Raw genomic sequence first — 230,302 nt, 5'->3', positions numbered from 1 at the left:
ACAGACATTGCTGCTGCCATTATTAACACTTTGGAAAGCAAGGAGGTACACAGTAAGAGCTATAAGTAAGACGTAATATTTGGCTAAACCATCTATTTCTTTCTGAAAATAATCAGTGGGGAAAAAAAGAGGAAAAGGAAGACATGAAGATGATGATTCCTTCAATCTCTGAAAGGGTAAACAAACAATAAAGATGCCAGGGAATGATTTTATTAAACGATCATCAATATAATGGAAAATGTGCAGCCTTAAAATCCCAGTCATATGGACTCCATGCAGTTAAGTGGGAAGATTCTAAACAAAACAGAACAGGTATGTGCTTCTCAAATTGAGTCATGTGGGAAGTTGACATTTCGGTTGGTGAGACCAAAACCTAGAAGTGCTACTTGTTTTGGTATTTGCACATTCTGGGCTCTGGGCCCCTCCCTGGATTCCTCCAGCAGTTGGGGTCTGTTCTGCCTGCCCAACAGCAGAGCTCACCGAACTCCCACTCACCAGGATCCCACTATTTGTGTTCTTCCGATTTTCAGAAATCTGTCTCCTCCGCTTCCCAGTTGGAATCTGAAGTGCAACTTCATTCATTCATCCATCCATCCATTCATCCATCCACCCGTCCAACAAAGGACCTACTATGTGCCGGGCATTCTCCTAAATGCTAGATAAGAGAGATGCTACGCAGATAAGGTCTTTGCTCTCATGGAAACTACGTCGTGGGGAAGACAGAAGATTGCTCAGGAACACCCGTCTCTTAGGCCGTTCCCGCCTCCTCTCAGCACCCCGACCGCCGGCCTGCAGACCCTCAACCCCGCCTGGCCGCCAGCTGCGTTTCCCCGGGGAAATCAAGAGCCGCTACGTCCTCCTTATTGCGCCGTCGGGGCCACTTGGGACCCTGTTTAATGTCCCCCACGCACACGGAGCCCTTCAGGATGGCCCTGCTTACCTTTCCAGCGTCCGCTGCTTCGACTCAGAATCTCCCGGCCCCGCGAGACTCTGCGTGGCGGAGGTGCCCCTCTGCCAACCCCCGCGGGCCCACATGGCGGCCTCGCTAGACCGGGCCATCAGCCTCCCGGAACGCGTTCTCCCATCCGCCCGCCCCCAGCTCCGCCGAGGCACAGCATCCTGCGCCCGGAAGTGCGGCCCTGGGTGCGGACAGGCACTGCGCCTCGTGGGTCCCCCTGCCAAAGGACATGGCCCCGGGTAGCGTATGTTGGGTGAATGAAAGAGTAACGGCAGGCTTTACAAAACGGACACTAGGTATCCCGGGATACCTGCACTTCCGGGTGGCAGTCCACTTGGCTCCCAAGGGAGCGAGAGAGGGAGGAGAGGAAGGGTGTCCCCGAAGGGGCTGCTCTAGGAAGAGGACTCGGTGGTCTGGAGGACCCAGAGCGTTGTGCGGGGGGGGGGGGGGGGGGGGGACCAAGGCGACTAAGTCTGCGTCTGCGTATTAGCCGCCCTCCGCGAGAAGGCGGGGCCTAATGGAGCTTGGGGCAGGGCGCGGGGGCCCTGTTGGCCAGTTAGCTCGCAGGATTTGGCGGAGGGGCGGGGCGAGGTGAGCCCGGGAGTTGGAAAGAGCTTTCAAAATTTCTGGACCTTTATATAAATACGGCTTCCAAGACTCTCATATATTCACTTTTCCAAGTTTAAGTTAAAAACAAAAGTGTTAGGAGCAGGCCAAGCAGAATGCTGTTCTGGAGAGTGCTGACTTCTGTCATAATACATAGATGTTACATAGAGATAAGGTCACCGAGACCCAGGTCTCCAACCTTCAGCCCTTAGGAAAGAAGGGCTAACAGGCAAGTTTCCATCTGATCATGGTATGAGGCCTGATTCTTTTCTGTTGTGGTGTATTATTATTTTGTTTTAAAATATATTTTAGTTGTAGTTGGACACAATACCTTTATTTTATTCACCTATCCCTATGTGATGCTGAGGATCGAACCCAGGGCGTCGCACATGCTAGGCGAGCACTCTACTGCTGAGCCACAACCCCAGCTCCTGTGCTATACTATAATTTAAAACCATGATTTATGATGTTCTGTCTCTGGCCTAGAATGCAAGTTTACTAATTGGAAAACTATGCATTCCTTTGCAACCTGATTCTTAGGAACACATTGGCACATAAAGGAGGATGTATTTGAATTCACATATCATTTTCAACTGTTATAACAAGGTAATAGAGTGAATAAGTAGGGCTGTCTTTGACATCACAGTTAATATTCTATTTCTTTTCAGTTAAATAAGCTTTTCTATAACTTTTATTCTTTTTTCCCTCTTGCCTGGTATTATGGTTTGGTTATGAGGTGTCTCCCAAAAGTTCCTGTTAATACAGGATTATTTAGAGATGAAATTATTAGATTATGAGAGCTATAACCTAATTAGTCCATCCTAGTTTGAATGGACCAACTGGCTGGTAACTATAGGCATGTGGGTGGCTGGAGGAGAGGGGTCACTGGGTTATACCCTGGGAGGGTGCATCTTCCACGAAGCCCTTAGATGTCCCTATCTTCTCTTCTTCCTTGCTGCCATGAGGGGAGCAGATTCCTCCCTAGTAGGCCCTTCAGCCATTGATGAGCTTCCCTACCTTGGCCCCAGAGCAACAGAATTGCCATCTATGGATTGAGACCTCTGAAACTGTGAGCCCCAAATAAACTGTTCCTCCTCTAAGTTGTTCTTGGTGGGTGTTTTGATCACAGCAACACAAAAGCTTACTGAAACAAAATTTGTGTCCAGTAGTGGGGTTTTTGCTACGTCTAATCTGACCATGTTGTTCAGAACTGATTTGTAAGAATTTTGAAAATTCTAGAGATGCAAGTTGGAAAAGCTTTAAGGTGTTGTAAGCACAGCTTAATGGGTGACTCTAGTGAGAACTCAGAAGACCCAAATGCCAATAGGAATGTGGATTGTGCGTATGTGGTTTCAGAGGGAGATGAGGACTCTTGGGAACTGGAATAGAGGCCACCATGTTATATTCTGGCAGAGAACTTGTTTCTATTTTGCCCACATCCTGAGACTTTGTGTGAGGCTGAATTTATTAGTTACTCTGGTGGAGGAAATTTCAAGGAGTCACACATTCAGACAGTGGCATGGATATTGCTGGTAGCTTTTAGCCAAGTTTACTGTAAGAACTGGGAGCAGAAAATGAAGCGCTAAAGTTTGATTTTAAAAATGTGCAGTTTGGTTAGAAAAGCACATGTAAAGCTGGGACTAAGAAAGGTGTGCTTGTTGAAAATATTATAGCCACTAAAAAGATGCTAAGTTCTTTGCACAAGACAATAGGAAAGATGAATTGAGGGCATCTCAAGAACTTGCAAGACCATACCTACTATAGATACCAAGGTCTTGCTTTCAGAGGGGGCACTTAGGAAGTTTTTTGCCATGCTGAACTCTGCAGGCTCTCAGAGGCCACTGCAGCTATGATCCCAGGGAACCAGGTATTGCATGAACTGGCAGTAGACCTTGATGTTGACCACATGGTGCTGGTTCTACAGGAACGCAGGATCCTGGGGTTAAGGGGTCATTGAGGCTTCCTCTGAGATTTCAAAGGCAGACCAGGGAGTTCAGGCAGAATGTAGCAGGGTCAGAGTCCCCGTGAGAGGGCAATGCATGAAGCCTACAAAAGTGAAGCCAAAGCAAGAATGAGACCACAGGAATTAAGAGAGGCCAGCAATGTGGACTGTTTGCTGAGAGAAGCTGCTGGGTACAGAGAGAGCCGGGTTAGAGCCTATGTGTACTGAAACCAGCAAGGTTAAAGGAGCAGACCTGCCCAACCCTTTGGAAGTGACATCTCTCAGCCATGTGTCCTAGCTGCGGTAGAAGAAGTTAGGCAGAGAATTCTGGGACCTGTGTTGTCCAGTTGAGTTTTGGTCTTGCTTTGGCCTCACTTCTTCTTCCTGTACCCCCATTCCTCCATTTGGGGTTGGGGATGTTCATTCTGTGCCACTGTATATTGGACATATGTAACTTGCTTTTGAATTTTCATAGGGGTTCACAACCAAGAATTTGTCTCTGGTCTCAAAGGAGACTTTGGACTTGGGCAATACTTAAAGTGTTAAGACTATGTGGCTCTTAGGAACTAAAAGAACTTTGCATTGAGATGGACATGAGCTTTTGGGGGCCAGGGGCAGAGTGTTATGGTTTGGATATGATGTGTCTCTTAAAAGTTCCTGTTAGTGCAGGAATATTCAGGATGAAATCATTAGATTAGAAGAGCTATGATCTAATCAGTGTCTTCTAGTTTGAATGGACTGACTGGGTGGTACCTATAGGCAGGATGAAGTGGGTCCCTGGGGGCATGCCCTGGAAGCAAGCGTCTTCCCTGTGGCCCTTTCCCCTTTCCCTCTCTCTCTGCTTCCTGCTGCCATGAGGGGAGCAGCTTTCTCTCACTGGGCTCTTCCGCCATGATGTGCTGTCTCACCTTGGGCCCAGAGCAATGAAGTTGGCCATCTATGGACTGAGACCTCGGAAACCATGAGCCCCAGATAAACTTTTCCTCCTCTAAACTGTTGTGATCGAGTATTTTGTCACAGCAACACAAACTCTGACTGAAGCACCTGGTTTTGTGCCACGTGGATGATCTAACATCCTCCTAGACTGGGTTCTGTGTGACCTGGGCTCTTGGTGTTGCTCCTGAACTTCCTGTTTCTCTTTTCTTCGCTTCTGCTGGGTCATCCTTCCTGCTCTACACATTTGGCTCCATTGTTTTCTTTCTGCTTGGCTTTGTGACTGACAGCCAGAAGAATGATAAACCCTAATAGCTCACTTTTTGTGGTCAAGTGCTAATAAAGGGGTGCTTTCCTGAGCAGGGTGGGTAAAAGAGGTGATTCCTTCCATTGCTGCCCCTGAGCCTGAGTGGCTGGAACTCAAATAGCTGTTAGCACAGCCCATTTTATTTTGTTCCTCACTTTTCCCCCTTAAACTCCAATAAATTCAGCTATGTTTTTAAATATAAGCCACGCAAAAGAGAGCAGATGTATTCACTCACTCGTCACCTGTTTATTCAGCTAATATTTTTTCAATATATACAGATTATTGACAGAAAAAATGAGTCTAGGTTTGACTTAGCTCAATTAAGGACAGCATTCTTGCTATCTGCCTCCCAAAGATCTACAGGGCAAAAAGAAATCTATAAGCTATAAGTGAAGATCCAATTATGTTCATTGTCTTTGATGGTATCACTGACAGATTTAGTGGCTTTATGTATAGTTTTGAAAGTCTAAAACTACTAATAATATTAAATTAATTCCCCTAATTTGCTTTTATAAGAAAGGAAAAACTACTCTTATTGAATGTTTTGCTTCTGGACCAGAATTTAAATCATCATCGTGATGATGCAGAATGTGGCAGCATCGGGAATGGCCTCTGAGGATTTGCTCCCCATGATCTCCATTAGCCTCCCTCCCCCAAACCACCCTAAGAAATCACATGATAGTCTTCTTAAAATTTGAAATGTAGCACGCAGACAAGGCTCCAAGATACACAACCTAGCCAGCGTCACCCACTTCCAACCAGATCCTCATCCCTAAAGCACTGCTGTATAGCTATCCTATAACTTCCACTGGTCCTCTCCCACTTTTTTTTTTTTTCATAGCATCCTCACTCCAAGTTCCTAAGTATCTGAGGCAGCCAAGTTTAGTCAGTTGTTTCAAGGTCATCCTGAAGAAAGCCCTGACTAGATGCCATGGATAAATAGGTCCACAGTAAAATCAGCATAGCACCACCACAAGAATATTCATGAAAGCATATTTGTCAACCAGAAAATTTGTTGCTATTTTCACAAAAGGATGTCCTTTCATCTATTTATGTTCAACTCATAAATATTTTCTGTTGTTCACTCTGAGTAAAGTTGCTTAAATATCAGAGATGAATACTTACTATATTGGCACACAGAAACAGTTAAGCTTGTATCTAAAACTCCATGGATATCTAATCAATATATTTCCTTTTCCTTGAATGGTGTTATGGTTTGACTATGAAGTGTCTCTCAAAAACTCATGAGTGAGACAATGCAAGAATGTTCAGAGGTGCAATGGTTAGATTATGAGTTGGAACTTAATCAGTGGATTAATCCATTGCAATGGCTTAACTGGGTGGCAACTGTAGACACATAGAGTGTGGCTGGAGGAGGTAGGTCATTGGGGCATTCCTTTAGGGTTCACGTTTTGATCCCTGGTAAGCGAGCTCTCTGTGCTTCCTATTACCATGTCCTGAGGTGCTTTTTCCCACCATATCCTTCCACCATAATGTTCTGCATCATCTTGGGCCCAGAGCTCTGGAGTCAGCTGACTGTGAACTAAACCTCTGAAACTGCAAGCCAAAATAAATTTTCCTCCTTTACGTTGTTCTTGTCAGGTCTTTTGGTCACAGTGACGACAAGCTGATTTAAACAAACAGGCCTTGATGATATTTACATTTTTCTGCATGTGAGAGTGGAAGTGAGAACCAGATGCTGACCTGTGTTTCTTACAGAAGTGAAATTACCCGTTCCTGCATTGAGATGATGTTTCTGGGATGTTGTCCACACAGCCATGGCTGAGTCTGGGCATGTCTGTGATTGGAGAAACGATTTGGAGCAGCATTGGAGAAATTTTGTGGGAGAAATTGCAGTCTGAGTTCAATGATTATTATACATCAGACAGTTTTTATGGAAAAGGAAAACCCCCAGGTATTTAGCTGCATTCAGAATACAACATAGGATTCATGCTGGATATAAAAAATCCTTGAATGTAATGAGCATGGGAAAACTTTTACATCTTAAACAACAGAGAATCCACATCAGAGCAAAGCCATGTGAATGTAAGGAATGTGGGAAAGCAGTTCAGGGAAACTCAGATCCTATCAGACATAGGAATGTTTGAGGTAGCAAAATTCTATGGAGGTGATAAACGTGGGAAAACCTTTAACCAGAGTCCAAACTTTGAACGACGTTATATAATTCACATAAGAATGTGATCAGTGTGGAAGAACTTTCAAGGAAATAAAAACTCATTCAGTATATCATATCAGAGAGATAACATTTGAATACAGGAAATTTTTCATTTAATTTTTATACTTTTTTCAACATTAATCAAGGAATTTACACTAGAGAAAAAAGAGATGACTGTAAAAGAGGTGAAGAAATCCTGGGGCAGAACTTGTTATGGTTTGGATCTTTAAGGTTCTCCAAAGAGTTCATGTGTCAGGTGAGTGTTCAGAGGTGAAGTGATTAGATTATAAGAGTTGTAACCTCATCAGTGGATTAATCCATTTATGGATTAACAATTTGAATGGACTACTGGGTGGTGACAGCAGATAGGAGGGGGTGTGGTTAGAGAAAGTAGATCACTGGCACGTGCCTGTGCCCTTGGGGATCATATTTTATCCATGGCTCCTCCCTTTCTCTCGGCTTCCCAGCTGAGTTGAGCAGCTTTCCTCCACCATGTCCTTCCGTCATGATCTTCTGCCTCACCGTGGGCCCCCGAGCAATAGAACCTGACAATCCTGGAAGAAACCTCTGAAGCTGTGAGCTCCCAATAAGCTTCTCTTCCTCTATATTGTTCTTGTCAGGTATTTTGATCACAGCAATAAAAAGCTGACTACCATGGCTACTAAGGAACCAGAGAATTCACAGTGAGGAGAGGCCCTGTGGGTATGATGTTTGTTGGAGGAGTCCACCTGGTGCTTAGATCTGGAGCAACTTATGGTCATGCATACAGGAGAGAAACCACACAGATGTAGCCTCTGCGGAAATGCATTCTGAGAAAGCATAAAACTTACTCAGCACCAAATTATTTATACTGGAAAAAAATATTAGTGCAATAGCCGGGCGCGATGGTCCTTGCCTGCAATCCCAGCAGCTTGGGAGGCTGAGACAGGAGAATTGTGAGTTCAAGTCAGCCTCAGCAACTGTAAGGCACTAAGCAACTCAATGAGACCCTGTTTCTAAATAAAACACAAAATAGGGCTGGGGATGTGGCTCAGTGGTCAAGTGTCCCTGAGTTCAATACCTGGGGACTCCCCAAAAATATTGCTGCAAAGCATGCCGGAAATGGTTTGGAGAAAGTTTAGCCCTCTCTCATCATTAAAAAGTTTCTATTGGGACTGGGGTTGTAGCTCAGTGGCACTGAGAATCAAACCCAGAGCCTCACACATGCTAGGCCTGCCACTGAGCCACATCACCATTGAAAAAGCTTGAGGGACAGGTCAGAAGAATGTGTCTTGAATACTGTTGTGGCTCACATTGAATTTGTCCCCCAGAGGTCCATGTGCTGGTTCTCCGTGGAGCTGCCCTGAAAGATGTGGAACTCTTAAAGGTGTGTCCTGGTGGGAGGCGTCTGGGTCAAGACCACCTTTGTAAAGGGATGAGCTGTAGGTCAGGCAATGGCAGGCACCAAAAAGAGGCAGATTTAAAAAGGCCACTGAAAGGCTTCATTGAGAATTTCTCTTTTGGGCGGAACCCTTAACCAGGAGAGTAAGAAGAGAGTCTGAGAAGAAACCGCTTGGGGACTTGACCAGACTGGAATTTTTATTGGGCTTAGGGCAGGAAGGGAGGGATTGGGACAAGAAAAGGGGTTTTTTAGAGTCACTTGTCCCACTGGAGTTGTTGGTGGGAGGTGGGGGCTGGCTAAGATCCAGGATTGGCCAGGAGACTCCTCTGATTGACAGGCGGTTCCTTGGTGCCTGATTGGTGTTTCTTTCACTGGCTTCGAGTGTGGGCTGCTTGGTGCTTTGTTCCTAAGTCACCTTCATCAACCTGATGTGAATGATGGTCTGGCAGAGGCAGTTAAGTCTTGCAATAGTGGGTTAGTTTCCTTGAGAGAGGGTTATTACAAGATAGTGGCCCCTCCCCTCTCTCTCTCTCTTTTTTTTTTTAAGAGAGATTTTTTGATATTTATTTTTTAGTTCTCGGCGGACACAACATCTTTGTATGTGGTGCTGAGAATCGAACCCAGGCGACACGCATGCCAGGCGAGCGTGCTACTGCTTGAGCCACATCCCCAGCCCCCTCCCCACTCTCTTGACATGTGACCCAAATACCTGTCATGTGATACCATCGCCATATCAGAAGGCCCTCACCAAGACTGCGAGCTCAATAAACCTCTTTTACTTTATAAAATACTAAGCTTCAGGTATCTTACAGCAACCCAAAATAGAATAAGACAAATCCAAGAGGAAGTCTTGTGGTTCAACTGTATCTGCTAAGTCTGACACCACTGCAGCTCATTCATGCCCTGTGAATCTGGTCATTTCCATGGGCTGCAATTTTACATCATTAGGGATTACTTCAGATGGGTATTGGCTGGGCAATTTTGCTTGAATTGAGTTCAGAGTTTAATGGAATACTCTTCACTGGGTGTATAAGTTAAGGAAGATACCCGTGTAATGAAAGTTTTATTTTAAAATCTTAGAATTTTATAGCAGGAAGTGATCAAAGGTCCTTAATTCAGCTTCTCATTTTTCAAAGGACGCAACATGATCAAATGGTTAGGTAATTCTCTCAAGTTTTACTAGCCAGTAAGGAAGCCCTCCTAGGTCTTTGACTCTCAGTCCATAGCCATTTCCCTAGGCACCATCACCTCTCTTGATATGTGGCAGATCAACTTTTTTTGGGAATGTAATTTTGATGCAACATCATCTATTTCTGGAAGAAAAAAAAGTCAGGTAGCTCAGTCATTTGTAAAGAGGAATGTCTTTAGAACGAGATCACTCAAAATGTCCCAGTATATAAAAGACATCCCCTCCCACCACTTGGAAGTATTCAAATGCTAGAAAGGATGTGCCGGAAGGCCAGCTGTGACTAAGAGCCAAGGAGGCTGCTTTTCTCTGAAAAACAAGATCCTATCAAGCTGGGCAAATCTGAGAGCTCGCTAAGGCATTGAACCCTTCCAAATGTCAAAATTGTTAAGGTATTTTTAAAATGTGAGACTTTTGTTGATTGAACAGCTGAAATAGGATGAAAGCAGAGGAAAAGGGTGAAGAAATCTCTCCCTTAGAGAAGTTAAGTTTTATATATTTGGAAGGTTTTTATTCAACAGTGAACAAAGAAGCCTGAGCTCTATGTATGGGATGGGTTGAGTCGTGTCCCACCACCTGCCACATCAGAGGTTGAACTCCTAACCCCCAGAACCTCAGAATAGACTCTATTAGAAACAGAGTCTTCAAAGAGGAAATTAAGTTAAAATTGGGTCATTAGAGTGGGTCTCATAAGAAGACTGGTATCCTTAAAAAGAGGAGATATCAGGACAGATACACAGAGGCAAGGCCCTGGGGCAGAGAGAGAAGATGGCCTTGACCAAGCCAGGGAGAGGCCTCACCAGGAACCAATGCTGCCAATACCTTGATCTGTGGCTCCCAGCCTCTAGAACTTTGAGGAAATAAATTTCTGTTGAAGTCAGCCAGTCTGTGCTCCTTTGTCACGGTGGCTCTAACAAACTAAAGCGACATGCAAAAGTCAGGCAGTTCATATCTTTTTTATAACTATACAGGGACTCTTTTTTTTGAGTGGGGGGTGGTCCTAGGGATTAAACTCAGAGACACTGACCACTGAGCCACATCCCCAGCCCTGTTTTGTATTTTTATTCAGAGACAGGGTCTCATTGGGTTGCTTAGCACCTCTTTTTTGCTGAGGCTGGCTTTGAACTTGTGATCCTCCTGCCTCAGCCTCCTGAGCAGCTGAGATTACAGGCATGTGCCACTGTACCAGCCACACAGGGACATCTTTACGAAGTCCTGGTGTCAACTTTCCTATTCCAGAGCTTTCTGGATCTGACTCCCAGGCGAACCTTATGCTTCCTGACCCCATTCACTCTGGGTGCAGGATGCAGACACAGCCTTTCAGATCTGAGGCTGAGCTCCCCAGAGCTGTGATCACGGAGGCTCTGAGTAGGGCTTGACTTGTTCTCTACTAATCTGGGACATACTTGGCATTCTGGTGGGGGGGGTGCTGAGGAGTCTGCAGAGAAGTCAGAGGTGGGCATAGAGCTGAGCTTCCGTGCACTTTGCCCTTCAGAAGCAAGTGGGTGGTGGTCCTCCAGCTCAGGGAGAGGCTGGACTCAGACCTACCCCTCACACACTCGCCTTCCCTCCTCTGGCCAGGCCTGGGTTGCCCCACACCCACTCAGCTCCGATCAGCCAACCCTGCTGACCCCTCAGGAAGATCCGGGATCTTTTTCTGGTCATATACCTGCAGCCTCACAGAGCTAGAACCAGGTCCCTGATAAAAAAGATGTTTAGTCCAAAGAGCAGAGCAGAGAGGCTGGCCTTCCTGTGCAAAAGTTCCACTTATTTAGCACTTACTGTATGCAGGTATAACATAAATTCTCCCTTCAGTCTCACAATAATTCTCCATAATAGCAATTATTATACCTGGTTTATATATAAGGAAATAGGTTCAGATGAGCCTGTGTAACTCTAATGCACTATAAAATTTCACCCAAGAGGTGAAATAATTTTAAGTTTACATAAGCTAGTAAATAACCAATGTCGCGGGTCAGCCAGTGTGCGGGAGCTGCGAGCTTTTGGAGCGAACAGCAGACTGGGCAGACTGGACTGAGGTTGCTGCTGGGTCTGGCTGTGTCCGTCTGTGTTCTTCTCACTCCCTCTGCCTCTGATCCCACACAGCACCTGAGATGGGTGTGGCTTGCCAAGATGTCACTCAATCTACTGACCCCTTGCCTCATTTGGGTGGAACTTTCTCGAATGGCTCCCCTCAATAAATAGGGCTTCAGAACGTCTCCTCTCTCTCTTGTCTGCCTCTCTGGCTTCCCTCGTGGGAGCTGGGACTGAGGAGCCGTCACTAGACTCTGAGAGAAAGGTACTTTCTGTATCTGTGTGTCATTATTTCGTGTCAACCCCAAATTCACCTGGGGTGACCCTGAATGATTTAGTCGTGTGTCGCAGCAAAACAAAACCAGGAATCCAATGTACAAATTAATCTTTATTCAAGACCCGCCATATACCCACATTGTACATTAAGCATGAGTCTGTCAACCAGAGAGGAAGCCTGGCCTCTCCCCAGCACATGCTCCCTGTGTCCCAAGGGCAAATGGCTCAGGAAAGCAAGTATGGCGCTCCACTCCAGCTGGGTCGGTCCTCTGTGTGGTGGTGGAGAGACGGGCGGGCGGCCCTTAAGTCGGGGAGTCTAGGGCTCTGCCCTTGGAAGAGATTAAAAGGCAGTTTTCATGGGACTCCTGAGTTGTTATAAAAAGAGCAAGTCTTAAGTGGACAAAATTCTGCTAATTGCATATATGAATATACCCACAATGCATTCCAACTGTACGAACTATAATGTGTCAATTTAAAAAAAATAATAAAGTAAATAAATAAGCAACTCATAAAGATGGCTGACTCCATTTCTTGGGGCTTGAGGAGAGGCAGGACATCATGGCAGAAGTGTGTGGCAGAAGAAAACAGATGGGAGTATGGAGAGAGAGAGAGAGACAGACAGACAGACACTCCATTCACTAGGGACAAAATATATCTCCAAGGCATGTCCCCATGACCCACCTCAAGCCACACCCTACCTTCAATTACCACTTAATTAATCTCATTCAGGGAATTAATTTACTGATGGGGTTAAGGCTCTCGTAACCCACTTATTTCACACATGAGCTTTAGATGGACACCCAGTATCTAAACCATAATAAGGTCCTTGGGTTTGGTCCCCAGCACCTGAAAAAAGAAGTATTCCTAGCGCTATGAGTGATATTGGCCCCCATCCTTTGTCTGGCTTTAATGACACAGCAATACTGACCTCCTAAGTTCCTCAGAGGTACTCCTTCTATTTTCTAGAGATTCTGTAAGCTTGGTCTTAATATTTTGTTAAATATGAGTAGAATTCTCCAGTGAAACTAAGTCTAGAGAGTTCCTTTTGGAGAGTGTGAGGCAGGAGTTACCACATGAAATCTGTTTCACTTATCTCTGTAGCCATGGTGATGACCCTTGGTCGAATTCTGAAAACTAAACTAGAAGACTCATGTAGCTACCGGGTAATATATTATTCTCTGTGCTCCAATCAGGGCATCCAGATGAACCAGGCTGTTGGGATGTTTAAAGCAAACAAAAGATTCTTGGTGCCTACCTAGTGCTTGGTTTGGGGCTGGGCCGGTCACATGGCAGGTGTGTGATCAACTCCTGACTCTAGGACTCAAGTGGAATTTCCTGGATGAGGACATTTCACACGTGTCCCTACAGTTTGTGCCTGTGCCGTCCCTGCAGCGAGAGGATAAGAATGTACATTTGACCCGTCTGACCCTTGTCTATTTATATCTGTTTCCTGCTGTTCCTGTATTGTGTCCTTTTGCTGTTAAAAAACCTTAACCTACAATATAACTTTCTGTGGAGTCAGGTGGGTCCTTCCCGTGAATCACCTAACTAGTTGTGGGGGCAACTAAGACAGAAAGCTCATTTTTAAGAAAATAAGAATTTAATTTTTTAAATCGTTACTTTTTCCAATTATATATTTCATATGGAGTAAGTTCTGTGGATTTTAAGAAACTGGTTACAGTTCATCTAATTACAGTTCATCCAAATTTTTTAATTTGGATAAGATTGTTTTTAATTGTATTACTCTATTACCCTTTTAAAGTCTGGAGAGTCTAGTGATAATTAGATGTCATTCTGTGTTGTTTTTGTTGTTGTTTGTTTTTAAATTGCATTGGGGATTGAACCCACGGGCACTTAACCACTAAGCCACATTCCCAGCCCCTTTTTATTTTTTTGTTTTGAGACAGAGTCTTGCTAAGTTGCTTGGGGCCTCGCTAAACTGCTGAGGTTATTTTGAACTTGTGATCCTCTTGCCTTAGTCTCCTGAGTCACTGAGATTAGCAGGTGCACACATGTGTCACCACACCTGGCCCAATGTTATTCTTTTTAAAAAAAATATTTTAAATATTTGTTTTAGTTGTAGATGGACACAATAACCTCTATTTTTGTTTTATTTTTTATTTTTATGTGGTGCTGAGGATTGAACCCATGCCTCACACACGCTAGGCGAGTGCTCTACCACTAAGCCACAATCCCAGCCCTCCAATATTATTCTTGATATTGTAATTTGTGTTTTCTTCTTTTATCCATATTTTATTTAAAAAAATTTTTAGTTGTAGTTGGACACAATGCCTTTATTTTATTTATTTTAAATATTTTTTAGTTTTAGGTGGATATGATATCTTTATTTTACATTTATGTGGTGCTGAGGATCAAACCCAGTGTCTCATGCATGCTAGGAAAGTGCTCTACCACTGAGCCACAACCCAAGCCCTTATTTATTTTTATGTGGTGCTGAGGATGGAACTCAGTGCCTCACACCTGCCAGGTGAGCACTCTACTGCTGAGCCACAACCCCAGACCATTCTTTTATCCATCTTGCTAAAGGTTTATTGATATTACTGATCTTTCAATGAGAACCATTTTTTGTTTCATTGACTTTGTTTTTGTTTTTCATTTTATTAATTTTTGTGGTTCTTTTTGTCTGTTTTAGGTTTAGTTTACTTTTCAGACCGTTTAGCTGTGATCTATAAATTTTGATATGCAAAATTCTTATTTTTATTTATTAGTCAGTTTAATATGTTTCTTAAATTTTCCTTGAGACATTGAGAAGGATTTTGCTCAAGGTCCATGTGTTTGGAGATCTTCCTGCTGCTTTCTAGTTTGATTCCATTATGGCCAGAAATCACTCTTTTCAATTTCAGTTCTTTTAAATTTGTTGAGGTTTGTTTTTATGACCTAGGATGTGGTGTATCTTGGTGAGTGTCCTGTGGGCATTCAGGAAGAAAGACTGATCTGCTGTTGTTGAAAGGCTTGTTCTACAGGTCCTGTTGGTTAGTTGTATTCAGTTCTTCTATATCCTTGATGATTTTACGATTAGTACCTGTTATTGAGAGAATGATGTTAAAGCCTCTAACTATAATTGTGGACTCCCCTATTTCTCCTGTACTTTGGAGTTCTCTTATCTGGTGCATATACATTTAGGATTGCAATGTCTTTTTGGTGGATTGAACCTTTTTTTTGGGGGGGGGTTGGGGGGAGTGGGTAGCAGGGATTGAACTCAGGGGCACTTGACCACTGAGCCACACCCCCAGCCTTATTTTGTATTTTATTAAAGACAGACAGGGTCTCATTGAGTTGCTTAGTGCTTCACTGTTGCTGAGGCTGGCTTTGAACTCGGGATCCTCCTGCCTCAGCTTCCTGGGGTGCTGGGATTACAGGCGTGTGCCACCACACCCAGCAGATTGAACCCTTTATCAGTATATAATGTTCCTCTTTGTCCCTGGTAATTTTCTTTGCTCTGACTTCATCTGCTATTAATGTAGCCACTCCTACTTTCTTTAGATTAACATCTGCATGGTATATTTTTTTTGCCTCCTTTTACTTTCAGCTTACATAGATCTTTATATTTGAAGTAAGTTTCTTATATAAAGCAATAGTTGTGTCATGTTTTTAAAGCCACTCTGTCAAAGAAATCTTTGTCTTTTAATTGGTGTATTTATACCAATTATGTTTAATGTAATTGTGATATAGTAGCACTTAAGTCTATCATTTAAAAGATGTTTTGTTTATAGTCTGTTTTTTTTTCCTTTCTATGTTTTCCTGAGGGTTACTTGACCATCTTTATAATTCCATTTTGGTTTATTTATACTGTTTTTGAGTGCATTTCTTTGTATAGTTTTTTTTTTTCCCTCCACAATAGACAACTGACATCATTTTACCATGGTATCTCCATTTAGGCCTCTACTTTCTTTCCCTCCTACTTAAAAATTATCTTAAATTTTATTCCTTAAAATGTATTCCTTTGCATACAATGAGAACCACTCAGACAATGCTACACTTTTTGGTTCAACTGTCAAGAATAAGATTTTTAAAACTCAAGAGGATAGTCTTTTACCCATAATTTTTTATAGTTGTTCTTTCTCCATCCTAGTGTTTCAAGTTTCCTCTTTTTATCATTTACTTTCAGTTTGAAGAATTTCTTTTAGTTATCATTTTAGGGGATATCAGCTGGTAACAAATTTTCTTAGTTTTCCTTAATCTAAGAATGACTTGATTTTCCATCTTCATTTCTGAAGGATATTTTTGCTGGATATAGAATTCTGGACTAGCAGATTTTTTTCTTTCAGCACCTAACAAATATGGTGCCACTTACCTCTGGCTTCCATGGTTTCTGGTGGGAGATTGCTGTTATTCATAGCATGTCTAGAGGTGATACATTGTTTTAAGAAACATCATAGCTGCTTTCAAGACTTTTTGGCTTTAGTTTTCAGAAGTTTGATTATGATATTACTTGATACAGATTCTTTTGCATTTATTGAATCTGTAGGATTTTGGCTTTTGCCAAATTTGGAGAAGTTTCAAGTATTACTTTGTGGAATATTTTTTCAGCCCTACATTCATTCCTTTTACTCTTCCTCCAATGATATGTTACATTTTAAAAATTTCTTCCACAGGCTCCTGAAGTCCTGTTAATTTTTTTCAATTTTCCTTCTATCGCTTAGTTTGGTTACTTTTCATCAATTGTTCTTATCGTTGTCATCTCTGTACTGTTAATAATGAGTAAAATTGGTGAGTTTTAAACTTTTATTATTGTATTGTTTTCAGTTGTAAGATTTCCATTTGATTCTTCTTTTTTAAAGAGAGAATTTTTTTAATATTTATATTTTAGTTTTCGGTGGACACAATATCTTTATTTTATTTTTATGTGGTGCTGAGGATCGAATCCAGCGTCCCGCGAATGCCAGGCAAGCACGCTACCACTTGAGCCACATCCCTAGCCCTGATTCTTCTTTATTCCTTCTACTTCTTTGCTGAGCCTAATTTTTCATTTGTTTCAAGGATGTTCATAATTGTGCACTGAAGCATTTTTTTTTTTTGTGTGTGTGATGGCTGCTTCAGAGTCCTTGTCATATAAACTCAACCTGGTATCATCTCAGGGTTGACATGTTATCTTTTCTCATTCAAGTTGATATTTTTCTGATTCTTAGTTACTGAGTTACTTTTCTATTGTAATCTAGACATTTTTAGCTATTATGAGGCTCTGAATCTTAAACTGAAGTCTATTTTAGCAGACCTCTGCTAACACCACACTGGTAGGTCATGGCACATTCTGCCTCATTGCCATGGGGTAGGGGTGAGTCCTGATTCTTCCCTTCTTCGTGACAGAGTGTAAATGGAGAGGAATACCTCATTCCTGCTAGGGAGTCTGGGCTCACACTTGAACTCTGCTGATGGTGGGCTAGGGTGGGGCTGGGGTAGTGGTTTTCTTCCGCATGGCATTTGTCCAGAGTAGGGCAGACATTGCCAAAAATATTCCTATCTGATGGGCTGTGCCCCTTCTCTGGCTCTGGGGCTTTGCTTTTTGGTCTGTATACAGTGGGCTTTCTGGGTTTCATGCTTCTTCCATGCCCATCCCAGGATATAGAGAAAACAACCAGAAAATCCAGGGAACTCAGTGCTGTGCCATTTCTTCAATCTCAAGGTCCCTGGAGAGTCCCTTCTGTCTTCTGATATTTGTCTTATGCATGACATCCAAGGTTTAAGCTGTACTCAGGGGGAAGAACAGAGAACTCTGCTTCTATGTCATCTTGTCTGGAAACAACATCAACCTCTCCTAATAGTTTTGTTTTTAAAAATTTTTTTGTAGTTGTAGATGGACAGAATGCCTTTATTTTTATATGGTGCTAAGGATTGAAGCCAGTGCCTCACACATGCTAGGCAAGTGCTCTGTCACTAAGCTGTAGCCCCAGCCCTTTATCTTGTTTTTAATAAAAACTTTAGGATAGTCTTATGTTACAGGAAAGTTCCAAAGATAATACCCCATACATAGTTTCTTCTATTATTGATCCCTTATGGTTCATCTGCCATAATTGAATAACCACTATTATTAAATAAAGCTCAGGCTTTTAAATTTCCTTAAAAATCTACCTAATGTCATTTTCTGTTCCATCCAGGACACGAAATGACATTTATCTGTTGTGTCTTCTTGGCTTCTCTTGGCTGAGACTCGTTTCCTCAGACTTCCCTTGTTCTTACTGACCCTGACAGTTTTGACAAGTACTGTTTAGGTGTTTTGTAGAATGCCCCTCATTTGGGCTTTATTTCACACTTTTCTCATCAGACTGAGTTATGGGTTTTGGGGATGATGGCCCCTCTCATCACATATTATCACAACATGTCTAATCCCATCAGTGTTCACTGTCAGGGCTTGGTGGGAGGCCGTGTTTTCTGGGCTTCTCCACTGCAGATACTCCCAATTGCCCCCTTCCCTAATGTCCTCTTTGGAAGGAGGGCATCTGAGCAGCCTATATGCTTGTTTTACACTTACATCAGCTCCTGTTTTTCTCTAGCAAATTCTAACTCATTGGAGGAATTAATTTTTTACTGAGTCCATATTTTTTCAAACATGTCATTTTTATTTTTATTACACAGACATGGAACATTTCTCCAGTAAAGGCACGACACAAAAAACTAGGTCTCTTAATACTTTCTTTCATACACTTAAATTATGGTCCCAATAATGCCTTAAATACAACTATAATAGCCATGATCTAGGAAAGCCTAAAATTATATGCAGCAATAAGGTCAATGGAATTATTCTGAATGCATCTGTTTGTTTCAGGGAAATGTATCAGACGAAAGAGAAAGGATCATTTCCGTTTTCTGTGGAAAGCTTATTTTGAAAAGAACCTGCACATCACACATAATTTCCTCATGATCTTCCTGAATTCCAAAAATGGAAGCACAATTGCTAACATTGTTTTTTTGTCATAGACTATTTTTAGACTGCATAGAGTGGCAGAGTGGTTTTTGCTTTGTGTAGAATTCACACTTTATTGAGACCTGTATAATCACCAGTGTTGAGATAATATATCTCTTGGGTATTTGTGTGCTTATCTCTCTCTATATATATACCTCCATGTCATAGGACTCGAAGCATATTATGTTTTTGATGTATTTATTAGAGCTGGGATTTCTTTGATGCTGAGTTCTGGATACAAGAGAAAATATGACCTCTTTATATAAGATGGTTCCAGGAAGAACTTGTAGAAAAAATGATGATTACTTAGAATAAGGATATTGTTGAGATGTTATCTATATTATGGAAGCTTTGTGCAACCTCTGACATCATAAGTGAACATAATACTTTGTGATTGTTTTATCTAATATCTTGTCCATGTGTTGTCAACTGGCCACATTTAACACTTCTTGAAGGTAGTTTTCAGCCAGGTGGGATGGTGCATGCCTATGATCTCAGGGATGAGGAGGCTGAGGCAGGAGGATGACAAGTTTGAGGTCAGCCTCAGCAACTTAGCAAGACCTTATCTTAAAATAAAATAAAATGGTCTGGGGATATGGCTCAGTGGTAAAGTGCCTCTGGTCCAATCTCCATTTTTTTTTTTTTTCATTTTTCAATCTGAGTGACTCCAACTTAACTGCCCCCCTTTTTTAACATGAGTGTTGTGAAAAAATGGGTAATGAGGAGACTGTCCTCATTAGATGCTAAAACAAATGATAAAGCAAAATAATTAGGTACTAGAGAAGGTTCAGACAGATAAATAAAAGTGATTAAAGACAAAGACCCAATTTAAATACGAATTTAACAATAAGTTAGCATTTCAAAATAGTTGGGAAGAGTTATTCACTAGGTATTGTTGGGACAGCTGGTTGACCATGGGTGGGAGGGGAGAGCTGGCTCCTATTCCACTTCCATCCAAGACTTGAACATAAAAATGAAATCATAAAAATACTAGCCAGGTGTAGTGGCACACGCCTGTAATCCCAGTGACTCTGGAGGTTGAGACAGGAGGATCACAAGGTTCCAGGCCAGCCTTAGCTACTTAGTGAGATTGTTTCAAAATAAAAAATAAAGGCTGGGGATGTAACTCAGTGGTTACACACCCCTGGATTAAATCCCCAGTGTCCCCTCCCCACAAAAAAGTCATAAAAGAACTGTTGAAATTGGTTAATAAGCCAAGCATGTGCCATGCACCTGTAGTTCCAGCTACTTGGGAGGCTGCAGCAGGAAGATTGATTGAGCCCATGAGTTCAAGACTGAGCAATATAGTGAGATCCCATATGCACATGCGCGCGCACACACACACACACACACTAGGAGGAGGAAGGGCTTAACATCCTAATAATTCTTAACTGGAAAAAACACAAGCACACAAAACTTAGAAACTATAAAAGAAAAATTTCATAACCATAAGAAGGGGCCCCTTCCTATATTCATGGAGCCACTTTCTGCCCATGGTCTTCTCCACCTGGTCACATCCTGGGAGCAGGCAGGAAGGGGACCAGATAGGGAGAAGCAACAAGGGTCACGGTCCAGAGGCTGCTGCCTTCAGAGTATTTTGGAAGCACAAATTCTGCTTGTATCTTGTCATGACTGCCCTGTTGCTGAATGGGGGAGGAGACAGATTTTTTTTTTTACTTTTCATGAATAAAAAGTGCACAAATTACAGATATAAAACTTGATGGATTTCCCCAAGGTGAGCATGTCCACCTGGTCAGTAATCCAGAACAATGGACAGAGCACTCACAGCCTCCTTGTACCTCCCCACGTGCCCCTCCCGTGTCACTAGAGAAGGTATTTTTAATAGGCACATTTTCACTGCAACCAAAATTGAGTTCATGAAGGGAATGAGAACTAAATAACCAGCAATCTGTGGAAGCCATCATTTTGTATATTTGCTCAAAGGCAGTCTTAATTCTTCTTCCAAAATCTTTCATCCTCAGTCCAAGTAATTGTTTTGTCCTTTGAGAGAGAATGGTCCATACTTATATTTTCCACAATTTTATATTGTGAGAAGGGACCAGGAACAACAAGCTGACATCCAAGCAGGGTCTTCCACAGCAGAGGGAGCAAAGAGGCCGCGCCGACGCTGGCCAGGCCATGAAGACGGACACACCCCAGAGCACTGTCTCAGGGACCCCATCCCTTAAGTGTGGTAAACATGGAAAAATCTGCACTTCAACTTTTTAGAAGTGAGATAAGGTCCAAGTACGACACGCGTGGCCAAGTCTTGGGTAAGGATTCCGGATTTATTCAGTGTTACAGTTTCATATCGGAGAGAACAGCTTTGACTGTTGTGAATACAGGCAATTTCCTTGGGGCTCCGGTCCTTTTGAAATAACACTCATCTTGTAGAGAGTGAGGGTGGGGGGTGGAGGCATCTGTCAGCACCCCCCACGGCACTAGCTACGTCACATGCAACAGAAACTACAGATGCGATAAAATGTGGGAGGGCTTTCAGAAAGCAAAGCTCATTCAACGTCAGAGAATTCACACTGGAGAAAAACCATATGCATGTAATGAATGCAAACAAACGACTGTCTTTAAATAGTGCTTGGCACCAGCCAGACATCTGGGAGTTTGCAGCAGAGAGGGGTCCTGGAAGCATAATGGAGGAAGAGGTGGCTTCATCAGAGTCCTGTCCTTGGACAATACCAATGGACTCAAATGGGCCTTATGCTGGTCAGGTGTCATGCTGTGGGGACATTAGGTCACCCTGGAGAGAGGCTAATGGGTAGGATCACATGGGCCTGCTTAGCTCTTTCTCATCATTGGGGGATTCACAGGAGAGAGACACCGTCTTTGAGAGATGAGCGCACTCTAGGTAGGTCATCAGGCTACTTCATACTGGAGAAAAGTCTTGATGAGCAGCAGCCGGGGAACAAGTGCCCTTGGTCTCAGGAGTTTCAGAGGCTCTTTGGTGACTCCCAGGGACATGCAGGGCTCATGGAATGCTCTGATGTGTTCATCCTATCACAAGGCAGGGGGTTAAACTTTTTGCTTCATTCACTCCAACCAGGAATTTCACTCCTCTGGTTACAGGATTCTCTTTTTGGGCTGTTCAGCCTGGGGCACAGGCCTGCATACCTTGTGCAGGAGTACAGTACTGCACCGAGAGGGCCGAGGCTAAGTGACAGAAACTGGTGGTCACAACTTCTAAGATTGCAACACATCTGTGGCTGGGCTCCAAAGATTTGAAGAACTTCTATGGGTCACATCTGCACAAGATCATTCAGAGATGGAAATGGGGCCGGTGGCTTTTCTCAGGGTCTGAATGCAGGGGAACAGTGCGCATTGGTAAACTGTTTAAGAAGATGCCAGTCTAATCTTCGTTTTATATTTTTAAAAAGAGTTTCAAAAAAGAAGGGCTAGGGCTCTTGAGTTCAGCTTCCCATTTTCTAAGGGAAGAATGGGTACATTTCTTATGTTAAAACACACAAAAGAACGTGAGAGTTGGACCGGAAGGAAGCTTTCTGCAGTCCTCATTTACCAATTGCTTCCCCTCCCGCCAATCTAACTCCTCTTCCCAGATGAGCATTCTAGACGAGCAAAATACCCTCGCCTCCATTTTAATCCCCCAATTGCGTTAGAAATGACTCAGGTCTTGTGCATTTCTGAGGTCTGGCTTTGCATGGAGAGGACAAAAGTAGAGGAAAAAAGGGGAAGATGGAGGGAGAAGAGATGAGGAATAAGGAAACGGGGCTTGCCAGGGTGGCAACCGAGGGCCGAGTGCCGCGGGGGAAATCTTACTCCTTGAGAAACTAAAGCATCAGGAAGGTCGGCAGGCGGGCGGGTCAGGGCCACGGTTAGTTCCAGGTGCTTAGGCTTCTTTCTGCCTGGTCCGCCAAGCCCTAGCATCCACCTGGAGTCCTGGGCATCCTTCCCAGAATTTGTCCAACCTACCTACCATTTGTTCAGCTCAACTTCCTGCTCCTCCCATGGCTTCCTGAACCTTGCTTGGGCTTTGGATCTTAGGCATTAAACCCCCCACTGAACTTGATCTTCCTCAAATTCGTTATTGAGCCCCAGTTTAGAAGACTCATGCCCATACATGTGGAAATGTCCTGAATATTTTTCTCTCCTTGTCTGTATCCTATAGGCCCTGGCAGTTGGGACTAACAGCTGTGTGAGCTGTGACAAATCCTGACTTTTATTTCCTGTCGTATGAACAGGACTTCTCATGTTAACACTCAGGGCGAGTCTCCACTTGGAGCTCCAGAAAGAGCCATGTGCTCTAAGGGGCGGCTACAGGGATAGGAATGCTTCAGGCTGCAAGTAGCAGAAATCTGCTTAGAAAATAAAGACTTTTAACTTACACAGCAACAATACTGGAAGTAGGTAGTTCCAGGATAGGTATAGTGGCTCAACCCTGTCAACAAGGACCCAGGCTCTTTTTGCCTGTCTGCTGTCACCTCTGCATGCTGGCCTCCCCCTTGTGCTTGCCGCCTCAGGAGCTCGGGCAGTCCCTGTCACTTCCCCTACGTTATTAGCAGAATGAAGTAGCAGGCCCACTTCTAAGCCAACTGCAAGCAAAGGTAACAGCCAGTGCGGCTGCTGTGGTATCACCTGGGTGAGGCTGGGCCCAGGGAGCCACGGCAACAGGGCAGCTCTGGGGCTGGCAGCTCTGCCCCGGCCTTCTGTCCTCTATGTGCTTGCTCCAAACAAGGCTTGCTTCCCCTCCACGACCTTCTCCATGTCACGGCTTGCTTTGTTTCCTTCACTCTTTTTCCTCCAGTGTCACTGTGACTAACACTGGTCCATCCAGGCCCTGCTTACCCTCATGACACCTGGTCACACACTACCTTTTTTGATTTCTGGCTCAAATTTACAAAAGGAGGAGCCTGACTAGTCTGGCTGCTTCACTTCCATTGTGGGGTCAGATGACTTCAAAGGTCGTTGGCCAGCTCCTGTTGGATCCTGGCCCAGTGAATTGTACATACACACTGAGGCAGGGTCTCATGATGTGACAGTCACCTGGACAACAGGGGAGGGGGTGGAGGAGGACAGTGGGGCCTGCAGTGGACAGGAGCAGAGGTCATGGTTCTGAGAGCCTGGACAACAGCACAAGATCAGGCCACTCTCCTGGAGAAAGGCCACATGGAAGATGGGGGAGGTTCCAGGAATGTGAGTGAAAAGCCACTTTGGATGTTTTGGCCCCGTGGATGCTACCAGGGGAGGGATGGAGGAATTCACCTGGCAGATAGAAGCCGGGCCCCAGGCAGAGCCCCAGCTGGACCATTCCAACCATCTCTAGTGGTCACTCCAGTGGAAGCCCAGACATAGCTAAGCACAAATAAACTGTAATGCCTGACCCCAGCACAAGCACATAACCACAGGTCGAGTCTGCCATGACCTGAGACGCCCCCTCTACTGGCATCCTCGGCAGAGGTCCTGTGGCTGCCAGGGGGGCTTGTGCGGTCTCCCATGAACACAGCTTTCATAGGGACTGAAGCGCTTACCACCTCCTGGGCCTGGTCTCCTGGAGACCTTTCTGTGGCTTTGACAGGCTGAAGAAGAGATTATGGAAACAAGACTATTCCAAGATGGCCAAGGACCGAAAATGGGCTGGCATTCCAGCAAACGGAATTAAAAATCCTACAATGGGGAAACCCCCAACTTTTAACAGCATGGGCAGGAATTGGGCTCTAGCTCTACTTAGTAGTTGCATGACCTTGAGCAAGTGATTCAACCTCTCCACATCTTATTTCCTTCATTTGTAGGGTAAAATTAGAAATAAAAATACCTACTACAAAGGGTTGTTGAGAAGATTAAACGGGATTCTGCTCACGGCATTCTCGGCGGAGCAGGCCTGCGAGGAGACGTCACCAGGCTGGCTTGGCAGCTGCGGTCCTCGCCATGGGGATGGGTGGGGCCTCTTCACCGCTCTCCATCTAGACTCAACTTCTCGAGCAACTTCCCAGAAGCCTGGCGCCCTCTGTGAGTGGCCTTTGCCTCCTTCAGGGGGCCCTGGTTTAGGATCCCCCTGCCCCCCCAGCCTTTGCTCCTCGGATTATCCACTTCAATCTCTTGTCTTCATAATTTCATAAACTGCCTGGGACAGTTATTACAAGAGAAATTTGAGAGAATATTCTGGAGACTCACTATAAATGACACACCATCTATAAACTTTCAGGCTAGAGAACATAGACTGGTGCCTGGCTGTCCCCTCTGGCCCAGAGGCCAGTGGGTGAGCAGGTGGCCCCTGGTGGGCCCAGGAGGGGCAGATAGCTAGGCACGCTCTCCTCTTCTCTCCTTAAAGCTCCACCACTCAGGATAGGCTCACCAAGCCAAAGGTCACTGAGTAGAAAATGTGTTTCTAGAAAATGCAGTTGCCACCATTAAGGATGATTTCTTACTGTCAGTTTTAACTTGCTTTTAAAGAAAGTTAGTGGAGAACTCCTAGGCTACACAAAGACACAAGCAGTTTGTCCCATTTTTCAAGGGAGAGAGAGAATTTGCAATTAATAAAAGATAAAGGGACTTTCCTGTACTTTGTGCCTGGGACCTAGAATTTAGCCACATACCACGGGATGATGTACTCACAGGAGGTGGAGAGGACCCAGGTGGGATGAGAGCACAGTCATCCTACCTCTGCTCTCCTTGTTACTCCATGAGCCCTGGTTGTCAGGTGTCAGGAGCTAAAGAGTGATTACTCCAAGGCAGACACTCTGCAAACAGCTACCTATTCGCTGAACCAGGCACTGTGAAGCAGGGACAGGCCCAAGACACAGCTCTGCCCGCAAGGAGCTCCAAGTTCATGTGGAGGAAGGTCCTGAGCCAGTCATACTTAACCAGGGTGCTGGGATGGGCGGCTTTCCCACCAAATGAATTCTCGCTGTTCCCTGCCTGTCCTTTCCCAGGACCCTCCCAAGCCCAGCACAACATATGGCAAATAGTTACATCTCTCCAGCACAGCTGAGGCAATGGGGACAGATGGCCAGTCACCTGATGGTCTCTGGGGCTACCTTGGCTAGCCTGCCTTGTGGTGTGGGCTGGAAAGGACGGCAGTAAATACAAGGTCACCTTTTGCCCCGTGTGACCAGAAGAGAATTTCAGCCATCCCCAAGGAGGAAGCCACGTCTTTAGCCAAAGGCACGTCCCGGACCCTCTGCTCAGAGGGCAGCACCAGAGCCCCACGCAGCTTCCAAGCCCTGAGGTGTCAATGCTTGAAGGTGCTGGGGAAGATCCAAGGACACAATGTGGCTCTTCTTCAAAGAGTTTTAAGTCTGTTTGAGGAAAAAAAAAAGGTATAAATAGACCACGGAGGGCGAGCCTGGCCTGAGTGCTATCCAGCCTTTATGGGCAGTGACTCCACAGGAAGGTGGGGAAGTGGAACTCCAGGTTCCAGCATTCCAGGGAGGCTCCAGGGGAGCTGTGCCTTTTGGGGAGGGCAGAGAAAGGGAGGGGGGCAGCATTCCAGGGGCACTGCTGCCAGGCTGCTCCCCTGCCCTCTCCCCTCTGGCTACTGCAGTCAGAGGCTTGAGGATCCACACACACTGGTGGAGATCTGTCTCAGAAGCCGGGGCTTGGGACCCTCGCTTCCCAGGATGCCATCACGGCAGGAGGCTCAGGCTGGGCACACACTGTCAACACACTGTCCAAGGAGAATCCTGGGGCCATGTGAGAGGACAGGGGCTGGGATTTGGAGGAACTTTATGATAGGGAAAACACAGTTCCAGGAATTGCAGACGCTGAGCCCAACCCTGATCTGCTGGCAAGCACGTGGCCCAGCATATGGCCAGCACTGGCAGGAAAGCAAAGAATCCACAGAGCGAGGAGATCTTTGAATATTATGAATAAGAGAAAATTTCCATTCATCCCCAATTCAGACGAGAGGCTCCCTATGAATAGCACCAATGGGGAAGCTCCGAGGCCAGCACGGGCACATCCGGCACAGAATAAGCGGGAACCTACGTCAGAGCTCCGCTCCGGGGAGTCACACGGGATAACACGCACATCCCGATGAAGGGCTTGACGCTCCCAGAGCGCCCAGGCGCGGACCAACACTGGAAGCCGCAGCTTCTGAATGGATGAATGGGGTGGGGACCGCGGGAAATCAGCTCTTATTCATCTGTGGACGATTCCGCAGGAGAGAGGGCGGATACTCGTCACGGATGACGAAGCTCCCACCTCCAGACAGGGAGGCCAAGGAGGGGTCTGAGGACAGCGAGGGGGCCTCAGAGCACCTGTGACCTCAAGTGTCCACACGAGAGGGCACCGCGGGAAGGGGCGGGGTTGGAGTATGGTCCGGTTGGCGCCTGGGTTTCTAGCAGCAAATGGACTTTGGCTATAAGGACGGCAGACACCTCTGACAGCCCGCCGGACCGCGTGGTCTACATGCAGGCTCCTCAGGGGCCACTCGCAGGGGAGCCCAGGCTGCACTGGGCAGAGGCAGAGCTGGGTGCGGCCCGCCATCTCCCTCTCGCCTTGCTGCTCAGCAAAGCCCAGGCTGTGTCAGTCTCAGCCTTACGAGAGGTCCTGGTGCCCGCACCTTCGAGTATGCTCTGCTTGGCTTGTAACAGGGGAGGCCACCTCCCATCCCTTGGTGGTGACTACTGGCCCGCTCCCCCCGGCTGCTGCTCTCGCTGGCCCACTCATCACCAGACAGCCACCTTTGGAGAATTTGCTCTGCCCAGGGCCTGGTCCCGATATTTGTCTGAGATCCATGACAGGAAAGAAGGAGGCATGAGTGGCAGGTGGCCTGGGCCACCTAAGGGAAAAAGAGGGAGGTCAGGAAACAAAGAGCAGCCCTGAGATGACAGGGGCGTCTGTGTTCCAAGGATCCAGAAGGGGGCTAAGGCAGGGGCAGCGCTGGGAGGGAGGGACAACTGTGACTCCATGGCTGTCTCCTGTGTCAGGCTGCATGTGATTTGTCACTGGACCCTGCAGAATGAGTGCCATTGTCTCGTTACTTTGCAAATATAAGAAATAAGATAGGCACAGCTGGTAAGTGGCAATTAGATCTGTCCTAGGCCAAATCCCTCTGTCTTTTCATCACTGTGAGAGAGAGACTGGTCCTTCTGCAACACTGTCCCTGGGGATCTATTTCCCACATCTTAGGGGACAGTGAGGGGCACTGGTGGGCCTCGAGGACAGGGGGAGGAAGGAGAGAAATGGGCTAGCTTTTGCAGACTCTGCCTCGGGAACACAAAGGCTCTCCCAGCCATCCCCCAGTCCCTGGAGCACCAGGCGCTATGCTGAGGAGCCGGACACGGGAGGGAAACTGGACCATCAGGGTCCCTGCCCTCACGGAACTTCCCCTCCAGAAGGAGGCAGACAGTGAAGTATGTCCTGCATTTTGAAAGAGGAAGCATGGGCCTCACGGAAGCGCGGAAGAGAACTCTGTGGCTTGCCGGGCTGAGAAAGACTTCTGGTGAAGTGCTGGCGAAAGCCTGCCAGGGAGAAGCCTGTGGGAGGGTCTTCTGCTGACAGGGCAGAGTGACAGCAGCCGGAAGAAGGCCAAGGTGGGAGGGGAAGGAGAGAGTGGGGAGCCCAGACTGGTCCTGGGAAGCCAGGGCAAGGTGGTGGGGGTGCTGAGGTACGTGGCATGGCCTGAGCAGCTTTGTCATTTCTCTTCCTTGAAGCCCAAGGCTGTAAGATGAGGGGAGATCTGTATGGTGTCAAGTTCTAAGAGTGAGCCTATGAATTCTTTTCCTCATGAAGCAAGATTTCCAACAGGTGCAGTGAGCAGAATAAAGTCAGGAGTGACTGGGTGACCCTGATACAGCGTTGCTATATCCTGTAACCAGCCAAGACCCATCTGGGGACAAAGGGTTGGTGTCAGGGTCTCTGGTCCACAATCACGGACAAACATCGCCCCCTTGTGGCCAGGAGTGGCACTGCCCTCAAGAGCCCGAGGGTGGTGGAGGCTCCCTGGCAGAGAAAGGGACCTCCTCTAGCTCACAGGCTGCAAGCCCAGTGAGGTCCTGCCAGGCTGCAGGGGCTTGTGGACCCGGAACATTCTCTACCTTCCTCTTTTAGAGACATATAACTAATGGGCAAAATAGATACACATATGCGTGCGCACACACACATACTTACATAGGTATAAACACTCAGAAAAAGTGTTTGAAAGATACTTAAAAGTGTTAGCAGTGATTCTTTCCAAAATGGGACTAAATCTTCACTTACCTATGCATTTTAAAATAACGCTGTTTTGAGCATGATTTTGTTGACAGTAGGAAAAATGAATGATGTTATTTTTAAAAGAGCAGAAGTGAGAGAAAAGCAGCTCAAGATGAAGCGAAGGAGCCCGGGAAGCACCCGGCTCCTTGCCAAACCTGCTCATCACAGAATGCACATTCAGGGCTTGGGGTTGGGGACTGGGTTTCCAGAGGAACACTGCCCACTGTGCCTCTCTGTCATGTCCCTTGTGCCCCTCCAGCTCACACACACCCCACCTGTCCTGCTGAGGGGAGGGGACGACCTTTGACGTGCAGTCCTGGAAATGTTTCGGAACCTCTCTGAGGTTCCGGGGTGTCCTTTCCTGAGTTTCCGAGAACAAATAAGCTATAAAATGTGCTGTGAAGATGCCGCACAGGCACAGGTTGGGCTCCACCTGAGAACTGGGCGGAGGGAAGCATACCTGCCCAACTTCACCTGCAAGCTGGGATCAAGTGGAGATCACGTGGGTGACCTCCCATTACACCTGCTGCCCCTTGAAACTGGGGCTGGACTTCTCTAACCCACATCAGTCCCTTTCAGCAACTCACTAGGTGACACTCTCAGCTCAGCCACTAAGAGGGTGTCCTGGTTGTGACTCCCCTGCTAGGGAAGCGCAGGCTGGCTGGGGTCAACCTCTTCCCTCAGGGTGGGCCTGTTGTGGCGCTGGGCCAGGTGCAGTCCAAGGTGCGGGAGTGATACCAGGGCATGGACTGCACATGCTCACTGCACCTGGGACTCAGCTGGGCAGATAGAGGGGGACAGTTTTTTGAAGCTACCTCAGCAGCCCAGCCCCAGAGAAGAGACTTGAGGTTCATACTGTGCTTCTGCACCATTGAGCCTGGGGGGCAAGGCTCACAATCTTCTTGCCAAAGCACTGGCTTATGGAGTCTCTTTACCATGTCTCCCATGTCTCTGGACTTTTTTTTTTTTTTTTTTTTTTTTGGGTACTGGAGATTGAACTCAGGGGCACTCCACCACTGAGCCACTCCCCAGCCCTATTTTGTATTTTATTTAGAGACAGGGTGTCACTGAGTTGCTTAGCACCTCGCTGTTGCTGAGGCTGGCTTTGAACTTTGATCCTCCTGCCTCAGCCTCCCGAGCTGCAGGGATTCCCAACGTGCACCACTGTGCCTGGCATGTCTCTGGACTTCTAAAATGCTTGCCTAAATGGCTGCATCTGAGAGTTGAGACTATGGTGAGCTTGGAATTTCCCTACAGTTCCAAATGGGGTGTTTTGGGGAGCTTATATGAAACTTTTGTGTGTTTCCCACCCTCCAGGTAACTGCTGGGGGTGTCACATATGGGCCTAGTGAAGGCCTTTCCCCCACCACGGGCTTGCTGACTTCTCTCCCTGGGCAAGGGGGATGCTCCTGGGAGGTGCTGCATCTCCCCTGTCCAGTGACAGCCAGCTACCTGTCAGGGCCACAAGCTTACACCTGAGGGGCTTATCTCCTCTGCAGCTCTCTGATAACGGCAGTCTGCTCAGACCCTGGCTCCTTGTGTGAAAGCAACACTCTCTGCCCGTGCCACGCTCCTGACCTGGAATGAGGATGCTCACCTGGCTGCAGGCTACCTCTTGTCCCTGTCACAGCACCTGCCTTCTCTCTTCTGCTGGAAGGTCTTGTCTTGGGGAGGAGAACTGCTTGGCTTCACCTCTGGGAGAGTCCCCAATGCCAGCTGAAGGTTCTGGAACATTCTGAGGCATTTCCTAGTGCCCACAGGGTCTGCGTGAGGTCCCTCATGGGGGTCATCTTTCAGAAAGTCCCTGATGGGAGGGGAACTCCTTGTTCTCAGTCCTGAAAACAGAAAATTCAGTCGAACTTTATTTTTTTGAGACGGGATCTTGCTACATTGCCCAGGCAGGTCTTGAACTCGATCTCAAGTGATCCTCCCACCTTAGTGTCCTGAGTATCTGGAATACAGGTGTGAGCCACCTTACCCCAAGGAAATTCAAATACACCTGTTTCATGTGCAATAAAAGACCATAAAAGCCACGTGTACTATAGATGGATTAAACTCATTATAGCCTAGAATATAATGAGAGCTAAGAATATCCCCAGGTGCAGGGGCACAGGTGTGTAATCCCAGCCTACTCAGGAGGCTGAGGCAGGAGGATCCAAGTTGGCAAAATCCTGCCAGTAATAAAAATGAAAAGGGCTGGGGTACTTGTAGCTCAGTGCCCTGGTTCAATTCCTAGAACTGGGGCGTGGAGGCTGCAGTCAAGTCCTTAGTGACCACATTCAGCAGGCTGTAAACGTCACATGTGAGATTAGGAGTCACTTTCATTTTCTTTATGAGTCACATTTTCATTTTCTTATCTGTATCTTCTATATACAAGGAAAAAATACAAATCTCATTTTTTCGTTTCAAAAGTCTGGGGAGAGGATGAGGAAGAAGCAGGGGACCGAGTGGGGGCAGGCAGGGAGGGGCAAGGTCCGGGAGGAGTAACTGGGCTCTGTGGCCACAGGCGCAGGCAGAGGGTGTGGCTGGCAGGTCTGAGGAGGCTGCGAAGGGGGGGCTGGTTGAGACCAAGAGTCCTGGGCACCTCCAGAGCAGTAGGAAGGCAGGAGATGTAGCCCAGGGTGGGCTGGGGAACTGAGGGAGGTCACAGAAGGAGCAAGGCAGGGAGGAGGAGACAGCTGGGCTCAAGGCCACGGTCCTGCGATGCACAAGGAACTCAGGACGAGACCGAGTGATGGAAGCTGCCTTTCCTGTGTGTGCCCTGCAGTTTGCAGAGTGCATCCTCACACAGAAACTGAGGCTCAGAGAAGTGCAAGAAGTTGCCAGACTGCCCAGCTAGTACCCATGGGGCCAGGGCCTGCTGCCAGCCGGTGCCGGTGCCCATGTGGCTATACTTTGCTGGGTGGTAAAGGTCAGCAGGGCCGGAGCCAAGGGGGCCAAAGTCCCTTGACAACCAGAAAAGCCCAGACATCACTGATGACAACCAGGAGGGCCCGGACATCACCAATGACAACAGATGCTGGTCCCAGCACTGGAGCAGAGGGATCAGGTGATCACCATCAGATCTGTCCTGAGGGTGAGGCAGGTTAGCCAGGGTGGCTGCAGGGTGCTCGCTAGGGCAAGCCCGCCCAGAGGTGTCCCAACAGCTTATCAACCCACTCATGCACTCTGTTCCCCTACCTCTGTGTCACATGGGCCCTAGTTATGACAGAAGACTAGAACTTGTACAATGTGTCAATTATCTCTATGGTCAAACCACACCCCAAAGCGAAAGAACTTCAAGCCCCCTGGTGTAGGCTCCATGGACACGTCCAAATCTGGCTCATGTTGACTCGTGGTTCCTGACGCTCAGGCTGAGACCAATGGGGGCTGCTGACCCGGAACAGGAAGCCCAGGGTTTTCACCTGTCTTTGCCCTGAGTGTTCAGAGTCTGCTCAGGAAGGGAGCACTGAGTGCTGAGCACTGGCAGCAGCAGAGACCAGCTGTTGGGCAACCTCCACGGACGAGGAGACAGAGCTCGCCCTGCCTCTCCCCGTTCAGGTCTCTTCTCTTCATTCTCGATTCCTCCCTCTCCCTGCAGCAGGACCCCCTCCATATTCCCCAAAAAGAAGCGAGATATTCTCCAGGGTTCCCTTCAAGCCTTGAGTACAGACTTTGTGGAGGCGAGAAGGGGAGACGGTATTATCAGCGGAAGTCCTGATAGTCCCCACCACGGAGTGTGGCTTGACTAAGAAGCTACCAGAAGACAATTCAGAGGAGCTCAATGTTGTCCTCACTGTAACCTTTCAGGGAACAGAGGACACCGGTGCTTGTGGGTAACTGAGGAGAGGGCTGGCAGTCTCCCGGGTGTCCCCCAAAGACCTCAGCGCCTCTCTGGTTCTGGACCTAAGGTCTGGTGCCAGTTGATGACCACGCTTAGCTCCAGCACAGGTCTGCAAGCTGGGATGTTCTGGCCTGCTTTTCTACACAGGAGGTCCCAGAAAAGGGACAAAGACCCCTGGAGGATTCTGTCCCTTACCGTGAGCTCCAAGGGGGTGAGGCTCCCAAGATCCACATCCGAACAATGGCTGCCCTGGTGGAGGATTCTGGTGTTCTTGTGCCATCTGTCCCAGAAAAACTCCTGTTCTGGAGACAGTGAAGAAAACTGGAGAGCTGAAGGAAAGAAAAGTGAGTTGTTTTTTGTTTTTTTAAGAAAATTTCTGTTTAGATCCCTCTCCCCCAGTGTGTTTCTTTAAAAACTACTATCTGGTTTGAAAGCAATATCTATTCATTGCAAAAAATAATTACTGTTACATCCTTATAAAAATACACAAAGAATGGGCTGGGAGCGACCCTCAAGTGTAGAGCAGGTGCTTAGCAGCACGAGGCCCTGGGTTGACCCCAGCATTCCTCCAAGAGTACAAAAGGACTGTCCTTCATGATCCTATTTTGTAAAAGAGTATTTAAATTAAATTTGATTCAACTTTTGATAAAAGTCATAGTTGTATAAACAAAGTAGCTTTATTTTAAAGAAAATTGAATTTGGCTATACTGATACGATGACTATATTTCCTGGATTTTCCCATTAATGCTCTAATATCAAATATTCTATCTAGTTATTCCCAAAAGATATCAAAACAGTCCAGAAACTGAATGCAAATGACCTTCCCAAGAGGGCTTCTAAGGCTGGAAACAAGCATCCAAATTCTGTTAGACCACTCATATTAAGTTTTCTATTGTGTAACTGACTGTCCTAGACGTAGCAGCTTAGAGCAACCAACACTTATTATCACACACAGTTTCTGAGCATTGGGAACCTGGGAGTGGCGGAGCTGGGTGGTTCTAGCTCAGGATTCCTTAGGAGAATAAGGCTAAGATGTCTGCTGAAGCTGAGAATTTTTCTAAACTTTGGATCTGTGTCCCCGTGGATAACAAGTTTGGTAAGAACACAGTGGAAGGATAACAGACCTCAGGGCCTTAGGGCTAGTCTCAAGGAATACAGAGGGTGTACTGAAGCCCTCATAGATGAGGAGCTGTGGTGAGAGTCCTTCAAGAAACAGAAAACCTGAACTTGATTCTGTATTGGGAAAGGAGAATATGTATTTTTGTTTCTGTAGAGAATTTAAAAAATTGAATGGTTTAAATAATGTAAAAGAAGCATACCCAGGGGCTGGAGCTGGAGCTCAGTGGTAGTGCTTGCCTCGCATGCATGAGACCCTGGGTTCAATTCCCAGCATCACATAACAAAAAAATGCACAAGTAAAAATAAAGATATTGTTGTGTCCATCTACAACTAGAAAAATTATTTTTTAAAAAAGAAGCATACCCAGATAAGAATGACATGGGGTGGGGTGGCGCTGGGAAATTACCAAAGTCAAATTTATGTCCCCAAAGTAAAACAGAAGCGCTAAGAACAGAGAAAAGGTGTTGGATCAAAACAGATTTGGGGCAGGAGGCTGAGGTAGGATCATGAGTTCAAAACCAGCCTTAGCAGCTTAGAGAGGCCCCAAGCAACTCAACGAGACACTGCCTCTAAATAAAATATTAAAAAGGGCTGAGGGTGTGCTCAGTGGTTAAGTGTCCCTGGTTTCAATCCCTAGTACCAAAAAAACAAAAACAAAAACAACCAAACAACAGATTTGGTGTTAGTTTTCTTTAGAGGCCTAACCCTCTTTTCACAAATTAGTTTGCTCTTCTCCTGCTTGTCCTGCTCACTGTGCTCTGTACCTCCTTCCAGCATGAGTCCACTCATTGCCCAGGTTTGCTCCTTGCCCTGGGCCTGGGCCTCCTGGGGCCAGATGGGCCACAGCTCCATCATGGGCTCCTTTTATGCCCTCCTACCTCAGCCATTCAGGCAGAGCACACCTTCCTGAGCCATTACAAACCGTCTACAGCTGTTGGTGCCAGCTCACCTGTGCAAGGATTATTCTGTGGCTGCATGCCCCCCACCCTGACTCCAGTCCCGAGGTATTTTTTCCTCCACCATCAAAACTCTATCCTACTTTTGAGGAACCTGAGATACCAAGGACACCATGCCGTACTCCTATTGCTGTGACCACTTTTGAAAGAAAAGTCCCCAAGGAGGCTCACTTGTGCCATGGCAGGTCAAGTTTCAGAGAAGCTCCTCTTGAGTTCCTTTGTTTTCCAGAGACTTCCTGAAACACATAGAATACATTTTTTTAAATTAAAAAAAAAAAAATCCGTTGGTTATGGAAATCTTCCATCTCACCGAAGCTGGGAACTGAACTCTCACTTGCCCGCCACCTGGTTTCAACAGCAATTCATTTTCTGCCATCCTTATTTCCTCCATGACAGACATTCCTGTGTGCCTGGAGTGTTTTATAGGAAATTCCAGACATCAGACCTTATTCTTCCCAATGAATAACTCATATGGAGCACTGGCAGATAAGGATTAAAATGATACTTTATATTAAAAAGCATTTTGATGTAATGAGAGGAGAGAGAATAGTTTTATTTTTTGTGGTACTGAACCCAGGGTGCTCTACCACTGAGTTGCATCCCCCAGCCTTTTTTATTTCTTATTTTGAGACAGGTCTCACTAAGTTGCTGAGGCTGGCCTCAAACTTAGGATCCTCCTGCCTCAGCCTCCTGAGTAGCTGGGATTACAGGCATGCATCGCCAGCCCAGAGAGAGAAAGCTTAGTGATCTTGGTGTATCATGGTTAGCTCCAACAATGACCAACACCTAGACAAGTCTCTTTCTTTTATTCTCTCCCCTTCCCCATTTTTGAAGCATTTTGGAAGCCAATATGACATCATTTCATTCATAAGATCTGCAAATATGTGCCTCTCAGGCATTTTCTTTTATTTTTAAAGCATAATTCCCAAAGTATTACGACTAAACAATCGAAGCAATAATTCCTTAATATCATCAACAATGTGCACGTCCCTGATTTAAAACAATCTTGGCTGTTAGAATCGCGATCCTAATAAAGTCCACATGTTGCATGTGGCTGAAAAGCCTCTCTCTCTCTCTCTCTTTTAATTTTGTATTTATTTGTTGAAATACTTCAGTTGCGTGTCCTTAGAATGGAGTGACACTCGACAAAAGTTTGAGAGCCTGTTCTGCGCCACGTGTTGCGCTCAGGGTGCAGCCAAAGGTGCGATCGCACAGCCGCGGCCTGGTCTCCGGCTGGGGCAGATCCCTGGCTCTCTCAGACCTCCCCTTCCGTAATGACCGGCACGGGGTGAGGGTACGTGGAGGCGCCACTCACCGCCTCGGGGGAGCCCCTCGGGTGACCAGGAGCCCCACTCGGGGATACTCAGCTGGGGAGCCTGGGCGGGCCCGCCCTTCCCCAGCGGCCTCCGCCCCGGCCTCCCGCGCAACCATTCCGGGTTACAGGCCGAGGCAGCGCAGGAGGCCAGAAAGGCATCACCGTCCGAGGGCTGGCGGCCAGCGCGCAATGGCCAGTGGCGAACGCTAACGGCAGCCGCTCGTCCTCCGGGCGCGCGCTCGGCCCCCGCGCAACTACAACTCCCAGAGTCCCCGGCGGCGAGCCGGTTACCACGGGGACGGGCGGGGCTCGTCGGCTCTGTGGTCGTTGGTGGCCTGCTGGTCGCCGGGCACAGACCCTTCCTCAACCCCGGGATTTCAAAATGGGCTGCCCCCGCCCCTCGCCACGCGGTCGTTCTGCTGCCCGAGGAGACTGGGCTCGTGCGGAGGCCGAACTACATCTCCCAGAATGCTCCAGGCGCACGCCACTCCGGTCGCGTGTGGTTGCCACGGAAACCAGTGCCGGGTCTTTGGAGCCCCTGAAGCCCCCGGAAGAGACGAGCAGGAGCCCGAGAAGCAGGCTAGAGGATGGAATGGGACGTCTGGCAGCGCCCCCTACCGTTCGCGTTTTGCTTCCGCAGACGCTCGGGGGAGAGATGCACACAGTCTTAGGGGAAGGTCAAGGGACCCTGTCCCAACAACTGTGGGAGGTGTAGTCATTGATTACCGGCCACCACCTGCGACAAGCCAGGCACGCCCAGGATAGGGGATGCAACCCGCCACCAGCCCTCTTAATCACTCACTCTCGAGTATATTTGACCTGATTTCCTGCCTTCCTCTGACCGCCTTATGCAGGAGTATTCCGATGGCCCTACATCTCATTTACTACTGATAGCTTAAAGCCATTGCCACTGTTTTTTTTTTTTTGTTTGTTTGTTTCAACAGCTGCACCCAAAAGGGTGATAAATTCCAAATGCAGTTGGATTTGCAAGTTATAATCTTGAGAAGCACTTGAAATAGGTTTGTATGTGTAGAAAACAAGTTCCTAATTTTCTATGATAAAATTAGCATGATTAACATTTCATTCCTCTGAACAGAAAACGTCATAACATGATATAGTTCACGCACACCTAGGTGTCTCCTGGGCTTTTGAAATCACACAGAAGAAAAAGGGTTGTTCTTTTTGAATAAAATACTTATCACAAAACTGCAGTGAGACTATACTTGTTACTTTTAATTCACACAACACCTTCAATGATCTACAATTAGGTCTGAGCCAAAGAGTAAATCTGCATTGAGGATTTAGAGACCAGAGGCATATTCTTATAGCTTATCTAATGAACAACTAGAGGGCAGAAAGATAAATGAGGTGCTGCTTGCTTCAAAGCATCTAGGACTTTCCTTTTGAAGTAGGACAGTTGGCAGACATGACATTCCCACTGGCTTAAAACTTTGGTAGGAAGAACAGCCCATATCATAAGTGTAGAGAATTATTTAACTGATAACGTTTAGAAATCATGTCAAAGCTATGTAATTTATTCCTAACATTCAAAACAGAGTTTCCTCCCTCCTCCACCATATTTTTAAAGCATGGAATCATTCATTTCTTGCCTAAGGAAAGAGCACATCTCATGATAAAGCACCAACCAAGGCCAGGATATTCATGTAATTCTCAACAATTAGGTGTGGAAGGCCAAAGTCAAGACCTACAACCATATTCCAGAGTAATTTTCTCAAATGGCACAGTACCCAGTTACCTTTTTAATCAGGAGTACTGATGTTTAAATTAACTCCTAGCCTCAGTTAGCAGCAAAACTATTCTTATGGCAATTTAGTGTACCTTGCAGATATCAGAGTCTCCCAGTGTCCCAAACAGAGTTTAATGATCTCCAAGGACTTTGCTTGAACAACTTTATGATGTGGATATTCGGGTTACAATGTAAGCATAACCTTTACAATGGCTAAAGCTTCAGAACACAACTGGTCATTGGATTGGTCGGAGGACGTGTGCTAGTTCTACCTGCAAGATACTTGCAAACCACCATCAGGCTGGCTCCACTTCAAATATGGTTAATATCTCCCTTAACCATCCTTCTGTTATTGCAGTATGTGTTAGTCAGCTGCTCATTGCTGTAACAAAATACCTGAGATCATCAATTCATGGTGTTAGATCATCAATCCTATGGTCAGTTGTCCACATTGCTTTTGGGCCTGTGGCCAGGTAAGATATCATGGAAGGAGTGGGAGGTGGAGCAAATCTGTTCAACTCTCGGAGGCAGAAAAGTGAAAAAGAGAAAGAGACTGGGGTCCTATAATCCCCTTCCAGGGTACACTCCAGCGACCTAAAACCTCTACTAGGACTACCTGTATATGGTCCCATCACCTTCCAATGGCACCAAGATGAGGAATGTTCCCCTTTGGGAATATTTTAGATCCAAACTATAGCACTGTGGTTGATGTTGCTTTACGAGTTTTAATCCCAGAGGATGACACTCTCAGCATATTCACTGGTGGGATCAACTGCCCAGTTATTATAAGTCAGTGGAAAGAGCAGAGGCCTGGGGTCCAGGCCTGCCTCTGTCCCTGATTTGCTGGGTCTTCTTGGACTAATCATTTGTCATTTTCAGAATAGGCTGAATAATGACCCCTGAAGATATCAGGTCCTAATCCTTGAAATGTTTCTTTGTTTGGAAAAAGGATCTTTGCAGATGTGATTAGGTCAGGGATCATGAGATGAGATTATCCTGGATCATGTGGGTGGCCCCTAAATGCAATGATAAATGTCCTCATGAGGCCAACTTGAAAGACACACAGAGAAGGCAAAGTGGAGGCGGAGTGTGGAGAGGTTTGAAGGTGCTGGCCTTGAAACCAGAGCTAAGTAGCCACAAACCAAAGAATGACAGCAGACACCGGAAGCTGCAAGACACAGATCTCCCCTAAGAATCGAGAGGGAGTATGGTCTCGGTGGCACCTTGATTTGGACTCAGTGATACTGATTTTGGACTTCTGGCTTCCAGAAGCATGACAGGAGCCTTGACATTGCAGGAGTGGAGACAGTTGGTTCTTGTGATTCATGTAGTTTGTTCTATGAAGTTGCCAAGCATGCTGATCCAGTGAATCCTGAACACTGCTCTCAGGGGAAGCACAGGATTAGGTCCCTGTAAACCTCTGCCGCAATAGTTTCAGCAGTTGATCGATATGTAATCTGATTTATGTGTGTTTTAAAGATACTTTATTTAACATATTGTTGGTTCATTAACACTGAATTCAACAGCACTGTAAGTCATGCTAAAGGGACTGTCTAACCCACGTATTCTCTCCCTGAGAAACGCCACAGCTTTCCTGAATCTAGGAACACTAGATGACACTTTAGCACTTGGGGCCATTTCAAAAAGCTTGAAAATTGTGAGAACATGGCCCTACATTGACCATGAAAAGGACACATTACGAGAGCCAGAGAGGAGAGCAGCAGCGTCCCTTGAACCCTGGAGTAACCTCAGCTGGGAACAGTTGTGCGCTGCAGCGATTCAAATTTTAGGCCACATTATGTGTGTCCCAAACAATGGAGAGAGCATCACAAGTTTTTATTTAGGGGCTGCAAATAAATTTTAATGAACAGGGGAATTCTTGAATACAGAACCCACGATCAAAGACAACCACACCCCTATTTGACATCGTAAGTAACCCAGGTCCTCTCATTAGCTGTGGGGTGGGAGCCTGTGAAATTAATACCCACTACAGAAATAAAGTCTGCCTTTTTTTCCCTTCCTATTTAAAATGTAGTACTTATGTTTTTGATCTACCTGTTTAGAAAAATTGAATTTAACCTCCACAAGGGCAAGGAATTTTGTGCTCTATCATGCTGTACTTCAGCAGCAGCCAGAATAGCACCTCACACATAGTAGATGCTCAGCTAGTTGGAATTTGTTGAGTGAAACAAGGAATAAAAATCACAATTGAACTGAGACACATGGACGAAACTGTGACAGTTACAATTCCACAGTTTTTATAACTTTACATATGTGAAGTTTCCCAGTTTAATTTTCCAGCTCTTTGGAAAGGACTGGGGCTAGGGAAGCAGAATTCAGACATAGAATTTTCCCCACTGACCTAAGGATGGAGGATGGATGTTCCGAGTCAATTCTGGCTGAATGGTACCTTGTAGCAGACGAGGAAAATTTCTTCTCTAGTCACAAGGAGAAGAGAGCATCAGTAGCTGGATAAAGTTTGAGTTCTGGACGAGGAAGCAGCTGATGTCATTTGGGAGATGGAGGTCCCAGGCGAGGCGGCTAGGTAATAATCAACATCTCCTCCCTGTCTCTGCTCTCAGACACTGAGTTGACGACGCTTTTTAAATACTTTGTGAATTCCATCCGGATCTCCTCAGGGTCCTCCTCAAGATTGGAGTGCACCAGCTTCAGCTTGCTCAAGGGTGGCGCTGAGAAAGGAGAATAAGATGAATGAGTGGACTTGGAATCTTTTCTAGCTCCCAAGGGACCTGAGACTTGCTTAATTTTCTAAAAGTGCTGAATACTTCCTGAGTTGTTTCCCGGGATCACTTTGTCACCTCTGCTGTGTACGTGTCACAGGTGAGTTGGAGGTTTTTCTTGGGAAAAGGCCTCTCAAGAAAGACTGTCCCCAGTGGGACCAATAAATGGCCCACACCAGGTTTCTCCCCATCTTTGCGTCTACCTGCTGTGAAAGTGCCCATCCCTTGCCTCGATGGAAGGATGGACCTTCCATCCTGGTAGTTCCGATGGACATGGTGAAATCGACAAAGGCCTAGGCATGGCCAGTGTGCAGTAAGCGCACATAGCTGCTGGTTTCAAAGACACTGCCTCACGCAGGTGCGTGGGACATCTGCGGCAAAAGGCGGAGGTGAAACCCCAGCCTTCTTACACAAAGACGGGCTCCCCGTGTCTCCTCCCGAGCCTGGTTTGTGATGTGCAATCAGCAGGCACTGGGTATCCTGTAGGAGCTGCTGGTGGACGAAGCAGGAGTACCACATCTCGATCTCCTTCAGGTGGCTCGGCATGTCAGCGTTGAAGACAATCACCACCCCGTGGGCATCCTTCATCAGGGCCGGCCAGCAGGACTCGAACCTGCAACACAGAAAGGGAGTCGGAGCAGGAGTCGGGGCATCCTGGACTCTAGCTGGGCACTTTGTTTTAATTTTTATTTTGTGAAACCAGGTTCTTGCATAGTCCAGGCAAGTTTCCCATCACTGAGCTACCTCTCCAGCCCTCATGATCACTTTAAAAAGAATAGCTCAGTATTAATAATTGATCGGTGACTTCTAATTATATCATAACTCAATTGCTAAAGCATATAAAGCAATGTATGTGACCAAAGAACTCATCAAGCCCCTCATGCATGACTCCCCTCAAGGCCTGACTCCATGGAACCTGGTGGGCACTGTGTGTGTGTATTTTAGCTGGGGATGGAACCCAGGGCCTCGTGCATGCTAGGCAAGCCCTCTGCCACTTGTCCCAGCCTGGATGAAGTAGACCTTCTTTAAAGGAAACATACTGGGGCTGGGATTGTGTCAGCGGTAGAGCGTTCGCCTAGCATGGGTGGGACCCAGGTTTGATCCTCAGCACCACATAAAAATGAAGGCATTGTGTTGTGTCCATCTACGCCTAAAAAAATAAACATTAAAAAAAAAGGAAACATACTTAGAATCGCCACCACAGTCCCAGAGCTCGAACTCACACCTCGCGCTTTTGTTGTTGCTGGTAACATGTGGGTTCTCAAATTCCAGGATCCTAAACATAAAAACAGTAGCAACAAGACCACTATTTAGGAGGCATTACCCTTCTGGAAGGGCCAACAGCACGCAAAGTCACAGATGGGTGACGGTTGGTGACTTTTTGGGGTGCAGATAGGGCAGAGCTCACCTTACTCCCTGTGTGGGGTTGTATTCAGTGATGTCAGAAGATTCCGTCAGAAAGTTGGCCAAAACGGTTTTTCCACTCTGTGAAAATGACAGAAGAGTAGAAACAGCCCTGAGGTCACCAGGATAGAGGGCCCTCTGCTGTTTTGCTCTGGTGTGCTGGGCATGGCCTGGCTGGGAATATGGGGAGCACGGGAGGCCAGTGCTCCCTCTGCTGCTGGGGACTCCACCCTCACTTGAGTTTCCTGGCTGACTCTCAGTTACCTTATCTGACAACAGAAAAAAATCACCAGTGTGTGTCTCTCTCCACGCCTGCTCCTCTTCACATTTTTAGGGAATCAGTCTGTTACAGACACAAGGCTCAAGGTCACAAAGAAGATCAAGGTCAAAGCTAAGTCCCAGGTCTGGGGATTCCTGGCTGATTGCACTACAATCTCAAAGCAAGCTGTTTTGGGCTGGGGCTGTAGCTCAGTGGTAGAGCGCCTGCCTTGGATGTGTAGAGGCCCTGGGTTCAATCCTCAGCACCACACAAAAATAAATAAAGATACTGTGTGTTTATCTACAACTAATAAAAATATTTTTAAAAAATCTGTAACTCAAAGCAAGCTGTTTTTCCTTAGAACATAAGTAATTGATATTCCTATAAAAATAAAATCAACCCATCAAGAAAACAGCCTTAGCTGGGCCCAGTGGCACATGCCTATAATCTCAGTGACTGGAGGCTGAGACAGGACGATCGAGAGATCAAAGCCAGCCTCAGCAAGGGAGAGGTGCTAAGCAACTCAGTGAGACCCTGTCACTAAATAAAATACAAAAAAGGGCTAGGGATATGTAGCTCGGTGGTGCCTCTGAGTTCAATCCCCAGTACTGGGAAAAAAAAAAAAAAAAAGCTGTTTCAGGAAAAAAGACATATAATCCAAGGAAAAAAAAAGAAAACAGACTCCTGATCCCTCTACCTAAACCATCCCTATGTTCAACCCATTCCCTCCTTAAAATTATGATCTGTTTTTCAGATCTTTTCTCTATATTTGCATAATTCATTGAACAAATACTACATATGCGTAAATATAAAATGATTTTTTTCTCCCCCCAAATTATTCTTCAGAAGAAAGGCAATCTCTTACACTTTGAGTTCTTATTTAAAAACCTCTCCAATTATGCCTGGCTCTCAGTTACTTTATATCAAACAACTGCTTGGATAGAATGACCTGAATCAGAACAAGTTTTCGAGGCCTGGAGAAATCACTTGGTAGAATCAAAAACCTGAGAGTTGGGGGGAGGGCACACCGTCTTTAGAATGCAGCCTCACAAATTAAATACCAGATAAAATAACAGGTAAGTGGCTTCTTTGTGGAGATCATGTTTATTTTTAGGATGAATAAATATAGTAAATGGTCTGAGGTTATAGGAATGAGTCCTGGGGCCTGAATACATTTCCAGGAAGAGTTTCATAACATTGATTTTTTTTTTTTTTAAAATGCTGCGTCCTAAACAACTTAGATGAGCAGAAAAATAATGTGCATTGGCAATCATGTTAAATTATGCAAAACAGGTGGCTCAAGTCATGAAGTCAAGCCAGGTGTCAAAGGCTCAGATTAGAAACTTGAATAAAATTGTGTCATCCAGTGAATGAAATCAAATAAAATTTTCAAATTAATATATATCCTCATGGGCCTTTACAGGTATATCATACATACACATGACTATATGAATACATTAAACATGGGAGAAGTTTCATCTCTGTCCTTAAAGTTTATTTATTCAAGTTGGCCAAAGCCAATTTGAGCAGGGATGGGTTCTCATGAGAGAATGAAGAAACTGCCTGTTGGGCATGTGAAGTATTTTTTATCCTATCCTAACACTACCTATTAGCAATCTTAAACTTCCCCTCTTCCTTTGGTTGGGGAAACAAGTCCCATCTGTTTGTTTTCATGTGTGTCACTGTGATTATGAGGTTGAACATCTTCTCATACTTACCTGGCAATTTTATTTCCCAATTTTATTTGTGTGCATCCCTTCTGTTTGATTTTCTATAGAATTATTTCTCTTTTCCTTACTGATTTTTAAACTTTCCTTGCATGTCCTATTAATGTGAGTTATAAATAGTCACCCCAGGTTTTAACTTAGTTATCATTTCTTTTAAGCCTTTTTCATTTGGGGGGCTTTGCTTAAGACCTTTCCTTACTGCAGACTGAACACATCTCTTTTCATATATCCACCTATGTATCGACAGTGGTTCTCCATGTGTGAGCTCTGGACCAAAAGCACCACCAAAATACAAATTTTGGTCCCTCCTGGATTTAATCAAAACCCTGGGGCTGGACCCAGCCATCTGTGTTTTAACACACACGCGCATTAAAGATGGGACCTGGCAGGAGGGTCACAAGACCCAGGCTATGGTTTCAACGATGCCACTCACTACCGTGGGCCTTCGGGCCTCGGCAACTCAGGGTTCCCCTCCATCGCCGCCCTCGGGCGGTGGTGAGGATCAAGGTCTGGAGGCGCCCAGTTCCTGTGAGGCGCCCGTCGGGGTGGGGGCTTTGGGACCGGGTTGCCACCTCCTGGGGGGCTGCCTGAGCAAGGCACAGACCCAGGGGCGGCCCCGAGCTCGCTCGGGCCCCGCTCGCCGCCGCGCCGGCTGGCCTCACCTCACAGGGCCCCACGAAGAGGATCTTGGCCTTCAGCATCGCGGTCCGCCCGGCAGCCCCCTGCGCGCGGTAGGAACCCAGCAGAGCGAGCTTGCAAGCCGCCGCGCTGATTGGCTGCCTTCGTTTCCAGGACGACCGGGAGCGGCCCGCAGGGGCCGACGGGACACGGCCAGTTCCCGACGCGCAGAGCGCCGCAGGAGCCCAGGGGCGAAATCCCGGCCGCAGGAGCTGTTCTGCGCCCGCGGCCCAGAGCTCGCCAGTCCCGCTTGTCGTGGCAGAGACGCGGAAAGTGGAATTGCGGGGCGCTTAACTCCTCCCTGTCATCGTGCGCGGTCAAACAGACCCCGAGGCCGATGAGCTGGCCTGGAACCAGGCCTCTGACCCCCTCTTCACTCTGGCTGGTGCTGCCCACGTTGGGAGGGGGTTTACACATCCCTGGGCCAGCCCAGGAGGTCAGGAAACGCGACTCTGAGCTCAGTAAAGGGCGACACCGATCACCATTATTCCAATGATCTGGGAGAAACCAGAAGAGGAATGCACTGGCCATTAGGGCAGGGGCCTGGGAACGTTGCTGCTGAATTCAGTCCTTAGGTCCATCTTAAATCACGGTGCCGGGCCATTTTAGTTTCATAGATAATGCACTTGCTTTTTTTTTTTTCATAAATAGTGATCATTCACTTCCGCTTCGTGGGGTGCTATCTCTTGTTTTACTGTTTAGCTTGGCTCACCTGCCTGACCCTTGACATCGCTTCCTTCCTTCCATACCACTTGAAGTTTTCATTCCAGTGAAGAGATAGACAACAAGAGAACTCCTGATAGGAGTGCGTGATAATCTACGGTGCATCCTTCAGTATTTTTCTCCGTACATCTTAGACATCCCCGTTCTACGCAGATCTATATCTCTGTCGATCTGGAAGAGCTTGCTAAAACACGACTATTCCAATTTTGGCCAAGTTTTTAAAGGATGACAGTAGGCATTCGGTATTTTAGATTTTAATCCTTCTCTGTAGAATTTAACCCATGACCTGGAAATTATTGAAAACTTACGAGATTGAAGAAGAGAGAGACAATTGCTTTGGATGGAATGCTGTTTGCTCAGGTCAGGTCAAGTGGAGGTGGGAGAACCGGTGTTCTCTGGAGTTTGGGCAGCATGAAGATAGGTGAGAGAAGCTGTAGAGAGATTTAGTCCAAGGCTAGAGAGAGAGGAAAGAAAGAGGATGTATTGGGAATAGCCAAGGGAACAAGAGGTTTTCTTAGGAACCTGAATAGGAAGGAGTTGGCTGTGAGTATTTTAGATCTTGCCTCTAAGAAGCCCCCCTGGAGAAGGTGGACTCCCCAAAGAAGACAGACTGGTGTTGCTTGGGCTGGAGGTGAGGCTAAGGTCTGCAGCAGCTGCAGCCAGAAACATGGTCATGCATCTCCCAGGAACCCCCATAAGCTTCCCAATGAGATAAAAATCAGCATCAGAGATCTGCTACTTCCAGAGAGCACCCCCACTGGGTTATATCTTCACCTATTAAATAAAAATCGTTACTTTACAATCATGTGATCATATCATGTATTGTTCTGTCTTGGTTTTCTTTAACAACACATTGTAGAAACTGCTCCAAGTCATTTGTCATAGTTCTGCCTCATTATTTTAAGGTCCTGTACTATTTTATAGGCTGATATACCATAGTTTATTCAGATTTTTTTAAATGTTGTGCACTTAATATGTTTCTAGTTTAAGGTCATTTGAAACAAGACTGCAATAATGTATGTCTATTTTTAGGTGCTTTTACTTCTGTGGAATCTATGGGACAGAAATGATTGCTGGGGTCAAAGGATATGTGTATTTTAAATTATACACATATATATCTATATATATATATTATATTGCTAGATTACTTTGACATTTGGCAGTTTTAACTGCCTTTGTCAATAATTTATATTTTATGACAGTTGGATCTTGATAAACAGCTTCTGCAGAGTGAAGAGGAGTCTTTGTTGGAGGAGGTTGCAAAGAGAGGGAGGGGAAGAGTTATGTTGCAAAACTGGGGCTTGGAGTGATTATGTTATTATCCTTTATCTCTTTCAACATAGTAAGTATATTTAGTTTAAAGTTTACATCTGATAATTAAAAAATCTGGAGTCCTTCTTGAACTGTTTTTTATTATCTGATGTGCATGTTTTTCCCCCTTGGTTACTTTACCTTTCACAAGTAACATAATCACTCCAAACCTCAGTGGCTTAAAATGTCAAACATTTTTTATCTCATGATTCCTGTGGATCAGAAATGTGAGCAGGTCTTGTCTCCTGTTCAGGTTTCTCATGAGGCTGCCGTCGAGGTATTGGTTGTAACCGTCTCAAAGCTTGACTAGGAGGATGGACTCGCAGGTCCCCTTCTTTGGGTTTCAGCAGTATGCTTTCTGTGTTCTGTTGGCCTGAGGGCCTCAGTTCCTTGTTGGCTGTTGGCCAGAGACCTCCTCACTTCCTGGCTGGGTGGCTTCTCCATCAGACAATTTGCAGAATGGCAGCAAGCACCTGACAAAGTGAGACAGCACGGGCCAGACGGCATCCTTGTAACCTAATGTTAGAAGTGACATTCCACCACTTTAGCTGCATTCACCAGGTCCACTCCTACTCAGGTCCGGGGGGATTGCCAGGGTGTAGGTGTCATTGGTATCATCTGAGAGGCTGCCTAAGACCAGAAGGGATTGTGAGATGCTCATTGTAAAATAGCATCCATGGAACAACAGCTTTTTCATGAAGAAAACAAGAACATGGCTACAGTTCAGTGCAGCTCTTGATTACAACGAGTTTGTGCTTCCTGTAAAGATTGCCTAAGTAATTCGGACAAACCATTTTACTATGGGCAGAGCAGGGGCTGTGGCTCAGATTCAAATCTTCACAATTTTTGCATTTATTTGAAGATGATCCAAGATTCCTAGGTGTGAGAAACATGAATCCTTTCTGGAAAAAGAGACATCATACTTGGCCATCAATTATTTATATGATTTTTGAACTTACTGTGCCTGGTATACAATATAAAAAATCAAATATGTAAAAGATAAAACAACCTAGGAAACAAATACATAAATTAATAGGAGCAGGCCAAGAGGGACTCCAGATTTTTGATTATCAGATCCAGACTTTAAAACTAGCCAGTCACAGTGGGGCATGCCTGTAATCCCAGCGACTCTGGAGGCTGAGACAGGAGGGTCCCAAGTTCAAAGCCAGCCTCAGCAACTTAGTGAGGCCCTAAGCAACTTAGCGAGAGTGTCGCAAGCCATCCATAAGCTTTGTGTGTGAGCTATGCGCATTGGAGCTATATGAGCGGACAGGTCTGGCATTGCACGCTGACTGGGCTGTGCCATGCAAGTGCCCCTCTCCTCTCCCTCTTCCCGTGATCCCACACAGCAACTGAGGTGGGTGTGACTTGCCAAGATGTCAATCAATCTTCTGACCACAGACATCAGGAAGCAAGACTCCATCTTGAAACCTTGTCCCCTGCCTGAGGACTCCAGATTTTTGAGTTTTCAGATATAGACTTTAAATTGAATATACTTACTATGTTGAAAGAGATAAAGGATAATAATATCATCTCCCCAAGCCCCAGTTTTACAGCATAACTCTTCCCCTTCTGCTCTTTACAACCTCCTCCAGTCAAGATTTGACTCCTCTTCACTCTGCAGAAGCTGTTTGTCAAGAACTAAATATCATAAAATATAAAATATTAACAAAGGCTGTTAAAACTGACAAATGTCATATTCTACCAAAATCTTTTATCTTTTTTTTTTCCCTATAAATAAAGGGATTCTGAGTGCACTCGCTCTCTTGACTTCCAGCGTGGAAGAGGACCCCTGAGGTCACAGAGCAGTCACGCCCTCAGTAAGAAAGTTACTTCTGTGTCCTGGGCTTTTTCCCTCCTTAATGTTGCAGGCAGCTCTTGTGAACCCAGTTCATCTCGTCCGCATGAGTCGCTAGCGAGATAAGAGCCTTTCTCAAAATGAAAACAGGCACCACTGAGCCACATCCCCATTCCTTTTTATTTTATTTTAAAATTCCAAGACAGGAATTTTAAGTTGCTTAGGGCCTCACTAAATGGCTGAGGCTGGCTTTGAACTTGCAATCCTCCTGTCTCAGCCTCCCAAGCCTCTGGGATCAAAGGCATGTGCCACCACTGTACCTGGCTCTTGATGTGGCTTCTTGATGTAATCAGAGAAATGCAGCAGCAGGAGATGTAGGAAGCTGCTGCTGGTAGAACACAGCATGCTGTTTTACAGTAACTGCATTTTTTTTTTTTTTTTTTTGAGTAGAAAGCGCACACTCTAAAATAACAATAAAAAAGTATAGAATAGTAAAAATACAAAACCCAGTAAACTGGTTGGACGTGCTCTATAAATACATGACTGGCAGGACAGGAGGCTCCTTCACATCTCCATCACCACAAAACAGGCAAGTAATGCATGTGCTCCAACGTCACTGGGCAATAGGGATTCCTGACTCTGTGGGACCACCAGCTTACAGGAGGTCACTGTGGACAAAGAGGGCGTTGTGCAGCACGTGACTCTACACACACACAGAGGGTGTTGTGCAGCACGTGACTCTACACACACACAGAGGGCGCTGTGCAGCACGTGACTCTACACACACACAGAGGGCGCTGTGCAGCACGTGACTCTACACACACACAGAGGGCGTTGTGCAGCACGTGACTCTACACACACACAGAGGGCGTTGTGCAGCACGTGACTCTACACACACACAGAGGGCGTTGTGCAGCACGTGACTCTACACACACACACGTGCGTGAACACACGTGTGTGCACACACGCACACACACACACTGTGGCCGTGGGTTCCCATTGTGTACACGGGGCTATAATCCAGGTAACCACCACCGTTTCTGTTGATGCCCATCTGTCCTTGACGAGGCCTTCCAGAGCCCTTTTAATCTGGTTTCTTGCATCCTTCTGAATTTCTGTCCTTCTGGGAGCGTCTCCTTACTTTTTGGCACCCTTTCCATGTTCCCAGGTGGTCCTTTCATTAATCTTGCCTCATAGCTACCATACACCACCCACCTCCTTTTGTTCGTATTAACAAATCAAACCTCTCAAAAGAGTTACTGCTTTTCACACCTGGAAAAATTGGGGCGGGGGGAAGGGGCGTTGGCAGCCCCTCCCTCTTTGGGCATGAACCGTGCCTTTAGGTCTCTGGTCTGGGCTTGGTGTTGGGCACCTGGGCGGGTGCTGGGTTCCTTGTGGATCTGCACAGTCCCTGTCCCCAGAACTTCCAGTCCAGATGGGGACACCAAACCGTAGAGGGCACCTCCCTGCCAAGTGCCTTCCCACGCAGAGTATCATTTTGATTTGTGACCGAAGCTATGGCTAAACGTCAGAGATGAGTCTGTCCCCAAATTGATGTTGGGGATGAGGCAGAAAGCAGAGGCTTTCCAAGATGTCACGTGCCTCTTAATCTGCCCCAGCTGTGTGGGGTCGGGGGGCGGGGGTGGCCTGCTGTCTCAGCCCCTATGTTTATGATGTTGTGTCCCTTAAAAGCCCAAGACTTCTTTGAAGGATCTCATTCCTGGTTGGGTCTTCCGAGCCCAGACATGATTTTGTATGTATGAATAAATTAATTGTTATTATTAACTATTTAAAAAAACTTTATCCAGGAATGAGATCAAGTGAGTTTGGTTTAGGGTAAAACAAACAAACAAACAAAAATCAATGAAGTATACCTGTGAATTCCAGCGGCTCAGGAGGCTGAGACAGGAGGATCATGGGTTCAAAGCCAAACTTAGCAAAAGCGAGGCACTAAACAACTCAGTGAGACCCTGTCTCTAAATAAAATACAAAAATAGGGCTGGGGATGTGGCTCAGTGGCTGAGTACCCCAAGCTCAATCCCTAGTACCAAAAAAAAAAAAAAATCAATGAAGTAAAGAAATGATTTTTCGTCATTTTTCATTAGAAAGCCTGAGTTAAGTTTTCAATATAGACAGTATTTCTGGACCTGATATTGGGTAGGTACTCAATAAATGTCGGTTTCTTCTGTATACAGACACCCACCCACATGCACATTCAGCAACCATATAAATATTTTTAGTTAATGGGTGTTCCCTTAGACTAGCCAAGGAACTTTAATTTCTGTTTCCAGGTGAGACAAATAAAACATGTGGAATGCTTTATGTTTTTTGGATATATGTGCTATTTCAATTTGAGATTATTATTATTATTGTAAATTATTGCAGTGCTTTGCTTTATGACTTCCGTTTTAATTAGTGGAGGTGGACTTCAGGCAACTTCAGATGTGGCCTTCGTTTTAAAGGGAACAACGTGAAATCACTAGGGTTGACAGGAATCGATGAACTAAGTCGTTTTCCTCTTGATTCTGTGACTTGGTGCAATAAAAAATCTCTCATTTGAAGAAAAAAAAACATAGAGAAGTCAGTCTGACATACTTAAAATCCTTTCCAAAAATTGTTGAAAAGATTTAATATAACCACCAGTCGTAAAGTCTTTAATTTGAATTGACCCTCCGTGGTCCCAATAATTACACAGGCAGGTTTTATTACTGAAGAATAAATTGTGGATTTCCTGTGACTCATGGGAATAAAAACACCCTTCAATCACCTCCTTGTACAAAACAGAGATTCCAACCAATTTAGCTCAACTCTTGAATACAAAAATGGTAAAAAGAAAAAAAAAAGAAAGTTTGAAACCTGGAAGTATTTTGTCCTCTATTGATTCATAAATACTGGCTTTCCTTTTTAAAAAAGAGAGAGAGGAATAATAATAATAATAGTAAAAATCCAGTTGTAGCCAGCGATCCAGTTGTAGCCAGCAAGTTTGGTTTGGGGTAAAAAATCAATGAAATAAACAAGTTATTTTTCATCAATTTTTATTACAGAGCTTGAGCTAAGCTTTCAATATAAGAATGATTTCCCAGTAGATTGAAGATAAAGCTTCACTAGGACCCTGGATCCTGCCTTACTCTCTTGGGCTTATTGGAAGCCAGTATCCAAGATGGCCCCTGTGACTTCACCTCCTGATTTTTGTGCCCTTGTGCAGTAGTCCCCTTCCATATTGGATAGGGTTGACTTGTGTAACCAATCAGAAACTGAGTGGTGTGTAATGTCTGAGGCTGGGTCATAAAAGGACCATGAAGCTTCTGCCTCCTGCTCTCTTGGATCAACTGCTCTGTACCAAGCCAGCTGCCATGTCTTGAAGACCCAAGCTCCCCTGGGGAAAGAAATGACATTCTTGCAATCCAGCTGGGGCCAATCTGCCATCCACGGAAGAGAGTCTACAACCCCACTTGAGCCTTCAGATGATGGCAGCACCAGCCAAAATCTTGACTATAACTCCGTATGAGATCCTGAATCAGAACTGTCCTGCTAAACTGCTCCCAAATTCCTACCCCACAGAAACAGTGTGAGAAAATAAAAGTTTATTGTTGCTATAGAAGACTCAGTTTGGGGGGATTATTTTTTATGCAGCAATAGATAACAAATGTAGAGTCTTGGTTTCCTCCTTACTAAAATGGGCTTTCTAAAACCCACCTTGTGGGATTATTAGGAAGATTGAGTGACATGAAGCCTGCAAGCAGCCTAGCCTAATTCCCGGCACGTAGCAGGTGGGTGACATCTGATAGCTATTATCACTTGTCATACATATAGTCCTTTGTAACATTTTGGGGATGCTTATGAGTAACTCCATCGATGCCCTGACCACAGAATTTTCCCTATCCTAATTGCATCATGTGTGTGTGTGTGTGTGTGTGTGTGTGTGTGTGTGTGTTTGAAGATTGAACCCAGGTCCTTGTGCATGTGAGGCAAGCACTCTACCAACTGAATATGTCCCCAGCCCCCTAATTGTATCTTTTGAGCACTAAAACTTCATGATCTTCCTCTGCCTCTCTCTACCCCCAGGGAAAAGCAGTCCCCTGCTTAATTTGATGCAAATAACTTACTGCCTCAAACACTTGATGTGTCTCTGCTAAAATTTCTTTATATGTAGGTCTTTAGTTAGCTAGTTTCTTGCTTTTTCAATTTAATTTGCTCAAACTTTCATTTGAGCAAAGGTACTGCACATTTAACAGGTAGCTAAAAATTCCAACTATGTTCCTTACCTAAGGAAGCCTGCCTTTGAACACAGCAGCTCCCAAGCTGATTATGGTCAAGAGCAGGTGAGCGCATGTGGGCACAGGGGGCTGGAACTGGTGATGCCTGAGAATGACTGGTCCACCTTCTCAAAAGATCTACACTGTGGAGTGTGCCACCTTCAAATATTCATGAAAAGATTTCCCTAATACATGCAGCTTCAAGTTGGGTATCTTATATCTCTTTGAGTCCGGCTTTAATCTGAAATTTAACTGCGACGATTCTAGAATCTTTTCTGAATAAGTGCCACTCTCTATAAAGCTGTTTGACTATGTGGGTTTTAGGGCTCAGGATGTGGCTCAGGGATAGGGTGCTTGTCTGGTATGTGCAAAGGCCCTGAGTTCAATCCCCAGTACTGTCAAAAAAAAAAAAAGTTGATTTTATTCTTATTTGGGTGTAGTGAGGCCAACAGACTGGGTGACTACCATTGCAATGACAGTTTGTTATTTATTGTTTCCAAGAGGAGGAGGCAGGCCACTTCATGTGGGCCATGCAGGAAGGTACCAGGGTCAGCCAGGAGCAGAGGATCCAGGAAAATGTGGGCAGCAGCCCTTTCTGCTTTCCTCAGGAAGGAAAGGAAAGGCCCAGGCTCAGTGAAGCTCAGAGCTAGTTATTTTGAATAATTTCAGTGGGGTCAGGGGCGTAGGGACTTATCAGGATTTGTGTGGCCTGGTAGCTGGCCACAGGGTGATTAGGGTAGGGGGTAGTGGTCCATAGCCTGATAAAAGACTGTCAGGCCGGGTGCGGTGTGCAGGCCTGTAATCTCAGGGGCTCAGGAGGCTGAGGCAGGAGGATCCCAAGTTCAAAGCCAGCCTCAGCAAAAGCGAGGCGCTAAGCAACTCGGTAAGACCCTGTGTCTAAATAAAATAGAAAAAAGGGATGGGGATGTGGCTCAGTGGTTAAGCACCCCTGGGTTCAATCCCTGATACCAAAAAAATAAAAAAATAAAAAAATAAAGAGAGAGTGTTGGGCATGGACTCTGGGTTGGTTGGTTTGCTTAGGAAAGGCCAGCAAAAGGGAGTAATTTTCTCATTCTAAGAACTGGGAGGGTCATCAGACAAGTTCCTGAAGATCAGGGTCATTGATCAGGCACAGCCCTGCTGTCCCTGTGTCAGAAACCACTGAGTGAGCATATCAGAGATTGCATCTTTTGGCAATGCAGGCCAGGCTCAGAAAAGCATCTAAGGTATGGTAGCGGAACCATGCTGAGGTCATTGTCACCCAAGGGCCAGAAGGAGCATTTTTCTTTCTGATGAGACTAGGTGGTGTTGTCTCCTGAAACCGTCAGCCCTTGGCCTAGAGAGATGACCCTGCTCCGTATATAATCAGGAAATAACCTGAAGCTCTGGCTGGTGGAGAAACGGGAGTGGGATCCCCACTAACTCCCTCGGCCCTGGGACTAGAGCCAGCCCTCCTCTGGGACTGGTGAGTGCTTCAGTCCCCTGTGGCCAAAGTCGGAGGCTCTGGGAACTGCTATGGAAGGTTCCAGAGCAGGGCTGGGGGGCTGAGCTGGAAGTCTGGATATTTGAGCAGAGAAAGCTCAGGAGACAGAAGTGTAAAGGGGACCCCGTCACCTCTCAGCACCTGTGGGATACTGTTCCCCACCAGTCCCTGACATAAAATGGCCTGATATTTGCACAGAACCTATGCCCGTCCTCCTGCATCTCGAGATCTGGCAATGCCTAGTGCTGTGTAAATAGTTGTTAGACTGCGTCATTTCTCATCAGAATAATAAGAAAAAAGTCTGTCCATGTTTAATACAAATACCATTTTTTCTTTGAATATTTTTAATGGGCTGTTTGTTGAATCCACAATGTGGAATCAGCTGGTACGGAGGCCCAGGTGGGCTCTGGTTTCTGTACATTAACTTTCCTCTGTAAAACTCAGACTTAAATGTGTTGGTGCCTGTGTGTGTGTATGTGTGTGTGTGTATGTGTGTGTGTGTGCACGCACATGTTTCAAGTAGGTAACAAATTCCAAATAAGAATGTTAGGGAAAGGCAAATCCTGGGGAGGCCTCTCTCCCATCGGCTCCTGTTCCCAGAGTTCCTCCCCTCCTCTCCTGGGCAGAGATGGATGACCTGGATGACCACTTGAATTAATTTCTCAGGTGTGCTAGCATCGCTTCTTCATATAAGCAAAAATTAATAGATGATCTTCTTTCTTTCTGTCTTGCACCAAAGATATATGATCCTGCTCGGTACTTTCTTTACTGAGCAGTGTAGCCTGGAGGTCTTTCCCGATAACAGGCAGAGCTTTCACACCTTTGTTGCTGCTGTACAGTATTCTATCATGTGGGAGGACCTTCTTTTCATTAACCAGATCCATTTTCGGGTATGCTTGGTTGTTTCCAGCCTGATCCTGTTGCCAGCAATGCCACAGTGAATGATGCCATTGGTGCTTCATTTCTCACACATGTTGGTGTAGGTACAGGGTAAATCCCCAGAAGTGGGATTACTGGGCCAAAGGTCCATTTGAATGCACTTTCGATTTGAATAAGTAGAACTAATTTGCTGGCTACCTAGATTGTGCCATTGTGAACTTCCACCAGCAAGGTATGATGGCCCCTGTCCCCTCCAGTGTCCACAGCAGCATATATCATAAAATTAACTTTCTAAGTCCCCAAATGCATAGCGACTATAGTTAGGGATGGGGATATTAACACACACAGCATTGTCAAACCTCAATGATACGTCTCTTCTCTACTTAGCAGTTGGTAATTCTTTTTTTTTTTTTTCCCTTTGGTACCACGGATTGAACCCAGGGACACTTAACCACCGAGCCACATCCCCAGCCCTTTTTATTTTTTTATTTTGAGGCAGGGTCTCACTGAGTTGTTTAGGGTCTTTCTAAATGGCTGAGACTGACTTTGAACTCGTGATCCTCCTGCCTCAGTCTCCCTAGAGGCTGGGATTACAGGCATGTGCCACCGTGCCCAGCTATTTAACCTTCCTGGTGGGTGTCGACAGTCAGGCACAGGCCGATAGACTCGACCGTGGATAGGGTTGGATTAAACGCCCTGGTTTGATGATAAGTCTCATCGGTTCATCTTCATTCCTTCTTCCCTCCCCAAATGATGGGATGTCTCATCTCTTCATTGTATTTGCTTCTTCCCTCCTGATACAACTTGGAGTCACGTCCTCAAACATTGGGTCGCTGTTCTTTACCGAGGACACAGCTGATCTAAGTACATGTCCACATTTCATGGACCAGCGGTCAAACCCTTTAGAGGTCTCTTTTTTCTCAAACGACAGGCGGACTTGGGTGTGACGCAGAGCCAGGCGACTCTGGTAGCCCCTTAGGAGAAAGGTTTGGGGAAATGGTTCCTTTCCCCTACGAAGCCTCCCAGCCACCGGAGCAGATCCATTCATGGGCCTTAATCTGGCCCAGAGCCCCTGGGAGGAAACCCAAATACAGGACATTTCCTACATCCCTCGTCTTCAAAGCGCTTTGCCACCATTATCTAATCAATCTTCATAGTAGGTTTGGGAAGAGGGATGGTTTTCCTCTTGTCCCGGTGCCTGCAAATCAGGACAGCACAAGGCCATGTGACATGGGACGTGGGTGGGGGGTAGGCTTCCTGTGGCTGTTTTCCATCCACTGTCCCTGGGAGAGCCCCCTGCTCTGGTGTGAGCCCCACCTGACCCCTCGGAACCACTACACAGTCCTGACGGGACCCAATTCTAGTGTCAGGACCCAGTTTCTCACCGTTCCCCCTGTGTGTGCCAGTCCCTCTATGGTGGAAAGTATGTCACTTGTCCCTTGTCCTTCTCTGAACCTCTTGGTGGAAGTTTGGGGCTTAGTCACGTCCTCTGGCCGAGTGGAAGGTCCTTGTCCATCAGCCATGGACATTTTTTTGTTTGTTTGTTCTAATGCTCGCAAGCTGATTTGGGGTAAGTGTAAATCTCCTTTGAGCCTCTATTAAAAATAGAAATAACGGTAGGTATGTCCCTGGATTCCTAGGAAGATAAAGTGAGAAAATCTACGTGGAGATGCTGGGCACAGAGTAGCCGGACGTTCATTCATCCAGGACCAACAGCCCACCCGACCCACAAACCAGCCAACAGAACAACCGTCGCAGCCACACAGACGATGACCAAATGGTTCACTGGGGTCAGCTCGGTGGCCATCAGGAAAACGTCAGGATGACCCAGCTGTCACTGGGTGAGCATCTGTGACAAGAGGCGTTTGGATCCGTAGCTGGATGGCCACGTGCACAGCCTGGCCCCACCGTTTCTCGGATCGGTGACCTTGGACCTGCTACTTAACGACCTTGTGTCTCTGTCATCCTGCCTATAACATGGCCATGACAGGATCAGTCCCTTTGGGGAACTGAGCTGAGCACCAAGGGGCTAACGGGCCCCAGGGGCCCAGCTCTGTTCCTAGCATCTTGGGTGGGGTCTGCCAATGTGATTTTTTTTTTTTTTTTTTTAATAACTGTGAAAACTTGGCCCAGCTCCAGCCTGGTGCACTGTTCTGCCGGCCAGGCCCTCTCCAGAGGCATGAAAAACTGCAAAGAAAGGTGTTTAAAATCCGTGCAAACGAGACCCAAGAAGTGGCTTGACTGTGTTGTGCGTAAACCAATTAGCTAAACACCCCCAGGATTAACGTGTCAGGAAACGATCCCTTTAACACGCGGCTCGCTGCTTTGCTTGCTGCTGTGCCCAGGCCCCGCCAGTCACCGTGCCCTAGGACGCCGGGACAGATCGCAGCACAAAGGCCTGCTTTCTCTTACGTGGACACAGGAGAGTCCACCCAGCTCCCCAGGATGGATGAACAGGCCCCCTGTCCCCGGGGAAATCAGGCACCGAAGAGCCACACCCCATCTCATCTGTCTGCAGCCCCGGTCCTAAGAAGAGGGCAGAGAGGTTTGGCAAATTCCTCTCTGAAAAGGGATCCCTTTGCTAAGGCTTTTGAAATGGCGAAAGGGATTCATCAAATTGTTTCTGACAAAGACCGTGAAAACAGGAGAATTTAATTTGAAAATTAGGAGCATGTGAAAATGCAAAGGCTCCGTCCTGGCCAAGTGACTGGAGGCCGTCCCTGCGTTCATGTGGGATGTGTTAGGAACGCAAGGGAGGGCAGAGAAACCAGAGACCCTGCCGCACTCTGGTCATCCGGCTGCAGGGGATGGGGGACCTGGAGGCCTCATGTGGAGGAGAGCTAGCTGCAGCCGTGACCGTGAAACCAGCTGACATGATCCAGTCCTTCTTGTGCCACACCCCACGGGCTTTGCACACAGCACCTCATCTGAAGTCCTCAACAAAACAAAGGATGATTACAATAGTACCTTCCACTAGGTAAGGTAGGTAGTGCCTACGAAGGCATGGAGGCTTAGTTGTTTGAGTCCATCCAGAGTTTGAACTAAGGCTGTGTAGCATCAGGTCCCAATTCCTCACTGCCACTTGATGTGCCAATTCCTTCTTGGGGGAAAGCATGTCACTTGCTGGCTTGGTAGTGAGTCCTGACAAGGGAAACAAAGAAAGCCGGTAGCCAGATGGTTCCATCTCCCAAGGAGGTCTCTCAAAGAACACACAGTGTTTTAACAGCTTTTTGTTGCTATAACAAAATACCTGAGGCAGGCTACTTTAAAAAGAAGAGAGATTAATTTAGTTCCTAGGTGTTTTTGTTTCTTGGCCACCATGGGGACTGAACCTATGGTCTCATGCTAGACACACAACCCAGCCCTTGCTGAGTGTTCAAGACTGGGCAGCCCCATCACTTTGGCTGTGTCACATCATGGCAGATGGCATCATGGTGGCAGTGTGTGTGGGAGCAAGAGGTCACATGGCTAAACAGGAAGTCAAGAGAATGACCCAAGGCTTGAACTTACTTTTACAATAACTCACTCTTGCAAGAAGTACCTTATTCCTTTCCAAGGCCCTCAACAGCCTAAGGACCTCCCATTAAGCCCCACCCCTTAAAGGTCCGGAGGCCAACCTGAGGACCAGAGCTCCCTGCCGCTTTTTGGGGGATAGAGCATATCCAGACCTGCGCAGAGTGCTTTCTCTGTTTTCTTCTTCTCAGCCTCCCTTCTGAGCTCCTTAGAGTGGAAAATTTAAAAATAAACGCCCTTGTCCCTTCACCACTAAATACTGCCCACCAGATAGGGGCTTTCGAAACACACAACCATCAGTCCTCAGCACACGAAATAACATGAGTAGTGATGTTAATGTCACCTAACATCCGGTCCCTAACCAAATTTCCCTGATTGTCTTAAAGACATGTTCACATTATTTGTTCAAACCAGGATCCAAACCAGGGCTGCGTGTTGTATTTGGCTGTTACAATTTTTCAGTTTTTTTTCTCTCTTTAAATAAACTTTAAGAAACTTTGGAATAATTTTAGATTTACAAAAATGTTACCAAGTGAGTGCAGAGAGTTCTCAGAAAAGTCCTCGTCCATGTGTCCCCAGTGTTAAAATCATACATAACCGTGGGATATTTAGCAAAACCAAGAAATGAGCATCAGTGCAGCACCGTAAACAGAACTCCAGGGTTTATCAGCATTTCTCTGGGTTTTCCATTGATGCTCAGCATCCAATCCACAATGTGTGTAGTGAGGCTCTTTTAATCTATGGCAAAAGCCACGGGACATGGGTCAAGACCCAGCTGAGTCCCACCTACCAGTTGGCCTTGGGCAAATTCAATGTCATCATGTTCAGCTGTGTGGAGGGTGTGCTGTGTGATTCCAGGGTGCTGCATCCTCATAGGCTGCCGTGTGAATGGCAGACCCCCACTTGTGCAGTCTGGAACTTGCACAGATGTACGTCACTATCCTGGGAGTTCCAATTTTATCTTTTTTTAATAATCTGCATCAGTCAGGATCCTGAGAGGAAAGAGAATGGGTCCTGGGAGGTACAAATGAATACACTTCAGTGAAGGAGCTCTTACAGGGGTGTGGGATGAGAATTATGCTGTTAGGGCCCAGTGAGGGATGGAGCAACTGCAGCCATGGAAGGATCTGTTTATTTCCCAGGCACTTGGGCACCCAAACTGGAAGGGAGTAGGGAAGAAATGTCTTCATTTCAGCCTCCCTCTCCTATTGCCCTGTGTTTTGCTGGTTCTGCTCCTTGCCTGAAGCCAAAGCAGAGGACCTGGAGCAAGGCCACCAGTCATGGGACTCTCGGGGGGCAGACTGCTAGGGTTCAGTGCTGGGCAGAGGAGGGAGGTGGTGATCCAGAGTCAGGGAAAGTGTTAAAGAGAGAAAACCCAATGGAGCAGAGGGTCGGGGTGGGCACTAGATCGAAGGTCCTTGGAAGACGCCATTCCTTCATTCTGGTCACATATATATATATTTAAACTGGGCCCTTTCCTTTCCCAAGCCCTACTGTACCCTGACGGAGTAAATAGGGTCAGACTTGGTGCAAGAAGGGCTTGGGGGTGGGAAAGAGTCACAGGACATGGGTGAAGGCCCTGGGACACGTGCCTTGCCCCCAGGCACCCACTCAGAGAGCAGCCTGACTGGGCCCTGGGCAGTGGCCTCTGGGGGACCACTGTCCAGCGGCCGGCTCCCCTCTCTGTTCTACTGCAGCAACCTCCCTCCCCCACCCTCTGGCTCCCAGGTCCTACGCTTGTCTCTCCTTGGAGTCCCAAGATCTTAGAATGACCTGGACCCTTCGCTTGCTCTGCCCCAGCCATAACCAGCGTCCCTAAACAAACCCTGGGGGAGCAATGGCTGTCCTCGCCCATGAGACCCGCACGTACTCCCTCCTCCACACCAGCAAAGCCTCAGCTCCCTTGGTGCCTCCTCTTTGAGGCCAGCCTTAACTGTCCCATCCATGACACCAGGGATTCATATTTTTCATATTATTATAATTTTACTGGTGCATTACCATTATGCGTAATAATAACTTTCTGGCTTATTTCACTTAACATAATGCTCTCCGGTTCCACCCGTTTTCCTGCAAATGACATGATTTCTTTTCTTTTCTTTTTTTTTTTTTTCCCTATGGATGAATGAAACTCCATTGTGCACACACACTCATGTCCTTGGTGTCTGTATGCATTTCTTCCTCTTGGTGTGTACTTAGGGTCTGGGGCCCTAGGATGTGGGTATGTTAAGCTTTAGTTTGCATTTTCTTGAATCGTTTGTCCCTTGAAAGACAGACAGGCAGGTCCCACAACTTGGCTGATGTGAATGCAAGAATTGCTGACTTTAATTCTTCTGGATAAATCCTGAGGAGTGGTGTGGCTGGTCGTACGGTGGCTCCATTCCTAGTCCTTTGAGGAACCTCCATACTGATTTCCATAGTGGACACCTGAGATTAAAAAATGCAGCCTTGGGCTGGGGATGTGGCTCAAGCGGTAGTGCACTCGCCTGGCATGCGTGCGGCCCGGGTTCAATCCTCAGCACCACATACAAACAAAGATGTAGTGTCCGCGATAACTAAAAAATAAATATTAAAATTCTCTCTCAAAAAAAAAAAAAAATGCAGCCTCACGTGGCTCTCTGGCCTTGGACACGTGGCCGGTCCTCAGTGAGGAGCCCTGTAAATGCAGCACATATGCCAGATTCTGATTGTCCCTTACTTGTCCCTGTGAGCAGGACATGAGCGTCCTGACGTCAGGGTGTGGTCTGTCTTTATTCACTAAGCACAAGGGCGAGGGTGGGGGGGTCCTTTCCAGGGGTCTTAGCTGAAGTAGAGAACCCTTCTTTCCGTCTTTAGTTATTCTATGAGTTTCATTAGGGTTGTTCTTCCAGAAGATTCTCTTGCTGCTATGCAGAAAAGCTCCCAGTGAAGGGCCCGGTGTGTCGGGGGCCCTTCATCTTTGTCCAATGCACCAGTGAATTGAGGACCCTGTAGATGGCAGAGATGGGGCGTCAGAGGGTGAGGGAGGCGGGAAGGAGCCACGGGTGGGCTGGGTGGAGAGGGGCCTGGCTGGGCTTCCTCCTGGGCTCCTTACGTCCCGCTCAGTGACAGCGCAGTCAGAGATCTGCCTCCACCTTTGTCCCTCTCAGAAGTGTCCTTGCATGTCCCAGAGGACTCAGTGGCCAAGGCCTGCCCAAATGCACTCATTGCCTCTGCCGCCTCCGTCCAGCCCGGCTTCCAAGGTCGCGTTCACGGCCCTTTCAGAAGTGGAGGGCACACATCGTGACTTGAGCCTAGATCTTGGATTCAGAGTGTCTGCCTGCCGCCTGCCCCCGTCCCTTGGCTTCCCCTCTGCCACGTGGCGGTGATCACGATGCTCACCTCTAGATGGCCGGCAGCCATAAGGGAGGGGGTACCTGGGGGTGTGCAGAGCCGCGTCTGTACCTGGTAGCAGGAGCCGCAGGCGTCACCCGTCCCAAGGGCTCTGTGTCCTGTAGCAGGGACACTTCCCTCCATCCCTCCCCGCTTTGTGGCCCTCTAATCCAGCACCTCCCCACCAGAACCGGAACACAGGCTTTAAATGCGATTTTAAAGCTCTTAAAAGCCACACTGAAAACATTCAAAACGAAGAAAGTAAAATTCATTTTTAATCTTATGGAGTCCCATGTATGAAAAACATGATGATTTCAAAGTGGAATCAATGTGAAAACTATTAGCGAGATATTTTACATTAAAAAGGGGGGTTTTGAACGAACACTTCAGAATCTGGCACAGGTGCTGCCTTTACAGGGCTCCTCACTGAGGACCCGCCACGTGTCCAAGGCCGGAGAGCCCTGCGAGGCTGCTGGCCCCGGGCTGGACATGGGGCTTGGACTGGCGAGCAAATCCTGGGGACTCTCGGGGACCCGCACCCTCCTCACGGGCTCCGCTGACCTTCCAGATCTGCCTTTACTCCTCCCAGTGGGGGCTTCTGCAAGAGGCTCTGAATGGTCAGTGCCTCTGCGTCCACTGGCTGACTGTTTTGAGCCAGAGGAAAGTTCGTGAAGCATGAACCTCCTAACTCACCGCCCTGTTTCAAGTCCCTCGGGGGAGCTCCATCCCCCGCCCGAGGAGAACTTTGGTCTACACTTCCCTCAGGATGTGTCCCCTGCCGGCCAGACCACGTTGGCCTCAGCTTTTGTCCTCACCCCACGTCCTCTCTGCTCAGCCACCTCTGGACCATTCCACACTCTGCACACCCTCCTCCCTTTCCCTCTGGTAAATGCCCACTCACCCTGGGGACAGAGCACCTCCAGGGCTCTTCTGGGACACTTTGAACCTGCCCAGGCCCGCCGGGCAGTGAGCCCTACTCACCTGGGCAGGTGTCCCACTGCTGGCACCTGAGGGACTGCTCGTCTGTCTCCCCGTCTCCACGCCGAGCTCCTCAGGCCTGGAACGTGCCTTTTGCTCCTGGATCCCGAGGGCTGAGCCACCACAATCTGATCTTGGCTTGGGCCGTTTCCCAGGTCCGTGCATGGCTCCTCCTGGGATTTGTGCATGCAAAAGAGAACAGAGAGAGATGACTCTAGAAGGGCATCCGAGGCCAGGTTGTGAAGAGCTCTGAATGCCAGGCAACGAGGGCTCAGACTTTACTCTGTTGGCAGTGGGGAGCCACTGCCGGTTGTGGGGGGAGGGCAGCGAGGGCAAGGAATGAGGCCAAGAGTGGCTTTTATACTGAAGCTCAGGCTCAGAGCGAGGTACGTCTAAACCCTTTGCACCTTCTTAAAAAACCTGGGGGCGGGGGATGACATGACCTGCCTTCTGGAACCTTCTTTCCTGAAGGCTCCATAAGACTGGCTTGGAGAAGGCAAGTGCCTGAGCCGGAGCCCCCTTGGGCCTGCATACTTGCTGGCTGCTGGGAACCCAGGAGAGAATCGGGCAGGTCGGGGCTGGCACTGTCCCCGGAGGGAGCGCAACACCGGCACCAGGTGGGTGGGGACCTCTGGGTTGCACCAGGAGGTGGGCACTGGGCTTTCCGACGACGTCACTCTGGGTGGCTCTGCGAGGGCACACCGATCGGGCTGAGGAGCCTCAGCCGGGAATCACAGAGCTGCCCGGGGCTTGGAAACTAAATGGGTCCCTCACTGGGTTTCCCGCCTCCCTGGAAGATGGGGATGGAGTTGACAGGGTCGTCTGGTCACCCTGGAAGCCTTGGCTTTAATAATGCCGTAATTTAAGAATCCTCGGAGTGACTTTGGCTCTCTTTAGCAGGAAAGGGGCCCTCGCCCCCACCCCAAGCCTCTGATTCTGCTCCACACCTCGTGGGGCTTGCTGGGTCCTAATGAAGGACTGTGGCCAGCTTTCCTGCCGCATGTTTTCTGGCTTCCCCACCAAGGGCTTATCCAGAGCTTGGTTCCCCTTCAAACAGACCCTTCTAATAGCACAGGGCGGTGAGTGCTTACCAAGGGGGGACATCGTCATGCTCGCTCTTCTGGGTTTAGTAGCAAAGCGATGACGCCTTTCAGAAGGGTGACTGGCCTTCCTCCCCGATTTTCAGCAAATCCTACTTAAACAGCTTGTGCCTGGTGCTGCAAAGCAGATCCCCACCCCCTCTCAGTCTTCCAAATTTGGCCTCCTCTTGAGAAGACCTGGGCTCCCTATTGCCACTGCTAGTCTGAGCCTCGTTGTCCCCTGCAAATGACTTCTCCTAATGGGTTTTCTCATGGGCCCTGGGGGGGGGTTGCTGGGGCTGAGGGTGGGATCCTGGAGGTGGAAGGTGGGTACCAGGGAGGTGGCCTCTGTCCAGCACGGGCCTGGGCCTGCACACAGGTGTGGGCGCTGGGGTGTGCCCAGGGGCCATGCTAGGGCCCAGCCCCTCTGCTCATCACCCCGACTCCAGCACAGCCCACAGCCCCACCCTGGGGCTTCCTCCTGCCTCCCTCCCCTCAGCCTGGTCTAAAGCCTTCCTCCTCCTCCACAGCCTTTTGGATCCCACATGGATGGTCTACCCTCCAGACCCTCAGCCTCCATTTGCTCCCCTGAATTGCTGTCTTTGAGTCAAACGGCACCAGGGACAGTGTCTCTTTATTTGCATTCTCCCTAAGGATCCTGAAGTAGAAACAGTGTCTAACCTGGCTGGAGGCTGTCAGGGCCTCCCTTGTGCAGTTGAGTTCTCCATGGGGTAAGGACTGCTCTGTGAGAATGAAGCCACTCTTTCATTCATTCAGGAATGTGACCAGGACCACGACCAGCGGAGATGCACAGGCATCGTCTTTGTCCATTTTCTGTTGCTATAACAAAATACCCAAGACAGGGTCATTTATAAAGAATAACAGTTTGTTTGGTTCATGGTTCTAAGGCTCAGAAGTTCCAACTCAAGGTGACAGGACCTAGTGAGGTCCTTCCTGCTGCATTATCACATGACAGATGGCATCAGACAACGTGTGATTGACATATAAGTGTGAGGATTAACTTTTGAACACATGAACATTTGGGGCACACATTCAAACCATAGCAGGCATGGAGAAAGGGCCTTTGGGAGGCTGAGGCAGGAGGTCAGCCTCAGCAACTTAGGGAAGTTCTAAATTACTTAGGCCCCATCTCAAAATAAAAAAAAATATATAAAGGACTGGGGGTGTAGCTCAGCTCAGTGGTAAAGCACCCCCGGATTTAATCTCCACCACCAATAAATAAATAAATAAGGAAAAGAAAAGACAGATGTTCAAAGCACCATATAAGTACTTAGTGAATCAGTCAGGAAAGATTCCTCACCCAACCTCATGCTTCAACAACCTCACCCTGGCATCTCAGCGGTTGAACAGAACTCAAGAAGCAAGTTCAATGCCATTAAGGGGGTGGAGGGGGCAGGCTGGGTGGAGGAGGGTCTTCTGCACACACTCACACAAGACCTAGGTCAGCTCTGGGACCACTTGCTGTGTGTGGCTCACTCTTAGGTCCCAAAGTGACACAGGTCTCTTCCACTCATTACCCGTTGGTCAGAACTGGCTTCATGGCTCTGTCTAGCTGCAAGACAGGCTGGTGAGGGTGGTCTTCTCTGTGCCCAGGGAGCTCAGCAGAGCCAGACCTTGGTGGACACTAGTTACATCTATCACACGTATCAATGGTGTTTAGGGGAAAATTCTCCAGGGTCTAAAATCACGGCTTTGAGACCAGAGATGGTACCTTCCCCTGAATTTTAATATTCTTGCCTTGTGTTACCCCACTCTCTACTTGGTTACTTCTGTTGATGGGAAACTCACCCTCTCCTCTGCTGTGAAATCCAACTGTTGACAACCCTATTACGGAGTATTTCTTTATTTTTATCTGACATTTTCCATCTTTTAGTTCCCAATCCATCCGTGCGTGGAGCTTTGAGAACAAGTTTAATAATTTTTCCCTGCTGCTTTAGAGAGTTAGATGGCTCCTCCTTGGTCCTTTCTCCCAGCTCCCCCATATACCTGGTCTCTAGGATCGGCTTCCCTGGGACTGTCCTCTAAGCTTATAGCTTGTTGGCCATCCTTTCTCAGGTGGGAGACCCCGGGGATAAACGCAGGATTGAGCACTGAAGGAGGTGTGGGGTGTGGTGGATAGAAGATGCCCTCCCTCAGATTCTAGGCTGGGGACACTTTGGGGAGACATGGTGATGTGGACTCACTGTGCCTAAATCCCCTCCTGTGGGGACACGCGACTAAATCAATCGGGGTCACTCCAAGTGAATTTGGGCTGATTACATAAAGACATAGACTCATAAAATGCCTTTTCTTGGGGTTCAATGACCACTTCTTAACCACAGCTCCCACAACGGGGGCAAGGCAGGCAGGAAAGAGGGGGAATACTCCTCAGACCCAGGTTTTACTAATGGGGGAGCTAGTCCATGGAACATTCTATCCAAAAAAGGGCAAAAGGACAGGATTACAGCAAACAGGTGGGTGTAATTCTACCCCATCGGGTGACGTCCACTCCCTGAGCGGCACCTTTCTTATCCAAGCGGAGGTAAAGTCCACCTGTCTTGCAGTGGGTGCAATCCCCGTCCAGTCCCTCTTGACTCAGGGCTTAAAGTGTGTACACAGCTCCTGTCCAGGGCGCCCGACACTCTCCTGGCTTTATTCCTGGGCCAGGGCACAGCCTCCAGCCGACAGGGCAATGCACCCTGAGCATTTCCTCTCCCTGTTTTATATCTTCCATCCTCTCTTCATTTTCCATGAAGTGATCTTGTTAAGCTCCCAGGAAGCACCTGCTTACCTCTGGTCACTTCCGTGAGGCTATCGCCACATTCGAGCTGGGCTTTCCAATATGGGCTCCAGTTTTCACAAGTTCTCATTGCTTTTTTTTTTTTTTTAATCATTTTTTCAGTTTTACTTTCAACACTTCTTTTTCTCCCCTCTGAATTTCTGTTTGAGCTGGGCACGGCAACACACATACTTGTCCTCCCTGAGGCTGGGAGGCCGAGGCAGGAAGATCATGAGTTCAAAGCCAGCCTCAGCAATGTAGCAAGGCCCTAAGCAACTCAGTGAGACCCTGTTTCTAATAAAATACCAAAAAGGGCTGGGGATGGGGCTCAGTGGTTAAGTGCCCCTGAATTCAATCCGTGGTACCAAAATAGAAACTGTCCAAGATCATGGACTATGTGGTAGCCTCTCATTTGCTTTCTGATCTTCTAGATCTTTGCCAATGCTTGCGGACACTGGGAAGAAGCATTTGTTTCACAGGGGCCTGATGGAATTTCGAAGTGCCTAGGTGAAAAAGGAAATTCAGATAATTTTCCATAAGATCTATGTTCTGCTGGTGTTTTTCCCTGGCCAAGTATGGAACACTAGGAGCAAAGTCTTGAAGTCCTTTTGGTGTGACTCTTTGGCTCCCTGGAGTTCAGTAGAGCCTATCCCCAGGCTTTATTGGGGCACAGAGCAGCTGGGGGGCCCCGGCTGCTGGAGGACTCTGTATTGAAACCACCCGGCTCCTACTACTGCCTTCCTGAACTTCTGGGAAAATTGCAGAATCCATGTCCTGGAGGGCAATCCAGGGCAGATGGCAGTGGGGGAGAGTGCTGTTTTAGATTAACAGGAGGATTTATCATGCCAAGAGGTCAATATTTACCTTGGCCTCAGCTCGAATGGGTCTTTACTTCTCTGCTCAGTGGCTCTCTCTGCTGACTTCAGCAGAAGCAAAGATCTGTGTTCTGTCAGCTGCAGAGGGTGCTGGTGAGATTCTCTTATCACAAAGACCTGGAAGCAGAAGAGCCGGCTTCTCTGCTGCAGCCTGCTCTCTTCCATGGAAACCCCAATCCCACTGCGCAACTGGCCATCTGTGGGACGCACACTTCCCCACTTCCACAACAGGGAGCGCACGGCTGCTGGTAACTCTCTTCTCCCATCTGTGAAATGGGGATGTTGAGAATCGCTGCCCTGTCCGTGTCAGAGCGCTGCTATAAGGAGCTGAGGGCAGAGAAAGCACTTTGTCTGCAGCAAAACCAGTTCCCATGCTGGCCAGGTCTGGGGATTACGCGGTTGCTGAAGGTTACCAAGGAAATAAGAAAGACCCTTGCTTCTACCTGGGACCCGACTCCCATCCTTTGATGCTAGATTTCCTGGGATTTTTGGAGACAGTGGCTTCTGCCTCTGAAGAAGGGGGAGCGTGCATTTCAGGAGTACCAAGGACAGTTTAGAAATACACGGACCCAAGTGCACGCGCGCAGTCGAAATCCGGGCGCCTCAGAGCGCTGCCGGGCGGAGGCGGCAGCTATAGGTACAGCCGCAACCGACCTTCTCAGGCAGAAAATGGATTCGTCCTTCCCAGGGCTTCCCCACGGAGCCCTTTATTTCAGGGCTGTTCAAACTTTCCCACTTTTTGCCGCCCACCACATGCATATTTTATCTCTAAAAAGAATGCAAATCTATGTTCTACTCAATGCTATTTCTATATTTGTTTTAATATAGTTTCAATTTAAATTGTTGACCCTGGGACAAGATATACCAAGTTTTGTCCTCTGAGAAAGCTCCAAATACTCCCGGGTATGAACATATTGGCTGGCCCCGTTGTCCGGGTTTTGAGATGTGTGGTATCCCCCAATTTCATATCTCACCAAAGCCCTGGAAATCATAATAATCATAAATATTTATTGAGTATTACAATATGCCAAGCATTTTATGTGAATAATTCATCTGATGTTTTTAGCACATCCATAAATCAAGGACTGTTATTCTTCTTCTGATTTTATAGATGAGGATACTCAGAGAGGTTGGGCAATTTGTCCAGAGTCACACAGCTGATGCTGGTGGGGTTGGACTCTACCAGTTGGTGCTCTCTGGGGAAGGAGCAAATGGGATGCCACTGAATCCTTCTCCATTCTTGTTGGCTCCCCTAACCCTGCTGGGTGGTGTTGTAGCTATCAAGTTTGCCTACAGGAGTGACCCACCCACAGTTGCGTGTGTCCCCCCTGCTTTTTTTTTTTTTAATATTTATTTATTTATTTTTTAGTTGTAGTTGGACACACTACCTTTATTCCATTCATTTATTTTTATGTGGTGCTGAGGATTGAACCCAGGTCCCCGTGCATGCTAGGTGAGTGCTCTGCCACTGAGCCACAATCCCAGCTCCTCCCCAGCTGCCTTAAAGATCAGAGTGGAGGAAAGAGAAATTATGGAAGACTGGCTGGAAAGTCCTGAGACAAGCCAGCTTACCCTTTTTGCTTTACAAATAAAGAAGCTGGGAAGGACCAGAGAGGGTCAGTGAGCATTCCAGATTACACAGCCAGTCAGCAGGGGATCCGGGAGCAGATCTGGGGCTCTGTGTCTGGGGCGGGGTGTGGGTAACTTCACATTTCTTTTATTGATTTCATGCATCTTTCTCTATTTATCCTGCATCGTCTAAATGGAACCTCCCCTCATTTGCACAACATCTGTTCAGATTGTCAGCTGTTTTTTTTTTTTTTTTTTTTTTTTTAAGGAAAAAGGCCCATTTTAATGTCTTCCTAAAGAACAGTCACCTTGAGGGTGATGGCTGGGCTGTTTCTGTGATGCCCCCAGCATGGTGCCAGATGTACAGAAGCTGCCCAGTAAACGTCTGTGGGCCCGAATGGACTTAGGAGTCCCAGATAGGAAGAAGAGGACAGAAGTTTCTAGAATGCATTCATTCTTCCCCCAAAGACTTTCATCCTAACACAATCCTCTGCTCTACGGAGTAGAGTTAGCCCAAACTTCTCCTCCGTTCCTCTGTCTTGGGTGTAGCCCATGGCACCAGGAAAAAATGAGTTTAAGATAACAAATTCTCCTTTCCTTGCTGTCATGCATATAGCATACATTCAAGGCAGCTTCCAGCAACGCGGAATCTCTCTGGTCTTTCTGACTTCATTATGCAAGTCCAAGAGGGAAGGTGGAAGGCAGAGTGTTTGCAAAGCCTGGGGGGAATGACCTCATTGGTTAGGTGTTGGCCAGCTTCCCAAGGAGCACAGTTCAGATTCCTTTTGGGGGAGGCACTGAAAACCCCCTGATAACCCAAATTCTCCAAATCTTTTAGACCTCGAGGGAGGGATGGAGGATGAGTGGAAGGAAGTGGTCCTTGGTCCAAGTTATAGCTCCCGTTAGCGGGGAGTCCACGCTCACAGGACCAGCCCTGCCTCCAAGACAGAGACCAAGGACTTGGGAAGGGTTGGGATTTAAGGGAATTGAGAGAACAGGGTGGTGGAGGAGATATGATATCTCTGGATATGTGCACCAGAGGGTATACATGGTATATGTACCTATGGGGACATATCAGGGCATGTGACAAGATGGCAACTCCTGAGAGCTGGACTGTCCCTCACACTCTCAACAGCGTCTTCCTATCTTCTAGCAATCATCCAGCAATCCTTTTACAAAATGTGCCGTGATCCAGCAGGCACCTCCCTATTGGATGAATTCTCTCCAGTCCTATAGGTGTTCTGCAGACTGGAAGCTTCCCACTCTTAGCAGGGGAGGGGGAGGGGCTTGGGGATGATTTGGAGCCAGCCCTTGGGATGCTTTGGGGGCAATTAATCTGGAGAGGGGAACACAGTTAATCTGGAGAAGGGATCACAGGCTGGATCTCCAGTATAATCTGTCTCCACTGTGGGGGCCTTAGGGAATATCAAGCACTGTGGGAATCCCATAGCCCAGGAAAGACCAATTTGGGCCAGGCTGGCTTTGGGCACAGTGGGGATTCTGGAACTTAGCTTTTCTATCTGTAAAAGGTGGGATTGTAGAACATCTTCTCAGGAACCACCGGTTTTCACCTTGATGAGTGAGCTGTGAGGTAGGGCTTGGTGGTGAAAGGGCTAGAAGTTTCCAGGGAAGTCCCTGTCGGCTGCTCTGCTCGCAGACTGGCCTTGGTGTAACCAGAACTTTTCGTAAGGAGTTGGAAGACATGCATTTTTCTAGTTGAACATTTTTGAGCCTCAGTTTCCACCTCTGAAAAGTGGGCGTGGTATCATTTCCTACCTAGAACAGTGTCGTGGGGTTTAACTATACTGTGGGATGACATCACTAAGGCACAGAATGGGTGCTCCAAGCGCATTTGCAAAACCGAAGTGCCGGAAGGTTCTGAAACGTGTATGCGCCCCCCCCCCCCCCCCCCGCCCTCCAGCCCCTGAGAGCGAGGTCTGGTGTTTGGGGTACTCGGCTCGCCGGACCCCCAGCAGAGTTTTGCATCCCAGCTCTGAGGCCACTGTCGCCTCCTCGGCCCCGGGCTGCCGAGGGTTAAAGAGAAAGCCCCACGCCCCCTTTGACGGCGCAGAGCCCACCTCGCCGAATTTGAAAAGCCGGCCCTGGAGAGGCGTGGGCGCCCCCCGCCCAGACACGTCCAGCTCGGACCCAGGCTCGCTTGTGGCCGGTTCCCTCCGCTTCCCGCCCGGGCCGCGGGTTCGGTCCGGCCGCCAGTGCGCCCCTGGTAGTCCCCGCGCCGGGGACTGCGGGTCCCCGCGGGCGATCGCTCAAGATGAAGCTGGCTCTGCTCCTGCCGTGGGCGTGCTGCTGCCTGTGCGGCTCGGCGCTGGCCACCGGCTTCCTCTACCCGTTCCCGGCCGCAGCCCTGCAGCAGCAGCACGGCTACCCCGAGCCGGGCGCCGGCTCTCCTGGAAGCGGCTACGCGAGCCGCCGGTGAGTAGCGCGGGGCAGCGGGGCCTGGGGGCGCCGGGCGACCGCAGCGAGGGATGGCTGGGTGATCCGGTGCTGGGGTGCAGGGGCTGGGGACCGGGACCGCCTGGAACGAGGGACGGCGGGGCCGCGGGGCGGGGTGGCCGCGTCCTGGGGCACCGGGGACTTCGGTGGTCTCGGGCCGCGCCCACTCTCCCTAGCTGCCTGGTTTTCCCACCCTTCGTCCCTCGGCTCGGGTCTTGGAGTGGAGGTCGTTCAAACCTGCGGCGGGGACGCGCGGAGGGGGCGCCTGTGGCTCGCCAGGGCACGGGGCGCGGGGCCCCCGGGCTCTGCTCCCCGGCTCACGTGGCCCCGCCGCGCTCACCTGCGCGGCCGCGGCTTTGTGTTGGGGAGCAGTTCCCTGGGTTGCCGAGGCCGTGCGTCTGGGTCCCCTGCCTTTCCTGTCGACCTCTCCGCAACACCAGCGGGGCCACTCCGTCCAGTCTTTGGGACCGAGCCCAGGCTGCGACCTTCCGGCCACCCAGGGATGTGGAGCCTCCTCGGATCCGAAGTCTCCGCCGCGGGGGTCCGGGAAGGAGCGGGGTCACCCAGCCCAAGCGGCCGGTACCCGCCGGCCTCCTCTTCCTCCGCCGGCAGGTGGCGCCTTGGCCACCTCCGGACTGTTAGGTTGAGTCGGTTCCCGCTTTTGAATTCGCAAAGGAAACGGGTGGCGCTCAAGTCGATGCCGCTGGAACTTAGCTGTCCCCCATTTAGTAACTGCAGCCCGCATCCTGTGCTACCGCGCGGGGACACACGGCCTGGACCCGTGCCTTCCCGCTCCCGATCCGTGAACCGATTAACTTTAATCCGTTAATTTAATTAACTCTAAGTTATTAAAGTATTAGCTTTCCTTCAACAGAGAACTAGGCCCAGAGAGGGTTCCCAAGTTCAATGGCAACTTGGGGCTGATCCCATATCTTCCTTCTCTGAATCCGGAGCAGCCTTCCGTCCTACTCTGATGATGATAGACAGGAGGTCCCGGTTCTTTTTGCCCCTTGATATTTACCAAACCCGAGATCTCCCACGACGAATTCCCACAATGCCTTGCTGGGCATCTGGAGGAGGGACCCGGGAAAGGCTAAATAGGTACTTCTGCACAAGTTTGCACGCTATTCTGTTTCCCTCATTTTGTTTGGAAATATTTCTAGAGGCTTCTATTAGAAGAATTCTTCGAACACCCACGAGAGTGTGGTCTCTGCCAACTCACATAGGGAGCAGTGCAATAGGTAAACTTTTCAAGTTGCAGAATAATATAGCATGATCTCATTTATAGAAAACACAAAACAAAATAGATATTCATCTAAGTATATTAGTGCACAGAAAGAGTTTTTAGAAAACTGTTTCCAGAAGTTAACTATATGGAGGGACCTGGGGTCTGGACCCAAGGACCAAAGCTGGCCCTCTTATCTGCAAGTTTGCATCGGAAGATTCAACCAAACTCAGATTAGGGATTTTTTTTTTTTTTTAAATTTGCATCTGTTCTGAACATGTTCAGACTTTTTTTCTTGTTATTATTCTCTATACCACACAAGGCAATGACCCGCTACATATCATTTACATTGTAGTAGGTATTTAAGTCATCTTGAGATGATTTAAATTATATAGCAGACTGTCTTTCCATAGAACATGTAAGGGACTGGAGTAGCTATGGAGTTTGGTATCCTGGGTGGTGGTGGTGGTGGTGAAAGTTTTGGAGTCAATCCCCAGCAGATATTGAGAGGCAAATGTACCCCATTTCCCTTCTGCTTGCATGTTTTACAAGGAACATTCATGTCTTACTTTTGCAATTAAAATAGAGTGTGTGGGAAGGGGGTTGGAGGCCCCTGAAGCCTGGAACTACCCAGAGGAGCTAGAGATGACTTCCATGGAGGGGGTAAATACCTGGGGACCACATTCTGACATTGTTGGACTCGGAAGCCTCCACTGAGACTTGGAAAGGATTGTTTCAAAGCCCCGGGCTTCTGCCCTTGAAAAAGGCAAGCAGGTGGGGAGCCAGCCCAGTCCACCCTCTACCTCGGTTTCTTCCCACACTGTGAGGGGCTTTACCACAGACCCATGAAGCCCTCCATCTGCACCCCCAGCTCAGTCCACACCCATCACAAACTGTCACCCTTTGGCCAAGTGGGCACTTTGACTGCCGGTTTGTCCTTGAAGCATGGTCTGGGACAAGCAGTCCTGGAAATGGGCTTGGGGCATCTGGGCAAGGACCCTGCACCCAAGGAGCCAGACCTAGAAACCTCTAGACCATCTCCTTGAGCAGATGCATTAGCCTTGGGGTTGCCTGTCCATTGCAAGAAGGTGGATCTTAGAAAGGAGAGATGGCTGGGATTGTGTGCCTAGGTCCCTTGGCTGGTGCGATGTGCGTTCCCAGGAGTGCATATTCTGGAATTTTTGGGAGGAAAGCTGGGAGGGTCTGCACTTGCCCCAAGCATGTCCTGGTGCCAGAGGGAACACAGCCTTAAATAGCAAATAAATGGCAAGTCAAGAGACAGAAACCACAGATGGAAGAGAAAAGAGCTTTCTATTTCAGTACTTATGATGACACTTTTTTCCTTACTTTTAGAATGAAGAGCTCAGAAATTTCATTTTGCACTGGGTCTCACCATTTGGCTAGGTCTTGCTCTCATACCTAAGGTGAATACCTGGGCTCGGCTCACCAGAATGAACTGAGGAGGTAAAAAAGTTTCATGTCCAGAGCCCCCGCCACTCTGCCTGGAAATCTGCATTTTAATGGCGTCCCCAGGTGGTTTGTCCCGTAGCCAGGTTTGGAAAACACTGCACTGAGAACAGGATTTTTCGAGATTTCTTTCATCATGACCCATAATAAGAAAAACCTTTTATATGGTGATTTTACACACACACACACACACACACACACACACACATCTGAAACAAGTTTTGCAAAATGATACTGTGCCCATATGTGATACTCTCTTTTTTTATTGTATTCCATCTAGTTCATAAAAGTATGCTTACCAGAACTCAGAAAATGGATTCCACAGCCCCCTTGTGGGTCTGGGCCCGGGCCTGCCAATGAAAACCGTGGCTCCTGGAGCCAAAAAGGGATTCTCACCCTGGGCACCTTGATTGCATATGACTTGGTGAATGAGCTCTCGCTTACCTAAGTTTCTTCCCTGGAGACGGAATCAATCTCCTACTGCTTTACTCCCCCAAGGGCCCTGACCAGGTCACCTTGAGACTTGAATGCCACAGGAGCCTGGTCTGAGACCCCCTCACCTCCACTCCCCATCTCTTGGGAATGTGAACTTACCCAGGCTGGGCATCTAGCCACCTGGGACCCCAACATGAAGGCCAAGGACCTCTGGCCCCTAGGGAGCTCGAAGCAAACCCCAAGGAAGTGAATAATCCCATCCAACAGGGCCTTGTGGCCCCCACTGTGTCTTGTGTCTGCAGGTTTGGGCCTTGCCTCTTGGTCCCCATGTGCCTTGTGTTCAAGAAGTGACTTTTGGGCACAGACTAGGTGCTAGGTGCTGGGGGCTGTGAGATGATTCAGACCCAGTCTTTGCCCTTGTTGAGCTCGGAGGCTGGCTGAGAAAGTCAGACCCATAAACAAGAGTGGGATTCTCTGGGATGTGGAATGGAGCGGAGCGGGCAGGCGGGGGGCCTATCAGCAATGGTCACATGGGGGACTTTGGGTATGTGGGAGTTGGGGGTGATCATGGTGCCTATTTCATGAGATTGTTCTGGGGCTTAAATGAGTTTACAGTTCTTAAATCCACAGTGCACATTCTGTTCAGGCTGGTGGCATCTAGTGTGCTGGTGTAACTTGCAAAGGCTGCAGAGATGGGGGACTGTGGCACAAATATATGGAGCCATGTGTTTCAGTCTGAGTACTTGAGATGAAGTCATTTATAGCTTTTATTTTTTTTTCAGGTCTGAGGTTTGAAACCAGGAGTGCTCTGTTACTGAGCCACACCCCCAGCCCTTTTTTATTTATTTTTTTTTAAATTTTGAGACAGGGTCTCACTAAGTTGCTTAGGGCCTTGCTAAGTTGCTGAGGCTGGCTTTGAACTTGCCATCCTCCTGTTTCAGTCTCCTGAGCCACTGTGCCCGGCCAGACTGGGTAATTTATAAAGAACGGAGATGTATTTCTCACAGTGTGGGAGGTAGGAAGTCCACGATCAAGTGGTCCACAGAAACCCACTCCTAAGACAGTGGTATTAATATATCACCTAGTGGATCAGATAGAGAGGGGAGGGTGGCCTCATCACCTCTCTGGGATTCTACCTCCCAACACTGCAGCACTGGGGATTGGGTGTCCAATGCATGAGCTTTGGGGGACTCATTCAAACCATGGCACCACAATGCCCTTTTCTGAGGTGCGTTTAGTTAGGCTGGTGTCTCCAACCACAGACATCGGGAACGGCTGGCTACCCATGAAGGCTGAATGCAGAGGCCCCCAGAAGGGTCACAGCCTGAGCTGGGTCTTGGAGATGAGCAAGGGCGTGGCGGGCAGGGACAGGGGTTGCATTTGGGACAGACGCACAGGTGTTTGCAGGTGCCTGGCCTGTGTGCTTGGCATTGGATGTGCCAATGACTGGATAGTGGGCAGGAGGGGGACCGGCTGGGCCTTGGAGGCTGGATGTGAAGCCTCTCTTCTGCCACCTTAAGGAGTCTGGGTTTTATAGTGTGAGCATGGCCCTAGGCCCGTGCCAGCTTTGCTGGTAGCAGGAGGCTGGCTAAAGAAGAAGAGCAAAAGGAGGAGGGCCAGCTGAAGGGATCCAAAGAAGGGCAAGGGCAGTGGGGGGGCAGAGGGGAGTGGAGCCCTCGAACACCCTCAGAGGCAGGAATGAATCTCCGCCCCAAGTTCTGGCTTGGGGACTCCAAGGAGCTGCCTGCAACATGGCCAAGGTTCTGCAGAATTTTCTCAGCTTTGCAAAAGGCAGTGAAGTGTAGTGTGAGATGCTTTAAATTTTCCTCCAAGTGGTTTCCACACCCACAGTCTCGCATCTCGCCTCACTCACACAGGTTAGATATTTACTGGATGTTTGTCAAGCCTATGAATGAACAAGGGAATGAATGGAGGGACAAAGCTCGGACCTCCCTCTTCTGGGAAATGACATGGTGGCCTCTGCCCCAGCAGATTTGCAGGACCTGCAAGGACCCTGGAGCCAGGACCTTGTCTGCACTTTGCTCCCACCAGGCCAGCTCTGGAAGCCACTTCCTGAGGGCCTGAGGCAGCTGCAGTAGAGGACCCTGCTTCTTCTGTCTTGCGGGTGCAAATGGAGGGAGGGAAGGGACTTTTTTCTGATAGTCACCCACTACACAGGATGATCTCTATGCAGCTAGCTGGCGAGATTGTCTCGGAAAGGGCTCTCCGAATCTCCTGTCCTCTCTCTCCTCTCTCCTGCAGCTTGTCTGTTATTTTAAAATCCATTCCCAGAGAAACAATTGCTATGGCAATAAGAACGACCCCCGGCTTCTCTTGGCTCCAGCAGGCCTGACACTTCATTGCTGTTGTAGGAGTGTGTGAGCTGGCCTGGGACCAGCTCTGCCTGGGGCAGGGGACCGCGCACAGCAGTAAGTAACTGTGAGAAGATTTTCAGGAATGTCAGCCCAAGGCGCTGGGGGAACCCCACAGACCATCCTAGAAAACCGTCCACTGACTAGAAAAGCGTCCACTGACTAGCGGCTGTTCTCTCCCAGTCTGCAGGGGGCCTGGCTCCTCTGGCCCCGGCTTCCTTCCTGTCCTTGTTTCTCAGAAACCAGGGTCTAGCTGGTCCTCCTTGGTAAGAGATGGCCTGTAAGAGTCCACCTTGAGCCCAGCGGCCTCAGGCCAGGTTTCTTCTGTCATACTCAGGGACAGAGGCATGGGTCTGTCCCCACCCCCCAGCTGCCTCCAGAGACAGAAGGTCAGAGATGGCACGATGACTTTGCCAGCTCTCTGCTGCCCTTAGCAATGTTTCCTGAGCTGCTTCTGCCCGGTGTTAAGGGATATTTCTAGAAAAGAGTATGGGAAGTGCTCATTCACAAAGCTGCAGTTTCCTTGCTGAAGAGGGTGCGTATGAAGAGAAGGCTCAGGAGCCAGTCTGCTCGGTGTAGCTCTGACGGTGTTGCCTGACCTCCTGGGCATCGGTCTCCCCATCTGTAAAATGGGGACAATGATCGTGTGTGCTTCATAGGACCCTTCTGGAAAATATGTGGGTTACTAAAGTGCTTGGGACATGATCTAGTCAACCTACTCAGTGGCCTGGTGAAACACAAAGGCTTTTTCAGACCACGTGGGGTGCTGACAAGGCCTTGTGAAGCTGGGGAGCAAGGGGGCTGTATGGGCTTGGGAGCATTTTGTGATGACTGTATCCCAGGCCACATGCTCTGGGAGCTGCAGACCTGTGGATGAGGCTTTGTGCTGAGGATTTCCTGCAGGTGTCCCAGCTTGAAGTGGGGCTTGTAGGGTGGGCTGAGCACCTAAGCAGGTGCCCAGCCCCTTTGGAGGTGGTTCCTGAGCTTGCCCACCAAGGTCATGTCCATCTTAGCCCTGGGGGCAGTGCCTGAGAGACCCAGAGCTGGGGTCCTGCTGGTGTCCCCTCATCTCTTAGGACTCTGCCCAGCTTCTCAGGGTTGGGAGCTAGGTAGGGGCCATCTGTGCCCTCAGATGACCCTCAGCCACTAGAGGAGCTGTAAGAAAGGGTTGGAAGGTAACTGGGGGGCAGATGGGAGGGCCTGGGGACACTGCCCAAGGTGGGGTCTGAAGCTGAGGAGTCCTGATGAGCTTTGTGTCTGGGCTGGGCCGGGCCATGTGACAGCTGGGGAAACCCAGGGGAGGGAAAGGACTTTTCCTGCGGAGCCTGCAGCTGGCCTGTGTGACTCACCAAGGGACCCAGGGTCAAACCCGCACGTTTCTGTCTCATCAGTTAAAAAAAAAAAAAAAAAAAGTGGGATTAGGCTGGGATAAAGCTTGTTTGCTAAACTTGCAGACGAATTATTAATCATTATTAATCGGTGCCTTCCTGCTCCCCTGGAGAGGGCCCAGCTCTGTGGCTTCCTCCACTTCTACCACACTCGGTGGCCCTGCGGGATGCAGGCCTCCAGTCCTTGCGTGAGGGCACCGACATTTGCCTGTGTGAGCTGTTTGCACTCGTCCTGGGCTGCGGTCTGTAGCCCAAACATTTTAGGCCTTTGTTTGTAAGAATCTCCTCCCCCGCCCCTCTTCCCCATTCCAGGAGGGCAGGAATGGGGAATGTATGGCACTGGCCTAAGAAGCCCCCACAGTTCCCAGCACCCAGGAGGCCCCTGCGGAGGCCTACAGAGCTTTACAAAGAACAAGATTGCTTTCCTCTGCCTGGGGGAGTCCCCTGCATGGTGCCCTGTGGGCCCGTGGCAGGGCCTGGGCATGCCCAGCCTCCCATGGGCTTCCCCAGCGCCTGTGGCTAGGAAGCCCTCTGCAGGAGGGTGGGGTCGCCTTCTGGTTTGGCTCTGCTGACTGCAGCCAGGCCGAATGCCTCTGGCCTGTGACATTTTTGTCATTCCAGCACCCCTGGAAGGGCTTATGTGGGAATCCACATCACTCTCTTCCTGCCTCCCTGTGATTGATTTGGCCACACGGCTAATTCTTGGGCTCCAAGAGGTCTTGGGCTGCCTGGGCACCCATTTCTGGGGTGATGTGACCCTGGGCTGCTGCAGGATTTGCTAGCCTCTGAAGTCTTTTGTTCTGTGTCTGCTGATGACAATTTGTTTGGACTGTGGAACTCTGTGGAAGACCTCTGAACAGGTGTGGGTGCCTCCCTGGGGAGGCAACTGAGTAGGGGGGAGAATCCCACACCAGGGGCTCAGAGGGGTCTCCATCCTGACTCTGCCTGGCTGCCCCTGGTCTCTGGGCTCTGCTCCACTGGCTGCTTTTTAACCTAAAGCTCTTTCCCACCCCAGGTCCTTGGCACGTGTTGCTTTTCTGCCTTGATCAGTCCTTGCTTTCTTTTGGCCTCACTAACTCATACTCCTTTCTGTGACCAGCTTAAATATCATATCTACAGAGAGCCTTCTCTGGTCCCTCAAGATGAGTCAGCTCTTTGTCTCAGTGTGCTCGGAGTTAGCACTCTTACAGAGAAACTCATGACAACCATCCATGAATCCCATAACAAATGGATTGATAGTTATTTCATGGTTGTCTGCCTGGGACTGTGGGTTCCGTGAGGATAGAGATCCCTTCTGTCTTGAGTGGTGCTGTTATCTCTAAATTATTGCCTGGATTACAGCGAGGACTCAGGAAGGGACTGAACATTTTGCCAGGTGAATTGATTTTCTACAGCTGTAATAGATGGCTATAAACTTAGTGGCTTAAAGCAGTACACATTTGTTGGCTTACTGTTCTTGAGGACAGAGTTCTAAAAAGGTCTTCACAGGGCCCGTCCCTCTAGAGCCTCTCTGCCTTGTCTTCTAGAGGTGCAGGGTCCACGTCTCTTCTCCTTCTCTCTAACGCAGATTCACCTTCCTTCCTTGAGTACAGGTTAGGCTTCCCTGGATAATCTAGGATAATCTCTCCATTTGGACAATCTTAGTTTAATCATGTCTGCAAAGTCCCTTTCACCATGTAAGATGACAGCTTCACAGGTCCCACGGATTTGGTTGAGGACATTCTTGGGGGAGCCATGATTTAGCCTTGAACAGAAACAGTTCATGATAACGGCATGACCCTCCCACCCAAGTTTACATAGGCTGTGAGGTAGGGATTTAACCAGTTTCACAAGGCTGTGAGGTAGGGATTTAACCAGTTTCACAAGGCTGTGAGGTAGGGATCTAACTAGGGGTTTTCCCAAACTTTCTACTACTGTTATTGACTAGTCCCATTCTTTCTTGCTGATTTGAAATGATACTTTTAGCACATACTTAATTTTTTCATATGCATGATCCCTTTTCCAAACTCCTGGTTTCTAATGAACTGTTTATCTGGTCTAATGCCAAAATCATGCCCTTTTTTTTTGGCTTGGGATTGAGCCAGGACCTTGCACATGGCAGGCAGGTTCTGTGCCACTAAGCTACACCCCCAGCCCAAACCACACTGTTTTAATTACCATATCTTTATTGAATGTTATCTTAGCTGATACAGCAATTTTTTCTTTACTGTTGCCCTTTGTCAAAGTATTCTTAGCTGTTCTTGTGCAATTTTTTCCTTTGGGTTGTTTTAAAATCATCTTTTCTTAGTACTATGAAATACATTGTTGGAATTTTGATCAGTTTGTGATGAATTAATGAACTAATAGAAGGACATGTTTGTGCTAATGTGTGGTGGTTTTTTTTTTTTTTTTGGGGGGGGGGGGAAAAGGACTACCACTCCACTTAGTCAGGTATTTTTAGGTTTATTTTTTGGCATTTTATAATTTTTATTGCTGTCATGAATGAGGTCTTTTGTTTCTTGACATTCATAAATGTTTATGGCCAGCAAATGGGAAAGCAGTTAATTTGGGTCATGTTGATCTTGTTTCAACTACACTAAGAAATTTCTTAAAAATTATTTTAATCATTTTTCAGGTGGTTCTCTAGGGTTTTGAGGTAGAGTGTGTTACGGTCTCCCAGTGAGTGGGTGGGTGGGTGGGGGGGCGTGAACAAGCAGATGTGCTGCTCATTGATCACAGAGTCAGAGAATGGTGGTTTCCAGGGGCTGTGGGGAGGGGGACCTTGGGAGATGTTGGTGAAAGGGTGCAAAGTTCCAGTTGTGTAAGATGAACAAATCCTGTAGGGCTAACATACAGCAATGTGACTACAGTTATTAATAAATGATATTGTATATATACTTGAATTTTTGCCAAGAGGGTAGATCTTAAGTGTCCTCATTGAAGAGAAAGAACGAAAGGGGAGATAAGAAAGAAAATTGAGATTGCATTAGTCAGTTTTGTGTCACTATAATACATTACCTGACACAGGCTGGTTATGAAGCAAAGAGAGGTTTATTTTGGCTCATAGTTCTGGGGGTTTAAGTTCAAGATCGTGGAACCCCCTTAGTCTGGGCCTCTGGTGAAGATGGCACATCCAGGTGGAGTACATGTTAGAGTGAGCCGTCACATTTCAAGCCCGGACTGGAGAGAGAAGGGCAGGGTCCTACAGTTCCCTTCAAGGTATCCCCACTAGCCCCTGCTCGTAATAACCTTTCTCCTCCAGCCCCTCTTCCATTTATTAAATGAACAGACAAATAATGGACTGTGGGTTCCAGACTCCTGCTAGGACCAATCATTCTCATTTGAGGTGACAGCCCTGCCCCCTTATCTAGGGGACACGTTCCAAGACCGGGGGGCTGTCTGAAACTACAGATGGGACCAGTCTCTGTATATACTATATTTTTTTCCTGTATATACATACCTATGCCAACATTTAATTTACAGTTCATTAGGCTTAGTAAGAGATGAATGATATAAAGCAATTATAACAATAGAGTGTAGTAAAGGGTAGGTGAATTTGTTCTCTTACTTGAAAGAGTCAAGACTATCTGTGTTAACATAGCATCTTCGGGCTCCGGTTGACCGTGGGTAGCGGAAGACTTGCAAAGGAAAACCATGGATACGGGGGACTGTGGTCATTGCTGCTGCCCTTATCCCAGCCAGACCCTCATCAGGGGCAGCTTCATCTTCCTGAAAACAGTCCTGAGAGCAGACCCGGGTCCATGAGCTGTCAACTCCTGCGGGTCTTTTTTGTTCTCCCCTTTGGAGCCCAGCATCTGATGAGGGTGGTTCCAGCGCTGAGTGACAGGCGGGAAGGGTGAGCCTCCCTCCTCCCCCATCCCGCTTGTCTGATGCTGGGGAATGCAGGGACAGGGGGACCCAAGGGCCTGATTAGGACAGCCAGGAACACAGCCCCGTGTCCCTCACACAGGTGTGCCAGGTAGGTAGGGTCCACACCACTGGTGGCCCCGCAGATTCCGAAGGGTGGGAAAACAGAGCCTCTTCCAGGTGCTCAGAAATCACAGAGAAAGCTCGGACCGACTCCCAGCACAAGAGGTGAGAATCATGAGTCCCTGGAGTCTTGGGACCCCCACCAGTGGGGATGGGGGCAGGGGTCTTCTATCATCACCATACTCCTGGCGCCTGCCAGGAGTAATAGCTAAGCAGGCTCGTGCTGGGTGGGCGTCTGCCCGCCCTGTGGGTAAAACCTCAGTGCTCCTGCGCGGGGCGGGTGGAGCTGACAGCGCACGGGCTCACCCCGGCATTTTGGAGTTGGGTCAGCTGGGTTCCTTACCTGGCTGCGGACAAGTTACGGTTCACTTGCATTAGTTGACTCACTTGGGAAATGGGACTCATGGAGCCAGTTCCCGGGACTGTGGGAACAGCAAATGGGCCTTCCATCAGGGCTGTGTCCCTTGCTGAATGGCTCCTGCCCACCCTCTGCCTGGAGCCCTCCTCCTCCGGTCCTGTCCGTTCTTGCTTTGTTCTTATTTCACGGGCTTGCTCTGCACCTGGGCAGCAAGCCCCTTGGGGTCAGGAACCTCACCCTAGATGGCTCTGTCTGCCATGACGGGAGCCCAGGAGGTGGACAAGAGCCTTATTCGTGGATTTAAGTGCAGCCAGACCAGTGGGGACCCTCTAGGGTTGACTTTTCAGGCTGTGATGTCTAACTCAGGAGCTGGTGGAGCTGGATTGAATCCTGACCCAGAGCAGCCCTGGGGTGCCCGGGGTGAGGGTCTTGGCAGCTGATGAGCCAAGGCCCATCCTGCCTTTGCCCCCCACCATGGCAGGGAGGTGGGAATGCTCAGAGCTGCCTGCCTGCTGGGCTTAGGCATGGGACAGCTGTGCATGGGGACAGCTGCCTCAGCTTCGGGACACAGGATCTGCCCCCGAGATTAATAACAGAGCCCAGCCAAGACCGTGGGGAGCAGAGCAGGGCTAGGGTTACCTCGCACCAGGAAATGCGCCTGCCCTGCTGACAGCGGGTGGGGAGCCTGCAGGATGGATGGGCTCTTGGGGCACCAGGGGTGGCTGGGTAAGGCAGCTCACAGCTGGCCCAGCCAAATCCGCTCCCTGGGGATGCAAACCGACCCTCTCCAGAGCTGCTCGCTTTCCGCTGGGCCCAGCCCCTGCATGTGCTGATCTCCAAGAATTATGTGAAGAGTTAGGAATGGAAACCAAATGTCGGTGTCAGGTAGAGAGAGCTGATGGACCCTGAGGCCCTGCAGGCCTGGGAGCTCCTGGGACCAGCACAGATGTTTAGGTGAAAGGAGCCCTTGTGCATTTTCTTAAAAAAAAAGAAAAGTTTATTTTTCCCCCTGGCATTTATTATAGAAAAATCTAGAAAACAAAGGAAAGACATCATTCATCATTCTATTTTGTAAAAAGTGTTAAACTTTAATTTTTTTTTTTCTCATTGCGGCACCATTAACCATTTTTAAGTGTACTGTTCAGTGGCATTAAGGGCATTTGCGTTGTTATGAAGTCATCACCACCGTAGATCTGGGGAACTCTTTTCATCTTGCAAAACGGAAGCCCTGTCCCCAGGACCCATCCAGGCCTCCCCTCCCCCAGCTCCTGGCAGCTGCCTCTCTCCCATTTGGTTTCTGTGAAGTTGATGCTTGTAGGTACCTCCTGTAAGTGGAATCATGCGTGTTGGTTATTTGACTGGATTATTTCACTTAGCAAGAGTTTCTCAAGTTTCATCCGTGCTGTGGAATGTGTTGAAACTGCCTACCTTTTAAAGGCTGAATTATATTCATATGCGCGCACACACACACACACACACACACTCACACGTGTTTGATGGATACTTGGATTTTTTCCCACCCTTTGACTATTACAATTTTCTTTTTCCTGATACTGGAAATGAAACCCAGGAGTGCTCTGTCACTGAGCTATATCCCTAGCTCTACTTATTTACATTGATTTATTATTTTGCTTTTGCTTTTTTTGGTACTGGGGATCGAACCCAGGGCCTCCAGCATGCTAGGCAAGTGTTCTATCACAGAGTTCCTCTCCAGTCCTTCTTATTTTTTTTATTTTGAGATAAGGACTTGCTCAGTTGCTGAGGCTGGGCTTGAACTTTCCGTTCCCCTGCTTCAGTCTCCTGAGTAGCTGAGACGATATACCACTGTGCATGGCCTTTACTGGTATCTTTCAAGGAGAAGAAGTTTTCAGTTTTGAGTTACTAAATAAGTCTTTTTTTAAATATATATTTATGTTTTAGGTGTAGATGGACACAACACAATCCCTTTATTTTTATGTGGTGCTGAGGATCGAACCCGGGTCCCGCCCATGCTAGGCAAGCGCTCTACCGCTCAGCCACAATCTCAGCCCTAAATAAATCTTTTTTTTTTTTTTTTTTTAATTTGCCATCTGATTGTTTTAGTGTCATAGCTAAGAAATCATCACCAAATCCAACATCATGAAGCTTCTTCCCTATTCCTCTAAGAGTTTTGTACTTTCAGACTTTACAGTTAGGTCTTTAATTCATTTTTGAGCTTTTTCATATACGGTATAAGGTCAAGATCCAACTTCATCCTTTTGCATGTGGATATTCTTTTTTTTTTTAATGATTTTTTTTTTTTGAGAGAGAGAGAGAGAGAGAGAGAGAGAGAATTTTAATATTTATTTATTTTTTTAGTTTTCGGTGGACACAACATCCTTGTTTGTATGTGGGGCTGAGGATCGAACCCGGGCCGCACGCACGCCAGGCAAGCACGCTACCGCTTGAGCCACATTCCCAGCCCTGCATGTGGATATTCAATTTTCCCAATACTGTTTCTTGAAAAGACTGTTCTTGTCCTATCAATTCCGTTAATATTTTATTTAGAGACAGGGTCTCACTAAGTTGCTTACAGCCCCGCTAATTTGCTGAGGCTGGATTTGAACTCGCGATCCTCTTGCCTTCGCCTCCCCAGCTGCTGGGATTACAGACAGGTGCCCTGTGCCCATATTTAAGAATCAACAGTTGTCCACATTTGATCTTTGCTGTGTCTTTTTTATTCATTGCTTTTGCACAGTTGGGATCCCACAGCTCGTATCGAGGAGGACAGGACCTTAGACTCAGGTCTAGCCTTTTCCCTTAAACAGATTTACCAGCGTCTCCAGGAAGCAATTTCCCTTCATCCCTTAGAAGGTTACAGATGACCATGGGCTCCCAGCGATGGGAGTGCACACGGCAATGTAGAAAGGGGCCTCCATACAAGGCCTGGAGTTACCGAGATCTGGACAAAGGATGCTTTGGTTTGGATTTTAAATATCCCCAAGGCGCATATGCCATAGGATTGGTCACCAGCCTATGGTGCTACTGAAAGATGACAAAACTTTTAGGAGGTAGGGCATAGTGAAAAGAAGCTAGGCCATTGAGGGACAGGCTTTTGTAGGGGACCCTGGTCCCTTCCCCTCTCCCTCTGCTTCTGGAACACTCTAAGATGAACTACCTCTTTCACCATGAGTTCTGACTCACCAAAGGCCCCAAACCACAGAGCCAAGTGGCTGTGGATGCAGATCTCTGAAACTATAGGCAGAAACAAACCTTTCCCCCTTTTAAGTTGATTTTCTCGGGTGTTTTATGACAGTGGTAGAAAGCTGACTAATACAAAATGATATATGGAAACAGAGGCAGGAGCAAAGTATCATTTCTACTTCAAAGTTGGAGGTGAAGATTAAACAAGAATCATCCTTAAAGCACAGGACTTTATCCCTGCTGGGTCATATATTTGAATTTTTAATTTCACTTTTCAGTTTTTATAAAATTTATGTGTGTACATAACGTAAAGAATCAACTCTACAAAACTTAAAAATGGAAAATGATAGTCCTCTATCATCCACCTCTTCTTCTCCCCAGAGACCACTGCATCTCCAAAAATCAGAATTCTATTGCTATGTATGGAAATGACTTTTCCATCTTAGGTGTTAGGTTCGACTCTCCACTATGAGAGATGAGAGCGGAACTTTGTCTACACACTGCTGTCCCCGTCCCACACATTTCCTGTCACTCCTTTCCTGATACCCTTCACTTGTACCACAATTCTGGTTAGCCCAGTACTTAGGACTTACAGTCCACCCTAGGGAGAGCTGGACCTGGCAATGCAGTATGGATTTTTCCTTTTCTTCCCACATTTTTTTAAAAACTTTTCTTATTTCTGCTCAGTTATCTTTCCATGGAATTATTCTAAAATGCCCAAACTCTCTCCTGGTTGCACAATTTTTCTTCTGAGATCTGGGCTGATGGAAGTGAGATTTAGATCTAGGAATCTTGGAATCCCTGTCCATCAACAATCCCAAACGTCTCTTTGGTCTGGAGACCTTCTCTCCACTGCATTTCCTACCTGCTATCTTTGTTTACTCCTTTATTGTAATGAAGCACAACCTGCAGTAGCTTTCTGAGAAAAATAAGACTTTTGCCCAAGTCAGGCCTCATGAGACATCCCTTAACTTGTCTCTATGAATTCATACTTTCTATTAACTTCCAGACTTGGTCATTCTTTTGCTTTCTGTCCAACTCACCCATACATTACATAATATGCATTTCTTATTTGATATTTTAATCAGCATCATTTGGTGTGGAACCAAGAAAGGTTTATGAACAAGATGTAGGTAGGGGAGAGGAAAGGAGACTAATGGAGGGAAGATGACATCTGAGCCTTTTTGCAAAGGCTCCAGGGGAGGGAAGCCTGTCCTTGTGCACAGGGAATTCAAACTCAGACGCTGTCTGTGCTGGGCCTCTTAAGTGCTTGGAACTGTGTGGTCAAGGCAAATGCCACAGGGCCCAGGAGCCCCTGTGGGTCAGATAGCCTCTGGGAACAAACACGGAGAGCGTGTGGGGCTACAACACTCAGCCTGATCATAGGTTCAGTCAGATTAGGACAAAAGCAAGAGACACCTATGAGAATGTATTAGTGAGTGCCCGACCCACTTTCCTCTGGGAAACGGGGACACTGGTCCCCCCTCTAGAGGGGGTCCGTAATATTGAGGGGTCCTTCCCAGGGAGAGGTTATTGTCAACACTGTTCTCCCCAGAACAACTTTCTAAAGCCATGTTTGTTCGGTTTTTTTTTTTTTTTTTTGTACCAGAGATTGAATTCAGGGATGCCTAACCATTGAGCCCCATCCCCAGCCCTATTTTATATTTTATTTGGAGACAGGGTCTCACTGAGTTGCTTAGCACCTCACTTTTGCTGAGGTTGGATTTGAACTCGTGATCCTCCTGCCTCAGCCTCCTGAGCCACTGGGATTACAGCTAAAGCCACTTCTAAAGAAGCCACAGGCTTCCAGGTTGAACCTGGAAGAATTTCCATATTCTGGGATGGTGACGTGCCCTGAGAGGGCACGGGAGATCCAAGCCACATCCTTCCCCCCGACCTTATCCCATGCAGTCTTCCTCAGCTGTTCCCAGGTCATAGCTCTGTGTTGATTGATAACAGGGAAAATCAAAAGCTAATACCCAGAGAGGCCAAGAGGAACCAGTGGGAGCCAATACTGAAGGGAGACTTCCGCAGACATTCCCTTGGGACAGCCTCCCTGGCAAGGGAGGTCTCAAGGGTTGGAAGCCACTTTTCTGAGGCTGACAGAGGCCTCCCACAAACCTCAGGATTCTGCCCCCCTCTCTCCTCGCTGGAGGCTTCAGGGGTCCACCAGGACAGCGCGCCCCTCCTCCATCTCCTCTCTGCCCTGACCTGCTAACCAAAGCCTTCTGTCTCAGGGTCAACGCTGCCTGGCTGTGGTAACAGGACCCTCCAGGGGGACAGAGCAGCGGAAGGAAGGGGGCTGGGTAAGGGCCACGGTGCTCCCAGCCGCAGCAGATGGTGAAGAAAAACAGAGAGGCTTGTTTGCCTCTCTGGGGCGTCTGGTTCTGGGGCAAGGTTGGAGTCCTCAGAGCTTGGCGCTCGCTCACACGCGAGTGTGTGTGGGAGTGTGGGGTGGGGTGGGGGTCCCCCCTTCTTCCCCGGGGCGCTGAGGTCTGGCGGGGATTCTGGCTGTTTATCTTTCCTAGGGCCTGGTTGTGTCTGAGTTGTGGATTCATCCTGGGCAGCAGAGGCGACCCACCCCAGGCCTGGGTATCTTGGGGAACGTGTCAGTGAAGGTCCTGTTGGGTGACAGCTGGACCCAGGGATTCCCAGGAGCAAGGTCAGCTTCCTCTTCCTAGTTCAGTGCTCAGAGGTGTTCGCAGGACTCCGGGAGGCAACCATCTCCACATTTGGACTCAATTTCTGAGGCCTACCAAACTCTGCAGGCTTGGTTTGGAATTCAAGGGTAACCTCTGTAGTTGGGGGCTGTCCCCGGTGCCCACATTGGTTCCCCACTGCAGGGCAGGGCCTGCAACCCTTGACAGGGAAACAGGCTAAGAGACTAGGAGGGGCTTGTCCCAGGCCATGCAGCCGGGGAGTGCTGGGCCAGGGCTAAAATCTTGTTTTCTGGCTTTACAGCCTACAGCCTGCAGCTAAGGGTCTGTATTTGGAGTCTACTAAAATCTGGTGACTTCGTAGAGAATTTGAGGTATAGTGAGGCCAACAGATCTGGAGAGGATGCCGTGGAAGTGATTAATGACTCACAGTGCCCAAGAGGAAGAGGTGGCCCCAGGGAGCCCCAGGGGGAAGCACATGCCAGCCAGGAGTCAAAGGGACGCAGGGAAACCTGGCCAAAGCTTTTATTGTGGTTTCCACAGGAAGGAAGGGGCAAGGCCGGGCAGGCAGACTCCTGATGGCTGGCTTGAATACTTTCAGCAGGCTCTGGGGCACGGGGGCTGTCCCTAGGTATGTGATACTTGGCTCTGGGGCACAGGACAGGTGGATAGTGATCTGGAGTGCGTGATAAAGGAGGTGGTTGGGTGTGTGGACGCTGGACTGGTTGGTCTGTGTTTAAAAGTGCTCCCCTGGGAGGGAGCCAGGGGGACAAAGCTAGGCGACTGCGTGCATTACCAGGTTTGGCCCCTGAGGCTGATGTGAAAGCATCAAGTGACAGACATTAGAAGCACAGTTAACACACAGGGTCCTGTGAGAGCCCACGATTGAGTGCTGCCTACTTGGAAGCAAGCTGGGATGTGGCCACTGAGCATTGCAGCCATCGACGGTTAGCTGATGTGGACCTGTCCAGACTTCAGCCAGGGCCACAACTTTAACTCAGTATTGGATTATTTAATAATTCCCCATTTAATATCTGTGCTCTCAGCTAGAACATCAGCTAGAGCTGCTAGAGCCGGGGTTCGAACCCCGGCTGTTTGAGCCCATGACCTTGACATCTGTGCAACATGACCTTCCGGTGCTTGAGAATGGATGAGTGAAGAAGGGAGCAAGGCGAGGGTGACCTGACTGCAGTCCATCCAGAGGGGACAGGGCCCTGGACAGCAAGCTAGGAGTCAAATAGGATGGGCAGGACGAGGGGAGGGATGTAGCCCAAGATGTGGGGGAAGGAAATGGTTGAGGAGAGAGGATTTTTCTAGAAAAATCGGTGCCAAGGCAGGAGGGATGTCCCAGGTTGGTGACAACACCAGAAGACACCCTGCCCTGGTGACATTAGGTCTGGAAGGTGTGAGGGATGTGCGTCCATCTCCTGCTCCCAACCGTCCCCTTTGGGGTCTACAGTTATGAGTCGTGTCTTCTGTGCCGATTAGGGAAGAGCCTTTTGTAAACCAAGCTTACGGTGATGTCTGGGAACCCCAGAAAGGGAGACAGTGATGGGGATCCAATTCCCAAGTATCTGAAATGTGCTTCTCTCCCCGGCGCGGTGTCACTGGTAAGGATGCCAGGCCCAGCTTGGCCACTGGCATGGGAGACGGTAGAATTGGCCCCACGATGCCCAAGACCTAATCCCCGGAGCCTGTGACCGTCACTTTGTGTGGTAAAAGGGACTTCTCAGATGTGACCAAATTGAGGATCTCAAGTTGGGAAGGTCCTCCTGGATTTCTGGCTGGTCCAATCTGATCGTAAGGGTCCTTGTAGGGGCAGGCAGGGGGAGATATGACCATGGAGCGAGGTGAGGAATTGGACAAAGGATGAGGAAGAATTCCAGAAGCCGGAAAGACAGGACACGGATTCTTCTCCTGGAGCCTTTGGAGGGAACCAATCTGGCGGTGGCCTTGATCTGGGTCCACGGTGAGACTAAGTCAGGTCTTCTGACCTTCAGAGTCGCTAGATAATAGATACATGTCATTTTAAGTCACCAAGTTGGTTGTCACAACTGCAGTGGGACACCATTACACCAATCCCCTCTCTGACCCACACTCTTTCCATCTGTAGGATGGTCACAGGCTCCTTGTCCTGATTCTCAAGTCTCTGAGGATCAGGAAGCAGGAGGCCAGATCCTCTTGCTATTGGGAGGGCTTCCTTCCCCCCAAAGCCGTTTCCAGACCTCACTGTGGCCTGACTCCAAATGTCCCGCTGTGAGGTCCCCTCAGGAAAGAGAACCTTATCCCCAGGAATTCTAACCAAAAGCCTGGCAAAGCCACCCCGGGGCTGATTAAAAGAAACCGTCCTGGGAGGGAAACGGAGAGTCATTAGTTTTCTGCCTTTTCATGTCCGACCGTGGGGCTCAGCGCATTCTGCAGCCTGCGATGGATTTAATTTTCTGTTTTGATCCTGCGGAGGAGAAACCCACAAACAAGTAGAACCACAGGAGGCGGCCGGAGCTCCCGGGAACGGGGCGCAGCGCTCCTCCTGGCTGCTACGCTCCGGGGACTTGCACGCTGCGGGGGTTCCTGCAGGGCGCCCTTTAATCAGCAGGGCTGCACAGGAAAAGAGCTTTGCAGGAGCGAATCGAGAACTCCAGACAGTGTCTTTGCCGTTGGTGGCTGTAATTCCTCCGCGCTGATTGCCCGCCTTTCTTGTGGGCAGCCCCTGGGGACCCACAGGCCTTGGGCACAGCAGCCGGATGATGGGGAAGGTGGGCTCCTTCTACCTTCCATCCGAGGGACATGTGTCTTTAATCACTGCTGAGAACAAAGAAGGCCGAGTAATTGCCTGCGACCCACTAGGGGCAGCTCGGGTTTCTCTAGAGGCTTCAGCCAAGGGCCGGGTGGGGGTCTCCGCCTCGGGGTAGGGTCATCCTGAGCACAGGAGCTGCTGGAGAAATCCTTCTGGTTCCCAGCTCTGTTCAGATCCTGCCCTTGCTTAAAAACTTCTGAAGGCCCGCCAGGCACCGGTGGCGCAGGCCTGTAATCCCAGCAGCTGGGAGGCTGAGGCAGAAGGATCGCAAATTCAAAGCCAGCCTCAGCAATTTAGCGAGGGGCTAAGCAACTCAGGGAGACCCTGTCTCTAAAATACAAAATAGGGCTGGGGATGTGGCTCAGTGCCCCTGAATTTAATCCCTGCTATAACGCCCCCCCCCCAAAAAAAAAAAAAAAAAAAAAAAAAAGGAAAGCTCCCCCTGGCCTGGGCCGAGACTCGGATCTCCTGGCTGGCCCTCAAGGCCTCCTGACTCTGCCTGGCTTCTCATGCCCTGAACTGGCCACTCCAGCCCTGTGCAACCACTCGGACAATTCCAGCACTTTCAGGCTTTTGCTAATGTCTTTTGTTAGGTTCCACAAAAGCAAGATTTCTTGTGTCCCAGGAGACGCCTAGGAAGCCTGGACCAGGGAGATGCTAAAGAGAGAGCGTATGGCCACTGGCCATCGGGCTGAGAGGAGAGGCCTGGGGAGTGGTGCTGTTTGCCAAGGAGGCCCACGGGAAGAGGAGCAGCCTGGATGTGGGGATGACACTCACGGGGACGGTGTCTGGTGCCTTCCTGGGGGTCTGGAATGAGCGAGCTCCTTCAAGTGGGCACAGAGGGAGAAAGGGGGGCTTGTGGGACTTGAAGGCCCAGCATCTGGAAAGAGGAAGACAGCCAGGAGTTGGTGGGGCCCAGGAGGGGGTACTTAGGAGACTGGAGCATTGAGAAGGTCGTGTCGGGAGACCCTGGGCTGCAGGAAAGGTGCAGTTGGAAGAGGAGAGGGGCAGGAGGCCAGTGGGTAAAGAGACTGGGAATGTGGGCTACCCTCTTGAGAACAGTGTCCCTTGAGAGGAGGCCATAATCCGGGAGCGTGGAGTCTGGGGTTTGATTTGGGAGCCTGGAACCTGTGGATTGCTGGAGCAGGACCCAGTACAGGACACACACAAAAGCTTAGAAAACCAGGAGGCCATGCTTGTGGTTTGGGGGTGTTCCTCAGCCCCAGACTTGGGGTGCTGCTCGGGGGCGGGGGGACAGGCTGCAAGACAAGGAGTTGGGAGGGGAGTGGCAGTGCAGACAGGCAGGAGCTGGGGTGGGAGGGTGCATCCCGGGGAGGTTTGGGGACACGTTAGCCCCCCTGAGTGGTCCTCCCATCCCACAGGGCTTCCCCAAACCACCAGTCCTTGTGGTCACCTGCGTCCTGTTTGTGTGGTTCCTTGCCCTGCCTGTGCCCTCTCATCAGATTTCACATCTCCTTCTCAGCACCCTCAGGCCAGTGGCCACCTGAGTGTTCCTTGAAAGGACCTGGTGTTCCTTGAACAACTGGCTTAGGATTGCCCTATCCTATTTTTTAAACTTTATTTTTTGATAAAGACAAATTAAATTTGGTGACATCCTGTGCCAAGGACGCATCTGCTGTTCACCTTGTCCTTCTTACTGTCTTGTGTGTCCCTTGGCAAGACACTCGTCCCCTCACCAATTATCGTGACTCCCCAGAGCTTGGTGTAGAGCTCCACAGGGGAGGGCGTGGACTTGGCGGGTGGAGCTCGCTATTGGGTGGCGTTGTGATTGGCAGTCTGGAGGAGGGGCTGCTTCAGCCTTGGGAGGCTCCCGTGTGGGCAGGGCTCTATCATATTCTCCAAGGGTCAGAATCACCATTAGAGATGCCAATGGATAGGACAGAGGTTCGGATGAGGATGTCACCTCATTCAGTTCCTAATTCCAACTGGGAGGTGGATTTTGAATTCTAATAAGACAGGCCATTTCCCGAGAATCTATCCAGTGCCACCTTAGTTCCTATGCGATCCACGGGCGAAACACTTAGTCCTCCCAGTAAGTCTCTGGGGAACTGTCTTGATGCTACTTTTTCACCTTGGGAATGGGGCTCAGAGAGCTCAAGTAACTCGATCAGGATGTTCCAGGCCATATCTGTCAGGCAGGAGGGGAAAGTAAGGGTGGAGGAAGAGACAGTTACTGTGTCCTGGCTACTTTGGGTGCCCATCGGTGACAGGTCCTGGGGTGGCCAGGAAGCGGACTGGCCCCTCCCTGAGCATGTGGCTGGCCAGAGCTGCTGTCCTTTCTCAGAGGCACCTGGCTGGTACTTCTCAGCCTTCATCCAGTCTCTAAACGTGGGCACAGAGAATGCGTGTGCGAAGAGTTCTCTTTCCAATGGGCTCTTGTTATGATTTCAAAGATGCATCCCTATAGGAAATGATCTGGTGGTAAAATATACTAGGAATGGAGTGGGAGGATTATAAAGTTTTTTTTTTTTTTTTCCCCAATATACAGCGTGTGTATTCCACCTTTCCCCTGCCCGCCCGCCCTCCTTTGCTTTCTTCCCAGATTTGTACTAGTCTCCCTTCAATGCCAGACACTGCTGCTAAGCCACAAGTTGAACAGGCTCTGCTTTCTGGGACCTACAGACACGTGGGTGCCCCTGGTGTTAACAGTGGTCAGAACTCTCCAGAAGGAACAGCAAAGTCTGAGAGGTTAGGGTCCCTTGAGCAGGATGTGGAGGATGAGAGGCGGGTGGCGTGCGAGTGGACATTTCTCAGGGCAGACTGTGTGGGCCAAGGGCTTCAATGGGGCAGGGCTCAGCCTGGGCGCCATGGCAGGGGCCCCGTGTTTCATAAGGAGAGAGGACCCTGGAGGGTCAGGTGGGGCTCAGTCATGGAGACCCTCAGGGGTTGGTGGCCCGGAGTGGGCTTTGTCCCTTCCAGACATCAATCCACCCTTCCTTTGTTGAGTGCTCCTCTGGCACCAAGGCTGAAGCAGCCCCTCCCCCAGTCTGCCAATCACACCGCCACCCAATATCGAGCTCCACCCGCCAAGTCCACGCCCTCCCCTGTGGGCCAGAGGAACTCAGGGGGCCTGCCCTCTGGAAGCAGCAGTTAGGCGGGGTGAGTGCAGAGCACGCATGTGCATGTGTGTCTCACCTTGGTGGATCCCTTGGGCTGGAAGTTGTCACCCAGTCCTTGGTTTGGGGACAACTTTATAGACTGGGGATGGAATCATCATGTCAGATATTTGCAGAACTCCCTGCCTGGAGACAGTGGGGGCCCAGGCCCTCCCTGATGCCTTGACTTCCCTGGGCAGGGGGAACCTGCCCCGAGGGCTGGACAGTGTCCTCACCCGCCAGGCTGGTTCCCAGCTGTGGGGCTTCTAGGAGCGAAGCAGCCTTGCTGTGGCCCTTCTCCCCCCACGGCTCAGCCTCAAAGGCTACCTGAAGCCTCTTGCAGCACAAAGCTGCCCTTTCTGCCCAACAGCCTGCAGGGAGAGGAGAAAAAAAGAGTCCCCCAGAGGGACGGTCCCACGGCAGCTCACTGTGATTCTGCCCCTCGGTCCCCCACCCACTAGACTGTCTCCAACCAAAGCCGGAGGATCCAGTGGTGCTTACCCTATGTCTGTCCCCAGTGGCTGGGGGCTTCCTGAGCTGTCAGCCATGAGTAGCTCTAAGAGGCGGGGAGAGGGCAGGTCAGAGGAGAAGGAAGGTGGGCTTCAGAAACAGCAGGATTTACTTCAGAAACCTGCTGGGCTCTGAGTTGCTTCCAGTGCTCCTGGGCTTGGCCTTGGCAGGGGAATCCAGGGTGTTCTTAGAGTCAGCTGTGAGTGTCAGGATTGCCACCAGCCACTCCACGTTTATACCCAGAGCCTGTTCATTTAGACTCTGGGCCAGATTCGAGGCCAGAGGTGTTCTGCTCAGGGAGGGATTCACTGGGCTGGGGCCACGTGGGATCCTTGGTGATGGCGGGTGGGTATCGAATGCCAGATTCCACAATCGTTGCTTTTCATGGGTCACATTCCTCAGATTCTTATCAGGGTGTTTTTTTCCTTTCTTTCTTTCTCAAGCCGACACTGGGAACCAGTCTTCCCGCAGATTGCAGGGAAAGATGGTAGAAAATTAAAAGCAGGAGTCCTGGCTTTTGCCCAACTCTGTCACCACCTTGCTGTGTCCCCCAGGGGCCCTTTTTTTCTCTGAGTCTCGGTTTTCTCACCTATAAGAAGAAAGCTGGGGCAAGATGACCTTCCCAAGACCCCATGCAGTGCAAAGCCTTTATAATCCCCCAACTAAGTCCACTGAGCGATGCTTTCGGGACACCATCTGCTCAGACAGGATCTTGTCTTCATGTCCCAGGGTGGGAGATGCTTCTGACATGGTGGTGGTGGTGGCAGCAGAGATCAGGCAGGGTGGTCTTTCCACATCTCCCCTCCTTCCTGGGTATCCCATCCTCCCCCTGAATTGTGGCAGCTGAGACTGACATTCTGAGACCCAAGGGGCCAGGCCGTTGAGGAACATTTTAGTGAGTTCACAATTTCCAGCTCTGCAGCCTGCCACGGGGGTGTTGGCCACACCAAATTCCTCTAATAACCAAGATGGTAGCCAGCACTCTCACTTTACAGGTTCCAAAGTGATGACTCATGCATTTATTTTTATTGATCCGGGTGGTACATTCTTTTCTCTTTTTTTGGTACTGGGGATTGAACTCAGGGGCATTCGACCCCTGAGCCACATCCCCAGCCCTATTTTGTATTTTATTTAGAGACAGGGTCTCGATGAGTTGCTTAGTGCCTCACTATTGCTGAGGCTGGCTTTGAACTTGCGATCTTCCTGCCTCAGCCTCCTGAGCGGCTGGGATTACAGGCGTGTGCCACCGCCCCCAGCTGAGTGGTGTATTCTTATTCCCAGTTTATGGTGAACTCTGGGGACCGAGTCACAGGTGCAGTGAAACCCATGGAGGCAGAACAGAACTGGGGTTGGAGTGGCCTCTGCTGACCCACCCACATCCCGGGCACAGTCCCCCCAGCCCAGGTGCAAAGGCAGCTCAGCGGCCACGCAGCGAGTCTGGGGCCTTGGGTGTGGCAGAGGCTCTGTGAGTGTGAGCGGAGCTACCTTGGTTCATGCTAGTGTATGGGCGAAAGAAACTTCTTTCTACCCCCTGAAGTTTCCGTATGTGGTTTCTCCAACGGGAGCTGAAATAGATCAACAGAAGTGCCTCCATACACCAGCGCCCCGAGTGTAAAGTCCCAAACTCAAAGCAGGGACAGATGGTTGACGCTTAAACACCTCCTCTAAGGCCGGGAGGAAAGAGGTGAGAGCACAAACTTCTAAGGGGAAAGGAAGCAGTCAGGATGGGGTGACAGGAAGCAGGCAGAGGCTGGAGGCTGAGCCCCGTCGGGAGACACCACCATGGCCCACAAAGGCACGGCTGCAGCATCCGTCTGCCACCAGGACAAACTGGGTCCAAATCAGGGGAGCCCCCAGGGACACCCCACAGCCTGTCCTGACCAAAGGATCCTGACCTTCCTTTCCATCACTCACCCACCTAAAACTACAGGGTTGTTCACGTGGGGGTAACTGAGTGTGCATTACACCAAGGCCTGGTCAGTTTTTAGGGTCCTCCAAACAGTAAGAGGGTCCAGGCAGGCAGATGGAGAGGGCCTGCCTCTGTCACCCTTTCAGGACAGGGCACCCCCACAGCCCTCCCTGCCCCTGCCCATGGCCTGCTCTTCCTGGGCACAAGAACCTCCTTAGTGTGCATGGGAGTGTGTCCCAGGAGCCTCCTGTTCTGACCCAGCTCTGAGCCCTCATGGGGCCCGGTGAGCAGATCTTGGCCCCTGCCCCAGGTAGCATCTTAGAGGAGAAAGCTGGGCCTCCCAGCTGCCTTCTCCTGCCACTGCCCTCTGCTTATTTCTACCCAGTGTGTCTGCAGGTCCTATCCTCTGGAATCCTCACCATTCCCTGCTGGAGAGGGCATATCTGTGTCTGAGGGCTGCCTTAGTCCATCATCTATTACTATAACACAATACCACAGATCAGGTAGTTTATACAGAATAAAGGGTATGGTGGTACAAACCCATAAAATAACTGGGTATGGTGGTACAAACCCATAAAACCATCCACTTAGGAGGCTGAGGCAAGAGCATTTCAAGTTCAAGAGCAGCCTGGGGAGCCTGGGCAACTTGTCAAGACCTTCTTTCAAAATACAGAGCCAAACAGGCTCTTAAAGCAGACCTGCTCTGGAGATAACCCTTTACGCCACAAATGGCTCCACCTCATGACCCAGTCACCTCCCAGAGGTCTCGCCTCAAATGCCATGAACGCATGAATCTGGGGACTAAGTTTCCAACCCATGAATTTGGGGGACACTGTCTAACAGCAGCAGGGTCTTGAGTCTGCCCTCCCACACCTGGCCACATCCTGGGCTCTGACCTGGCTTCTTCCTATGGAGGTCCACTGCTCTGAGGCCATCTCCTCCCCCGAGACCTGTCAACTCTTGCTCATGGGACAGTCTGTGTCAGGCTCAGGGTGGCCTTCTCAACTCTGCACTGACCTGTCACTAGATGGGGCTGCCTGGGGAGGAGTGTATGTGGGTCAGGTGACCCTGGGCAGCTGAGGCAGGACTTGGAGGTGCTGACCACTGAACCACATACATTGCCCCTGCGGGAGGCCTACCCAGCACCTGATTCCCACAGGTTCGGTCACCTTGACTCTTGGGAGGCCACACCTGTGGACCTAGGGGGAACTTAACTGTTGGCGGACCCTCCACGCCCCATCCAGGGCTCACCTCCTGGGTCCTAGGGCAGCCACACAGGATCCCGCCTTCGCCTGTGCAGGTTTGAACTTGGCTCTGGCTCCAGGCTGTGGAGATCTGGCTGGGATCCTGACTCTCCCCCAGACCCGGGCCCACCTCTGCCAGTTCCTGTTCTTCTGTACTTTCTATCCATCACTTGCTGCTCCCCACCCGGCTCTGCCCCTCCCGGAGGTGTGTTCCACAGGGCGGAGGCCACTTTGAGCCCCTCCACCCAGGGTTCAGTGGGGACAAACGGGAGATTTGCTTTAGGAGGCAGGATGTGGGGGGGGGCGGGGAGCCCTCTCCAGTGAGCCTGCATGGCCTGGATCGCCTTCACCCACCATGAATTTGGGCATCACCTGGAGACAGGGACACATCCCCAGATATGTGAGATTCTGCAGCTTTGTCACAACAAGACCATCACAGGGTGTACTTTCATTGAAACAGCTGTGACATTACCAGGCGACATACCTCACAGGACCCCTGTCATATGTGAACCCCGTCATTGACCTAAATGATGTGCAATGTGTGACTGCACTGTCTCACTGGTTGCAAGCTTGGGGTGGGGACACTCCGTCCTCCTTGAGGGACACTGTTAATAGATATGCCGAGGGTGTTTTGATTGCTCTCTGACCACCTCCCACCCTCACTAGCCAGAATGGGGTCTTAGTTAGGAGCTAGAGTGTCCAAATAGAAATTTCCGGCTTGTAGGGCTGGGGATACAGCTCAGTTGGTAGAGCACTTCCCTCACATGCACAAGGCCCTGGGTTCAATCCCCAGCACTTAAAAAAAAAGAAAGAAAGAAAGAAGGAAGGAAGGAAGGAAGGAAGGAAGGAAGGAAGGAAAGAAAGAAAGAAAGAAAGAAAGAAAGAAAGAAAGAAAGAAAGAAAGAAACTTCCAGCTTGTCTCTTGCAAGCCTTTGGGTTCTTTCTGAAGCTTCATGTTCTTATCTGCAAAATTCCCACATGTCAGACCTGTTGAGAAGGTTACGTGGGGTAATGGCTTGTGTCCTCCCGGAGGCTCACACAGAATCAAGATCCGTGGCTTAGAACTTTGGTGTATGCATTTGGGAGGGACCCAATTCTGCCCATAGTTATCAGTGAGACTGTTTTACCAACCATACAGGGGCCCTGGGGTGCTGGGCCCCACTGTGTGTGAAGGAGAGGGTCTCTTTAGCTCAGGAGCTGGGAGGGTGGGAGGCACATCCTGGTGGGGGCAGGAAGCTGGTTTATCTTGCCAGCATTTCCCTGGGGGCTGGCCTGTGCCCCATGGTGGTACAGTTGTGGGCTATGGCCTGACAGTTGTCCAGGTTTCTCATCTGACCACTGCCTTGTTTTTCAACCAGAAGCTGGCTTCTCGAGCCCAGCTGGTGGGCAAATCTGCTAGAACTGGCCTTTCTGTGGGTTGGATAAGGGGTGATCCGGTAATTAGAACAAGAGGCAGGTGGAGGAGGGGCTTGGGCCTGAAAGTGGATGCCCCAAACCTGGAGGTGACTGTGTCGGGGCACAGAGCCTAGGACACAGCACAACCTTGACCCACAACTTTGGTTGAGTGAGGGAATGGAAGGGACAAGGCCCTCTGGGAATGCACTTGGGGTTCCAGCTACGCACCACTTCAATGAGGCCTCCTCTTCCTGGGAAACCCAAGGTCCTCCTCAATGACACAGGCTAAGATGGAGCACTTGCAGGGTCCCATGGAACCTGAGGTGAGAGCCCTTTCCTGGCTGGGAAGGTACCCAGGAGGGGAAGGAGCCTGGGTGGAGACTGGTAGGATGAGTGAGACTTGACCAAACAGAAGAAAGTGAAAGACCTTCCAGGGTACAAGGGGACCATGGAAATGGCCAGACGGAGCAGGCTGGAAGTGGGCCGGAGCGGGCATTTCCCCTGTGGATGTGGAGAGTGGAGAGGTGAGGGAGCCCAGGGTGGGGCCAGGTTTGAGCTCTGGATGGCGCTCCCTGGTGGCAGGTAGAAGAACTTGCAGGGAGAGACACCAAGAGGTGGGAGACCAGGAGGGCTGAGGCTGGTTGTCCAGGAACCAAAGGGAGTCAGAAGGTCAGGAGTGGATTTGCCCAGCATGGGGGCAGGGCTAGGAGAGAGAAGGTGGAGCCTGGGGTGTTTCCTTGCCCCTGGGGGTTTCTCTAAGGGCATGGGGAATTAGTGTGCCGGAGGAGCCGGCTGGGGCTGGATATGATCTCAGTAGAGCACCAACAGCAATTGTGTGTCCTGGGATGTCCTGAGGGCTCTGATGGTGCATGACCACTGTCCAGGCGAGTGGGCACACACAGTGGGGTTCAAGGGGAAACACTGAGGTGATCCACCGTGGGGGAAGAGCTTAGACTGAGGAAACAGGGGCAGGTGGGCTCAGACTCAGGGCTCAGGGTCCCTGGGTGGAAGGGGACACATGAGATCAGGTCCCAAAGAGAAGCTCAGAGGGAAGCACGGGCTTAGGGAGGCCTTAGCCTGAGCCTCAAGGGTGGAGGTCCCTGGGTCCTGGACCCTCCATGAGAGCTGGGCTGTGGAACAGGGGGAATTGACAGAGAAACATCGCTCAGATGAGACCCAGAGAAAACGCCAGTCCCTTCCCATCCTGATGAGCCTGCCAAGAATTTGCCCATGTTTGAGGACCATGCCTGACACCCCCAAATTCTGTGTGCCTGGGCTGGGGGGGTCGGAAAAGGGCTGTACCCCTCCCGCCGAACCCCCTTCCACCTGCGGTTAGGCTGTAGCCCAATGACTCCTGTTTGCCCATCACCAAGGTCAGAGTCCAGGGCGTGCAGTGAGCGATGACATGATGCCACTCAGCAAACAGAAGACACAGGACATGGGGACCCTAGGAAGTAGGCCATATTGGTCCCCTGACCACGGGATCCTGAGATGAAGTGGGTTTCGAGTTCCATCGGGACAGGCCCAGAACCCTATCTCCATGCCTCTCCTTACAGTCTTCATTATTTAGCCAGGTCTGGATTATTGGAAGCCATTTATAGCCCATTAAGAGATCAGATGTTGGGCTGGGATTGTGGCTCATCGGTAGAGCCCTCGCCTAGCATGGGCGGGGCCCGGGTTCTATCCTCAGCACCACATTAAAAAAAAAAAAAAAAAAAAAAAGGTATTGTGTTGTGTCCATCTACACTTAAAAAATAAATATTAAAAAAAAGAGAGAGATAAGATGTCTAGAGATGGTGATTGGAGGCTTTGGAGAAGGTTTTCCAATTCACAGCTCATTTCCCTATAGAAAGCTCTGACCCAGTACGATTCAGAGATGGTGGGACTCTGTCTATTCCAAAAACCCAGGGCTGGGATGTGGATATCAGGGTGGAGTGCTTATTCTTGGATGGGATGGTATCTTATCCCAAAGAGAATTGCACCTCTGTCTCTGAAACACATGTAAGTGCCCATACAGGGCCCGAGAGGAAGGAAGGGCCACACAGTTTCAGGATGTCTCTCTGGGCTACAGGAAGAGGCAAGATTGGTGGTTTGTATTGGGTAGATGGGACCCTGGTGGGAGGGCTGAATTTCTTTCTCAGGGCAGCCTGGGTTTGAGCTGCAGCCCTGCTGATGGATAACTACACTGACTTTCTATTCCTGTCTGTAAAATAGGAAAGGACAATCCCTCGATTGTTACTGACATTGTGGGGTTTAGTGGCCAGCCAGTCAGTTATGATCCTTGCAGTCACATCACCCTGCGTGATTTCCGCTGACCTGGATGTGTTCAATTAGTCCTGGCTGTAATATTGAGAGGTGTGTGTGCGCGTGTGTAAGACTGAAGCTCAGAAAAGGGCTCATCCCGTTGCCCCAGCAAGCTGGTAGCAAAACTGGGTTTTGAACTTGGTCTCCTGGTGACTTTGGTGGGGGAGGATGGACTTTGGACTAATTTTCCTTTTTCTTTTGGGACATTTTTTCACTTTGCCAGTATTGGGAGGATATCTTAGAAAATTGTCCAAGATTTTTGACAAATTTTGATGAAAGATCATAACCTAATATTTATTTACAATTTTTAATATCTATAAATTTGTTATTTATGTTTATGACTTTTTTTTCTCCTTAAGAATTGTCTAAGCTTTGTTGATAAGTTTTTTTTTTTTGTTTTTTTTTTTTGCAAAAAGTCTGTGTTTGGATTCTGTTGATTTATTTTTAATATGATCTATTTAATTAATTTTTGCTTCCTTTTAAAAAAAAATTTTTAGTTGTAGATGGACACAATACCCTTATTTATTCATTTTTATGTGGTGCTGGGGAACAAACCGCTCTACCACTGAATCACAACCCCAGCCCCAATTTTTGCTTTCTTTTTATTAATTCATTTCTTCTCTCATTTTCCTGTCTGTCTTCTAATTAGTATGTTATTTCTTGCTACTTACTTTTTATTTCCTAGCATTTTGTGGATTGATCAGCTTTTGTTTTACTCCTTATTTTCCTTTTCATGTGGGATGGCTTGCATTTTTACATTTTAATTCTCTGCTTCCTAGTATTTATCTTTAAATTCAAAACATATCTAATTGTATATATTTTTTATTACACTTAAAGTGGCACAACTTCTGTATCCTCTCCTTCAACATGAAAAAAATATTTGCAATTTTAATTCCTTTATAACTTCTCCTCTTTGCCATCTTCCATGTTGAAATCACTTTTGTTTTAGTTCGAGGCTATTACTAAATCTCATTATTGTTTCTTTGCCCGTAACTACTCTTTTAATATGTTTTTGTCTATGTCCTTTATTTATTCATTTATTTTTGTTGGGAGAGCTCCTCTAGTGATTCTTTCATAAGGGGTAACTGGTAAAACTTTCTAAGTCTTTATGCATCTGAAATCTTTATTTGGCCTTTGGTCCTGAGAGTAGTTTGGCTGGGTATAAAATTATGGATCCTAAATATTTCCCCTTAGGACTTTGAGAAAATTTTGTCACCATATTCTTGAATCTGATGTTGCTGATTTAAAAATCTTATTGAAATTTACTGTAAGTAGTTTGTTTTTTCTTGGCTTTCTGTGGCATTTAGCATTTTCTCTTCATCCTGATTGTTCTGAAATTTCAGCACATACCACTCAGTGGGCCCTTTTGAATTAGGAACTGGTGCCTTTCTTCAGCTCTGGGACATTTCCTTTGCTACTTTTTCATGTGTCTGCTTCTTTTTGTCTCTGCTCTGCTCTTGTGGGGCTACTAATCAGTAGGTGTTGGCACTTGCCTGACTTTAGATCCCTAGATCCCTCCCCTTTCCCCTTACATTGTCTGTCCCTTTGTGCCTTTGCAGGGCCTCCTGGGAAAGTTCACAGCTCAGACTTGAAGCTCCTCAGGACCTCCTTCCTCCCCTCCATTCTATTCTTCCATCCATCCATGGAGGTTTTATTTTCATGGTCATACATTCCATTTCTAAGAGATCAAATTTATTTTATTCCACAATTTTTATGGCTGGCATGCTCTCATCTCTTGGAAGACATTAATTATGCTTGTAAAATTTGTCTCCATATATTTTTTATTAATTCTTTTTTTTTCTAGAGGTGTGATTTTATTGCCTATTGAGTTGGTGCCTTTCTCTCACGGTGTTAGACTTTTAAAATTTTTTTATCAGACAATTTCCATGGGTTTGTCTCTATTTACTGAGACTTTGGCTTTTGCCAAAGAAGAATGGGAAAGAATATGCAAGAATTCAGTGGTCTGACCTTAAACGTGTCCCTGGAGGTCACCAGCTTGTGAGGCACCTGTTCTGACCACACCTGCCAGTGGACAGGTGAATCCAATGCCTGAATCTTGATACCAGCAGGGGGGTTACCTGAGTCCTCCCTAACTGGCTGTCTCCCCTAACCAATCCATCCTGCAGCCACCCTAGGGTGTTGCCCTTATTTGCTGCTCCTAAGTTGCTCCCACTTGAGCCCCAGGCCTCTTTACAGCGTGTTCCTGGCTCTGCTCCAAATTACTTCCACTTGCTTTCTATCTCTAGAGTACTCCTCAAGTATTCTGGTCTAGGGCTTCTTGTTTTCCAATGTTATTCTGGGTATTTTTTCTACTGTTAAGTTTCCAGGATCTGGTGATGGTGGGAGGGGTGGGCCTGCTGGCCATCTTGATTCAGTGCCCATATGGTGTGCATCTGTGCCCTCTCCCTGCACCTCTGCTGCCCACACTGCAGCAGTCCTTCCCTGCTTAGAACCTTCAGTGGCTCCCCACTGACTTCCTGAGAAGAGCCATATTAGCCTGGAGCTTCTCCCTTTCCCTGGCCCGTCCTTCCCTTCAGCCTTCCGGCCACTTCTAGTTGCACACAGGCCCCTGGACACGCCTTGGTTTCTCATATGGTGTCCCCACCCATCCCCTCCTTCTTCTGCTAACGTCAGCTCCCTCATGGCTCCCAAGCAGCTAACTCATCTTTCAGTGCTCAGCTGGTGGCCCTTCCTGGGACCACCCCTGCTCTGCTCCCACAGCTCCCTGGATGGACCTGTACCTGGATTCTGGTGGCTCCGTTCCCCTTGTCACCTGTCCTCCCCTGCCCCAGGTGTCAGGGCGGTGGCTGAGTCTTTTTCACAGAGTGTCTTCAGTGGCTAAAATGATGCCAGTGCTCGGAGGCCAAATGGCGTGGGTACTGTCCCTAACCCCCAGACTTGGGCAGAGAGTCTCCGTGGGCCCCTGATCCGAGAAAAGTGGGTGCTCCAAGTTCGTGAGGGGACCCTCCTCCTCCAGCACAACCTTTGAACTGTGGCAGTGCCCCAGGAACAGGTAGGGCTGACGCGACTTCTGCTCTCTCCACAGGCACTGGTGCCATCACACGGTGACCCGGACGGTGTCCTGCCAGGTGCAGAATGGCTCAGAGACAGTGGTCCAGCGTGTGTACCAGAGCTGCCGGTGGCCTGGGCCCTGCGCCAACCTCGTGAGGTAAAGGCCCAGGACTGGACTGCTCCGCCCTTTCGGTCCTTAAGAATGAATCCAGCCCCAGCACGGCTCTGGGGGAGGCTCTGGGGGAGGCTCTGGGGGAGGCTGGATTAATCCCAGAGATGAGAGTTTAACCTGTTTATGGAGCACCTTCTGTGTGCAGGGTGTGTGTGAGTGTGAGTATGAGTGTGTGTGTGTGTGTGTGTGTGTGCACAAAAAGTGAATGGAACACCCAGACAGGCTCTCACAACTCACTGGGTGTCTGACTGGCAGAGACTTCCACAGATGAGTGTAGACAGGGATCAAGGGAACAGGGAGTAACCAGGTGGGGTGAAGAGGGAACCAGTTAGCTTTGGGCTCCGGACTAGGATATGGGGATAAGCCAGACCTTAGCCCCGCCCTCTGCCCCGCCAAGCTCCGCCTCTCACAGCCCCGCCCTCAGCCTCAGCACTCACAGCCCCTCAAGCCCCGCCCCTCACCAGCCCCACCATTCACAGCCCCACTTCACAGCCCACCTCTCATAGCCACGCCCCTGAGTCCCACCCTCACAGCCCCGCCTTCAGCCTCACCACTCACAGCCCCTCAAGCCCCGCCCCTTACCAGCCCCACCATTCACAGCCCCACCTCACAGACCACCTCTCATAGCCATGCCCCTCAGTCTCACCCTCACAGCCCCTCAAGCCCCGCCCCCACCAGCCCCACCCTCACAGCCCTGCCCCTACAGCCCTATCCCCTCCCTGGAAGCCTTCAAGCCCCTGACCCTCTCGCATCACCCATCAAAGCCCTGTTCTCACCTCCCACTGTCCCACCAGTTCTGTCCCAAAGCCTAGTCCTGAGTCACTGCCCTCTGCAGCCCTCAGCTTCTGCAGAGAGACTGCACCACCAGGGCCTCGCAGCAGCTACCTCACCTTCCTCCCCCATCCTCTGTCCCTCCAGCTCCACTTCCACCTTCTGGACTGGCTGCCCCTGACCTTTCTCCCCTCAACCTGTCCAGCCTGGAGCCTCTACCTGAGGACCCTTCCCCATCTCTGCCCCTTTGAGCTGGTGTCCCCGCTAACAGGGCATTTTTACACGGGTCCGTTTTAGGCAGTTATTCAGAGAAACAGAACCAGAGGGCTTCTGTCTAGAGGGTACAGGGTGTTTTTTGTAAGAAATTGGCTTACAACGATGATTACTATGGTAATAGTGATTTTCTGTTTTCATCCTTATTTATAATAGCAGAGTTTTTCCCCCCTCTCCTGGTACCAGAGATTGAACCCAGGGCTGCTCTACCACTGAGCTACATCCCAGCTCTTTTTATTTTGAGACAGGATCTCTTATTCTCCCTAAGTTGTCCAGTCTAGCCTCTAACTTGTGATCCTCATCCTCCAGCCTCCTGAGTCACTGGGATTACAGGCACACACCACTCTGCTGGCTAATAGTAGAGTCGTTGTTTGTTTTATTTTTTGGTACGGGGGTTGAACCCAGGGGCACTTAACCACTGAGTCACATACTTAGCCCTTTTTGTATTTTAAGACAGGGTCTTGGTAAGTTGCTTCTGGCCTGGCAGAGTTGTGAGGCTGGCTTCAAACCTTCCATCCTCCTGCTTCAGCCTCCCAAATTGTTGGGATTAAGGCACGCACCATCACACCCAGCTGCAATAGTAGAATTCTAACTTGGGGTCCTTAGATGCAATGTTTTTCTGCAGCTCGTTCTGCAAGAGGAATGGCTAGAGAAGTGGAGAGGGAGATGTTCATTTTAAATTTTAAACAAGAGGGCTGCTTTTAAACCCTGTGCTGGAGGCAGGACCAGTGGATCCATAATGAAGAAAAAGATGTTGACCCCCATCCTTTTCAGCCTGGGGACCCTTAGTCCGGTTCTGACTCCTGCCCAGCTTGCTACTACGTCTTTCCAAGATCTAGAATTTGACTTTAACAAAGGAATACTGTCTCTGGAGTCGAGACAGAGACGAGTTGTGTATGTCTGCCGGGGGCCGTGGCGCACCCCTGTAATACCAGATACCCGGTGGGGCTGAGGCAGGAGGATCCCAAGTTCAATGGCAGTCTGCGCAATTAAGCAAGACTCCGTCTCAAAAAAAGGAAAGAGAGCTGGGCATGTGGCTCAGGGGTAGGGTGCTCGCCCAGCGCGTGCAAGGTCCTGGGTTCCATCCCCAGCACAGCAAGAGGGCTGTGTATCTAGAGTTCAGCCATATGGGCCTTTAGCTGCCATCCCATTGTTAATGTGTTGGATGCTCCCCAAGCCAGTTACCAGACACGTGCGTGTCTACACACACGCCATGGCGTGGCATTTGGGTTTAGGAGATGAACTGTCAGGTTTCCCTTTACTGAAAGCCCTCAGAATAAGTGGGATGGTGGGCTGGCTCTCCTAATGCCTCAGGTTCACGTCGAAGTTCTTATACTTTTGCAATGTAGTCATATCTGCTACGGAAAGGGGGCAAGCTGACTCCTGAATCGCCGAGCTGGACGGGAACATTTTCAAGCCATCGTGAACTTTCACAGTTGCTGTCTCAGGTCTTAGCGGTGATCTGAGTGATGTCCTTGCAGCACGGGGGTCTTCAGTGTGGGTGCTGAGGGCCTTTCAGGGACTTCTTTCCTTAGGGTAAGGACAGAGGACAGATGACCCGTCAGAGTATATGTGCACGTATCATGAGCCTCCCCTGTGCCTGCAAAGCGAGCCAGCAGGAACCTTGTTCATTACAGTTAATTACAACTTTTCATTTCCATTCTTTTAGAGAGATTTCTTTCTTTCTTTCTTTCTTTCTTTCTTTCTTTCTTTCTTTCTTTCTCTCTCTCTCTCTCTCTCTCTCTCTCTCTCTCTCTCTCTCTCTTTTTTTTTTTGGTACTGGGGTGCTTAACCACTGAGCCACACCCCAGCCCTTTTGAGACAGGGTCTAGCTAAGTTGCTTAGGGCCTCGCTAAATTGCTAAGGCTGGCCTCGAACTGGTGATCCGCCTGCCTCAGCCTCCGTAGCCGCTGGGATTACAGGTGTGCACTGCCATGCCCAGAGAAATTCCCTATTTCAGATCTTACTTACAATTGCTAGGCAATTATTATTTGTTAAAGAAGAATGGGCTACCACACTTTTCTTTCTCACCAGTAACTCATAGCTGAGCTAGAATGGGGGGGGGGCGCCCTCTTTCTGCGGCCTCAGGGCTGCTGGCTGGGCAAGGAGAGGAAGGGTGATAGTCAAGCATGACCACCGCTCCCTGGTCACGTGGGGCTGCATCTTATTACAGGCCGTCTTTTTGCTGTTCTACTACATGGGCATCTTGTTTGTGGCAGCCTCCTCACTGGTCTCCCTTGGGACTTTGGACTCTTTGACTTCACTCTCCACCATCCCGTGTGAGTCCTCCATGATATTCCTCCAAGTCACAGAAGGACAGCAAAGGCTCCAGGCATCATGTCTCATGCCACGGTTTTCCAAACAAGGAAGCAAAAACGTGGGACCCATTTTTCTCTGTCATAAATGACATGTATCCAGGATTGAACTCAGGGACACTGACCACTGAGCCACATCCCCAGCCCTATTTTGTGTTTTATTTAGAGGCAGGGTCTCACTGAGTTGCTTAGGGCCTCACTTTTGCTGAGGCTGGCTTTGAACTCTCGATTCTCTTGCCTCAGCCTCCCTAGCCGCTGGGATTACAGGTGTGTGCCATCGCGCCCAGCCGAGGATAGTCTTTTCTAGAACCCCCAGCCGACTTCCCCTGCTGTCTCAGTGGCCAGGATTTGCCCCCCAAGCCTCAGTTTCCCCAACTCTAAAATGGAGGTGATGGAGTGCAGTGTTGGGAGGTGGCTGAGGATGGGGTGAGGGGCGTGGGGTGGCGTCCTGCAGGAGGCTGGCTTAGAGGCCAAGGATTCCAGGCCCAGGGCCCCCAGGTAGCTGCCACCTGGGTTCCAGGCGGGGCAGGCCCTGCCTTCCTGCTGAGGTTAGTGGCAATCCCCTGGAGCCCCAGACCCGTCCTGCGTGTGCTCCTTGGCTTACAACCCCAGTTGCTCAAGTCTGGCCGCGTTTCAACCTCAGCATTTACATGGGCCTGCTCAGGGATTTCTGGGTTCCTTCCGTCCATTTTTGGGGGGTTGTGTAGGGCATCATATCTCCATTCCCCAAAGCACAGTTGGATGCTTTGATTTGTGTTTGCACAGAACTCCTGTTGGGGGGAAGCAGGGTGGGGTGTGAGCCACCTCTCGCGTCCCCTCTTCTTTCTCTGTGATACCATTGCTGTGATCTCCAGGGCGTGAATCTCTCCCACATTTCTTGTGACAACGTAAGAGATTGTCATTTCCCAGGTTTCTTTCCAGCCTGTGATGGCAGATACAGGTAGCAGAGTAAGGTGAGCTCAGAATCCAAAAGACCAAAGGCTCAGTGGAGCTGTGTGGCTTCCAGAAAGTTACTTAGCCTCTCTGAGCCTCATCTCTAAAACAGCCAACATCTGTCTTGCAGCAGGGGTGTTAGGATTCCATGAGAGGAAAAACAAGTGACAATTTAGTGCTCTGTGCCTAGGATCTTCCGGGACACGGCAATGGCTGTTTTAACTATCACTTCCCCTTTGCCTGGTGAATTCTGTCTTGAGGTCCGGGAGAAGCCTCCTCTTGGTACAGCTGTTGCCTCTGCCCTGCCAGCCAGATTGACAGGACCTGCAGTTACGATCCCGCAGAATCTCATTTGCCTTCTCAAGGAACACAGTAGGGCTTATCGTAGTGGAAGGTACACACCTGCCCATCTGTCCTGCCAGTCCCAATGTCCCAAGGGCAGGGAATGTCTGCTCCTCTTCACATCCCCCGATCCTTTGCCAGAGGGACTGGAGGAGGGAGTCATGGATCTGGTAAAGTCTCACCTACCCTCACCTCCTGGCCCAGTCTCCAAGGGCCCCTCACTCCCCCCACTTCCTGCAAGGAAGACCCTCTCTAAGCTGGTCCCTGAGGTGAGCCGCACCTGACAGAAATTCACATTTAACTGGAGGCTCCTGGACCAGACCTTACCCATGTGATTTCCCTATGAGGGGACCCTGGGAAGTCCAAACGAGGCAGCTGGGGGAACCCCACAAGCCCTTTCCATCTTCACATTTTGGGCTGCATTTGAAGATAGAACTAAAGGGGATCCCTTTTCCCTTGTGTGGCGGGGATGATGTTATCAGATAGGGAGGACAAGGGGCCACAGCCTGAGAGTCAGGAGACGAAGTTGGAGTTGGAAGAGTGTATGAGTCCGTTTCCTGCTGCCGTAACAAGCATGGCCACCCTGTTGCTTGCATCCAGGTTCCCTGGAGAGTCAGGCAAGTTGTAGAGTGCACCAAAAGGTGATTCCTTTTTCCTTTCTGCGTAGCTTTCTATGGTGTGATGTACCAGTTAGTTTAACAATTCATCTGCTGAAAAAAGACACCCTGGGGGTTTCCAGTGTGTGGCTACTGTGGAAAAAACGGCTATAAACATTCATTGATAGGTTTTTATGTGAACATAGTTTTTTTTAAGTTGGAAATGGACGCAGTACCTTTATTTTATTTATTTATTTTTATGCGGTGCTGAGGATCAGACCCAGGGCCTCACACATGCTGGGTGAGCACTCTACCACTGAGCTCCAGCCCCAGCCCCATGAACATGAGTTTTTATTTCCAGAGGGGTACAACAGTGGGGTCATGTGATAAGTCCATGTTTAGTTTATTTTTTGAAGAAACTGTCAAACTCTTTTCCAGAATGGCTGGATCGTTTTCCATTCCCACCAGCAAATGTGTGAGAGGCCCAGTTTCTCTGGGCCCTTGTCAGCCTGTGATGTTACCACTCTTTTTTCATGTAGCCGTTTTGTAGAGTCGACCCTCGTGATTCACATGCATTTCCCTAATGGTCAGTAATGTCGGGCAGTTTTATCAAGTGCTCTAATCGCATCCTCTTAGCAAAATGTCTTTTCATGTCTTCTGTCCATTTTCTGGTTGGGCTGTTTGTTGCTTCACTGTTGAGTTGTGAGATTTCTTTTTTTTGAGATTTCTTTATCTAGTATATTCTAGATGCTAGCCCATCGTCAGCAATGTCCTTTGCAAATATTTTATCCCACTGTGTGGCTTGTCGCCCCAATTGTCTTGGAGAGCAGAAGTTTTAAGTTTGATGAAATTCAGTTTATCAGATTTTTTTTTTCTTTTGTGGATTTGCTTTCAGTGTTAAATCTAAGATCTCTTTGCCTCACTTTAGATCCTGGAGATTTTCTCTGATCTTTTTTTTCAAAATAATTTTAGAATCTTATACTTTCCATTTAAGTCTGTGATACATTTTGAGTGGATTTTTTTTTTTTTTTTTTTTTTTTTTGCCCAAGGTGTGGGGTTTAGGTTAAGATTCATTTCTTTGCCTATAGATATTGAATTGCTCTAGCAGTAACTTACTGGAAAGCCTGCCGGATGTGATGGTGCATGCCTGTAACCCCAGCAACTGGGGAGGCTGAGGCAGGAGGATTGAAAGTTTGAGGCCAGCCTTAGCAACTTATTTGGTCTCTAAGCAGCTTAGTGAGAACTTGTCTCAAAATAAAAAATAAAAAAGGGCTGTGGATGTGGCTCAGTGGTTAGGGCCCCCTGCAGTCAATCCCTGGTACCAAAAAAGAAAAAGAAAAAGAAATCAATGAGATATTTTAATAGGAATTGCATTAAGCCTGCATATGTGTTTGGGGAGAACTCATATATTAACATGTTGCCAGTCACGTCGTCTATCAAGACCCACTTATGTCTTCCTTCTGACCCACCTGCCTCTGGTTTTCTTTCCTTGCCTTTGCACAGATCTCAGCAGCATGTGCTGAGAGTGGACAGAGGCTTTGTCTTCAATCTCTGGGGAAAGCGTTTCACCACTTGGTGCGGCAGAAGTCTGAGTATTTGCAGGCTCTCCTAATCCTCTTATGTTCTTTGGAGTTTTTATCATGGTGTTGAATTTTCCCATCAAGTTTTGGCATTGTTTGATCCTATCATGTGATCTTTCCTCTTTAGCCTGTTAACATGGTGACTGTATTGAATGCTTTTCAAACATTGAACCGGGTGTTGCCTGCCTGGGATAAACTCCACTTGGTAACAAAATATATATATATATATATATATATATATATATTTTATATTGTGCTGATCCTATTTGCTAATATTTTGTTAAGTGCTTTTTTTTTTGTCTATATTCATGATAGATAGTGGTCTGTAGTTTTCCTGTTCAGTATGATCTTTGGCTTTGGTACCTGTGTGGAATATTGGCTTCAGAAAAACAGTAAGGATCTGGGTGTGGGGGCACATGCCTTTAATCCCAGTGGCTTGGGAGGCTGAGGCAGGAGGATCTCAAGTTCAAGGCCAGCCTCAGCAACTTAGTGAGGCCCTAAGCAACTTAGCCAGATTTTGGCTCAAAATTAATGAAGAAAGAGGGCTGGGGATGTGATTCGGTATTAAAAGGCTCCTGGGTCCAATCCCTGGTACCCAAACAAAAGATATTCCCTCCTCTTTTATTTTCTAGACGATATTATGCATAATTGGTGTCAGTTCTTTAATGATTGGTAAAATTCTCCTGTAAAACCAGTGGTGTCTGGATATTACTTTTCTGTTTCTTTTTTAATTATAAATTCAATTTACTTATTAATTATAGGGCTAGTTGGCTGATCTATTCCACACACTGACCTATGGTGATAAGTGTTTGGGGGAGAAGTGGTCCATTTCATAGGGGTCGGCCAACTCTTCTTCATTCCCGATGCTGCCCGTTTGTGTCTCCTTTGTGTGTGTGTGTGTTGTCCGTCTTGTGAGAGGCCATTTTATTTCACTGATCTTTCTAGAGAATCAGCTTTTGGTCTCCCTGGATTTTGGTCACCTGGGTTTTTTCGGTTTCCCCGTCTCTCTCTCGTCCTGCTGTGTCCCGGCTTCTCCTTACTTTATGTTGACTGTTTTCTTTTCCTGAGGTTCTTAAGAGAAGCCGGTTTGTGTTTTGAAAAGTTGGGTGGCTGCCATCAGGAGTGGGGGGACAGACATAGCGAGAGGTGACGGGGTGATGGGGCTCCCATGGGGGCTGGGGCTGGGATAAGGGGGCCCCCTGGAAGCTGAGGGGCCGGAGTGTCCCATCACTTAATGTCAGGGAGCAGCCAGGGGTGCCCCTAGTTTTCTCTCTTTTAGCAGCTTGCAGGCTGGGCATGCCGTTCACTGAGATGAGACACTGGAAGGGGATCAGGCCCGAGAGATGGAAAGCGACAGCCCTGCGCTGGCCACGTAGAGATGCTAACAGGGCGTCCGTGGTGGATGAGGGTCAAGCAGGAGACTTTCTGTATGGATTTTTCCCTTCTGTGATTTTTTTTTTTTTTTTTTTGGTACCAGGGATGGAACCCAGGGGTGCTTAACCACTGAGCCCCATCCCAGCCCTTTTTTATATTTTATTTAGAGATAGGGTCTCGCTGAGTTGCTTAGGGCCTCACTAAGTTGCTGAGGCTGGATTTGAACTCCCGACCCTCCAGCCTCAGCAGGAGGATTCATAGGCATGAGCCCCCACGCCCAGCTCCATTCTGTGATTTTTTTATTGGAATTTTTGTAGTGTGTGTACATCTGAGGCAGGGGCGAGGACGTCACCCAAAACTAATGGCCACAGACCAGCATGAGGCCCAGAGCCATGCTGGGTGCCCCGCCAGTCACCAGCATGGTGTGAATGAGAGCAGGAGCTCCTGTCCTCCCTGTCCTGGGTGCCCTGGGGACAGTGGCCTTGCAGCTTAAGTTCTCTGATCACCTGTTCATCTGTTCACTTGGGTTAGGGTCAGAGTCAAGGCAGTGCCAGGACACAGCCCTTCCTGACAGTGTGTGCATGCACGCGTGTGCATGTGTGTGTGCATGCATTTGTGTGTGTGTATGCAGATATGTGCAGGTGTACACATGCGGGTGCCTGTTTGTGTGTGCATGCACGTGTGCACACGTGCTTGTGTGTGCATGCACGTGTGTCAGAACCTGCTGGATTCAGGAGGCCCCCTGGAAGCCGAGCGGGGCCAGGAGTGTGCCATCAGTTAATGTCAGGGAGCAGCCAGGGGTGCAGAGAAGATGGGCCTGGCCTCCTTCCCTGTACCTGGGTTTCCCTTTCTAGGATATGGAGAGAACCCCGTTTCCTGCTCCGAGGTGGAACACTCCTGGCAGTGCCCCGTTTGGGCAGGGGGATGCCAGGCATGGAGCATGCTGCCCTTGGCCCTGCCCAGCCCCTCCATCAGTGCAGGAGGACGGGCCCAGGGACGCGGGGGTTAAGTTTCCTCGCCAGCCCCCCTGCCCTGGCCGCCTCCCTGGCCCTCCGAGGCCTTTGATGGCATTAGAGCCAACCTTTTCCAGATGTGTGAGGGAGGGGGTGGCCGGAACTCTCCAGGCTTCACGGCCTCCTCCAGACGCCCCTGCCAGCGAGCCTCCCTCCCGCCCTGGGTTGGGTTGCCTGCTGCTGGGGGGTGCCCGCCTGGGCTAGGCCAAGTCCAGGATTTAAACATTTTCTTAAGACAAGGCCTTTCTTCCTGCCCCTCCTCCTCCTCCTGCCCTGGGGCCACCTCCCCAACAGGGGCAGCTTGTCCCTGCACATCCCCCGCCCTGCCCCCACCCCCAGCAGCCTGTGGTCCTGGGCTAAGGGGAGGGAGGCCTGCGTGAGAAGCTGGCTGCCCGCTGAGGCCACTGTCCCCTCCCCCTGGCACTTAGGAGCTGGCTTGAAGGCTGGGGAGGCCAGAGGCCAGAGCCCCCTCCTCCTGCCTCAGAACCACAGAGGGACAGCCCCTCCTCCCTGTGGGCCACGGGCTGCTCTTAATCAGGAGATTAATAATCTCCTTCTCCCTCTCGTAACTCCCACTCCGTTTCCTGTTGTGTCTCTGGCCTGTCTCGGTACCTCCCAGGGTGTCCCTCCTCACGGTGGTCCCTGGTGAGGAAGCGGAGGCCATGCAGGATCAGGGTCAGCCCAGCAAGGGAGGGGGCACCAGGCTCCCCTGGACCAGGTCTCTGGGCAGAGTAGGCCTGAGCCAGCATCGGCGGGACCATGGCAGTGCCCCTGCACCCACCGGGGGCCTCCTGATGCACGGGGGACCTCACCTTTGGAGGCCGGAGGGCAATGGCCTCTGTTGACGCCCCCGCCACCCCAGGGATGGACGCCTCATCCCTCCTGGGTGCCCTCTCTTCAGATCTCCTTTCACGGGCCCTCGTGCACCCAGAGCTGCCTTTGGGGTCCCCCAGGACCTGGCTGTAAACTTCCAGAGGACAGTCGCCGGGCAGCTGCAGCCCGAGACCAGGCTCCGGGCGTCCGTCCCCTCTGGTTGCACACCTTGAGCTTTGGGAGCAGCTCCTTGGAGGACCTCAGAGGCTCCGGGGGGCAGGGGTGGGTTGCTGAAGAGGGTCAGGGCCATCTGTGCCTGAGGGCTCCGCAGAGGCAGCTCCTGGTCCAGCAGATGAGGGCGCACCCCGGCTCTGCCTGCCACCCAGTTCTACCAGCCTGTGCCGCTTTACAGCCTGGAGTGTGACCCTGTGCTTCTCCATGGCCTCAGGGGACCACTCATCCCTGCCGGGTCCTCCTTTCCCACCCAGGGCCCTCGCTTCTTCCCTTCTCTCTCCCCTTCCTGCCAGCCCTTGGTGGCCTCCCCGTGGCTGAGAGGAACAGGCTCCCAAGCGGGACATGAGGCTGTTTTGCGAGGCAGCGAGGCCACGTCGGGTCTTCTGTTTCCTTGTTTCAATTTATCATAATTTTTTTAGTTGTAGTTGGACACAATTCCTTTCTTTTTATGTGGGGCTGAGGATCGAACCCAGGGCCTCGCACGTGCTAGGCGAGCGCTCTACCACTGAGCCCCAGCCCCAGCCCTGTTTACTTTTTAATCTACAAAAGAACAGAGAAGTGAAGCACGGCTGAGTTCTAATACACGCAAAGACAATCAGTAAACAGTACCTGTACGCATTAATACACGCAGCTTTTAAATATTTTGTTGCTCGTGGGTTGCTGTGGAGCACGCCTGTGATCCCAGCAGCTCAGGAGGCTGAGGCAGGAGGGTTGCGAGTTCAAGCCAGCCTCAGCAATTTAGCAAGGCCCTGAGCAACCTAGGGAGGACCTGTTTCAAAATAAAAAAAAAGTAAAAAGGGCTGTGGGTGTCATTCAGTGGTTAAGCGCCCTGGGTCCAACCCCCTAGTACCAAGGGGAAAAAAAAATTACTGTTTAAGATCATGACTCAGAAAGCTGGGAAAGCTCTGGTCAATCCAATGTCCATAGACTGAGTCTAGCCTCCTTGCCTACTTTCCAGAATTGTCCCAGCCTGACCCTGGGGAGCTGCTCCACCTGCACATCAAAAAACCCTGCTCCCCAGATGCACCAAGCACACTCAGAACAGGGACATCTGGGCCCTCTGAGCTGCCACTTTCTTGCCCTCTCAGCAGACTCGCTCAAGGGTCCCCCATATGGGAAGCTTCTTCCAGCCCCTCCTGGTGGAGGCGGTTGTGCCCTGCTCCTCCATCCCTGTGCCCCAAGTTTTCAGGGCTGTGCCCAGCTGAGCACTCTGATCTCCTCTGGGAGCCTCCATGTCCTTAGGGGGCTGTGGTGGGGGGGTCACCTGCTCATCCGCGGTTCCATTCATCCATCCCACCCATCTTTATTGAGCACATAAAAGGGCATCGTGTCTTTTTCTTGTTGATTTGTCTTTTTTTAAAATTTGTTGATGATATGCAAATAGGAATGTACACAGAGGAGAATATATTTAAAAGAATAAACATGTAGCCATCCTGAGCTAGGCCTGCATTGGGCCATCGACTTGGTGGAGGAGAGACACATCAGACAAATGATTGCACAGGTTGGTGTATAATTGTAAGTGCTTGGAAAAAAAGTCTGGGTTCTTTGATGGAGTAAACCAAGGGCGTCCAGCAAGCCACGGGTGGGCGGCATCTCACAGGAGGCGGCGGCTCCTCTGAGCCCCTAGTCTGCAGCTGGTCTGGGGCAGAGGGAAGAGCAATCCCTGATGTGGCCGCTGGAGTTCTGAGGGGGTGGGGAAGGGCAGGCAGGGAGGTGGCCAGAGTGGGCACTGCCGTATCTTATAAGTCCCCATGGCCAAACTAAGGACTTGGGTTTTGTAGGAAGTGTTCAGGGAAGAAAGATCTGCGTTAAAATCATCTCCTGAGAGAATCAGAGAAGCCTCATCTGACTTCTTGGGTTCAGCTGGGGTGGGAGGCAGGTGGGCAGCCCCTGGAGGCTGGGGCGGAGGTCCATGGCTGGTTCCTTTACCTCCCAATGCTGTAGCACGGTGAGCGCCAGCCACACAGACTCCGGTTGTTCCACGTCCTGTGAAGTCCCTTAGATTTTATAATTGCCTTGTCAATTAAAAAAAAAATCACTAGGATTTTTATAAGAGTTACATTGTATCTGTAGATCCATTTGTACTGAATGGACTCCTTAATGACCCTGAGTATTCCTGTCCATCAACACAGCATAACTTTCCATTCATTTGTTCTTATTTATCTCATCAGTGTACACATTTTTTTTTGTTTAATTTACTGATTAATATTAGTTGGATCAGGAGAGCCATGGTCAGCAACAAATTAATTTTCTCATAGTTCTGGAGGCTGGAAGTCCAAGATCAAGGTTCCATCCGATTCCATTTCCTGGGTCATACATGGCCACTTTGTCACTGTGTCTTTACACAGCCTTCGGTGTATGTGCAGGTTGAGAGAAAGAGGATCCTGTCTTGGATGTCTCTTTACAAGGACACCAAGGAGAAGTCTGCACATGCTCAGTACAGGTGCAATCCCCCCCCCCCATATATTCAATCACATTGGCTGAATCCACAGCTGCAGATCTAAAATATACGAATGGCTCACTTCTGTTCTTTTTAATATATTCTTCTTATATATTCACATACTCATACACATAATCAACAAATTAAAAAAGCTAAGTCATACAAAACCCAATTTAGAAGTGGGCATAAGACTTGAAGATAGCCAAACGGAAAACACAAAAAGGGACTCAACCTTATTTAGTCATCAGGAATTGCAAATGAAAACCATAATGAAAGATTACTATACGAGCCCAGGAATGGCTAAAATGAAAGCGACTGACAATATCAAATGTTGGCAAGGATGTGGAGCAACTGGAACTCTCACACACTACAGCTAGGCATGTAAGCTGAATGGCATGTGAGGTTCTGTCTGATTCCATTTCTGGTGAGGGCTTTGCTCAATTTCTGGCTTCCAAAACAGGTTTTGGAAACTTGTTCATAATATCTATTAAATTTTGGTGGCAATTGATTCTCTGGACCATCAGTTCTGTTCCTAAGCATATACCCTAGAGAAATGGGAATGTGTTCTCATAAAGACTTGTACAAGAATGTTCATAGCATCTTTGCTCATCATAGCTCAAATCTGGAAACAACCCAAATGTCTATCAGCAGGTGAATGGACAAATTATAATCCAATCATTTGTCTTATTTATGTAATGGAATATTATTCAGCAATAAAAAGAATAAAATATCATGCCATCTAATGGAATGGATGGAACTCAGACATAATGGATGAGTGAAAGAAGGCCAATGCAAAAGAGCACCTACTGTAAGTTTCCATTTATAAGAGGTGAAATGAATTCATGATGAGAGAAGTCAGAAAATGATTACCTCTAGGGCCAAGAGAAGTGGGGTGAGGGGGGATTTTTGAAGGAGTGGGAATTCTGGTGTGCGCATGGCTAGAGGCTCATTGAGATCCTCACTGGGTTTATCTTTTTGGCTGCATGCCCATTATGTTTAATAACAAGGAGAAAATCCACTATAAAAATGAGGAATGAACTTAGTACTTTGCCTCATGGCACTTACCCTGCGTGTAATCACGTAGGTTCACCTGCACGATTATGTGATGTGTGTCGGTTGTCCCCAATAGCCTCGTGTTCTGGCATGTGCCTGTCTTGCTCATTCTCGTGTTCCCGGGATCTGCACAAAGCGGGCTCTTGGCAAGTGTTTGCTGGGTGCATGCACGAGTGTTGGACTGTAACCAAGCTCTGGACCCCATGTGTGGGAGGAAGGAGAGAGAAGCCATCCACTCTGGTCAGGGGGCAGGGTTGCTTCACAGAGGAGGGGCCATCTGGGGCACAACTTGAAGGCTCTGTGAGATTTTTCTCAGGCAGCACAAAGGAGGAAACACATCAGTACTGTTCCTAAGCATATACCCCTAGGGAAATGGAAATGTGTTCTTATAAAGACTTGAACAAGAATGTCGGCACAGAAGCTTGTACTTGCAAAGGTGGCCAAGAGCACAGGGCATCTGGGCTTTTTGTTGGGTGGCAGTGGTAGGAGCCCTGGCTGGTGACTGCGGAAGGAGGTGAGGGTCGGAAGGTAGGCCGTGCCTTGTTATCTGACCCGAAGGGTTTGGTCTTTAGTCTGCGGTAATCATGGAAACTTTGAGATATAGCTGTCACCAAACTGGATCAGCATTTTAGAAAGTTTGCCAACTGGACCCCAACAGCACGAGCCAGTTCTTTGTGGAGGCAGGAAGGCAAAGGCCCCTCAGGTTCTTTCTCAGACTGGGAAATGGACCACCAAAGGATGAACCTGTCTTGGGCACCCTGGTGGCACCCTAGGGTCTGCTAGGTTGAGCCTGGGCCTGCTGGGCTGGTAGAGCAGCGCCACCTACTGGTGGGTCCTGCATCTGCGCTTTGTGGTCCATCTGCTTCCTCCACAGCCTTGGGGTCCTGGAGGGGCACAGACCAGGGCTGTAACCCAAGAAGGAGGGACAGGAAGAGAGCTTTTTTGGAATATTGGGGTCCTCCTACGGGTATTGGAAAGAAATTGTTCCTTTGCACTGAACAAAGACAAATTGAAGTTGCTGGGCGTGGGACTGATTCTGCCTGGACTGGTTCTTATTCCCCCACCTTTCGGCATTTGTGACTTTGAGAAAGTTCCTTAAGCTCTTTGTGCCTCTGTTTCCTCATCCGTAAGTTATGGATGACAACAGCCTCCACCTGCATCAGCATCTGAAGCCCACTCAGCCTGGGGCCCGGCACTCCCTGAGGCTCAGGGACATCTATTTTTTCATTGTCTATCATTATTGTCACATTATCATTCAAGGGCTGGAGGGGGACAGCATGTGACACAGAGGGCAGAGGGGTCTGTCCCACCTGGAAGGACCGGTGCATGTGGTTGAGCAGCCTGCACTCTCTCCCTGCCACCGTGAGGCTACTGAGAGGGATGCGATCATATCTGTGTCTGAGTAACCCTCTCCATTGTCAAAGCCTCATCCCAGGCATCTGGGTCCCCACAGTATCCTCATCCAGGACAGGGGCTCAGGGAGGTCACCGTGCACATTGGCACAGTGAATTAGGGGCGGAGTCAGAAGCTGACTCCCGTCCCCGCCGCCCCGCTCTGTTTACCCCGTCCTGCCTGTGCATGGGAGGCACCCGATGGTGTCACCAGCAGGCTGAGAACTATCAATGACCCTTTCCCCTGCTCTGGACATCAACCCTGGACAGAGTCTGAAGATTTTCTGGTCACTTAGTCCATCTTATTTCAAGAAACTGCCTCTTTCATCTAAATTAAGGCTTCTCCCCTCTTGCAGCTGGACCCTCTTCCGGCCGGAGACCTGCAGTAGCAAAGGGTGACACGGGTCCCTTTCTCTCAGTTTTCACTTCTCATTTGCAGAAACTGATTAGGGGCAGGAGGGGGCCAAGCAGAGGAAAGAGTTGGCGAGGTCCTCCGTGGCTTTGTCGTCATCTGGTGGTGAGCCCCTGGAGGTGGCTTCTAGGGCTGTTCCTGAGTCTCCAGGCTTGACCCCCCCCCCCAGCCTGGGCACTTCCCTCTTGCAGGACTCTCTGCCCTGGCTGCCGGCTGGTGATCTGCTCTTGACCTCTGACTTACCAGGGATCCTCCTCCCTGCTGGGTCACCTTGCTCCAGGTGGTCTTCACGTGAAGAGCCCCTCTTAAGACCACCAAGTCCTGCTCCCTCTGGGAGAGGCTGGGGCCCCCAGCGGGCCGACGTCAGACCCACTCACAGCTTTGCCAGACGGCAGAGGGTGATACTGCCCAGCTGGCCCCAACACGCAAGCGTCCGATTCATTTTCTGGGGACTGTGTTGTGCTATATGCAAAGAGGAAGGAAAGGAGGATGCGTGCCAATGTGTCCCCGAGGAGACCCGCCCCACTGGGGATAGGCCTGGAGCAGTGATGGCAGGGGTGGGTGGCCTGGCTTCATGGGCGGTGGCCTCTCCTGCCTGGCTGCCCTTGGCCTTGCCCTGGGCCGGGGCACTCGTGATGTGGCTCTCAGGCTTGGGGAGGCCATTGGAGCTGGGAGTGGACGGGACCCACGTTAGCATCCTGCCACGGAGCAGGGAGGCCTGTCAGGCCCCAGGCAGGGCGTGAGCATGAGGAGGATGCACGGGTGTGCAAGTTCTGAGAGTGTGCTAGTGTGAGTGTATAAGAGGGCAAGTGAGTGAGTGTGGCCACGTGAGAGCGTGAACATGAGCGGTGGGTTGTGTTAATGCGTGTGCACGAGTGTTTATTTGATTGGGTGAATGTGAATCGTGCATGCATGAGTGTGTGCACATAAGTGTGCAACCACAGGTGGGCAAATGTGGACGCAGTGTGAGTGAGCTGAGAGTATTGGCGCAAGAGTGGGTGCTTGTGCAAGAACACTAGTGTCCTGCATATCGTGAGTGTGAGGAGCGTATGTGAGCGTAAGAGCGTTGGCGAGTGTGCGTGTGAGCGTGTTTATCGAGCACCCGTGTCACTGCCTTCCTCGGACCCAGGCTCACGTACCCACCATACGTCCCCAGGTCCCTGGCTATGAAGGGGTGATCTGGTGCTGTGGCTCTCCCACACCTTCCTGTCCCCCGCTCCTGTCCTTTCCCTACCTGTACCCAGTGACCAGTGGCCTCCGAGGTCCCCTAGAAGATGCCTCCTGGAGCTATTTTGCCAGGAATCTGTGGAACAGCTCAGAGGGACCTCAGGGGGGAAGCCAGCACCACGGGATTCTCCACTACCCCCGCTGTGGTTTCCGAAGTCTGGTTTCAGACGGGTCCCCAGCTCCCAGGGCGACTCCGGGCAGGCATGCGGCTGCCACCGTTAGTCCATCATCTCTCCCTTCACCCAATGGGGGGCTCCGGGTCAGCAGATTTCAGTTTTGGGGGTCGTGCAGTTTTGTTTTAAAGGGGAAATTTTGCGGCACGATCCAGTAACACGGTCCTGATGATCCGAGCGAAGCTGAGGGTCCCCCTGGAATCTGTCCGTCTGTCCACACTCGCTCTTCTGGGGAGTTTCACAAAATAGTATCAGACTGACTTGTGAGAGAATTTCTGAACTGGTGTCGGGGGAAACTCCACCAGGGGTTACATAATATTTTCCAGGAGATTTTTTTTTCTTTTTTTAAAAATTCATTTTTATTAATTTTATTTAAATTTTTAGATTTAAATCTTTTAAGGTTTTTTAAAAAGAATTTTAAAAGCAGAAACTTTTTTTTATGGCTGGGAGGGTCTCACCGCTGTGCTTCAGAGGGACTCTGCTAGAATGAGCACCGTGGGGTTTATTTTTGGTCCCAGGGATTGAACCCAGGGGCACTTACCCACTGAGCCCTTTTGGTTTTAAGACTGGGTCTCACTAAGTTGCTTAGGGCCTCATGAAGTTGCTGAGGCTGGCCTTGAACTTGTCATCCTCCTGCCTCAGCCTCCTGGGCTGCTGGGATTGCAGGCAAGTACCACTGGGACCCACATGCCTGTTTTGAAGTTCTGCAGGTCCTGATGGTCTGACCCTTTTCCCTACTCATATCTTGCTCAGTCGTATGCATCGCCCCCCTAGAGGAGGCCACATGTGGAGAGTTGTAGAAATACAGGACTGGAAGACCCTTTAGATGGCAGCTGACACAGAGAGGGCTGGCGATTTGCCTGGGGCCACACAGCCGGTGTGCACAGAGCCAGGGCCATGGGTCCACTGTCCAGGCAGCCTCCCAGACCCTCGGGTGGGAAAAGCCACCTGGGCGCTCTTTGCAGGAGGCACTGGGGGCAGGCGGGCAGGAGCGCAGGCCTCAGTGACACTGTCCTTGTGTTAGTTACAGGGCTCTCATCAGGCCCACGTACAGGGTGTCCTACCGCACGGTGACGGCGCTGGAGTGGAGGTGCTGCCCTGGCTTTACCGGGAGCAACTGTGAGGAGGGTAAGTCTGCCAGGGTGCGGGGCGCCTGGGGGACAGGGCATGGCCAGGCTTGGCCATGGGGGCCGTGGACGCTGCTCCCCACTGCCCTCGGCTTTCCACAGGTGGTTTGTAACGTGAAATTCTTTCCTTTTCCCAACACTGACCCCCAAACTCTGGACTGGCCAGCCAGGGTGCAGCTGCTCACCCTGCCCTGGGCACGGGGGGTCCTGCGGGTACCACCCAGGTGAGAGTTGGAGGAGCTTCCGGAGCCCGGGCTGGGTAAAGGGGTTGGATTTTCAGCCTCCTCCTGCCTCCCCGACTCCACCAAGCCCAGGCCTGGGGCAGGCACGGAGGGCACATGGGCTCCGGGAAAACGCAGACCAGGGCCACCAGGCTGAGGCCACGGATTTTGTAGAATGAGGCCTGGAGACCTGGGGGACCGCCACAGATGGGCCTCAGCTCGCTGTCTTGGGTGCTCAGAGGGAGGACGGATGGATGGGCCTGGCCAGTACCTTCCCAAACCCCGGGGCCCCAGCTCGGCCTGATTCTGGAGCCCAGGAGACCTGAAAAGAGCCACAGGTGGGTCAGAGGTGGACAGCAGGGCAGGTCCCTGTCACACTCACAACAGGGAAACGGTCACCTGGTTCCCTATAGAGTTGGTCCAGCAGGAAGGAGGCCCAGTGGTCAGTTTTGTATTTGGAGACAATAGTTAGTTATCCTCCATGTGGAATTTCTGACAAAATTATTGCCTCATTTTTTTATTATTTAACTTATTATATTTTTTTGTATTGATAGAAGCCCGGGTACTCTGCCACAGAGCCATGTCCCCAGCCCTTTTTATTTTGTGTTTTGAAGCAGGGTCTTGCTAACTTACCCAGGTTGGCCTCCAGCTGGAGATCTTCCTGCCTCAGCTTCCTGAGTTAGTGGGATTACAGGTGTGTGCCACCATGCCCAGCTCCTAACTTATGTTTTATTATTGTTTATTTTTCAATTTTTTTTTTTTTTTTTTGGTACTGGGGATTGAACTCAGGGGCACTTGGTCACAGAGCCATATCCCCAGCCTTATTCTGTGGTTTATTTAGAGACAGGGTCTCACTGAGTTGCTTAGCGCCTTGCCATTGCTGAGGCTGGCTTTGAACTCGGAAATCCTCCTGCCTCAGGCTCCCGAGCTGCTGGATTATAGCCGTGCACCACTGCGCCTGGCCTAACTTCTGTTTTAAAATATGTATATACTGTCATTCCTAGATCCATGGGGTGGGGGTTGTTCCCAGGATCCTCTGCAGATTCCCAAATCCCTGGATGCTCTGGTCTTATTTAAATGGGGCAGTATATGCACAGAGGCCCCACTCCTCCTCCTGTATCTTTAAGTCTCCCTACAAGGCTCATAACGCCTGAAGCTACGCAAATAGTTATTGGACTGCACAGAAAAAAAGTCTGTACATGTTCCGTAAAGACGTGATTGTTTTTCTGAATCTTTTTGATCTGTGGCTGGTGGAATCTGAGAGCCTCCAGACACCTCCCTTCTGAAGGTTAGAAAAACTTGCAGCCATGTAGCTGAGAACGGTTTATGAATTTCTCTATTTAGGTTGATGCTGCCTGTGCGTTTATTGTAAATGACCTAAAACTGGGTTACAGGTGACAGCAAGGGAAATGGCAATAGTCATAATGATGGTGATGCTTTCCAGGGCCCGTGGCCCAGAGCGGAGCGTCAGGAAGGAGCTGGATATAAAGGGGTCCACAGGTGCGGCCCTTCCTGAGTTTTGAAGTGCTTGATCCTGGGATGGGGGAGCTGTCTGTGCTTGTTGGGGTGCACAGAGCTGACCTGGGCCAGTCCTCAGGGGGACTTAGGAGGGGGCCTCAGGTGTGAGGATGTGGGCTTCCCAGGTGGGCAGGACCCAGCATACCCCATGTGCTGAATGACCACTGCTCTCACCAGGTTCCCTTCCTGTCAGTGCCAAGGCCATGGGCAGAGGTATCTGGTCCCCCAAAAGAACAGAGAGGACCTGCTGTCCAGATTCCACCACGGGTGAGGGGCAGGTGTTTCTAGGAGGGTTGTCACTTTGCCCTTAAGTAACTTCTAAGCCCTTTGCCACAGTCAACAGCAGGAGCAGTGCCGGGCGGCACCCAGCGAAGTGTGGGGTGGGCCCCTCTGGGCGCCTTCCCACCGAGGCCTATTTTTGGAAGGCTTCTCTTGGCATCAGGAGGACCTGGGCTCATCTCCGCTTCCAGGGCTCGGAACTCCACCTGAGTACCGGCACTCTGTATCACCAGCGTCTCCTGTGTTCTCCTGTCTGCCACCCTCCATGTCACCCCGCCCTGCAGGACGGGCTAGTTCTGAGAGCAACCTTGCCTGGCTCACTTGGGGCCCTTCCTCCTCCCCCAGAAACCACTGCGGAGCTGGGGCATCCTATTTTAAAACCCCTCTTGCGATTCTCTTTATTGAACCAATGAACAAACTACCAAGGGAAGTCTTCACGTCTCCAAATGTTTACATCATAATTTCATGGAAGCAGATAGTGACTTTTCTTTGAAGGAACCAGCAGTATATCGAAGCTGATTCGAAAGATCAGAGAAGCTGAGGTATCTACCCCCCAATCCATCCCTCCATCTACCTACCTGACATCTTTCCTCCCCTCTACCCATCTGCCCATTGTTTATGGGTTATTGCAGCAAAAAAAGAAAAAAAGATTCAAGTCAGCCAATATAAAAGAAGGACCTTAAATAAGATCACCAAGTTTGGGGCTGGGGTGGTGGCTCAGTGGTGGAGCACTGGCCTAGCATGTGTGAGGCCCTGGGTTCGATCCTCAGCACCACATCAAAATAAAAATAAAGGTCCATTGATAACTAAGAAAAAATATATATATTTTTTAAAGTCACCAAGTTCGATCTGTTAGGCACATATCTTTGGGGTTATCCTCTCGACTGCATTGAGACCCCCGGATTCTCGCCAGTGGCAGTCTTCCAGGTGCTGGCGGGCACGTGGGTGGGCTCATGAGATGGTGCCCTACCGCGACATTGGAAGGCTTGGCCGTCTAGGATAATCACTGGGGGCTGAATGGCTAAGGGCTGCAGGTCACTCTGGGCAGGTGGGAGGACCAGGGAGCCCAACCCCGGCTGCTGCTCTGGAGGCCCTGAGCACGGGGACAGGAAGCCGGGGAAGTGGGGCGGTGGGCCCGCTCTACCCCATAGAGGGGGCAGGGCCAAGGGGCGGGACTGTGAAAGGCCCCTGGAGGCTTGGTTCCCCTCCAGGAGAAAGTTCTTGTCTGACAGACCTCATTCTGTCGATCATCAGCACGCTCCAGACACAGCGGGTTTGGTGGGTTTTTAACCTTCCAGACTCACCCACCTTGGGACAAGTGTCCAACTCGGGGTGGGGGACGAGGGTGGCGGCCAGGAGGTCGTGACATCCCCAACCGGGGGCCTGGGTGGAGTGCGGGACGGGCTCCTGAAGCCCTTGGAAGGATTTTATATTCAGCCAAGTGCCGTGGCGCAGGCCTGTAATCCAGCACCTCGGGAGGCTGAGGCAGGAGGATGGCGAGTTCAAAGCCAGCCTCAGCAACTCAGTGAGACCCTGTCTCTAAGTTGGGGATGTGGCTCAGTGTTTGAGTGCCCCTGGGTTCAATCCCTGGTCATAAAACAAAAGATTTTACATTTCCAAACATGAACCAATAAAGATGACACCCTAAATCAAGACCACATCCAGGACTCTGGGTACATTCCTAACATGGTTGTTGGGGGCCCTACCCCCTTCTTTCCTGTTTGCTGTCCTTTCTGCCTCTCTTGGAAACCCTGAGGGGTGATGAGGGTCCACCCAGTCACCCAGTGAGGTTTGCCATAGTTCAGATGTGACTCTGGCCCCGGACACCCGGGTGTGGGTCTGGGGCCTGGGGATGTTCCCCTTCACAGATCAGCTCCACGCTGATTTGAAAGTCCTCATTCACCTATTTGATAAATGCATCTGTGGGAAGTCAGTGCTCCCAGTGGTCACTGCCAAACGTGGACAGACAGTGAAAACACGGAGCCCCCCGCCCCCCCACCTGTGTCCCAATGAGGCCAACGATGCGACCTCTGCTCCAGTTCTCACACACGAGTGTCCTTTGCACAGCCTATTTAGTGACACGTTCTCCACTTTTCCGTGGTGATTTATGTGGTGTCCCTAAGTACAAGAAGGTGCGGCGGGCCTCGAGGAAAAGATCTATGGGAGCCGAGCTTTGTTCAGATATCAGGATGGTGCTGTTGGCCACCAGGTCAGAGTCCGTGGACCCACAGTAGGTGTTAAATAAGGTGCCTTGAAACAGAAGCACGCGCACAATAGGGTCTGTGACTGTCAGCTGACGAGGAAGGTCGTAGCTGGGGACTTTCAGAGGTCCAACTCTAAGATTCCGTATTTGCTAACTCAGTATTTGCTGTGACTTTGTAGAACATAACACCGTGTGCCGTTAGGGTCAGCTGTATCTGTGTTTCTCTATGTATCTAGGCATCATTTTTTCCTTATTATGAACGGAAGTATAGATGATCCCTGACTTACAGTGATGAGAATAATTTTCCAACTTTCTGAAGATGTGAAAGTGGCATGCTCCATAGAAACCTTAGCTCATGAATTTGGGTCTCAGGGTCAAGGGATTTGCCGTAAGACCGTTCCTTGTGCTGGAGTCTGTGGCAGTGAGCCCCAGCTCTCAGTCAGCCATGTGACCAGGGCAGGAACAACTGAGGCTCTACAATGTGCAATGTATGGGTAGCTAGCATTTGGGGTATTTTTTTTGGGGGGGGCTTACCGGGGATTGAACTCAGGGGCACTCGACCACTGAGCCACATCCCCAGCCCTAATTTGTATTTTATTTAGAGACAGGGTCTCACTGAGTTGCTTGAGGCCTTGCTGTTACCGAGGCTGGCTTTGAACCTGTGATCCTCCTGCCTCAGCCTCCTGAGCCACTGGGGTTACAGGTGTACACCTGGATTTTTTTTTAAAATATACATATTCAATAAATTGCATGTGATATTGTGTGAGATGATTTCTCCCAACTTTGGGCTAACCTAAGTGTCCTGGGCATGTTGCCAGGCTAAGCCATGGTGGCCAGTAGGTTAGGTGTACTAAAGGCACTTTTTATTTGTGATATTTTCAACGTATGATAAGTTTATCAGGACATATCCCCATCACAAGTCAAGGAGTTAAGGGTCGTCGGTACACGTTCAGTATATAAAAAATGGAAACATCTGGAATTGTCATACCCCTCTCAAGGTAACTGGGAGCCCCCCTTAGGTGAAAAGTAGCCCTTTTCCTGTGCTTATAAGTCACTTGTACTGTAAATGTGGTTTGGGAACTTTTTTTCTTTTGTCACATAGGTTTCCCTGAACACCTCTTCTTACCAACAGAGAGCCTTCGAAGCATCATTTTTGGTGGTTATAGAATTTGGGTACTAATTCTACAAATTGTAGGATTTGGGTAATCATTTATGAACTAAATTAAATCTCTACTATAAAATTCCTAAGTTGCTTCCATTTAAAAAAATAATGTTACTTTTATGAAAGATGAGATAAAATTTACATACACGTAAATGCACAGATAGTGAGTGTGCATCTGATGAGTTTTGGTAAATGAATACACATTTCTCAACTTCCAGAAAATTCCCACCCCAAAGAATTCCAGATTCGATTTCTATCATCACGGATCAGCTTTGCCTGTTGTTGAATACATAAAATCATAAAGTTCTCTAGAATCGTACTTTTTTACTTATGGTTTATTTCACTAAATGGTTTTTTAGATTGCTTCATGTTTTACATGTACACCCGTGGCTTATTCCTTTGTTTTACTGGGTATTATTTTATTGGATTAGTGATCACTATTTTGTCAGGTTGAGGTCTAGATCTAACTTTAGAGGAAAAAGACAGATTGTTTCCCAGCGTGGTTTTTTGCTATTTTGTACTCCTACCAGCATCTTCCAATGGCTCTTAAGTTCTGATTGCCCCACCTCCTTGTCAACACTTGGAACTGTCAGTCTTTTTTTTTTTTAATTTCATTCATTTTTGTGGGTATTGAAATGGTTTCTCATTGTGTTTTGAATTTGCATTTCCCTGAGGACTAATGATGTTGAGCATCTTTTTTGTATGCCTCTTTGATGTGTTTACCAGCTCTTCTTCTATTATCTATTCTTCTATTTTCTGAAATATCTGTTCAAGACTGTTGCCCATTTTTAATTGGTTGTTTAAATTTATATGAAAGAGCCAAACTATTTTCCAAAGTCATTTTTCCATCTTATATTCCCACATATAAAGTATGTCGCAATTGCTCCCATTCTTGCCAACATTTGGTGTTGTTAATCTTTTCAATTTTGGCTGTTCTCGTGGGTAAAATTATATGCAATTATAATTTCTTTTTAAAGACTCTTTTGAGTGCTCTGATTCCATTGCAATTCTACATAATATTACGATCAGCTTATTAATATCTATAGAAAAGTATCTGTTGGGATCGTAATTGTGATTTTGATGAACTCATAGACCTATTTGGGGAGAATGGATACCTTTTTAAATTTTTTTCTTAGTTATAGATGAACACAATACATTTATTAATTTACTTACTTACTTAATGTGGTGCTGAGGCTCAAACCCAGTGCCTCACATATGCAAGGCAAACACTCTACCACTGAGAACCACAACCCCAGCCCCAAGAATGGATATCTTACTAATGAGTCTTTGATTCATGAACATGGTATAGCTCTCTTCTAATTTTTCTTAATTTTGTTTTTTAATTTTCAGAGTAGGTGATTCGCTTGTGTTTTCTTAAATTCATTTCTAAATATTTGTACATCTGGTGCTTTTTAAAACATGGGTTTCTTTTCAAAATTTAATTTTCTTGGTTTTGTTATTGTTCCTATATAGCAATATATTAGACTCTAAAATATCGACTTTGTATCTGAAACTTTGTTGAGTTCATTGATTAGTACTGGTACCTTATTTATCTTGTTTTTTGGATTTCCTGTGCAGGGGCTGCAGGTATAGGTCAGTGGTAAAGCATTTGCCTACCATGTGTAAGGTCCTAGTTTCAATCCCCAGTACTGGTGGGGAAAGGCACTAAAACAGATTTTCTACATAAATTATTAGGTCTTCTATGAATAAAGGCATTTTTTGCTTCTTCCTTTCCAATCTTTATACGTATTTAATTTCTTTTTCTTGCCATATTGAACTGGCTAGAACTTCTAGGAAAATGTTTAACAGAAGTGGTGAAAACAGGTACACTTGCCTCCTTTCTGATCATGGGAGGAGTGCTCAATATTTCTCTGTTAACTATTATACCAGCAGCAGATTTTTCTTATGAGTTATTTACTGGGTGATAATATTCTCTTCTACTTTTAGTTTGTTAAGTGTTTTGACCACAAATAAGTGCTGAATCCTGTGGAATGCTTCTTCTGCATCTATATTGAGATGGTCATATATTTTTATAATCCTTTATTATGTTAGTGTGGCAAATTATATTGGTTTTGGAATAGTAAACGGACCTTTTAAATCCTCTTTTCCGTATTTGATATTTATCTATGATTTTCTTTCCTTGTACTGTCATTGTCAGTTTTGGTTATAAGTCACAGACTAGTCTCATAAAAAGAATCCTTCTTTCTATGCTTTCTGAGAGCATTTTTTGGGGATGTATATTGTTATTGCTTTTTCCTTAAATATTTTATAGAATTCACAATTAAATCATCTGGACCTGTAGTTTTTTTTTTTTTTTTTGATGGGAAGTTTTTGGTAATGAATTAATTTTCTTCAATAGATTTAAGGCTACACATGTTTTCTGTTCTTACCTTAACAATTGTTCATGCATTTTAAAATCCACTTTATGGAGGTTTAATCTACATACCTCTTTTTATATACATATGCCTGACACACCAGGAGCATACAGTTCAATAAGTTTTGACCGTATGCAGATCTGTGGGATTCTCTTTCTTCCTAATTCTCTTCTTTCTGCTATTCTGCTCACCACATTTGCCTCCACCTCCCTGTTCCTTTTCTTCAGTTCACAGGTATCACCATGTTCTACCTAGTTCCCCGGCCACATGCTCAGGTCCAGGAGGTGTCTCCAAACTCATCTTGTTTCTTCTCCTTCTCTCTCTCTCTCTTTGGTTTCAGGGACTGAACTCAGGGGCACTTGACCACTGAGCCACGTTCCCAGCCCTATTTTGTATTTTATTTAGAGACAGGGTCTCACTGAGTTGCTTAGCACCTCACTTTTGCTGAGGCTGGCTTTGAACTCATGATCCTTCTGCCTCAGCCTCCCCAGCTGCTGGGATTATAGGCGTGCGACACTGCACCCAACTTCTCCTTCTCTTATCAATCACTGTTCTGCTTGTCTCTTTTCAAATATGTACAAGCTTTTTTTTTTTTTTTTTCAAATTTTGTCCAATTTTTGGTTCTTCACGGTGGGAAAGCAAGTTCACTGGGAATTAACCTAACAGGACTGGAAGTGAAAATTGCATTTTTCCATGATCAAATTTTTTTCATTGTACTTCTCTGTATTGTTTTATAGTAATTTTCCCAGGAATTATAATATGCATCCTTCATTATGATAAATTTAGATATATATATAAGACTCTTTCAGGTTAAGTGGAAATTATAGTACAATTCCATATGTCCACCCCCCACACATTCTTTTGTGTCATTCTTGTTATATATTTCAAATGTAAATGGATTGTAAATTTCACAATTCGGTAAATATATTCTGGTGTCCCCCAAAAGCTTGTATGTGAGACAATGCAAGAAAGTGTAGAGGTGAAATAATGGGGTTATGACAGCCTTAGCCTGACTGGTGCATGAACCTAGGGATATGAATTAGCTGGGTAGTAACTGTAGATGGGTAGCATGTGGCCGGGAGAAGCAGGTCCCTGGGATGTGCCTTAGGTTTATCCCTGCTGAGGGGAGCTCTCTCTGCTTCCTGGCTGCCACGTCCTGAGATTCTTCCCTCTTCCACCATGATGATCTTCCGCCATGATGTGCTGTCTCATCCTGGACCCAAAGCAGTGGAGTTGGTCATCTATGGACTGTGACCTCTGAAACTGTGAGCACCAATAAGCTTTTCCTCCTCTACATTGTTCTTGTCAGGTCTTTTGGTCACAGCAATGAAAAGCTGATTAAAACAACAGTCACAATTTGTATATTAAATAGTCCAGTTGCCTTCTAAAGAAGTGCAAGAAGGGAGGGAAACCCTTTCTATTTAATCTCCAGTTGTCATTGCTGGTGACCTTTGTTTCTTCCCAGTGCTCTGAGCCTTCCTCTGATATCCTAACCCTTCAGCCCCAAGAAGTTCTTTCAGCTTTTTTTTTTTTTTTTTTTTTTTTTTTTTGCAGTGCAGAAGTGCAGATCTGCTTGAAATGAATTATTTCAGTGTAAAAAATACTTGAGTATCTATTTGACCTTAATTTTTGTTTATTTATTATAAACACATAATGCAAATTTTACCATCTTAATATGCATCTATCAGTGATAGTAAACAGATTTGCATGGTTTTGTGACCATTATCCAACCAATTCTAGGACATATTCATCTTACCACTGAGCAGTCACCCTTCATCTCCACCACCCATTGGTCCTTGGATCTCACAAATGAGCTTTTTGTATCAGTGGATTTTCCTATTCTGGCTTTTTCATGGAAATAGAGTCACAGGGCATGTGGCTGCTGTGACTGGCTTCTTTGACTGAGCTTCATGTTTGGAAGGTCCCTCCATGCTGTGGCATGGGAAGGCCATCTTCTGTTTATCCATTCATCAACTCATGTGCCTTTGGGTTGTTTCACCCTTTGACTTTATGACTAGTGCTGCTAAGAACATTCATGGACAAAGGTTTGTTTGAACACCTGTTTTCAATTATTTTGTTTGCATACCCAGGGTTGGAATGGAAGGATGATATGGTCATTCTATGCTTAACTTGTTGAAGAACTGCAAAACTTGTTTTCTTTTTGGTACTGAGTATTAAACCTAGGGGTGCTTAACCACTGAGCCACATCCCCAGCCCTTTTATTTATTTATTATTTTTATTTTGAGACAGGGTCTCACTAAGCTGCTTAGTGCCTTGCTAAGTTGCTGAGGCTGGCTTTGAATTTGTGATCCTCCTGCCTCAGCCTCCTGAGCTGCTGAGATTACAGGCGTGTGCCATCATGCCTGGATGCCAAACCATTTTCATCGTGGCTGCACCATTTTACATTCCCACCAGCAAGGTGTGAAGGTTTTAATTTTGCCACATCTTCTTCACTATTTAATTTTCTATTAATTTTTGGGAAACATTTTTAATGGGTTCCTCATTCTGTACAGTTTTTTCTTTCAGTACTTTAAAAAGATGGGTAGTCCCATTGTCTTTTGGCACCCATGGGTCCTGGTGAGAAGTCTGTAGTTCTCATGTGGTTTCCCCTCTGTGTCTTTTTCTTCTGGAAATCTTGTTTTCAAGATTTTTCTTTGCCTAATCTTTCAGTAGTTTGACCATGATGTTACTGAGTGGGGTTTTCTTAATCCTGCCCGTGGTTCTTTGAGCATGCTGGGTCTATAAGCCAATGTGGTGTCTGGGTTTTCCTAAACTAAATCAGGAAATTTCTTTCTATTATTTCCTCATTTCTATTCTCTCCTTCTGAGATTTCATTTACACATGTTAGATTATTTGATATTATTACTGAGGCTTTGTCCGTCTCTTCTCCCTTCTTCTCGCGGGATCATTTCTATTGCTCTGTCTTCAGGTTCACGATCTCTTCTGACATCTACGATCTTCTGCTGAATTCACCCAGTGAAATTTCACTTTCTAAATAATGTACTTTTCAGATCTAAAATTTCATCCATGGCTTTTTTCTTGGTTATGGTTGTTGTTTGTAGTTCTCCTGATAAGATTTCCCCACCCATTCACTCTTATTATGACCATCATTTATTTGGTATCTTAGAACTTACAAATGAGAGCTGCTTTTAAGGCTTTGGTTTCTATTTTCACTGTTTAGATCACCTTGACGATATTCTCTGGACTTGGGTCACAGTTAGTTGACCCTTCCTCCTTCACTTTCTTTCTTTCTCTCCTTTCTTCCTTCTTTCCCCCTTCTCCTCTTCTTCTTCCCCTCCCCCTTCTTCTTTTTTTCTTCTTCCTCTCCTTCTTTCCTCCTCTTCCTCTAATTCTATTCTCTTCTTTTTTATCCTCCTCCTCTTTCTTTTCTCTCTCTCTCTCCCCCCTTCCCTCCCTCCCCTCCCTAAAGGACATTTTGTAGAGTTCCTGGTTTCTGCAGTCTTCCACTCTCGTTTTCTGCTGTACTTTCCGGAACCTTCCCTGTACATGCCCGGTTCAGGGGTCGGCCCAGGATTTCAGGGGAGTTTGTGTAGGGAGTTGGGCCTCTGCTGTGTGCAGCTTCTCCCTGTATTAGATTCCCCCTCTTGGCTTCCACATCCTCTGGCAGACTTGAGCCAGAAGTCTGCGGCTTTGACTTGAGTGCTGGCCTGTCCCGTGCGGCTCATGTGGAGGTGTGCCCTCAGGGGAGAAGCTGGGTCTTATAGAATCCACACAATGCTCTTCTCTTGTCTCCAGGATTGAATTCTTTCCAGTTTCTGCCTCTAGTTTGTTTCTCTCTTGTGCCTTCAAATAGTTGTTTTAATTTTTTTTTTTTTTTTTTTTTTTTTTTATCCAAAGTACAGTGAGTTTGATTCAAGCTCCTCCATCCTGGTGAGAACTGAAGCTTCAGGAATGTCCTTTTAGCTCCATGTCTGCCCAACCTTTCATGATTTCCTTGGGATAAATTTCGACGTGGAATGGTCGGGCCAAAGAGCAGATACCACAGCAGGGCTTTTGAACCATATTACCAAATTAGCCCCCAGATACGTTGCCTGGTCACGTTGCTGGTGACCAATCGTGAGGTTCTGGAAGGTTGGTGGGGAGGGGGGATTGAGCCCAGAGCCTCGTGCAGGCCAGGCCAGTGCCCCACGACTGTGCCACACCCTCCCAGCTGCTGCCTAGGCTTCTTGAAAAGCTGCTGCCCAGTTCTGCCTCTGGAACAGAACGCCCCCCAGGGCTGGCGGAAGGCGTTGGCATGGAGCCTGGGATAAAGCACCATCCCAGGGTTACTTTAAGGCCGGCTCCTCAGTCCCGTTCTACCAGGAGATGTCCCTCCGGTGAACTCCATCTGCCTGGCAGCCGAGATGATGTCATCGCCTTATCAACTTGACTTCGTCATGTCAGAGTTCCTCAGCTTTGATGTGGCCCTCTACAGTTTATAAAGGGCTTTCAGCTTCTTCTGTTTTATAGCTGCAGAAACCGAGACTGGGGGGCGGGGCGGGAAGAAGAACTTGACCAAGTCATCTGGCTCAGGAGTGGCCACGGCAGAACTGGAGCCTGGGACTTTTTGCTCCTTGTGGACACTCTCTAAGCTACCTGGGACCTTTGAAGTCCTGGGAAATCCCACCTGAAGTTGTCCCAGCCCAAGGAACAAGCCAGCTGGACTCTGTTCCTGGCTCCTTCCCGTAATACCAAGAGTGGCCTTGATCCTAGAGATCTGAGTCCAGATCTCATACTGCCTTGGTGCGTCTCAGATTTACCACGAAGTTGACAGACTCCACCATCAGGAGATAATAAGTTTAACTCGAGTGGGGGACTTTTTTCTCTTTCTTTTTTCTTTTTTTTTTTTCCATCTGGAAATAAATCTATTCAGAACAGGAAATGAATCCCCTGGGCCCCCATATGGGCAGGGGCAGGCCTGGGGCAAGGGAGCTTAGCCAGAGCATCCAAGCATGGGGCTGATTGATTTGAGTCCAGGACGAGGCTGACCTTTCCCCCCACCGGCTCCGGCTCTGTGTATGAGCTGCTTTGTGTTTTCAATGGCTGAGGGTTCAAAGCCGGAAGGCGTTCTCCTGGGAGGAGGCTGCAGACTGCGGGCCAATCTGCAGAGCTCAGCGTTTTAGGGAAACGATTTCCGATGAATCTATGATGTCTCCGAGACTTGACTTCTAGGGCTGTCATTAAACCTGGGGACGAGCAAGTAGGGCCACTTATTCAGATGAACCCAGTGCCTGGGGGTTCCAGGCTCTGCGCTGGAAGCTTGGATCACACAGATGGAAAGGGAAGCTCAGGTGGGAGAGGGGCGTGCAGAGACCAGAGGAGTGAGCCAGGCGTCCCCAGGCGCTTGCTAAAGGTCTGTTTGGAGGAAGGGACTAGGGTGATCCTCCTCCAGCCTGGGTACCCTCAAGATTTCCTCTTCTTCCTCATGGGTTCCTTCCCATGAGGGTAAAACAATCTTAAGGGCTAGGGATGTCGCTCAGCAGCGGGGTACCCACCTAGCATGCATGGAGCTCTGGGTTGCATCACCCCCCCCACACACAACAAAAAACAATCGATGGAACCTGCATCACACTTTCGTCACGGGCCTCTCTCCGGCTTCCTTTCTCAGCCCACCTTCTTCCAAGAAAGGCAGAGAAATCCCCTCCCAGACTCCATCTCCTGGCCTCCAGGGTCTTCTCCAACCTGCAAAGCCAGGCCCTTGTTCTGTTCCTGCTCATTTGGGCCTGTAGGGTTTTATTTTTTGGATGACTAAATGCCAACACAGAGAAGTGAGTGACACTGAGAGAAGAATGGATTCCGTACGGTTCCCAAGAGCAGGGCCGTGCCTCCTGTGCAAGGCAGGGCCACATGGGGAGCAGCAGGCTTGGCCAGGGGCATAAGCAGGCACGGAGCCTTCCCTGAGGTTTCTGCTGGAGATGGGGACGGGCAGGAGGGTGGCGTGGGGCTGTGGTTTGCCTGCTCTGGAAGGCCGTGGCTTTGGGAGCCGTCTCTAGTGACCTGGTACCCAGTGTGAGGGTGATGTCCAACTCATTCTCCTGTCTTTCCTGTTTCCATCCCCCCTCCCTTTCCTTCATTCCCCTTTGTCTAATTCAGTGAACTTCAGATTTTCCCCTTCCTTGTTGTGGGTCAGCATTCACATATCAGAGAGAACATTTGGCCTTGGGTTTTTTTGGAATTGACTTATCACACATTTCCATCCAGTTACTGGCAAAGGCCATAATTTCATTCTTCTTCTTTATGACTGAGTAATATTCCATTGTGTACATGTACCACATTTTCTTTATCCATTCATCTGTTGTAGGGCACCTAGGATTGGAGCCTGATGCTTCTTGAATGAGGTGAATGAATGAAGGAAGACTGCAGAGGCCCCTGTTCAGATAATGAGCGTCTGATTGTCCCCATTTTATTGGATGAATGAGGCTTAGAGAAGTGTTGATATTATGTGTATGAGGCCTGCCGGAGACACTGGGGGAGTTGGGGCCCAGTGAGGGGGAGGAGGAAGGTGTCCATTACTGCTGTTCTCTGGCTGGCCAGCGTAAAGAGGGATTTCTTAGGGCCTGACCACAACCATGTCTAACATCTTCCTCTTTCCTGGCATCTCCGCAAACCCCGGGCCGTGCCCTGGCAGGAGGATGAGCTGAGGGCCTGTTCTTTTGGCGTCTGGTTTTGCTCAGCAGACACCACGGCCTGGCTGAGGTCCTGGGCCTTTGATACTCCATCTGCACCTGGAGCCCCTCTGTCACCACACTGGGCTTCCACGTCAGACAAGCCTCTTCTGTCACCTCCCATCCTGCCTGTGGAGCTCTAACTATCCAGGGATGTCACCTGCCTGTTTTACTTATTTATTTATTTATTTTTTTTCCTGGAAAGGGCTTCCCCAGGGGCTGGCCAGATCACAAAGTGTGACACATGGTGCTGATCTGTTTGCAAATCCTCCGACCCCTATCACTCTCCACGGCCACTGCTGTCACCAGGCCTCTCCAAGGGGTGGCAGGAGCCCGAGCAGTGCCCTTGGAGAAGGTTTCTGGGCATGAGTTTCCGGAGCCTCTTCCGGGCCCCCATTAGCTCACCCTAGGGTGGCTGTGTCCTGGGCGTGTCCTCCTTGGCCAGAGGGTCCTGTGTCCCCCAGGGTGGAGGCTCCAGGTGTAAGATGGGGCTCTTTGGGGACTTACTCCAGGTGCAGAGGATGTCAGGCCACCTTGGTCCCCACCCTGGTCCCCACCTCTGGGTCCTGCCTGTGCTCAGCAGGACCGTGGTCTGTTGTGGTGGGCGGAGGGTGTGGGCTCCCCCCAAGGAGCATTTCTACCTTTCGTCTCGTCTTCTAGTCGAATCCTGTCTCCTCCTGGGGCCTCCAGGGCTGCAGAGTTACCAACAGTTCCAGGGACACAACGGTCAGAGAGGGGACCTCACGTGGGGGACCCCTGGAGGAGGTCGGTGGGCTGTGAGCACCCCCACCTGCCCGGGCCTGGAAGGCTGTGGGGCTGCAGGTCCTGAGGGTCTGTCCCCAGGGATCCTCCGAGGAGCCCTGCTCTCTGTCTCCAGGGGCTTTTCTGGCCCCACAAGGCATCTGGTGGGGGATGGAAGAAAAGCTGAGTCCCTGCCTCCAGCCATTGATCGTGGGGGGGACAGTACAGGGCTGAGGGTGGAGTCTGTACAGAAGCTGGACAGCCTGAGGAGTCCGCCCAGGCCCATCCTGCCTCTCAGGGAGCTCCAGGTCCCTCCTGCCCGTCCACACGTGCACCCCTGCGTCCTCAATCCTAGATAGGAGGCCTCCTACCGTCCCCAAGGTGGCAGCTTCTGTGGCTCCTCGGCCTGGCCGCCCACTGCGTGCCCTGTGGCTCGATTCCCCTAGTCCCACCCCTAGGGCTGCTGCAGCCTCCATCCCGGCCCCTGGCCTGGCCCTCCTGCCTCTGGACAGCACGGCGGATAGACCACGTCCAGGCCCAGGTGCACCAGGTTCCGTCTGCTCCCCGACTTGCCGTCCAGGTGATGTGCCCCAGCTGAGAATTATCCTTCCTAAGTCTTCTGGCTGACCCGGCCAGCTCAGGGTGCCCCAGAGCCCAGAACGCTCCCTCTGCACCATTTTAACACAGCCACAGCCTCTGGGCCTCTGGAAGGAGCCGGCCAGCCACACTCCCTGTGAAGCTCAGGGGGAGGGTGACATCGGGAAATGGTGCTGACACATGACCTCAGGCCTCTTTATGTGTCACTGAAACCCCTGAGCCTGTGTGGTGGTTTTACAAACAGGAAGAGTGTCGTGGAAAGCGTTTCCCAGGGGCCTGCCCCGTGTCCCCTCAGAGTTCCCAGGTGAGCCTGGCCGGCTGGCTGGCCACGGGTTTCCTCCCCCGCTGGGAGGAAGGAAGGGTCAACACTGTCCCGTCCTGTTGTCACATGTCTTTCCTACTGCCTTGCCGAGGTGCCCTGGCTTCCCAGCTCTCCAGCTCCCAGCCAGAGTGGCAGGCTGGTGACAGGGGGGCACCTGGGCCATCCCCTCCCCAGCCTGGACAGTCCTCAGGTGGTCAACAGCCTCAGACCCCGGGTTTAAATCCCGACTCTGCACCTTGCTGTGTGTGCAGGTCACTTCCTCTCATAACCTCGGTTTCCTCCTCTGTCCAGTGGACACACTGATGCTTGTTTTGTAAAGATGCTAATCATTTGCATATTTAATGAGGTAAATAACAAATGCCCACCGTGGCACATAGTAGGTCCGTTATAGCGGTTCTTATTACTACTGTTGTTCCCTGACTTGCCCAGTGCTGGGCATGATGGTATTGGGTACATGTGTTGGCAGATTTTCATATCGTCCCCTTCAGAATACAGGTGCTTGGTACCACAGTGGACCCTAAAGTCCTGATTATGTACGTGTGTGTGTGTGTGTGTGTGTGTGTGTGTGTGTGAGAGTGTGAGAGAGAGAGAGAGAGAGAGAGAGAGAGAGAGAGGGAGAGGGAGAGAGATTCAGACTCTGCCTTTCTTTCCTGAGGTATTTTGAGCACAGATTTCCTGGGTACCAGAATCAAGGTTTCTCAGCTGGCTGTTGGCCCTGGGCAGTCAGTTCCTGGGTGAGGGCACGGTTAATGACCCACACGACAAAGGTACTCAGCTGCTGGGGGAGAGGAGGATGGCAGCTGGGGCTTGGGGTCCAGCCCAGTTCCTCTCCAGGGGTGACCAGGAGCACAGGGAGGTGGTCAGTGGAGCCGGGAGGTGGCAGGAGATGTGGGCAGAGTTTGGGGTTTGAGGCAGGAAGTCGTGGCCTTCCTAAGTGACCAGGGGGTCCATCCCTCCTCTGGAAGTGGGGTCTCAGGAGCAATACCGCTGGGGTGGGGGCAGCTGACTTGGAGGTCTGTGGCTCCTGGCCCTGTACTTCCTGCTCTGCGCTGCAGATGAGCCTGGCCGTTGTAACCCTGCAGGGAAGGAGGCCTGCGTCCCCATGATGCCACGTCCAGACACGAGGTCAGGTATAAATCAGGGAGACAAAGCAGCACGCTCGTGGTTCCACTGTAAAATTTAACGAGAGGTTTGTGTCCTGCACGTGGGCTGGGGAGACGGGCTGGGGGGAGGCCGCGAGCTCACTCCCTTCCCAATTCCTTTCTATGGGCTCAGGAGAGGCCGAGCCCTTGAACTTGGGTCTCAGCTGGCAGGGCCCACCCAGTGCCCAGGGCCGGTTTCCCTACCCAGATAGCTGGAGTTCTGACCCGCTGCACTGAGTTAGGGCCCGGCCAGGTCTCCTGGGGCCTCAGTTTCCTCATCTATGAAATGGGGGCTGGAATCTTCCAGCACAGACGTCTCCAGATCACCCTGGCACCGGCTTGTCCGCCTACAAATTCAGAGACTTCCATGTCTCGGACCTCCAGTTCCATATTTTGACAGAATGACACACGGAACTCAGCAGAACACTCACAGTGTAATTATAAAGGAAAAACAGAAGAACAGCATGTGAAAAACTTACCTAGACCAGGCGCGAGGTCTGTGGACGGCGCCCACGCTGTGCCCTCTCTGGGCACGTCTTCCTCCCTCCCAGCACCTTCCCCTTGGAAACTCCCCGATCCCGATGGCTAGGGGTTTTCTGTGGGTTTTCATTGCCTCGGTCTGGCTGATTGTCCTCCTGGCCACTGGTGGTCAATCTCCAGCCCCCTCTTCTCCCTGGAGGTGGGAGGGGGTATGAAATTTCCCACCCCCTGGTGGCATGGCTAATTCCCCAGCCTCCAGGGCCCATCCTGAAGTCCTCTAGGGTCCCAGCAAGAGTCACCTCGTTATCATAAATCAAGTAGGACAGGAATTTTTTTTTGTGAACAAAACATACTCACGTTGCTCAGGAAATTCCAAGGGTTTTAGGAGCTCTGTGTTGGGAACTGGGGACAAAATCCAAATATATATTTTTTATTATATTACAGAGGCGGGTGCCAAAGATGCTAGCCTGGGCTTTAGGGTTAAGGCAGGGGACAGAATGGCAGACCGCGGTCCCAGGTCCCAGGCGGTGTCCCCTAAGGCTCAGCTCCCGGAGAAGTCAAGCTCAAGGGTTCTGCTCTGGCTGGGCATGTGGCTGAGCAATGGCAGAGATCTCCACGGGGCAGCAGGTGTCCAGTAGTGGTCACGTCTTTACTGCGTGGGTGGACCCATTTGATCGTGGGAGGGTGCGTGGAACTCTGACACTCTCGTACGGGTGGACCACGCAGGTGGGGTCATGTCCGTCCAGCCACCCCGGGGAGCATGGTGCAGCTGTGATGATGACCGTCTCTCCCAGCCAACTGTTCTCCCATCGAAGAGCCACGCGCTCCGAGGAGCCCACAAACACTGGAATCTACGGCCTGGGGACCCTCCAGGTCTGCACGGGGAGTGCATCTGGCACAGGGTCCCCACTCCCCACAAGAACCTCCTAAACATTCTTTACGGCCGAGCATTGCCTGCCTTTCCTGATGTGGGTTTGGAATGTTCCAGAATCCTCAGGCCTCCTTCTGCCTTTGAGCGATTGTTTACGGCCTGGGCCCCTCCTTCACCGCCTCTCTGACTGGTTCGCAGTTTTCTTCTTTTTCTCTCTCAGTTGCCTATGTTTATCTTCAGCTCGTCTGTGAGAGCTGGACCTCATGGCTGTGCTTTGTTGGTTGTGAAGACACCCAGAGGAGAGGGGGGCAAAACAGGGCAAGTCTGGCCCCTCCACCTCCTGCCTGTGAAAATGTGGACAAGTTATCCGATTTCCGGAGCCTCACTTACCCCGCCCCGAAATGGGAAAACTGGTGTTTACCTGTGAGAACGCAGGAAGTCCAGATGCTATTGGAAAGTGCCCGGCCCCTGGTGGACACCCAGGAGATGGGCCCCGTGGGCATGCCGACGACAAAGTCCTGGGCCTATGTCGGTTTTCCTCCCTCCCCCTGAGCCTGGGGAGCAGCAGACAGCATGGTGTTCGCACTTTACAGGTGACAGACAGAGGGGAGGTGGCTAAGTGATCAGAGGAAGGTGACAGGGTCCATAGACCCTGGTGGGAATTCTTTGCCCAGATTCTCCTGTGTGCCTGTGTCTCTGGAGAGGAGGTCACTCTTGTCCTGCAGGTGTAGGGAGGACACCTCTTGTTGAGGGTCTTAGGAGCTGCTTTAGAGGGAGCTCAGCGATAGCCAGGTGAGGTGGCACACGCCTGTAATCCCAGCGGCTCAGGAGGCTGAGGCAGGAGGATCGAGAGTTCAAAGCCAGCCTCAGCAACTTAGCCAGGCCCTAAGCAACTCAGGGAGACCCTGTCTCTAAATAAAATACAACATAGGGCTGGGGATGCGGCTCAGTGGTCGAGTGCCCCTGAGTTCGATCCCAAATAAAAGAGGGAGCTCAGAAAATTCTTTTATGGCTGCTCCCAAACGGAAGGGCAGAAGCAAGGCCTAGAGACCCCCGTAATTCTGCTGTTTTCTGAACCCCATCAGTGGAGAGAAGTTGGGTTCCCTACAGTCCAGATGGAGGCCTTTTTCAGAGACCAAAGGCAAGGGTGGATGTCAGGGCCGTTTGGTCACAGGCTGGACTCCTGGATCAGGGGTGTGTGTGTAATCAGTGTGTGTGCATATATTGTGTGTGTTGTGTGTGTGTGTGTGTGTGTGTGTGTGTGTGTGTGTGCAGGGTATGCGTGGTGGCTTTGCATATATGCACGGGTGCTTCTGCATTCTGCTACTGTGTGCATGATTGACACGTGGGACCCGTGGCTCCAGGTCAGCTCTAGGGTCACTCTAGGGAAATAACGGACACTCTACAGACCGCTAAGCTCTGGTGCAGGGTGGATTTATGCAATTTTGGGCCTATGATGGGTTTGTCCAGAGTGACCCCGCTGTAAATGGAAGAGCGTCTGGGTACCTTAGAGTGGATCTGGGTGGGATGCGTGTGGACACACACGTGTGCATGCATGCGGATGTGCGTGCATCAGGTGCACGTATGAGGTTTACGTGTGCGTGGTGTGTGCCGCTCTTTGGGGGTGGTGTGTGGAACAAGCCCCTGACCTCCTCTTAGGCTGGTCGGATCTCCTGGGAAACTGTCTAATTGCCCACCTGGAGGGTGTTCATCTGGCCACCCGCCCTCGGGAAGCTGGGCGGGGGAGGGGAGGGAATGTTTGACAGTCAGTTTATGAATTTGCACTTAATTCCGGGGTTTCCAGTGTGGCTCGCCACCCCCGATCACAGCTGGTATCTGTCAACATGAGCTCTGCGTTCCTGCCGCAGACTAAGTCTCCAGCGTGCTGCCTGCATGGAGGAGGGGACCCGCCCTCCTTTCTTGGGGACATTGACCCTGTGCTGGTTTCACCCTTCCATGCACCTGCCTTCAAGGCCAACACCTGGCAAGCTGCCATTTGGGGGAGGGGTCTTGTGGCGTCTGAGGGTTTCTCAGCTCCTCTGCCGCAGACCTAGAGCAGCGTAGCTTTCTCGGGTCAGCACAGTCCGCTACCACGTGCTCCAGAGTGTCCACTTTCTGCCCCTGTTGCTTCTCTTATTCTTGTCCATTTATTTATCTCTGTCAATTTCTATCTTTAAAGAAAAGACAACTCCCCTCCCCCAGGGTGCAGTGGTGTACCCTGTAATCCCGGTGGCTGGGGAGGCTGAGGCAGGAGGACTACAAGTTTGAGGCCAGCCTCAGCAATATAGCGAGGCCCTGTCTCAAAAAAATAAATAAATAAATAAAAATAAAAGGGCTGGGTTGTGGCTTAGTGGTTAAGGTGTTCCTGGGTTCATCCCCAGGACAGAAAGAAAGAACGCAACTCACTCTACCACTTTCCTAGGGTTTCAGGAGAGTGTGGGGGTAAATGTGTATCAGAAGCAGCTGAGCAGAGGAGAACGGAATGTGTCTTTGCAGAGGTCACAGCACAGGACAACGGGGTTCAGCAGTCCTTGGGGTGCCTCTCACCATCCTAATGGTAAAATTAAACTTTTACTTTTACAAAAACTTATGTAAGAAATATTTCAATTTAACTAAAAAGTATATAAAACACCCCATAAAACACATAGACACACCACTGAGATTAAATAGTTGTTAGCATTATGTCATATTTGCCTTAGTGGCTTTTTAAAAAAACTTAAAAAAAATTTTTTTGGAATAATCCAGAACAGTGTAGTTTAAAGAAATAAAATATTACAGGTAGGATTAAAGATGGGTAGAGCAGAAACCCCATCCTGCATGACTTTTCTTTTCTCTTTTCCCAAACATAACACTACGCTTAGGTAGGTAGTTATCATTTCCAGACAAATTTTAGTATTTTTTTTTTAGTTGTACACAATATGTTTATTTTGTTTATTTATTTTTATGTAGTGCTGAGGATTGAACCCAGGGCCTTGCACGTGCTAGGCGAGCACTCCACCGCTAAGCCACAACCCCAGCCCCAAATTTTTATTACATACATAACTATAAACAAAATATGCTGTTGTGTGTTTTAAGATTTGTGTAAAGTGGAAAAATAAAATGTGGTACATACACACAATGGAATATTACTCAGCCATTTGCTGGTAAATGGATGGATCTGGAGACTATCATGCTAAATAAAATAAGCCAATCCTCAAAAACCAAAGGCTGAATGTTCTGTCTGATAATGTGGGTGCTAATACACAGTGGGGGGGGGCGCAGTGGAGAATGGAGGTTCATTGGATTAGACAAAGGGGAATGAAGGGAAGGGAGGGGGAATGGGACTAGGAAAGACAGTAGAATGAGTTGGACATCAGTGTCCTGTGTTCATATATGAACACACGATCAGTGAAACCCACATCATGTACAACCTCAAGTATGGGAAGTTATACTCCATGTATGTATAATACTTCAAAATACGCTCTACTGTCATGTGCAACTAAAAAGAACAAATAAAAAAAGATCAGGAAACTGAGACACACACATAAAAATAAGAAGTAGAAAAAATCTTGCATCAAGGATAAAAAGGGGTGGGTTTTAGCTCAGTAGTAGAGCACCCCTCAGTTTGTTCCCAGTACCACCCCCCAAAAAAATGATTTGCTCGATGATGTTCTGAATTCATCCTTTTTCAGTTTGCTTTTTCACTGAACATATCTGTGAGCTCTTTCCATTTGATACCTTTGCCTCTAGTTCATTGAATTTTAACTCCAGTATTTCTCTGTGTGGGTATCTACAGTTTATTTATCCTGCTGCTACGGAAAGATGGGTTGCTTCCACTTTTTCACAATTATAAACATAACTGTGGAGAATACCCTTGCTCCTCGTGCACGTGAGCAAAAGCTATCTCAGACTGACAGTGTTTGTCTTTAATTCCTTTGGATATTATAAACTGCTCTCCAAGCTCAGCTTTCCAATCCCCACTCCACCTGCAGGGGATAGATTTCACTATTACTCTGTAACCTGGCCAGTATTTTGATGTTACCAAACTTATTCGTTTTGGCACACTGAATGGATGAAAAATTGTATATCATTTAAAAATTTGCATTCCCCTAATGCATCCAGATTTCAGCTTCTTTCAGATTTTGTTTGTCCCAGCATTATTGTGGTCATGACTCTTGAATGATAGTTTATCTGGGTATAAAATTCTAGGTTGACAGTTATTTTCTCTCTGCACCTTGGAGACATCATAAATCTAAAAGAAGGTGTTGAAAATGGAACAGAAACAAAAAAGAATTAAATATAATACACACACTCACATATCATTACAAATAAGTTGCATGGCTTAAATTAAATGCAAGTTCTGATCTTTGTGTCAGATTTATCCTGAGGAAAAGGTGGAGGCAAAGCAATGAAATGAAAAGTTAGTATTCACATGTTATGCTAGTTACATTAATATATCATCTCATATCGGTCCTATAATAATCCTACAATGTAGAATAGTGTATTAGTTAGTATGGACTAGGTCACGCCTTGATAACAAAGAGCTCCGAGATTTCAGGGAGTTAACTCAACCAAAGTCCCAGCCTTCCTCATGCTTCATGTCCAGGGCTGCATCACATGGCTCCTTAGGGGGTTCCCTGCTGTGACAGAAGTCCCACCATCTTGCAGTCATAACATCTGAAACAGCTGGGTGATTGGGTGGCTACATAGTCTTTTCATGGTCTCAACCTCTCGTAAAGTATTGGTGCAAACTAGTCATGTGACCCTGGCCAATTGTAAGAGGTCAAGAAAGTTCAGGGGAGAAAATGAAGCTTTTTGATGACTCTGGAATAGAAAGGGATGAGCTTTCCTCAGCCCTTCTGAGTGTCCACACTGTGCAAGGTACATTTCTCTTGTTCTCTTTTAACTCTCAGAAATTCTGCAGTCCAACATTCCAGAAGATGTTAAGGAGTGACTACAAGTTGCGATAGAGAATTAGTGACTGAGCCAATATTTGTATCCCACCTTCTAACTCCAAATTGTATATTTCTACCAAGGAACAGAAAGAACCAGAGAGGAAGAAGCAGATGTGGAGGGAGGTGAGAGGAGCCCGGAGGTCATCTCAGGACCGAGAGGCAAGGCCATCTCTCCTGTTTGATCCCTGGGGACAGCACGGTGTCTGTGTTGGGCAGCTTTCCATTACTGTAACAAAATACCTGAGGTAATCAGCTGATCAGGAGGAAAGATTTAGCTCACAGTTTTGGAAGTTTTAATCCATGTTCAGTTGGCGCCATGGCCTTTGGGCCTGGAGTGAGGCAACACATCATGGCAAGAGTGTGTGGCAGAGGAAGCCTGTTTGCCTCTGGTGAGGCCAGGACACACAGAGACACAGGAAGGGGCTGCAGCCCAACATTCCCCTCAAGGGCACCATCCCCCATGATGTAACTCCCCCCTCCAGGGCCATCTCCCGAAGGGTCCACCACCTTCCAATAGTGCCCAGGCCGGGAAACAAGCCTCTAGTGTATGGGCCTCTGGGGGATGTTTTAGACTTAAACCACAGCCATGCCTGCCCACCTGCCCACCCACCCTGGAGCACTCCAGAGCGCGGCTGCAGGAGGTTGGCTCCTCAGGCCAGGCCCGGGCCTGTCTACAGACATCCCAGGGTCAGGAAGGAGTCCTGTGTGGGATGTGTGAGGTCATAGGCAGTGGTGCTTCAAAGGCCACCAAGCCTCCCCTGGGACATTTGCCTGGGACCAAAAAGAGTGAGGTTCTCATGGTCACTTCCTTCTCTGTCCCCTCTCCTGGCTGGTGGCTGTCTGGTGCTGGGGAGTTGCTCTGAGCCACATGCTGGGGTCTTCATCACTGTGTCCCCAGTGTCCTGGACAGGGCCTGGCCCTGAAGAGGCCTGGGAAAAGGTGGAAACAGGGGGCCTGTTCTGGCAAACCTGTAGCTGCCCGGACATGGGGGGCTGGCCATAGGGAGGGCGGCCTGGGGACAGTGGATGGAGGAGTCCTGGGGTGGCTGGGGACAGTCACATTGTCTCCCTCAGCTTTGGTCGCACATCTCAGATGGTGGTGTCCAGGGGCCCAGGGGCCTTGGTGGCTCTGAGATTCTCTGGGGTTCTGGGACCCATTTTCACCCTCGGGTCACATCAGCCTCACAGAGGAGATTCCTTGGTCCCATGTCCCTCCCAGAGCCTGTGCTCTCCCCCCTTCAGAGTTTGCAGGCCAGCCTCAGCTGAGCCTTTGAGGAGAGTGGGTCGGGGGGGGCTCTGACCTGAGCTGGGTCCCTGCCCCCCTGGCTCTGCGGAGGAGGAGGGTGAAGAAGCCCCCCCCATGGCCCCCAGCGGGCCCTGCCTCTGCCACCGGCAGCTGCAGGGAACAGGACGGGGCGCATTTATAGAATTCCTGTCTGCGAAGGCCCCGCAGTTGTTTTAGATTAGCATACAAATCGACATTAGTGTAGTACATCTGTTGTTAATCCACGTCCCGGTGGAAGGGAGATGCCAACACGTCGTTTATTAGGCACGTCGATCCCATAATGTCCTTCTTCTCTGCCTTTGTCTCCTGTCGGAGCCATAATGGGTTCCAGGATGTCTTTCATTTTGCTACAGACCACATTTCCTCCTGCGAACGGACCAGGGCCTAATGGATTCCAGGTCGTCGTTTATGCTATTTTGGAATCAGACCCTGTACTATTAATCCTGAAGCCTTTGGGCAAATCTCCAGGGAGGACACAGCCCTTCTTGGCCCCCGTGGTCATCAGACAGATACCAGGACAGGCGCAGTCTCAGGGCTGGAGTGGGAGGAAGGAGGCCAGGCCATGGCTCCCGATGGAGAGGATTCCAGTCGTCGTGGGCGGAGAGGCCCGAGGGTGCTGTGGGGGCAGACGAGGGGGGCCAGGAGGAGGGCGGGAGGAAGGGGAGCAGATGGCCTCCAAACCCAGACACTGGACACCACATGGAAGGCCCCTGGGCAGGATGGGGTTCCTGGCAGCGGGCAAGGTGGTTTGAGGGGGCAAGGGACTGCCCTGGAGTCAACCAGGCCTGGAAGGAGGCCCAGCTTCAAAGCCCGCTCGCTGTGTGACCCCAAGATGGTGCCGAGGCCGGGGTTCTCTGCCCAGAGCCATCCCCAAGCCTCGCTGTGGCATATAAAGGCTGTGCCCTTGGGAAGGTTCTGGGCGGCCTGCAGATTTCTGTTCCTGAGGGTGGAGCGGTGACCAGTGCTTTGTCCCCAGCTAGGGGGCGTCCCCTACAACTGTTTGCAGACTGTTGTGACAATCTTCCTGCTCTCACACCCCAGGGTTGCAGACACCCTGGGTGCCTTCGCATGCACCGGGCCATCTCAGAGCCTGGGTGACGCTGCCCAGCCTCCAGGCGTGTGGTCCCTGGGAGCTGTCTCCATCAGGGCCTGAGGGACAGGGAGACACACGTCTTCTGGATCCTGGGCCAGGGTCACAGATGAGGCATATGCACCTCAGGCCTTTGAGACTCATCAGGGGTCAACCTCAGGGGCTTCCTGCTCCCGGGACCGTAGCGACCAGGGAGGCCAAAGAGGAGGCTGAACTTGAGGACAGCCTCTACCCTACTCATGTCCCTTCAGTTTCGGCCAATTCCTGCTGTCCTGCCAGGAGCTCCCTCCCTCCTCTCTAAGGACCTTGTCTGGCAGCTGGACTGTACCTGCCCTCCCTGCACCCCGGCTGGTGCTGGCCCTGACGCCACCCCAGCCATTCCCACCTCCTCTGCCTGCTGTGGGGCCTCCGGGGCTGAGGGCTGATGTGGCCCCCGAGGTTCCCCTCCACGTTCCTCCACCTTTCCTCTATGGTGTGGTGTCCAGTGGTCTTTCTGGCTCAGAGACTGGGGTGTGGTGTCAGGGCTGAGAGGGGGGCCGAGTCCAGGCCTGTTTTATACCCACATTCAGACACGAGGCTGTGGGCCGATCGCTTTGTGTCCCCAGGGCCCCCAGCCCACATGGCCACCCTCTATATGAGAGAAGGCCACTCTGCCTCAGGCTCCGGAGGGACTGTGGGCAGCAGCGGCACCTCCTGGGGCAGGATCGAGCCCTTCGCAACCCAGCATCGGCTTTAGGGCTACTGAATGTCTTTTAAGTCGTAAACTTTTAAAAAAATTGTCAATTTTGTGTAAGATGAAATTGGCCCCTTTGACCAGTTTTAAGGGTACGATTTGTGGCATCAAGGACATACACATTGCCAGGCGTCCAACATCCTCCCAGCTGAATGGCAGACTTTGAAGGGTGGGGGAAAGGTTTCTGCAGGTCTCTCCAGCACGTCCCCCGGGCTGTCCCACCTTTTCTCTTGGTTATTTTACAACTCGGTTAAGTTGGAGAAAAGTAAAAAAACTGTCAAGGATCCTCTTCCCCAGGAATATGTCCCAGGATGACGACCTTGGTGAGTGCCTTGGGATTGGCCAAGGTTGTCCCTGGTTGTCACCTCTTTAACTAAGGCACTAGGTAAACGTTTGGGCGCTAAGTAGAAGCCTGGGCGTGTGGAGTTCGTCTGGTTTAAGAGCCAGGTCGCCTCCTCTCTTTAGATCTGGACTTTCTAACAGGGCGTTCGCCTTGGGAGATGGAGGATCCTGGGCTTGACCTGAGGTTCTTCAGCCAAAGTCTTAGTTCACAGGTGGCCAGAAGGGTGGACGTGCCGCAGGAGCTGGGGGTGCCCTGCCCCTCTCCTGCTCTGCCACGGCAGCCTGGCGGCTGGGCTTGGTGACACGTGGCAGGTGAGGAAGGCGGTCAGGAGCCCAGGCAGAGGACTGGGCCCCGTCTGGAATCTTCTCAGCTGTTATAGCCTAACTAGGTAGGGAAAGAGGTGCCAGGTGTATTCCCTCATCTGCCAGCACGGGGGCCAATGACCGTATTCTAAAGTTGGCCACCAGAGCTGGAAGGGACCTCAGGACCATCTTGCCAACCCGCTCATGTTCCTGCCAAGGTCCCACAGCCAGACTCTGGTCAGCAGGTCCTGAGCACTTCCTGTGTGCCCGCCCACAGACCCTTGGGACATCCCTGTGGGAATGGACGCATACGGACACCACGTTACCTTTAGAGATGAGCATACGGGGCCTCAAGGGTCAAATGACCGGATCACAACCATGCCAGGTGGGAGCAGCTGAGCCCAGCCCCGTCCTCCCACTGACATGGGACACAAGGGGTCCCCAGTGGAGCACCAGACAGCTCAGGGTGCCTGGAACTGCTCAGACAGTGGGCTTCTGTTTGGTTGAGAAGAAAGGGAATCATTAAAGAAAAAAAACGACCAAAAGCACTCCAGGAGAAATGTAAATACCGCCTGCTGGGAGGCTGTGCATTCGATTGGAGAAATGCATTTGTCACTGGGGAACTCCCACAGCCATCTGCGAGCTTCCAGGTCACCTTGGCCCTGGCCTGAGAATAAGAGTATGGGCTGCAGCTCCCTGGGCAGCGGGATCCCGACGACCAAGGCAGGCTTCACGGTCAACCCTTGTCCGGCTGACCTTCTGAGCGGTCTTCCAGGGTCCTCCTGAGAATGCTGCACTTTCAGGGCAGGCCCCCATGGCAAAACAGAAAGAAAGACACAGGCCGGGCACACGCCTGTCATCCCCAGTGGCTTGGGAGGCTGAGGCAGGAGGATCAGGTTCAAAGCCAGCCTCAGCAACTTAGCGAGGCCCTAAGCCACTCAGGGAGACGCTGTCAAAAAAAAAAAAAAAAAGGCCAGTGATTAAGCATCCCTGGGTTCAGTCCCCAGTTCCAAAAAGACGACAGACACAGGTTCTGGGTCTGTAGGAACGTGAACTTTACGTGGCTGAGCCTCAGCAGCTCCCTCACCTGCAGAAATGGGTCAGTTATGCTTTTCCCTGTTGGTGTTCCCTGTGCCCTGGGGCCCCGGGAAATCCTGCTTGGGCTGGCGGTGGAGTGTAGAGTCGTAGCCCGGAGACCAGGCGAGAACTTGTGGGAAAAAGCATCTGGATTTTTCCTTAAGAAAAACAAAACAAAATGGGAGAGAACAGGAATGGGGAGCTGGGATCTGCTCAAGGAAAGAAGCTGGCCTGGTGGGGGCTGTCCTTCCCTTCCTGCTGCTGCCAGAGGCCACCTCCCCAAACACTGGCTGCTCTTCTTCCTGCCTTCATCCAACCCTGCGCTGAAATGCTCCCACCCGGCCTCCTCCCACCGGGCCTCCTCCCACCCACCCACCTCTTTTGTGAGCACCCCTCCCCCAACTTCCCTGGGGTCCTGTGGCTCTGACTCTGTCCTCACCACCCTGGCCAAAAGCTGCCGTCACCACCGCCAGTGGCTGTTCACTTTTGGTGCCCTAAACCTTGTCAGCTGAGTGTGGAAGTCCGTGAAGACTCAGAGTAATTTTAAATGCATATGATGAACTATCAGGGTTACCAGTTGCTAAGAAATGCAGTTATCAAAGTGTTTAAAAAGCAAATTATATCTGGAAGGATTCACGTGCTTCTTTATGAACATGCAAATACAGGAGCCCCCTTTATCAGGGGGATACAGTCCAAGACCCCCACAGATGTGTGACATTGCAGATAGTACTGAACCCTATACTTACTATGTTTTTCCTGTAATCAGTAATTATGGTAAAGTTTAATTTACAAATCAGCCACCATGAGAGATTAACAAGAACATTAGTAACATAGAATGAATATAGCAATATGCTGGAATGAAAGTTAAGCAAACATGGTCTCTCTTTTTCTTTGTCAAAATATCTTATTGTATTACAGATCTTAACAACCTCAGCCTACACTATTTTTCTTTCCTTGTTGAGAACTTTCACCTTTTCACTTAAAAGAAACATTTTCCAACTTCTCTTTGGCATATCTAAATTAGGAGCAACACTATTCTTATGCTTTGGGGTCATTATTTAGTAAAAGAATGGATACTTGAACACTAGCACTGTATACTGAGACAGTCCATCTGATAACTGAGACTGCTACTTAATTACTAATGGGGGGGTACCATATACAACATGGATACACTGAATAAAGGGATGATTTGTATCCCAGGTGGGACTCAGTGGGATGGCAAGAGACTTCATCACACTACTCAGAAGAAGAGCATGCAACTTAAAATTTATGAATTACTTATTTCTGGAATTTCCTAATTAATATTTTTAAACCCCAGTTGGCCAGAGATAATTGAAACCACAAAAAAGCAAAATCTTAAATAATGAAAGACTCTTATGAGGAAGATCTAACTGTAGACCTGAAGTTTTCTAGAATCTCAAAGTAGTGATGAGCATAAAAGGAATTTCAAGATAGCAACAACAATTGGCTCACAACTTCTACAAATTCTCTTGGGAAGGAAGACATAAGCACTTCTGCTTCTGCATTTTTGCAGATGTTGTTACTCTGTTCGTAATAGAAAAAAAAATGCTAAATTTCAGTTTGAGGTTCGGGAAAATAAAGATATTCATTCTCTTTCCCATTCAAGTTCACCAACCCCTGATTTCTCACTTTGGACCCGGGCTGTGAACTCGGGTTCCAGAGACAGGGTCAGGATAGGGCTTCATCTGCATTTTCAGTCCTACAAGCAATGCCTGGTTTGGGGCTGACTCTCGCAGGTTTGCTGAATGGGCGAGTGAGTGAATCCAGTCCAGGGAGGTGTGGCCGGGGGCCAGGCCTAGTCCAGCTGCACTTGTTTAATAGCGTGGACGTGACTTGGCCTTGCCAGGCACCCTGATAAGCAGCGCATGCTGCCCAGAGCACCGCAGGTTTCAAGACCCTTTCTCTGCATCGGCTTCACTGTGCTGCCCAGAAATGGCTGCGATCCATCTCCTCTGCAGGGAGAGGCACGGTGCTCATCAGGCCCTGGCGTCCCCGCTGTACCTCCTCCTGGCAAAGGCAGCCGAAGGAGCTGCTGTGGTTTCAGGGAGTCGTTGACCTTATACTATTCTGGCCTGGAGAAGAAAAAAAAAATAAGATCTTGAGAATTGTCTTAAAGAGGCATTACACTATCCGCTGAGAATGTCAAGCTATCAGGGAGCCGCCCGGGACGAGGAGCCATCAGCCCCAGCTGGAACCGCAGAGCACGCTCGGCTGTAACAGAGCCCGGATGTTGGGCAGACCAGGCGCTGGAGATTCGGGTCGTCAGAGCTTTCCAAAGCATGTTGATTTGATCTCCCTTCTTCCCCAGAGAAACCAGCCATCTTCAGGTGTCCAGGGCAAGGACACAGACAGGCACCTGGACAGCCCAGAGCACTGTGGCCACATCTGGGCACTCTGGGGCCTGGGGGCTTCAAAGGCCTCACTCACAACCAGAGAGATGGCTCAGGGTTGTGCAGACGGCCAGCTCCTGGTGGCCTCATGTTTCCTGGACAACTGGACACTGCTTTTCCCCATGTCATTTGCCACTGTCCAGAGTAAAGCCCTGCTACCAGGCAGAGGTCCTAACCAGGTGATCTGTGGACCAGTCGTCTGTGACCAGGCCACAGGGTGGATGCCAGGTCACTCTCGGCAGGGGCCATTAGGGCTCGCTCAGGGGCAAAGAGTGGCTTGGATTGTGGGCCTCCTGGGCTGGCAGGAGTTTGCATCTTCCAGGAACCAAAGCTTCATGTGCTCATCTGAGTGACACATAATAAAAGGGCCTCAGCCATATGGCTACTGACAGGAGGGCCTGGTGCTCACTGTGCAACTGAGTGTCTGCAGCCAGGACCTGCGACCGGGAACAGAAAGATTCTCCTATCTCATGTTGATACACTGAGCATTTGTGTGCCAGGCACTGGGCTGGGCTTTAAAAAAAAAACATCTTAGTTTTCATTATACTCTGCAACCATCCTGAGAAACTTTGAGGTGAGGACACCAAGGCCCAGAGAAGTTGATTCGTTTGCCTGCGCTAACCCAGCTCGTACGTGCCAGAGTTGGGACTTGAACCCATAACCTGTATGAGTGGGCCACTCAGTGGTATAGCCAAAAGTGTTCAACCACTGTCTGTTTATCAGCCCTGGGCTGAGTGTGCTGGAAATTCTAAAGGGAACGACCCCCGAAGGTCAGGCCAGTTAGCAAAAGGACAGACCCAGATGTGGATTAACCCCAGGTGACATAATATGGAAGAACACAGGGCTGTGGGTTCTTGGAGGAGGGGGTGCAGGTCCTGCACCCTCAGAAGCTCAGGGCTGCTGGTCCAGGAATTTCCCCAAGCCCTTAGTTTACCTTACAGGTATCAAGAGACAGGTTAGTGGTCTGATTGGCTTTGGTTTGTTATTCTAGAATCAGGCCACACCTCATAGTGTGAGCTGAGCAGAAGACACTGGCTTTATAGGCAGAAAAAGGCCGAGGAAAGCAGATGCAGCGTAAAAGCAGATCTGAGGCTTCGAAGTTTCTTTCCTTGCATTGGAAAAGCAAAGGAGCAGAGAGAATGTGCTCCCCAATACCATGGCCTGTCCATGCTCTGTGGATTATGTCCCTCTCCTGGTTTCTCACAAGGTGAGGCACACAACTTGGTTTCAGCTTGGTGGCCTGGAGCCTTAGCATGAGTGACTCCATTTTGATTTGGTCTTTTGGTCTTTTGGGCCTCGTCCAAACAATGGCCCCTGTCAATCTGACTTTTAACACAGGAAAAGTAAGACTGAGGCTGTTCCCTGAGTTAGATCCGTGGTGCTCCTCCTGGGCCCCTATTCTCGGGGGCTAAGGTACACTAGTAATTAAGAGCAGAGACCCAGATGTGCACAGCAGCCCAGAAAGTGCTTGGACAGGGGGCCCTGGATTCTCACCCCAGCTCTGAGCACCTTGGCGACCCATGCTTCTAAGCCTCGCTTCCTCACCTGGGAAATTGTGACCCTGCCCGAGACACGGCGCTCTGCAAGCTCATGGTGCGCTGGCCACACTGCGCCCCGGCACACCCCAGGGTGATTCCGGGCTGCCCCAGAACGTCGGTTCACCTCTGGAGAGGGCTCTCTGAGACCGGTAAGCAGTAGCATATTCTGGACGTGCGTGCCAAGACGTGGGTGAACTCCGAGGGACGTCTTCCCAAGCACAGCCTACTGTCCTTGGCAGATCCAGGCGGGACATGAATTCTCTCCAGGGTTTGCAAAGGTGAGGGGGGCCTGGCACAGGTCCCCTGCCCCCCAGTCCCCCAAGCATCTGGCCTCCATCCCGCGCTCACGGGCATGGGGTGTGTGTAAGCCGATTCCAGCACCAAACGGCACATTAATGAAAGTTTTGACAGAGAGATTTCATTTCGGAGCTCACGTTCCCTGAAGGGTTTGTAATAATTGCACTTGAAACAGAGCCATCGGCTCAATGCTTTCCAGATTGGGGGAGCAGCGCGTGCTTCTTCCCGGGAAGGTCGGCTTGGTGGGGAGGCTGCCAGAGCGCTGGGTCAGGGGCGCTCTAAGGCCTTAGCCTGGATCCTCGAGTGGGTTGTGGGTCCAGGGCTCTGGACTTCCTGATGCACGTCTGCAGTCCAGGGTGCCCTCTCCTCCCAGCCATCTCATGGCTGAGCAAACCCAGGTGGAACCTGCTGGTATCTCAGTCCTAGATTGAGTGGGGATAGATTGGGGGGTTTTGACCCCTCCCCATACTCCTTCTTTCTGGCTTCAGAAATGCATTGAGAAGCGTCTGCCTCCTGGAACTGAGCCCTTGAGGAATCCATTCTCAGGTGTGTGGACCTGGCCCCTGATTGTCCCCCAACTCTACAAACCCACCCTAGGGCCTTTGCACCTGCTGCTGCCCCTAGCTGGGACACTCCTATCTGAACAGTGGGACCCTGTCCCATGCCCCCCACCCCATCCATTCCCTTATGTCCCTGTGACTGGTTCTTGGGGACCAGAGTCTAGAGGCCCTGGAATGACCACAGGCCTTGGTGGAGGGGGTCCCCTGAAGGCAGATCCTAGAGAGAAGGCTGGAAGCTGGCCCAGGATGCTGACAGGCCTGAGTTCAGGGTACTTCGCTTTTTCATTTGTAAAACAAGGATGATCTTTCTTTGCCCCCAAAGTTGTTGGAAGGACAAAATGACATCATATTTACAAAACGCCTGAACAGGCTGAGGATGCTTCTTTAGCACGGGTGTGGTTGGCATGGTGGTAGTTGGTCTTGTCTGTCACCTAGCAAAAGCCAGGCCCCTCTAGGAGGGACGGACAGGAACCAGGGAGGCATGCTGGTCCTCCTCCCCCAGATCTGTGTGTGTGTGTGTGTGTCTTGTCTCTGGGTCTTTCTCGTAAGTGCCCCAGGAATGGCGGAAACTCACAGACTTCCTGCCGGAGGCCCACGGGAGGGGAACTGGAGAAGGAAAAATTCCCAGGGAAGGATCTGATTGGCCCATCCAGGTCACATGGCCTTGCAGCTTCTTGACAGAGCCAGAGAGATAGGGCCAAGAGGATGGTAGCTCACTCTTCTAGCCAAGAGAAGGAAGGGGCTGCTGCTCTGAGATGGGAAGAGCCTGGAAACCTCCCTCAGGGGTCATCTTCCAGGCGGATGCCTGCGTCCTAGCAGCCAGAAAAGCTGCCCTGTGGGTGTGGTCCCTGCATGACTGTCTCCCCTGCACCCTTGACCTTGGGTGGGACCAGGCATCCCATGACTTTTCTGGAGAAAAGGGGAGCAGTAGGACATTTGGCTACAATTCGTCACCCAGAAATGTCTGATTCCAGATCAAAACTCCTAACTTCCATCCGCTCCTTCCCGGTTGGGGCTGCCACGGCTGGCGGCAGGGAGGGGCTGGCGGTCTTTACTTTCTCCTGTATTGCCAGCCTAGCTGTCCCCTTTCTTGCCCCCTTTCTGTCTTCTCCAGGGTTGAAGCAGGGATGTGGGGAGGAACCTGGCAAGTCCAGCAAGGGGATCACTACCTGGCGTTACTACCTGCCTGACACTCATAGGACACCCCTTCTCTTGGGGCTGCCATATTGAAAGCAGCCTTTTCCCTTTGGAGGAAGCCCGCCACCACCAAACCCGCCCACCGCCACCAAACCGGCCCACTCACCGGGGCAAACTGGCTTCCTTCTGACATCTGCTTATGCATTGTTCAGTTTCCGGGAAGGGAGTCCCCTGCCAGCCTCCGCCAGGACAGACAGGAGCTGAGCCGACGCTCTGGCCAGGGGTCATGAGCATGTCTGGCTCAGGACAGGCAGCTAGACGTGCTTGGCTCAGGAAAGCTCGAAGAGGGCAGCCTGGTCCTGAAGGGTTCCACCAGCCTTTCAACTGCCAGGTTTCAAGGGCCAGGGTCCCCTGACAGCTTCCTGAAACTGCAGGCAACGTCTGTGGCCTGCATGAGCCACCCCTGCCCGAGAGAAGACACCACCCTCTCCAGATAACCCGCCCCGCCCCCCCCATTCGATTTCTACTTCCACTCTCTTCTGGTTTTTTTTTTTTTGGTACTGGGGATTGAACTCAAGGGCACTCAACCACTGAGCCACTTCCCCAGCCCTGTTTTGTATTTTATTTAGAGACAGAAGCTCACTGAGTTGTTTAGCACCTCGCTTTTGCTGAGGCTGGCTTTGAATTCACGATCCTCCTGCCTCAGCCTCCTGAGCTGCTGGGATTACAGGCATGTGCCATTGCACCCGGCTTCTACTTCCACTCTAAACCCTCTGACATCTTTGACCAGAGCGAGTCACCTAAAACTGGTTCTTGGTCACCTACTTTGAACTTGCTTTCTGGTGGTATTCACTTGGCTCTCTGATGGCCTGGGGGATGAGCGGGAGCTTCCCATTTAATGCTTTGATTCCTAACAGAATAATAACCCTCATTAGTGCAAAAACTCCCAACTGGCAAAGCTCTCTCTGATTCCCTGAGTCGGCCCAATTACACCAGGAAGCAATCCTTATTGTTATATAATATTCGATAAATGTTCCAGAGTTACAACCATTCTGTATAATGATAATGCACCAATAAAAGAATTTTTAGAAATATCATAGTTATACATAATATGTCAAATCATAGGTGATTGTTACAAATTCACAAATAATATTATGACTGTTGTTATCCCCATTTATAGATGACAAAACCAAGACTCAACACGATTGAGTCACTTGCCAGAGGGACTGGTTGCCACCAGGCCTTTGATGTGCCACTGGGGTTTTCTGCCATGCTCCAAGTGGCTGATTTTGCAGGAAATGCTCCTGCCCTCGGGGACAGGGACAATCAGTAGGCTCTAGCACAGTCTGGGCTGCAGAACTGCATTTTGCTAAAAGGAGTGGGGTCATCCTCGCAGGCCACTCTCTCTTCTCCCGAGTCTCTGGGGCTATCGGGTTCCAGTGTCAAGTAGCATGTGAGAGGAGGGTGTGCAAGAGGTCCTGTGGGCCTCCATTACCCGGCCTGGGTGCCAGAGGGCTGAGGACCATGTAGAAAGGTGACCCAGTGGGCCTGGCATCAGGGCCTGGGGCTGGAGGCATCTCTTCCAGGTTATGGGGCTCTTGTCCCAAGCAGAGCCTGCCCGCCCAGGGCAGAAAGGGGTCTTTTGACGACAAACCTGTGATCCTGGACTTCCAGGGTCCTCTTTTTGATGTTACCCTTTGGTCCCTTCCACGCTGGGGTTGGGGGGCGGGGGGCAGCAGCCTGGTTAGAACCAGATTTTACTACAGGAGCCAAGCTTGGGCCTCCCTCTTATCCAGAAGGTTTTTGTTGTTGTTTTGTTTTTAATTCTTAATAAGATGAAAATTGCCTGATCGACTAAATAAGGCTGTTAAATATTGCCCAGGAATCTGCCGACAGAAGTAAACCTGCAGACTGGGGAGGAAGTGGGTTGGGGGCCATGAGAGCCTGGGGACCAGAGCACACCCCCACGGGGCCCTGGGCCTGGTCTGACTCCCAGGGCTGCCGAGCTGGGCTGGAGGGGCTCCCTGGTGCTGCAGTGTGGGGGGCGAGGCCAGGAGGGGCCCTGAGCTCAGTGGGGACTCCCCTGGAGCTGGCCCATCCCTTCTGCTCCAGAGTCCTCCACCCAGGCCCCGGCCTTGACTCAGTGACTTAATCCCGGGGAGGGGTTAACCGGGTGGTAACTGGAGACAGGTAGGGAGTGACTGGAGGAGGTGGTCATCGGGGGCATGGCTTTGGGGTATATATTTGGTATCTGGCCAGTGGAGTCTCTCTCTCTGCTTCCTGATCATCATGTGAGCTGCTTCCCTCCTCCACACTCGGCCACACTCTTCCGCCATGTTGTTCTGCCTCACCTTGAGCCCCAAGCAAAGGAGCTGGCTGTGTGGACTGAGACCTCTGAAACCGCGAGCCCCTAAAAAAAATCATTCCTCCCCTACAATGGTCCTGGCCGGGTCTTTTAGTCATAGCAGCAAAGAAGCTGAGTAAAACACCTGCCAAACTTGGAGGTCATTGGCCCCAATGCTTTCCTGTTCAGACAGGGACCAGGTTGAGAAGGGAGAGGGTGCTGCCTGCCATAGGCCCCTGTCCCAGATGCTCCTTAGAGCTCCAAGCTGTGCCTTCTGGGGTCTGGCAGCTGCTAGGAAAGCTACAGGGCTTGGGTGGGATGGGTCCAGAGCCTGGCCATCCTCACGGGCCCAGGAGGGGCTGTTGTCTGCAGCCTGGGAGGCTGCTTGACCTGGAGCCCTTCCCTCCTGACTGGAAATGGGAGCTTGGGGGAGCAGCCCTCTGGTCTGCATGCCCCCAATGACCCCCAACCCCTTTGTGTGCCCTCTTAGTGATGGACACTCCCTCCCTGCTGGGGCAGCCCAGCTGCTGCTGGGGGCCTGTCCTGGGGCTGTCCTGCATGGTGTCTGCCCAGCGACCTTGAGTGGCCACAGTAGGGCCATCTGCTTATTCTGCCCCTTGACAGACCTGTCCCGAGGTTCCTCCTCCTCCTTCTCTTCCTTCTCTTCAGAGTGAGCTTCTCAGTTCCTCTGTGGCTCCTGAGCCCCGCTGCTGGCTCCCCACAGAGCCCCCCTCCTTGCCTGCCGTCCTGAAGGGGGGCCTGGGCCACGCGCACGTGTTCCCGCCATTGCACACTCTTCGTCAGTGGTGGGAATTCTCAAGAATTGGGCCTTGGGTGCAAAGTCTGCAAGGGGCTCCCTCTGCTCCTCAACCCAGGGGAGTGCTCTGTTTTTAAGTGCTCCTGCTTTGAGGGCGTCTTGGAAACGAAGGATGAAAAATGCGAGGTGAGCCAGTACTCCCCACTGGCTCTGTGTGAATCACCCGGGGTCCTAGGAAATGGCTGGGGTCACATGGGCCTGGGACCTGGGAGGGGGTGTTTCTGACAAGCTCCCCGCACACTGAGCCGCTGGTCTGGACCACTCGGAGCAGCGCTGTCCCAGTCGGGGCACCGGAACTCTTGCCTTTGTGCCCTGAAGCCACAGGCGCCCGTCTTGCGCTGGCCAGGCTTGGCCTCAGGGAGCCCGTTGCTGGAACCTCCCTCCATACTGAATCCAGCTCCAGCTGCTGTGGGGCCTGCTCGGGGTCCTACAGGCCTGCGCCTCCCTGCGTGGGGAACTCCACCAGCGGGTCGTGTGTCACCTTCCTCCCTGCAGTGGGCCCAGGACGGGGCAGGTGGCCCTGGGCCAAGCCGGCCTTCCCTCTCCACGCCAGTGGCCACTCCCTGGGGTTCACCATCCTATGTGGGCCAGCGCCCCCTCTTTCCCAGGGCCCACCCTTTACTCACTTTGGGATTAGGGACCCGGGCCTTGCCCCTCCCCTGCCCCTGATTTGGGGGTTCTCACCACTGTGCCCTGAAGGGCTGGGGTGCCAGTATTTCTGCCTGTGGGGGAGACATCGAACCTGCTGCTGCTAAGGGACCTCCTACATAACGAGGCCTGCGGCTGAGAAGACGCCTCACGCTGTCACCTCCTGGCTCCCTCCCCAGGAGGCTGATGAGGCCAGGAGATTTTTATGCGTTGATCATTATTATTTTACTTACTCCTTTCAAACATGAGGCCACTGCACTCAGGAACGTAGTGCGTTGCTCAGTCCCCCACCAGGAAGGCAGGACCTGGATCTTGTGACCCGGGTTCTGTGACTCCAGTGAGCGTGCATAGGTCCAGGCCTGTGGGAGCCGGTGTCCATTTACGTGTGTGGAGGTGGCATGGGCCTGGGAGTGATGGGCCTAGGCCGTGTCATGTGGACGTGCCTGCCTGTTTGAGAACCATAGATGTGTGTGCATGTGTGCAAGTGGGTGCTGGGTACCGGCCCCTGCGGTGCCCAGGCGGGTGTGCATGGTCGTCCTCCTGCCACTCAGCAACGACCTGGAGACCGGGTGGCTATGGTGGGCCCTTGGGAGCCTGCAGGGTTTCGTCCTCTCTCAAAGAATCATGTCGGACCTTCGGCTTCCCTCTTGAAGGAGGCTCCCGCTTCCTGCACCCTGGTGGAGGTCCCCATGTGGACTCTGGTGGTATCCAGCACTTCATTATGTCCTCTACCATTTATTGAGCACCAGCTGTGTGCAGGACTCGGCACCCAGTGCATTGAGGTGGGCGCTGTCTCATCCCCGTTTCACGTTTGTGGAAACTGAGCCTTGGAGATGCCAAGTGGGTCCAGGTCACAGAGGGGAGCATCAAGGCAGGGCTGAGCCCTGGGTTTTAACAGTGTGTCCCCGCTCCCAATGCTGCAAAACGTCATATGCAAGTCACAGGACTGGGCAAGTCCCTCTAGGGAAACGGCTCCCCATGAGGAGCGCGTTGGGAGAGGCTTGTCTGTCACACCATGGGTGCTGGGAATGGCTGGCCCCTCCACCTTCTTCCCCGCATCATGCTCAGCAGCAGACCCTGCGTCACAGGCTGGGTCAGAGCTGCCCCTTGTGCACATGAGGCCAGGCCTGCAGGAGGAGGCTGTAGAGGGCGGATGCCAGCCAAGGCCAGGCCCTCAGACAGCTGACTGGCTGTAGGGAAGGAGGCCCAGGCCTGGGAAGGGCCCGTGCGTTCACCTGGGGCCGACAGACCAAGAGGAGTGACCCAGAGGCAAGTTCCAGCATATTCTCAGGACCAACCTGCTCCCAGAGCGCCCACAGAAGGACCGGACAAGGCCCTAGAGGCAGGGACTTCTTGTCATAGACGGAGGCTGATGACAAGTTGACGAAGAGGCAGGGACTTCTTGTCATAGACGGAGGCTGATGACAAGTTGACGAGGGGGCACCGAGGCCAAGAGTTCAGTAGCGTTCGGGGGCGGGCTTGATGGTGGGAGCCAGAAAACCCACAAGGCTCAGGCCACCCCATGGCCCTGCTCCCACATCCCCACCTGAGGAAACCAGAGGATATCAGAAACGGAAGGGACTTTTTGAGACATAAGTCAAAGTCCTGAGAAGATGGGGAAACCGAGACCTAGAAGCCCAGAGCATTTGCCTAAGCTAACCCTGTTACGAGGTTAGACCCTGAGTCTCCTGACAGCAGCCAGAGAGCTCTACCCACCCTCCTGTCCTGCCTCGGAGATAGGCTGAGCTGTCCTTGAGTCATCACCGCCCCCCCCCTTTACCCCCTGCCACCTCTATGGAGGGAAGGGACCCTGGGGGAAAGCACACCCATTCAAAGACAAATGTTCAAGAGCCACTGATCACCTCGTCCTCCAGACAAGGCCTTCCTTCCCCGTCCCTGTTGCCTGGCCTCTTGGAATCCCGACTGTCACAAGCATATTGCAAGCACATGTCTCTGCGCAGGCCACTCACACTAAACCGACGCTGAAAACCACATTAAATTGAAGTGGAGGAGAGGGAATCACTTTGTAACATGCTTTATTTTATTTTATTTTTGACTTGGAAAGAAGCACGTCCTGGCTGCTAATCAAAGAGCTGGGGGGTGGGGGTGGGGCTCTAAGCAGAAACCAAACCATCCCGGGCCAGACCCACCCAGCCCACCCCCTGGGACAGTGGCTCTGGCTCCAGGGAACTGAGAGGGGCCGCAGACTGTGGGCTCATGGCTAGTCTAGAAGCTGGAGGTCCCCGAGCAGTTCTGGGCACATTCTGCCCAAGCTGTGGGAGCCTGGACCCCTTCCTCCTGCGCCCGCCTCGGTGCCCATAACTGTGGAAGGGACTCCCGGATGCTGGCTCCATTTGTTCCCAGAAGCTTAACCCCCTTCTCATTAGTCAGCAGGAGCTGGGGCCCCCATGGACACAGGAAGCAGATGGTGACTCAGGGTCCAGCTGTGGGGGAACGCAAGGACATCCTGACTCCACCAGACTTGTTTCTGGTCACTACAGAATGACTTGGTCCCCTCCGGAGATTCCCAGCCAGGACACTGGTGTCTTGGATGGACAGGTCACTTGCTCAGAGCCATACCTTGGCATCCAGGACCCCTGTCAGCATCCCTCTGAGGTATCCCACAGTCTTCGTCCCCCACAGGTCCAAGATCCACTGTCACTGCTCCCTGGACCATCTATAATTCTCCTCGCCTGACGACCTTCTAATCTATCAGCTGGTGGATCTGGAAGTCTCCAGGCCCCAGCTCTATCCCCTCCTTTTCTGCCTTGGTGCCAGGGGGTCCCCACCACTGGCCCTCTGTGTGCACAGCCCCGGAGCTTCACCTAGCTTAGCCCAGGTCCTGCCGCCTCTCACCTGGACTGCCTCAGCCCCCAGAGCCAGCTGTCTGGAAGGGAGCGCCAAACACTCCCCTTTGCGGCTTGAGACCCTTCCATGGTGTCCCGCCCCCTCTGGATGAGAGCCAAGCAGCTCCAGCTAGTGCGCGGGGTTCCTTTGTGTGCATTAGGAAGACGCTCCCTCCCTCCAGGCACGTGGCTGCCATCTGCTGGAAACCTGTCACAATAAATTCTCAAATCTACAACGCCTGTGATACGACAGCGTCCCCTAGGGTTGTTCACACGCAGTGTGATGAATCGAGAAGCCTCAGGCACACGGGATCCTGACGGCCCTCTGCTGGCCCTTGCCTGCTCCTGGTACCCACTCATGTCTTGTCTGCCAATGGCCCGGAGCTGCTGGTGGCTCTCTTAAGTGACCAGTGGTTACCCGTGCAGTGCTTAATAGAGGGGTTGACGCATCGCAAATGCTATGTTGGTATTTTCTGCTATTATTATCTTTCTTCTCTGTTCTTCTGCCCATGTTTTTTTTTCTGCTGGGGTTTCTATCCCCACCCCACCCTGCCTCTTCTCGACTTGATCAACTTCTGGTTAAAGCTCAAGACTCAGAAAGACTTTTCATGCTGGGAATGGTGGTGCCTGCCTGTAATCCCAGGAAGCTGAGGCAGGAAGATTGCAAGGTCAGCCTGACCAACTTAGTGAGACTGTCTCAAAATAAAAAGGGTTGGGGGTGTAGCTCTGTGGTACAGCATTTGCCTAGCATGTAGGAGGCTCTGGGTTCAAGCCCCAGTAACAAAAAAGAAAAAAGAAAGCCTTCCATGACAGGGGCCAGGAAGCACCCCTCCATTCTGCCTCCAGACTCCCCCAGTCCTCCTTGAAGGGAAATTCCAGCAACAGCTTTTCCTTGTCCCTAAATGTCCCTTGATGTCCTTGGACAGTGAGCTCCTTTCCAGCAGGAATAAGGTCTTGAAAAGCCTCACAAAGCTGGTCCTGAAAATAAGCTCAACTTATTTTGAGCATTTTGCTTTTTCAATACTGGTTTTAAGCCAAGTAGCCATTGTATGATTTCTCAGTTTAAAATGGTAAAAGGAAAAAAAAAATTAAATCTTCCTCGGTGACTGTCATTTACGTAGCAGGTAAAAGTAAGAGACAGCCTGCCTCAGGCCTGCAGGCTCCATGGAGGCAGCTCTGGGAAAGGCTGTGTAAATTGGCCCCAAAGAGAGGCCGAGGCTGTGGGGCAGCCCTGGATGAAGCACCTCTGGGGAAGGAAGTCTAACAAGGCCCTTCTGAAAGGAAACGTTGACTGCACGGTTCCCATTTCAAACCATAAGTGAAGGTTTTTTAAAAAACCGGAAGTGATGTCATGTGCAAACCGGAAGTGGGTCATTTCACACCAAAACCCTTTCCTATTGGAGCATGGCTTTGTCTATCATCCCTGGGGGGCTGCAGCAGGAGCACAGCCCAGTAGGTCCAGGTACTGCACCTCCTTTTGCTACTCAGCTGGGTCCAGGGTCCTGAGAAGAAAGACTCCCATCCAGGGGAGGGAAGGACATCCTGTCACTTATACAAGTTGAGCATCCCTAACCAGAAAATCTGAAATCCAACCAGCTCTGATTTGGAGATTTTCATTTTTAGAGGTGCTCACCTGGTAAAGTCTATGCAGATATTCCCAAATCAGAAAACTCCAAAATCTGAAACAGTGCTGGTCCCAAGCATCTCCCATAAGGGACACCAACCTGTAATAGGGATTTTTTTGGTTAATTTTAAAAATAATTTATTAAGGTAAAATTCACACCATATAAAATGAGCCATCTTAAAGTGAACAGACCCAATGTCATCTAACTGTTCCTTCTCTCTGGTTTCCAAACATTTCCATTTTCCAAAGTAAAATCCCATGCCCATTAGCCAGCTTCTCCCCCTCTTTTCCTCTCCTCCCAGTCTTTGGCAAACACCAATCTATTTTCTGTCTCTACGGATTCATCTATTCTGATCTATTCTGAGTGTGTTGTATATATAGACTCTACGCACTGTGTGATCTTTTGCATCTGGTTTCTTTCAAAATGCTTTGGGGGGTTCATCACATCATAGCATGAAACTGTATTTCATTCCTTTTTATAGCTGAATAGTTTTCCACAATTTGTTTCAACTTTCATCTGTTGATGGACATCCACATTTCCCCTTTTGGCTGTTGTGATTAGTGTCTTTATGAACCATGAGCCTGTGCGTGCACAGAGTGGCTTGAACACGTGTCTTCAAGTCTTTTGAGTGCGTGTGTTGTACATTGATTGACTTGAGTGGAATTGCTGGGTCATAGAGTAATTCCATGATTAACGTTTTAGGAAACCAACATAGTGTTTTCCATACACAATGTTCTACTTTGCATTTCCACCAGCAAAATGTACAGCAAGGGCTTCGATTTCTCCACATCCATGTTATTTTCTAACTGTTGCGTTGTTTTCTAAAATTACAGCCATCTTTGGGGTATGAGGCGATTTCTCATCTTGGTATTGATTTTCATCTGTGTTGAGTATTTTTTAATGTGTCTACTGGCCGTCTGCATGTCTTCTTTGCAGAAATTATCTATCCATGTCTTTGGCGCCTTCAGAAATTGGGCCATTTGCCTTTTTGGGTTGATTTACAAGATGATTTCATCTGGATATTAAACTCTTATCAGTACTATCATTTGCAAATATTTTCCCCCATTCTTTGTATCTTGTCTTTTCATTTTATTGATAAAGCCCTTTGATATATGAAAGTTTTAATTTTGATGAAACCCAAGTTAGCTACTTTTTGTTTTTTTTCCTGTTGTTGCTCATGTTTCTGGTGTCACGTCTAAGGATTCATTGCCAAATCCAAGGTCGTGAAGATAAACCCCTGTGCTTCTTCTAAGGGTTTTATGGTTTTAATTCATAACTGTTGTGTTCACCACTTGAGTTCACTTTTTGTATGTGGTGAGGTGGGACCTAACTTGACTCTTTTGCATGTGGATTTCCAGGTCTCCTAGCGTCTTTTGCTGAAGGGCCTATTCTGTCCCCACTGAAAGGTCTTGGCACCCTTGTTAAAGGCCGTTGGCCGTAGATACAGAGTTCTGGCTTATTTGTAAGGTCTGCGTCCTGGCTCCGGCTCTGCCTCTTGCCCGTGGGTGCCCTGGGCAGGGCCTTTCCTTCTCTGGGTCTGCATTTCCTTGTTTGGGAAATGAGAGCCTCGGGTTTACACAGTGCTGTGACTGTGGCTGCTTCACAGTCTCCATTTTCAGGGTCGCCATGACCGCAGGCAGGTAGGCTCTGAGCTGGCTTTGCTCCGTGGGGTGGGGGTCACCCCTGCCTTTCCCACCCTTCCTGCTGATCCCTCTGACCTCTGCAGAGACTTGGGGCTCATCCAGTTTCCCTTTTCCTGTGAGACTGTGAGCCTCTGAGACTGTGCAGCCTCCCGCAGCTAATTATCCCGAAGTCCTTGGGTCAGAGTTGGACTTTCGACCTGAGGTTCTCAGGGGAGCAGGGGTGCTCATCTCTCCACCCACTCCTCTGGTTATTTATCCCACAACACTGAAAAGATCTGCTCAGTAATTAGAAATGAAATCCCGGAGTCAGGCCCGAGTCTGCTGTATTGTCAGGATTATGGTAATGTTGGGTGTTGCACTGGGAATGCTGTGGTCCAGAAGATTCTAGAAAACCCTGTAACCCCTGCCCACTCCCCATCTCCCTCCCCAGCAGCTCTTGACCTTGGCTCCTCCTTGTCTTTTCTTATCTACAGAGTGACAGCTCCCTCTAGGCCAGGCTCCCTGTGGGCGTGGGAGGGGGTGGGGGTTCAGGCCAGTTCACCCTGTAATTCTCACCACAGCCACATGGGGGCGGTAGAGTGGCCCCAATTGACAGCTAACATTCATTGAGGTGAATCTGCCAGGGAGCAATTGAGGTCCTCCTAGCCTCCTCCTTCAGCCTCCATTCTGGGAGGCCCCTGAAGAAATTCAGACCTTTGCCAGAAGTGAAATTCCATTTTCTCTTTACTTTCACTTTCTCGAAAGCCTGGAGCCTCATTTGCATCTGATGGTTGACAACCAGGGAGACTCTCCCAGTTCCAGTTTGTGTACCCTGACTTCACCCCGACTTCATTTTACTTGTCTACCTTATTTCCTCCTCTCCATCTTTCTGCCCAGTGTAGCTGCATGTCCAACCAATCTGTGGGTGGTAAGTCATCCTTAGTGCCATTGGCTGCTCGGGTATGCTACAGGAAGAAAATGTAGAACTTGGCTGGAGCCTGACTTGGATCTTGCCATAGTTTTGCTCTGTGACTTTGAGGAAATAACCTCACCTCTCTGGGCCTCGGGTCTTCATCTGTAAAAGGAGGAATTGAGCCAGATAATTGGGGCAATAGTCACAGGCTTCCCTTCTCTGGGAATCAGATGAAGCTTTGGATCCTCCCTTCTCAAATATATCCAAGTACAAGGGGTCTTGCTCACAGGGCCCTTGGAGGGTCCTGCTCTCTCATTAAACCTCAATATTAGGTCTTTCAGCTCAGCTGGTTGAATGAGGAGGGTCCCCTACTCCTTTTCTGGGTCCTTTTTCACATGGGGTAGGAGTCACTTTTGCCTGTGCACCTGGGTGGCCCAGCACTTTCTCACCTGGACCTAGGGGACAGGAGCAGCAAGCCTTTGGGGACCTTCAACCTCTCCTAAGAAGGGAAGGAACTGGGGAGGGGGAGTCAAGGTGGAGCACCGCTGGGCTTCCCGCTGACCACAGGTGAAGCCCAGCGTCCCTCCAGTCCGGGTGGGAAATGGGCTGAACTGAGAAGCCCCTGTTGGGATGCGCTGGCCGGGGAAGCTCCGGTCTCCTCTGCCTCTTCCCACAGTGGGGCTCCTGCCTGGTCCCCCCCATCTGGGACTGAGTCACCAGAATTCTTTTATGATCCATTTTCTGGCCCGCGCCCCTGTTTTCTTTGGACATCTAAAGCAACACCCTAAATTTCCTCTGCCTAATTTTAGTCTCTGGGAATCGCAGCCAGATGATGTCAGGGTGAATATTCGGTGCCATTGGTCTTCCCAAGCCCGGCTGTCACCGGCTCCCTGCAGCTGCCTGGCCCCTGAGGGTCAGGTGTGGGCCTGGGAGACTTGGGGCTCATCCAGTTCTGACCCCACTGAGACAGGGAGTCAAGAGGAGCCTGCTCCTCGGTAGGAAATGCCTTCAGCATGTGGTGTTCCCTGCGTCCAGAGCATCCCCAGGATGTTCCAGAGTTCCCAGTGTGTGCCAGGAACCTACTGTGTGCCCTGAGACGTGGAAAGTCTCTTGTTTATGAGCATACACATCGCCTGCCCCTCTGCACTCAGCTAGGGGCCCCCCTAGGAACCAAATCTGATGTCATTCCCTGGGGGTGGACCCAGGCTTGTGGACCAGCCTGACCCCCTGCCTTCCCACACCCCCAAGGCCTCTGGCCCCTGGCTTCTGCTGCTGTTGGAGCTGCTGGGAGTCTCATCTGGGCGTCCGGCCGCTGGACCCCCACGGACTCATCAGCTCCAATGAGCTGGAGGCAGCCCTCCCACGGCCGATACCAGAGACAGAAGCTCCTTATCCCAAGTTCTTCCTGCCCCCTTTTCTTTAGCAGTACTGGGGGTGGAGCCCAGGGTCTCGTGCATGCTATCCACTGAGCTACACCCCAGCCCAGTCTTTAGGTGGGATTCAGGCCAGGTGGGCTCAAGGCCTGGCTAGTGTCATGCAGAGGCGGGGTCATCTTGGCCGACTCCCATTTCCTCTGAGTCTCTGGTTCTGCAGTTGGGGTAAGACGCTGCCCTCTTCCCTCTCAGCCAGAGTGGAGGATGCTTTGGGGCCCCCTTGCATCTGCAGTCCTTGGTCAAGCTCCCGGTCCCCTGTGTTGTCCCAGGGGGTGAGGCTGTAGCCTTCTTATAAATTAGTAGTGCTGCATATGGCCAGAGCCCAGCTCTGCCTGCAGGGTCAGGGGAGGTGGCCTCCTCAGGGCCCCCAGGGACCCCAACGCCCCCACGTGGGTCCCCAGCCCTTTGACGTCATTGTTTGGCCGTGACTAAGGCACACTCACACAGGCACTTGTGAACACAGCTCATGTGCACATGCTGGGGCCACCAGGGATGTGGTCATTTACACACACGCACACACGCATGCACACACACACGCACACGCACACACGCATGCACACACACGCATGCACACACGCACACGCGCACACACACGCACACGCACACACACGCACACACACGCATGCACACACACACATGCACACACACACACGCACACGCGCACACACACGCACACACATGCACACACGCGCACACGCACGCACACACGCACACACGCACACGTGGAGGAGAGCATGATGTGGGCCTCTGGATCTTCCTTCTTGTGGCTTCCGGCCACTTCTGTTCCTGGTGAGTGTGGCCTGGGGTGGACAGAACTCTGCAACTGAGAAGTGGCGCGCAGGACACTGCCGTTTCCCTGACTGTGAAATAAGGATGCTCAGAACAGAGTCCCCCGTGGTCTGTGTCCTGCCAAACGGACCGTCCTGCAAGCAGGCTACCGGGTTTCTCAGTTCTGGTTGATGGGGTCCAAAATGTGCACTGATGTCCTGTGTCCTTGAGTGGACAGTGGTGGCATCTCACTGGGGCCACGGAACTTGCTAAGAGGGACTGGGGGCGGGGGGCTGGCTAGAGTCCCTGGTTCCTGCTGCCAGATGAAGGCTGGAACTGCTGACCCCAAGCAGGGCCCATACCTATGCCCAGAATGTTCCGGGCCAGGCCAGTGGCATGGAGAAGAAGCAGAGGGGACCTCTTTCAGCTCCGGGGCTCTCCTGAGCTGGCAGCCGGGGGAGATTCAGGACACCCGACCCCTCACCATTTTGCTAGTTCCTGAGTCTGTGTCAGGGTCAATCTCTCACACTTGGGCAGGGACCCTCCCGCGCCATCTTGGCCTGGCCACGTAGAACTCCATGACAGGCTTCGGCTTGAGAAAGCAGAGTCCACTCGGAGGGCAGCCCAGGAGAGGCCCAGGTGGTGGGGACCCAGGCCTCGTCCCAGGGCCAACGTGGACAAGACGCTCCTAACCCTGGACACCCGGTGGTCCCCTGCGGTCTGGCCAACACGGTTGATAGCTGTCTCCGTCTGTTTTCTGTTCCTGTAACTAAATACCTCGTACTGGGTCACCTTAGAGAGCAGAGGTCGGTTTAGCACGGGGCACTCGGAGGTTCCTTGTCCAGGTGCGAGCGGCTGGCCGGGCCTTCCCTGTGCATCATAACATGGCAGAGGGTGTCCTGGGGGAAACCGAGCCAACCGGCTCTGACGAAGTCACTAATGCCCTCGTGAGCTCCCACCCACGTGAGCTCATCTGAGCTAACCGCCTCCCGAAGGCCCCGCTCCCAAGGGCCAGCAACACATGCCTTTGGGATGGAGTTGCCCAGATGTGAATTCTGGGGGACACTCGCAAGCCACAGCGACCGCATTCACAGGACTGACAACCTTACAGGAAGTGGCCTTCAGAGGACCAGAGGGAGGGCCCTGGATCGGCCCAGGCCCGGCTCTGCCAGGACCACGGACTCGGGTCACTTAGGACTTCTCCTGCTGTAAGTGACACATAGTGTGAGAATCATTTAAAGACAAGCACAGTCAACTCACCAGGCAGGAATGTGCTCCAGGGCCAGGTCCCAGAACCTGAGGAGACAGAAGGTCTCGGTGCCCAGGTCACCACCCGGTGGGGAGGGAGTGGGCACGTGGATCTCAGGAACCTGGGAACAGGTGCGAGGCCTGGGCTCCTCCGTCACAGGGAGGTGAGTGCTGAGATTTGGTGGAAAGAGGAGATGTCCACTCCTGGCTCACAGAGGTGGCAAAGGGGACGTGCCCTGTGGACCCTGGAGGGGGAAGGATAAGTCTGAGGGATCAGAGTCGTGCCCCACCTCCCGCAGGTGTGGGACTCAGATTGACCCACAGCAGTGCTGGTTGGACAATGATTTAGGGTTGGGTTTGTTTGTTTTGTTTACGTAGAATAAAATATGTGCCACTCGAGTCCAGCAGAATAAGGTCATAGCTGGTGAGCAGTCCGGGTTCTTCAGGAAATCGATTCAGGTGATTCCGTTTATTAACAGATTAGAAGAGAAGAGCATTTGCTAAAATCCCAACGCCTATTCACGAGGAAAACCTGGGCCAACGAGGGAGAGGGAGCGATCTCTGGGTGCAGCCCTTCCCACCGCTGCGTCTCCCCGGCTCTGGGGACATGAGAAGCTGCCTTTGAGAGTCGGGAGTGGGTGTGGAGGCAGCCGGCTCCCGTGCTCAGAGTTGCCCTGCAGGTCCCGACCTGGGCAGGACCTCGGATCCAGGGATGGAAGATCAATGGGCGGGAGACAGGTCACCAGAGGGGACAGTGGCAGCGCATAATGGGTGATGGGTTGGTACCCGAAATCCAGAAAGAACCACCATGAATACTGGGAAACAGACAGATGAATCCAAAGGAAAGATGAGACAAGGACGTGAGGGCCACCGTGGGAAGCAGAGATAGTGCCCCAGACTACGGGGATGTTCTGCCTTCGCAGCGTGGGAAAGGCAAATTCCAGCCACAGCAAGACACCGTGTCACACCCGCCAGACCCACAGGGCGGCTGCAGGCTTGGCGCCCTCCGCGGGCTCCAGGATTGGGGCGATGGAACAGGGTGGCTCATCCTGGCTCCCGTTGTCCTTCAGGACTTGGCTCCGCTGGCCTTGTGAGCAGCGGCCACACATCACTGTCCTTTGGGTCCCACTCTGCCTCCTGGTGTCCCCTCCTAGGCAGCTGGAGGTGCTTCTGTCCTGCAGGGGGCAGGATGGGGAGAAGGACCAGATGGCCCTTGATCTGCACTTGAGCAAACCCTTCCCCAAGAGAAGCCAGGCCCCAGAGCCATCTGACCACCGCATCCTCAGAGCTCAGCAAGTCTGGGCCCCCTCCCAGCTCCGCCCACGCTGCAGCCAGCTGTGAGCAGACCGCAGGCCTCAGACCTGAAGGCAGCCTCCCCTCCCGCTCCTCGAAGTCTGGGCTTCTGGCCTGAACCTTCTCCCACTGGCTACTCGGTAAGTCCAGCTGGGCACCCGGAAGCCTGGGCAGGATCAGTGTGGATGCCAGCTCCATCTTCGGGGCGGAAGCTTTCCCTGTGGCCCAGGACCAGCATCTAAGTCCCAAAAAACAGGCCAGCAGGAACCACAACCCAGGAACGCACTCTGTCCCCTGCCTCGAGCCTGCACAGGTGGCCTCTGACCCCGTGGGACTGGACTGGGTTCCAGATCCTCTTCCTTACCTTTTGTGGGCTGAGCCATTGCTCTCTGAGTGGGGACCGTATCACCTCAGGCTCTCTGGAGAGAGAAGAGAAGAGAGAGTGCTTTATGAAGTGCTGGCCTCAGTGGTCCTGGAAGGGCTCATTCTTACTATAGTGTAAATGACTGAAGAGGGATCAGGAGTCCTCACCCCGGGAGGGTGAATGGGTTTTAACCCTATGTCATCCCCCTTCAGATGTGTGACTGCAGCCATGAGCCATTTAACACCCAGGTCTGAGTTCTGATCTGTAAAAGGAAAGGGCTTTTAAGGCTAAGCTCCTCCCTGCCTTCTAATTATGTGAGGAATTTCCTTTTCAATATCAGAGTCTGAATAACAATAACCCTTTCTCAGACGAGCTCTCCAGTCCTGCCTCCTCTCAACCGGCTCAGGGGCCCAGGAAGGCATGGACAGAGAGTTAAGTGACTTCCCCAGAACTTTACACAGCTGGTCCCAGGCAGGACCCAGATGGGACCCTCAGGCAACTGTTATATAAGATCCTGCACAAATGCCTTTGTTTTTTAAATGTGTGTCAAGCCCCTGGGGACAGTACAGAGACAGTGTCTCTAAGAAAGAAGCAAATTACATCTGAGTGACCTTCCAGGTTGATTAGAAGAAAAACTCCGTCCCCAGTCAAGGTCTTCCCCTGGTCCTGGTACCCAGGGCTGCTTTGGTTGCCATGGCAACCTCCTCTTGCAAGGGAAAGGTGTGGCCCAGGTGGACCCTGAGAGTCCTGGGGTCTCCACTACCAGCTCCATTTTCTTCCTTCCCCTCTGCCCACCAGGGAGCAGCTGACCCTTCGGACAGTGATCCCTGAGGGTAGGGATGGTGGGTGGGACAGGCCAGCTGCTCCTCTGTGCCTGGGAAGTGGATAAGCCCAGGGATCAGATGGCGGAGGGCTGTCATTCCCATGTGGGCTGGTGGTGTGTGGGGTGGGGGTGATGAGATCTGCACCCCAGGTCCCATCTCTGTCAGGACTTGTTGGGATTTGGTTGTCACCTATCACTTTGCGGTCAGCACAGCAGGGACCCAAAGAACTGAAGAGACCTTTTCAAGAGCAGAGGGGACACAGAAAGAGGCCGAGAGTGGGACCCTGGGCCTCCTCTTCCCTCGTCTGCCTGGTCCCGCCACCTGGGGGGACCCAACCTGTGACCTTGTCTTTCATTCCTAAAATTCTGCTCGTTTCCCTCTGGAAGCCCAGTGGCTAGGGTCTTGGGCCTTCCTGTGTATTTGGGGGGCTTCCCCTGCTCCCCTCGAAAGCTCACTGTCTCTCCCTGAGCTGTGACTGGCGGGGGACTGCAGGGGACGAGGCCTGGCCGGGTGCAGGCTGTGGGGGCTCAGGAGCAGGCAGCCCCTCTACACCCCAGGGACCACCCGAGTGCTGGCTCTGCGTCCCGGCACCTGGACCTTGACCTTGGGCTTGGAGCCCTGTAAACAGATTCTTTCCCAGTGACACAGAGAGATGGCCATGCTGCCGCCACACGTCCAAGAGGGTCCTGAACCTCCGGGCTCCTCTCCCTGGGCCGTGCTTGGTGTCATCTTTCGGGGCCTGGGGAGGTCTAGGAGCCCGGGGGACCCAGAGATGCTTTACGACTTCTTTCTGGACAAGGAGAAAAGAGTCAAACACGTCCAACAATAACTTCAGGTTAACAACACGAGCCTCAGAAATCCGCCCGTGAGAGGTGGAGTCGCTGACCCCCAAAGGCTAGATGCCCATGGGTGACCCCTCCAAGTCTTCCCTCCCCCAAAAGGCCACCGAGAGTCCACCTCTTGCTTCTCTCATGATGAAATCTCCTGGGTCCTGAGGGACACTCGTAAAAGACGCGAAACCCTGAGCAAGCTGTAACACAGCTGCCCCTCTAAATGTCCCCAGTCATGAGGACCCCAATCTGTCCCCAGCAGGGGGCTAAAAAGTGCTCTATCCTGCAGGATTCCTGCCTCTGCATACTCATGCTATTGGTTCTGGGAACGGGTCCCAGGGTGGCCAGGCTGAGGGAAACAGCTCGGATAATCGACGGCCACGGAACCAGGGAGGACTGCCGTGTCCCGTTACAACTCACGTGTGCAGAGATGAGCCCGGCTCGGCTCAGTGGTCTGTGTGGCAGGTGCCGCAGCCACACAGGCAGGATCACAGCAGCCCCGCTGGGCCTAGGAATCCAGCCACGGACACCTCCACACCTCTCTCGGGAGCCCTGCTTGATGGCTCCGTTCTGGCCCGTTTGCTCCTCAAGTTTCCCAGGTGGCCAAAGCGACCAGAAGCAGGAAATTGTGCAGAAAAAAAACCAGGCTCTGGAAGGGTTCTGACCCGGGTGCCCGTCCCGTGGCACCTACGGGCCCTGGGCAACTTGGCAGCCTCTCCCGGTGTCGCTGGGGAGCGTGAGGGGCGGCCTGGGTGTGTGGCTCTTGTTACCGTCGTACCCACAGCCGAGGAGGATGGCAGAGGAAGCCCCTGCCAAATGCAATGTCATCAAGACCGAGGGCCACTCAGGAAGACCAGGAGCCCGGCCTCCAAGTCCAGGCTCAGAGAGCCCTGCAGCTACGAGGGGTGGAGGGAGGGCATCCTTGTTGGGTTGAATGCCACCTGCATCCTCCCCATTTGGGACGCCATGTCAGTGGCCAGCACAAGGGGACCCTGGAATCTGTCCTCTGCTTGGGAGCGGAGGCAGCCAGGGCTTCTGAGATGAAGCTGTCCCCTCAACGGTCCCAAGGCCAAGGCTCTGCTCTCTGGAAGGGCCAGCTCCGTGCTGCCTGGAGCCAGGAGGGTCCTGGGGACCTTTGTTCTGAGCTGTCCCTGGCTGTGCTGCCTGCCTGTCCCCGACTGGTGGTCAGTAGGTTTGGCCCTGAGACTCGAGGAGCCCGATGGGCAGGGCACCCGGCCCCGGCCACCACGGCCTCACGGGAGGTGAAGAGCTGAGCTTCAGTTCTGGCCTTTACTAGACCAGGGCTTGTTTTCATGGAGTGTGGTAAGACTCACCGACATGGAAGTGACTGCCCTAGAAACAGGGGGCACGGGACACCGTGCAGGGCACAGGGGGAAGGCTCAGGAGGCAGAGGGGACGGTGCAGTCAAGAGCCTCCACTGGGATTTCTATAGGAAGTAACTGGGGGGGGACGGGTTCCCTGGCATCATTTCAGGAGACTCTGGGATGTGGTTTCTGTCCTGGGTTGGCCCGTGGCTGGCTCTGGGGACATGAGGGCAGGGAGACGGCGGCCTCATAAAGGAGGTGGTTGGAGGCTGTGGGCTCTGGACTGCGTAGTTCACATTCAGAAGTCCTGTCTTCAGGAACGGGCTGGCCCTGGGAGGGACCGTCTTCCCAGGGTCGGCAGGGCCCCCAGTGTCAAAGCACCAGAAATACAGAAAATAAAAAGCATGATCAAAGTGCCCAGCACACGGTGGACCACGGCGGGTGGGTGGGCCTGGTCTGGGCCAAGTTGTCTTCTCTTTCTGGGCCTCAGTTTACCCACATGAAGATCATCTCCAAAGTTTGCTCCTGCTGTTTACACTCAGAATCGTGAGCAAATGGCTCTTGAGGGGTGACTGTTTCCTTTATTCCATGGTTATTTATTAAAAGCCTGCTGGATCCCCGTTGATGTGTGAGGCCAGAGCTTGGTTCATGCACATGGAAACCCGAGGCTACAGGCTCCACAGGAGCAGGGAGCTGCCCATAGAGCAGCAGTGGCCCCAAGGGGAGAGTCACCAAGTCAGAGTGAAGAGTTGGGGAAAAGTGAGGGACCTGGGCACCCCTGGGACTCAGTGGAAGAAGCTGGCTTTGCACCTCCAAGTAGAAGACCTGAGTAGAGGCTCAAGGCTTGGGAGGATGGCTGTGTCCCCGGCTCCCCCCACCCTGCACAGCAACCCTAATTAGGTGGGGATGGTTGGCCCTAATTTTAGACCAAGAAATGGAGCCAAAACACTATAACATCACCCAGAAATTTCTAGAAAAACAAGGGAAAAACTCACCCATAATCCTACCACTGCAACTATTTTTATTTTTTCCATGTTTCCTTCCATCCCCTGACGATCCATCTTTGATGTAATTATAAACAGAATACACATCCAATTTTATATATTTGTCACATACCATCGTGAGTGTGTTCCATGGTTTTTTTTTTCCTTCCCAAGTTAAGAAATTTAATTATATCGTAGGGACAGGAGTATAGCTCAGTGGCAAAGCATGGCTCAGTATGATTTCAATCCCTACCACCAAAAAATAAAAATAACCAAAGTAAAGTATACCATGTAGGGCTGGAGATGTAGCTCAGCTGTTCAGGTTTTGGTTACAATGAAAAGAGAGAAGTCCCCTGCATTCCTGCCTACCCTTAACCTTCATGCCCTAGAATCAAGCTTTTGGAGAGACCAAACACAATGCTTAACTACTCCTACATATTGCTGTTTTTCTTCTTTCTTCTTTTGATATTAGAAATTTTTGGTTGTCCTCCTGTGGAATACCCTGTCCCTTTTTATTTTTTAACACCTGACCCCTATTTTATGTCTTCTTCTCTTCCAATCCCCTCAAATAACTATATCACAATGTGGGTTAGATGAATGGGCAATGAATACAATATAATAAAGAAGTAAGTGATATATTTGCACTGATGCTTTTCCATTTTCTTGGGAGTAAATAGATTTTTTAAAAATTTGTCTAGTTTTGTAGACAACACAATGTCATGGATATATAGTATCATTTAGCATATTACCAGGTTTTCCAAAAGAATTTTAATTTTCCCTTCAATATGTTCACATACATCAGACACTGACTTTTCTAGAACTTTCTGTCTTGTGTCTGGTTGTGTTCCTGGTACTCTTCTCTGCTCTTATCCTATGATAAGAGGCATTTTATATAAAAGGCATTTTATATCCTTCCCAGAATACTCCTTGGTCTCTCTCCTATGTTGAACTTCCTTTCTGCATCTCCATAATTTTTGTCTTCCTCTGTCTAGTTTACTACCTTGTTTTGGTGGAGCACATCCTTTGATGTCTTTCTCAGAGAACGCATGTGGAATAGAAATGTTTTGAAGCTGTGCATGTGTCAAAATGCCTTTGTGTCTACTCTCAAATCTCAAGGGATAGTTGGGCTGGGTACAGAATCTTAGCCAGGAAATCCCCTTCCTCGATTAGGCGCCACTGTCTTCCATCTTCCACTGTTGCTGTACAAATGTCCAATTGCCATACTGATTCCAGACATTTTCCCCAGGCCTTGTTTTATCTCTGGAAGTGTTTAGGGTTTTCTCTGCGATTCTAAAATTTTGTGACGTTGCACTTTTTGGTGTGAGTTGTTTTTTCTGTCCAACCCTTTATTCGTTCCTTAAATTTGCAAATTTATGTCCTTCCTTTTAGGTGACCTTTCTGGATCATTTATTTGAAACTTTTTTTCCCTCCATTTTTTTTTCTGGTTTCTTTCTCTGGAACCTTCATTGTCGATGTTGGGTCTCCTTCATTATCCCTCCAATTTTCTTTTCTCTTTCTCTACTTTTCACATCTTTCTTTTTTTGAATTTTGTAGAAATTTTCTTTATGTCCTAATTCTTTTATTTCTTCTAGATCAGTATTTTTTCCCCCTGAAAGTGCACCTTTGGTTTTTGAAGGTTCTTTCCAAACAGTTCCTGTGGTTCCAGGGATGCCATCTCTTCTTTTTCTCTAAGGATACCAAATACAGTTGTGATCTTTTCATTGTGGTTTTTGAGATGGTTTGTTTTTGAGTTTGTTTGTTTTTCAGTTTTCTTCTATTCACTCGTCCTCTGGAGTTTGCTTTCTCCCTGTGTTGTCCTTCGCTGTTCTGGTCCTCGTCTCCCTTGTCTCCTTGTCTGCTCCTGCTGAAGTCCCTGGGACCTGAACTCCGTGGACGAGGCAGGCCTGTCTTCCATGGGCTCCTTGCAGAGGCTTCTGGCCCCAGAGTCAGGGCCTCTCTAGATCTTCTCTCCTGGGCCACTCAGGTTCCCCAGAGAGGAATCCTATGACCGTGAGGGTGTGGCGGAGCTTCGCTGCAGCTCTCTGGGGGGCAGTTGGAGCAAGAGTTCTGGGGACCCCTGCTGCTGATGGCAGCTCTGCTGAATTCACACTGGAGTGAGAAGGTGGCCAGAGCACCCAGAGGCTCCCCCCCCCCCCCCCGCGCTCCTCTACTGCAGAACGCAGCCCTGACACTGGCCCTGCTCTGCGGCTTCCCCCTTCCCTGAGTGTAGTAATGGGGGTCCAGCCATTCTCCTCAGAGATGGCCACGGTGGCCCGAGCCACCCTCCTGTTTGCCATAGCATTTTTCTGGCTGGGCCAGAGCTGTGTTTTCAAGGATGCGGATGGACTGAGACAAAGAAGGAGGCAGGGAATAGGACGGTCCTGAGGGAGGAACTGCATGTCTCAGGGCTTGGAGACTGGGCGAAATTCAGACGGTGTGTCCGGGCAGGAGCGGTACCCCTGGGAAGAAAGGGGCGCGGCCCAGCAGAGGCGGGTGGCCAAGGCCCAATGGGAAGAGTCATAGTATAGTTAGAGGAGTGCGGCCCAATGGGAAGGGTGTGGCAGAGCTGGAGGGTGTGGCCCAATGGGAAGGGTGTGGCAGAGTTGGAGGGTGTGGCCCAATGGGAAGGGTGTGGCAGAGCTGGAGGGGTGTGGCCCAACGGGAAGGGTGTGGCATAGCTGGAGGGTGTGGCCCAATGGGAAGGGTGTGGCAGAGCTGGAGGGGTGTGGCCCAACGGGAAGGGTGTGGCAGAGCTGGAGGGGTGTGGCCCAACAGGAAGGGTGTGGCATAGCTGGAGGGTGTGGCCCAATGGGAAGGGTGTGGCAGAGCTGGAGGGTGTGGCCCAATGGGAAGGGTGTGGTGCAGCTGGAGTCTCCCCAGTTTTAAGCATCTCCTTTAGCTGGTCCCAGCTTGAGGTGTCCTGCTGGTGACACCGTCCTGCATGCACCCCTGCCTGCAGACCTCCCTCAGCTACCTCTCACAGAGAGAACTGGCCTCTGGGGACAAAGCCACAGTGCACCCTGGCTGCCCCATCAGGGTCATGGCCCTGGTGTCCCGGGACACAGGCTTCCCTGGTTCCCTGAGGCAGCCAGAGCCCCTCTCTGGGCCCAGTCTCAGGAGTCCAGTCTCATGGCGAAGGCGGGTCCTGAGCTCCAGGAGAGGAGCCCAAGTGGCCGCAGCAGGCCAACAGCAGGCGAGCTGGCAGCACTGTCCTGGCATGGGTGGGCACAGACTGCAGGTGAGAGGATGAGGACCAGGGCACAGGTGGCAGAATCCCAGGACCCCGAGGCCGGAGGCCCTTTTACAGATGGGGAGCCAGAGGTGGGCCCGGGCAGGGGCTCCCCAAGCCACAAGTAAGTCAGCCTGGATCAGGCCTCCATGGCTCTCTTTCCACTGACCATGCCCCCCCCCCCATATATATCTATGCACACACACACACACACACACACTCACTCACACTCACTGGTCAGCCGTCCAAATTTCTGATATACACAATTGGCAAATCTCTGCGCCTTCTGGACTCCAGGAAGCGTCCTGTACTGCCAGGTGCCCAGGGACCCACCTGTGCTCCGGAAGCTGCTGGGGGAACTTGGGGACCTCAGAATCCCAGCAAGTGACAGCCCACATCACAGCAAGGGAACTGAGGCCTGAGCCACTGGGAGGGCCTTGCCTGTCCCAGAGCCGGGGGGCAGGCTTGGCCCCACCTGCGCCCTCTCCATGTTTCCGCGGCTCCAACTACTAATTAGAGAAAGTTAAAACAAACAGGCTTTAATTGCCTGTCGGTGGCAGATGCCAGGGGAGCCGTAAACCTTGCGGAACTGGAGCGCCTGCCCGGGCGGGTGGCACGGGGAGGCTGAGCCGGGCCTCCTGGGCCTCGCTGAGGCTGGGGAGCTGGCCCCTCTGAGCCTGCTGACAGCCAACTGCTCCTCACCTGCCAAGCAGGCTGCCGGGTGCCAGAGCCAACTGGGCCCCTGCCCAGAGCACTTTCCAGAAAAAGCCCAATGCCCCCTCCCTCCACTGACCTGCCCCCTGCAGGGGGTCCTGTTTGTTGCCTAAGATCCTGGAAACAGCCCCTTAAGGCCTCCAGAATGTGCGGTTTGCCCTGTGCCCCGCCCGGGTGGACCCGCCTGGCTCCAGCTTCCACCTCCCACATCTACCGCGGCCTCTTCCTGCTGGCCCTGGGGTGTGGGCAGGGCGGGCTGCAGCCCAGCTACAGCATCACCAGGCTGCCCAGAAAGATGAGGCTGCTGGGGGGGGGGTGGGTCGTGAACCTCTGCTCCCCAAAGAGTCAGCCCCTGAGAGCAGGCACCCGGCCCTGCCGACCTGTCACCCCTCCGTGCTGACACAGGGCCCCAGAGGGCTTCTTGAACATCCATGGGACCTCCAGGTGACTGAAGGGGGGTTGGGGGGCCCTGGGGTGGGTGGATGGGGAATGGGTGGGTAGGCAATGGGACCCTGCTCCTTTTGAACCCTGCCTGTCCCCATTAAGGGGCTTTTCCTCCCTTCTACTGAGGACTGAACCTGGGGTTGCTTTATGACTCAGCTACACCCCCAGCCCAACCCCCTGCCTTGTTTAAATTTGGGACCGGGTCTTGCTAAGTTGCCCAGACTGGCCTCTGAACTTTCGATCCTCTGGCCTCAGCCTCCCGAGTGCCTGGGATGACGGGCGTGTGCCACCTCACCTGGCTCCACACGGCTTCTTACAGCAGCCCAGAGTGCCTGGCTGCAGGAATGTGAGAGGAACACGCCACGCGCCAGGGCCTTGGTGACCACGACCCATGGAGGCTGTCTCTTGGGACTCGGCTGTTGTGTCAGAGGTCTCTCCGAATGTCACTTCGACGGGCATTTCCTCTGGGGCAGGTCTCCATTCCCCAGAGCGGACCTCTCCCCTCTCCACCTGGGGCTTCCCCAGCCTCCCGAGGGCCCAGTGGTTCCCACCTCCCATCCCTCCTCAGTTTTGCTAGCCTGGGTCTGGGCGCCTGATGCACTCCATCTTGCAAAATGTCCTTTGAATCTTTTTTTTTTCTCTTTGGTACCAGGGATGGAACCCAGAGGTGCTTGACCACTGAGCCACATCCCCAGCCCTTTCTCAAATTTTATTTAGAGACAGGGTCTCACTGAGTTGCTCAGAGCCTAGCTAAGTTGCTGAGGCTGGCTTTGAACACGGCCTCCGGCCTCGGCCTCCCGAGCCCCTGGGATCCCAGGTGCGCGTGCCAGACGGTTCCTTTGCTGAGGGGGACCCTGCGCTGTCTTTCTCTTGTGCTGGTGGGTTTTCTACTCTGGATTTGTTTACCTCCCAGTCCTGGGAGGGACCAGAGGGGAACATGAGTGTTCAATCCACCATGTTAAACCAGAAGACCACCCCCGCCCCCACTGCGTGTCCTTTTTAAAGTCCCTTCGGGTCCCGGCATCAGACAACTGTATACATTCCTCTAGTTGTTTCCCTGTTCAGTGTTTATACCTCGGTCTTTAATCTGTTTTATGTATCGGGTGGCTGACAAGGTTTTATGAGGGGAGGGGAGAGTTTTATTCCCAGAAAATGCTTATAAACCACTAATTTGGTGCAGACAAGGGCAGAAGGGAGGGGTGCGGGGGTCCCCTGGAGTTCTCAGGGCTCCTTCCTGGAGACCAGCTAGGGCTGGGGGGACGGCAGGCCGGTGTCCTCCTCTGGACATCCCCAGAGGACACAATCTGTACCACCCCTTTCATGGCCCCAGGACTCCTCGTGGGGTCCATTTCAGAGCAAGGAAGTTAGCAAGGTCCCACGCGGGAGTCCAAGGTCCCGTGGACGGTGGCAGCCAGAGTCAGGCTTTGAACTGAAGGGAGGACACAGAGGACGCAAAGCCACCCTTGAGTTCCAGAGCAACAGCTCTTCAGAGCCGCTTTGAACCCTCTGTCTGCCCAGCGCAGGGAAACAGACGTTGATACATAATTGCAGCCCAGGAAGCTCCTGCCCGGCGGACAGAGGGCTCAGGGTGAGCTTCTGACATGCACATCTGGCCTTTTACCTGCCCAAACCCTCCAGCACCACCCGCTGGCTCCTGGGCACTGCTGTGCCTGGGCGTTAGGCCCCGGGCACCTCCTGGGTCTCAGTGTGTGGGCTGCAGACTCTGCCCTGTCCTCGCTCTCCTGCAGCCTCACCAAACCTGGCCACCACCCTGCAGCTCTCAGGCCTCCCCTGAGCTGCCTCCCCTCAGGATGTCCTCCCTGTCTGACCCCATCCACGTTGGCCTCAACGTCCCCTGTCCCCGTGATGTACCCAGATCCTTCTGTCCTAACCGCCTGGCACCTGTTCTAGCCCTAGTGACCCGTGTCTGCCGGCTCAGCTCCTTCCCCAGACTGTTACCATTTTCTCACCCATGATCAGATATTGTGTTGGCCCCCGAGACCAGAGACCCCCACCCTGTGGCATCCACAGGCTGCGGTGTCCCCTGAGCTGCTGGGTGCCTGGCCCAGAGGCGCACTTCACACTGTGCAGTGACGGCTGTGCCGGGGCTCAGGTCTGGCGGGTTGCGTGGAGGAGGGGCCTTGAGCAGAAGGCTCTGAAGGTCGAGCAGGAGTTTTCCAGGCCTCCCTGCCTGACTGCAGAGGCCGCCCTGGGCCTGGCTGCCCCCTCCCCAGGATCCACGTTCTGACCGTTGGTTCCCCTTGTCTTTCAGAATGCATGAACTGTACCCGGCTGAGTGACATGAGTGAGCGGCTGACCACGCTGGAGGCCAAGGTCGGAGAGGGGGGAGCCTGGGCGCGGGGAGCTGGGAGGGAGGGGCACTTGCTGGGTGTGGCGAGGCGGACCCAGCCCAGGAGCCCAGCAGCCTGAGCAGCACAGACCTAGCCGCTGGGTGCTGCTGGGTGGCCCCAGGGAACCTGCTTGGGCTGGACCAGCCTCCTGGGGAGGGGGAGGGGGAGGGGGAGGGGGAGGCAAGGGATCTGAGGTCCCAGGCAGCAGGCTGGGTGTTGGCAGGACGAGTGGCACAGAGCCCCAGACCCTGGGGCTGCCGGGTGGACCCCCGGGGGTGCCCAGCTCCGGCTCTGCCCCCTCTGCCCACCGCCTGCCCTGGGGCTGGGCACAGGGGATCGGGCAGAGCTGCCCGCCTTCAGTGGGGCACCCAGGGACACGGGCAGGTCCTGGGTGGATCCCCAGGGGCAGAGGGACTCTGTCAAGAGCCAGAGCTTTGTTTGGGAGTGGCGGTAGCAGCGCTGGGTGGGGACGGAGGGAGTGTGCTCAGGACATTGTGGGCCACCCGTGGGGCACCTGCCACTCAGCCAGGTGGGGGCTGTGTGTTGGAGCCGCCCGCTCGGGAGGGTGAGGCCAAGCAGCCTCTCCTGCCCACACCGGAGGCTCCTCAGCAGCGTTAGTCCCTGTCCCTCCGGCCTGCCCACCTCTGCCCACCTGCTGAGTACGTTCCTGGGGCCACAGAAGGGGCTGGGCAGAGTCACAGGTGCCCGCAGCCAGAAACCCCAGCCTGTGCGGCCAGGGCGTCCGTGGGGCAAACCAGCAGCACCTGCCCTGGCCCCTCCACACACGGCAGCCTCTAAAGCAGGCACTGGTGATTAGCTAGAGGGACCTGGAGAGGGCAGGCCCGGGGGACACAGCTGAGGCCGCCTCCAAGTCCCGTGGGGCCTCCTGGAGCAGTGGGGACTACCACGGTGGCCTGGCCCTGCAGAGGCCGGGGCAGGAGCGAGGCCAGGAGGGAACTGGGCAGGACCAGCTGGCGGGGGCCGGAGTGACCACTAGGGACCTGCAGTCGGAGGCGCCTGCACTCATGAGGGTCAGCGTAGGACGTGGGGGACCCCAGGCCACTCACGTCTGCTGGGTCCCGTGCCCTCTGCAGGTCAGCAGGCCCCCAGGCGCAGGCCCAGGGGTGGGGGTGACCGGCTGCCCTCCAGGGGACAGTAGCACTTGGGGTCAGGGCTCAGGGAGCCAGGCCCGGGTCAGCCGAGATGGGCTACGCTAGGGACCTGGCGCTGGACTCCAGGGCAGGCGGGGCCGGCCTGGTGGACAGTTTCCACGCCTGACACCTCGGCGTTTTGCCGCAGAGGAGAGTTGGCGGCCAGCCTGGCCCTGCCCAGCCCTCAGGTGTTAGAAGTCACAGTTCCTGGGGGCCTGGCGCTGAGCCAGCGAGTCCCCCCCACCTGGGCCCACCCTGCCCCTGCCATGAGCATCCTGGGGCCCTCCCAGCCCCACAGACCCCCCCCTGCCCCCGGCCTCAGCGCCCCAGTGCAGGGCAGGGCAGGGGGCTGGTGGCAGGGACAGAGGACAGAGGAGGGGTCAAGGAGGAGCCAGGTCCTCTGTCCCAGGCCTTGGCAACCCCCCACTCTGGGTCCTGCCGGCTCCAGGGACCAGGGAGGCTGGGGCCACCTCCTGCCCCCCCAGGTCACTGTGAGGCAGGTCCAGGGTGGACGGCTCTTGGTGGGGGCCAGGGAGGGCGTGCAGAGGCGGGCCAGGGAGAGGGGCCCAGCCCCGCAGCCGTCCTCCTCCAGACAGTTGCCTGGATTCCCCAGCTGCAACCCGTCTCACCTCCCTGCTGGGCCCAGGGCAGCCGCCAGGCAGGAAGACCCCAGGTCGGGGTCAGAAGCCAGGAGGCAGGTGGCTGTCCCAAGAGAGCCACCACCTTGAGGCCTGGAGACTGGGGCTCCTGCTGCTTCAGACAAGGCCCGTCTGGGTGTCAGAAAGGACACACGTGACCGAGAACAGCCAGTGGTAGCTTATCCATGAGGATGTTTATTCCCCAGGAAGCCCAGGAGCAGGTGGCCTCAGGACTGCCTCTGGATCTTGGGAACCAGGCTCTTCATGGCCTCTTTCCTACCCATACTCCCTTAAGGAATGAGTTTTTGTCTTCACATTTGGTGTCTCATAGTGACAAAGTGGCTGCTGCAGCTTAAGGCATCACATCCTCTCACAGTGTTCAGTGTTAAAAGGCAGGAAGTAGACAGTGAGACAAAGCACCCCAAAGACTCATTATGTTCCACGGGCCAGCGTTGGGCTGGCTGTAAGACCACCTCATAGTTGCAAGGGAACTGGGAAACTGAGTACCCGACCAAGCAGAAGGGGATTGTTGTAACTGGTTGGGGCCAGTCATGGTTCCTCCTCTGGGCCACACGCACAGGTGGACATTCTGGAACAAGGGAAGAAGGGGCAGCTGGGGGCCAGGCAGCCGTCAGGGTCCACCTCGTCTTCCCTTCCCACCACCCTCTTGTCCTGAGAAGGCTGCGGGGCCCTGGGCGGTGCCTGCCCTCGTCCACTCCTCCCCCGCACTTTACAGCCTGACCTCAGGGACCACTTGAAGGGACTTCCCTCGGTGGGGGCCACAGCAGTCTCAGAGCTCAGCCAGGCTCTGTGTAGGAGGGTGGTGGCCTGGCCAGGCAGCTGGACCACAGTGACGTCACCAGGGTCCCTGCCACCCAGGCTGGGTCTGGGTTTCCTGGGCTGAGTGCCCACACCCACTGCCACCCGCCGGTGAGCTCATACAGGGCAGGGACGAGGTCGCTTCTCTAGGAGGGTGCCCAGATCTGTGCTCTGTGGCTGGCGGAGCCGGGGGAGAGGAGTTCAGGAAGGGGGACATCCAGGCCAGACTGCTGGGACAGCGGCTGGAGCCAGTACCAAGGACACCAGGGCCACCTCCCTCTGCTGCCCTTTGCCCGTGTCCCCCTCAGGTGGCTCCACCTTGGCACCAACACTCAGGTCCCTCCAGGATGCTGCCACTCAGCCCACCCTGACTGTGCTTGTCCCCGGCACCCCCGGCCTGCCCCTGTCTGCTGAGTGGACGTCCTGCTGTCCCCAGCAGCAGGGCACCAATGGGGGAGCAGCCTTCGCCCGCTGTCCTGGCCCGTCCCCTGTTCCCGCCCTCACACGGCTGCCCTGGTCCACCTCCTGCACCCCCGGCCATGGCTCCTCCGTAGAGCCCGACCTTGGCCTTGGCTGACCGGCCAACGGTGCTCAGCAGTTGGAGCCCCTTTCTGCTTTGGGGGGGTCCCGGGGCCAGGAGCCTGGGGTCCACCCTGAGCTCAGCAAGCTGCTCCCTATTTGGTGACTCCATGAAGCTTGGCCCAGGAGGTGGCTGAGCCGTGGGTGGGACAATCTGTGGTCTGGTGGGGGAGGCACTGGGTCCCTCAGCCCTCCCTGTGTGACCTTGGGCAAGTCACTTGACTTCTCTGAGCTTCTGTTTCCACTTCATGTGCGACGTGACCAGCGACCTTGTCTCATGGGATCTTATAAGGACCAGAAAGAGAAGTGGCCCCGGTTGGGGGTGGGGAGGAGGGGCCCCCACTTGCTGAACTTCCCAGGGGGCTGCTCCACAACTGCGCCCCGTGACAGCCCGGCCAGCCTGAGCGCTGTGAGGAACGCAGCACCCCTCTGCCCAGGCCCTACCCTGGAGGGCGCGGGGCTCTCAGGATGCCTGGCCACTGCTCCCAGCCCAGGCTCGCAGCGCCCCCTGCTGGCTTCTCTGGGGACAGCAGGGACTGTGGGGCCTAAGTCTTGGCTCCCAGGAGATTTAAGGGGAAGTTCGCTCCCCAGGCCCCAGGTCACTGCTGTCCTTGACTGGGACAGAGGACAGGGCTGTGCTCCAGGCCAGTCCTGAGGAGCTGCAGCCACCCGTCTCCCTGGATAGGACCCTGGAGCCCATGCACAAGACGGGACCATTCACCCCTCCTCATTGCCTCCCCCTCCCTCCCCTCCCCTCCCCTCCCCCTCCCTCCACCCATCTCCTCCCCTCCCCCTCCCTCCCATCCTTTCACCCATCTCCTCCCCTCCTCCTCCTTCTCCCCTCCCCCTCCCCCCACCCATCTTCCCAGCCGGCCACTTCAGGGGCCCAGCCAGACAGTGGCGGGGACAAAAGGCACACACACTGTCCCCTCTGGGGCACTGCCCAGGAAGGGCCGGCCTTGGGGTCCTTCCTAATGGAGGAAGGGCAAAGGGATCCGTGGTCCCGCTAAGAGTCATGACCAGCCGCTGCAGAAGGGGACAGCTGCAGTCCCGTGGGACAGGACGCTGCACACACGCATCCCTGGTGGCCAGTGGGCCTGACCCTCTGCCCTTCCCGGCCAGGTCCTCCTGCTGGAGGCAGCAGAGCAGCCCTCGGGCCCGGACAACGGCCTGCCGGCCCCGCAGAGCACCCCGCCCTGGAGTGAGGACTTCCTGCCGGGCGCCATCCCCCTGGCTCACCCGGGGCCCCAGAGGAGAAGGCCCACGGGCCCAGCCGGTGAGTGCGGCCAGCGGGGCGGGGTGGGCTGGCCTGCCCCAGAGGCCCGGGAAGGGCCCCCAGGCACCTCCACAAATAGGCATCCAACAGGCCCAGGTGACGCTTGGAAAAGCTGAGCCATGGCCGTGGGGGCCGGGGAGGCACCTGGCAGCTGCTGAGGCCCAGCCTGGACTCTGCCGTCTGCCGCAGTTGCCACCCCTCCTTACTGTCCTGCCGTCCAGCCACTGGTCCTCAGAGCGCCTGCCCTGGGCCACCAGCCCCGCCCGGCCCATCCCTGCTCAGCTCCACCTTGTGAAAGGCCCTGCCCACATCCCAGAGAGTCCCCAGAACGGGAGGACATCTGTCACCCTGTCTTCTTGTCCTACTTTAAAGTCAAGGGCAAAACGTCCTCCCTGCAGATTCTACCTGAGCTCTCGGCTCGGCCCTCGGGCTGTAGAGCATAGGAACAGCTGCAGTCACAGGGACAGTTGTCAGGACTGGGCACTCCGCTGGGGTGTGTGTCCTGGGGAGATGTTTAGCCAGCACCTGTCAATATGGCTGGGGCCCTGTGACGGTCAGGGTGCACGCTGTGCCAGTTACTGAGTATTTCATAGGCAGGACAGATTCCCTTTCTAAGCTGTGCACAAAGCTTGTGAGTCTTAGTTACAGAGGAGAAAACCGAGGCTCAGAGAAGTTAGGTGACTCGCCTTGGGTCACCAGCATTTTGCTATGATAAGCCTCAGCCCCACCTCAGCCCTTTGGAGGGAACACACTCGCTGGCTCTCCTCTCCCAGTGGAGCCTCCAGACTCTGCTCTGGGCACCCGCCTGTCCTTCACCTCCTCTGTCCTTATTCTGACAAGGGAGACAGGAGAGGGACAGGGAGGGCAGATCCCCAGGTGGCTTCCAGCGGCCTTTCCTGGGGAGAAGCAGATGCCCTGCGTCCTTCTAAAGGAGCCAGAGCTGGTGGGAGGTGGCCGGGGCAGGTGGCCGGGGCAGGCTGCCATGAGGAGGGTGGGGCATCACACTTGGGTGGCCTGCGCCCTGAGCCACTGCCCCCAGGGTCTCATGCCCAGGACACTGCCCCATGACCTCATTCTTCTGGGACTGAGGAAGAGGGGGCCTCCGTCCTCAGAGGACCCAGACCCCAAGCCCTCTAGGTGGGTGTTGGGAGGCCCCTGCCTTTCTCACCCGGGAACATGCAGTTCCTGAAATGGCCACAAGGTGGCAGGCGCACACTACAAATGGTGGCACCTGGACGTCCTCCCAGCTGGCCCCCTGGAATGGAGGCAGGTGGGGCTCCCAGGAGCCGGCAGCCCCCACCCAAGCCCTTGCTCCCAGACTACAGAGTCACCCGGAGTCACCGTGCAGCGGGAACAGGAAGGGCACCGAGAGGCAGAGCAAGTCCTTCCACCGAATCAGCAAGCCCAGAGGGACAAGGGGCCAGAGAGCGTGTCCACCCCCCACTCTGGTCCAGCCCCAGGGCCTGGAGACCACAAGCCCCGTATTTGACCGCGAGCAGGGAGATAGTAGGGCAAGAGGACGGGACCTGGAGTGCAGAGACCTGAGCCACCCGTGGCTCTGTGACCTTGACCCGTGGCTCTGTGACCTTGGCGAGACCTCACACCCCCTGTGGTCAGGCTCGGAGCCATCGGGACACAGGGCCCCGAGTCTCAGGCCTCATCTCCCTCTCTCCTAGGGCCCCCAGGGCAGACTGGGCCACCAGGGCCTGCAGGTCCCCCGGGCTCCAAAGGTGATCGGGGCCAGGCAGGAGAGAAGGGCCCAGTGGGACCTCCAGGTAAGGTCCCCTCCCTAGTCCACAGGAGGAAAGGGCTGTTCATCCCCTGCCCTGGCAGCAGAGGTGTCCCCTGCCCCACAGGCAGCCCGGACTCCTCCTTCCTCCATCCCCTCCCTGTCGGACACCCTGGGCTGTCGGGAGAGGGACTGCAGGGACCCTGGGTGAGGGCGGCCAGTGCCAGGATCAGGGGCTTGTTCTCGGCCACTGAAGCAACCTCTAGGACCCCTCGTCTCCTCCCGAGTCCCTGGGGGTGGCGCTGGTCAAGGTTGGGAGCCCCCTCTTGGCGTCTGAGCTCCCTGGAGGACCCCCGGGCGTCGGCGGGGGTCTCTGCTTGTGCTGCCGTCCCTGTCTCCCTCACCTCTGTCCCCGCTGCCCCCGTCCCTTCCGCACTGGGCTGGGAAGGAGGAGCTTCTCGTTGGCCTCCCAGAGCCTTCCTCCACCTGACCCTGGCCAGCCGTCCCCACAGGGTCTCAGTGGCTTTGTCTGCACCCGCCTGGCCCTCACGGTGACTCCTCTCCCCCACTGCAGGGCTCTTGGGGCCGCCCGGGCCCCGTGGGCTTCCTGGAGAGATGGGGCGCCCCGGTCCCCCAGGACCCCCCGGCCCAGCGGGCAGCCCAGGCCTCTCGCCGAGCGGTCCCCAAGGTGTCCTCTACTCTCTGCAGCCGCCTACGGACAAGGACAGTGAGTGCCACGCAGAGGGCCGGGGGGGCAGGGGCGCCTCACTGTCTCGGGGGCGGTGACCGTCCCCAGAGGGGTCCCAGGGAAGCCGGGATCCTGCCGGGGGCGGGGGGGGGGGGGATCAGCTGGGAGCCAGGACTGGTGTTGGCAGCGTCCCTGGGGGCTGGTGCCGGTCCCAGCCTCGCTTTTGGCCCCAGGATGGCCTGTCCCCACCCCAGGGCTCAGCCCCCTGCCCCCAGCTCCTGGTGGCCACTGCCTGTGGCCTGGCCCCAGTTCCCCCCCACCCCGGCCAGGCTGCCCCAGGTGGCTGTCCCTTGCTGTATTTCCCCTACAAGTCCCCTGGCTGTAGGTCTTGTGACAAGTGTTTTCTGAGCATCTACTACATGTCAGACTCAGCCGTGAGCAAAATGGGCTCCCCCAGGCCCTCGGGGGCTGGGCTGGGGCAGGCGGACCCCAAACTGCACAGTCCATGTGCTTCCTGGTGGGGGCAGGCAGATTGGGGGGGTGGACAGGGAGGCCCCAGCTGACCAGACGGTGGAAGCCCTTGGTGCCGAGGAGTGTCCTCTTTGGCGGAGCGCCCTGGCGCTGGGTGGGGGTCTAAGATGGGGGGATGGGGTGACTTTTCACTCTGGAAGGACAGGATGGCGGATGGCATCTGTGGGCAGGGTGGCACCTCTGGGTCAGCTGTCCCAGACACCTGAGCCACCTTCCTGCCTGGCTTCTGGGCCCTGGGGCAGCTCAGCCCTCGTGGGACCGGCCCCTGCCAGCCTCAGCAGCCACTCCCATGGAGTAGGATGGTCACAGTCCCTGGTGGAGCAGCTCTGGCCAGTGCCCGTGCCAGGACCGGGGCCCAGCTGCCCTGGGGGTTCAGGGCTGGGCCGACAGCAGGGGGGGGAGTGCCGGGTCCGCGGTCTGTGGACCAGCTTCCCTCTGGACAGTGGCCTCTGGTCAGCAGCCTGCACTGCGAGGAGCCAGCTAAAGGCTGTCTTGGGCACAGGGCCAGGGTCACCCCTTGAGCCCAGAGCGCTTCAGGGTCCCCAAGGGAGGTGGCCCTTCCTGGAGGGGAGTGTGTTTGGGACGGGCCGCGTGCTCAGCGGGGCGGCCTCAGGACTGGGCGCCCCTAAGAGGCCTGTGGACAGTGTGGGTCTGTGTGGAGGGTGGGGCCTGGCACCTCCTGTCCCAGGCCTGGCCTGGGATGGGACAGGTCTCATCCTGCAGGGCACCAGGAAGACAGTTAGCCCCACCCCACCCCAGCGTGTGACCTCGGTGACAGAGGGCGGTGGGGGGGCTTCCCTGGGGAGGCCGGGCCCCGTGCAGTAGGGATCAGTGAGCAGCAGGCCCCGAGTCTGGAGGGCCTGGAATGTTCTAGAAGGAGTCAGTGCTTCCTGGGGAGGCTGCTAGTTCCCCTGCTCTCTGACTGCCCGGCCTCCTGGGCACTTGTGACTAGAGGGACGCGTTGCCAGGGCTGCTGAGGGACAGGAGGAGCCCACTCCAGGTGGCACCTCAGGCCCAGGCTCCGGGTGCGGCGGGCTCTGCCCTATGTGGTCACCAGCGGCCATCTCTTCCCACAGATGGAGATGCCCAGCTGGCACCTGCTGTGGTGGACACCGTGCTGGCGGGCATCCCAGGGCCCCGAGGTCCCCCTGGCCCCCCGGGTGAGTGGAAGGGAGGCTGAGCTCCCTGGATTTGGGCTCGGGGAGGGGCTGGGGCCTGGGCCTCCCCTAGTGTCACGTGGCCAGAGGTGAAGGGGCAGCTCCCCGGGGACTGGACACACCAACTTCGAGTGATCTGAACAGGGCACCAGAGGAAGTGGCCCCAGGCTGCCCTTGCCTGTCTCCCGGGTGGGAGGGGCTCTGGGACATGGGGGAGCCAGGCCCAGGGGTGGCCCCAGGGCCTGGGGAGCTGGCCTGGCAGGACACAGGGAGCAGAGCCTGCGGTCACCTGGCGGGAAGCTGGCTCCAGGCCTGGCCTGACCCCACCCTCCACACGTCCTCCCTGGGGACAGCGTGAGACAGGGCAGACTGGCCACCACCCCAGCCCTGCGCGCCAGCTACACGCTCGCCACACCCAGGGCTCCCTGGAGGGGCAGTGCAGGCCCTGGAGGGACATGGGCAGCCCGGCCACCCTGCTGTCTCTCACCAGCTCTCTGTGCAGTGGACAAACGTCCCCTGAGTGCTTACTGCACACTGAGCCATGTGCCAGGTCCCCAGGACCCTTGGATTCACTGTGAGGTGCCATCCCGGCCGGTGCCCACCGTCCAGCACCGGGCAGGCCAAGTGCCGACGTCCTAAGTCACCTGAATAGGACGTGAGAGAGGGACAGGGAAAGGCGGGCTGGTGAGGAGGGAAGGGCTGGTCCTAGAGGTGACATTGGAGCAGACACCCAGGGATGCAAGGACATCGGGAGGAGGACACAGGGACACCAGGACCTGCTGTGTCTCGGGCACTCAGGCCGGGGAGGGAGTTTGCTTTGAGGCCAGGCTGACCTGATACACACCTGGTCACATAAAAGTCACCCTTTACCCAAATGTCCTCCCTGAACCTGGGGACAGCCCCACTGAGCAGCCCAGCCACGGGTCCCGGCAGCCTGGGAGGCACAGGCCCATCCACGTGGACAGGGGCCTCTCTCCCGAGCAGGGCAGGAATGCGTCAGGAGCCCCTCCCAGTGCAGGCCCAGGAGACCCTCGGGCACCTGTCACGTAACCCACCGCGGCTGTGGGTCCCTGTCAGGGATGGACCTGGGCGCAGGGGGACAGGCCAGGAAGGCTTCCTGGAGGAGGCAGCGCTGTGTCCCAGAGCCCGGGAGAGAGCAGTGGGCAGGGACCTCGGGCCAGCAGAGGGAAGGGAGGCTCCGGGAGGAGCAGCACAGGAGCCTTGGGGGCGGGCAGCTGGGGTGGGCAGGCAGGGCCAGGCACCCGGGGCCCCAGCAGGACCGAGGGGACGTGCGCCTCTTGAAGCTCGCTCTGGTGAGGCGTGTGGGCAGGAGGCTGTCCTAGGGACCCTGAGCAGATGGATGGCCAAGGAGGGCCAGGTCCTGGGTTCCAGGACGTGCACTGGGCTTCCCGGGCTGAGTGCCAGGCCCGCAGGGGTGGCCATCACGGCTGGGTCTCCAGCTCTTAGGACTGGGCGGCCCCGGCCAGCCCGAGGGGAGCAGGTAGAGGCAGAAGAGTGGACGGAGCTGGGCTGGGGCAGCGGGAGGGAGGCCTCGTGAGCACTCGGCTCTGCCCACAGGTCCCCCCGGACCACACGGCCCCCCGGGACCCCCAGGAGCACCAGGATCCCAGGTAAGGATGTGGCCATCTCTGGCGTGGACTGAGTGGCGGGAGGGACCGTGGCCTCTCCAGGAGGGGGAAGGCAGGCGGGCACCCTGGTCACTAGGGGCAGTGGCCCTCTGCTGCCCTGTCCCCGTGCACAGGTGAGAGAGGATTCAAGGCCCAGCCGAGGCCCCAGATCCTGGCCAGCTGTGGACGGGGCTCCAGGACCAGAGGCCTGGCCTTCCCATTTGCTCTCGCTGTCCTCCCAGATTGAGGACCCACAGCGGGCTGAGAGGGGGACGGGAGCCCCTGGGCAGCAGGCCTCACATGCCCCGTTTGTTTCTGCAGGGCCTGGCTGGTGGGCAGCCCGTGGAGGGACCGGCTGTAAGTGTGGGCTGAGCCGTGGCCCCAGGGCAGTAGGCCCGGGTGCCGGGGCGGGGTCTCCCAGCCAGAGCGGGCAGCGGGAGGGACCAGGACAGACTACATCAGAGCTGCCCAGAGGGGCCTGGAGTGGGCTGCAGGGACCGTGGCCAGCGGGAAACAGCCTCCCCGGAGGCTGAGGAGGGCCTTCCATGCCAGGCTCTGCAGGGCCCCTCCTGTCCTGGCTCACTGCCCCGAGGTCTGCCCCGGGTGACCGTGTGGCTTGCTCCCTAGGGCCAGCCTGGAGTGAAGGGAGCAGAGGGGGACAAGGCGGCGGCCACAGAGGTACGGACGGCGGTCAACAGGCTCCCGCGGCCAGCCACAGTGCCGCAGGGAGAAGGTGGACCCTCCGACCTGTCCTCACACTTGGCCTGCCCTCGGCAGTGCCCAGCCCAGTGCAGCGGTGACTGCAGGGCAGAGGGCAGATGGAGGGGCTGCCAGGGTCAGGGCCACCGGACCTAGGATGCGGGATGGGGACCAGTCCACGAGAGGTTGAGGGGCCCTTCTAAAGGGACAAGGCTCCCCTGGGAACAGACGTGCCCACGGGCATTGGTGGGCTGAGGGACAGGTGGCTGGTGGGTGGGAGGGGCAGATGCAGAAGGAAGGGTTTGGGGCCTGGAGCTGAAGTAGTGTTGGTCAGAGGCATAGGTGGAGGCTGGATGGAGGCCAGTTGGAGGAGGAGCCCAAGCAGAGGCCAGGTGGAGGCCAGGTGGAGGAGGAGGCCAGGTGGAGCCCAGGTGGAGGAGGAGGCCAAGTGGAGGCCAGATGGAGGAGGAGCCCAGGTGGAGGAGGAGGCCAGGTGGAGCCCAGGTGGAGGAGGAGGCCAAGTGGAGGCCAGATGGAGGAGGAGCCCAGGTGGAGGAGGAGGCCAGGTGGAGCCCAGGTGGAGGAGCCAAGTGGAGGCCAGGTGGAGGCCAGGTGGAGACCTGGCTGAGTGGGGACCTCAGCCTTGGAGGCAGGCAGCTGTGGGCGAGGCTGGGCCAGGACCTTTGGAGGTCCTTGCAGGACCAGAGCAGGGAGCAGGCGGGCAGCAAGGCTCCCGAGGTGGGCACAGGGGTGGCAAGGAGCCAGGGGAAGGGGCTGAGGAGCGAGGCGGGCGGGAGGGCCGTGAGGCGGGTCCCGGATCCAGCCGGCCCTGGCCCCCTTCGACTCGCCCTGACCCTGCCTCCCCGCTGGCAGGGCGAGGGGGTGCAGCAGCTGCGGGAGGCGCTGAAGATCCTGGCTGAGAGGGTCCTCATCCTGGAGCACATGATCGGCATCCACGGTGAGCGCCCACCGCGCCCTGGCCTCCCCCACCAGCCACTGTCCTCAGGCCTCGGGTGGCCCTGGCCTCAGTGACCCCACCGCTCAGCTGTCAGGTGGTCTTTGCCAGCGTCACCTGCCCCTGCCCCTCCCCTGCTCAGGGTCCCCCAGTGGGGACCGCCGGTGCGCCAGCCTGGCTCCTGAGACCCTTCCCAGCACCCCAGGGCCCCGGCAGACCACAGCTGGTCACCAGGCTCCTGTCCCCTTGCCTTGCCCACTGGGTCCCTCCTGGAACACTGGCTCCCGCCTTCCTCGGGCCTCCTGTCCCCACCTTCCCTTCCCCCACAGGCTGGGATGGCCACGTGTCTCCCTGGCACATGGGGCAGACTCCTCAGGGTTTGTTGAAGAATCAATGAGTAATGGGTGGGCCTGTGGACAGACAGATGAACGGACGGATGGATGGGTGGACGGACAGACAGAGGATGGAAGGAATGATGGATGGGGATGAATGGATCGACAGATGGACAGACGGATGAACGGGTCCCCTGGTCCCACGGCCAGTGCTGGCAGCCCAGGTGCCTCTGAGTGCACCAAGGCTGTCTCCAGCCTGCCCTCTCTCCCTCCTTCCAGATCCCCAGGCCTCCCCTGAGGGCGGCTCCAGCCAGGACGCGGCCCTGAGAGCCAACCTCAAGATGAAGCGGGGCGGCCCCCCACCCGACGGTGCCCTCGCTGCCCTGCTGGGTCCCGACCCTGCGCACAAGAGCGCTGACCGGGCCAGTGGCAGGAAGTGACGGCCCGGCTCCCCAGGAAGAGCCCCGACCAGCCTGGGCCGCGCTGCTGCTGGCTCCTGAAGATGTCCCACGTGGGCCTGGCAGCCAGCTCGGACACTGTGAGGGACACTGGCTCCTGGGCCCCGGGGCCTTAGTGACAGATGGTGTCGGGGCGGGGTCTACAGGGGATGAGCATCCGCAGCAGAGGCCCCTCGCCCCTGTCCTCGTCCCCTGCTGCCTGCTGGAGGGGCCTGGGGCTGGGCCTGGGGTGACCAGAGCCTGCGGTGACTGAGCCCCTGCTGCCTGGGCCTTGGCATGGGGCTGCCTCACGTGCCCCCCTGATCCTCAGGAGCCAGCTCTCACCCCACTGACCCGGGACGAGGCGCGGATGAGGGTCTCCCCATGTCCTGGGTCCTGGCCGGCCCAGGATGGAGCCCGGCGTCCTCTGGACCGTGTCTCCTCCCCCGTCGTGAGGAAGGCCAGGCAGGGGGGTCAGGCCAGGCCGCTCCTGAGGCAGCCAGGGTGCAGGGGACCAGGCCAGGCCCGGGAGGGACAGGCAGGGCCCACACAGCACAGGAGACCAGGCCTGGCCCTTCCTCAGCTTCTCCCCGGGGCTTGGCCGGCTCCTCGGCAGGCGGGCGGCTGTGCCTGGCCGGAGCTCTGGAACCCAGGGGACCCCGAATGAACCGACTGTCACATGGACCGGGGACCGCGAGGGGGGGGCGATGTGGTCAGGAGCAGGGATCTGTGGCGGGCATGGCCCACTGGCCCCATCTCCCTGAGCCCACCCCCCATCAGGCCCTGGCCACCCTGAGCCAGAAGGAGGGAGCACCGAGGGACTGTCCCCACAGGTGGGACAGCAGCCCCTGCCCACCCGCCTCCCTGGGCATCTCCGGGGTCTGCCGCTCCTGTGGGACATCTCGAGTTCGCGTCCCCTGGGCAAACTGGACAGAGGGCAGCTGGGGCATGGTGCTCCCGCCCTCTGGGCTCCTGGCAGGCTCCAGGGCAGAGGCCAGGTCCTGGCAGCCTCCCGCCCAGTCTCCTGTGACCCGCCAGCCCCGGTGTTCCTCTTGCTGGGCCAGGACCTGGGACTCGCCACCAAAGGAATCGCAGAATGGAAGGTGCTGGCACCACCCGCGGCAGTGTCCCCAGGGCAGGAGTGGCCGTCCCTGGCTCTCGGTGCTCACACGTGAGGCTGAGCCGGGTTCTGCGCGACTCATGGCCCCTCCCCCCGGGGCCACCCCTGTCCTCATGGAGGGGCGGTCGGGGGCCTTGCCGTTGTCCCCTACCTGACAATAAAGGTGTCCTCCCACTGAGGTCTGTCCATGGGGGGCGGCCTGCAGGGGGCGGGGCTGTGTCCCCCTGAGCAGGCGCCAGGGAGCCCTGGGGTGACTTCCGCCAGCCACGGGGTGCCATGAGGCCTGCCAGGCGGGAAGGGTAGGTGACCCTACCCCGTCCCGGCTCCTGCCCAAGCCTGGGTCAGCAGCTCGTCCTCCCCAGGCAGAACCAGAGGCCAAGTGCAGAGAGGGAAGGGGAGGCTGAGGCCGAGACAGGAGTGGCTAGAAGCCCCTGCTCCTGTATTTGCTGATAAATATGGGATTGTTCAGGGCCCTGCCTTCAGGCCCCACGGTTGGACTATCCCCCAACCACGTGGCCCTGGGCTGGGGGACTCATTCAGCTCGCTCAGCGATGGGACGGAGGTCCAGGTGGGGCGGGGGCCTGAAACCGAACCAAAACCCCGGGGGTGGCAGCCAGGCCACTGTCCCAGGAATGCGAGCAGGTCCAGGCCAAAGAACGTCCCTCTCCCCTTCGCTCCTCTCCCCAGGACAGGAGTTAGGAAAGCGTCTCCCCCTCCCTTCCTTCCTGTGACAGGTCTGTCACCGAGTGCCTTAGCCCAGGCAGGCCAAGGAACCTCAGTGAACAGAGCAGATGGGAATCCCAGAGACTCCCGGCTGCCAACTTCACAGGGACATCCAAACAGACAGTGAGGCAGGGCAGCGGCACAGGCCTGTGATCCCAGAGACCAGGGAGGCTGAGGCAGGAGGATCGCAAGTTTGAGGCCAGCCTCAGCAATTTAGCAAGGCCCTGTGCAACCCAGCGAGACCCTGTCTCAAAATAAAAAATGAAAAGGGCCGGGATGTTGCTCAATGGTTAGGGACCCCGGGTTCAAGCCCTGGTACCAAAAAAAAAAGACAGCAAGTTTACAAAGCCTTGGACAATGGGTTGGACACTCCCTGCAAAAGATGTGCATGGTTAGGTGACTCGTCTTCATGCGAGTGTCACAGAGTAAGGGAACAAACCTAGATGCATGTCACCACCCGTGGCCTCTGGATGTGGCCAGGAAACGCAGCAATCCAGGGGCCTGGCTCGCGAGTGTGCGATCCAGCAACAGGGCCATCTCCACAACCCCAGTGAGGAGCTGGTGCGCTGCTGGGCCCTGGGAATGTCCCACCCCATCGTCCTCTTGCGAGACCACTGTCCACTCTCCAATCTCTACCCTGACCAAATGGCTCCACAGCAGGGCCGCCTTGCAGGTCGGTGGGATCGTGTGGGAGGAGGGCTCCTGGCCAGGCTGGGAGGCCCGGCCAGCAATGGCCGCCTTAAATTGCTCTTGAGTTGCTGTCTGCAGCTGGGGAGGAAGAGCATTCCAGCAGAGGGGACAGCAGGTGCCACCATCCTGAGCCAGAGCCACCCCTGGAGCTCAGGGGACAGCGAGGAAGCTGAGGTGGCTGGAGCAGGCGGAGGGAGGGACACGGGGGACCCTGGCTAGTCCTGCAGGAGGTGGCTCTATGCCACTGGGGGGTCTGAGTGCTGTGACCTGTGCTGGTTGTGGTGCCCAGGGTCACACTGGAGACACAAAGGGACACGGGTCCCGCATCTTTACAGAAACGAAGGAGGCGGGTCAGCTGTCCAGCAGAAGAACCTCAGGGCCCTGGGCCGGTCACATCTGGCCAGCAGGTTCCCAGAAGGGGTGCCTGGGCCTTGGGCCCGACGGGCAGGATAGGTCTGGGTTCTCCAGCCCCATAAGGTTGTCCCAAAGGCCATCTGGTCACAAGCTCCACCTGGCGTGCAGGGGTCTCGTCCCTTCCCTGAGCCCCTGTGTAACTGTGGGCCTGAGTCACCTCCGGGTCCCAGCAGGCCCCTGGGCAGAGCGGGGCAGGATGTGGGGCTTTGCAGGGCTGCAGCGCCCCTCGTGAAGGCTACTGCCCTCCTCTGTGGCCTCTGGTCGCAGCTCCTGTCTCCATGACGGGTCCTGGGTTCCTAGAAGCTGTCCTAGGTTTACGTCCCCACATTATTCCCTAGAAGGTCTTTGTCCCCCGTGGATGCTCCCGAGTCCCTTAGGTCAGAGTCGTGGTCTGGCTCTGTCTCCTGGTCCCCGGGCCAGGGCCTGGCTGAGACTAAGCGTCACGTTTAATCAAGGAACGCTACCCCCCTCCCCGTCCCTGCTGGGACTCTGGCCCGGTTACACCACAGAGCACCAAGTGACAGCCCTGGCCTGGAGCCACGCAACCCACAGGAACCAAGACAGCGTCCCGGGAGGCCTACTTCTAGTGACAGCATGGCCCATCCAGAATCCAGGGCTGGGCCACTCAGTGGAGATGGCCACACCAGCACCAACAGGGGAGGGGCTAGGACCTGTGGGGGCACCGGGAAGGGCCAGAGAGGGTCCCCAGGGCTCAGAGGAGTCGGCCAAGCGGGAGCGGCACTTGAGGCAGGAGGAGCAGCCTGAGCAGAGGCCAGGAGGTGTCAGGGGGCTGCCCACGGGTCAGGGCACAGGAGGAGAGGCCTGGGCGCAGGGCCTGGCAGAGGCCACTCGGCTCACCCCACACCTGGCCCTGGCACCCCGATGGTTGCTGGACGAAGCCTCACATAATCGTCCAGGTTAAAGTGCTCCCTGGGCTACAGTGGGACCCAGTGTCCCTGGACGATGGCCCAGAGCCAGTGGAGAGCGAGGACCCCAGGGAAGGGATTGTCCTAGACTGCCCAGAACACAATGCCCTGCCCATCTGCATGGCCTCTTGTCCAGGGCAGGCTGGAAGGGGACCAGAGTGGGCAGGGCTGGGTATTCAGATGCTCAGGCCCAACTCAGAGCCACCAGGGGCAGAGTGGGCCGCAGGAGACAGGCAGCTTCCAGCAGGAGCTCCTGCCGGTGGATGGACAGGACCTGGGCGCACCCAATAGGGCCAGGTCGCAGGCGCTGTGGGATCAGAGGCTCCCTGTACCTGAGGACCTGGCTGAGGGAGAATCTCTCCAGGGAGAGAGCTGGTCCTTTGTGAATCTCACAACATGGGTCACCCCTCCAACTTCACAGTCACCTCCCTGGGCATGGAATGAATCAGCAGAGCCCCAGAGAGGCTGAGCAGCTTGCCCAGGGTCACACAGCAGGTTGGGGGTGAAGCCAGGGGCAGCCGTGCTGGGGGGTGCCGTCCTGGAAGGAGGAGTGGAGGTGTCATGAGCGGAGAGTCTGAGGGAGGACACTGCCAGGACAGGCCAAGGGTGAGCAGAGGCCAGGGTGGGCGAGGGGCATGGCAGGGCTGGTTGGGGAATGGCCAGGATTCTCCTGGGACATGGAATGCTGTCAGATGCAGATTCTCCAAGGACCCCAAAGGCAGGTGGGAGGGGAACTGGCCGGAGGCATGAGCAGGCCAGCTAGGGTCTCCCCTGCCAGTCTGGCCCTTGTGGGGCCCAGAGAAGGATCATGGGACATGCAGGTCTGACGGTGCCCCTGCCTTGCTCCTGAACTTGCTGTGACTCCCCTGTGCTCTGCACTCTGCCACCTGGTGCTGTCCTCCCGGTCCCTATCCTCCTGGTTCCCCGGGGAGCTGCCCCAAAGCTTTCTCACTGGGGAGCCTCGTCTCTGCAGCTTGCAGGTGCCGGTTTTCAGGCCAGGGGAGGTGCAGGGGCCTGCAGCAGGTAGGGGAGGGGCTCGCAGCCAGGTCGGACCTGGGCTGAGCGCCCCCTCCTCTGTCCCCTCCTCTGACCCATTCTACTGCTGGGACTCGGGATAGGAAGCCAATCGCCCAGAGCCCCTGCTCAGATGTGCAGAACCAGGTCCCTGTCACCTGCTCTGCTGGAACAGCCCTCTCCCTATAGACCCCCAGGAAAGAGGAGTGACGGGGCCAGCCCAGTCCAGGGGGCTCCCAGGTCCACCTCTGCCCACTCCAGGGCCTGCCTGGGCCACCCAGGGGCTGATGAGGAGATGGGCACAGGTGGCCTCCTCCTCCCAGCCCCACCTGGGCTTGTCCTTCTCCCTGGGAGGCCTCTCTCCGCACCCTCCAGCCACGCCCAGGACACTGCTGCCTCCACCTGGAGCCCAGGGTCCCCTGGCTCCTTCCTCCCTCTGTCCGTCAGCCCCTCTGCAGCTCCGCCCTCGGCCCGCTGCCCTGCGCTGTGCGCAGGCGCCCAGGGGCCACGTGGTGTGAGCTTGAGCGCGTGGGAACGTGCGCGCGATGGGGACGGGGACAGGCTCGCAGGGCCTTCCCCAGGTCCTCGGCTTGAGCCCAGCCATCGTCCTCACTGTCCCTGAGCTCTAGCCTTAGGGCCCCTCTCGTCCCCACCCCACCTGCCTCCTGAGACTCCGGACTTGGGGACTGTCCTCCTGCCCACTCTCAGGCAGGGCTGCCGGAGTCTGGGTCTGAATTGGGCTTCTGGACCCACGGCCAGCCCCCAGCCACTGCAGGGGCCCAGGGGTGACCGCGTCCACGTACCAGGATACGGTGGCACAGCAGGGAGGGCGCAGGCGGCACTGACCTTAGTGGCTCTCACGATGTGCACTCTTCCCAGTGTGTCCTTGGTACCCCAAGACCACAAGCGGCCACTCTCCCACCCCAGTGAGCATAGCCGTCCCAGTCCAGCTAAGGGCGGGCGAGGCACCGTGAGGGTCCCCTAGCCCCAGGCTCTGCTTCCCAGGACCCTAAGGATGTCCACATGCTCCATCTTCCCCACCTATCTGTGAGCGTCCACTCTCAGGGTCACATCTGTGTCCCCAGCACCCAGCTCTGGGCCAGAGGTGGAGCAGTGACCTTGGGCAGTAAATCAGGGGTCCGCTCCCGGCAGGACGTTGGTGTGCAGAGCTGTCCCTTCCCAGCCCCTAGAGGCAGCCACCCAGGTGGGTGGCTGAAGGGCATGAAGGCATCCAAGACGTGCCCAGGTGGGAACAGACACCGCTGTCCCCCCACCAGCCCACACTTGCCATTCCAACCTCCCGGAAGGTTCTGGAACACCCTGCCCCCAGACCTGTTTTATGGATTATAAAAAGAAAATTTCATGAGATTTTCAATTAATTGAATTCCAGGGAGATTTATTTCCAATGTTGTTAATAAATTCCAACGCCACCTATAACTCGCAATTGCCAGTTAATTAACTTGCAATTGGTGCGTCGTAAAGGGCAAATTAAATTCTTTTCCAGGCAGGGCCTGGTGAATCTAATGAACGGGTGCCTCCTGAAGGAGGTAGCTGGGCTCACATGTCCCCTGCCCCCAGGTGAGGAGCATGTGACGTGGGCCAGTGACACGGCCCTCAGTGTCCTCGTGGGTGAAAGGTGATCACAGAGTTGCCTCCGGAGCCCTTGGGTACCTGGGGTAATGCTGGTGCTTTATTCACGAACACAACGAAGAACCATCTTCCGGGGCCACCGAGTGCCCAGGTGTTTGATCACATGTTCTGGATGTGGCTGCGAGGGTGTGTCTGGGGGACACTAATGTTTGAATCAGTAGACTGAGCAGAGAAATGTCCCTTTCGAAGGTGGTGGGCCTTGTGCAATCAGTTGAAGCTATGAATCGGACCAAAGGGCTTCGTAAGGGGTAAATTTTGTCCCACAGCTTGAGCCTAGACACCAGCCTTTTTTCAGCCCCGGGACTCAAAATGACACACGGGCTCTTGTTGGGCCACGAGCCCGCTTTTGGACTGGAATTTGCACCAGAGTCTCTCTGAGTCTCCAGCTTGCCGACAGCAGATCTTAGAATTTCTCATCCTTCATAATCGTGGGTCAGTTCTGTGTGACGAACCCGTGTGTGTGTGTGTGTGTGTGTGTGTGTGTGTGAGAGAGAGAGAGAGAGAGACAGAGAGAGAGAGAGAGAGAGAGAGAGAGATTTAGCTTACAACAGAAACTTACTCTCTCACTCTTCTGGAGGCCCGAGTCCATAACTAAGGTGTCAACAGGGCCACACCCTCACTGGTGGCAGTTCCTGGTGGCTTCTGGTGGCTCCAGGTGCCCCGGGCTCATAGCTCCATCTGTGTCACCTTCACATGGCCTCCTCCTCCACACCTGACACTTGTCATTGTTTGTCAGGTCCACCTGGATGACATCATCTCATCCTTAACTAAGTGACACTTGCAAAGACCCTCTTTCCAAATAAATTCACGTTCAAAGACACTGGAGGACAAATGGAGGTCCACAGCGATGTGTGAGTGTGCCTCTTCCCCACGTCCTCGCTAACCCTCTCCTCCATCTGTACCCAAAGGACTGAGAATCAGCCTACTGCAGGGACCCAGCCACATCAGTGTTTATAGCAGCACAATTCACAGTAGCTAAACTGGGAGCCAACCTAGATGCCCTTCATTAGATGAATGGATTAAAAATGTGGCATATATACACGATGGAATTTTACTCAGCAATAAAAGAGAACAAAATCATGGCATCTGCAGGTAAATGGATGGTGTTGGAGAAGATAATGCTAAGTGAAGTTAGCCAATCCCCAAAAACCAAATGCCTAATGCTTTCTCTGATATAAGGAGGCTGACTCATAGTGGGGTAGGGAGGGGGAGCAAGGGAGGAATAGACGAACTCTAGATAGGGCAGAGGGCTGGGAGGGGAAGGGAGGGGGCAGGGGGTTAGCAAGGATGGAGGAATGTGATGGACATCATTATCCACAGTACAAGTATGAAGACACGAATTGGTGTCAACATACTTTATATACAACCAGAGATATGAAAAACTGTGCTCTGTATGTGTAATAAGAATTGTAATGAGTTCTGCTGTCATTTACTAAAAAAATAATCAATAAAATAAAGATACTAGAGGACTGGGTGCGGTGGCCCAGGCCTGTAATCCCAGCAACTTGGGAGGCTGAGGCAGGAGGATTGCAAGTTCGAGGTCAGCCTCTGCAACTTAGCAAGACCCCTGTCTCAAAATAAAAATTAAAAGGCTGGGGAGGTGGCTCAGCGGTTCAACACCCCTGAGTTCAATTGAACAAAAAGACAAGAACAGAGGCCCCGGGGTCAGGACATGGGCAAATGTTCTGGAGGGCTATTATTCTGCCTCTGTCATGGCCTTGCACAAGTCGCTGACCCCTGGGGCTTCCACTGCCCCCAGGGTGAGCGAAGGGCTGCTTCACTGAACTATTGCAACAGCCACCTCCCGGTGCGCCCCGAGGAAGCCAGTCCCACCTCCATCTTGACTTCGCAGGTAACCACATCAAGGCACAGAGAGGTTGTGTAACTGGCCGTGGTTGCAAGGCTAGAGTGGCAGACAGGACTGTCGACCTTGGAGCCTGCTTCCCCTTTTGAACACTGAACTTTCGAAACCAGAACCGAGACCCCACGCCGTCCCACTCACCCATTCAGATGCACAATCCGGCACTTTTCAGTGCCTCTACAGAGCTGTGTGTTTTCAAATTGATTAACTGACGGATTGATTTTGGAAATTCAACCCAGGGTCCCTTGACCCCTGAGCCACATCCACAGCCCTTTCATTTTTAATTTAGAGACAGGCTCTCTCTAAGTTGCTGAGGGCCTGGCTAAGTTGTTGAGGCTGGCCTCCAACTTGCAATCCTCCTGCCACAGCCTCCCGAGCCACTGGGATTACAGGTGTGCGCCACCGTGCCCGGCACCACAGTCCACATTAGAACACTGTTGTCATCCCCCAAAGAAACGCTGTGCCCCACAGTGGAACCAAAGGAAGCAAACCTCCTTCCCAGAGCCCTGGGTCATGGCCGACCTGCCCTATCTGGGGACTTAATTTCATACACGGGCCCTTAGGGTGTGTGGCCTCCAGAGAGTGGCTTCCGTAACTGAGCCCCAGGTTTTTGAGGATCATCCGCGTGCGGTATCTGTCACTGTCCTCCCTTCTATTTATGGTCAAATGGAAGCCCCCAACCCTGCCAACTCCAAAGCCTTTCTGCAGGTCGGCGTGTTCCAGAAGCCTCCACCACATCCAAGGCTTGCTCAGCAGGGTGGGATCTGGGGACATGATCCCCGGCCCCACAGGAATTGCGGGGATGCTGGGCACGGGGTGGGGGTGAGCTGCGATGTCCGTCACCAGGGCCCGTAATAGTGTCACCTGTACCTAGGGAGGTGGCTGAGTGACGACAGACAGGCCAGTGTTACTGGAGGAGCTTATCACTCACGCGGGTGTTGGAGAAGCTGTGCCAGCCACCCCCTGCCACTTAAGGCCACTTAGGGCCACGGGGAGCACAGAGGCCAAGGGAGCCCAGGAGAGGCGAGGCCGGAGCCCCACTGTACCGAGAGGGTGGCAGGACTGGTTAGGCGTAAAGAGGACTGGGCGGTCAGGACTGGCTCCTTTCCACAGTCCCAGCAGGCTCTGGGCTACAGGGAGGTCTCCAGGCACCAGGTGCCCAAGAAGGCGACCAAGGGCCGGGCACAAGGGCTTGGAGGGTGACAGGAAAACGGGCAGGTTGGAGGGCAGACTCCTGGAGGGCCTGGCTGGTTGGCACTCCCCCAGCCTCGCCCCCGCCCTAGAGGAGGAGTAGGCACCAGGATGAGTACCTGCCACTGTGGGGCCTGTCCCGCCCTCCCCTGGGGCAGAGCTTCCTGGCCCCTCTCACCTGCCTACACAGAGAACCCCAGGACATTTGCATAGCACTCGGCATCTGGGGCCGCAGCCACACCCAGCCTGGAGTCTCTGGCTGTCTTGGCACCAACCCGGCAGCCCCCAGAGGACAGTCTGCACCCACCTGGGCACACCCACACTGCCCCAGGGAGACCACGATCTCAGAAATCAGGACCTCCACCCAGAGGGTGCTCTCTGCTTGGTCTGGAGTCTCTCCACAGGGAACCTTTCTGCCAAGTCCTGTCTGAGCAGCTGAGGACTTGGGGGCAGGGGTAAGAGAGCCCCTTCCCCGCCAAGGGCCTGCCTGTAGGGTCAGATTCCAGAGAGAAGGTCCTGGCCTCTCAGGGACCAGTCCTGACGCAGCTCTTCACTTGCTGTGTGATGTTGAGGGACACACACCCTCTCTGTTCCTCAGATCAGGCTACAGGTTTGGGCCCGTAGCCTGAGGGTTTCTATGGCTGCCGCTTCTGCTCAGGAAATCACATCAGGAGCTGGCAGGGCCACACCCTTCCAAGCCGACTGAGTCACATTTACAGATGCTTCTGGGCACTTCCAAGCCTGGCTGTCCTCGGGGCTGGGAACACAGCGACCCCCAGCTAGGGAACGGGCAGCCCGTGTCGGTCCATCCTCGGGCTGGACATGGTTCCATCAGGGGCCAGGAAACCCCAGTGGAGCAGGGGCTGCAGGCCCGGCAGGGGTGCAGGATGCCCACCTCGTCCAGCCTAGGTCACTTCAACAGGCCACTCTGGGTGTGGGAGCAGCCCCGCGGCCTTGTGCGTAGACAACATGGACAGTGGAAGGATAACAGGAAAGACTGGGAGCCCGGGAGACGAGCCGCAGCCTCTCCTGCAGGGAGCAACTGAGAGATCCAAACTACCAGGTAAGGGTTGTGCAGATGAAGGAGGAGGCTGGGCAGAGGCCCCTTGGTGTGAGGAGGACAAGGCACTTGCTGTAGGGCCTTACTGTCAGGGTTCCCCAGTGACAGGGCAGCGGGGGCAGGTGCCAGGAGCAACACTGGATCCGTCTCAGCCCAGGGCTGAGGAGGTGGCTGATTGCCCCAGGCTCTGCCTGCTGGTGTCCACCTGGGTCTGGCCCTCAGCCTCTGCTTGCTCACAACTTTTGCTTCTTCCTCCCTTGAATTTCCATGACCTCTGCCTGCAGCGGGTGGCTTCATGCCGCCCACCATTCAAGCTGGTTGTTGACCAAGAGGTAGGTGTCTCAGGCAGGCTGCTATGACGAGTATACCCTGGACTTAACAAATGAACCTCACAGTTCTGGAGGCAGGAAAGTCCAGAGGTCCCTGGTGAGGGCCCTCTCTCTGGTTTGCAGATGGCCTTCTTCTTGCTGTGTCTCCACATGGCAGACAGAGAGAGGGCATCTCTCTCAAGTCAGTTTACGTAAGGGCACTAATTGCATTCCCAAGGGCCCCACCCTTGTCTCCCAGCATCAGATACCATGATGCTGGTGAGTGGGCTTCAGTGCATGAGAGCAGGCTCGGGGCTTGCTTCTCATGAGGCCTGAGCACAGACACCTGAGAAGGAAGGAGGATTCAGAGACCTGAGGCCAGAAGCCATAGAGACATGAAGGTGGGTTTTGCTGCCTGTTCATGGCAGAAGCTGCTGCAGGCCCAGTGTGGGACGAGAGGCCAAAGCCTGTGAGCCTCTGCCTGGCCCAGTGAGCTCTGTTGCCATCAGAGTCCCATTTGAAAATGGAACCACCCCACACCCACCCCCCAGCTCCTCAAGGACTTTTTTTTGGACTGGGGATTGAATCCAAGGTTGCTTTACCATTGAGCTCCATCCCCGGCCCTTTTTTATATTTTATTTAGAGACAGGGTTTCGCTGAGTTTCTTAGGGCCTCTCTAGGTTGCTGAGGCTGACTTTGAACTAGCAGTGATCATCCTGCCTCAGCCTCCCGAGCTGCTGGGATTATAGGCGTGCGCCACTGCATCTGGCTATTCAGGGACTTTGATGATGTCACTCCAGGTTCTCAGGAGGTCACAGAAGCAGCTCAGTGTTCACTTTCTCACCTGGCTGCCCACAACCCCCCTGTGCTCCAACTTCCTAGCAGGCTGAAACCAGGCATGAAAAGCCTCTGGCCTTGATTCTTCTCTACATCGTAGCTGCCAAGGGAGAATTTTTCTGTTTCTTAAAGACGACTCCAAAAGGTGCATCTTAATTAGGGAAGATGAGCAGCTAGCCTGCACTGAACTCAGCCAGGCACGGGCTCTCTGCTCTGTGAGTATGAAGGCTTTTAATGCAGCCCCGTTGCCATGGCGATCACCGGTCTCAGCTTACCAAGGTGGCATTGCAAATCTGTGGGGAAGGAACAGATTATTCAATAAGTAATGCGGGGACATTTGGTTAGTTATTTGGAAAGAAATAAAATTAGCTCTTTCCTTCACACTAAACGTCAATATAAATTCCAGAGCATTTAAAGAATTAAATATATATATATAAAAAAAGGAAGACCATTTTTCAGAAAAGCAAATATTTGACCTTAGGGTAAGGAAAGATGTTTATAAAAGCAGTAAGGAAAAAATAGCAAAGATGAGGGTAGAATTAAATGCATCAAATATAAATTTCTTTATGTTTAAAAAAAAAACCACTTATTTGTTAGGAAACTACAGACAGGGATAAAATCCCTGCAACAAATATGGCAAAGGGTTAAAATTTCTAATATATAAAAAGTAATTATGAATCAATAAAAATGAACATGCTAATAGAAAGGCAATCAATGTTCAAAAGAAGAAATAAAATATGCAATAAACATATTTTGCAACATTCCGTTTCATGTGTAATCAAAGAAATGCCCATTAAAAGTCTAAGGAGATTTTCCCTTATTAGATTATCAAAGAATGTTTAAAATTATAGTACCCAGACATGTTGAGTGGGGTGAGACTGAGTATTCTTACCCACCTCCCCTATGAAGGTACAAATTAGTATAAAATTTCTGGGGGTTTGATCTAAGTTCATGCTACATAAGTTACTAGAATGTAACTTATTCCTCCGATGTCCTAAGGAGATGGTTAGGATTGGAGCTTTAACAATGTGAATACAGTTGGGAGCGGTGTGAATACAGTTGGGAGCGGTGTGAATACAGCCTCCCAGGAGCTCAGGAGGCTGAGGCAAGAGGATCACAAGTTCAAAGCCAGCCTCAGCAATTCAGTGAAGCCCTAAGCAAAACTTAGGAAGATTCTGTCTTTAAATAAAATATAAAAAGGGCTAGGGATGTGGCTCAGTGGTGAGTGCCCCTGGGTTCAGTCCCAAGTGCTAAAAAAAAAAAGTGTGAATAAAGTAACATTCATTGTAAGTATTAAATAGATACAATTTACTCAAACACTAGGGCATGGTTAAATAAATATGGTTCATGACTATGATGAAATGTTGTGCAGCCATTAAAATAACATTTGGAATAATATTTAATGGCATGGAAATATGTGCAGGATTTAATATCAAGTGGAAAACATTACACTAACTGTATAAATATAAAATTCTTTATCAGGGCTGGGGTTGTGGCTCAGTGGTAGAGCGCTTGCCTAGCTTGTGTGAGGCCCTGGGTTGGATCCCCAGCATCACATAAAACTAAATAAACAAAATGAAGGTACTGCGTCCATCTACAACTAAAAATATTTTTTAAAAATATAGCTTATCAATGGCAAATCACTCTATCAATGGCACACCTTACCTGCGAGCAATAGGAGCCCACTCTGGCTGTTCAGGTGAAGCAGAAAAGGACCTCAGTTGGATCATTACATGATCAAACATCACACGGTACCAATAAATATGTACAACTATTATGTATCAGGAAGACACTAAAATTGGAATGCGGAGAAGCAGTTGGAAGGAGGGGGAGTGAATTGAGACAGAATAATAAAGACGAAGCCATGCTCGGTGGTGCACACCTGAAATCCCAGAGGCTCAGGAGTCTGAGGCAGGAGGATCGTGAGTTCAAAGCCAGCCTCAGCAATTTAGTGAGGCCCTAAACAACTCAGCAAGACCCTGTCTCTAAATGAAAAATAGAAAAAAGGGCTGGGGACGTGGTTCAGTGGTTAAGCACCTCTGGGTTCAATCCCTAGCACCAAAAATAAATAAAAATAGAAATTAAAAATGATAAAGAGGAAAAAAAGAGAGAGAATGAAAACTAGAGACAGGACAGGAGGAGGGGGAAGGACAGGGCCAACGCCCATCCTAAATGTCCCCGTGACACCAAGTGAGCCGCGCAGGTCCTAAGGGAAGGTGGAATTGGCTAACAGGAGCTGTGCACCCTCAGTGGCCTCCTCATCCAGATTTCAGTCCTGCCCAGAGTGAGGTGCTCAGCTTGGGCAGCTGTTGGTGCCTGCAGCTTCCAGAGTGCCACAGCAGGGAAGATGGGGACAGAGGAGCCCCACAGGAGAGCTCCGTCACCTCTGGTCACAGCCCGTGGGCAGCTCTACTCACATGGCTCTGACGTGGCCTCTGTGGGGGCTGGAGATGGAAGGAGCCAGCAGGTAGGATCCAGCAGGAAGCAGAGGGCACCCCGAGTAGATAATCTGAGATTTCATTTCGAGGAGACGATTTTAAAAGACTTAGGTGGGGAGGAGAAGATCCAAAAGGGAGGAGGCCGTGAACCAGAGCTCGCAGCAGCCCAAAGGGTCAGGGGACAGATGGGATTTTAAAAATCCCCACTCTAGGCTGCTTGTAAGAGGCACCTTTCAAATAAAAGGACACAGAATAGTAGAAAATAACAGAAAATATAGGCTATGCCAACACCACCCAAAAGAAAGCTGGTGGAGTGAAATTCTCGGAGACAAAAATAGACTTGAAGGTAGGATGTTGTATTAGGGATAAAGAAAGGTGTTCATGATGAGGTAAAGGTTGGTTCCACAGGAAGCTACCTCTGTACACTAATTCCACAACTTCAGAATATATAAAGAAAAAGATGGCAGACATAGAGGACAGATAGATTGATAGATAGAAATGATAGACAAATATGCCGTTATCATTTAAGTTGTTCATACATCTCTTTCATTAACTAAGAAGACAAGGAGAAAAATCAGTAATAATATAGAAAACTTGGAGTAGACAATAGCCGGCTTACCCAAGAGCCAAGGTACAGAACACACACTCTTATGGTTTGGACCCTAAGCACCCCCCAAAGGCTGTCTGTGTGTGAGAAGACTTGACTGCCTGCCTATGGTGCTGCTGGAGGTGGTGGGAGGTTTAGGGGCGGAGCCTAGTGGAAGGAAGTTAGGTCTTTGGGGGCGTGGCCTTTGGGGGGCATGGGAAATGTGGTCCTTTCCTCCACTTTCTCTCTGCTTCCTGGCTGCCACCAGGGGAGCAGCTCTGCTGTACCACACCCCCACCATGTGCTGCTGCCCCACCAGAGTCCCCTAAGCACCAGGGCCAAACAACTGTGGACTAAAACTCTGAAACCATGGGCCAAAATTAACTTTTTCTACTTTCAGTCGATTCCCTCAGGTGTTCTGTCACAGTGATTGAAATCTGATTCACACATTTACCGCCAATTGCATGATACATACTCTTTTTTAAGTGTACTTCTCAAAATGGACCATCTGTCTACCCATAAAGAAATCTCAGCAGATCTCAACTAATTAAAACCATAGAGTATGTTTGCTCACCACGTTGAAAATAAACTAGAGGGGCTGGGATTGTGGCTCAGCCATAGAGCTCTTTTCTCGCACATGTGAGACCTGGGTGCAATCCTCAGCACCACATAAAAATAAATAAGTGAAATAAAAGTATTGTGTCGAACTACAACTTAAAAATAAATATTAAAAAAGAAAATAAACTAGAAACCAATATCAAACAAATCAGAAAATATCCAAATACTTGGAAATAATCCAAACTTTATTTAGTGAACTCAATAGGACAAAGAAGAAATCCCAATGTAAATTAGAAAGTATTTTATTTTATTTATTTTTTTAAAAAAATATTTATTTATTTTTTTAGTTATCGGCAGACACAACATCTTTGTTGGTATGTGGTGCTGAGGATCGAACCCGGGCCGCACGCATGCCAGACGAGTGCACTACCACTTGAGCCACATCCCCAGCCCTAGAAAGTATTTTAGATTAATGAAAATAAAAACACAACCTACAAAACTGTGGGATATGGCTATAGAAGTAAAGTCCAGCTCTAGATGAATATTTTAGAACAGAAGAGAAGTAGAAAATAAATGATCTACATTTCAATCTCAAGAAACTAGAGAAAGAACAGTGAAGTCAGAGAAAGTAGAACAAAGAAATAATGAAGATGATGGTGGAAATCAATAAAATAAAAACAAATGTCTACAAAAAATTATAAATTTGTACTTTGAAAAAATCAAGATTAACCAAATAAATTCTTAGCATGTCAGATCCAGGGAAAGAGAGAAAATGCAAATGACCTGTGTCAGGAGCAATCACTACAGATCCTACCAACTTCCTGAAGTGATTGTAAGACATTTCGAACAGCTTCACATTGATAATTTAAGAGTTTAGATAGAGTGGAGGAATCTATTGAAAACATAATTTATCAAAACTATCATCAGAAGAAATTTTTAAAATGCATGTGGCCTTTCATGTGCTGAAGAAGTCAAATCCATAATTAACAATCCTCCCACAAAGGGAAACTCCAGCCTCAGCTTGCTGACCTGATGAATTCCACCAAACGTTCAGGGAGGAGATTCCACACATCCTACACAAACTTTCCCAGAAATGGAATGCTTGCCAACTTGCACCAGAAGGTAAATATAGAATTGATATGCAAACCTGACCAAAGGGTAGGCAAATATTCCTTATGAAAATAGATGTCCAAATCTAAAACTTAACAGATTAAACTCAGTGCTATAGAAAACTTTAGTTTAACATTGGAACATGGGTTGATACAATTCATTGCATTAAGCCAAATAAAAGATAGCTGAAAGAATAAAAAGGAGGTGTCCTCCAAAGCCCCCCTCCCCCCAAAAAAAACACCAAGCATAGAATCATCCCCATAGATGCACATAAAGCATTGGATAAAATTCAACATTTATGTCTAATGTTGACCTAGAGATACAAAGAATCTTCCTTTTCTGATGAAGAGTGCTTAAAAACTATAGTCTAGCATCAAATGTATTGGTGCTGTATGGAATGCCTTTCCCCAGAAAATGAAAAATAGATAAAAGGACACAGATCATCACCTCTTCCCTCACCTCCACAGTGCGCTGCAATCGCTAGCCGTAGAATAATGCAAAGGTCAAACGACTGCTTGTGCGCCAAATCTGTCCCCACCTGTGTTTTTTAATAACAGCTTTGCTGAGACGTAATATCCATAGTATGCAATTCATCCTGCTAAAGTGTACAGTTTGGTGGTTTCCAATACAGTCACAGAACTTGGAAACCATCGGAGTCCGTCTGGGGCTGCTTTGGCTCCGCACCTGAGCCTTCGTGATTGATGAGCAGCTCATTTGGCCTCTGGTTCTGGAGGCTGGGAGGTTCACGGTCGAGGGACGGGCATCTGGTGAGGGTCGTCTTGCTGGGCCATCCGCGGCAGAAGGCAGGAGAGCAGATGAGGGAAAGGAGACAGCAGTACTGGCTCCAATCTGTTCCTGAGAGCAGAGCCCTGGGACCTGACCCACCTGTCAGCTCTGATGCCCTGGAGATTCTGTGTCCAACAGTGAACTCGGGGGACACCTTCACACCCCGGGACCGTCGGTTCCACTGGGTGATTTTAAAACATTTTCCGCACTCCCTGCAAATCCCACCAGAAGAGACTTTCCTCTCCCTCGGCCCCAAGAACTCCTCCTCTGCTCTCTGTCTCCATGGACGTGCTTTGTCTAGACATTCCATATAAACACGGGACATGGGACCTTGGTCTCTGGTTCCTTTCATTCAGCATGTTTTCGAGACTCCTCCACGCTATGGAAGCAGTACTTCATTCATGTTCATGGGTGAATAATATTCTACTATAGGAATCTACCCAATTTCCTTTATGGGCATTTGGGTTCCGCTTTGGGGCTGCTATGTAGAATGCCAAATTACAAACAAACATTTCCTTTTTTTTTTTTTGTATGAGTTTTTGTGCTTTTATTCTCATACATACATGTCTAAGAGGGTTGTCTGGTAACTCCATGTTTAATTTTTGGAAAAACCGCCAACATATTTTTCAAAGTGGCTGCTGCACCATCTTACAGTCCTGCCAGCAACGCGCGAGGGTTCCCAATGCCCGACATCTCCTCCACAACCCTTGTGATTATCTTTTTTTATGGTAACCACCCTGGTGGATGTGAAGTGGCGGCTCATCGCTGTTCTGATTTGCATTTTCCTGATGACTAGTAATTCTGAGCATATTTTTCATGCTTATTGGCCATCGGGGTATCTTTGAAGACGTGCCTATTAAAATCCTTTGCCCACAACAGACCCCGACCTCCCAGCATATAAAAATTTTAATTCCCAATAGATTATAGACTTAAATGTAAGGGCCCCAAACTATAAAAACCCTTGCAGGAAAACATAGGTTTCTTTGTGACCTCTGATTAGGCAATGGTTTCTTTGATATAACACCAAACACACAAGCCAATTCTGGGATGATTTTTTAATTGGTATGTTCATATTTTTTATTGTTGAATTTCAAGAGTTTTTTTTTTCTTTTTGTATATACCGGATAAAAAGTCCTTTATCAGGTTAATAATTTGCTTTTCTCCCATGGTTATTTTTTTTTTTTCACTCTGAAAACTCTCTTTTGATGCACAAAAGGACTTTTGCTTGAGGGACTCTTGTTTACCTGATGTTACTTTTGTTGCTTGTGTTTTAAGTGCCACATCAAGGACACCATTGCCCGACCCAACCTCGTGCAGTCGACACCTGTGTTTTCTTCCAAGGGTTTTAGCACTCACCTGTAGGCCATATACTTATTTTTAGATAATTTTTTTTATGGCAGGAGGTAGGGGTCTGTTTGGGTTGAATGGTGTCTTCCCCTCACCCCCGCCCAAAAAAAAATACACATGTGGAAATCTTACCTCCCTGTATCTGTGACTGTGACCTTATTCAGAAATAAGGTCTTTGGGGCTGGGGATGTGGCTCAAGCGGTAGCGCGCTCGCCTGGCATGCGTGCAGCCCGGGTTCGATCCTCAGCACCACATACAAACAAAGATGTTGTGTCCGCTGAAAACTAAAAAAAATAAATATTAAAATTCTCTCTCTCTCTCTCTCCCCCTCTCTCACTCTCTCTTAAAAACAAAAAAAAAGAAATAGGGTCTTTGGCTCCCACCAATAGTTGATGAGGTCCCGTTAGGTCAGGGTGGGAGCTTAGAGCAATAACCGGTGTCCTAGGAAGAACACCTTGTAAAGACCCAGGAGAATGACATGTGACAATGGACAGGAGACAGGAGCAACACATTGGTGACCAGCAACCACCAGAAGCTAGGGAGAGGCAGAGGGATCCCTCCCCAAGAACCTTCCAAGGGAGCCCGGCTCCGCCAAGACACCTTGAACCTGGCCTCCCGGCCTCTCTCTCTCTGGAGTGGGCAGTGATACGTTTCTTTTCTTCTAAGCTGCCCCACCCCCTGCCCGTGCATGGTAACTTACAGCAGCCCCGGGAAACTAATGCAGGGTCCAAGTCCATTCTTTTGAATGTGAGTATCTGGCTATGCCCGGGCTACCTTTATGGTAAAGAATCCTCTTTCCTCACTGAAGGATCCTAGGACCCTTGTTGACAATCAACTGACCCTAAGTGACAGGGTTTCATATCCGGACTCTCGATTCTATTCAGTTGACCTTCGTCTGTCCTTGGGCCAGTTTCAGACTGTCTTGAGTATGATCCTTAGCAGGAAGTTTTGAACTCGGAGGGTCCTCCAGCTCTGTTTTTGTTTTTAAGACTGGACTGTTGTGGCTAGTCCAGGTTCCTTGAATTCCATGAGGATTTTGGAATTAGCACGTCCATTTCCACCAAAAAACATGAGCTGGAATTTACGACAGGGATGGATCGATTTGGGCATTATTGCTCTCTCAACGATATTAATCTCTTTCAGTCCTATGAGCCCAGAGATGTCATTCCGTTTATAGGTCTTGTTTAACTACTTTCAACAGTGATTGGTCGTTCTCACTCTAAAATTCCTGTGCTAATTGCGTTAGATTTGTTCTGAAGTGTTTTCTTCTTTTTGATGCATTGTAAACCAATTTTTTAAAAAAAAGTTTCATTTCCAGATTGTTCATTGCATTGTATGGAGGTAAAATTGATTTTTACATGTTAATTTAATCTGAAACTTTGCTGCATTTATTGGTTCTGATAGTGTGCATGTGTTCCTCAGGATTTTGTATATACAAGGTCTTATCATCTGAGACTGGAGATGGTTTGGCTTCTTTCTTTCCAAACAGGAGGTTTTTCTTTATTTTTCTTGTGTCGTCTCTCTGGCTACAACATCGTCACTCTTTCAGAACACTGTTAAATGGAAGTCGTGAGAAGGTATTCTACTTGGGGACCTCATCCTTGGTGGAAAGCATTCATTATTTCTCCATTAAATACGATGTTAGTTGTGGGTTTTAAAGTTTTATTTTATTTGGTACCAGGGATTGAACCCAGGGCTGCTTAATCACATCCCAGCCCTTTTTAAAACTTAGAGACAGGGTCTCGGTAAGTTGCTTAGGGCTTTGCTAAGTTGCTGAGGCTGTCCTTGAACTTGTGATCCTCCTGCCTCAGCCTCCTGAGCCACTGGGATTACAGGTGTGCCCCACTATGTCTGGCCCAGTTGTAGGGTTTTTGTAGATGCCCTTTATCAAGTTAAAGAAGTTACCTCACTTATTGAGTGATTTTTTCCCCCCATTACTGGATATTGGATTTTGTCAAATACGTTTTCTGCATCTTTTGAAACAGTCATGTGTGTGTGTTGTCATGGTGTATTGTTTTAATTTTGCAGATGTTAAGCCAATCTTGCATTCATTTGGGATAAATGTCACACGGTAGTGATATCCCTTTTATGTGTCTGAGTTTGATTTTCCAGTATTTTGTTGAGAATTTTTTTGTCTATGTTCATAAGGGATATTGATCTGTAATTTGTGTGTGGTGTGGTATGTGTGTGTGTGTGTGTGTGTGTGTGTGTGTGTGATGATCCTGGTATTGTAGAATGAGTTGGGACATGTCCCCTTATCTTGGGTTTTCTTGAGATTTCGTGAAGTAGTGGGGTTAATTCTTCTTTAAATGCTTGGGCCTATATTTCTATTCTCTTATTTCATCCATTGATACTCTAATTTTATTATTTCCTTCCATCTAACTAAACCCTTATTTTGAGTTTATTTTTCTTTTGTGAGTTATTTAAGGTGACATTTTAAGTTATTGCTTTTTCAATAGAGTCAATTATAGCTACCAATTTTCCTCTGAGCTTTGCTTTAGTTGCATCCTCCTGGTTTTGATATGTTATGTTTTCATTTTTATTCATCTCAAGATATTTTCTAATTTCCTCCTTCTTTAACCCATTGATTATTTGGGAGTGTGTGGTTTAATTTCCTATTTCCTTCTGTTATTAGTTTTTAGCTTCATTCTGCTGAGATCAGAGAACATACTTTGTATGATTTCATGCCTTCTAATTTATTGGTATTGCCTTGTGGCCTGAGATACACTTTATATTGCCGAATGCCCCACATGCACTTTAGGAGAATATCTGTTCGCATGCTGTTGATTGAAGTGTTCTATAGATGGGTGCTAATTTCCGTGGGTTAACAGGGTTATGCCTTTCACTCTTAGATCTGGTTTCTTTTCACTCTTTGCACATATTTATAATGGTGTTTCTAAAGCCTTTGTCTCGCAATTCCAGTGCTTGGGCTTCCTCGGGGATGGTTTCCTGCAACTGAGTCATACTTTCCTGATACTCTGCATGTCTCACAAATTTTCGTTGTAAGCTGGACAATTATCATGCGGCCAATCTAGAAACCAGATCCTCCACCCCTTCCAAAGGGCTGGCTGTTGTGACTGTTTATTTCTTTGGTGACTTTCCTGAACTAATTCTGTGAAGTCTGCATTCTGTGTCACGCTGCGCAACTGAAATTTCTGCCTAGTACTAGCCTCAGGGTCCACTAGTGATTAGACAGTGTTCTCCTTAAATCCCTCAAACCAAAGGTCTCCAGGCCTTGACTGATGAGCTGTGTGTGTGTGTGTGTGTGTGTGTGTGTGTGTCCCCTTTTACTTCCAGGTCATGCAGTCTGCAGGTCAGCCAGAGGACTTTCGTGAGGTCTTCCTGGACGTGTATATAACTGCACATGCACCGGGCCTTCGGGAGTCCCAGGAACATGTCGGGGCTTTTCAAAGCCCCCTAAAGACATTTTTTTTTTCTCCAATTTTTTCTTTCAAGATTTTTCTGAGTCTCTCGTTAGTCCCAGTAACTGCTACGCAACTTCCGGCAGCTGCCATGTGAAACAAGTGCGGCTGATTGTTTTCAACAAACACCCTGGAGCTGGGGCTGCTCACACAGAGTGAGCTGTGAGTCAGGCCAAACAGACAATCCCGGGGGTCGGAGCTTCTCAGGGAGCTTCCAGACAGACCAGAGACCAATCCTGGGGACAGGGCTTTTTTTTTGGAAATTCCACACCTGTTATACCCCTGCCTGTGACATCTGGTTTCACAGCCACTGTGGTCGAGATGGTCCATCTCCCAGCCTACGACCGGGCTGTGGAGCCGTGCGTGGGAATAAGACAGGTTACAACTTCATAAAGCTCACTAACTGTGCTGTGACTCAACCTTATTTTTAAAAATGTAATCATTCATCTTTCTCACATCAGTGCCAGCTTTTGGCTAATTCCCAGAGTTATGAGGAAAAACAAAAACAAAAAACCAAAGTGACTTTCACTATTTTTGGCCAGTATTCTCCTTACTTTTACGGAGGACTAGATTCTGGAGGTCTGTCCTCTGTCATCCCAGAACTGGCCCCATGTGTCCGTGTGCCTGAGGTTTACTGAAACGCAACCCTGAGCCTCCGCTGACACCCTGCCTCTGGAAGCTTCTGCACAGCATGGAACAGCCATTAAAGAACTCACTGGGTGAACCGAAGCGAAGCGCAGAAAGGCCTTGACAGAAGAAAACTACCGAGGAAGCTCCACCCCAGGGCCTTGGAGTAACTGAAGAGCCAAGCTCAGGGGCTCCATCCTGTATGAATTCACGTTTAAGACACTCTGGGAAAGGCCAAACTCTTTGAAAGGAAAGTGGGTTTTTGGTTACCAGGTGTCATGGACGGCAGAGGGCTGCCCACAGGCAGAGTGGAAGGGAATCTGGAGAGGAGGGGAATTTTCCCAGAGCCTTATCATGGTGATGTCAACATGAATCTGTGCCTTTGCCAACAACCACAGAACTCTGCACCAAAATAAAAGCGACTTTTATTGCTTGTATATTGAAAACTAAATTTAAAGTCTGTCATATTTCTATACTCCACAGTATAGGAGGAAAAATAAAACTAAAATACCATACATGACTGTGCCAAAGATAAAATTAAACATGTAAACCTAAAGCAAGATGTGTAAGACTTTAGCACTGAAAACCATGAAATATTGCTGATGAAATCCTAATTCAATGAAGATGCACCAGGGTCAGGCCATGGGCTAAAAGGCTCAGCACTGTTAAGATTCCAGACCGCCCCCCCCCCCCAGTTGATCTAAAATTGAATCCAAGTCTAGATTCCTGGTCTGTGGTGCTCAGGGGCTGCTTTTGTTGCCTGGCTGTGGGATGCAGGGATGCAGGGACAGAAGAATGTATTGTTTCCAAGAGCATAAGAGTCAGACGGAGGGAGTGGTTCTGGATTGGTTGGCTGCATATCAAAAGCATGCTCACAAGCAAGTGGCTACCAACTTTAAGAATGAGTTAGCCTTGGGCAAGGTTGTGGAGGAAAGGTACTCTCCTACGCTGCTGGTGGGACTGCAAATCGGTGCAATTACCCTGGAAAGTAGGGAGATTTCTCAGAAAACTTACAATGAAGCCGCCATTTGACCCAGTTATCCTACGCCTCAGCACAGACCCAAAGGATTTAAAACCAGCATACCACAGTGACACAGCCACATCAATGTTTATAGCAGCTCAATTCACAACCGCTAAGCTATAGAACCAATCTGGGTGCCCTTTAACAGATGAATGGATAAATCAAATGTGGTACATATCTACAATGGAATATTACTCAGCCACAAAGAAGAATAAAATTATAGCATTTTCTGGTAAATGGATGGAACTGGAGACTCTCATGCTAAGTGAAATAAGCCAATCTCCCCCAAAACCCAAAGATTGAATGTTCTCTTTGATATGTGGATGCTAACACAGAGGAAGGGAGATTGGGGAGGGGAAGAATAGAAGTCCATTGGATTGGACAAAGGGGATTGATGGGAAGGGAGAAGGGATGGGCTTAGGAAAGACAGTAGAAAGAATTATACATCACTTTCCTGTGTTCATATGAAGACAGGACCAGGGAACTCCACATCATGTACAACCCCAAGAATGGGATCCCAATTAGAATAAGTTACACTCCATGTAGGTATAATACATCAAAATGCACTCGACTGTCACGTATATCTAAAAAGAAGAAATAAAAAAGAAAAAAAAAAAAAAAGGAGTTAGCCCTGGGAGAAGCAATGTCTCCAAGATTAACAAGGTTCCAGGAAGTCAAACCATCATAAAATACAGAAAAATCTATTTATTTTGTTTTATTATTTTTTTAAATACACGACAACACTGGAATGCATTACAACCCTTATTCCACATATGCAGCCCAATTTTTTGTATCTCTGTATATAAAGTATGCTCACGTCAATTTATCAGAAAAATATTTTTAAATGTGATTAATGCAGAGTAGCTCCCCACCATGGGGTACAGGAGACCCCTGGTTTATGATGGGTCAATTGAAGACTTTCCGACTATGCAGTGGTGCTCAGTTGTCCCCACGCCTGCACCCACTGAGTTTCTCACCTTTGGTGTCATGTTCAATGAGTCACGTGAGACGGTCAACACTTCATGATAAAATCAACCGTGGGCTGATGAAGTGTCCTGGGCGTGGTTAGGGCCAGGCCGGCTTGCAGTCCAGAAGTTTCCCAGCTGTGAAAGGTCTTTCCCCTTGCAACGGCTTCATCAGGACCACGCCCCTTTGCCAGCCCAGAAACATCTGCGAACGCCTTGAACCTGCAGTTGACAGAATTCAGACTTGGAAGCCAAAGGTTCATGCATCAAGAACTGTTCACAAGTCCCTCCCAATGTCCCCAGGGGAATTTGTGCCGTACCAGACCTGGAGTCCCACCATCCCCAGTGACCAGATGGTCTCTTGCCACCAGAACACCCACACATGGTTCCACAGACCCTGTGCTATCATGTGACCTGTCACTTGGGTTTCTTACGCTAGAGGAATTGCTGATTGTCACCAGGGGTCTGGGTTGCTGCTGCACATGGGGGCAGAGGAGAGCTGGGTGGAATGGGGGCTTCCATGGGGCTTCTCTGGGTGCACCCGAGTCCGGGGATGACCAGGTGACACTGGTGGTGTACCCTGTGGGGCATCCAGGGACTCGGATTCCTCAGGTCCTGGGTAGCTGAGGGACTCGGCCTGGCTCAAGCGCTGGCTCAGGAGGGAGGCGTCTTGTGGGTTCTGCAGGTGCCTGACATGAGTCTGTCCCCTCTATGGCCCCCGGGGTCCTTTCCAAAAACAGGGTCCATGAGCAAGCTCTGCCCCCACCGTGGGGGACTCGATGGCCCCAGGTTAAATTCTCCAGGCTCCCTGTAGAAGGGTGGCCCTGGAAGTCGTCTGTACTCTTTCCAGGGCTCCTAGGGGACCAGGTCCCTTTGCTGAGAGCAGTGACCCATGATGACACACAGTAGCACTGACCCTTCCCTCACTTGAACACTCTCCTGGGTCCTTCCTTGTTTCTGAGCTGCCCCTGCAAACGCCAGGACATCCTGAGGTCCCCTACACAGCTCCCAGGGCCTTGTCCCGGGTTCTGCTTCAGGACAATCACACTCTGGTCATCCCTTAATCAGGGGCCCTGGTGGGAGGGCTGGGTGGCCACCGCAGGAGGAGGGGCACTTCCGGTGTTTCGATGGCCACTATTAGCCAGCACAGGGGGTGGGGGTGGGGGACGCCCTGCTGGTGGGTACTGGCTGGACATCAGCTGTGGGCTGCAATTACGCCAAGGTCAGGTTCAGCAAAGGCCTCTGCGGCTGGAGACAGGGGCAGGCCCCGCCCTTCCCAACCAGTTCTTTCATGTATTCATAAAATTCCAAGATAAAAGGCCCTCTTAGGTGGTTCTCTGGCTGGCTGGGGTGGACTTCCCTGGCACCCGGTGCACACAGAGAAGTAAGTGGTCCATCTTTTAATGGGGTTTCAGCCAGGAATCTGTCTTGTTTGGTTCTGTCTGGTGGTCAGGCCGTGCCAAAGATTACCTATGATGACCCGGTAATAATCGTGAAGATAACAGGAGAAAACCCACATTCATGGGCACGTACTGAGCGCCAGGTGCTGCGCTAAGCACTTCACATGCCGCATCTTGTATGTCTCCAGATTACTCTCTGAGCTAGCTGTGGCTGCACTTCCAATTGCTTGATAAAGACACTGAGGCTCGGAGAGGTTCAGTAACTTGCCCAGCGTCACAGAGCAGTTAAGTAATAGAACTGGAATTCTCACCTCCCCTCTGGGTGGCCTCCTCAGCAGCACCTTTGAGCTCCAGGGCTTGGCTTGGTACCTGGCACTGTGAGGTGTGGGCAGGGCCCTGAGAGACTTGGCTACGGCTGCACGCGGCTCCGAGGGGCCTACCTCCAGGGTCGGCTTCCTGAACCTGAGATGTGCAAACAGGAGGAGCCAGAGCCCCTGTTCCTGGGGGACAAGGAGAGGCCTTGAACTCCTGGATCAGCCTTCTCAATGCAGATTAATTGCTGTTGATGTTCCTTGGACATAATTTTCGGTGAGACAGGATCATTTGGAGGGCCATAAATACACATTCAGATGCACGGGATGGATAATAAACTCAGCTCCAACAAGTCACTTGAGTCCCTATAAATCCTGGCTGCGTTTCCTTCCCTGGTGCCTGTAAATCAGGCCCCCTCTCCGCCTCCTCCCTGCCATCCTGACAGCCCCTACCTGCCATCCATTATTCTGCAGGTGGGACCTCCACAGCCAGCCCACGCGCTGGCGCTGCCCCGGGTCCCAAGCACATCCATCACGGGACGGGCCTGCCTCCTGCCCCGCGCTGGGGGCCCAGGGTCTGCTGGTTTTAGGGCTCCCTTGTGCTTTTCAGAACAGCAGCTGCTCCCGCCCCGTGTTGCGGTGTGCGTGAACCTGGCTGGGTCTTCACAGCATGCACCCCTGTCACTCGGGGTGATGATCCTCGGGGAACAGGCACTAGAAAAAGTCCCAACGCCCTGCTGCTTCACCAACAGGGAGATTTCTTTATGGCACCCGCCTCCCTCTGACTGGTTCAGCATCGGGACCTCAGGTCATCGGTACTCTGGCCCAGCTGAGATGCAGGTCCCCGCCACTTGCATCCTATTGGCCAGAATTAGTCACCTGACCCCAGACTAACCGCAAAGGATGCTGGGAAACAGAGGAGCACTTGGCTCTTGGTGAGCATTTACATTCCCGCCAGAGTGGCTGGGAGGGGTTATCTCAGTGCAGCCCCCAGCAGGTCCCACGCCTCAGAGCTGGACCCAGTCGGGGGACTGGCTGATGGAGGAGGCCTGTCCAGCCCCGGGGCTCATGGGAAAGCATTTGCCTTCCATGGGGCTGGAGGGGACAGCGCCAGGCCACATACTGGGGAAACCTCCTGGGGCCAGTGAGCAACCTCTTACCCAGCTGTGGCCAACAGGGAGGGCCCAGAGTGTTCCCGCCACCCAGAGTCCCCAAGATCAGGACACAGGCTCTGAGGCTGATGGCGGGAGTCAGGTCCTACATCCTCTACCAGGCTCTCTGCCTCCCCTGGGGACACATCGCCCAGCTGATGTGAAAGACACAGCTGGGGAGGCACACGAGGCCTGTGGAAGTCCACGGTGGCCACTGAGGCCCAGGTCAGCTCTGCACTAAGTGCTCAGCAAGCTGGGCTCCGCCCAGGCCCCTCTGCTTCGTGACACCGGGCAGGCTCCCTGAGGCCAAGCTCCCTCCCTCACGCTGTCCTTCACACGGACACCTGACAGCACTTGGCCTCCCCCAGCCCCGGCTCCTCCCAGCCTCTCCTGCGGCCTCCATCACCACCAAGAGGATCGCTCCGGTCACAGCTGGTCCCTGCCCCGGAGGTCCTCCAGGATGGAGCAGGCCCTTGTGGGTCCAGGAGCGCTGGGCGCTGGCAGTCCTGCAGCTGGGTAGGGAGGAGGCCACCCAGCAGATGGCGGCCTCTCTGGGGCTAACTGCCCTTGAGTCAGGCCACGTGATTTCAGGGCTAAAGTCCTCACACAGGCCCTGTCTTCCTCAGGTGTGGAGGCAAGAAGGCCGCAGAAAGGCAGGGAGGCAGACAGCGTGAGGGCAGGCCTCTGTGGCTGGAGGGAATGAACAGGCCCCTTCTGCCACCAGGTTGGGGGCTGGAGATCCCCAGGGCAGCCTCTCCCCTGAGAAGTGGGACAGAAAGAGCCAGCCTAAGTGCACAGGCAGATGGCAGGGTTCCGGTCCTTGCCCAGCAGCTAGTGGAGCCGGCAACCTTAATCCAGCCTCCTTGGTGTCTGGGCCGACATCTGCCCGTCTGTAAAATGGGGATGGGAGCCATCCGACCTATCTTGCAAGGTTGGCTACAAGACACCTGGACGGGGTAGGGACAGAAGCACCATCCATTGGGATCGAAAGTTCTGCCTAGGACCTGCCCTGGGCCAGGCCAGCCACTCTCACAACTTGAGAATCGAGACAGGACTCAGAGGTCAGCGCTGGACCAGGGGAAACTGTCCCGTGCCTCTCGTTCCCCCACCCCAGGGGTAAAATCCGTGACTTATCCCAATTGGCACTCTCTGGTTCCATCTCCCATCCTCAAAAGCGCCCCATAAAACACCAAAAATAAACACTGTGCATGGCTTTCATTTGGGGAGGGCTGGGCTGGGCTCTTTTAGCACTTCTTAGGGTGACATACCAGCCTTTCATCTTTTTGGAGCCCAGTCAGGTACCCTGGGAGGCAGCCACAGGTGAAGGCTCCAAGCCTCTCAGGTCATATGAGGACTCACCTCTTTGCTTCAGTAAGTATGGGGGCTGCCTGGAAGAGCACACGGACAAAGAGACTCTGGGCCCGGCCTTGAAGGATGAGTAGGTGTTCGTCAGGGGGCAAAAGTGAGGGCAGAAGCCAGGCGTGGTGGGGCGCACCTGTAATACCAGCAGCTTGGGAGGCTGAGACTGGAGGATTGCAAGTTCAAGGCCAGCCTCAGCAATTTATTGAGGCCCTAAACAACTCAGTGAGACCCTGTCTTTAAATAAGAACTAAAAAGTGCTGGGGATGTGGCTCAGGGGTTAAGCACCCCTGGGTTCAATTCCTGGTACCAAAAAAAATAAAAGTGAGGGAAGTGCATTCCCAGCAGAGGGAGTGGTGGGTACAGAGAGAGACTGGTGCATCCTGGAAGCAAGCGGAAGATCACTGAGGCTGGACGTCAGGTACAGCAGCGTGCAGCCCAGAGAGGCCAGGAGGGCTGGGGGTGAGGCCCTGGTGCAGGCCAAGGAGGCCAGGCCTCATGGTCAGGGCAGTGGGGAGCCCCCGTGCTTACCCCAGCGAGGTGGGGACACGGGATACCTCCCCACGAGGGCAGCTTTTGGTGACAGCTGACTCTGGTGTCCGTGGCAGGGGGGCCCTTCAACTTCCTGAGCAAAGGCCATCTTGAAAGACTCCACAGGCCGCGCCACATAAAATGACTAAAAGGAGCCAACGTTTCCGTGACTTTTGTCGAAATTAATCAGCACCACATGGGCTCCAGTTTTCATAAATTGCCAGAGATCAAAAGGGAGCGAAAAAACTCTCTTAGGGGGAAGAGCCCTGGGAGCCTCCCTGGCTGGGGTGCCCACCGCCATCTTAGACTGGAGGTGTCCCCCTCTCCTGGTCCCCTGTGCTCCCCCGGGAGGGCCCTCAGACTGGGTACAGGACCTGGAGAGGGCTCAGATACGAATGGCCCAGACCTGGCCTTCCACACCCCTGCAGGGGACACTGACAGTTGGTGCCCAGCACTGGGAGGTTCAGCCCAGGGCACACAGGGAAGGCCCCAAGCCTGGTCTGATGTGGGAAGCAGGACAAGGGACGGCGAGAGAGGAGACTAGAAGTCAGAGGGCTGGGGCTGGGGGTCCATGATAGAGTGCTTGCCTGGTGTGCACCAGGCCCCGGGTTCAATTCCCAGCACCACCAGCCACAAACAAAAAACCGAGCTGGGTCCACGTTGGGACAGTCTTGAAAGATGATCTGGATTTTCTCTGCAGCTACCTGAGGACAGGGGTGTGGTTGTAAAGCCCCTGGTCTTGGAGACCAAAGCTCCAGTCACCACCTTGTCCCAGCCCAACTAGTCCCAATCCTTGAACCTCAGTGTACCCACCTGTAAAATGGGGATAATCCTGAGACCTACATCCCCCAAGGAGCTGTGGACAGGACACCCACTGGTTGCCTCTGCACTGGCCTCACCTGGGTCCATCTGTCCTAGGGGCGGATGAGGACATACGGGTGATGCTCTATGTGCTCAGAGCCCAGAGCTTCACAAGCCAGAGGACCTGGCCCCACGACAGGGCTCCCAGGGCCTCTCCTGCGTCATGCACAGGACTCCCAACCCCGCGCGGCAGCCCCACCGGGAGCCGAGCGGCAGCGCCACCCCCGCGTGGCCCTGCGCCAGCCCCGCAGGCGGCCGTGAGCTAATCCGGCTAGACGGGCTGCCATCCTGGCACGTCCCAGGGCCCCCGGGCCGCGGGAGCTTCAAAAGGAAAATTAATGTCTCTTACCAGCAATTAGAGGGAATTATTCAGATAGGGATCTTGTTGAGTATCTCCCCGGCCTTGTTTTCCAATCCCGCCTTTGATTCCTCCCTCCCGGGATTCACAGGGAGACAGGGCGCACCGCGGCCTAATGAGCGCCCTGGCGCACCTGGCGCTCAGCCGGCTCCCGCCGGGGGCAGCCTGGGTGGGCCTCGGCCCGCCTGGCTTTTCCGCTGCCCCCGGGAGGTGCCACCCGGGCCACAGGCCTGATGAGGTCACGAGGCCAGGGTGGCTCCGCGCCCAGGGCCATCCTGGGCAGAGGAGCGCGAGGTGAGAGCCAGATCCTCCTGAGAGGGGACCCCTCCCGGCCTCACCTTCCACATCTCCTCAGATGGGCTCCCAAACTTGGCAGCTCCTGTCCCCAAAGCTGTGCAGGTCACCATCACCGTCCCCTGGCCTTGCCCCCTGCCCCCTCCACCCGCTTCAGCAATCCAGGTGCCTGGCTTGTCCGAGAAAGGAGCTGAGCTCTGGTGACCTGGTGGCACTGGCTGACACCCAGCACCTTCTTCTCTTTCCCTTCCTGGCTGACTCCTGGCCTCCCCTCAGGCCAAGCCCTGCCTCACCTCCTCAGATGTCCCTGAGCCCCAGGGCTTAGCCCAGGCCTCTGCGATGTTCCTGGTGGCTCCTGGGCCAGGCAGGGGGAGGCCCCCAGGCAGGGAGAAGGTTGGCTGCTGCTCCGGGTTCCTAGCCCCAAGGGGCTCTCAAGGGGCTTCCAAAAGCTTCTGCATGAATGAATGGGACCCAGTGAGGATGACAGTCACTTCCTCCCTGTGTGACATGGAGCAAGTTGCTGTGTCTCTGAGTCTCGACTTTCAATTTTGTAGGATGGGATTAATAGGTTTATCCTTTTCTGCAAAAGAGAGTTGTGGCTATAAAGCTTAACCAAGGAGTTGCCGGAACTTTGTGATTTTATTAAAGGGCTGTGTACTGTCTATCCCTCCATCTGCCCATCCATCCATCCATCTGTCCATCTACCCATCCATCCGTCCATCTGTCCATCTACCCATCCATCCATCTGTCCATCCACTTATCCATCCATCTACCCATCCCTGGAGGTGGACATGAGGAGGCAGGTGAACTTTCGGGGCAGAGATTACAAAAGCTGTCCCCAGCTGCACGGCCAGGGCACTGATGGGTTGGGACATGGGGCCTCTCCTGACACTGACTCTTCACACCTGGTCTGGAAGGGTCTCAAGTCAAGTACCCAGGCAGCCTGCAAGAGGGACTTCCCAGCCTCTGCTGCACACCTCCTGCAACAAAAGGCTCACTACCTTTCTGGGCAGGAGGCTTGTCTCTGCGCTCACAGCTCCAACGGTGAGTGTCCCTTCCTGGATGGGCGGTCCGTGTGGCCCTAGTTCTGCCCTCTAGACCCTGCATATTCCTGTGAAATGTCCCTGCAAAACCTCGAAGATAGGTGTGGCACCCCTGGTCCTCCTCTCCCCCTACCTGGTGGCCCTCCTTCCTCCCCGCAGACCCGTCACCTTCAGGTGTCAGCTGGGCACAGAAGGCCAAGTGCACCTTCGAGGCCACAGGCAGGACCTGAGGAGACTGGAGAAAGGAAGAACCTCACGGCACTAATTTGGGGTCTGACCTCACCCCTGACCTTGACCTGGGCCTTCTAAACAGTAAGTTTCACCAATCCCCAAACCCTGATTTAATCCCCCATCGTACTGTCATCCTCACTGAAACGCCCTGATTCACGTGGGGTCCTGTGTCCCTCCCACGACTAGCCCACCCCTCCCATTCCACACCCTCCAGTCCTCCACGTGCACCGACCCTGCTCCCGGGGCTGGGAGGATGGAAACCCCCCTGGAGATGGGCTGGGACCTGTTCCAGGAGGTGGCAGACCCTCCCAGCTGACGTCCTGCTGCGGCGAGAGCGTTTACACCCCCAGAATTGGCACATGCTGCCAAATGGGGCATCCTCTGCCTTTTCCAGAACACAACTGCATCTGCCCCGCCAGCTCCTCTCCCCATGGACTTCCAAGAGCAGTCAAGTGAGGAGGAGCCTGGGTCCCTGGAGACCCTCGCCATCCCGAGAGGCCAGACCCTGGTTCTCAGGGGACCTGCCCATTGCCAGCCCTCCCTCTGGACACACGCTGTCTTTTTGAGTTTTTGTCTCAACTCCCCTTGTGACAGCAGGGGTGACTTTGGACAAGTCCCTTGGTCTCCCCTCACCTGCTCCACCCCCTCCGTTCTATTTTTCTCTGACCCTCCGACCCTGGCGCCCCCTGCCACTTGGGCTTCATCAGGGGTGCCCCCATGTACACTGTGACTTAGCGCATCCCAGAGGGAACTCCCTACGCCTCTGTTTCCGCCCCTGTGGATCCGGGAGCTTTAGGCCACACGGGAGACGGCAGGGGTACTTCGAATGTCAGCCCCTAACCTGCCAGGAACCTGTCCCCGCTCTCTCACGGGCTGTGAGTCTCACGCATGTCATCCACAAACATCCAAGCATCCAGCACTCATCTGACACGCACGTCCCTTCATCACCCAGGCTTGACGGTGACGGATGGTATGGTCCACTAAAGATAGCCACAACTCTTTGTCTGTCCTTGGAGAGACCTTGAGTCTAGGTGGTCCCCACGACTTTAACCACCAGAACTCAACAGAAGGGAGGAGCTGCCACTTCTAGTCCAGGCTTTCAAGAAGACTGGCAGCTTTCTGCTTCCCCCAAGTCCCCCCAACATCCAACATGAGCTCTGGGTCATGGGACTGAGCCGCCCTGGGCCAGCCCAGTGTAGCGCCCCCCAGTGGCTGCCGCCGGCACTCCATGAAACAAGAACCAGCCAAGTAAATTGCAAATGGCCAGATTTACCAAGACGCTTATTGCTTTCAGCTATAAGTTTAGGAACAGCCTGTTATGCAGCAAGT

The 230,302-nt window shown here is 51.5% G+C and overlaps 2 protein-coding genes across 4 annotated transcripts; one reads left to right on the top strand and one right to left on the bottom strand.

Annotated features, from left to right (window-relative positions):
- Positions 1-39,703: 39,703 nt before the first annotated feature.
- Positions 39,704-44,723, bottom strand: Ift22 (intraflagellar transport 22). Of its 2 annotated transcripts, none has more exons than XM_077106067.1 (5): positions 44,639-44,723; positions 41,995-42,071; positions 41,773-41,862; positions 40,997-41,199; positions 39,704-40,535 (listed from the first exon to the last, which is right to left on the bottom strand). In XM_077106067.1, exons 1-5 carry the CDS (start codon positions 44,675-44,677, stop codon positions 40,387-40,389), a joined length of 558 nt encoding a protein of 185 aa, XP_076962182.1. In that variant the 5' UTR covers positions 44,678-44,723; the 3' UTR covers positions 39,704-40,386. The 2 variants fall into 2 exon arrangements, with proteins under 2 accessions (XP_076962182.1, XP_076962183.1); XM_077106068.1 differs by lacking the exon at positions 44,639-44,723 and adding an exon at positions 42,255-42,273.
- Positions 44,724-71,517: 26,794 nt separating this feature from the next.
- Positions 71,518-196,783, top strand: Col26a1 (collagen type XXVI alpha 1 chain). 2 transcript variants are annotated; one of them, XM_077106090.1, is made up of 13 exons: positions 71,518-71,678; positions 105,054-105,176; positions 123,162-123,259; positions 184,083-184,144; positions 188,471-188,624; positions 190,301-190,399; positions 190,928-191,080; positions 192,649-192,732; positions 194,308-194,360; positions 194,679-194,714; positions 194,985-195,035; positions 195,930-196,014; positions 196,623-196,783. In XM_077106090.1, exons 1-13 carry the CDS (start codon positions 71,518-71,520, stop codon positions 196,781-196,783), a joined length of 1,320 nt encoding a protein of 439 aa, XP_076962205.1. The 2 variants fall into 2 exon arrangements, with proteins under 2 accessions (XP_076962205.1, XP_076962204.1); XM_077106089.1 differs by having other exon boundaries at positions 123,156-123,259.
- Positions 196,784-230,302: the final 33,519 nt, after the last annotated feature.

The sequence above is a fragment of the Callospermophilus lateralis genome, chromosome 19 (genome assembly GCF_048772815.1).
Source record: "Callospermophilus lateralis isolate mCalLat2 chromosome 19, mCalLat2.hap1, whole genome shotgun sequence".
NCBI classification, from domain to species: domain Eukaryota; kingdom Metazoa; phylum Chordata; class Mammalia; order Rodentia; family Sciuridae; genus Callospermophilus; species Callospermophilus lateralis.
The sequence above is the reverse complement of the archived record's forward strand: the minus strand, read 5'-3'. Positions and strand labels throughout refer to the sequence as shown.

Bases quoted from the DNA above. Each gene is read 5' to 3' on its own strand.
- Ift22 (XM_077106067.1), bottom strand. From the start codon at position 44,677: ATGCTGAAGGCCAAGATCCTCTTCGTGGGGCCCTGTGAG. The intron at 41,863-41,994 runs GTGAGCTCTGCC...TTTTATGTTTAG, and splicing joins AACCCCACACAGGGAGTAAG to GATCCTGGAATTTGAGAACC. The intron at 41,200-41,772 runs GTATGTTTCCTT...TCTGTGTTGCAG, and splicing joins GACTGTGGTGGCGATTCTAA to GTTCGAGTCCTGCTGGCCGG.
- Col26a1 (XM_077106089.1), top strand. From the start codon at position 71,518: ATGAAGCTGGCTCTGCTCCTGCCGTGGGCGTGCTGCTGCCTGTGCGGC. The intron at 194,361-194,678 runs GTAAGGATGTGG...TTGTTTCTGCAG, and splicing joins CAGGAGCACCAGGATCCCAG to GGCCTGGCTGGTGGGCAGCC. The intron at 196,015-196,622 runs GTGAGCGCCCAC...CCCTCCTTCCAG, and splicing joins GCACATGATCGGCATCCACG to ATCCCCAGGCCTCCCCTGAG.